Source organism: Callithrix jacchus, chromosome 13 (assembly GCF_049354715.1).
Source record: "Callithrix jacchus isolate 240 chromosome 13, calJac240_pri, whole genome shotgun sequence".
Taxonomy (NCBI): domain Eukaryota; kingdom Metazoa; phylum Chordata; class Mammalia; order Primates; family Cebidae; genus Callithrix; species Callithrix jacchus.
In genome coordinates, this window is record NC_133514.1 from 67,896,646 (window position 1) to 68,185,003 (window position 288,358).

The following is a 288,358-nucleotide window of genomic DNA, read 5'->3' on the forward strand; positions in this document are numbered from 1 at the left end:
TCTCCCTCTTTGACCTCCGAAAATGAGGGGATTACAGGCATGAGCCATCATGTCTGGCCATTATTTTTATTTTTAAATTTTATAGGTACATAGTAAGTATATATATTTGTGTGGTACTTGAGATATTTTGATACACACCTGACCTCTTCATATTGCCAATACTAGAAGGTAAAATCTGTTTCTATAATAAATTTGTTAGAGAGTAGTATTTAATAAATATGTGTTGAGCATGATTTGTTGAAAGGCAGAGTCTGTGCTGAAGACTTCAGAGCATAATCAACTAAGTATCTCAAAACGTCAGGTTATTCTAGGAACAAAAATAAATGTTGAGTGAATACATGATCTAAAGCATCAGCCAATGTTTTCTTTGCTTTTATGAGAGAGAAATTGAGAAGTAATAAACTAGAAATTCTTGTGAATCTTTGTTTTTGATATTAAATGTATTGATTTATTTGAGCCATTATATTAGATTCTGCTAAGATAATAAAAATTCCGTACTCTTCTACATCTTAAGAAGCCTTTGCAGAGGTTCAATACCACTTACTTTTCATTTGAATAAACACAGCGGAGTGACTGCAATGTAGGTAACCTTTCCCTGTAAAGGTTTTTACCCTCTTCTCGTTCAAACTTCTGCATGAGTTTGTTGGAAGTTTTGGTGATATTCACAGAATGTGTCAATAGGATGGTGCTGTGTTTAATTAACAAATGTTTCCATTTAGGGATTAAATAAATTCTAGCTGTGAAGGAAGCCGTCTTCATAAAGTCAGGTATTTCTGAACTATGTTGGTGGATTGGGTTTATTATCTTGCCAAAAGCTTCATTTAATCTGAAACGATGCATCAGAGGTCTCAGATTGACAGCCTGGATCCAGCCCACAAACGTTATATTTGGCCCGAACAGTGTTCTAACAAAATCTCTTGTGATCACTTAAAAATTGGAGATTTTGTGTAGCAATATAGATTTTCTAATTTGAAGATCTCACAAAACAGCTTTGCTCCCCTGAGGCAACAATTGGCCGTCAGCCCTTTAGAAGGTCCTAGAGCTCTGCTCTCCCGCTCACCTCAGTCCTAGCCTAGGCCTGCCTAATTTACTTTTTAATGACCGCCTGACCCTGTAGACATTTGATTTCAGGATTTTTTGGGACTGTGAATTTCTCTAAGGCCAGGTTGCTCCCAGGGGGATAAACTGGTCATCAGTGGAGGATTAAGCTGCTTGCATTTATCATAAAGGAACGTGGATCAAATAAAAAGTATTTGAGCCAGATTAGAGAATGTTTTTTTGCATACAGAGTATGTATCAGTGAAATCATTTAAAACTAAATTTGGAGAGATTTGGATAAAAAGTCTTTGAGCCATGTTAGAGAATAATTTTTTGCATCCAGAGTATATATCAATGAAATCATTTAAAACCGAATTTGGTTAGATAGGAGGAATGAATTCTAGTGTTATATGCCACTGTAGGATGACTATAGTTAACAATAATATATTAAATAGTTTTGAATAGCTAGAAGAAGGATATTGAATGTTCCCTGCACAAAGAAATGATAAACATTTGGGATAATGGATGTGTTAATTACTCTAATCTGATCAATATACATTATACGTATTGAAACACCAATGTATAATTATGTCAAAACACTTTTTTAAAAAATTAAAAAATAAAAAAGCCGAAATGGGGTATGGGGAAAAATAACATTGCTATATCTAAAATAATTAAATTGAAATAATATAAATGTAATGTATTCATTCATTGTTCATTGATTCACAGAATATTTATGGATCGAGTGTTTCTGGTTCACCATCATCTCTAAGACCTGAAGTTCCTCATGTATAATAAGCATAATATAATAAGTGTTCTATACCTAATAAAATAACTCTTCCATACACACACTGTGGATAAATGAATAAATGAATGAATTGCATCCATATTATTTCATTGCTCTAAAAAATGAGATAACTTCCTCAATTTTCCTGCTCTCAACAGCTCTCAAATTTCTACTTTAATTGATTTCAAATTAGTATCTAATGTATTATTAAAATTTTGTACACTTTGTTAATGAAAATAAGAGAATTTTTAAAAACCAATCTGAAATATGAGATATTTTAGCTGTAATTGGTTTTGAACAGTCTAGTTCTCATAAAGCAGAAAAAAACCCAAACTTGTGGAATCAAGCAGCTTATTATCATGAAGAAGACTTCAGCCTTCCAGTTTCTGGATGAAACTAGGGACGGTAATATTAGAAACCTGAGTGGACCCTTTGCCTGAGAAACATGTTAATTTCTTAGTAATCAGGACTAGAGAGCATGCAAAATATGCATCAATATAAAATTGACTAACACAAATTCCAGGGTCACAAGCCCAAATATCAGTAAGATCTGTAAATATCAAGGAAAATATGGATTTAAACTTTCAGATCAGATTCATTCCTCCACTCATAGCTTATCCATATTATGGCTAGAAGCTAGAAGTAAGTCTATGCTCTGATTAACTCTGCTCTGGGAGACAAGGCCCTCATGAGAGAGCGGAAAGAGAGAGCGGACAGAGAGGGGGCGGGGGCGGGGAGATTGGGAGCACTTCAGAGAAAAGATCTGAGAGAAAAGCCTGGGACTCTGCCACCCAGTTCCCTGGCCCCTGGGAGGAGCCGTGGCCGATATCTGGGATGAGGGTCCCTCAGCGGCATCCCTATCAAGTCAGCTGTGGTAAGTGATATTCTTGATGCTTGATGTTTTGTCAGAAGTTAGAATATTGCTTTTCTCTTGAATCTATATATGCTGCTTAGAAGCCACTGGGTTTCTTGGCATGTCTATTTAGAATTACAGATATCCCGGTAACAATTTTCAAACATCATGTAACATGTGTTATCAATCCAGGCCCATGTAGATATTCGGACTCACAGAGACAGTGGAGTGTCATGAAAAAGCCATTGCATCAGGAATCATGAGGCCTGGGGCCTAATTGTATCTTTGACTGTAATGTGATTTTAGCAAGGGGGCTTAACTGCACGGAGGCACTGCCTTCTCTTCATGGCAGACCATCCCCAACCATCGCTGCTATCTCCATAAATCCCAAAGGAAAAGAATACTCATTCTATTCCAGAGCTGCAAGACATAAAATTTCCCGGTCAGGATTATAGGCTGCAATTCATATAAGAGCTCCTGGTCTTTTAGCAGAAATAGAAATGTCCTCAAACAGGGTACACAGAGAATTTTTAAAAATAAATCGGAAAATCATTGGTCGTTTGAAGTAAGAAAAAAGACTTATTTTATAAATTAAAATGACAGAGTCCAAAACGAGCAAGAATTCCATTTGCTGACTATGAATATCTGAATACAGCACTACTTTCTAATTGCTTCACTTGCTACAGAGAGAAATAAAACTGTGAGACTGTGAAGTGTATAAAGGATTCTACCGCTCTCCCGGGGCTCAGAGACCCACAGACTGAAGAAAGTAAGTGAGTGCCTTTCTGACCATTGAATTCCTCACTCTCATTGCAAGTTAGAAAGCTCAAAGGACTTTAATGAAACCAGTCTGCACTGCCTAAGAGAACTGAAACAGCTGGAGAGACAGCGCCACCTTGTGTCGACCTAAAACAACTCCCTGGCCATCATCTTGGTGGAAATTGGCCCCAGTAACTTCCATGAAATAGGACAAAGAAAATAAATCCATCAAAGCTGGAAAACAGAGAGAAATGCCAGCTGAAAGCATTTTTGACTCTTGATGACTTCAAAAGCCAGGAAACTTAATCCCAGCCTTATGTTTCTTTCTCCGTGCCCAAAAGGCAGCCGAGCTCGTCACTAAACCAGGGGAGGTGAAGCAGGTCACTAAGTTTATAATGTAGTTGGTTACTGGCTTTCATTTTTTCTCTGCGTCCTGGCAGCAGGATACAGACAGCTTGTTATAATTTAGAGGGGGGCTCCTGGAAAGCCTGCTTGCTGGGTGTATTTCTGTAGGCGTGGGCTCACTGGGAATATTATTACCTCATGGAGTCATGAGTTTAATAGCATTTCTTCCACTTCATTCAGCACAGCACCAAGTTACAGTAACTCTGGCTCCAGCACATTGCAGACACACATTGTTCCCTGCAGCATCGTGTCTTCACGCTCCCATGTGTGTCCCAGCCACACTGTCTGCTCTTGCACACATGCGCCATTCTCACACCTGCGGGCTCTCCGGCAGGGTCTTCTCTGCCTCCTACATCCCTAGCTGGTTTGCACCTCTCTCTACCCCTTTCCTCTCCCCTATTCTCCTACCTCCCTCTTCCCACACCTTTCCTTCTACTCTGTCATAACTATCATTCGCAGCACCTATCATCTCTTTGCACATCATTTGCTGCTTGAGATATTGCTGTGTCTGTCTCGCAGGCTAGGAGACTGTGGCTCCTGGAGGTGAACACAATCAGGGGAGGGGAGTTCTCTGCCCTCCTCATGCCGCTTCCAGTCTCCTGAAGTCCCTGCCACCGAGGGAGCTTCACTAGCAATGACACCCCTGACCACCGGATGCCCCTCTGGCTCCTCTTAGGAGAGGAGTGATTGCATCACATGGTGAGTTCCTAGGGAGAACAGGGTTTGTGCAGCACAGTCCCCAATGCCCTGCCCCCTACAGGAGCGAGGTCACCCATAGAGAGCCTGCCTCTGGTGCATCTGTTCCTTCTCCCCATCTGTACATTTCACAGGCAACTTCGTCCCTGTGCTGTGGAGGCATGGGTCAGGGAGGCTGTCCCAACTGGAGGCTCAGGAGTAGGGAAGCCTACCCCACAGATAGAAACCATGACCTCCACCGTCAACCCTGTCAGTAATGAAGGGGTTATTTTCATCTCCCATCTCTCTTGGTGCAGACCTGTGGTGTGGTCTTTACTGGGACACCCTGAACTCTTAACACTTAGGAAAGCATTTTTTTTTTTCTATACAAAGCAGAAGGTTTAGAAGTTTACATTCTAACTTCAGAAGATTCAACCCCAAATGAGGGCTTTTTTATTTCACTTTTTTAGTTCAGAACCAATTTGCTGTGGTGTAGAGAATGCTCTGGATTGGCGATCGGAAGGTTGGGGTTCTAGACCGGGTTTGGAGCTTTCCAGCTTTCCAGCTTTCCAGCTTTGACAGAGAACCTGCTGCTCTTGGCTTCGGTTTCCCCATTACGGCTTCTGTGATTCCAGGATCAAGAGATGGCCATTTGGAAGCACCAAGGAAAGGGGATGCTCACATTTTAAGCCCTTCATCCTCTTGAAATGAGCTACTGCTTGTTTAACTTTTCCCTTATTGGAGAACTTAATGCTTTTCCAGAGACAGCATGTGTCTAGGACTCCTCCCCACCCCAGCCTCTATCACAGTTAAGAGCAAGACTCAGACCTTCTTCATTTGTTATTCACCCTGAGCATGGAGCTGCTAGGATGTCAGATGATTTTCCTTTGAGGCCAAATTTGGGGTTAATAAGTTACTTTCTTTTTGATTTGGAAAGTTACCCACTTTGAATCACATTGAGCTTTGCGTTCCCTTCTTTGGCTTTATTGAGAAGAATGACATCATGTGGGTTGTGGAGAAACTGTGGAACTTAAAGTCATCTAGAGGAAAGTAGAAGAGGCAGGAAGTCCACAGCCTCTGTTTTGCAAAGACAGGCAAGAATAGGAGGTGAGAAAGGGATGCAGTTTTTCCCCTCCCAGCTGCGGCCTCACTCTTCTCAAGTTCACTCTAGTCTTAAGATATTTTAGCACCATTTTAGGTTATCATCTCCCTTGAAAAAGTACTTGCTTCCTGAGACCCTGATACACTGAACACTACCGATGTGAGAGACAATCTGCATTGTGAGTGGCCACCACCGTATTCTCCTCCCAAGTTCAAGTCCACCTCTCCTGCCACTGAAAAGAACGGGCTCTGTCCTAAGTGTACAGGCAAGGGGAGAATTGGAGTGGAATGTGATTAATGTGAGGCATATTGGTTTTGATGCCCTTCTGGAAAATTGACAAATATTGTCTCCTTTCTTCCTCCTTTTTTCTTTGGTGAAATCATTTTCACTCTGGTTAGTGCCACCTATATGCTGTTAATTCCAGAACTGGCATCTCCATCCTGGACCTGGCCTCCAAGTTGCAAACACACACACACACACACACACACACACACACACACACACACACACACACACACACGAGTATATATACACACACAATATATATCTATAAATATGCATGCATATAATTATTGCCTCCTCATCAGGGGGAGGAAACATTTGGGTGCCCAACAGGAACAAAGTTAGTAAGCCCCAAACGAAGCCCCAGATATTTTCCTCTCAGGTCTGCTCTTTCCTAGCCTTCTTAATCTTTCACCTCAAAAAGTGGCTTCTTTCTGGCAGCTTGGGCCAAACGCTGGAGTCGTCTTTGACTGTTCTCTCTCACATCCCGTGTCTACTCTGTCACCAAATCCGGTCATCTCCGCTTTCAATTATTCCCAGGTTTTGACCATTTTCTTTACTTTCCCTGCTACTGCCTTGGTCTCAGCTGTCCACATCTCTTGCTTGGGCAGCTGCAGTCGCCCCCAGCCAGTCTCCCTTGCTCCCTTTTGTCCCTCTCAGCCTAGCAGTTTACATGTTCCTGCTAAAACTCGTCAGATTGTGGCATTCTGCAAAAACCTTTCCGATGGTTGTCTGTCCCTCAAAGTAAAATCTGCTCCATTGTACTCTTAGCTGCCTCTATTTCCTCTCCGCTCTCATCTCCTCACTCTGTTTCTGCTGCATTGATCTCTGCTCTTCTTTATGCTAGGCATGCTCTCGCCCCGCATCTGTGCACTTACTGGGTCCTCTGCATGGATGCTCTTCCCCTGGAGTCCACGTGGCTCACCCCCGCCTCCTGTAGCTCTTTGCTCCAGTGTGTGACCCTCCTCTGATTATTCTTCTAATCACCAATTGTGTCCTTACCACTATCCCTGCTTTATGCCCTTTGCATTGATTACTGTTTAATGTACTCTGTATGCAACTTATTTATACTGTTTCCTCCGGAAGAAGGCAAGCTCTGTTAGGACGGGGTTGTTCCCAGCTATGTCCTCAGTGATCCAGGCACTCAGTAAATATTGGTTGAATGCTTGAAGGAAGATGAGGGACGAATTGCAGATGAGGAGGAGAAAACGGCTGATGTAAGTGTCTCCTCTCATGTGGGCATCTGGGCATCAAGCAGGCAGTCAATCATTTCAGCAATAGCAGGTAGGCTTGTGATGGGGTTGAGGAGGAGGAAGAGACTCACTAGACTGTCCTGCTCCAACAGGAGTTAACTCAAAACAGGACTATGTTTGGATATCAGAAACAGTATTACTAGAGGTTTATCTTCTGCTTACAGTTATTAGTTAACTTCATTTGATTGAACAGACATTTTTTACTGAGTAACTGCCTTGCCACAGTGCTGGGGGCTAAGGGTACAAATCTGGTCTCTGTTCTTGTGTAGAATAAGACTGAGGTGATAAAGTCACGTGTAAACAGATCACTTCATACAGAGCAGCGTGTGCAGTGCAAAGCACTCCATTCAGGGTAAACACTTCCTATCTCTTCAGTCACTTTCTCCCCCGAATATTTACCAGCTTGTGGAGGAGAGTGTGTCTGGATTGGCAGGGACGGAAGAGAGAAACCGCATGCATTTACTCAAGAAGCATCTCGTGGATAAGAGCCCTCAGGAACGGTAATTGAGGACAATCGTTGCCAAATAATACCTGGATGGCCTGACCCCTGTATTAAGAACTTACTGTTTACTTTGAATAAATTTTAGAAACTTTCAGTGCCTAGTAACTTTTTTCTGCAAAGGGAACTTAATAAATGCTTCCTTCCATGAGAGGATTAGTGCAGGGTGTGACTGGGTGAGCCTATCTTCACCTTGATTCCTGTGAGTAACCTGCAGCTCACCCTTACTCTGTCACAGTGTCATTTTGGGGTGTGGCTCACCCTTACTCTGTCACAGTGTCATTTGTGTATTCTGTGCTCTCTGAGAGCCTGAATTCCTTCTTTAATTGTTGGCTGGTCACATTATGGACAGGGAAACTTCCTGTGCAAAAACAGAAGTATTTCGGTGACTTGGGTGTTTGAAATAAAGACAGTGCTTTCTTGAGAATGAAATGTCCCCTTTGGGATTGAGTCTGCTTTTCAAAGGGTTACTTTGAGCTCAAATGCTTAATTATCCTTCCTCCAGGTGCCAGAGATCGTCTTTCCAGGAAGACTTTCCCAGCATTTCTTCTCCATCCGCCATAGTCTGGATCAAGTGCGCCCCTTCGTGTGCCCCTAGCACTCCAAATTTCCTTTATTCCAGCCCATCCAGAGTCAGACCAAACTTTCAGATGGAGCACAGTCCTCAGTACAGATAGAAGTCTGCCCAAGGCTTCTGACGTTGGCATAAGTTTGGGGGTCTTTGGGGGTACCCCCACTTTAGACCAACTGGGTGCAAATATAGGGGTCCCCACCCCTCAAGACTCCCTTGGCTTGATAATTCACTAGAGAGACTCACAGAACTCCCCCAAAATGCTGTATTTAACCAGGAAGGAGTCTGGGAGGGTTCCAGACTCGAAGTTTCCATTATCCTCAGGGATGAGTGACAATGAGTGACAATGGCTGAGAGTATTGCCAGGCAGGGAAGATCTCCCAAGCTCAGCTTCCGGAGTGTTAACTGAGGCTTCTTACATACACCGATTGATTAAATCATCGGCAGGCAGCTGAACTCAGTCCCCAGGCCTCATCCTCTCCCTGAAGGTCAGGCTGGTATCTTAAGACTCACGCACCAAACTTCTAATCATATCGTTGGTCTTTGCAGTGTAGCCAGCCCCGGTCCTGAGTCATCTTGTTAGCATCAGCTGCAGGTGTGGTCTGAGAGGTGCACCATGGATAACAAGTGTTCCAATCACCCAGGAATCTCAAGGGTTTAGAGGTTAGCTCCCAGGATCTGGGGACACAGGCCAGACAGACTATCACACACAGCCCCTCCCACACTATATTTGCTGCATTTTTGTCTGTCTCTCTAATTAGCCTCTTGAGGGCAGGGAATATGCTACTTTGTTCATCATTGGTTTTGTATTTAAGGCAATGTAGACACAAAAACAATTGCTATATCAATGTGAAATGAAAGCAGTTTTTGGACAGATTGTATTCTGGCATTTATTTTAAACCATTACAATTAGGGAATTGCTCAAATCCTAAGGTAAGTATGGTTAAGGCAATTGTGCTGGTCTGGGATTTTCTTCGTGTCTCATTTGGTTTCCTGTAGCCCACTGATTTTCTCTTGGATGGAGCTGGTCCACTGCTCAGACTAATCCAAGCCACTTCCAGTCAAAATAACGGTTTTCTTATACTGACGTCAGTATGCAGAAAGACTGTTAGTGTGGAGATTAATAAAGTCTCCGTCAACTGTATTTACGTAGCTCTAGCTCTTAGCTACTGCACAGATCCTTGCAAATGCTGGAACATTCGGTTTCCTTTCTTAAATGCTCACTCTGCAAGAAACTAGCTGCTTTATTTGTTTTAATTCGTTTTGCTGCTATGGTATAGCTAACGTAGGGTGACATGTAGCAGGGAGGTTTCAACTGCTGTAACTTTCATTGAAATAAAGGCTACTTCCAGGCTAAATCATAGTCACCTTTTTAAGGCAAAAAGTTTTCCCCATCTTTATGAGTCAAAATACCTTTGTTCTGTGATTACCTTTTATGCTGCATTTTTTTAAATTGCATTTTAGGTTTTGGGGTACATGTGAAGAACATGCAAGATAGTTGCATAAGTACACACGTGGCAGTGATTTGCTGCCTTCCTCCCCGTCACCTATATCTGGCATTTCTCCTCATGCTATCTCTCCCCAACTCCCCACCCCCCACTGTCCCTCCCCTATTCGCCCCAACAGACCCCAGTGTTTAGTGCTCCCCTCCCTGTGTCCATGTGTTCTCATTGTTCAACACCCGCCTATGAGTGAGAACATGCGGTATTTCATTTTCTGTTCTTGTGTCAGTTTGCTGAGAATGATGTTCTCCAGGTTCATTCATGTCCCTACAAACGACGTGAACTCATCGTTTTTGATTGCTGCATAATATTCCATGGTGTATATGTGCCACATTTTCCCTGTCCAGTCTATCACTGATGGGCATTTGGGTTGATTCCAGGTCTTTGCTATTGTAAACAGTGCTGCAATGAACATTCGTGTGCATGTGTCCTTATAGTAGAATGATTTATAATCCTTCGGATATATACCCAGTAATGGGATTGCTGGGTCAAATGGAATTTCTATTTCTAGGTCCTTCAGGAATTGCCACACTGTCTTCCACAATGGTTGAACTAATTCACACCCCCACCAGCAGTGTAAAACTGATCCTATTTCTCCACATCCTCTCCAGCATCTGTTGTCTCCAGATTTTTTAATGATCGCCATTCTAACTGGCGTGAGATGGTATCTCAATTTGGTTTTGATTTGCATTTCTCTGATGACCAGTGATGATGAGCATTTTTTCATATGTTTGTTGGCCTCATGTATGTCTTCTTTTGTAAAGTGTCTGTTCATATCCTTTGCCCACTTTTGAATGGGCTTGTTTGTTTTTTTCTTGTAAATCTGTTTGAGTTCTTTGTAAATTCTGGATATCAGCCCTTTGTCAGATGAGTAAACTGCAAAAATTTTTCCCATTCTGTTGGTTGCCGATTCACTCTAATGACTGTTTCTTTTGCCTTGCAGAAGCTGTGGAGTTTGATTAGGTCCCATTTGTCTATTTTGGCTTTTGTTGCCAATGCTTTTGGTGTTTTGTTCATGAAGTCCTTGCCTACTCCTATGTCCTGAATGCTGCATTGTTAAAAGTCTCGCTGGCTACCAAAAACACACCTTCTCATGGGCTCTGGTAGTCTGATTCTCACTTTAATCATTTCGTGCCAAAGACTGTGTTGACTATACACTGAGGAAAATGGTAGAAAATGGAGGCAAAGGGGAATTGGATTACTGAAAAGCCATGGATAGAAAACCATCCCTCTGAGGGGCTCTAGCAGGGAGGGAAGAATAGCAGCCAGCTGCGAATAGAAGGTGACTCTCCTGCTCCACCAGGGGCTACTGGTATGTTCCCTAATAAGAGGTTCATGATGCCAGCTGTGAAGTGGCATTCACTTGCCGGCTGCAGAGCATGCATTCTTCCTGGACTTTGGCTTGTCCCTGAGTCTAGGAGACGTTTGAGGAATGGGTGGTGGGGAGAGGCAGGTGCTTTGTTGGGGTAAAAGGAAAGCATTTAACTAGCGTTGGCCTCATCTCAGGCTCCAAGGCAAAGCAGCATCCGCATGAAGAGTTAACACAGCTTAAGAATGGCTTAAGTATTCCATATCTTTTCCAGAAATTTTAGAAAATAAGGATAAGCAAAAGATGGTTCCTATCCTTATATAACTCTATAAAATACATAAAAAGCACCTGGGCTCTATCCAAGGTCATCAAATGTTCAAAGTCCAACTCTTGGAGAACCCATGATGTGAGGGACCACGCTGATCCTTTTCTTCTTTTCACTTCTCTTTCTCTTCCTGTCCCCTTTGATACAGAACAATGTGAATATTGAGACAATGGGTCAGGCTATATGGCTTTTCCAGGGCACACGCTGCTGGCTTGTGGCGTGCCACCTGAAGGGATGACAATTCTGTGACAGGCAGGGCTGAGGGGAGCCCAGGTCCTGGGCCAGATCCAACCCCTGGTGGAAACGCTCACTTGCTATTGTGTGTGTGTGTGTGGAGTAACAGTGACATCCTGTGGCCAGTCTGGTTGATCTAAGTGGCTCCTTTATAGATAAAGAAGGCTGTTTTGTCTGTACTGAAAGGTGTGCGTGCACTCGCTCCTCCTTTAGACAATGCACAAAAGAAAGAGGCCGTGCAGAATGGCCACCGCCAGCCTTCCAGCAGCTCCTTTTCAGCAGCTGTCTCTGACTTAGGTTGGGGAGATTCTTGGGATTGAGACGATGTCTGTTTCTATGCTTGATCAATTTAAATGTTACCATTTGAGCGGGGAGTGAGCCATAATAGTAACCAAGAGAACAGTGTGAGGACATAGTGACAGGGAGGAGAAGCGCCTCTTTTTAAGACATCCCTGTGGACTAATGCGGACTATAATCTGTTACTTTAAAATGCTTAAGTTGCTTGCCCTTTAACTTTTTTTTTTTTTTTCACAGTTTTTGGATGAAATAACTTCATTTTGACCTTATTTAAAGCAGAGGAGGGAGGGGTTGGAGAACACAACTCTGGTCTGAAGTTGTTCTGCTTGCTTACATAACCTGCAAAGTATGTGCTTGGCTGGGCTTATCAGGGGCTGGGGAGTTTTGTGATGCCAAATCTCTAATGCGTAACCTCTCACAGTGTTACGTGGAGGTGAGGTGGAACCTTGCTGTCGCCTGGCATGGCCATGATGAGTGACCCTGTCAGGCTTATTCTCCATGGGGACACCCAGCACCACGCCCTGAATCTTCTTGTTTCTATCAAAAAGATGCTGTTGCCCCAAAACATGCCTCAGCCTGGCTCTTTCCTGAGTGTGCCCAGGGCTGCTGCTTAGGGAATAAAGGCAAAGGCAGCTTGGAAGTCAAGAATTCATGCTGGGGTTGCATAGACAGGGGCTCTAATTCCACCTCACCACTTGCTAGCTCTGTGACTTTGGGTAAACGCATTAACTGCTTGGAGTTTCACTTTTGTCCACTGCAGGAAGGGGTCCTTAATAAGTGTTGTTGTTTTTTTTTTTCTTGAGATGTTGGAATGCATTTTAAACACATACAACAATGCAGGTCACCAATGCACCTTGTCTGGGGCCCAGTTAGCACTCACACAGGTGAGCTTCTGCTACTACTGCTGTTGTGGACAGGCTGGTGCCCCGGGCTGAAGCCTGGTTGGGAGGAAGGCTCTCTCCCCTCTTCATAAAAAATCAGCAATAAGATCGCTGTAGTTGTCTGTTGAAGAGGGTTTGGGTGAGGGCAGAAGAGAAGGCAGAAGTGCATGTGTGTTGTGCTATGTGTGTGTTTTGTGTGTGTGCTGTGTGTGTTGTATGTGTTTTTGTATGTGTGCAGTATGTGTGTTTAGTGTGTTACATGTTTTTGTCTGTTGTGTGTATTGTATGTTTTTGTGTGTTGTATGTGTGTTTGTTTTTGTGTGTTGTATATGTGTTTTTGTGCTGTGTGTGTTGCATGTGTGTTTGTATTTTTGTGCGTGTTGTATGTATGTTTTTTGCTTGTGTTGTGTGTTGTTTGTGTGTGTTATGTGTTTTTTTGTGTTATATATTTTGTGTTGTGTGTGTTTTATGTGTGTGTTCATGTGTTATGTGTTTTGGTGTGTTGTATGTATGTTTCTTGTGTTGTGTGTGTGTTAATATGTGTTTGTGTGTTATGCATTTTTGTGTTATATGTATATTTTTTGTGTTTTGTGTTTGTGTTGTATGTGTGTTTGTGTGTGTTATGTGTGTGTTTGTGTTATATGTATTTTTTGTGTTTTGTGTGTTTTTGTGTGTGTTGTATGTGTGTTTGTGTGTGTTATGTGTGTGTTTGTGTACGTGTTTATTGACCCATTCTTGCTCAAGCTCAGCATGAGCATGTTGCCACAGAAGGGTGAGATGTAAAGGCCGCCCAGAGCTGATCTATAACACTTCCGATAGGGAAAGAAGAAATAAAAGAGGGAAGGAATAGGAGTGAAGTGGCCAGGAAGATGCCAATAAAGGAAGGAAATGTAGGGGATTCGTGGAAATAAGGCTTTCAGCATTGAGTATTCTCCCAGGCCATTTTAAAATTCTCCAAAATCATGATAAGTTAATTCCTGTGTCAATAAGGGTTTCACACACTTTTTGTCTAATGGCAAAAAAACAGACAAGGCAAAAGATTCCTTCCAAAGGGCACACATTTTGCATTTTTAGTTCTAAGGTAACAAGTGAGAGTATTAAAGGGATGGCTTGTAGCTGACCTATCCTTTCAGCTGATCATCCAACTGTGTGGAAAAGATATGATTTCTCAGTCCACCTTAAGAGCACACGGCCTGTTTCCTAAGCTTCTTCCCCGCTCTTGTCCTCCTCTCCCCGTCTTTCTTAGTGGCTCCCAAATTTTGGGATGACTCTTGGCTTACACAGATGGCGTTTACTGACTTTGTCTCAAAATTTTTCTTGCCGTCCAATTCTGTCGTAAGTTTCTCTATGCCTTACGGCAGCCGCCCTCTTTTACAAGCTTCACTCCAGTTTCTGCTTGTGCCTGTAGCAGATGGATTTCCCACACCCTGGCTGGAAAAGACAATGAATATGTTTGAGGATAGGTTCTTTTTGGTGTCAATAATAACGAGGAAATGTCATCGTACCTACTGGAGACATAGAATATGAAATTACTATACTTGGGATCCCCAGGGAAAAGAAAAAACAGGAGTTGAAATCCTCAGAAGGGATTTGAGAGGGATCTTGGCTTGAAGACTTGACTGCTGTGACTTGGGAAAGCAGAGAAATAAAGCAAACCAAGTTTTTTACTTGCTTGGCTGGAGGTTTGTTTATCCTGATCATGTGAAGTCTGAGCCAGCAATTCCACTGATTTGAACTGCTCCTCCATGCTTCTCTGCATTTGGGCAGGGGAACATATTAGAATGGGCCAGTTCGCTCCTATGATGGGTGCAGGATACAGATATCTCTTGGGAAACCAGTGCTTGGGGTTCCTGATAATACAAATAACAAAGTTAATTATGCTTCAAATGATGTGTGAAAACACATTAAACTCAGTTTTATACACTAATATTTACACCTTTAAGTATACGGCCCAGAAGAGTAAGAGCAGTTCCAGGAAGTGCTTTGTGTAATCAGTTAATGCCCATATGGAAGGCTCCAGGGCAGCCCAGGGATGATGCCCGCACGCTCCAGTTGGTCCCTTTCCTCTGTATCCTGCCTTCCACTCTCCCCTTTCCCTGCTCATCCCCACACTAATGCTTCCCAGTTTAATAAAGAGAGAGGGGGCTGAAGAAGCGCTGACGGGCAGGTGGCTCTTATGACCTTATGACGGGCAGGTGGCAGCTCTTATGATGGGCACGTGGCTCTTATTCCTTCCCTTCTTGTGTCTTTGTCCCTGCAAAGATGGAGCTGACATTAAAGGGGATCAAAGTAGCCCACTCTCCTGCTGGGCCCAAGTGAGCTGTGTTCTGACTTGTCTCCTGAGTGTCAGCAGGATGCTCTTGGTTCCAAGGAACAGAAACCCCAATTCCTACTGGGTTAAACAGTAAACACAACTTTTGGCTCCCATATTTACATAGTCTATAGTAGCGTGTCTTCAGAGTATCTCCAATGGTTCAATAGCACAAACCACGACCCAGTCTTATTTCCTTCCCTCTGTTCAACCTATCAGCTTCATCTTAGGACTGGATCCCCTCATAGTCACAGAATAGCTGCCAAAGCCATTGGTGTGGCAATGTAACTCGTTATCCATGGAGAGAGGGAAAAAATACAAGTAAGCTTTTTTTTTTGGTTGGGGCAGGAAGAGATGTCTCAAGACCATGGAAATAAAACCCAGGCATTTTTTGATTGGATAAACTTAAGTTCTATACCTCAACTAATTGCTCAATGGGATGTCTAGGGAGTGTCAGGTGCTAATTGACTTATACCAATGAGACCTACCCCTGGAGCTGGAGGAGAAGGCAGGCGGGTAGAGAAGGAGAAGTGGCTCAAATAACACGCTGCCACTGAATGTGGAAGAGATGTCCATTACCTGTTCTTATTCTCTCTAAATAAGCTCTACTTCATCTTCATGATCCAGTGTGATAACCCATGGGTCTGTCATGTGCATAGTACTAGGATTGGCAGGTATTGGCTTTATGAAATCAGTAACCTGATTGTTGGTTATTTGAATTGTATCCACAGAGCCTCCACAGCTGTCTCCATTCAGGGCAGTTGTGTGCCTGTACATTTTCGGTACCACCTATGGGCAGGGTCTCAGTAAATTAGCAAAGGATCAAAGATAGCGCACTGCTTGTTCACCTAACCGTGGTAATGTTTTCCTGGAACAGAATTGACACCCTAAGAGTGAAGTTTATTGGAATCTGGTAGGTTGCTAAAGGCATATATGCCGTGTGTTGGAAGTTTGAGTTCGAGAAATTCATTCTGTTCTGGAGCATCTGCTTGAGATCTGGACCATTGGCAGAGCAAAGCTGCCTCTTTAGACAGTGTACTTCTCTGGGTTGAATCGGATATTTTATCAATCCCTTTCTCTCCTTCCCCTTCCGATACTTTATTTCATACCAGAGAAGAAAAAGAAATTAATCCACTAGCATATCTGCATTCAAATAGGTTTGGTTGTGAAACTTACAACTGAACCAGGGACTGCATCTACCTTCTGCTGGAAAGCAGAGGCTGAGAAGAATTTTAACACCAAAGCAAAAGTAAAATACAGATTCTCATTACTAAATGCTTACACCAGTTTACTAATGAAGCAAGTGGGAAGTGTCAGGTTAAATTCCTGTATCACTCAGCAGTGGTGGTAATGGTTTGTCAAATGCTAATGATGTTAACTGCTTGGTTTTCTAATGAAGAGGTAAGCACCGGCTCTTACCTGCTGCTTTAAGATATTCTAGCATACCCTAGCAGTGAAAGAGTTTGAAATGGCTATCCTTGAATTCTGACGCTCATTTTTTATTTTCTCCGCTAATGAAAATTGAAATGAGAACAAGACATGAGCATGCGCTTTTCCACCTGGCGAGCGAGAAGAAACCTTGGGGAGAGTAGCGGTCATCACAGCTGCAGGTTCAGGTCCTCTTCATGGCAACTTCTAGGAGCTCCAGGGCTTATGATCTAGTGCAGAGCAGGTAATTGGGGTTCCTGGGGGCCTGAGGGATGCCAGACTTGCTCACATCTTACAAGTGAAGAATAATTCATTCGCTCGTTCTCCTTAAAGGAGCAGTTTAATGTGGGTTTGAGTCTTAGTTCTTGGTGTACTGATTTGTTCTACAAAAGCTTGGATTCCTCATTCAAGCAACTTAACGCTTAGAAAATTTCTCTTGGCCGACAACCTCCCTTTGTTTTACACACTCCTGTAGCTATACTACTATTACTATATTGACTCACTCGTGCTAGCTTGATGCAAGTCTGTTTCCTTAAGGTGAGTTTGCCTATCTCTGCTCTTACACGTGGCAGATCGTTTTTACAATCGAAATATCGGAAATATCAGAAGGCAATCTTCTAAATCTTTTTAGGGTGCACTTTATTTGTGACTTTTCTATCTGTCCTTGACCATTGATTGCCCTTTTCCTTTCTGGTTTCCATTGTTTTGCTTCTTGGCTCCCCTTGAAATCTTCTCAATCAGCCTCACCTCCACTCACTCACTAAGTCAATCAACTGAATGCCTCTCCTTCAGGTGTCTGCTCCAAGCCTTCTCCTTGTCAGATGCGGCTGATGTTGTTTGGGAAATTCCTCCTGTAACAAGCCTTCCCTGGAGAACCCTTTCAGGTAAGAGAGAAGCCGAGGCCGCCAGTCTCCTGCAGGCGTTTCCCCCTTTCTCCTGCTGGCTTGGCATTCTTTCCCCTGTACTCTCACCCCTGCAGTCCCTCTCCCCCATCCTGGATATCCTTTGTGTCTACCTCTGCCCTACAGATTTGCTTCTCACTGGCTGGCAGTATGTATGTCTTTGAGAAAACCACAAAATTCCCCCCTCAGCAGGCTCTCTCTGGGCACCAGCCTGACCGTGTTGGTGGTGTTGGGGGTGAACTGTACCAGAATATGCCATCTTGAAATGTGCTACTTTGGTGTAAGGATTATTTTGAGTTAAAGATAATTGAGAAGCTGAAGACCCAGGAAAACTTATTTATCTCCTCCTGTCTAAAAATAAAGATTCCCTGCCCCCCCCCTCCTGCCCCACCACACCCCTTTTGCAAAGGAGATTTATATTTACAAAGAAAATTTTCATGAGTAACAACGTCGCTGTAGGGGGAAGAGTGCTGCTCCCAAGATCTCTCCCATCACCTGGTAGATTCTTATTGCACGAAACGATGACCCTTATTTACCATATGTTTCCTCCTCTTCCCTTCCCAAAACTTGTCTCCCTGCCCACAAGCCCCAAATCACTTTTTTTTGTTTAGCTTATGACGGTTATGCCAGCTTCAAACATCTATAAGCTTCAATCATCTGGCTTTCTCATCGAGTCTTATTTCTTTGTGAAATTCCCACACATGCTTGCTCATGTACATAATTAAACTCTTTTTCCTCTTGTTAATGTCTTTTATCAGTTTAATTCTTGGAGCCAAGCCATTGAAACTAGGAGACTAGAAGGAAAAGATTTCCTCCCCTACAGTGGCCATGGCAATTCATTCTGAGCTGGCATCCTTGAAGATGTCAATCTTATATGTATATCATACATATTTTATCTCTAGTTGTCTTTCAGAAACTTTATTTCATGTGTACATGACTGGGACTCCCATCCTTGAAACTGATCTGGGTTTGCATTAACTGTCAAGTGATACTGCCATCTCAAGCCTCCTTCCATGCTATCTCTACCTCAAAAGGGGGTCGTACTGAGCATCCCTATGCAGGAGCTCAAGCTTCCATAAAGATTCCATCCTAGATATCACAGCCCTTAAAGGCCAGTAGCTCGCTCTCAGCCTATGAGCCACTTTCTTCTCCATTGTCAAGAAGGTAGTCACAAGACTAATTGTTTCAGCAGGCTTTTCTTTTCTATCTAAGTTGGTCTGTGCGGTTATTCTTGCTTGGTAAAAGGAGTGTTGGAAATGTATTAGGGGGAGATGTGAAATGTAATTCTGCTAAGGCTAGAGAAATCCTGACTGAGTTGTAGCAAGAAAACAGCTTGTTAAACACCAGCTGAGGCAGAAGGTTTCGTCTCATTGGAACTCTACTTATTCAATGCTTGAACGGCTCTTAGAACAGCAGGAACCGGGGAGTGTCTCTGTATACAAAAGGCAAGCATGGTAGATGCTAAACTGGCATTCATTTATTGGAATCCATTTTGGGTACTTTTCTTATTTCTCTCCTGGGAAGACATTGTTGGTGGCATGTTCGAGTTAGATACAGTCATATTGCAGACACTTACATCTCTTGCTTGGAAGAAAGATAGGCCAGATTTGAAATAAAGTTGATATTCCTGTCATAGCACTAACAAAAGATATTCTCACCGAAAAAAAGGAGGGTTTTTTTCTTTTTGTTTTTTTTTAGACTGAGAAAAATGTCACATGTGTTTGATCCGCATCTCAAAAGGTGGAGTGCAGCCACGGGTGCATATATCAGACATTGGAAGACTATCGTGGTCAACAAATGAATACAGACCATGTCTCCCTCCTCTACATTTTGTTCTTCTTCTTGTGCATGCTATTGATTGATATACCTCAGGGAGGAGATTCTTCTGACTCAGACACTAAGCAAGTACCTAAAGAAAATATCAGCTTTAACAGGGACTAGAGGAAATAGCAGGAGCAGCGAAAAATCGCTAATCTTTCATTTATAAGAGCTACTGAACATCTGGAGAGCATGCGGCTTCTTTAACCCCCGGAGTGCAGGAACAAATGAGCACCAAAGGGCAGCCCATGCTAATGTGGTGCCATTAATTTGAATACAATGGAGGGCCCTATAACAGACATCTTCTGAGCCATCTGGGTATTCCTTTACACCTTGCACTACTCCTTGGGGGCACTGGAGGCACAGCTTAATGGGAGAAGAAAATCTTTGGAGGTTGAAGACAGTGAAGACATCTTTCCAGAGCAGTAATAAGTTTAAAAATATGTAATAATCAGAATGAAAAAAAAATCAAGCAATTCATAGGAAAAATAGGTTTTAAACTATTCATGGGAGTGTTGCCTGAAATTAATATTTATGTCTCTCTCTCACCCAGCATTGGTAGCATTTTTAGCCAAATGTCAGTGTGTTTGTGAAAGTGTAGGGGAAACAACATGCATCAGGAATGATTAATGTGAAGTTCATATTGGGGGGAGAATATAGGCCTGACATTGAGTTGAAATGGTACAACTTTTTCCATGGGCACACCATCCGAAGAATGTTTAACTCCATTTAAAACATATAAGCATGGGGATTATAATATTTATTCTCTTTTGCTCCTCTCCATGGTCTCATGGGATAATGTAAACATGCTGTGGAGTTGCTTTGTATAGAAGCCTGGGACACACAATCAATGCAAGAATTCAGTGTGTCACACAGCAGTTGTAACAGCCACTCCAAGTTTAGAAATAGGGAATATTTCTAAACATGTCCTTTCCTACCATCCAGAAAAGATTTCCTGCCACCTCCTTAGAGCAGAGAGTGCACCCTGGCAGCCAGGGCCCTGATCTGGCCCAGAGACTGGAATTGTTGGCTTACACAAGGTTTTAAACATTTTTTGAAGTCGTTGCCAACATTGACACAAACATCCATACTTTTGATTTCTTTTAAAAACTGGAAAAATATGGCATGATGGTACCTACAATTTGACACAGCAAAAGACAGTTGGAGTGGAGATTGGCTGGAACCTGAAGACATGCCATATTCTCTCTTGCTGCGACACTTATCTACATTTGTTTGCAGGCACATGAGTTTCTAGGAAGCCATTAAAGATGTTTTTCAAAAACTTTGAGTAGCACACTATATTAGTCAGGGTACTTCAGTGAAACAGAACAAATATATATATATACACACACACATACACACACACACGTAACATTGAATAGAACCTATATATAACATATATGTACATATGCATGTATTTTATATGTATATAAAGATAAATCCTTATATATATAAAATATGTATTATGAGGAATTGGCTCATGCAATTATGGAAGCTGAGAAATCTAGATATGGAAGAGTCCTTGGTATACTTCCAACCCAAGTCTGAAGGCATGAGACCCACGAAAGTCAATGGTCTAAGTTCTGTCCAATCTGAAGGCAGAAGATTGATGTCCTAGTTCAATGACAGTTAGGTAGAGAAAAGAATTCTGTTTTTCTTTTTCCTTTTTTTTGAGTTGAAGTCTCATTCTGTTGCCAGGCTGGAGTGCAGTGGAACAATCTTGGGTGGCTCTGCCACCTCCACCTCTCAGGTTCAAACAATTCTCCTACCTCAGCCTCCCAAGTAGCTGGGCACATGCCACCACATCCAGCTAATGTTTGTGTTTTTAATGGAGATGAGGTTTTTTTATGTTGGTCAGGATGGTCTCAATCTCTTGACCTTGTGAATCACCTGCCTGTGCCTCCCACACTGCTAGGATTATAGGTGTGAGCCACCCGTCCTGGCCAAAGAATTCTTTCTTACTCAGCCTTTTGTTCTATTCAAGTCTTGAATGGATTTGGTGAGCCCATCCCATTAGGGAGGACAGTCTGTTTTACTCAGTCCACTAACTCAAACATTAATCTCATCTAGACATTCTCACAGACACACCCCTATTTAACCAAATGTATGGGTATCCCAGGACCCAGTCTAGTTAACATAAAATTAACCATCACATTTACTTAATAACCTCTTAGTTTAAATGAGTGGAGGGTAGACCTCCTCCGTGTCCTTTATCTAAAACCCCGATGAGACCACTTGGTTAGGAATGCTTCTCAAGGCATAGACATCTGGTATGAAGAGAGCTGGAGAAAAAGTTTTAAACAACAAGGCAGATCCCAGGAAAAAAAAACAGCTATTAATTTCTCTGATGGTTTTATGTTTGAAATTTATCAACTTCTCCAATGTTTATGTGTTTGAAATGTAATCCTTGTTGCAGCAGTGTTGAGAAGTGGTACCTTCAAGAGGCGATTAGGTAATGAGGATTCTACCCTCATGAGTGGATTGATTTCATTTTTGTGGGAGTGGGTCCATTATCTTAAGAGTGGTTTTGTTATAAAAGTGAGTTGGCCCTCTCTTGCTCTCTGTCTCTCTCAAGCCCTTTTGCCATGTGCTACCTTTTGCCATGTTATGATGGAGCAAGAAGGCCCTCAACAGATGCAGCCCCTCGACCTTGGACTTCCCAGGCTCCACAACTGTGAGCCAAATAAACTTCTGTTTGTATATTGCCCACTCTGTAGCATTCTGTTATAGCAGCACAAAACAGACTAAAACAATTTATTTCTCAAAGTTCTCTGCATCCCTTCAATTTTGATATCATAAATGGCTATGAAATAGGTCTGAAAATTTACCTGTAACTGTGAAATTGGGATGTCCACACAGTAAGAATGGTTATTTCAGAAGCTGTAATTCCATACTCAGTGGGATTCTGGGTGATTAATTAACTGGATGTGGGAGGCTTGCCCAGGATCTGGGTGCAGATTCTGAAAGTAGCACCACCCAGAACCTTCCCATGCAAACCCTGGTGAAAGTGCAAGGCTGCCCTTTTGGGATGTGTCATTATCCCTACTGGCTGATGCCCCTTGGGGGTTTGTGGTTAAGAAGGAGCAAAGCATAGCAGCTGGTTCTTAAAAACAGTGAAAATCACAGTCAGAATATTGCTCCAACATCTTAAGCATGGTCAAAACATACTTAAGATGTTGGCCGGGTGTGGTGGCTCATGCCTGTAATCCCAACACTTTGGGAGGCTGAGGTGGGTGGATCATGAGGTCAGGAGATTGAGACCATCCTGGGCAACATGGTGAAATCCTGTCTCTACTAAAATACAAAAACTTACCCAGGCATGGTGGTGTGTGCCTGTAGTACCAGCTACTCAGGAGGCTGAAGCAGGGGAATCACTTGAACCCAGGTGGTGGAGGTTGCAGTGAGCTGAGATCATGCCACTGTACTCTAGCTTGATGACAGAGCAAGACTCCATCTCAAAAAAAAAAAAAAAAAAAATATATATATATATATGGTGAAAACAATTTTAACTAAAAGGCAAATTTAAGTCACAGGTAGCAGCCCCAGTCTCCACTCACTGTGAATGAGTTGGGAGCAGATGCATCAGTTAAAGTAATTACTTTTCATGAAAAGCTTTAAAAAGAGGTAGCCACATATAACATGCTGTCTACCTCATGAGACATCAGAATAGTAATATATTTTAGTTAAGTTCTTTTTGTGGACTATTGTTTAAATAGAACCATTGACAGTTTCTTTTTCTTCCTTTTATAAAAATATTTAAAAGGAATGACCACTTGGTGGCTGATTTCCATCAGCATTATTCTGTCATTTGACACATATCTTAAATCCCTGCCCCATTGGCTTTTGCTCTGTATTCCTGCCGGCTCAGCCCCCACCTGGGCTGTGGGCGTGCCTAGCAGGGCTGACACAGACCCAGAACAGCCCTTCCACTGTCTCTCAATAAGAACTTCCTCTCTAGGGCCCTTGCCTACTGCCTGCCCTTCAAAAGGGAAAGTGAACCTGTCCAGTGGGCGTGAGCGGTCATGAATTAAGCGGTGCCAAGCGCTCAGCTCTCCATCGGGAGCAAAGTTCTCTGCCTTGTAGCATTCCTGGCCATCTGGGCTGGGAGATGGAGACCACTATGGATCCAGAATAACCTTGGCCGGTTCTTTTGCAGCTTCTGCTTCAGGACTTGCCATGCCCAACGCTGTGGCATGTGACACAGGGGGCACGGATGCCATGTGAACCGGAGTGGCACCATCCTATTCTCTCACCACAAATGCCCCTCTCTTTCACATACTCACTTAACATTCTCTCTCATAAGCTGAAGGGAGGAGCTCTTTTCTTATCAGGATGCAAGTTGGGCTGAGTGTGCATGCGCACACCCACACACGTGCATACACACATGCATACACTGAATGCTTACCATCATCATGGGAACAAAAGGGATCCCCACAGTGGCAAGGTGAGGCCCCAACTCACTGTGACCTGTGGGGAGTAAGGGGCCCTCAGGCTGGGGAGACAGTTTGACGCGTCTGGAAGAGGAAAGGCTCTGGGGTTTATTCTGCAGAGCCTGGAAGTTTTACTGCATGTGTTTTCAGTTATCAATTTTCTCTTTGTCTTCACAAGCAAGTTTCCTCTTTCACTGTCTTTGCTGGCACCAGTAACCACATATAACTAGTGGTTACTCCCAAAGACTCCAAGCATCACGTAACATACTATCTTTATTAGTTGCATTGTATTTGATGATCTTTCATGATTTTCCAAGCTGACTGGATCCTTAAGGATTAATTAAACGAAAGTGTGTACGTAAGGGAATACATGCTTTATCTCTCCTGCCACCCCCTAGTCCAAGCTACTGAATTCGTCACTAGTATGTGCAATAGTCTCCTAACTTGTTTTCCTGCTCTGATTTCATCTCCTTCAGTCCATTCTCACATTGCAACCAAAGTGATTTTTTTTTAAATGCAAGTTGTATCTTTTTTTTTCAAGTAACTGAACACATATTTATTGAGTACCTACTATGTGCCATGCACTATTCCAGGTGCTAGAAATATTGTGATGAATGTGAGAGACGAAGACCCTTACTCTGTCTCCTTATAAGACTTACATTTTAATGGCCCCCACAGGTCACAGGATAAAACCACGAGCTTAAAATGATTGAATACAAGGCTAAGTCTGATCTGGCCTCTGTCCTACTCCGCAGCTTCATTTGAAACCTCTCTCCTCAGCTTTTTCACTTCCTCCACACTGGGGTCTGCCAAGATCCTCTCCCTCAGAAACTGAACCTTTGTACAGGCTGTTGGCTCTCCCCTACCCTGTTACCTGCTTTACTGCCACATGCCTTTCTCATCTCAGCTCACTATCCCTTCCTCAGCAATGTCTTGTCTGGCCACTCCACTCCCCCACCCTGATCTAAATGAGGATCCTACCTGATATTCTTTCTCTTAGGACCCTGCCCTTTATTTCATGACACTTATCATAAGATATGCTCCTCCCAATACTATATGATGACTGGTATCTCCGGCCTTCCCCACCAGACTGAATGCTCTAGCAGGTAAGAATCTGCTGTGTTTTGTATTTTGTCATACCACTTCTTAAGTAGTGTTTGGTAAAAATTGAAGAAAGAATGAAATTTCAAAAAGTGAAAAGGACCAATGAACTAAAAATAGCTTTGTGGATATATTTTAGAAATATTTAGATTTTTACAGAATTCTTTAATTTTTTTTATGTTTATTATTTTTTTTTTAGTGAATGGTTTATCCAAAATCATACTTCATGACCATCAGGAACTGAAAAAGATCTGAGATTTTATTTATTTGCAAGCTACACATTAGCCTGTCACAGTTTCATGGATGCTGACAAAAGATAGGAGACTCCTGGGTCAGAGAAAATGTATTCTATTACTCACAGAACAGCAAGCAGAATGAGCATCAGTGCATTTGCGTGAGTTCCCCTTCCTCTCAAGTCCCACAGAAATGATGGGGATTGACCCAGATGGATATGCTACAGGAGAGCATTCCAGAGTTTAGGGAACCCAAATCTTTTAATATGAACAATAAGCATACCTACCCTTTGCTCCAGAAAAATATACTGTCTTAATCTTCTAAGACTATAAGCAAATCATCTTTTTTTTTTTTTTAATGAAAACACTATTTCTATCTGTTTGCTTTATAAATGTCCTTTAAAAGATAGTCCTGGAGAAAGGCAATTACTGTGTCATTCACAGGATGTGCAGAAATATTAGAGATGTGTTGAGAATTTCCCCCCCAACAATATTCTGCCCTGATTTTTACACCATCTTGGATTCTGGAGAATTTTCCATGAGTCTGCCAAATCTCTGGCCACTCTAATTAATCTGATTGACAGAGACCAGGATCAAATATGATCAATTAATCTCCTGTAACACTTAATCATGTATCAACAGGTCAACTCCCAGCAGCAGGATGAGGGCAGCTTGTGGTATTGACCTCAACCATGGCCCCAGTGTCTTGGATCCAACCAGCTGAGCAAATTCCATAAACCTAAGGGACTTAACTTTAGAAATCAGGTGACTTTCTCCTTTAGTTTCCATATTGACCTTTTCACTTGGCTGAGGAATTCATTCAAGTATAGCAGGATGTTTTAGTGATTGCTTAGACTTTGCTTTGACAAGAGAGGAGAAAGTCTAGGCTGGTTCTCTCATCAGTAACAGTCCTGGCTAGTGAAGTGAGGCTGATTTCAGGGCCTTCAAGACTCAAAGTGGTATCATTAATCTCTTCAGCTATGACAAATTGCATACCACTGCATCTTTTCTTTTCCCTCCCTCCCTCTCTTCCTTCCTCCCTCCCTCCTTCCCTTCCCTTCTTTGCCTTTTTCCCATCCTTCCCTCCCTCCCTCCCATCTCTCCCTCCCTCCTTTCCCTTCTTTCCTTTCTTTCCATTCTTCCCTCCCTCCCTCCCTCCCTCCCTCCCTCCCTCCCTCCCTCCCTTATTTCCTTCCTTCCTTCCCCTTCCTTTTACAGACAGGGTCTCATTCTGTTGTCCAGGCTGGAGTGCAGTGGCATGATCATGGCTTACTGCAGGCTCCAGCAGCTGAGGTGCAGTAGTCCTCCCACCTCAGCCTCCCAGGTAGCTGGGACTACAGCCATGCACCATCATGCTTGGCTAATTTTTTTGTTTTTTGATGGGGGAGAAGAGACAGAATTTTACCATGTTGCCCAGGCTGGTCTTGAACTCCTGGGCTCAAGTGTCTGCCCATCTCAGCCTCCCAAAGGGCTGGGATTAGGGGTATGAGCCACCACACCTTACTGCTATACTATTTCTAGTTGGGTGACTCCTATTGTAGAAAAAGCTGCCCTTGGGGTGGGCACAAATAAAATATCCACCATCTTTCTCGGAATCTAAGGGTAGCCTCATTTTGGAGAGTTCTCCACAGTCATCTGAGAGCTATGTAATTTACTGGTGATATTTGCTTAAACATCTGACTTGAAGTCTCTTGTGGCCACATGTGAGGAGCCAGATTCCACACAGTTTGTCTTAAATTTAACAGATTTCCGTGTCTGTCATTCTCCACCAGACAGCTCTAACAAGTCCAGCAGAACAGCAGGGGAAGGGCCCAGTTCCTCTACCTCTTCTGCAAAACACACTCAACACCTCTGGATGCTTTTCTCACCACTATTTCCATAGCTGTCACTGTTCCACACCTGGCTTCCATATAACAAGTCTAGTCGCAGGAGTGTTCCTCGTTCCCCTAAGGAAGAATCATTGTTTACAATAGATGCTCCTCTGCTGCCTCCTTCAGGTGAGACCTACGTGAGTTGGAGGGCCCCAGCAGTCCATGCTGTCAGCTTGGGATTCCATTTGGCTGGTGGAACTCAAGCCTCCAAGTTCAGTTCCCATATCCTTATTTTTGGCCTGAGGACAGTCAATCCAACCTGTCCTCTTGGTCCATGCTTCCAGACTGGAGGCATCCATCTGCTGCATGGAATGACTGAGTGAAGCTAGGAAAAGGGTGATGAGGAAAACGTCTAATGGTTGTTGAAAGGTGCAGGGGAGGTGCAGGAACTGGGGTTCTTCCCTGCTCTTTTGTTAGCACCATCTGATGGAGAATGACAGACACAGAAGTCAGCTAAATTTCAGGTGCTTGCATCAGGTTGGGAGAGTGACACCAGGGCATTTTCCCTCAAGATCAAGAGTCCAGGGAAGTTTCTGAAAGAGAAGTAGTATTAGTCTCCCTCACTGCTCCATCCCTCCTGGGTTCTAAAGTGTTCTGTTCTCCAGTGCCAAGGTTGATATTCTTCTCCATGGCCAGAAAAGTAGTGTGTCCCATTCCAGGAGCTATAATATCACCTGAAAAAAAAATTGTCCTGTATTCACACCCACACCTTTCATTCAGAGAGATCAAATGTGAAAAGGATAAGGGCATTTTTATGAAACTTGCAGAGACCCCCTATAACCCCTATCTTGGCACATGGGGGCCACTGTAGGGGACTCGGTGAGTAGTATACTCAACCAGGCAGTCATCATCCTTGTGTTCTCTTACCAGCCAGTCCAATAAGAACACCCCAGATGGCTAAACTAGAATGAAATTTAAGTCCTGCAGGCCCCCTATTGCCTGTGTCTCTACCCAGAAGGTAATCGAACCAACCTTACCTAGGGTTGTTGTCAAGGAATTGAAAAGAGCATTATCCCCAGGAATGGTCAGGAGGGGTCCAGAATTTTCAAAAGAGGCTTATGTAAACCCTCACCCCTTACATTCTAATTATTACCCAGGAAGTGAAAGACAACATAATCCCGTCCTGGGAACAGCCATATTCAGTGGCTGAATTGTCTTAGGAAGGTATATGTACTAGAAGAAGGTGATTGAGGTAAAGTCAGAAATATGGCAAAGCCTTTCCCAACTCAAAATAATACCTGTGGACGGCAGAGAGTGTTGAATGTCTATTGAATACCTTGACCATTAGCCTATAATTGGGTAGTTTCTGTGATGAAAAGTTTACCATTGTCAGACTACAAATGGTCCAGAAAGTCAAAAACATGATACATCAGCTTCAAGGATTATGTGTAGCCTTCCTCACTGGGAGATAGATGGATCAAGGCAGGAGTCACAAATCTGGCATGCAGTGGCAGCTTCTGCAGCAGAAACCTAAAGTCCCTTGCTTTGTCCACAGTCCATGATAGCGGCCATGTTGCCGTGTCTGGGAAGATGAGCGATCATGGTGGCAATGGTGGCAATCTGGACATTGCAGACCCCATCGAAAGCTTGATTACAGCTCATCTCATCAGAGCACAGACCCTCACTGTAGTCATCTGTAGGAGCAACCCAGATGGTTTGATTAGCAGTCATGATATGTTTCCACATTTCATGGCCCCTGAGTGGGGTGTCTTTAATCTGCCAGTCTGTGGTTGCCTAAATGGCAGACTGAATAGCTAAGCCATTGGCCATAGTCCAAGAGTTAGGAAAAAAAAAAAAATATGGTTCATCAAAGGGAAGATGGCTTTGAGGTCTGCCTCCTGAGCAGAGCAACCATATCCTGGTTCTGCATAGCTGGCAGGGAGCTGAACAGCTGGGGCCAGCCCACTGGACACCATTAGGTTTTAGCTTAGCTGAACCCTCAGTGAACCAGGCCCAGGCACTTAAGGGAAACTTTGTGAACCAAGGGCCTCACTGAGCCAGTGGCTTCACTTCAGGTGGTAGAATGGGGAATAACACTTTTCTCAAGGGACAGCTAGTACTTTTTTGCGTAAAGCCAAGATGCTGCTGGGGCCAGAATCGCTTCATGCATTTTTGACAAGTGGGGCTTGCTGGGCTCTTCTTACGTTGTTGGTCACTGAGTTCTGGTTCACCCATGCCAAAAAGGGAAAAAGAACTATCAGAGAGCTACAAGGCCTCCTTGTGTCAGGTTTCAGTTTGGACGACAGCCCTACAGCAATCTCATAGCTGCTTTCCAAAATGCATGTACCTATGAATCATGTCAGGGAGGTGACAGGCTGGAAACACCAAGGGACATCTCTGAGTAGAATCTGCCCCCCTTTGCCAGAGACTCCAATAGGCAAGATCATCAGTCACAGGGACTCATGGCTCAAAGTAGCCTCACTAGGGTTGAGGGCTCCCCAAAATTACAACCAGTTCTTTACATGTGGCTCTTTTTGACTGGGAGAATCCCCTCTGGCACTTATAGGATGGGGAAGTACAAATATTTAATGTATATATTGCTATTTCAGAGGTGGAAGCAGCCACAGACCCTGCCCAAAGACCCCACTGTCAACACCATGTTAGCTTCTCCCATCTACTGTGAATCTCGCTCTAATCCCATCAGTTGAATTTGGGTGCTCCCTTCTCCTACTGGAGCATGTGAATTGTGACCTGGAAACTGTACTTAACAGTGTCTTCACAGTTTTATTCCTTTATTCCTTCTCCTCACCAAAGTCTCCCTGCATACTCATATGGGTGCACATGGTCTTTGATCTTGCTTGGGGACAGAGAGACGGCAGCCTCACCCCTAATCATCTTTTTCCTTGAAGTAGCTAAGCTCAGGGCAGAGAGAGAGGGAGGGATCAGGGCCTGTAGGGAGAGAGTGGCTCTGAGTAATGAGCAAGGCTTTGCCTTTATTTTCATTTGAGAGTGGCTATTTGCTCCTAGCTCAACCAAACTTGTAATGTTTTTAACTCACCTAAAATTCTATGTTCTCGTTGATGTCATCATATGTTTCAGCTTTAGGGACTCCTGGGTTCAGCAGGGACAAGCACTATTGCCTTTTGACTGTGGCCATATTTCTTATAAAATATATATATTTCAATAGCTTTCAAGATATAAGTGATTTTTTGGTTATGTGGATGAATCTTATGATGGTGAAATCTGAGATTTTGGTGCACTCACAACCCAAGTAGTGTACATTGTACCCAAAATGTAGGGTTATTTTTTTTATCCCTCACTCCTTTTCTACTCTACCCTGCTTCTGTGTCTCCAATATCCATTATATCACTTCCTACGCCTTTGCACACCCATACCTTAGCTCTCACTTAGAAGTGAGAACATGTAGAACATATTTGGTTTTTCATTCCTGAGTCCCATGGTAACATTTCTTCCTCCTCTTTCAGAAGGGAGCGTGAACAACAGCAAATGCAGCATTTGGGTGCTTGGTCAACCCTATCTACTTCTGCTCATCTTCTAAACATTCATCAACATTTAATACTCTCCACTTGCTTACCACTTTAGTGAGTGAGTTCTAACAGATCCCAGGGAATCTTCACATATTCCCAAACATGCTCTGCAGGGTCCTTTTTCCTCTCATCCCCAATACTGTCAAGAACTGAGATGAGGTCTGAGATTTTGTCATATTTCTTCATTTTACAAGTGATGGACGAGAACATGGGGCAGACATAGATACATTTTCTGAGAGCTTACTATATGCCAAGCAGTCATCTAAGTGCTTTTCACATAGAATATTATCTCATCTATGATAAATTGAGAAATAGAAACATGGATCTTTTCCATTTTATAAATGAGGAACCAGAAAATGGGGCAGACATGGATATGTTAAGTTGCTTGTGAATGTCACTGAGTTAGTAAGTCCTGAAGCTAGGATTTGAATCCACTCACTTCACTCCAATTTCAATGTTTTAAGTACTACCCTCTGCTCCCTGCATGAGTCCTAACAACAATATCTGTCTCACTGGGGTACTGCATAACGATTGAAATCATTGTTAGGTGCTTAATAAAGGATAGTATTCTTTCTTTCTCTTCCTTCCTATGGTTGCTTAATTAAAACAAGCAATCCCTGCCCCAACATCTTGGAATCTTCTTTCTTAAGAAATAATGATTATTACTTTACCAAGTAAAAGCGGAAAAATATGTCTTCCCAACAAAAGGGGAGAAAGGCTGCACAGTGTAACAGTGTGGTGATGGGGGGTTAGCATGAAGGAATTAAACCCAGCCCTCTCCAGGCTGAGGAGGAAGAGCCACCCACGATGGTGCCTGAACCCCCAGGTGTCTGTAAACTTCTACAGAACTGCAGATGCTGGCTCTGAAATCGTTCTTCCTTCATCAACTCCAGATGAACCAACCCACAGAGAGAGCAGCGTGAAAGAACTGCCTGAGAAATATTCAGAGAACTAACCGTGAGGCCTCTAATTCATAGCAGCCTAGAACAAGTGGCAGGTCTCTGCGCTCTTGTCTGGGTGTTGTTTCTGGGGTAATCTGAGCTGCCTGCTATCATCACCATGTGTAACAGTCCTGGCCTGGGGCTCCACTACAGCTCCAGAAAAGAAAAAAAAAATGTCTTGTGGTTTCAAAGGCGACTTGGCCAAAAATGTAACCTTTAGAAGCCTATACATTTAATGAATGTATAACAACTAAATTTGAAACATATTTAATGGAGATATATTTATGTGCTATTAATTCTCTTGGAGGGTAATTTATGCATCCCTGTGTAACATTGGCATTCAATAGATACTGACGTCACACTGCTTAGAATCATTTCAAACAGACACTTGGGCAAAATGAGTAAAATGACATTTGATGGATTTTATGATTCAATTATTCATTCCCAAGGTATGTATTTTCTTTATAATTACACGCTTTTTAGATAAATATGAAAGATTTTTGGTGTGGATTCAGTAATCTTAAAACTCACATTGCATTTACTTGGCGATGGCCCCTGCTGGGACAAAGGCACTTTATTAGAGATAAGTGCTGTTAACTGGGCTGGAATGAAAACTAGAAAAGAAGAGGCAAGGCACACACTTGCCATAGTGCTTTGAATTTGCAGGTCCTGAGAAATCCTAAACCCCAACTAGAGAGAATGAATAGAAGACTCTCCTGTACTTGCTACTGCCTAAGAGAGCTAGAATCGGTCCAAGCCAGCAGAATCATGTTGAGGCTGTACTCAGAATAGTACTTTGTACCTACCACTGTTACAGCACCTCTTTGTGTCTTGTTTCTTTACCGGCATATAACCCCTCCCAGTCAGTGGGCTCCTTGAGGGCCATGACCAGATCTAAGTCATCTTTGCATCTGGCAATGGGAACAGAAGAGGCTCACAACACATGCTCGTTCTTTGAGTTCTGGCCACCTTCTTGCTTTTGCCATTCACATTGCTTTTGCAAAAGGTCTGCACAGCCACTTAACTTGCTTTATGCCCCTGGTTCTTTGCTTGTGTTCTTCTGTCTACCTGCAATGCCGCATTCCCCATAGGTAGCTCTGTAACTTTTCTACTTGTCTTTCAGAACTCAGCTCAAAAAGAAATTGTAGAGGCAGTGACCTGACACAGATGAGAGGGAGTGTTGGTGAGGCAGTCTCAAAACTGTGGGTTTTTTGGTTGGGCGCAGTGGCTCATGCCTGTAATCCCAGCACTCTGGGAGGCCGAGGTGGGCAGATCACTTGAGGCCAGGAGTTCAAGACCAGCCTGGCCAACATGGTAAAGACCCATCTCTACTAAAAATGCAAAAATTAGCCAGGCATGGTGGCACCTGCATGTAATCTCAGCTACTTGGGGAGCTGAGGCAGAAGAATTGCCTGAGCTCGGGAAGCAAAGGCTGCAGTGAGCTCAGATGGTGCCACTGCAGCCCAGCCTGGGCAAAAGAGGGAGACCCTGTGTCAAAAAGACAGTGGGGAATGGGGGCTGTTTTCATGTTTTCTTGTCCAGAGTGTGACTATTTGAGAGGATGGTGCTACAAACCACTTATTCTAAGAGAAACTTTTGAGGTCTCTTCAATTCCTTTCCTTCTGTCTTCATTGGCATCCATTTACATATGGATGACTTAGTTTCCCATTTATTTTGGTTACAAGTAGAGAAGGTAGTGGGAGGCTTACAGTAAACATCAGGCTCATAAGTTGACAGTATGCCACGTATATAAATCTTTCTTTGAGCTTGGCTAATGTGCTTTTATACTATATATGACTGTCTTATCTGATCTACCTATCAATCTGTCTATCTCAGGCTCTGCAAGCTTGACTAATGTGAGTGTGTCCGAGCCATCCATTTGTTCTCTAGATATTAACAATGTTTCTGACAATATAATCCTGGGGCTTGGTGAATTCTTCTGCTCTGTTGCGAATTGTCTAGGTGACCAGCTGGCTCTCTCTGTGTTCCAGCCCTGGAACATTGCAGTGTGGTGTGTACATTTTTCCTAATGGATCTGCAACATTGTCTATCTAATGAACAGAAAGAATCAGGTTTAACAAAATACATGAAATAGAATAATAGAAAATAAACCAACAAAGAAAATGCCTATCTGTTTTCTTTTCTGCTTTTTTTAAAGTTAGTGAGTACTTAAAAAAATTGAATTGCTAAATGATTGCTAAATATTGATAAATGTGTCACAGGTTGTTAACATGTGTTCACAGGTAATTACTAAACCAGCAATCCATAGGTAATGCAAATCTCAAGTCAGAATGCCAAGCCCTTTTTCCAGGCTCTTGGAACTTTCACCTGGAATCTCTGACCAGGTCTGCAATAGAAAAAGAACTAGGACAGTGAAAAGGGAGGGGATTTTGTGAGACAGATTTCCATGGAGCTGCTGGTGTGCTGTGCATCTTATGACCTCCCTCAAAGGGGTGGGTGGGTGCATCTGCCTCCTGCCCCCGAGAAAAGTGAGGAGACATTGCTGAGACTTAGAGAGCATGGAACTCGTTTTCTGTTTCCTGAGGTTGGCTAACCTAAAGGATGGAGTGCTGGGTAGCAGAAGAGATGGCTGCACCCGGGAGGTCACAGCATATGGCATTATCTTCCTGACAGCAAGTGCAAAGAGCAGGTAGTACACTGGGGTTGACCAGTACTTCCCCAATTTTTGGGGGCAAAGTTCCTATGTTTTCCATTAGCCTGATGTTTGTACGTTTCCCAAAGCCACTGGGGAGAAAACCTATCTGAGGCTGCTTTTGCTGTTGTTGCCTGTTTGCTTTGCTTTTTTTCTTTGTAAACTTGAGAACTAATATGCATATATTCATATATATTCATGTGCATTAATCTTCAATTAAATTCATAGATATAAATTCAATTCAATTCACATATATGTAAACATGAATTTCATATTCGTATCTATGAATTCAATTTGATTCATATATATATAGACATATATACACACGTACAATGAAGCACACAGGAATTTTAAATTATTAAATGTTTAACACCTACTATGTACCCACAAGAATTAAAAATTAAAGAGAAAATAAAAAAACAAATGACAAAGTGGCATATGCAGAAGAAAAAAGTGAGAAAAATGTTTTAATGGTCTCAAAATGAAATGGTATTACATACATCTGTGAATCATTACAATGCTAGAGGAAGTTCCCGAAACAATACTCTGAATGAAATGTTTTAAAGTATCACCAAGAGTATTAATCGAAAGAACTTTGGAGAGACTCTGTCTCTTTAGTTTTGTTGAATATATGCCCTTAATGGAAATATGCCGATGGAATAAATGTTGACCAAAGCATGTTGGCTTTGCAGTTACAGTTTGCTATAGGGTTAAAGGTAAATTCTAACGAACTGTGCAGAAGCATGACCTCATTACCAGGTTGGTGATGATGCGGTCAATGCCACACAACTCTCAGAGAGAGCTGAACCTTAAAGTTTGACATTTTGTTTTTTTGTTCCATGGGTTTATTTTTTTAATTTCCTTTTCTTTTCTTTTTCCTTTTCCTTTTTTTTTTTTTTTTTGAGATGCAGTCTGGCTCTGTCGCCCAGGCTGGATTGCAATGGCGCGATTTCGGCTCACTGCAACCTCTACCTCCCAGTTCAAGCGATTCTCCTGTCTCAGCTTCCCAAGTAGTGGGGTTTATAGGCATACACCGCCATGCCATGCCTGGCTAATTTTTTGTATTTTTAGTAGAGATAGGATTTCCCCATTTCCTCAGGCTGGTCTCGAAGTCCCAAGCTCAGGCAGTCCACCTGCCTCAGCCTACCAAAGTGCTAGGATTACAAGCGTGAGTCACCACGTCCGGCCAAATTGAATTTCTTAATGACTGTGAGAGGAAGTAAATTAGTATCCTTGAATATCCGTTGGCTAAAAGCAGTAGCCATTGAAGCTCCACTAATGCGTTTAGCTTGCTTCAAACAATGCAAATAAAAAGCAGTGTTCTACCCTAAAAAAATTATTAAATATTTAAAAATTTAGCATATATAAAATAAACTTTTTAAAAATTTACAACTCTATGTATGGATATGTACAGATTAATGTAGTCACCACTATGATCAGGACACAGAACAGTTCCACCTCCCAAAAAACTTCCCTCCTGCCACTAAAACCCTCCTTGACTTCTAACTCCTGGCAACCTCTTCTCCAGCGCTATAGTTTTGTCTTTTCTAGAATGTCATACAAATGGAATCAAACAGCATGCAATCTTTTATGTTTGGCTTCTTTTTCTTAGCATAATGGTTTTGGGATTTATCCACGTTGTGTACGTCAAGAATCCATTCCTTTTTATTGCTGGGTAGTGTTCCATTGTGTAGATGTGCACAGTTCATTTAGCCACCTGTTGAAGGACATTTGGGTTGTTTCTTGTTTTTGGCAATTATTGATAGAGTGTATAAGTTTTAATTTCTTAGGGTGAATACCTAGATGTGGGATTGCTGGGTCATATGGTAAGGGTACTTTATAAGAAACTGACAAATTGTTTTTCAGAGTGGCTGTATTATTTTGCATTTCTACCAGCAATGTGTGAGACTCTGGTTTTTCTATATCCTTATCAGCACTTGGTCCTGTCTTTTTGTTTTTTATTCTAGCTATTCTAATAGGTGTGCAGTGGTGTCCAAGTGTGGTTTTACTTTGCATTTCTCTAATAACTACTGATGTTGAATAGCATGTCTTTATTTGTCATCTACATATCTTCTGTAGTGAAGTGCCTGTTTACATATTTTGCCCCTTCGTATATGTTTAAATGGTGTTGTTTCTTTTGTGGGGTTTTGAGAGTTCTTTGTGTATTCTGAATACAAGTCCTTTGTAAGGTACATGACTTGTAAATATGATCTGTAGCTTGTCTTTTCATTCTCTTAACAATGTTTTTTTATAGAACAAGCATTTTTGTATTTGATAAAGCCACGTTTGTCTATCTTTTTTTAATAGGTTGTGCTTTTGGTGTCTTATTTAATACGTTTGCATAACCCAAGGGTTACTAAAATTCTATAGTTTTATATTTTACATTTAGATCTATGATCCACATTTTTGTTTAAATTGTGAGGTACAGGTCAAGGTTCATTTTCTAACATATGGATTCCAACTGTTTCAGCATCATTTGATGAAAGCTGCTATGGGTTCTTGAATGAATTGTCTTTGCACCTTTGTCTCAAATCAATTGGCCATATTTGTGTGAATCTATTTCTAGACTTTCTATTGTTGTCCATTGATTTATGTGTCTGTCTCTTCATCAATAAATGCAACACTGTCTTGATGATGGCCACTTTACAGTAAGTCTTAAAACAGGTTAGTGTTAGTACTTGAACTTTGATCTTTTTTTCAAAATTGTTTTAGCTATTCTAATCACTTTGCTTTTTTATATAAGTATGCAGATCATAGCTGTACAGTTTGCTGAACTCTTGGAAAAGTGAACAATCTCATGTAATTACATCTAGATCAACACTAAGTATTATCAGCATCCCAAAAGTCGATTTCATACCCTCTGTAAGTTATTAACTCTCTACTGCTTACTACCCACCTCTGCCCATAGCAAACATTAACTATGACCTCTACACCAAAGATTATATTTGTCTGTTTTTGAAATTTATACAAGTGGAATCATACAATATATTCTTCTGGATGTCTGTGAGACAAGATATCTCTGAAATTCATCCTGATTATTACATGTAGCATAGTTTGTTTTTTGCATTGCTAACAATGGTATTAATTTTTAGTAACATACCCTAATTTATGTACATATTCTGTTTTAATGAGAAATTTGGGTAGTTGTCAGGCTATTAGAAATTTTGTTGCTAAATTAAAACCACAATGAGATACCATCTCATGCCAGTCATAAAAGCTATTATTAAAAAGTCAAAAAAAAACATCAGCTGGTAAGGTTGCAGAGAAAAGGGAACACTTTTCCACTGGTGATGGGAGTGTAAATTAGTTCAACCATTGTAGAAAGCAGTGTGGCGATTTTTCAAATAGAACTACTGTTCAACCCAGCAACCCCCTTACTGGATATATACCCAAAGGAACATAAATTGTTCTACTATAAAGACACATGCATGCGTATATTCATCACAGCACTATTCACAATAGCAAAGACAAAGAATCAACCTAAATAACCAATAGTGGCAGACTGGATAAATAAAATGTGGTATATATGCACCATGGAGTATTATGCAACCATAAAAAGGAACAAGATCATGTCCTTTGCAGGAACACAGATGGGGATGGAAGCCATTATCCTTTGCAAACTAACACAGGAACAGAAAACCAAATACTGCCTGTCTTACTTATAAGAGGGAGCTAAATGATAAGAACACAAAGAGGGAAACAGCACACACTGGGGCCTAATTGGGTGGAGGGTAGAAGGAGGGAAGCATTAGAAAAAATAACTATTTGGTACGAAGTTTAGTACCTGGGTGATTAAATAATCTGTACGACAAATGCCTGTGATGCAAGTTTACCTATGTAACAAACCTGCACATGTCCCCTGAACCTAAAATAAAAGTTAAAAAAAGAATTATTGCTGCTAGAATGTATTTTTATACATCTTAGTGAATATATGCATACATTTCTGTTGAGTTGCCTAGAAGAGAAATTGCTGGGTTATAGAACATGCTTATGTTTGGCCTTAATTGATATTGCCAAAGAGTTCTCCAAAGTGACAGTCATAATGTAGTCAATAAATTTAATCAAATTTAGGATCATAAATTTATTTGTATTAACCTCTTTTAAAATATCTCCAGAATCTGTAGTGATAGCTTCTTTCTTGTTTTTAGTATTACTAATATGTTCCTCATTCTCTTTTTTTTATTAGTCTTGGTATTAATTTTAATATTTTCAGAGATTTGTTGCCTTGCTTTTTTCTATTATATGATTCCTTTATATTTGAATATTCTTTGCTTTTATTTTTATTTTTTTCTCCCACCTACCTTCTTCTTTGTCTTGGCTTAATTTGCAATTTTGATAACAATGTGAATGCTTGCGTTACAGATGGTAAGCTTTTTTTCCTTTCTAGTTTATGCATTTAAGACTACAAAATTCCCTCTAGCCTGTCTTTACTTGCAATAATAAGTTTTCATCTAGGGTCTTTTTCCTTGTGCTGTTGTTGTTTTTAAAGTTTGTTCCTGCTTGTTAGGTGCTTGTTTGAAATTATCTGCTTAGGCTTTATTTTTGAAAGCTATTTTCCTTGTGTATACAATTCTAGGTTGGCAATAATTTTCTTTTTGCTCTCTAAAGACATTTTTGTTCATTGTTTCTATTGAAAACTCAGCCATAATTCTATTGTGTCTCTCTGAATATCATGTGTCTGTTTTCTGTCTGTTTATAAGGCACTCTTTTTGGGGTTGTGGGTTAGCTTTATCTGTATTTATTTTGCTCAGAATTTGTAGTGTTTCAGTTTACTAATATCTTTTGCTTGTTTTAGAAAATTCTCACAATGTCTCTTCTGTTCAATTATCTCTCTCCTTTATAGACTACAACTATACTTACGAAAGTTATTTTCATCATGCTTCATATGTCCCTTAAGCTCTTTATCTGTGTTGTGTATTCTTTCTATTTCTCTGAAAAATATATACCTGAATATTTTCTACTGATATACATTCCACATCACTAATTTTTTCTTCTGCTATATCTAATGTGCTTTTAAATCCAACTATTGAATTTTGAATTTCAGTGTTGTATTATTAAACTCTACATTTTCTGATGATGTTAATGGGTTTCAGTAGTTGGATGAAATTTTGCTTTTTTTTATCTATTTTGATTATGTTGTTCATAGTTATTTGAAATTTCATGTCCAATAATTTGAACTTAAATATTTGCCTTTGAGTTTGTTTCTAAAGTCTGTTTTAAAAAGAAAAAACTGTTGTTTTTGGTCATTTGATCTTGTATTCTGGCATGTTTGGTAAATGTGATCAAATGGCAGACATTATAATGTCTGCCAAAAAATTGTAGACGCTATGGATGACATCTCCCTGTAGAGCGGATTTAATTTTCTTCTGACAGGCATATAGAACATGGGAAGATTATCTTGATCTATTGGATTTGGATTTCATATTCAGTGTGAAGGTTTGTGAGAACTGGTCTATTTTAGGTTCATCTTTATTCCTAGAGCCCATCCCTTCAAGGAGCTCAAGGGTGAGCCTGGTATGTTTATTAGAGATTCTCTTTCTTGGCAGGCTACGAACTTCAATTTTTTCCAGCACCATGAGACTACTGAAATGTCTGCTTAGATTTTTAGCTTCTTAGCAGCTGCTTTTTACTTGTTTTCTTGGCAACTTGCCTCACACATGTGCAGCTAGAAGTTGGAAAATACCTCAAGGAAAAATTGCACATATAATACCCACTTTACATCTCTGCGGTTAGCTTTTCTTTCAGATCATGAGTCCTCAAGTTGTAGCGTTCTTGGTAGCCCTATCCACCAATTTTCAACTCCCCTGCCAATGCGACTGTTAGAAACTCTTGGCTGCTGATCTTTGTTCAGCGTCTATGTTCCACAAAGCAAACTGGCAAATGCCCTGAGGGTGGCAAGTAGAAACTAGTGTAGTGCTCACTTCTGTCTGTTTTTCTTCTTTCCAGCATTTTGGTCTTTCAAGATTGAGGGACATTTGGAAGATATAATGGAACTCCCACAGGAAAGAGTTTGTGTAGAGTACATTGCAGGAAAACCCAGGGATAGTGGTGAGGATTGAATGGCAAATAGAGAACTTTCTAAAATTACAGAAGTTTCAATTAGATGAAGCCTGGGAAGGGAGCCTCAGGTAACTTCACAAAAATGCCCATGAGAAAGAAAGAATCAGCTTTGAACAGCTGCTTGGCCCAAAGAGCAAGAAACCATCTTCGGGCACTCCTGATTTACATAAAGGAAGAGCTTTCTTATTCCTTTTTTTCTCCCCTCTTCCCACACTCCAATCTATTCTGAATTAGTAAGAACAAATAGATAATGTGGGTGACAGTCGAGGAAAAAAAGAGAAGAAGGACCCAATCCTCCCTTCCCATTAAGAGGCCAGCCTGCATAGTGTTTGTGCGGAGAGTAAACACAATGTCATGGGATGACTTACATTCCTAAATAATTCACTAGTTTTTGCCAACCGTGCTTCCAGTGGGAAACAACTGTATCACTGAAGCTCAGGTTCCAGTCTGCTCTCCACGGTCGCTGTATGGGGGCTCTTGGAATGCAGTTTGAAAGGTAGAATGGTTCTGAAGGCTTAAAGCCCCACTCCCCGAAGAGGAAGCTTGAAGAACAGAATTGAACCCAGTATGCTGATATATTCTTTTCTGAATTCTAAACTTTTTCCATTCTGGCCTTATTAATTTGATCTCATTTCTAAGCATAAAATAAATATAGCACTGAAAAAGGTGTTTGTGTCCCAGTGACAAATATAATCCATGTAATTGTTAAACGGGAAATTCCAGAATTCCCCTGTGATCCTGCCTTCTGTTAGGCAGGAAGAAGCATTCCCCCAAAGACAGAGTTGACTAGAGCCTCATGTCCCCAGAGGGCCTCATTGGAAGTTAGTCTTTGAAAGTTCTAGCATAAACATACTCCCACCCACCTGGCTCATGTACAGACTATGAACAACTTGGCTCTTCTTCCCAGCAGAGCAGTTTTCTGTATGAGTCACTTCTGTCTCCTTATTTTGGACTTTCCGCCTCAAGGGACCTTGAAGATCCATCCAATACTGTACTGAGAATGCACTCAGCAAATAATGAACAATAGAAAAACCTTCTAGAAAGACAATCCCCTCCTCCATGGTACTGAGTTCACTGAAAACCAATAACCTATGCCAAAGTAACACACAGATGCAAACATACAAGGGAATATGTTAGAAGATGAAGCTTTGTCTTTCTGAACAAAGAGACTGATGAATTCAAGTCTGGAAAACACAGCATCCCAATGCTGGGAAGTCTTGGGCAATCTCCCATAGGAGCAGTCATAATCCCTAGACCCAACCTTCACTTCTGGAGCTGCTGTGGAAGAGCTTATGTACAGAATAGACATACTGCATAGAACCAACACTTGAGAAGAGAAGGCTAAGCAAAAAGATACAAGAGGGCTCCTGGTGGTGGAATGGAACACTTAGGCAGTGGCCTTTCCTATAAGCATCCTTGGCTTGGTCCCAATGTCCTTAGTGAAGGTTGCAAAGTTTTGTCCTGATGCATTTGGCGTATCACAAATTATTTGGCTCTTTGCCTGTTTTCAGATCACCATGATGGAGGAACTACACTGAACAAGAAATATGTCCCTTCACAAGCCAAGTACAGTAAATGAGTTTTTATGCTTGTGGAATATATATATATATATTGCCAATCAGTTTGAGCTTATGAGGTTGCTCAGGTTAGCCTTGAACTCATGACCTCGCCTTTGCAAGCGCCACGACCTCCGGCGGGAGCCACTTTGGACCCCTGCTTGTGGAATATTTTTAATATTGTGGGATAAGAAGGGTCTTTCCTTTTCAATGTTAATTTTCTGACTATGCAAACCATTATTAGTATCTTGGGGCCCCTGGAAATAGCTATGGTCCCTATTGGTGCTTCCTTGACCACGGACTCACTAACATTTATCTGTCTAAAGTGAAAGGTATCTCTAATGATCCCAGCTGACATTTATTCAGTGCTTCTCACTCAGCGATCCCAAAGAGCTCTACAAGCTGATTTACGGGCTGTCCGCGGAGTGGAAGTGAATGGTAATGACCACAGTGAGGATGATGGTGATGGATCACCCAGGCTCTGGTATTTGATGTCATGTTGTTTCTGGGGCGTTTCCAATTTCCTGAACTTCCCGGTGATTAGAAGCGTAAGAGTGCTCCGTCCATTTCATCCTGCATTTCAGTGGAGATGACTCTGATTGGGGCCTTGGGAGACCTTAATTCTTGGTCCCCCTTACACAAATTTTAGTAATGAGCAGAGGGCAGACGTTTTGAAATGCTACAGAGTTTGCTGCATCCCTCCTCTTACAGAACGTGGAGACTTCTGCTCACCTCCCCTTTGGAGTGCCCTCAGCCACCTGAAATTCTCTGGGGCTTTTCTGCTCCATGGGGAAAAGGGAGGAGGCAGAAGACAGGATGAACGGTCAGTTTAGAAGGTTTATGGTGACATAATCAGCCACAGTGCTTTCTAATTTGTTTTTTAAGCCATGGAAAGCCCTGTTCCCTTTTCAAACAAAATTCTTTAGGGAATCAACATGTGAAGCAGATAAAACTGAGTTGTTCCACCCTAGTCCTTCACCCTCTCCCTGCATTATGGTGGTCCCTGAGACCTGGATGGAAAACCTCTGGTTCCCTGGGGTTCTGAGCTCTGATCTGATATGTACACAGGAGACCTGGATTTCTTTCTAGGGTTCCTCACAGACTTTTGAGTACATTATTGAATATCTATGTGCTCTCTCTCATCTCTAAAATAGAGACTAAATAGTCTTCATTGAATAACTACCATTGAGGTTTTTAAAGGTAGAGTGCAAGTATGCCTGAACTATAGTAATAATAGGGGCAATATGATTTCAGGCATAGTTCTAAATGCTCTCCCTTATAATTTAATTTAATTCCTATAACCTCCCTATGGGGCAGGTACTAATAAATCTCATTATTTTCTTTTTAAATGGTGGAAACTGAGGCACAGAGAGGTTATACAAATTTCCCAAGGTCACTCATCTTGTAAGTGATTCAACACCAGACAGTCTGACCCCAAAACCCTTGATATGAACCCCTGACATTTGGTTTTCAAACTTGTTTGCATATTAGAATTGCTTAAAGAATTAAATTTTTTTTTTTTAATTTCAGAAGACCAGGTTGTACCCCAGGCCAATGAAATCACAGTCTCTGGGTGTGGAACATTAGTGACAGTATTTTTTAAAATTTCATTTATGGGTTGAGTTATGAGCCCCCAAAAAGATATGTTGAGGCCCTAAACCTTGATACTTCAGAATGTGACCTTATTCCTAAACAGGGTCATTGCAGGATGTAACTGCTAAAGTGAAATGAAGTCATATTGGAATTGAGTGTGACCTTAATCAGTATGACTGATGTCCTTATAAGAAGATGGCCGTGTGAAGTTGGAGTCTGGTGAGCTATGAATGGCCCCTGGTTAGAGCACAGCATAGCTAGAGAAGGGCGCTTAGGCAAAAGAAGTCCAGAATGGTAGGTGAAGGCAATTTTCTTTGGCTTCCAAATTCCCATCTTTTCCTGCTTTCTCTTATTTTTTTAGTCTCCATCTCAGTCTTCCTTGTCACATCATACATGGCCTTGAAGCATTAGAATTCTTTAAAGCTTCATGGGAGAATGCCATGTGATGATGAAGACAAAGATTGGAGTCACACATCTGCAAACCAAGAAATGTACACGATTGCTGGCAAACCACGAGAAGCTGGGAGCAGGCAAGGAAGGACCCCCTCCTAAAGGTTTCAGAGGGAGCCATGGCCTTGCTGACATCTTGATTTCAGACTTCTACCCTCCAGAATGTTGAGACACTGAATTTCTGTTGTTTTAAGCCATCCAGTTCATAGTACATTGTGATGGAAGCCTGGGAAACGAATACAGCTTCCCGAGTGATTTCAATGTGGAGACAGATTTGAGAATTACTGTTATATTTTAATCTCACTTCTTAAGAACTTACTGTGTGGATGGGGAAAATCCCTATTAGATAACTTAGTCTTGATTAGGGCTGGTGCAAGTCCTTTGTCATCCTATGCTGGTACTGGCTGTGCCACCTTCTAAGGCATGGGTCAGTGTTGGCCAGGTGTATTTGAGAAGGAAGATGCTTGACTTTAGGGGAGAGTTGGAGAATCACTCCCAATGCTCCTGTTCACAGGGAAAAGTGTAGTGGTGGGAGTGACTATGGGTATAGAGTAAGACATGCCTGGCACAGGAGAGTTGAGGATGGAAAGGTGCAGAATGAGCATTTTCTTTATAGCCAGTACAGTATAATACTGCAAAAAAATGGTCATGGGGGATAGAGGGCAGTCAACAAGGCTACCTGCAATCTAGAGACGCAGACACAGGTCAAATAGAGCCCCGTGAGAGGCCATCGGGGTGTTTGGAAGAAGTGGGTATTCAAATGCCTCACAGATAAGGTGCTGTTTAGGCACAAGGGTCAGATTTCATCACTGATGTGTGTGAAGGCTGTTCCAGGGACAAGAAACACCTTGAGCAAAGGTGTGGAAGAGGAATGAATGGGTAGAGTCGTGAGTGGTCTCTGGTTAGAGTATAGGAGAGCTTGGATACAAGGGAAGAAGGGTAGATCGGTAGATTAAGGCAATTTTCTTTTGGGATTTGAATATCATGATGAATATTTTTTCCAACTTCATTTTGTAAGCAAAATGGAGTCAGCAGGCTTTTGATCAGGGAAGAAACACCATCATTAACTTCAAAGATCTTGATAACATTTCACAGGGGCCATCTTCTATGTCTCAAGCTGAAGTGTCTCATTTAGTTTTTCCAATGACTTTATGGAATAGCTACTATCATTATTCCAATTTAATATGTTTTAGGAACTGAAACTAAGGAAATTTCAGTTACTGCTGAAGTCACATAGTTGTTAAATGCAGAAACTTGGATTTGAAAACTGGTTATTTGATTCTGGAGTCTGTAGGCTTAACTGACTTATCACTAGGGTTTCCATCATTGGTGTCAAAGGAAAATACCCCCACTGGCAGTGTGAGGCAGGTGGGTAGTGGCTTGCAGGAGGAGAGAACAGGGATAGGCCAGCTATAATAGAAAGTGACTTCAGAATCATTTGAAATATCTCAAAAGAAGGCCAGACAAGATTTAGCAACTGCTTTTGTATTGAGAGATATTCCCTTGGTTAAAGATCGTTTACTGGGAGAAAGATAATACCTTCATTGAACTGTAGAATGCAGGGAGAGGTGTACATTCCTGCATAGAAGATAATGAGGTCTTTTTGGGCATTTTCCAAAAGAAGTAGTTTCAGACTATTCATGTATGTGTTTGGGAAGTACATGGAAATATAATTTGGAGGTAGCTGTGCTGCAAGAGATGGATCACTGGGCCTGGCTCTGAGAATTTAGAAGTAGGGTTGCGGAGACAGTGTGTGGTGCTTAAATCCATAGGCTCTGGAGCTCAACAGTTGGCTTGAATCTGTAACCATCTGTTTATTAGCTGTGTGTCCTTAGAAACACCTCATTTCTTCATCTGCAGAATGGGGATACTAACTCAGATTCATATTTCACAGTACTGTGTGGAGGATGAAATGAGAGGAACCACGTGGAGCACTTGGCACAAGACACATGCTTAAGAAACAGGCATTGCATTTGTTTTTGCTTCTTCTAATCCAGAAAAATGCGCTTTGGTGATGCCCCTCACTCTTCATTTCGTTTCCCTACCAAGACATTTCTGTGTCCACATTAGAACTTGGTTTTCCTTGTTTAATCTTGCAACATAGCAGCTTTTTTTCTTTTTCCTTAATGCTCAGTTTCTCTACAAACATAGGAGAATCTTTTAGTCTTTCCTTTTTTCCTTTTTCTGGACTCAGTATGGATGGGATTTGCTCCAGTGTAGCCACCTTACTTCATGGAGCTACATGCCTTTGACTGAGGAGGGGACCAGGCAGTCCACATTGCTCAGTTCCTCCTGTTACCTTTGGTGGTACAGCTCATTTGTTTATTTCACAAGTTACTTCTGAGCATCCTTAGGCAACAATTCAGGAATTTTCTTTGTGTGCTTTACAAGTAGTATCTGGTATATAACATAGATATATGTAGAACAGATATGAAGAATAACTGATCTTCTTAGGCAAGATTGAGTGGAATCAGATAACAACAAGAAAAGCCTAAGTTTGGTTTCCTCCTCTTTCAGTTCTGGAAGTGTCTGTAACAAAGGAGAGAAGTATAGAGGAAATGACTCAGTATCATCATTTCAATTATGATGGTTAAGAGAAAGAAAAATAAACTTTGTACCCTGGAGAAAATAATGAACATGTGTGGGTGGGGTCATCTGTCCCTGATGATTTGGGGGCTGTCATTAGAAACCAGCTTGAAAGAAGGGTTGTGTGGGTCCCTACAATAGCCTCATAACTGAGGTCCTTCCCAGGGTTGCTCCTCCTTCTAGTCCATGCCAACCCCAAGCATTGCCTCAATTTATCTTTTTTAAAAGCACACTTTTGGCCAGGTGCAGTAGCTCATGTCTTTAATCCCGGCACTTTGGGAGGCCGAGGTGGGTGGATCACCTGAGATCAGGAATTTGAGACCAGCCTGGCCAACAAGGTGAAACCTGTGTCACTACTAAAAATACAAAAATTAGCCAGGCATGGTGATACATGTCTGTAATTCCAACTACTCAGGAGGCTGAGGCAGGAGAATCACTTGAACCTGACAGGCAGAGATTGCAGTGAGCCAAGATTGCACCATTGCACTCCAGCCTGGACAACAAGAGCAAAAACAAAACAAAACAAAACAAACAAACAAAAAAACTCTGTCTCAAAAAAAAAAAAAAAAGAAAACAAACAAAGAACCAGAAAACATTTTTATCAAGTTACTCTCCATCTAAAAATATTTTTATGACTTCTCTGTGCCTAAAGAAGTGAGTGCCAAAGCTTTTCGGTAGTCATTGAAGTGCTCTGCCCTCAGGTCCATCTCATCTCTCTCCCCTTCTCTTTCCCACACCGCATCCATGCAGTGCATCAGAACTTCTTGTACTCCTCATTCCCACCTCCATATGTGGCCTGTATCTTTGTGTTATACACGAATATCCCCCGGAGTCAGCATCCATTTGCTGAGGGATCAGCAGTTTTTAATTCTCTCATGCATTTGCCTCCTAGATTAGCCCTATCCACCTGCCCTCCTGGCCCCCTTCGTTTTCGCAGACCCACAGTTCACCCGCCTCCTACCCCACCTGCATACTCAAGTTAAAACTTAGATTATTTGCAAAAGATCAATAAGCACACTAATGAAATACATGTAATTGAAAAGAGAGTGCGGTCTGCAATGTCAAACCGTGGGTTGAGGATGAAGGCTGTGGACTGAGCTTTAGCGTTCCATAGCATTTGGCTTAAGGTGGAATAGACTTTGTGAGAGCTACAGGCTTCTAGGGGCCAAGCCTACATCTCTGGTAATGTGAAGGGTTTTAGAGAGGAGGTGTTAAGAACATCCTCATGATCTGAGAGACTAGGACTCCTTAAACATTTAATGTAGGTAACAGGAAGGAGCTTGAGAGAATCTAGTTCAGTAATTATTTATGATCCTTCTGACTGCCTATCTGAGTCATTCTATCCACCAGTCAACTTGAATTTACCAGATTTCTCTGATCCTAATTGAATTGATTCATATAAACCACAGTGAGTTTCTTTTTGGACACAATGCTCCACGGAATTAATCAAACTTTGGGTTTGTCTACTACAATCAGCTCAATAGTTGCTTTCTGCCCAAGGATGACTCCTTGCCTTCATTACATCTGAAGGTTTCAGCTTTTGTTAGCACACACCATCTCAATCAATACAGCCAAGTGCAGCTGTCTCCTAAACGAGGATGTCAAGCTAAGGCCCCGATAACCAGTGGCCACTAAATGCTTAATGACCTGCTTTGTGTGTCCCAGCACCCTTCGTCGCTCAGTCTAGGGCCTTGGACCTACCTTGAAAAAATACTCTTTTCGATCGAGACCATCCTGGCCAACATGGTGAAACCCATCTCTACTAAAAATACAGAAAAATTATCTGGGCATGGTGGCATGAGCCTGTAGTCCCAGCTACTCGGGAGGCTGAGGCGGGAGGATTGCTTGAACCCAGGAGGCGGAGGTTACAGTGAGCCGAGGTCGCGCCATTGCACTCCAGCCTGGCGCCTGGTGACAGAGTAAGACTCTGTCTCAAAAAAAAAAAAAAAAAAATACTCTTTTCTAAATTTACCCTGTTACCGTTTTTATTTTCCTTATTTAAGATTTGGTTATAATGCATCACCACAGTGCACTAGGAAACACAAAGTGGCACCCGGAAGTTGGCAGAGCTGAGAATCATCAGCGCCATGGCACCTTCTGCCTCCAAGAGGGTAGCATTTCCTTAATATGGTGCTTATTAGTGCTGTTTACCACAAATATTCTCATCTCTCCTCATTCCAAGGATGTACATGATATGATTGGCATTTTCTGACTCCATTTTTGATGGTGTCCTGTGACTAGTTTTGGCCCATGAGTTGAAAACATGAGCAACATGTGTCATTTCTTTGCTGTAGCATTAAGGTCAACACGAGACTCTTCCAGGTTCAGTTTTCCCTTTGCTACTGTATTAGTCTGGGTTCTTCAGAGAAACATATTATTATAAGGAATTGGTTCATATAGTTATAGAGGCTGAGAAGTCTCAAGATCTCTGGTTGGTGAGCTGGAGACCCAGGAGAGTTGATGATATATGTTCCAGTCTGAGTCTGAAGGCCTGAGAATGAGGAAAGCCAATGATGTAAGTCTGAGTCTGAGTCTAAGGCCAAGGACAGAATACCAATGTCCCTGATGATTTGGGGGCTGTCATTAGAAACCAGCTTGAAAGAAAGTTTATGTGGGTCCCTACAATAGCCTCATAACTGAGGTCCTTCCCAGGGTTGCTCCTCCTTCTAGTCCATGCCAACCCCAAGCATTGCCTTGATTTATCTTTCTTAAAAAGACACTTTTGGCTGGGCGTGGTGGCTCACATCTATAATCCCAGCACTTTAGGTGGCTTAAAGACAATGAGGGGCCAGGCACAGTGGCTCATACCTGTAATCCCAGCACTTTGGGAAGACGAGGTGGGAGGATCACTTGAGGTCAGGAGTTTGAGACAAACCTGACCAACATGGTGAAACCCCGTCTCTACTAAAAATACAAACAAACAAAAAAAAAAATTAGCTGGGCATGATGGTGGGTGGCTGTAATCCCAACTACTCAGGAGGCTGAGGCAGGAGAATTGCTTGAATGCAGGAGGCGGAGGTTGCAGTGAGCCAATATCGCACCATTGCGCTCCAGCCCGGGATGCAAGAGTGAAAATCCATCTCTATAAATAAATAAATAAGGACAATCAGGCAGAGAGAGGGAAAAGGCTCTCTTACTCAGACTTTTGCTCTATCTACGGCTCAGGTTAGATGAGGACCACTCACACTGGGGAGGGCAATCTGCTTCACCCAGTCTACTGGCTCAAACATTAATCTCATTTAGAAACACTCTCACAGATACACCCTGAATGATGTTTGACCACATATCTGGGCATCCCAGGCCCAGTCAAGTTGACACATACAATTAACCATCACAAGTCCATCCTTTGTCAATTTGGCACCCATATGAATCTTCTTAAACCATGTTTAATCTCCAAATAAAGACAATAACAAGGCTGTAATTCCACCCAACATGATACAACTATCCTGCATACAACTGAAAACACAGTAACCCTTCCCCAGAAAAAGAGGTAAAGTCCTTGAGAGATGTTTATTCTTCTCCTTGATATCTCATACATGAAATAGTATGGAATATAATTAACAATATTTAAATGTTATGATATGAAATCAGTATATCTTATGCTATATGATAAGCGAATAAGAGAGGAAAGAAAACAAAGATTTTTGCTCTGTATACAATTTTATATATATATTTACAACAAATAAAAAGGAAATCCTCATGAAAATTACAATCCTCATTTCTGTAAGTGGTTATGTGATCATAGCTGCTGCTTATAACTGTCTTCTTCTACTAGCCATTCTGTATTCCTTTGCCCTCTGCAAATGCCTCAGTTATGTCTTTTCAACTAGTGGAGCTACCCAAACCCTTATTCCTGAAGGATCTGGGTTGTTGTGGTTTTCAATTGACCTAATCCCAGGGCATGGTGATACTAAGAGATGCCTTAAGAAATCTCCTATATTACAGACATACTCTTGTTTACCTCCATTATGTAGTTGCCCAATTTACCCCTGTTAGTCAGCATCAGTCATCCCAGCCAGCACACTAACTTTCTTCTTTGCTTATTGATTCAAAGGTATGCAGAGTTCCAAGGGCCCAGTGGCAGTGTGAATTTTCAGTTCAATGGAGTCAGCATTTTTTCTCCTTTTAAAAGCATTCCTTCCCTTGAAACTAAGATCACTAGGCTAGCAGAGCATTTTACTAGTGGGTCACTAAGGGTAATAGTGAGTGTTGCCACTCCCATTTCTGCGCATTCATTCCTGAACCTGTGAATCCTGGCTTTGAGAGAAACAGCCCATATATGAGATGCTGATTCAGAGCATGCAGCCTTCAGGAGAACCTTGCACCTGCCCTGCATGGTATTGCCACTGGTATTGCCACCTGGTATAACTGAGTCTTTGAAAGGCTACTTTACCATTCTATTAAATCAGCTGCTTCAGGATGGTAGAGCATAAGGTAAGGCCATGAATTCTATGACCATGGGCCCTGGGCCCATCGCTGCACATCAGTTGCTGTGAAGTGAGTTCCTCAACCAGAAGCCATAATTTATAGAATATTATAATGATATATAAAGCACTCTATAAGCCCACAGATGATGGTTTTGGCAGAACCAATGTGTGCAGGGAAGGCAAACCCATAATCAGAGTCAGTGTCTATTCCAGTAAGAACACATCTAATCTCTTCCATGATGGAAGTGATCCAGTGAAATCAGCTGGCCTCCAGGTAGCTGGCTGGCCACACCAAGGAATGGTGCCATGTTGTGGACTCAGTATTGGTCTCTGCTGTTGGCAGATTAGACACTCAACAGTAGCTGTAGCTGGATTGGCCTTAGTGAGTGAAAGTCATGTTTGCTGAGCCCAGGGATAACCTACATCCCTGCCACCATGGCCAGCTGGTTCATGACCTTATTGGGTCATGACTAGGATGGCTGGGAAAATAGACTGACTAGTATCCACAAACTGGGTCATTCTATCCACTTGACTATTAAAATGAGCATTCACATGAGACACAAATATGTTTACATTTTTTTGTGCATTCAGAGATGTCTATTTACATACCTCTGTCCCAGATATCACTGTCACCAACTTGCAAATCATGTTCCTTTTAAGTCCCTGACAATCTGGTAAAACCACTGGCTACAGCTTATGAATCAGTATATAATCACCTGTCTTGCTATTTCTCCTTCCAAGCAAAATATACAACCAGGTATACTGCTCAAAGTTCTGCCCACCAGGAGGATTTCTCTTTGCCACTGTCCTTCAGGGATATCTTAGGAAGGGGCTATAGTGGTACAATTGTCCACTTTCAGGTGGGACCTGCATATCATGCAGAGCCATCTGTAAACCAGGCCTAAGCCAAGTCTTCTCCTTCTCCATCAACTGATTCTAGGGCACTCCCCAAGAGGCTGTTGGTGCAGGCTGGGAGAGAGAATGCACTGTAGCAGGAGTGAGCACCATGGGCATTTGGACCACATCTACATGTAACTTACTTGTGTCTTCAGGGCCTGCTCAGGCCTGATTATGTATATACCACTTCTGTTTGATGGTGGAGTGCTGCTGTGTATGTCCAACTTTATGACTTGGTGGGTCAAATGACATTCAGTTCATGATGGGTAGCTCAGGTTGCCTAGCAACCTGGTGACACATGGTTAAGCATTTAGTTTCCACTAAGGGCCAGCAGTGGGTCAAGAACAACTTCTCAAAAGGAGAGTAGTTATCTGCAGAGGATGGCAGTGTTTTGTTCCAAAATCCTGAGGGCCGGAACAACAGTTCGCCTTTAGGGGCCTGTCAAAGGCTCCAAACAGCATCTCCATCTACCACTGGCACCTCAAACACCATTGGATCTGCTGGCTCATATAGCCCAAGTGTCAGAGCAGCTTGCACAGCAGCCTGGACCTGTTGCTGAGCCTTCTCTTATTCTTAGCTTCATTCAAAATTGGCAGGTTTGGGGTCATTCAATGAATGGGGTAGAGTCAGATACTCAAATGAGGAATGTGTTGCCTCAAAACATCCAGAGACCCAGTTGGCATTTTGACTTTTTTCTTTTTTTTGGTTGTAAGGGAGGTCAGATGCAAGGACTTATCCTTCACTTTAGAAGTGATGTCTCGACATGCTGCAGGCCATTGGACCCATAAGAATTTCACTGAGGTGGAAGGCCCCTGAATTTTTGTCACATTTTTTACTGCTGAATATGCAAATGTCTTACCAGTAAGTCTAGAGTAGTTGCTACTTTTGTTCAGTAGGTCCAATCAGCATATTGTCAGCAATGTCATGGAACGGTGGGTGTGACATCTTACAGAAAGGAAAGCAGTCAGGATCCCTGTGAACTAAATTGTGACATAGGGTAGAGAGTTGATATGCTCCTGAGATCGGACAAGGTATATTGCTGGCCTTGTCAGCTGAAAGCAAACTGGTACTGGTGGGCCGTATAAACCAGTATGGAGAAGAAGGCACTTGCCAGATCAATAGCTGCATACCACGTACCAGGGGATGTGTTAATTTGCTCAAGCAATGACACCACATCTGGTGCAGCAGCTGCACTTGAAGTTAACACCTGGTTAAGCTTTCAGTAATCCACTGTCATTCTTTCAGATACATCTGTCTTCGGCATAGGCCAAATAGGTGAGTTGAATGTGGTGGGAATCACTACTTGTCTGGGTTCTCCAGAGAAACAGAGCCAATGTGATATCTCTATCTACATCTGTATCTACATACATGTTTATTACAAGGTATCAACTCATACAATTATGAGGGCTGAATAATCCCATAATCTGGTATCTGCATGCTAGGGACCCAGAAAAGCTGATAGTGTAGTTCTTGTTGGAGTTAAATGCCTGAAAACCAGAGAAGCAATGATTTATATTCCAGATCAAGTCTAAAGGCCTGAGAACTGGGAATGCCAATGGTGCCAAGGGTAAGAGAAGATCCAGGTCTTTGTTCAAGCGGTCATGCAGAGTGAATTCTCCATTTCTCTGCCTTTTGTTCTACTCAGGACCCCAGTTTATTGGCTCATGCCCACCCACATTGGGAAGGGCAATCAACTTTATTTAATCTCCCAACTTGAATGCTAATCTCTTCTGGAAACACTCTCACAGACACACCAAGAATAATGTTTAATAGAATATCTGGACAGCCTCTGTCCCACTCTAGTTGACACATAAAATTAATGATTACATTACCTCTGATCTTTCAAGTCCTTGATGGTGGCACTAATCTCTGTAATTCTTCCAGGAATACAGTACAGATTGAGTATCACAAAATCCAAAATGCTCCAAAATCTAAAACTTAAACTGACCTGATCCTCAAACGAAATGCTCATTGTAGCATTTAAATTTTAGATTTTCAAATTTGGGTTGCTGAACCATTAAGTATAATGCACATTTTCCAAAATTAAAAATAGATCCCAAATACAAAACACTTCTGGCCCGAAGCATTTTTGCATAAGGTATACTGCACCTGAATTGCATTTGGTTTACTATTTTTCTATGTAGAGGTAGTTCTAGTGGCTTCCACTTGGCATTCCCCATCACAATAGCCCCCACTTTACAGGTCATTGAATTAATGTGGGCATTTTGCCACACGCTGAGTAGATCTACCCCAAATATACATTCTGAAACTGAGGAAAGGTCACATGATAGGTTTAGGGACTCACTGGATCCGCTATAGGATGGACCTGGGCTAAAACTCCATCGCCGGACCTCCATAAGCTCTTGCTCTAACTAGATAGCCACAGTGACATTTCGGATTTTGTGGAATCAGTATCAGTTCAGAGATGGTGTTCAGTAGTCCCTGAAAGGCCTAATTATTTCTTTTATTTTCCCAGTGTACAGTTACTCTAGTAAAAGGCAAATGTCCCCATTCCTACTGACAGAATCCTTTAGGAAATGCTGGGAGAAAGATTAAGAGTACACATTTTTTGTTAGTGTACTCGGATTCTTCCTTGAGGGGACTCAACTTTGCATTTATTCAAAGAGTTCTGGGTTCATAAACTGGCTCAACTCTGATAATTGATTAAGGAGCTATGACTCGGGCCGGGCGCGGTGGCTCAAGCCTGAGGCGGGTGGATCACGAGGTCAAGAGATCGGGACCATCCTGGTCACCATGGTGAAACCCCGTCTCTACTAAAAATACAAAAAATTAGCTGGGCATGGTGGCGTGTGCCTGTAATCCCAGCTACTCAGGAGGCTGAGGCAGGAGAATTGCCTGAACCCAGGAGGCGGAGGTTGTGGTGAGCTGAGATCGCGCCATTGCACTCCAGCCTGGGTAACAAGAGCAAAACTCCGTCTCAAAAGAAAAAAAGGAGCTATGACTCTCTTGTTACTATAATTTGAGTTAGATGTTTGTTCACTTGATCTGGAACTTTTCTGCTTATACAGATCAAGTAAGAATTTAGTAGGCATCTATCTAGTTCACATTTAGGAACACAGTGATTAGCTAACACCGTAGATCTGAGCACGTCAGACTATTCTGATTGCTGCTTTGCCTCTACTATTACGGTAACCACACCCCCTTTGCCTTTGGCAGTTGAGTGCTGCCACTTGGCCTCTGCCACCCCATCCCATTGCATTTAGATTTCCCAACTCAGTGTCTGCAGTCCATATTATCAGTTCTGACCTCCAAGAAGTGATCACAGAACTCAATAAGGGTGTTATGTTTCCCATCACAAATTTGCTTCCCATAGTAGTGATGAAAGATGTCTTGTTAGAGGCCCATCTAACTCCCTTAGCTGCAACATTAAATGCAGAATCTCTGCATGGTGGACTCATGTCAATAAATTCAGAATGATATAATTTAATGTTCCTTTCACTATTATCCCACACGTTTAATATCCGTTTCCACATATTAACCCAGATTTCTGGCTGTGTAAATTAGAAAACTCAAGTGGTTCTGGAGTCTGGCCATCTCTTAATGAGTCACACATTTTAACTCACCTGTAGGGGCCTTTTGTGACTTGAGTCTAGTTGTAGGTCAAGAATCAAGGAGAAGTAGTCGAGATAGGTCCTGAGGAGAATCAGTATTGTCTTCCATGGCAACTGCCTCAGAGGAGGCCATTACAGTTTCCTTGGGCAATGAGGGGTTACTTTCTGAAGATGAGATTAGAGAAGCCACTATCCCACACCCAGTAAGGTTGCTTCTACTGGGGATGAGGAGGTCACTTGCACTGGGAGTGGGAAAGCCTCTTTCACTGCCAAAAAAAGATGCATCACAATTTAAGGGCTCGATGTCCCCACCTTCATCAGGGTCTTCTCACATGTCCCCATTCCTACTTACAGAACCTCATTCTTTCCTAATCAATACCTGTGAAGATGGGAGTTAAATTTGCATTGTGATTCAGCCAGTCACAGGATGAGATTCTGCATTTGATTTTCAGCAATCTCAGCCCTGTGGCTTCAGGAGACAAGGGTCTCCTTCAGAGCATACAGAGATCTCTTCAGATCATTTACAGGATGCTTGAGCTGGGAATTTAAGTCCCTGAACTCATCTTTGTCTTTCACTACTTTGTTCAGCAATATTAGGAACAATAAGTCAATTTAATAATAATATTAATTAGTTTTCCAAAAATGTTCAAAAGTATCATATACATAGTCACCCAACTCCTTATTCTTATAAATGGTTAATTTGGAGTATTCAGTGACGATATGTTGTGTCTCTGTTACTGATCACTCTATGGCCTATCATTGCTCTCTTTACTACTGGAAATAGAGTTATTAGTGTCTTTAGATCTAACTGGATTACAGAGCCAATTCCAGAAACCCCAGAACCAATTTAGAAAACTCATCCTTAAAACTCTGTTCCTCTAGAATCATGCTTGGTAAAACTCATCCTTAAAACTCTGTTCCTCTAGAATCATGCTTGGTATCTAAATTTGTATTAATCTAGGTTCTCCAGAGAAACAGAAGCATCTCCCTCTCTCTCTCTCTCCATACACACACACACACACACACACACACACACACACACACACACACAAACACACACACATGTTTTGTATATAAATATATATATAACATGAAGAAGTTTATTATAAGGAATTGACTTAAGCAGTTAAAGAGACTGACAAATCTCAAGATCTGCTGTTGGCAAGCTGGAGGCCCAGAAAAGCTGGTGGTTTAGTTCTAGTCTGAGTCTGAAGTCCTGAGAATCAGGAGATCTGATAGTGTAAGTTCCAGCCAGAGCCAGAGGCCAAAGGTGGCAGAAGACTGATGTTCCAACTCAAAAATAATGAGCCAGTAAGAGCGCAAATGTTCCTTTACTCAGACCCAAGTCTTCAATGGATTTCATGAAGTTTACCCACATTGAAGGTGAACAAAAGGAGGGTAATCGTCTTTACTCAGTCTACAGATTCAAATGCTAATCTCTTCAGGAAATGCCTTCACAGACATACCCAGAATAATGTTTAACCAGCTATCTTGGCACCCTGTGTCACATTCAAGTTACATATAAGATTAACCATCACAGCTACTATGGCTGACATAACTTGGCAGCTCTGTTAGCCTTGGACATAGTAATGATAGCAGAGATTTAGAGCAGAGCCCCCAGCCAGCCTACCACAGGCAGGTAGCATGAACAAGAAATCAACCTCTATTGTTTCTAACTACTGGTATTTTTAAGTTTTTGTTACTGTAGCATAACTTAATTTCTCTCAGTGAGATAGGTAGCTTGCAAGACAATAATAATAATAGAAACTCTTGTAAGGTGTGTAAGGAGCACATTACTAATATGCGCTTGCTAATCTGACTCCCAAATTTACATTCCTAACTCATACTTCTTATCTGGGCTCACACTTACTTGTCTAATGTCTTTCTTTGACATATCCACTTGGATGTCTCAAAAGATGTTTCAAAATCGGGCCTGGGGTGCACTTGTGAATATTTCCCAAACCTGGACTATTTCCAGTCTTGTGTCACCATGTAGCACCAGCCTGGTCTCTGTTATTTCAGTCAGCATCATCAGAACTTCTCTCTTGTTTCATGGGAATTCTGATGAGACATCATCTTTCCATCACAAAGTCTTGATGATTCTACCTTCAGAACATAGCTTGTCTCTCTCTGCTCCATCTTGATTGTCAACATTCTAGCCAAAGCCACTGCTACCCACCATTTAGATTACTGCAGCAGCCCCCAACATTCTCTCCATCTCTCCTGTGCCTTTTCAACTGACTCTGCATAATAAACACAAAGATCTTCAAAAAATAAATAAGATCTTGTTTATACCCTAATGGCTCCACATTAAAATTTAGAATAAATATCCAGATTTCTCACTGTGGCCTACAAGGTCCTGTGTAGTCTGGATCCTCCCATCTCTCCAGCTTCATCTCTTATCTCTCTGGTCCCGGTACACACTGACCATCTCTCAGTTGCTAGAACAAACCATGTCTTTCAGGCATCAGGGGCTTTGCTCTTGCTGTTCCCTGTGGAATTCTCTCCTGTTGGTCTACAAATTGCTTATTCCTTCCTGTCTCTTAGTCTCAGCTAAGCAAGGTGAATAAGTTCTAGAAGATCTCCTCTACAACACTGTACCTGTGGTCAATGACACTCTACTGTACACTTAAAATTTGTTTAGAGAGTAGATCTCATGTCAGTGTGTTTATTACAATAAAAAGAGTAGATCTCATTGTTATTTTCTAGTTATTCCTATTTGTTTTTTTGAGGGTACTTATTCACAACCTGCAAATTCATGTAATTCACTTAATTCATTTTTTAATGTGTGCACTGTTATTTTCACTAGAATAAAATCTTCAAGGGGAGGGGGATCTTGTCAGTCTTGTCATCATGACAATCCTGGTATCCTGTGAAATGAAAATACATAGAATGTTTTCATAATATGTTTGAATGAATGAATCCTTATTTCACAAATGAAGATAAGACTTAGGAGGCACATGACTTACCCAGAATACAGTGAGTGGCAAGGCTGGGTCTCCAGTCACATTTCCAAACCCTGCAGTCTGTGATTTGATTCCACATAACATAGACTTTCATGTTGCCACTTGAAAAGCAGAAAAAGGTAATGTTCTTGAAACCCATTTTTTTTAACAGAATTCTATGTATGCTTCCTTTTTCCCTCACCACTAGAACGGGTGACTTTGCAACACCAGCAGCCTGACTAAACTCATTTTTCATATTATAGAATGTTATTAAACGGCACCACACAGATAAGTACTAGAAAAATTGCCAGGTTATTTTTCTAACATAAAATTAGCCAATTTGCCTGTATATGAGATTGGAAAGGAGGCAGAGCATCCCATTCAAGTGATTAACCTCTCAGTTAATAAAAGCAACAATTTTGTGCGTACAAATAATATGAGAAAAGGAACATTCATATCAAAGTTTTGTAGCCCTCCCATTCCTGTGCTCATCTCCTTAATTGGTAAATAATTCATCAAACTCTGAATTGAATTGTGTTCCCACCCACATTTCTTCATCCAATCATCATGAAAGAGGAAAGCAGGCTCTTTCTCCCATTGGAAGTCATGAGATAATGAAATTGTTCAGGGCTTTCCTGAGCCTGTGCTAGGCTAGATACAGAACCCAGCTGCCATGGGCCTTGTCGGGTAACTGAACAGCACTTCTGGAGGCTCAGAAGAACTGAGCTTGTCCCTTTAGTTTGACCTCTTGCACCCAAAGTTCATGCATTTATCTTTCTACTACAGTGCCCATAAATATTACCTGTTGTGAGTGTGACTTTCAATAGAAGAAACAGGCTGTGTGAAACAGCCAGTTGGCTGAAAATTTTAATCTAACTTTTGCATCAAATGAGTTGCACAGATCCATTTTTACAATGCTGATGAGCCACAATTCCTGGACACAGAAATGTCCTTTTATGTTGTAAATTATGTAAGATTATTGCTGAAAGTTTCTTGTGGGAGCTATAACTTTTTCCCCTTTGGACTTTTTCATGTGTGGAAAAAACCCTACATTAGATATAAATTAATATACTCTTGGGCTGATGACCTTTGGTTTTCTGCCTTTTACCTTTAAATTAAGGTAGAATAATGCCCAACATAGTGTAATTTGCCTTTGCAAAACTCTTATATGTATGTCACTGTAATTCCCAAGGACGGCCTTGCTAATAAATCCCATTAAAAAATTCCTTTTCTGAATCGTTTTCGTTCCTCTCATGAGTTCTGTTTAGAATTTTATCGCTATCGTACGCAACAGCTTCAACTTTGTTGTAGCTAGATCACAGAGGTTGTGTACTGCACTTACAACAGCAGTGTTTATACTTGGGGTTTCTTTATTTTCCCTCCAATGCATTAGAGTTTTATGGAAAAAGATAAAACAGTTACTGCCTCCTTTACCGCAGCTTTTTGAATAGCCTCTTCAGCTTGAAGTTTATGGATGCCGAAAAATCATCTTAATTTGCAGATTGCGGAAGCACTGTTCTCTGGGCCTCAGTCTCTAGTCAAGCAAAGGGGGAAATGGAAATGTCAGCAGCAGCATTTGTGATGGACTCGGTGGGGAAACTTTTCCTTTTGAGTCAAGATGGAGCAAATTACCCAAGTGGGCTGGTGAAGGCCTGTGAAAGAGATTCAGCCGTGGGCTTTCGTTCTTCTTCACTGCGTCAGTTGGTCAATGGCAATATTCAGCTTTACCTTTTGTACGGTTTGAAGTTGTAGCCTATACTCTTACTTTAAAAATGATAGCTTGAGGACAAGACATTTTAATTTCTCCCTAAAAATGTCCCCGTCTCTTTGGAAATAAATAAGCTGTTCTTCACTGTTGCGTGAGAAACAGTGTTGTGAAATTCTGGTTATTTCTGCTACTTACAGCTGCTCTACAGAGACAAAGATATTTCTGTAGAAATGAACAATGGGAAAAGAACCATACCAGAATTGGATTGACTGGACTTGCTCAAGCAACTATGTCTTAATCTTAATTAACCAGCTTTTGACATCTGGATGCGGGAATTGCCGGCTCTGTCACATGAGGACTTTATAATCAGTGTCCTCGAGGTGGCTACCCTGAGAATTTTTCTCTGTAGAGTAAATTCTTTCTATCAGACACTGTACACAATATCCCAATCCACAGCAGTGAAACTTTGATCAAGGTCAGGACAAATGGACTTGGAGGAATTTCTAGTTGAGAAGGGCAGATATTTTTTTTCTGTGACTGGCAGGAGAGCAGCTCTTCTTTATTTGGGAAAGGCATACTCTCAGAGCAAGGTGCAGATTTGGAGCTGGTCTGCCCATAACATGCTGCGTGCGAAGGGCTGCCTGTCTAGCAGACTGATCAGCTGAAACAGCTCTCATCTCAGATCCGTCTCCAATCTGATGATTAGCAGTGCTCGGCTAAGGATTAGAGAAGAGACACTCTTCTGCAAATAGGCCCTTTTTCTAAGCAAGATCATGAAACACACAACACTTGTAACATTGATTTTCGTGGCCCTCTCCTGCCTTACCAGACCCCCAGTCTCCCTCCTCCTACCAGGTCTCCATTTCTCTTGGTTGCTTTCTCTCCTTTAGCCTTATCTTCAAAATCTAGCTAGCCATTGTCCTGGTCCTTTAAAGTCCTGATCTCACCGCCTTGATAGTAGAAAGGGAACAGGGAACTAACATGTACCGACCTTCCATGGTCACCAGCCCTTGTTTAAGAAGATTTAGTGTCCTTGCATTTGAGCTACAGTTAACTTATGTGACTTATCTCTATTTAACTGATGAGAACACTGTGGTTCCCAGTTGCCTAACAACACACAGCATGTAGAGTCAGAACTGGAATAAAGTGTCTTTGACTTCAAGGGCTATGCCCAACTAACCCTTTCTACTATCATCCCTGCAAGGTTACATAATTTCTTAAGCCCAGTTAAAATTCATGTATTCACATATAACATTGTATTGGGTGAAGTTTTCAGTCTGAGACAGGTGACAGGGGAGATCTTCCTGATTAGACTAACTTCAGACTCGGAAGGCAGGGGGTCTCTCAAATCCTTCCACGTGGCAGGCTGCCTCCTCTGTCTTTACTCACAGGTCCAGTTTTGAAAAGGACCAGGTTATGACCAAAAACACATGGCTGATTTTGTATAATTTGTTTCATTAGGTGATATTTTGCCCTGCTCTCTGTGACTCTGGGATTTCATGTAGATTTACACATTTGCCTTCTTAACTCAGGTCCCATTTATCCACCCTAGGACTTACCTGGACAGTTGTGTTCTGACCTAGCCTGGTTTTCCACCAGTGGTCTCACTTAGTGCCCTTTGGCTCTGTGATAAGTATGTGGTTCATTTACAACCATGTTATCATTGTCTCACTGTTGTAATCTTCTCTGCCTGTCTTTTCTCCCATCTATTATTCCTTTTTCAGCTCATTACCATTGTGCTACTGTCTCCATCTTCATTCTTGCATTCTCCAGTATTGACATATACTTTTATTTTTTAATACCTGATTAATGCAACAGGATATTGAGTGGGAGTTTTCTTGTAGTCTGAGAGCTAGAACCTAAACCAGAGAACAGGTATGCATTAATTGTCTTCATCTTCTAAAGGGATCTCTATTCATCTGCTCCAGCTCCATAACAAAGTACCACAGACTGGGGCAGCTTAAACAACAGACATTTATTTTCTCTCAGGGCTGGAGGCTAGAAGTTCAAGATCAAGGTGCCAGCAGGGTTAGTTTCTTGTGAGGTTGCTCTCCTTGGCTTGCAGACAGCCACATTCTCACTGTCTTTATGTGGTCTTCCCTCTCTGTCCTTATCACCTCTTCCTGTAAGGAAACCAGTCATATAAAATTAGAGCCCACTCAGTGGCCTCATTTAACCTTAATTATCTCTGTAAAGGCCCAATTTCCAAATACAGTTACATTCTGAGGTACCAGGGGTTAGGACTTCAACATGTGAATTTTAAGGAGACACCATTCAGCCCATAACAGGATCTAATGGCAAATGTGTCTGGATAGCTCCTTGGGGCTTCTTAAAAAGCGACCATACCTTTTGTGCTATCCTCACAATCATTCTACCCCTCACATATGTAGGTAAAATTACTGGGCAGGCAAGTGAGGGGGGTGCTGGGAAGTGGTCAACCGGAGTGCGGTATTCATGATAAAGAGATTTCCTCTTTCTTTCCTGTGGGGGTGCTGACCTTTTTTACCTACAAGCCACATGAAGGCAATACCAAGAGAATGGCACGGATTGTATGTGCCTGTAAGGAGTGGAGACTGTCGTCCCAACCCTGACTTGGTGCTTGCAAGGTCTGCTCTGGTGCTTTCTGGTGGAGAGGAGTCAAACATGGAGAGAAAGCTCTTGAGAAGGTCAGCTACTTTCCTTAAGTTTGGAGGTCCCCATGACCTAGTGACCAGTGCCCATTTTGGTTTCCCTTTAATCTCCAAAGGCATGAAGCTTGCTGGGATAAATAGCAGGAAGAGACTGGAAGAAGATGGGGATACCTTCCAAATGCCAATTCCCTGCATCCCTTGGAGGGCATGGTGAATCTTCTTTGGTCTCAAGAACTCAAAAGAAGAACCATAGGGATTAAAAAGGAGACACCAATCATAAAATATTCAGATGATTAATAAGAGTTAGCCCCCCACCCCTTCCAGAGAGAAGCTTTGGAAACAATGAATAGTGACAGGGACCAAAGAAAGGTGTGACTGCCCACCCTCTCTGAAGGGGTCCTTCTTGGTGTTGGGAACTGTCACAAGAAAACCATGGACACCATTTACACATGGGGGAGCATTGCACAGAAGGTGTCCCCAAACCAAGCCAGAAGAAGACCATTCCCAGAAGTCAGCCAGTAACATGAGAAAATATCTGCTATCTCTCCCATCCTTCTTCCTGACTTCAGTACATGGGATGGGCTAGAGATCCACATGGAAGAGGAAATGTGAGGTATCCCCAAAACAGACTAGATCTCCACTCCAACGCTATGGTTGAGGAGGGAGAGAACTGAGAAGACGATGTAAGTGTCCTCTTGGGCTAAAGTCTCACTGCCTCTTAGTAAGTGGGAAAATTAAATAACAATTTGGAGAAGAGATCACAATGTTGGACTGTACTGGCATGAGTATTTAATCACTGAAAATACCCAGAAAGCCGTGAGTTTTGCTGGGATATTTGAGGTTGGAAATGGAGATTTGACATCAAGGTGAAAACAGCAATTTGAGAACAATAAAACGGTTGTATCTAAATGCAGTTCAGACCATTCAGTCATAAATTGTATTTGATTGCTGTTGAAAAGCCACAGTGAATGTTATTGTTTGGCAAGAATAATTCCCTTGGTCATTCCAAGTCACTGGTTAGATTTTAGGTACAACTGGATTAAAATAGACAATTAGGAAGCACATTTCTCATTCTTCAGGATGGATTGATCTGATTCACAACTTCAGTTGCAAGAGATTAGACTGTAAAATTAGAGATTAGGTTGAAATATATTCGATTGAAATTTTCATTTTTTATTGTAGTTTGCCTTCTCCCAGTGTGGTGACGTGGAAGGTGTTAGGCTCAGAAGATCTGGGGGTCCACTGGCTCCATCCATAGCCACCTATATCAAAGTAGTCACATCTTAGGAACTCATGGTATCTTGATTCCTTTTTATTGTTACCCTAAGTCAGTGGGCATTTGCAAAGTCTCTTATGAGGATAGCAGCTTTAGAATTAGACTACGTAGGTTAGAATCCAGGCGCTAAAATTTACTGGCTGTATGATCTTGGTCAAGCTACTTATCCTTTCTGAGGCACTGTTTTCTCATCTTTAAATGTGGATGTGACAATTGAACTGGGCCACAAAGAATCAGTAAAATCTCTTCTGTAAAATGGAGCATTTGAACTATGTGATGTTTAAAACCTCTTCAATTCTAAAAGCCTGTTCTATGTAACTCCACAGGGAAGAGAATGAATTTCAACAGAATCATGTGGCTTCAGATTATAAAGAAGTAAGAAATTCCAGGTTAGATATGAGTTATAATACTTACAGAGGTTCTGGATTTGTTATCCTAATTAAAAAAATAAACTAGTGATTTGTCTGGTTGGATGATTTTGCTATGATTCTGCTGAAGGTTAGAGATGAAGTAAATCAATAGTTTTCAAACATGAGTCTAAGGATGGGCAGCATTTGATTCACCTGAGGAAGTTTTTATAGTATTATCAAAATCTCTACATTTGTTGATTTCTTATCTACTTTTTGGGGGGTTCAATTACTGAGTGGCAAAATCTCCAACTCTAACTGTGGATTTGTCTAATTGTTTTTTACTTCTGATAGTTTTTGCTTCATGTATTCTGGAACTTTATTATTAGGTGTATACACATTTCAGATCTTTTCCTTGAATTGAACCTTTTGTCATTATGAAATGTCTCATTTATCTCTGTCTTGCCTTGAAGTATACTTTGTCTGATACCTTTATAGCTACCCCGACATCCTCCTGATTAGTGTTTGCATAGTACATTCTTTCTACCCTCTTACTTTTAGCCAATATGTGCCTTTATGTTTAAAATTTCATCTCTTTTAAACAGTATACATTTGGGCCTTTTCATGCAGTTTGATAATCTCTGCATTTTAATTGCAATGATTAATCCATTTAGATATAATACAATTATTAATGTGGTTAGATTTAAGTTTATCATCTTGCTATTTGTTTTATCTGTTCTTTGCCTCCCTTTTTTCCCTCTCCTTTTCTGCCTGCTTGTGGATTATTTTCAGTATTGCATTTTATCTCTCCTGTTAGTTTACAAGCCACAGGTGTTTATTTTTTAAATTGTTGTTCTGGAATTACAATGTGCATCCCTAATTTATCAGAGTCTACCTTGAATTCCCATTATGCCATTTCCCATACAGAATTTAAAAATTCCATATACTTCCACTTGCTCCTATTGCAGTCATACTTTCTGTCATGTATGTTATTGATATAGTTTGAATTCGTGTCTCCACCCAAATTTCATGTCAAATTGGAAGAGGGGCCTGGTGAAAGGTGACTGGATCATGGTGGACTATTTCCCCCTTGCTGTTCTTGTGAAAATGAATGAGTTCCCATGAGGTCTGATGGTTTAAAAATGTGTGGCACTTCCCCCATTCCTCTCTCTCTCCTACTATGATGTGAAGAAGGTCTTTGCTTCCCCTTCTCCTTCTGCCATGACGAAGTTTCCCGAGGCCTCCCAGTCATGCTTCCTGTTAAGCCTGTGGAAATGAGTCAATTAAATCTCTTTTCTTCGTAAATTACCCAGTCTCAGGTAGTTCTTTATAGCAGTGTGAAATGAACTAATACAGTTATAAATTATAAAATACCTTGTTAATATTTTTGCCTTAAACATCAACTATCTAATAAGGAAATTTAAAAAATGGGCCAAAGTATTTTTGTTGGACCACATAATTATTGTTTTTAGCATGTTTCACTTTTGTCTGTAGGATTGAGTTCTTTTATCATTTCCCTTCAGCCTGAAGAAATTCCTTTAATATTTTTTGTAGTGCAAGTCTGTTGTTGATAAATTCTCCCAGCTAATGTTTATCTGAAACTATGTTTCCTGTCATTTTTGAAAAGTAATTTTAGCTAGATATAGAATTCTAGGGTGATACCTATTTTTCTTTTGGCAATTAAAAGACCCTATCTCATTGGCTTTTACCTTCCATTATTTCTGGAGAGAAATCACCTTCCATTCTTATCATTGTTGTCCTAACTGTAATATATCTTTATCTTTGGATATTTTTAAGATTTTCTCATTGTATTTAGTATTCAGTAATATCACTATAATATGCTTAGAGTTTTCTCTTTACTTACTCATCTCGGGGTCTGTTGAAGCTTCTTGTATCTGTGGATTGATATCAAATTTGAAATATATTTGGTCATTATGTCATGTAATACATTTTTTTCTCTGCCCCAGGTTCTTTCTAATCTGCCTGAATCTCTCTCCCTTTTATTCTGGTACTCCAATTACACATGTGTTAGCCCATTTGATATTGTTTACTAGGCCACTGAGGCTCTGTTCATTCTCACCCCCCAGCCCCCAGTATTTTTATTTTAGTATTTCAGTTTGGGGAGTTTCTGATCACCGAAGTATGCTGATCACCTCTTCTGCAGTCTCTAATGTGTTGTCAAGCTTTTCATTGAATTTTTAGTTTCAGATATTATATTAATTCTAAAATTTCCATTTGGTTCTTTATAAACAGTTTCTGTTCCTTTCCTGAGAGTCCTTATCTACTTATATATCTAGCTTTTCCATTAATTACTGAATATATTTATAATAGCTGTTTTAAAATAATTTTCTGCTAATTCCAGTAATTAACTGTGTTACATCTGGGTCTATTTATATTGTTGGGCTTTCTCTTATTTACGAGTCACACTTTCTTGCTTTTATGCATGTCTAATAATTTTTATTATGTGTTAGACATTGTAGATATTACATCATTGCAAATATCCCCTACCTGCCCCCGCCCCCTGTCCCGCTGACAACCCATTTCTATAAAGAAAGTTGATGGAAACCTCTTAGTGGTAAAACAGCTTGACCCTGTTGAGGCTTGGCTTCAGGCTCTGTTAGAGAGGTCTAGAGTAACCCTATAACTAAGGTCTGGTCTTTTTTGGGTCTTAACAGGATGCATGGAGTTTTCAGAGCATTCTTTACACTCTGGTTGATCAGAACTTCAGCATCTCCCAATCCTGTGCACCTTCAAGATGTCCATTCTGTTCACAATGCCTTAGTAGCTGCTGTCAGCTAGCTCTCACAGAGTCTAACTCTGTAATTATGTAAGTTAATATTTGATCAATAATTTAAGGAAGCCCTAATGCAGATTTCCGAGGGTCCATCTATATGCAGTTACCTGCTCCCTGGTGTTCACGTCACAAATTCCAATTATCTCTGCAACTTTGAATTCTAATTGAATTTAGAAATAAAACATACCTTAAATAAAAGCCAACATTGTAATCTAAAGATGAATTATATCTCTATAGTTATAAAAATTCAGCTGTTATTTCTTTCTCTTTAATAATAGTTTTCCTGAAATCTGCCAGATGGCGGTATCCTTTCTAGGAATATCATTATTTTGCAGATGAATTCTAATAATAACTACAATTGAACTCTTAGTATTAGTTAGTCACTGTGTTGACTGCTTTCTGCAGGTTATTTCACTTAATTGACACTCCCCTCAATAAGACTGGTGACTGGCTTGATTTTCCTGTACTTATAAAGGGTCCCCAGACAGAAAGCTGAGGTGAACACAGAGCTTGGTTTTTTGTTTTCTTCATTCTCTGTATGTTGTAAAATACTTCGAAAGCAGTTACTTCAGGTATTTTGTCCAGTTTTATACTGACTGTAGTAGGTAGATGTGATACTCGTCACTTTGTTATTGCTGTAATCCTGAGGAACTTTTTGAATATGTAGATCTTTAACATTCCACCAAAACTTACTAATTCAGAATCTCCAGAGTGGTCCTAGAAAGTGGCTGCTGTGGTTTGGATGTTTGTCCCCTTCAAACCTCAGGTTGAAATGTGATCCCCCACATTGGAGGTGGGGCCTAGTAGAAGGTGTTTGGGTCATGTGGACAGAACTCTCATGAATAGATTAATGCCTTCCATGTGGAGTAAGTGAGTTGTCATTCTATTTGGTTCCTCAAGAGCTGGTTGTTTAAAAAAAAAGAGCCTGGCACCTCCTTTCTCTCTCACTTGCTTCCTCTCTGGCCATGTGATCTCAGTACACAGCAGTTCCCATTCCCCTCTGCTATGGGTGGAAGTAGCCTGAGCATCACATAGAGATGCACAATCTTGAACTCTCCAGCTCTCAGAATCATGAGCCAAATACATCTTTTTTCATTATAAATTACTCAGCCTCAGATTTTTCTTTATAACAACACAAAATGGACCAAGACAGTGTCCATCTTTGCTCTGATGTGCAAATAGAATTTGGACTCACTAATGCCTCTGACCTTTGCAGGTAACATTAGGCCCTGATTGCTCTGACCTTAGAGCATCCTGAAGAGCTTCATTTAAGAGTTTCTACTGACATAACTTTTACCATATCCTACTGGGAGATTAATTATGCATTAGCTGGGCTTCTCCGTCATGAAAAATTCCTCAATTTCCAGATGATTTTCGATATTTGGATTTCTTTATTTCTAAAAATCCTCCTAAATTAGGATAAACAATTCCTTATATTCTTAGTGTTTACACCTTCAAAGTTTAGTAGACATTTATTATGTCCCCTGTCAGTCATCATTTAAACTATACACTTTTAATTATTTTAATGTACCCCCATAAATCGACCCCTTGAACTCCCCAATCATTCTAGTTGCAAGAGCTTGTCCTGTTTCTGCATGAAGAAGGCCACAACTGACATCTTTCTTCTGTCATGTTTTCCTGAAGAATAGGACTGATTTCCCATCTTCCCCAGCCATAGCCCTCAGATCTGGAGTATTCATTCTATATATTTGCAGACTTTTCATTACTATGGGTTCTATTTTAACTATATTATAAATAATTTTCTATTTTAATTATATTGTAAATAATTTTCAAGTTCTTTTTCTTCTTTTATTGAATAATAGTATTTAAGATTTTATTCTTAATTTAAAAATTGAAAATACTTTTGCATTCCTCAAGTGGAATGAATCCGTTAAAAATCCTGTGTGTGTAATTAAACAATCTTAGTGTCCCTAGATTTCTCTGTCATTTCTGGCACCTGGCATTCCTTCCTTGGAGGTTTTCAATTGGGAACTATAATACTTTCAGAATAATGAGAATTCCGATTTCACAAATCACCCAAAGCCAAACATCAGTTTCTTTAGCCAGTAAAGCACGCCCGGTTCGCTGATGGCTTTCAGAGGGGCTGACAAAAAGCCTTAGATAATGCACTGAGTACGGTACTGTTTAAGGCCATCGCAGTGTGCTGTAATTATTGTGGCAGGCTCCTTCCTGTCTAGAATATCTCCCTGAACAGTCGGTAGTGTGTCTTGGGGTTGACAGGTGGCTAGAGTCCCCTCTGTGTTAGTGACTACGTTAGATGTTGCCAGGAGAATTTAAAGCAACATACACAGTGTCTTAGCACTTGAATTGTTCTGATTTCCCCTCAGCTCTGTGCAATATGCATTTCTTAGGCACATGCAAAAGAAAAGCCTCCTTTTCCTCTTTTTTCCTGAGTCCCCCTCCTCACCAAGGCACATCCTCCAATTTGCTGGCTGCCCCCAGGAGCCATCCTCACTGTGTCCCCCGACAGCCCCGTGCCCATGTTTTATGCAAAGATGTGAGCAGCTGGCCACCAAACCCCTGAGAGTCTGGGGCTTTTGTGTTCCAAAGCCTCTTCTCTGCCTTCTTTTCCCTCCCCTCCTGGCTTCTAGGCCATGTGATCTTTCCCTCACCACTCCCCTGGATGTGGTCTGTGTGTTTTACATGCCAGGCAGCAGTGCTGAGGAATGCTGAACTTTCCTAAAAAGTGGTTGATAAACACAGGGACTGGTGTCACAGGATGTCTCATACTTAATAGGTCCTCTTGGCTGAGGCTTTGTTCAAACCTTCTGAAGAATTGCCATATTACCAGGCAGAAAATCTAAAGAGCCACTCAGCATATTGGATGGAATAGAGGGGTCGGAGGACAGTGCCTGTCATGAGGCTTAATTCAAATACTGTACGTAAAATTCTCAAATTGACTGCTTAGGTTTTAATCCCAGCTCTACCACTCACTGTCTTGTGACCTTGGCCAAGGTTACTTATCCTCAGCTGTTTCATCAGCAAATAGAAATACACTGTAATAATAGTTCTCACACGAGGCTTGTGATAAAGATTTAGTGAATTTATATTTTAAAATGCCTAGCATGTTGTAAATGCATAATAAGTGCTCAAGAAAAGGTAGTTAAAATTGTAGTGATAATATCATTTTTATTGTTAGGCACCTCAACAATTTACCAGCTCCTATGTGTAACTTCATTACTTCGGTGATCTAGGATGGCTCATAAAGTTGTAGACATAGAGAACAAATTCACGTTCTAGGTCTCATTGTGACACAGTTCCTGGTGGGAGGGGCCCTTGTTTTGACTGGTTATGCCATTTAACCAAGAGGTTGGATTATCTCACTCCCTGAAAACAGTGGCATAGAATTCAAGATTCAGAGTGTGGTTAACATGGAGGTCTTCCTTCTGCCCTGATAATAGGGAAATTAAAGCTGGAAGATAGGCTTGCCGGTAAGTTTAAGTAATCCTGAGGCACAGAGGAAAATACAGCCTTGCTATCTGTGCCTAAAGTCATCCAATACCTTCATGTTGTGAGCAAGTTCAGGAAAAATAAAAGGGCCATTCTCAAAACCAGAAATTCAGTCTTTAAAAACAAAAAGCAGGCCCAGATGTATGTGTTGCCTCATACCTATAATCTCAGTACTTGGGGTAGTCGAGATGAGAAGATCACCTGAGGCCTGGAGTTCAAGACCAGCCTGGGCAACATAACAAGATCCCATCTCCACAATAAATGTTAAAAATTATCCAAGTATGATGGCATATACCTGTAGTCCCAGCCATTCAGGAGGCTGAGACGGGAGGTTCTCCTGAGCCCAGGAGTTCAAGGATGTTGTGAGCTGTGATTGTGCCACTGTACTCCAGCCTGGGTGACGGAGCAAGACTCCATCTCAATTAAAAATAATTTTAGGCCGGGCACGGTGGCTCAAGCCTGTAATCCCAGCACTTTGGGAGGCTGAGGCGGGTGGATCACAAGGTCAAGAGATCAAGATCATCCTGGTCAACATGATGAAACCCTGTCTCTACTAAAGACACAAAAAATTAGCTGGGCGTGGTGGCGTGTGCCTGTAATCCCAGCTATTCAGGAGGCGGAGGCAGGTGAATTGCCTGAACCCAGGAGGCGGAGGTTGCGGTGAGCTGAGATCGCGTCATTGCACTCCAGCCTGGGTAACAAGAGTGAAACTCCATCTCAAAAAAAAAAAATAATAATAATAATAATTTTAATGTTTTTTAAAAAATCAAATTAAAAAAAAAACAGAGTAGGGGTTAAATACTGCTCATTCAGTAGGAAGTCAACCTTCTAGAGGTGTTGGACAATGGCAGGAAAGCCTCTAAAATTGAAAGAAGCTGTTGGAAGGGGTTAGGCATGGAGAAATGTTTCTAGAAGTCTGTCTTCCCACACCTTGTATGGGGAAGCCAACTTGTGGTCCAAGCCCTCTTTGCCTCGTGCCCATTTTGGGAACTGTACTCTTTACTGCCACTGCTACTCATTGCAAGAACCGCTCTCACAAACAAGGAGGCAGGACTGGTTTCCTGCAGGACTCAGGCCTCCAGGGTGGGGCACAGTCAGTCAGTGTTCTTCTTTGAAGGAGGGGTGATGCTCATCAGAATGGAATCTGCCTCAAAGAGAAGTTTGTGTGGCTCAGTTCAAGGGCTGGCTGAGAATTGAGCTGCCTCTGATTTCATCTGACCCTGAGAGAGAAGATAGAGATGCAATCCTGTCTCCTATTTATCATTCTCAATGGGAACTGTGTGGGCAGCTTCCATTACGCCAGGCCAAATTTAGACGAATGAAAAGGTCGACTAAGTAATTATTGATTTTATATGTGTGCATAAATTAGAGCATGGAGTCCTTTAGTCACTGCTAAAAATAAGACTTCTATGGATTGGGTTTGGGAGACAGAGGGCCGATGTAACAAGGATAAAGCAGTAGCGCTGGTGGTAAATGTGTACGTTAGATAACTATTTCCTTATGGTTGTCATGATAGTTCGGGACCTAAAAAACATCAGCCAGTGGAGCGTTTTGGATATCCGTGAGAGGATTGGACGAGGCAAACCAGAACCATTCTTTCTCTTTAATCATAAAAATGATATTGGCCATAATCCTTTTAGCAACAAGCTTCCCTCAAGCAGCAGAGACTTATGAGTGCTATTCTGAGGAGAACTAGTCAATATATTAGTTTTCTTTTAATTATGCAGCTGCAGCAGCAAGTCATGCATGAGTTTTATGGAGCTTTGCAAATTTGCCGTCGGTTCTGGGAAGTAGAGAATTTATTTGTATACTGTGGAGCAATTTGCTCTGGTTAGAGGAGAGAAACCATACCCTTCCATCTTAAAAATGAAGAGCTGGCATTTGAGTGGGAAATTCCAAGAATCTAATAATCAAATCGGCCAAGGCTGTTAATTAAAATTGATGAGTATTAAGCATTTATGTAACACTCTAAAATTTTGTATTGCTGGAAAATTACCAGTTGCCTGAAGTTTGCAACTGTTAACATGCTTATAAGGGGAGAACATTCTGGTGATAAAAGAAGAAAGTATTTTGTTATCAAACATGGTATGCTTAGGGTGAATATGGCTTTACAAGTTTTAGAGGTAAATCTAGCTAAATTTTACGAGTATCTGAACTCTGTTTAGATTTCAGCGGTTCAAAGTCAATTTAGGCATTACGCGTGCATCTTAAATTCTAGGTTACAGTAATTCTGTCTCTTCTTCTTGGTTAGTAGTTCCTGTAATGCAGAAAAGCAAAATGTCTTGCTCAAGCTCAACTTGTTATTCCTTAGAAGTAGCCTCAGGGGGGAGCAGATTGCTACACTCTGCTGATCTAATGGGCCACAGTAGCTCCCAAATTGAAGAAATGAGGATTGGCATGTCAAGGAAGAGGGGTAGCTGAAAGAGGGTGGTGGCCAGTGAATGGAAATGATAACCTCTAGACCCACGTGACTCTCAGAAATAGGTCAGCTCTGCTCTAGGCTTCAGTCCCAATCCTGATCAGCATGAAGTCAGTCTTGCTACTCATCCAGCTGTGACCTTGACCTTTCACTCCAGTTTTCATAAAAGGGCTCATCTCTTGAGCAGAATATCTGGTCTCCACTTTGTATCCTCATCCTGGTATCTGTGTCCCTGTCCTATCCCTTGTGACTAATGTGGTCTCCACTTTGTATCCTTATCCTGGTATCTGTGTCCCTGTCCTATCCCTTGTGACTAATCTGGTCTCCACTTTGTATCCTCATCCTGGTATCTGTGTCCCTGTCCTATCCCTTGTAACTAATCTGTCTAATGCCCTAGTCCATTTAGAATTGTCTTTGTTGCCAGTTCTTTACCCAAAATCTAAAGATCTACAGTCTTCCCCATCTCTTAACTGCTGCTGGACTAGATATTACTGGCTTCTAGAATCTTCATTTTATCCTTTGAATGGATTGGGATATCCTCTGCTCCCTGGGGGTGGCCATCTCTTACCTCCACCCACTTCAAGCCAACTAGCAGCCTGGACAGATGTTTATTATCATACACTTTCCAAAGTGCATGTCCGATGTCTAGCAGAGTGCCTAGTTCGTAGTAGGCATTCAATAAATAAATGAATTTGTTCAAATAAATATATTCATTCTGCCTGCCAGCCAGGACTTCCTTCCAGTATTTTCTGGCAGGGTCCATCATCTCAGAGGTTTCTAGATCTCAGCTCACTCCAGTTTGCCCAGGTTGTCTTGCTGTACCATGAGCTGGGACGCAGAACCAAGATATCACATATCACAGGTAAACTGGTGGTGTTGGCAAGATGTGTCCTCAGTTCTTCATTTTTCTCTCCAGGCTTTTTTTTTCTTTTGGACTTCTCTAGTTACCTCTTCTTCATTTCCTCCTAGTTATCCCTCAGATACTCGAGGGGAAATTTTATTTGATGAAATCAATTCATACCAAAGTGCTGATAACAATTTTGGGCAGTTAAGCCAGTAAACTCCAGGGTATATCCATGGGTGGTAGGTAGTGAGCCAAGAGGAAGTTCAACTTTGAAACTGTAGGAATGTTTTTAGAAATGGGGTATTAGCCTAGAGAAGAAGCATTGCAGGAAGGTCACAGGAGCTGTTTTCAAATATATATACCTTTCTGATGTGTGAAAGGCGGAATATGTCCACATCGTGCAAACAAGAATTGATGATGATGGGTACACTGTTTCTGGAAGCTGAGCCTAGTGCTCCTTCAGACCCAGCCAAGAACGCCTACTCCTGGGTGATGGTGTGGGATAACCACGTGGAAGATGCCTCCTTCTTGATCCTTCCCACCTCATGTAGAAGTATAAATCAAGGCTGAATGGCACCAAGAGCATTTTCCCAGCTGGGTCTTATCCTCACGATTCTGCGGCTAGTTCCCAGTTCTCCAGTCCAAGTGGTGATCCTACATGCTTGCTTCTATGACAGATGGAATGTCGTGAACATTGTGGTTGCCTCTCTTGTCCAGTTGTAATAATCTTCTTCTTCTGGCCAAAAATTGGTTTAAAAAATTATGTGGCATAATCCTGGCCCATGCATTTGAGGGAAGTATTTTAGGGTAGGAATAGTGGTCCTGGAATGGTATCATTTTTTTTGTTCCTCCCTGTGTGGGAAACCAAGAAAATATGACAATTTTCATGTTGAAGTTAGTGTACCATAGTTGCAATATGTGTCTTCAGTAGCTTTCTTTTAATCAGTACTTAGATTAAAACAAAACTGAGGCAAGTTAATCATCAAATGTAAAGCACCCCATCACGAACATATGGCCACACAGAGTGGGCCACACAGAGTGGGCCACACAGAGTGGGCCACACATAGTGGCCATGGCCAGCTGATTTTTCTCCATGACAGAGACAGAGCTTAAGATAGTTATCCTTTGAATGGATTGGTACACTCTGTTTTCAGGGTTGGCCATCTCTTCCCCCAACCCCTGCTTCATGCCAACTAGTAACCTGGACAGACATTTACTATGATGCATTTTCCAAGGTACATATCCAACATCCTCTTCACCCCCAAAATCCTGGGCACAGAAAGATACTGTAGAACATTTTGAATTGCCAAACCAAATGTGACAAAAGCTCTGCAAAGCTTTGGCTTCTAAGAATGTAGAATATGAGTTAGATGATGGATTTGAAAGTACCTTGCAAATTACAATGTGCGGGACACATAGAAGGCGTTATTGTTGGGAGTGTTGCTTTCTGGAATAGTAAAAGCAGCTCCAATTTAAGGAAGGGATGGAGAATTATCTATTTTCTAGCTGACGACACAGGTAAGTACTTACCGGGCTTCCTCTTTGACAAGAGAATCAGATGGTTTATCTGAATTAGCAAAGGGCTACCGGGAAGGTAGGTGGCTCAGCTCTCACATCAGGAATGGGTTGAAGTTATTGGCTGCCTCTACATCTTTATACACAGCTCACAATCCCATTGCATCATGTCACTTCTGATATGGGATAATGCAATGTGACTAATGTAATCAGATGTGAAGTGCACTACAGCAACATGTCAAGTTGGAAAATTTGAAAAGAGAAATAGGCTTCTCTCTAAATCATGGTTGGGTTCTTTTTCTCAGCTGGAGGGCTCTGTTTTCAGAGAGGAGAGTTTTCTGTGGTGACCTTCTGGCCAAGGGCACATGTCAGGAGGGCCAGCCTTTCCCGAAGGTGGTGACCCCGGGCACATGAACTGGAGCATCATGGATTGGCCCCCACCTGCCTTTCAAATCAACATACCTCACCTCTTTCCACAACAAGGCATTCACTTCAGAGGTGTATGCTGCAAAACTCTGATTGCTCAGAAAATGAAAGGTAGTCTATCAAGTTCACAAAGGTTTAGGAAAGGTATGCCTGGAAACTAATCAGCCTTCAAAGGAGGAATTTTAAGGACCTGAAATGGTTGAATAAAGGCAATGTCATTCAAATTTGTATACAGTTAATAATAATAACTAATGTGGATACATAATTTTTGGTATATTTGTTAAACAATCTGTCAACTTTCTTTATAGGCTTCCTGTACATAGTGAGGTGGGCGATCTTTATGACCATATCTCATTAACAAGTATTAGTTACGGGAAAGGACTCTCTGTAGCTTGGTTTAGTGGAGACGTCCAGTGTCTTCTGCCCCAGATGAGGCATACTGCTTGTGCTCTCTCTCTGTCTCTGTCTCTCCACATTCCCACTCCTCTTCCTCTCTGAAGCCACATTTACATTTCTCAGATGTATATGAGGATTGAAGAGCCAAAGAGAAGCTCGGAGGCAATGGCTCAGTCAATTCTAGCAAATCCAGTGTCTTCATCAGTGGTTTAAAATGAAGGCAGGTGTAGGGAGGGTGCCAGGCCCCATCTACCCTCCTCCCCAGCCCAGCTTACAAACCACTGCCCTAGAGCATGGGATCAGAGACAGCAGAAGTTTCATGGTGAAAGATCATTTCATTCTCTCATGGCACAGTTGGGAAATGAGCCCAGAGAAGACCAAGAGTCTTAAGCTCACCAGGCTTTGCTGGAAATAGAACTTGGCCATCCCATCCTCCCAGACTTGTGCTATTTTCACTGTGCTTTGGATACTTAAGCTCTTTCTCACCATCCCTTTTTGTGCAGATCTGCTTTTATAGTGGGCCCTGGAGGCAGCAGGACAAAGCAGATTCCTTCCATGGATTCATCCCTCTCTCCACTCCCTCCCTTGTATTTGCATCCTGTCCATCAGAGGGCACAGTTACCCTAAGGAAGGCACAGTCAATATGGGAAATCAGAGAATTTTGTCAGTCACTTCCATGGACCTCCTATTTTGCCTCACGTTTCCTCTTTCATGCCTCGTACTCCACTGTGCTCTCTTCGTCTGACTCTGCCTGCCTTCCCCAAGTCCTTTCCTCTGAAGAGCTGTACCCTACTTTCATTACGATCCTTCCATATTTTAGCCCTTGCCTGCCCTTACCTTGGCCTCCCCTCCCCCTCCATTAAATCCTACCTCTCCCGTGTACCATTTTATTGGAGGCTGCCCTTTGCTCAGTGATAGCTGGCTAATATGAGAAACTAATCTGTTTTAATGTTTTAATGTGTTACCACTCGCTAGCCTCTGCTAGCAACTTAATGAGATTTTGAGTTTTACTTGTCTCATCACAGGTCCTCTATTCAATTATAAACTCGGTGAGGGGGAAGTACCATTTGCTATTTCTTCCTTAACTCCCATAGCAGCCACAGAGTGCTGGATTAGGAGTACTCTACATTGATGTTGTTGAATGAATTAAAGGAAGGGGCAAGTAGGTGGCTAGACCTGAGTGGTGAGAAGGTAAACAAATACTATGACACAGTTGTTTTTCAGGCAATGCCAGTAAAATAGATTGTTGGCAAAAGAAACTGGCGAGTCCTTCCTAAGAAGAAGTTTAAAAATAACCGGAGAGCATGCATGAATTCAACGCAACCTTCAATGAAGTTTGCTTTAACTAAAACAGCAGCAACCAAAACAATAATACTATACATTAGCTATTTGGCTAAACACTGGTCCTGAAATCAAGGGTTTCTGGGTATGTGTACCACCTTTAAGAGTCCAAAGCAAGAATGCAGACAAAATATATATGTCATTAAGCCCTAGGGGTACTGCAGAAATGCATTAGCTGCAGGCTTGGTGAATGCGGTTTCTCGCAAATTGAAATACCGGAAATAAAGAATCTAGCATGGCACTGCCCACTCGAAGTCTCTGTGCTGGAAATGTTTCTGTACCTGCCCTGTTCAAGGCAGTCGTCACTAGCCACATGTGGTTACTGGGCATTCCTGTAACTAGCAGGAATGTACAACGTAGCTAGCAGGACTGAAACTTTGAATGTTTTCACTTTTACTTAATTTTGATTTACAAAGTTAAAAAACAACTTCATATTTAAATAGTCTTATGTCATTTCAATAACCTTACTTGAAGTGTAGTCAAAGCTTGGGAATTCTGAGATAATAATAATTATGTGATTTTAAATACTGCTAATTATATTATTTTAAATAATTTTATTATTATATAACAGAATAATACCTACTATTATTAGGTATCTTGATGTAGAATCCCAAGATCCACCCATGAACTACTGAATCTGCAGTTTAATAAGGTTCCCAGGTGATTCGCATACACCTTAAAGTTTGAGAAGTCCTTCTCCAGATCAATGGATCTCAACCTCATTAGAATCACCTGGAGGACTAGACTCACCTAGATGGTTTGAAAATAGTTCTGATGCCTGGACTCCACCATGGGCCAATTGAATCGGAAATCAGCTTGGCCACCCTCTAGTCTGAGGAAGGAATTCTCCTTAGAGTTTAAGAAATTTACAAAGGTTGGAGTATATTTGCAACAAAGAAATAAAAAGGATTGAATGACACTTTAAAATATAGACAATTTTACATAAAAGAGCCACAAGCATGCACGTCAGTCTCAAATAGCATACTCAGAAAAGAGGAATACAGCTGTTATATCTAAAATACTCTCTTTACCAGTCAAAATGAGAAACACTCTCAAGACATGAGAAGTAGTTAGTCTCACTTAGCCTAGGAGGCCTGGTCTTGGTTTGGGGGGCATTGGGTTGGAGCTTTTGTGATATTAGTCCCCAGGCAGGCAAGAATATTACTAGTTTTAAGAGTCCAGGACCGTTCAGTAGTGGTGAAGTTGAGCACATTGAGCCTGATAAAGCAGGAAAGTGGGGGTTGAGAAGATGACCAGTGACTCCCAGTTGATGACTCCAAGGCCCTTGAAGTAATTCATGTGACTCCAGGAGAAATGAATTTCCATATGGACCATGTGCTAGGATATGTGACCCAAAGTGAAGGCTCAATTCCTCAGACGCCAAAGACACCCACGAACAAGTCCCAGCTTCAGGCAGAGAGGAGAAGGAGAGTCCTCATTTGTGCTGGTCGGAATATTTCAGTGGGAACGCTGTCAGCGGGCTGTACCTTTTTACTGAGAGGACTTAGATTTGGGAACGTCCTCACTGCTTTCCATCCATCACCAACCAAGCCCAGTGATCCTCGGAACACCATCCAAGGAATGCTCTGGGCCCTTCTCAGGGGCTGTATTTGGGAAGGTAGGAAGTTACTGTGGTGGCTGAAAATGATCCTCTTTCTGACCTCTTCCTTTTCCATTAAGAAACATATTTCATTATAATTTGTGCTGCAACGTATTTACCTTTTGTGCTAAAGCCAAAATTTTCAAAACAGTATTGTATAAATGAAAGTTGAAAATGTAAATTTCATAATGGGCCAAGAATAGGCCTGCAGACCATGGGAAGGGGTTGAATACGCCAGACTGGAAGGGCACCGTGTAATAAATCACCTACTTAGATAAGGAAGGTCAAAAGGCATTTATCCTGATAGCAAGTAAATTCAACAGTGAGTTTGTATTAAATAGTTGCAGGGTGTACCGCTGTTCAGGTGCTGGAGATACGGTGGTGATCAAAGCAGGAAGTCTTATGACCTCCTGTTACTTACCGACTCGTCCGTGGCCCCAGTTGTAAAACATACAGACAAATACATATATATTATAATCAACACCTACAAACTGAGATAAGGCCTCTAAAAGAGAATTACAGAAAAGAGAATACAGGAGGCTGGTAATTTAAATGTTGGCAGAAAGGATTCGAAAACAGGATGGTGGATTTTACTTAACAATCAGAAAGCCTCACACTGATTTGGACTGATCAGGAACAATGACAAACCTAACTATGAATGGGGGTCAATTAAAGACGAAGATTAAAAATACATTTGTGCACTAGTTAAGGAATGGTTGAAAATAAATGCAGTGTCAAATGGGTTTTAAGAGTCCAGAACTGTTCAGTCAGGGTGAACTAACCAATATAAAAATAACCCAATATGAGCAGAATTTAATGCTCCTGGTCTAAGGTGGGAGTAAAGGGATTTGTTGGTCAACGGTGAAGCTCAAGTGCAAGCGAAAGCCACAGGAGCAGATGCAAACACAATGCACCGTTGAGGCAAAGCTATCTCTTACATTCTTCCTGCCATGGCTTGGCGATCAGCAGCTGAGAGGCTCCACATCTGCTGGACAACACCCTTTTCCAAGCCCTGGAGCATTCTGCCGGAGAATAAAACCCTAGAGTCATACAATTTTGGTGACACAGGGACTACAGTATACATCTATTCCAACATCCCATCTGATTTCACCATGGACCTCAGGATTTCTTCCTTGGTCACCAGATAAACCCACACTGACGGGGCTCCGATTGGAGATCTTAATTTCTCTGGTCCTTAAAACTCTAGCCCTGGCTGGGTGCGTTGGCTCACGCCTGTAATCTCAGCACTTTGAGAGGCTGAGGCAAGTGGATCACCTGAGGTTAGGAGTTTGAGACCAGCTGGCCAACATGGCGAAACTCCATCTCCACTAAAAAAATACAAAAAAACTAGCAGGGCGTGGTGACAGTTGCCTGTAATCTCAGCTACTTGGGAGGATAAGGCTGGAGAATCTCTTGAACCCAGGAGGCGGAGGTTGCAGTGACCAGACATTGCACCATTGCACTCTAGCCTGGGTGATAAGAGCAAAACTCAAGTCTCAAAAAAAAAAAAAAAAAAAAAAAAATCCAGCCCTTAGCCTTGACCCACTTACCTCTGATTTATCTGTTAACTTGAAGCCTACTCACAGGTATGTGTGAAGGCTGGGTCCATGCACGGGTTTTAGGATAGTGCCAGGGCCTATTCTTATAGTGACCATATGCCTCTGCATCCCTCCCAAGGCTGATTTCTGCTACAAAATCCTCTGTTTTAGGCAAACAAGCTATTCCTAGTCCAGTGGGTACCTCATGAACATTCTTGGCTCTCCACTTTTGTAATAGGGCCTTTTGGGCATCTCTACATCCTATCAATCCCTTAAGACCCAGCTTAAATTCCAGCTTCTGTAATAATTTTTCCTGACCACCTCCATTTTCTATATGTTCATGTGTGATGCAGTTTAGCGTTGTAAGCACTGTTGGGTATCAGAAATGAGTGTAATTGGCACATTGAATAAGGAAGTCTCATGGAATATAACCAAAAAGTTATTTACTTTTGCCTCTCACAGACCTCGCCAATTTGTTCACTCCTCTACCATTTAATTATTAATTCATCCACTAAATAGATGTTTGTTGAATGGTTACAATGTCCACACATTATTCAAAAATACTGTCTCTACCACTCATTTTGTACCTAAACAAAATACAAATGCTTGCACTTGTGGAGTTTACAATTCAGTGGAGGAAAAGAACAACAAAACAAGATATAAAAGTACAACACTGGCCAGGAGCAGTGGCTCACGCCTGTAATCCCAGCACTTTGGGAGGCCAAGAAAAGTGGATCACCTGAGGTCAGGAGTTCAAGACCAACCGGGCCAACATGATGAAATCCTGTCTCTACCAAAACTACAAAAATTAGCTGGGCATGGTGGCATATACTTGTAATCCCAGCTACTTGGGAGGCTGAGGCAGGAGAATCACTTGAAGCCAGGAGGCAGAGGTTGAAGTGAGCCAAGATCGTGCCACTGCACTCCAGCCTGGGTGACACAGTAAGACTGTTTAAAAAAAAAAAAAAAAAAGTGTAACAGTATGTTAGATAAAGAAACACACTAAGGGTGAAAATAAGACAGGACAAGGAGACATACAATATCAGCACTTTTAGGGCAAAATAGTCTCCTCTCCATGAGAGGCTGTCTTCTGATTAGAGATCTGAAAACGGTGAGCATGGCAGCTAACAGACACCTGCTGGAGAGGCACCTAGGCAGAGGGGACTGCAGGAGCAGAGGCTTTGAGATAGGACTTGTGCTACTATGAGGTGACATAGGCAGTCTCCGGGCTTGGTAATGTTTCAAGCTGGCCTTTCTCTTGCAGGGCATTTTGAGTGCTTTTGAGAGTTTCCCCAGTTCCCTTGATATGGAGAACACATCTCTTCTAGGTTGCTTATGGCTCTTCCTTAAGCCCCAGGAATCCCAACATCTCACTCTCTGGTATCACTGCCACCTTCCCAGCAGCCCCCCTGGGCAGACTCTAATGATCTCATGCTGACAGCACATGAGCCTGCCAGTCTCTGTCCTTAGATTTTCCAGCCATCAGTTAGATATTATCCGAATGGGTCCCCCCTCTCTTTGGATGGACATATTAAGTTTCTGCAGGGGTGCTGGGATCCTATTAAATAGCAGGAAGAAAAAGTAAAAAGAAGGAAGTGCATCTTCCTTTTGGTGAGAAGGCAAAACATTTGGCATCCTTTTAATCCTCAAAGTCTTTTTTCAGTCTCTTCAATTTGTTTTTCTCAGCTAAAGTGGGCAATCATCAAAGACTCACAAAATAGTTTTAAACTTTCTTTTACAAGTCTTACTGGGTGGTTTCAAGCCTCTTTTTGTCATGGCATATACATTTGATGGGGAGCATAGCTAGTTAGTGTTCTAGCAGTGTTCAGGCTCACTAATCACATCCTTTGTGAATACCCAGTACTTCTAGCACATAGTAGGTACTTGGTAACTACTTGATGAGGAAGGTGATGTGCTTTCTGGGTATATATTTGGTGGAGAAGCTCAGCTAAAACTGAGATTAAATCATGTCACTTAATATTATAGAAGTATGTTTACAAGTCTGCAATCGGGAGGTGCCAATGAGTACCCAGCTGACTGCTATACACAGCTTCCCTCATCTGCGGCAATTACTGTCTCTACCACTCATTTGGTACCTAATACATACTGCTCTGAGTTGTTATTTTATTTAATATCTAATTACAAAGCTATACATGAATAGACTATCCATGTAAGTACTTAAATATTACATTTTGGGGACTCAGAAAACAATGCCCCAAAATGAAGGTGTGAGAAGCAACCTCAGAAGCAAAAGTTTCTCTGTGACCCTCTCCTGCCCTCCTGACTCTCAGTCCCATTCTCCCCCAAGGCTAGCCATAGAAACCCCAAGGTTGGTCATGGAAACCAGAACCCCTTTTTCCCAAAGCCAGCCATAAAACCTAAAAATATGACACTAACTTTCCCTCCACCTTTCTATGTAAAAACTGTCCATAAAGAAATAACCTGGCCTACCTAGTTTGACTGTAGGTCATAAAACCCCCATTCCAGAGGACATCTTGCCCCATACCCAAAAGGAAGGAATGCTTGTTCAGAGAGGCCAAGTAGAATCCAGATAGACAGGACTTTCTGGGTCCCTCCACTCAGTGTAATATTAGATCAGACCCTTTTGGTTCAATCATATTTCTACGTGGCTTTCCATACTTTGTTGAACCTAAGCATAAAAATGGACAATTTCCCCTGTGTCTTTGGGTCTTTATTCTGAAGGCTTCCATGGACACATTAAGTAAATATATATGCCTTTTCCCTAATTAATCTGTCTTTTGTGAGTTGATTTTTCAGCAAATCTTCAGAGGGTCAAGGGAAAGCTTTCCATAGGCTCCAATGAACATAATGTTGAATCCATTTCTACCCTCTAGCAATATATGAAAATTCTTATTTTTATGTACACTTTGTTGTTTAATCTTTTAATTTGTCTCTAGCTAGTATTCTAGTCTCTCAGGCTCATCAATTACATCCTTTATGGAAACCCAATAATTCTAGCACATAGTAGGTACTTGATAACTGCTTGATGAGGAGAGTGATGTGCTTTCTGGGCATAAGATTTTATGACTAAGTAGATTTGGAGTTGAAATTGCACCTTAACACAATCATATTCTCTTATATGTAAAGGTATAATTTTATACAAAAATGTATAAAACATTTGTTATTACTCTATGTCATGTGGGCCATGTAGTTACTTGCTTCTTAGATCGTTTTCTGCAATTAGTCGGCCTTGATACTTCGGTCCTGGTCTGTAGTCTTCAAAGAAAAGTTCAACTTTGAGACTGACTCAAGAATATATTTTCTGTTTTGTTTATCTGCTCATATTCATTAAAATATTTTGTTATTAAAACAAATCAATACAAATTTGAGATGTACAAGGCAGCCTTCAGAATCAGGACCCAAAAACATAGGAGAAATTGTCCTTTTTTTATGCTTAGGTTCAACAAAGGATGGACAGGACAGCTGTGTGGAAATATGATTGAACAAAATGTATGATATAACATTATTCAACTGAGTGGGGAGGCCCAGCAAGGTCTGTCTGCCTTAAGTTCTGATGTGTAAAGTACTTGGATATTATCACTTCCATCCTTACAACAAGAAAACACTGTACAAATGGAAAACCAATGACATTTCTTGTACTCATCAGAGAATGAGTTTTCAGGGTAAACCTCAACCCTGAAATCTGGAGAGACAGGTATATCTAGAGAGGTACAGCTGAGATCTGCTTTCCTGGAGTAAAGCTGCTGGAGCTGTAAGCTGTAAGCTGTCAGAACACTCAAATACTCATTTTGATGAATTCCTAGAAGCTGAATGTGGACTAGCTAGAGGGGGAGAAACTCCTGGGGGCTGCAATCTTGAGGGAAGCTCTTACTTTCATGGGCTTTATCTCCAGTGACCCTACCAGATTCTCACAGCTAAGATCTGGGAAACATTCCCTCATGGTTCTGGACAAAATACAAGAAGGGTAATTATTGTGAAATACACAAAGAGGCAATATATGTTATTTAAATTAATTTTAAATACAAAAAATTTAAAAATTAACCAGGCATGGTGGTATGTACCTGTGGTTGCAGCTACTTAGGAGGCTGAGGTAAGAGGATCACTTGGGCCTGGGAGATCGAGGCTGTAGTGAGCTATGATCTCACCACTGTACTCCAGCCTGGGTGACACAATGAGACCCTGTTTCAAAGGAAGAAAGAAAGGAAGGAAGGAAGGATGGAAGGAAGGAAGGGAGGGAGGGAAAGAGAGAGGGAGGGAAAGAGAGAGAAAGAAGGGAGGGAAGGAAGGAAGACACAAGGAGACTTCTCTATAACAAAGGCCTACTCCTTAGGAAAGAAGACTTTACTAGATAGAGCCTCATCCCAGTTGAGGAAAGCTGTTCATCCCATTCTAGCACCCTCTAGCTTTCCTGTCTCATCTGAGGGGCTGGGTGGGAGATGAAGAACATAGTCAACAGAGGTCATGTTTACAAAGAAAGAGACTGTGAACACTGCATCCAGAGAAAGGAATAGAGATCAGATGAGAAAAAAGCGATACCATGGGAGAAACACTTATGAAGGTCACAGGCCCCAAACACAAACCCACTAAAAGATTGAGATTTAATTGGGAGATTATAGAACACTTCCTTTTGGACACTTTACCACCATATCAACAGGGCTCCAGCATAGTAACAGTGGATGACAGCAGAAAGAGCCGCATGATACAGGCTCTCTCTGAGGAGGAGTACTTAGGGAAGCCCAAGGTCAAGAGGAAAGACAAAAATGACACTACAGGAATTTGAATCTCTGGAGCTAATGGCTACTGAGAATATTAAACGTAGCCCAACTCCCAGACAGATTAACACAAATCCTCAACACTAAAGGCCCGTTTATCTGGGTTCATTTTACCCAATACGACATGTCTTGCTTTTAACAAAAACCTGCAAAGCATGCCAAAAAGCAGATGAAAACACAGTTTGAAAAGACAAAGTAATCATCAGAACTAGATTCAGATATGACACAGATGTTAGAATTATCCAGCAGGGAATTTAAATAACTGTGTTAGGGACTCTAATGGAAACAGTAAACAATATGTAAGAAAAGATGGGTAATATAAGCAAAGAGATAGAAATTCTTAGAAAAAATCAAAAGGACATTTTAGATATTAAAAAAAAACAGAACTGTAAGAAAATTGAATGCCTTCAATGAGACCTTCAGTAGACTCAGCACAGACTTGATACAGAATCAGTGGGCTTGATGATAATGATATGCAAACAGAAAAGGGAATTAAAAAAGCAAAAGAGACCATCCAAGAACTGTGAGACTAGTTTAAGAGGTATAACACACCAAGGGGAAGAATGAGAGAACAGAGCTGAAAAAATACTGGAAGTAATAATGGCTGATAATTTTCCAAAGTTAATGACAGACATCAAACCATGGAATCCAGGAAGGTCAGAGAACACTATCCAGGATTTAAAAAAAAAATTCCACACCAAGATCTATCATATTCATACCATAGAAAACCAAAGACAAAGAGAAAATCTTGAAAGAACCAAGAAGTGGGAAAAACACTTTATCTGTAGAAGAAGAAAGATAAGAAATACAACAAACTTCTCATTGTAAACCATGAATGCAAGAAGAGTAAGGAATGGAACATTTAATGTGTTGACAGAAACAGACCACCAACCTAGAATTCTATATCCAGCAAAATTAGCCTTCAAAAGTGAAAGAGAAATAAACATCTCGAACAAACAAAAACTGAGAGAATTTATCACCAACAGATCTGTCCTGCAGGAAGTGTTAAAAAAGTTCTTTAGCAGACAGAGAATAATATAAGTCAGAAGCATGGATCTGTCTAGAGAAGAGTGTTAGAAAAAGAATAAATAAAAGCATCTGTCCCCAGGTGATTAGAATCACATTTGTCTCATCTTAGCATAAATGCATATCCACATCTGTGAATGATGACTGTGTTTTAAGGAAAGAGTATGTACTTTTGCGCTCTTGCAGTATGGTTTTAAAAATCTCATACAGTAGTTTTGATTTATTTTTTCCCAATTCTTGCCAGCAGGAAGTCAAGTTTTGGTTTCTTATAGGCTTGGAAATAGTGAATAGAAAGTTTAGAACTGGTAGGAAAATACTGAATTTGCAATTTAGAGAAGCTATGAATCTTACCTACATCTGCATATGCACATTGTAGATGTAAATGTATTCTAGTGACAAGATATGGGATAAGTAAAGGATTTACATAGTGGAAAGTACAATTTAGAAAAGAAAATGCTTTAGTAAATCCCTCAATTTAAAAAAAGCATTGTTAACAATATTGCCAAGTATTATAGTTAAGGAGGTTACATAGGAAGTGTTTAAAGAAAACAAAAGCTCGGCTAAATATTGGTATATTTTTACCACACAGTTTTTGAGAATCTTCTATGTGTTAGGTGACAGAGATACCAATATGATTAAGCCCTAATGAAAATGAGAAGCTAATTGTATGGAGGTGCCATTTGGTATCTTACATAATAACTGTTCGTATTTTCAGTTACAGCTTTATCTGCTCCCTGTTGAATTGCATTAGCATATTAAATTAGAGGCTGCTTGATGACAGGGACAGACAATGTGTCTAGAGAGTTCCACTCCTGGCACAATGTCGAACACATAATAGGTGCACAACAAATGTTTGTTAAATGGAAGTTTACAGGGTTGGTAAACTACCACCTGCAGGACAAATCTAGCCTTTGGGCTAAATCCAGCCTGTGTTCAGTTTTTGTAGGGATCTCAGGCTGAGAACGTTTTATGCTTTTTTGTTTTTCTGGTTTTTTTCTTTGTTTGTTTGTTTGTTTGTTTTGAGATGGAGTTTTGCTCTTGTTACCCAGGCTGGAGTGCAATGGCGTGATCTCGGCTCACCACAACCTCTGCCTCCTGGGATCAGGCAATTCTCCTGCCTCAGCCTCCTGAGTAGCTGCGATTACAGGCACGCACCACCATGCCCAGCTAATTTTTTGTATTTTTAGTAGAGATGGGGTTTCACCATGTTGACCAGGATGGTCTCAATCTCTTGACCTCATGATCCACCCGCCTCGGCCTCCCAAAGCGGTGGGATTACAGCCTTGAGCCACCGTGCCCGGCCTAGAATGTTTTATGCTTTTTAAGGGACTGTACACACACACACACACACACACACACACACATTAATGTGACAGATCTTATGTGGCCACAAACCCTAAAATACTTATTTTTCCCTTTACAGAAAACATTTGCTGACCTCTGCTTGATTAAGGTATTCCTTTTAACTCTTCCTGAACTTTGTCTTGGAGTAAGGTTTCCCCTTGTGTAATTATATGACCCCTTGGCACAGGCTTGCCAAAATGATCTTCCTCAGCTGCTGGTGGTTTTGCTGCACCCCAGGAATAAATGGTTGGCACACCCAGCTTGGGCTGTAGTCTACTTCACATGACTCTCTAAACTTGCCTGCTTTATCAGCAAACAGGTTGTGCCATTCTCTTTGGTTTCCTGGTAAGCCTTTACTATACAATCAAAGGAACAAAGACCACGTGTGACACTAATGTCCCCCATGAGGGTTCTGCCCACTTAGAAGATTTCCCAGATTGTTTTTTCATTTCATCAGTTTTTGTTTATACTTTGTTGTTTCCTTCTTAACAGTGCACACGCTTGTTTGCTCCCAAGAAGTGTTCAACCTTTAGCAACAATTATAGCTCCCTGGGCATGGATACAAATGATTTCAACCAGACACTCACCAACTTGTCAGAAAAAGCCTATACTTCCTTTAATACAGTAGAATTAAAATTTGTTTAAGACAGTTTTGTGAAAAGTAAAACAAAACAAAACTACATAAGATTATAGTGCATAATTTGTGTGTTTGAACTAAACTATATGATCTTCCAGGGCAGAGATTTTTTTCTCTGTTCCCCATTGCTGATTTCAACACATGCTCAAAAAAGACTGATTAAATGAGGTGTGTCTGAGGCTCTGTGAGGACAACCTATTTGTCAGTCCAAAACACAAACCAGTTAATAAAGATGTACAATCATTTTGCATCCTTGAACCAGAATTCTGGAACGAAGTGCCTGAATATACAAGTGATGAATATTTAGACTTGAACTTTTCACTATAGACAGTGAGGGAGAATCCTTTGCACAGTGGGGTGTAATACTGAATTTTTATGGGTCTCCAGAGCATTGCCAATTCAGGGGATATGCAAGTAACCTCTAACTCTTTTCAGAACTTGCCATTTAGTTCACTTTTATTGTTTGTTTTTCTGAGAACTGAAGGTCAAACTTGTTATATTTGCACCTATATGGGAACGGCTGAGATCAACAGAGCCCTGGATCGTCCTCTTTCCGGCACTTGGCCAAGGCAGCGGGGATGCCAGACCTTCTCTTCCTCATGGGGACTCTGGAACTTTTGTTGGGTCTCTGTGAGTCTGAGTACACCACTAGCTCAGTTTTTCACTCAGAGCTCTTATTTTTAAGGCCATCTATTAATTTTTGCTCAAACTCTTCCCAAATGCTCTCTTGCTCCATTGCACAAGGTCTTACCGAAGATAAAAGACGTAGACGTGTGAAGAAAGGAGGGACCTTGGTTTTTTCCCCAACCTCTCAAAGCATTATTTATGGGTTTCAGATGGTGGCAGGGATGTTTATATGAACCTTACCCAAACTGCCTGAACCTCTTGGGCCTGCAAATATCAGGCTGCAAATTTCATGAGAGTAGAACGTTTTCCACGATGGGGGAGGGGTGGCTAAGATTTCCTGTACTTCCTGTTTTAGAGCTGCTGGAAACGAGACAAAAACTGTATTTCAGGATTTCAGTACCTGGCCCCAGCTGGAATCTGGACATACAGATGTGTACAAAGAAGAGACACGTGCACACATATTCATGCCCACACGAATACCTAGAAAGGGGCATGGTACGTGTAGGTACTCACGAAAATTTACTTAAAACACACAGATGGTACTTTCCACTTTGAATAAAATGGAGTCAAATTCCAAAACATTTTCATAAAGGTTTTTCAAAGTTTCAAAACCAAACCAAACAACAACTGATTTGGGGGAAACGGGTGAGTTCATTACAATTTTATCCAGATTCGCATGATCATGCTAGAGAAAAAAAGACGAAGAGAAACAACAAAACTGAAATCTAACAACATGTATATGTAACCTTTGAAAGCCAGGAGCAGTGATGGCCTGATACTGCCAAGAACTGCGGGGTTTGTCCACCTCTCTTCCTCACCTGATGGATTCAATGGTTTTTAAATGTATTTGGGGCATCCTTTCTGCGATATAGCAGACACTTCTCACCTGGGCTGAGACGAATCCAGGCTGCAGGATTCTCCTCAAAGGACATGGACACTGTTCTCCTAAATTCCATATACATGTATTTTCAGGCAAGGAGAAGGTTTAAAAAGAATCAGTATGGAGGCAGATGCAAAACCATAAATTAAGTGATGCATCAGGTTAGCCTTTGAGTCCCTGCCTTGGCTGTCAAAGGCTGGCTGTAAAGATGTGACGTTGATACCAAGCAGGTTATTGCTTACAGAGCAGCACCCCCAAACATATGCATCCTCGAAAGGACTGGCCTTTGTGCAGATGTTGAGCCAGCAGGTTATTAATGTGTAGCACAAACAGGACCGGCCCGTGGAACACAGGGAAGGCGTGCCTGAAAGGGAGAGTCAAAGTTTCCAGTAACCACTTTCAGTTGGCAGAACTCTGATTGGAACCATGTGACAATTTTAGGCGATGTACCATAGGCAGCCAATTTATTACATATGGCAATATGATTAATGGTATCAAATGCCTTTTTTTGGTAACATCCAAGAACGCTCCGCCAGCCAACTGCTTGGAGTCCAAGGCAGTGAAAATCTGTTCCATGAATTTAAAGTCAGGCAGATGAGGTTAAATGAGAGAGGGCCAGACGCCAAGGCAATGATTACAAAGTAAGTTGTTTCAAAAAAGAGCAGAATGTTTTAAATCTAGTCTTGAACAAATCCCATCCAGTCCCCACCTTCCCCAACCTATTTTTCTCTTTGCCTTTCTCCCCTTGCTTCTTGATGTGAAAACCCTAATAGATACATTCTGGAGGATATTTTTGAAACCAGGCTGTCTTCCACTTGCCCACAACCTTTTCCAGGCCCAGGCAAATCTGGACATGACCACCATCTGGATCTTTCTTTGGAATCCTATGTCAGTGGTAGCAGCAGAGATTTACAGATGGGGTGGGGCACGTGCTGTGCTGGGTGTCCTAGGGGAGGACCTCCCCGCTGCATCACACTCTCGTTATGGTTAGGAGGCCCTCTCTGCCCTCTTCTCTCTGTGAGTTGAGTTTCCTTGAACTTCCAACATCATCTCAAATGAATAGGAAGAAACTGTGGTACCCACGGGGAGACTTGCAGAAGCAGGGAACTGTGAGGAAGGTTGCTTACCATTTGGGAATTGAAGAATGAGCACCCAGAGGAGATAAGAGGCAGAGAGAGTCTCAGGATGTGACTTGGTCCCCAAAGTGACCCCACACAGCATGCAATAGGTGCTTACTATGTCTTTGTTAAATAAATGAGTGTACTATCACCACATTCTTTGATGTTTTCTGGTGGACGTCTGCCTGTTTTGTCAAAGTTGTTAGTCATTGCCTTCTGAAAAGGATTTTATAAAAAGACAACCACATTTTGTTGGAGGGCCTACCAGCCACTAGTAGGTAGGATAATTTATGTATTTGTTAATTTTCTTTCAGACTGTTTTTATTTATTTACTGGATAATGTATAATTGATACAATTTATTTTTATTCTTTTAGGGTACAAATTGGTAGGATGTGGTTGTATCTAACAGGGCAAATTGATCACTCACCCTGTGTTTCATGGATTTTTTTTCTTTTTTGTAAAAACTGAATATGGTCTATTATTTGGGGATTCATTCTATTTCTTGGGGCTCAATTTTCAAGCCAGCAATTTGGTATGCTCTTTAGATCTCACCTAAAGGTCCTAGACACGTCTTTGGCAAAGCCTTTTTTCCCCCAACAAAAAGAGAGTTTAATATGACAAACATGAGTAGTCATGAAATGTGGGAAGTCAGGTGACTCTGATCCAGGCAGGAGAGTAAAGATGTGTTCAAAGTGAGACAAAAGAATCTTGAAAGTGAAACTGAGCCATAACACCAGGCAACTGGGCAATTGCACCATGACTGTCACCCCAGGGGCTGAGGCGTAGTCTCAAATCAGGATGATGTTCCTTGGTTTGCTCTGTTGGAGGTTTTCAACCCATTCTGGCCCATTGTGTATGCAAAGGCTGCATGACAGACAGGGGTTGACTGTATTCTGGTAACTTCCTCTTTTGAACATCACTGTCTATTCATTGCAAATGATATAAAAACCAAGATTTGATACTAACCCTCCTCCAACCCCCTTCCTCTATCATCTTTAAAATGAAACCCAGGCACTTCCTTCCTTCAAAACATAATTATTTCTGCTGAGTGAATCACGATCACTTTTAAATAAAAATTCACCTTTACTATCTATTCTTTGAAGGTCAAAATGGAGCAGTCTACAGAACTTCTAGAATAAACAAATTAGCCTGTTGGTTATAATGAGCCGAGTCAATTTTCTTTTTAGTTCTCTCCTGGAGTGTAGCGACATGAGTGTTCCCTGGGATTAGTTTCCTATTGCTGCTATAACAAATTGCTACAAACTTGGTGGCTCCAAATAACATAAATTTGTCATCTTCCAGTTCTGGAGGTCAAAGGTCTGCCATGGGTTTCACTGGGCTAAGACTGGTAGGCCTGTGCTTCCTTCTGGAGTTTCTAATGGAGAATCTATTTCTTTCCCTCCTTTAAAAAAACTCTTTCCTCCTTGTTTAAAAGCCCTTTGCAGCTTTTAGAGGTCGCCACATGCATTGGTTCACCGCCCCTGCCTCCACCTTCAAAGCCAACAGTACACCATCTTCAAATCGCTACCTCTGCCTCTGCTGCCATGTCTCCTTTGACTCTGATCCTCACATTTCCCTATTCTGAGGAACTTGGGATTGTACTGGCACACCCTGATAATCCAGGATAATCTCCTATCTCAAAACCGGTAATTTAATCCCGTCTTCAAAGTCCTTTCTGCTGCATCAGGTAACATACTGACAGGTTCTGGGTATCAGGATGTAGCCATCTTCAGAGGGCCGTTATTCTGCCTATCATTATGATACAGGAAAGAAGAGGATAAAAGCCCAGAAAGTCACATGACAAGGTTGTGATGAAAAACAAAGAAGCAGCCAGCAAATCTTTGCTTAGCATTTCTACCAGGAAGCTGTCTCAACCCCCTTGCTTTGTTGCTTTCCTGGCTCACTCTGTGTACTTCATTCATAACTTAACTGAAAGCAGGACTTCGTGGAAATAGAATAATAGTGCTAATTGAGCGCTTATTCTGTGCCAAGCTGTTACTTACTTCGTTCCCACAAGGGGTAGGTGCTATTATTCTCTTAGCTTTAGTGATGACGAAACGGAAGCCTAGAGGAGTTAAGTAACTTTCCCAGTGAAGCACAGTTGGTAAATAACAGAATAAAACAAGATTTAGATCTGTGTCTGTAGGATTCCACAACCCCCAGACTCAACCACTGCATTTTTCTGCCTTAAGTTGAACAAAGGAAAGGAAAGTAGATGGCAGAGGTTGTCAGGGAATTCACATTTTTTTCTTTCTCCATCTTAAATGAGCCCTTTACAAGTACATAATCTACAGCCCTACCTCATATTCTTGTGTTTCTTGTTAACCGCTCTTTGCCTGTTATACTAGTCTTTGCTTTCCAGTACTATTCACTAACTGGGTCCCTTGTCTAGGCTTAAGTGGGTCTCAGGGATCTATTCTCTGTGTCTTCTTGAGCCTAATTCTTATCCACCAGGGTCTTAGAAACTGGAGAGAATCTAGCTGTCCAGTGGCTAATAGCTGTAATACCACCACTTCCTAATTTTTCTTTCTTTCTTTTTTTTTTTAAACATTGAACCCCAAACATCAATGGCATTTCCAGGATTGCCAAATTAATAAAAGCCTAGCCATATATTAATTTATATTTTCAGGACATTGTCTTTTGACCCTAATTATGCTAATGCAGTTGTAATACTAAAAATGAAATCAAAAGAAATTCTAAACTATAAAGGGAAGTTAAGCTAAAACAGTCCTGTTACAGACTAGAGCCACCAGTAAGAAAAACAGTTTTCAGCTAATACTGAGATAGAAGAATGACTTTTATGCACATTGTCCTGCAATCCAGAGAAATTCTAATCTTTAAAGGATTTTAAATCCAAGAGATATAACTATGCAGTCATGGGACCCATTCCATTAGCCAAAATTCTCCTCTCTAAAGCAGTCACAGCTTATACAGTGTAATAGAATTGACAGATGTCAGACCCTGGTGAGGGAATATAATCATTGCCAAACCTTCCTGAAAGGAACTTTTGCTGCAAGTGTTGGGGACAAGTAATTCAAGATGTAAAATCTGCAGATAGCCCCAGAGTGGCATTGTCTGCCTCAGGCTCCACAGCACTTTCTGGGAATTAAAGAAAAGGCATTCCTTTTGACTAATTATTAAGATAAATATTCATTTATTACATTAAGAATAGTAATAACACAACCCCTGAAACAAAAGATTCTTACAATCAGAAAACACTGCAAACAAAATCATGGCCTAGAGCAAATTTCTGATTCTTTAGGTTGCAAATCTTTTTCTGTACAAAGAACCTACAAATATTCCAGGAACATATAAGAAAAATAAAAATTTACATTTGAGGTCCTGATTGACCAATTTGATCCATTTATAAAACCCATCTTTTGTGCAGATAAACCCCACAAAAAGATTGTAACCTTAGAATGTACTTTATAAAAACTGCACTTTCCCCCATGTTTGTCATTGCTATTGGCTGAAACATTTTGGGTAAAAAGATTTGTGTTTTCCCTAAGTTTTTCACTTTCATCTGTCCACAATCCCAACAGAGTCATGGTGAGGAAGCTTCCTGACTTTCTGATGTATCCAAAGATACCCCTCTTCTATTGGAGCTGCGATTCAGTGATTCTTTTCTCTGGTACTGAGGCGGCCATGAAGTTTTAACGTTCTCTGAAAACCTGCTTTTGAATAAGCCCTGAGGAAGAGAAGCAGACTGTGGCTCATTTCATTTTCATGATATGAAACTCATTTGGTGGGTTTCATATCATTTTCACAATACACCAACTAGGTGTTGAAGCCATTTTTGTAAACGTCAACCCAATGAATATAAATATAAGGTCTATGTCTAGCTATATAGATATCAATATAGTGTTGAGGTCACTTTTGTAAACGTCAACCCAATGAATATAGATATAAATGTACATATAAATAAATCTATGTAAATAGAGATGTTTAATAGAAATAAATAATAGATATATAGATAAATATAGATACAGATATAAAATAGCCAAGATTTTTTATTAAGAGATAAGGTCTCATTTTCTCACCTGGGCTGGAGTGCAGTGGTGCAATCATAGATCTCTATAGCCTCAACCTCCTGGGCTCAAGTGATCCTCCTGCTTCAGCCTCCCAAAGTGCTGAGATGACAAATACATGAGCCACCGTATCTGGCATCCAACAGATTTAGAAGCAGAGATTTGGGCAGGTGGAATTTATAGGCAACATTTGCCTCCCACATTTTCCTCATACCAATGGCTCTCAAACTCCGGCACACCCCGGAATGACTTGACAGGTTTCTTAAAATGCAGATGGCAAAGCCTCACCCTCTGATTCGGGGGTCTGGGGTGAAACTGGAGAATTTGCGCTTCCAAGTTTCTCCAGGAAGGTGCTGATGCTGCTAGTCTGAAGACCTCACTGGAGAACCGCCATCAACAGGAACGTGGAGGCTTATTTTAAGAATACTTACTTAGAGATTTTATTATAAAATGGGGAGAAAAATATGTGCAGTAAAGAAATTTTCAGGTACATATTATGGGTTAGGAACTGTGTTGTGTACTTTATATACATTACCTCATTCAATTGCCGATGACCCTTGGGAGCAGGTATTTTTAATACCTCCATTGTACAGATGGAGAAAGTGAGGCTAAGCAGGTTAAAGGACTTGCCTGAGGTGACCCAGCTGGAGGTGGACAGGGATGCAGAGCCTGCTTCTCAGACGCCCAGCTGCCATCCTTAACCGCCTCCCAATACTGCCGCCCAGGTGCTTGTTTAAAAATCTGATGATGTGTTTCTGTAGAAACATAACTCTTATCCCACATCAGACTCCTTGCTCAAGTTGCACGGTCTAGGAGCCTTGCAAACCCAGGGGCGGAAAGGGTGTGTTGTGGCTGGTGCCTGGTTTCCCAGAGTGGGCTCACCATGGAGAATCATTTCCATAACAAAGGCAAGTTCCCCTCCCTGAGAAGAGCGGGCAGGGAGTTGCAAGTGTCTGCCTATGATGTGATCCACATTTAATGCTTATCTGGGTGAGAGGGAATTTGATTAGAGCAAATACAAAGCCCAATTCAGAGAACAAAACCACTAATTCAAAGGTGGTTTTCCTACGGATGTAAAATACTTCAAGCCTGTTAAAAGGACTGAAGAGAATTCCACTGAGGAGTGCCTTATATTGTGTCTGATTTCTCAGATCCAAGCACCACCAGGCTGTGTGGGTGTCTTTGGGGCGTGGGGAGCTGGCATGGCTGGGCCACTAACAGCACTGGCAGACATTGTCTAGCCTGAAGGGGACACAGGTTCAGGCATGGGACCGACCGAGGCTGTTTGTCCTACAGACCCCTTTTCCACCCCAACCCACCCCCTCTGATGGAGCCTCTGTTTGCATCTGGTGGCCTCTCAGCCTAGAAGCATTCGAGCACTGCAGTGCTCTGCTATGTTTGTTTTCCTTTCGGCTAATTTTATCAAGGTCTGGGGTCATTATTAGCCAGATCACAAAAGTAAGAGCTCATTAATATGTATCAGCGCCAAACCCTATGATTTCATCTGTTAATTTGATCTTGTTTTTCCTTGTTTATGGCAATTAAATCAGACCTTGATAAATCTGAAAATGAAAAAAAGAAGCTACCAGCAAGCACAGCTATTATGATCACTCATTAGAAAGCCAAGCAGACTCTCTGATAAATCGTGCCAGGGTTTTTAAGGACTAGATGATTACCTGCTTAAACAGCATGGAAGCTACCAGTAAAATGTAGCAAAATGATTAAAGAAAAAAAAGAACACCCCCATTACATCCAAGTGTAACAGATGGACAGTTGTACTTTGGGGAATGTTCACGGAGCCTGTCTCCTCCCCTTCAAGCTAGGGAGGGCAGAAGCCACGGGCCCTCCTGGGCACAGAGGAGAGACAGCTTCCCTCCCTGGCTCCCTCCCTGGCCCTCCCCCACATCCTCCTGGCGACTGAGGGAGAGTTGCTCAGCTGCCACTAAGGCCTTACTCCAAACTGTGTGATGGTTAAGAAAAGCGCTAAGTACCAGGGAGGTGAATAGGTGGAAGGAGGTGTGCAGAGCCGGGATATGCCGGTAAATGACAAGATGGATGTGACCTTTCCTGTCACAAATGAGGCCGGGTGTCACCGCAGTGGAACGCTTGTCATTCTTTTTGGTCCCTCCGTGTCTGAAAGCCTGTCCTCTGTTTGGAGAGCCACCACTGTATAGATTCCCATGGGACACAGAGCTGCCTTCTACAATTGAAGTGGAAAATGCCGACAGCTTGCCTTCCCAGTTTCCCTGCTAGGACGTGGGCGCTGTCCATTCCGGAGTCAGGGTCCTTGAAGAATCCCTTATTCTGGTTGCAGGACGTTAGGGTTCCTGGAGCCACTGTGGCTATCGGCTTTAGGGGCTTGGTGGTACCAGCTAAAGTATCTGGGCTTGGTGGCTGCAGGGGTTTTCTCTCTGCAAGAGTTCTGTGTTGAGATTTTGGATGTAAACCCCCAAATATGGTTCTCCAAGCATCCTAGTTTGTCTGTTAACTAATCAATATTTTAAGAACAAAACTTTGTGCTTAACTCAGTCAGTGTTGGTTTCTGCTGCTTACAGTTAAGAACCCTGACATTCAGAAAGGAAGAGAGCAGCTTGTGCCCAAGTGGTGAGCTGGGCACGCCAGACAAGTGCAGATAAGCAGTGCAGGGACTGGCTCCCCATCTCCAGAGCGGCACATCCTACCCTATTTCCACGGGGCTGGGGTGGGTGGGAATGGGATTCAGATCCTCCTCCCATGCGGCCTCAGGCTCAGTCACATTCGAAAGAGGCTCAGCTGAGTGTTTCCAGGGAAAGGTTTTATTTCTGGGCAAGTTTTCTTTTAAATGGGTCTCCCTTGTCCCTAGATAATCACACTATTTCTTTAAGCTCCTCTGTAGCAATCTGGCCACATTGCCTCCGAGGTCTCTGCAGGGATCCGTGCGCAGCCAACTTGGCATCTTGCTGTCTTCTGGTCCCTTCACACCTTGGTATGGCTTGTCCCAGTGCCTGCAGGTCTGTTTGCTTGAAGAGCGTCCAGCTCCTCCGATCTCTTTGTCTTTCAGCCTTTCTTCCCATTTTTGGTCTTCCTGCTAGGCCCACGAGCTGGTTAAAAATGGATCTTCTAAAGATCATTGTCTGTATTTGCTGACTTCTCTCCTTTCCTTACATTCAGGGGTCTCACCTTGCTTAGGTTTGCTTCTGCAGCCCCCCCCCCCTCTACCCCCCCCCCCGGCCTCCATTTTTAGATAGTTTCTGGTCATTTGGCTTTTTTTTTGACTTCCATAGTAGAAACTGTACAGATGTTCTCCAAACTGATTTGAGAATTTGGGCCTGCGATTTGTCTTTTCAGTAGGGTGTCTGGATAGCCAGAACCCTATCACTGCATAATTCTGACCCAAAGGAGCTTGGTGAGGTTATCAGCGAACTTATCGTCCACATTCTTAATTTCCAATTACCTGCATTTTTCAGACATTTTTCTTACCATTGCAGGTTACTCAATACCTCAGAAAATCCCCTCCATTATTTTTGGGAGCCCAGAGGAGGTTTCATTCCACATGAATAGCAACTGTCCACCAGGTGGTCTCCATCAATTATTTTTCTTATCTGCTCCAGCTCCCTTCACTGATAATCCGCTGCTGGGACTTCTGCTTCCTATGAAGGAGCATGGACCTTCCTTGTCGATGACTTTGGTAGCAGAGTGGCCCCAACAGGGCCCTGGCGTTGTGGGGCTGTGCAACAGCTGCCAGGCACTGCCCCACAGGCCCTCCCCATGACAGCGTGCTGTGGCCTCTCCCACGTTAAAAGGCAGGATGCGTCTTTCTCTTTTTGTACAGTGCCCTGCCAGGGCCTTGATGGAGAGGTGTGTTTGATAAAAATTAAAATCAACATTTTAGTTTTTGTTTACATTTCTTTTCTCTAAGTTCTCACCTTTCTCTTCCAATGCTGGAAGATTTACTAACAGGAAGAAAACAAAAATGATCTGTCTGACTCTCTCTTCCATGAAGAAGTCTTTGCAGAAGGCTAGTGGCTTGGTTTTATAGGCAAGTCAATTTCTGGAGAGCTGTCCTGCCCACCAATCCCACATGCCTGGTGCTGCCCGAGCAGAGATAGACAGAGCTCAGTTCAAACCAAAGAGTTTTCCACATTCATTAGGAGGTCTAGACTTTGGCCATGATATTGCTAGAATTCCTTTTTTGGATTTGGGAAACTCTAGTAACTAATTGATAGGGCTTAGGCTTTGGACCATGTAGGTGCATGTATTTCTCCATGTAAATATCTTGGAGCAGTAAGACTACCTCAAACCTTAGCCCCTCCTGCCTCTTCCTAGCCTCTGAAAATCCAGAGTCATTCCAGGATAGAATTCAACCAAGCATCCCATTCTGCTGCCTCCCTGACCTCTGTGTCTTGGGACCACCCTCCTTTTCATATCTCATTTTACATTTCTTCTTATCACTTTTGTCATACGTGTTACCTAAAAAGATGACTGTGTGATTCATTATTTAATGCCCATCATCCTCGGGAGGACAAGGAGGGGAGGGCTATGCCTGCTTATTTACTGCTGTATTTTCAGTGTGTAAAGCTTTGTATGGCATTTGACACTTAATAGGGGCTCAATAAATATTTGCTGAATAATTGCATGAATAGCTGCAATTCCATAATTACAGTTGTTATGCTGAACTAAAAACTCTTGTTTTGGGGAAAACAGAGTGAACTTGATTCTATTCCTTTCAGTGGTTCCTTGGGGGTAGAGAGAAGAGATGAGTCTGTGGGGATAGTTTCTCCATTACATAAAGTCATCTCAGGCCTACTGTACCTGTCTCTACCCAGGATTATCACCCCCTAAAGAGTTGTAGTGGTTGGTGAGAATAATAACTATAAGGCTATAATCAGGGCTATTCCCAGACAAAATTATGAAGTTAGGGATGTTTATTTTTTAGATGTAAAGCCTCCCAGCAATATTAAACAAGTTCTTAGTATTATCTTCAAAAATTCAGAATCCACAGCAGCCATAGCTCTGGAAAATGGTTTTGTAAAAGCTACCATTACCCACTATTGGCACATCACAACCAGAGTTACATGTTACAGGAACACATGGAAGCATGCTCACAAACATGTTTATAAGTAGCAAGGATTTCTGAACCACATTTCTCTAAATCCTTGAAGACTTGCTTTCTACCACCACTGTGCCCTTCCCAGAGTGAAACTGGCCACATCCCTTTTTAGATCCTGGTGGGTGGAGGAGAGAGGCATTTATTGCTCACCAAATACTCCTCTCCTCTTCTACGTTTCCCAGCCCTGTACGATCAAGTGTGGCTGGAACATGACTTCCAGGGTCCAATGGACTGTGCAAAGAAATGATATACATCGCTTCCTGGTCAGAGAACAGAGAGCCCTCCAGTTCTCTCTCCTGCTGTGACAGCTGAGGAAGCCTCATGCTGAGATGTTGGGGCATCCGTCAGCCTTAGACCCTGAGAAGAGCCGCCTGCTAACCCATGATGGACATACAGCACAGATGAGAGATCAACCTTTGTTTCAATGCATGTCCACTGGATTTCTATTCAGATGGTTCAACTGAAGGGGCATTAGTGTGGGTTTCACTGACAAGTGTGAGCAGGCTGAGTAACTCAACGAGAGGTTTTGAGATACCCAGAGATGAGAGACGGAGAAGCCCTGACCACCTCTAGGTCTGGAGGAAATGTGATTGGAGCTCTAGGGGCAGCTTGAGCCATGGAGGAGAAACCTGGAGAACAAACATTTATTCTGCTGGAATCCTGGTGTCAAAGGAAGGAGGCAACAGGAAAGAAACACCCAGAGGTGCTCAGCAGCGTGCCTCTCTTAGGAACCCAACCAGGAGCCATGGGGCACATGGACCTGGGTAGTAGAGTCCATAGTCTCCATCTCAAGGCCACAGCAAGGGTAGAGAATGGAGCAGGGCAGATGAGGCCAATGAAGGGTGTCTGACACAAAGAGGATAAGACAGCCCAGCCTGACTCAGACCTGTCCCTCTCACTGTGTCTTTGGGCTCTTGGAGCTTCTACTGTGCTACATCACCCCCTTGAGCTGTACATCACCTCCCACTACAGATTGTCAGCTGCTTGAGAGCCGGCATAGTGCTGCATTCTTCTCATGTCCCTAGTATCCTGCCTTGCACCTGCAATATCATCTTGTTACATATCAACTTAGAAATATGCCAGATTTCAATGTTGAAGTGCATGGCTAATTTCCTTCTATGAGATGCCATATATGTGTGTGTGTGTGTGTGTGTGTGTGTGTGTGTGTGTGTGTGTATACATATATATTTATGTGTATATACATATATATGTATGTGTGTATATATATGTATATACCTTTTTTTTGAGACAGGGTCTTGCTGTGTTGCCCCAGCTGTAGTGCAGTGGTGCAATTAGTGCTCATTGTGAATAACCTTGACCTCCTAAGCTCAAGCAACACTCCTACCTAAGCCTCCTGAGTAGCCGAGACTATAGGTATACCACCATGCCTGGCTTATTTTTTGACTTATTTTTTTGCAGAGATGAGGTCTTAATATGTTGCCCAGGCTGGTCTCAAATTCCTGAACTGAAGTGATCCACCCACCTCAGCCTTCCAAAGTATTAGGATTATAGGCGTGAGCCACCGCGTCTGGCCCTCAAGATGCTATATTAACACCAGCCTGTTGTTTCCATTTGCAAAGTGTAAAGATCCAAATTTGGCGAATTAACAGAATCACTTTGAGATTTGTGCCTTACGTGATTCTGCTGATTCACCAAGTATTTTAGTTGTACCACCAGCAGAAAATAAAAGTTGTGAATTAGGGCATACAGTTGCACTTTGATCATGGGTTGGTACCAGGGAACAATAGGAAGGTAGAACCCCAGGACTTGGAAATAGGATCGCCCTCTGAGAATTAAAGCAAGACTTTAATATATAACAGATTAACGAAGAAATGGACAAAATTATCTGAAAGAGACAGTGTCTCCCAGGCCAAGGTAGAACAGGGCCTGCTAAAATTCTTATGTAACTATTTGTTACTCCAATATTATTAGCTGGGGTCATCTAAGTTTTTGAGATTTAGCTAAAATAGCCACAAATGCCCTTTCCCATTCTTTGGGGATTGCAATGCTTTTCCCAAGATTTCTGTGAATTCCCAGGAGCTGGAATTCTTGTGGTCACTCTACCTCTGAATCCCTGCCCCTCTGTAGTTCCTGATTCTACTTGTGTCTCCAGACTGGGATTCTCTCTTCCCCTTGCTTCCCAGGATTCTAAGAACAACTACACAGAATCTTTGTGAGTGGCAGACTTTACCCAAGTTTTGAGGTAAGGGAGAGGGTTTTATATCATAGACTTAGAAACATTTAAAGTTGGATTTTATATATTCACGTTCTCAAAGAGACCATAGCTACTCGGTGGCTGGCGATTCCTCTCCACTCACGTTCTCTCAAAGACTCCATCCTTCACTGGCCCCTGCCTTCTGTTCTTGAACTCTTCCCCCATTTTATCTCTTTGCTCTCCTCTGTGCTTCACTTTTGTTTTGTTCTGTTTATTTTTTTATTAACTTTTCCAAATGACACACTGCATGAAGATAACCCATTTTAAAATACAGAGATGCGTAGATATAAAATAACTTTCCAGGATTAGCTATTCCTCATACTTTTAAATTTTGCCTATCTTATTAGTAAGAAGTGATATCACCTCATTGCTTTAATTTGCATTTTCCAGATTACTAGTGAGAGTAATTTTTTTGATAATCGTCATTGGCCCTTTGAGTTTCTTCTGTGAATCATGACTTTATATTCTTTGCCTTCGAGGCTAATCACTTCTGTCCCCACCAGCAAATCCCTGGAGGTGATCACACCGAAGAGCTATCGCCCTGTGGGACCTACCTGGTGACTCACTAGACTTCTCTAGGAGACATTTCTGCTGTCTCCTGTCTACCACCTTCAATAACAATTGCATCCTTCTGTTAACGGTCCTTAATTTTGATTGTACAAAATAGAATAAATTTTTTAAACCTATCAGTCTTGGGGAGCACTATGGCCCACATAAACCTCATCAATATGGAGGCAGTTACATGAAGCTCCAGAACTGACTCACATTTTGAGTAGAATTGGGGTTCAGTCGGTTTCCAATAGTACTGGATTGTTGTACAGGAAGACCATACAATTGGGGTTGCCTAGACTAGTGCTGGTTTAAGCACGTTCCCCTGCGATCCTGTCCAGATGGGATTCACTTTCACTGTCGTTTGCAAGTGAAAAGGTCACTTTATCCTTTGTGCGACCTTCAGCAAGTGACTTGGTTTAGGATCCCGTTATCACACAAATGATTACTAGACACACATATTCTGTGGCACTATTTTAAAAATGACTAGTCCATGAGCTTTATAAAAGTTGACAATATGGCAGTCTGTAATGAAGGGTTTATGTTAAACACAGACTTACAGAACTAGAGAATTTTTGAGTTGACATTAAAGACAACTTAATTCAGTTACCTTTAGTTTTATTGAGGTCACTGAGTCTTTGAAAAGCTCATGAAAATTGTGGACCTTCTTGTATGAAGATGCACACTCGTACCTATAGTAAGGTTTCATACGTTTCAGGGTGTTCACAAAGGCTCTGAAATTCATTTAGGGTACCCAGATTAATAACTACTCAAATTTGTCATATAAATGAATACATTGAGATTCAGAGAGGCTAAATGATGTGTCAAAAGAGGAAGGGATTCGAAGGAGAAATATGTATAGGGTCCCATGGTTTCCATTTCGCGCTTCTTTCTGCTGGTCTCTCTCCTATTGTGGGAGTGTCACGAGAGGTTAAAGCGGTAGAAGAGCTTTCTGTGTGGGATGTTATGAAGAATCTGAAATATTCTTTTTGAAAGCAAAGCATGAGTTGGCTCTGTTCTCAGTGACCACGTCTCAGATCGCTTATGGAGTTCTCATTAATATTTATGATGCAATACCTACTGGTTAGCAGAGTTTGCTGAATGGACACTTCAAACACTCAGGTCCCAACTTGTTTGCTGCCCCAATCTCACATTCATCTGTTGCCCCAGTCACCAGAAATTAGAGAAACAAGGAGCCCCTCTAAGAGGGTGTAGGTCCCCAAGCACAGAAAAAATGGAAGATCTTGAGTTCCTCCAGGGGAAATTCCAGGCACCTTGCTAGCCCTGAGAAGTAAATAAGCAAATTGATAACAGGAAAGTAACAGTAGACTACAACAGCCCAGGAAGTTAGAGGCAGGACAGTTTGGTCCCTCTGTAGAAACTGAAGATAACATCTTCACATATGACCCTGAGTTGTTTTTCAGAAACCCAGATCTCCAGCAAACGAATCTGTACACCTCAGATAAGGAGAAACCAAGGACTGAGCTCTGACCATCGTTCTTTGTTCTAAGTTTCTTCCTGAGGATTCTGGGGGCAGTCGCAGTAACGACCCAGAGCTAACATTCTTTCCTAACGACCCCACATTTTTATATTTTTATTTTTGAGACAGTGTTGCTCTTTTGCCCAAGCTGGAGTACAGTGGCACAATCTCAGCTCACTGCAACCTCTACCTCATGGATTCAAGCAATTCTCTTGCGTCAGCCTCCCGAGTAGCTGGGATAACAGGATTGCGCCACCATGCCCGACTAATTTTTGTATTTTTAGTAGAGACAGAGTTTTGCCTGTTGGCCAGGCCGTTCTCAAACTCCTCACCTCATGTAATCCATCCACCTTGGCCTCCCAAAGTGCTGGGATTACAGGTGTGAGCCATTGTGCCCTGCCCAAATTTTTAAACAAAGCTTCTCTTCCTTAACGAATTGCAATTAGAAAATCTTTGAATCTCCCTATGACCTGTAAACCCCGCTTCAAGGTATCCCACTGTTATAACCTCCACGTATTGATTGATGATTTTTCCTCTAATGTCTGCTTTCCTGAAATATCCCCCAGCCTTTAAAAACCCTTTCTTCTAAGTCATCGGAGAGGTCGGGACTTAAGCATTAGCTGCCCAATCTTCTTGGTGCCTGCAAATAAATGTCTTTCTTTCTCTCACTGCAAACCTTGGTGTGGATGTTTCGGCTCGACTCTGCCAGGAGAGCCAACCCCAGTTTGGTTGATAACGACAACACTTACTGTTCCTTTCAACGGTGTGTCATTTCACTCTTATTTTTGCTCACTTTCCTTTCCTTTGCCTAACAATTCCTACTCATTCATGATGTTTTTGATGGTAAATTCAACTTCTCTTGAGAGTGTTCCTAACCAGGCTAGAGGTGGTAGCTCTTTCCAGAACAATGTCTAATTTAGGTTTGCCTACAGCAACTAAGCCAGTGCTTGGCATATAGAATGTCCACCAAATATTTGTCAAATAATAGAAGTGAACAAATCCTCATAGGGTTTTTTTTTCCATCTCAATTTATCAGACAAAATCTAAGTAACGAGCTGGTATGCTTCTCTTGCTTTTGTAGAGCTTACTTCTTACTGCTTGAGTTTTCTGTTTTATAGGTCAGGGCAGCATTTTACAGACCCAACAGTCCTTTTTCTTTTTGGGGATTAAGTCAGAAAAATTTCACTCATCTGCTTGACCTGCAGTGCCTACAGTCACAATTTTGGAGTGAGTTAAAAAATATTGGTGGATAAATTGCTGTGCTTCCCGGAGGGGAGGGGAAGCATATGAACTCCTTGCCAGGTTTCTATGGCCTGGGGCACCACAAAAGACCTTTTCTGTTTTTCTTTTCCCAGGTATCTATGTCAAGAAGAATTTGCCAAGGAGCCAAAATCTTCATCTGTTTATGGCTTCACAGCCGATGAAAAATGCAGGATCATTAGAAGCTAATTACTAGTTTCATGACAATATTTATCACAAAAGCTAGTTTGATCTTCCAGAACCCACTGTGGGGGCTAGCAGAGCCCATTACCAAGAAGTATTATAAAGTGTTTTTTTTTAAGTTATACAACAACTTCAGTAACAAACCAAAACCAAGTGGGGGAGACAACAGCCTGGCATGGCCTGACATCTCAATGGTTTCCATCTGGCCCAAGTAATTTCTAAAATAGTTTGTTTCAAAAGCATTCCTTTCCACTTAGAGGGAAAATGCTTCAAAGATTCATATATGGAAAATTCAACTGGGTATGCCTTTTTGTGTATCCTGAAGAATTGATTATTTTTAAATGCAGTTAAATAGCTTAGATAAAAGGCATAAAGATACATTCAGAGAGGATGTCGAGTCCTAAATTTCAAGCTCTCCATACTACTTGCTGATCTCTATGTTTTCCTGCTGTTGCTTTTGCCTTCTTTGCATATTGTTGCCTTCTGACTGTGAAGCTATTTGTATTTGTACTTTATTCACTTGTTCATTCAACAAATAGATGCTGGAGAGACAAAGGAATGTATTTCATGGCTTATACTTTAGTTTTGGAGGTACGAGGCATGAGAAAAATGATAAAACAAACTAAAATGCAGAAGATATCACTGTACTAGCATGTAAATTCAGACAGGGGGATATCAGTGTTGTATAAAGAAAAAAGCATGAAATTTGAAGGCAGAAAGCCTGTGTTTGAGGTTTGACTCTACCTTTACACCTAACCTCAATGTCTTCATCTGTAAAATGGGATAATAAAACCTATTCCAATAATCTCAGGCTGCTCACTCTCATGAACTTTCAGGCTGTGAGGATTCAAAGGGATCGGAGAGAAATTTGTAAAGTAGAAAACTTGGTTCCTGATCATAATCTTCTTCTCATCCTCTTACCACCTCTTAAACTCACTGGTATTTTCTAGAAGGAGTCAGGGAAGGCTTCTTGAAGGAGATGAAAGTGACTGAGAGAGTGAAAGGTGGCAAACTAAAGGCCAAGCAGTGTTAGGACCTTACCAATATTATCAGGAGAAAGCACACTACAGCATTTCACATTTTTCCAGAAGAAAAATCTGTGGCTACTAGTTGTAATTATTTACCTTGTCATTGGTTTGGCAATAATTCAACTTTACAGGATCTCATACTTCCTACCTTTGCAGGGAGATTTCCTTTTCACGTATCTATGAGTGCAACTGATGAAACTGGCAAATATAGGTCCTTGGTGAGACTGCTGAAAATCTGTTTTCCTAAAGAAAGACCCAGATGGGCATGCCTAGATTTTTCTCATATAATCCCTTATGATACTCCTGGGTCTGTCTGTCTTTCAACTTTGCTTTTGTTTTGTTGCATCTGCTGATACCAGAGATGGGCTACACAGAACCAGCACTAGATGAGGAGGGAGGATGAACCTAGGTCCTGGTTCTGGATCAGCCACTAACCACCTGTGTGTACTTGGGCAGATCATCTAAACTCTCTGAGTCTGCTCTTAATAAATGGGCGTGAGATTAGCAAACTTCTAAGCTCCTTTCTAGGTCCAAACTCTATGAGTTTTTGTTAAGAATCATTATTTGGGTTAAAAGACATCCTAGGAGAGTTTATTTTAACAAAAAATATTGAGGTTGCTATACCTTTCCTCAGACATTAAGGGGCTTTGGATGTTCACAGGTAAAACTTAGAGGTCAGGATCTGTGTCTTCGTATCTTAAGCCTCCCATTGTGCCCAGCACGGTGCCTTGCACTTAGCAAACATTATGTCTATTGATAGCTGGATGAAAGAACAACTTTCCCTCCAAAAGGAGGTACCTTTTCTACAAAGAGAAACGTTTATATCTCACTTTGGAGAGGCTGGTCATTGTGGCCAGCTCTCATATTAGAGAGCAGCTTTAAATACAATGTGTAGTGACTGTAATCTAGCCTGGGACATTAAATTCCTTGACAGCAGGAACCACGCTTTATTCATTTCGACATACCCCACAGTGCCTAGCATGGGGCTTTGTAAATGGTAGGTTCTCAATTAATCTCTGTTCAATTGACTTCAGTTGACTCTATAAAAGCCATTTGTTTCCATCAAATCACTCTCTCCATTTATTCAGTCAGTCTTGAAAATGTGGAAAAAACAAAACAAGTTCTCAATTTCAGTTTCACTTGTCAAATTACATTGGTAGCATTTAGATTTCCAATAGTAGTTAATCTTATACAGACACTCTGTCCTTTATAAAACCATTTCTCTTTCTATACTCCCCTGATCACGGGAGAAGAGGGGCAAAGGAAATCCTACTTCTAAACCATCTCCTGAGAGCCACTGCAAGTTCAGATTGTCATGAAAATGAGCGAGAATGGAACAGAGGAAGAGGGAGGGGATTTCCGTTCCATTTGTCCTCTTATTCCTGTTAACCGTGAGGACTAAGCCCTCTACACTGATTAGTTTCTGGATCTAAGTCCCCACACTGCCTGGTGGGGGTGGTCCTCTTGATGAAATCCAAGGAGGCCTCCCATGAAATGTGCAATTCTCACAGTGCCTCAAACACTGTTGTGTTTTGCTTCAAAACACAGTGGCATGACAAAGATGGGTAGAACGCAATTGACAGAGATGAACAAAAACTCAGTTATCTTTCCCCTCAAAAAAATCACATCCTCACGTCCCTCCTGCTCCACCCCAACCTGGCTCCTTCCTGTAAACCTCATATTGGTGAAGTGCCACACCTTTTGCCACATCATCAATGCCAGAAGCCTAGAAGCTACCCTTGACTCCTCCTTGTCCAACCCCATATACAATCAGGTTTTGAGTGCAGGAGACTCCATCTCAGAAATACAGCTCAAAGCTCTTTCTGCTTTCCCAAGGCTTTTGCAATCTAGCTCCAGCCTACCTTTCCCTTGAGAAAACTAGCCTTGCTTCCCAACACCTGGTTCTTGAGCTGTGGGTTTGCCGCTCTGCCTTTTCATGACTTTTGCCTTTGTGTAAATTCTCTTTCTGCAAGGCGTTCTTGCCTTGAGGAGCTCATCCTATTGTTTTCTCAAGACTCGCTTCCAGACTACCTCCCCCTGCAGCCTCTCACAGCCTCCAAGCCCCATTCACATTCTCAGTGCATCATCACTCTGTCACAAGGCTCATCACATTGCAATACAATTATTTGTAAATGGCTCTCTGTTTCCTACATACATGGAAGCGTCTAGATATGCAGTCTATGGTTCTATATCTCTATCCTCAATGACTCAACAGGAGTCTGGTACATAGAAGATAATCAATAAATCAATCAATGCTTGGTAAGTAAGTGGTTTGGGGATAGGTGAGAGTGGGGGATAGGAATGAACAGAAATTAAAGTAGAGAGACTATGGCTGGAGCAGAGAAGGGGTTGTTTCTTCTTCAATTAACTGTATATAATTTTTTAAGGGGAAAAAATATAATGGTTACCTGGGATTAGCATAGAAAGTGGGAGGGAGTTAGAAGTGCAATATTCTTCAGAGACGGCATGCGCTCCAGACCTGCTCACAAAGCCCCTAATGCTGGGAAAGAGCAGAGAAGCAAAACTTCTTTCTTATTTCCCTTGCAAATGCTTGTTTTTCTTTCTTTTTCCATAATCCTTTACCATTTGGAGGACACTCGTTAATCTGCAAAGCAAGCCCCCTTTCCAGGCCATTAGTGCCAGGACGATGTGAAATAGAAGCCAGCCTGGGCCATTAGTGCCATGGTCATTTAAAACACCAACCCGTTCAGGTTATTAGCGAGCCAGGGCAATTTGAGTGAACAACCTGTCCAGGCAATTAATGCCAAGGTAATTTAAAGTGCCACACCATTCACAGTCCTGTCAATTAGCAAGGAGTCTTCCATTTTACAAATGGGGCTTGCGGCTTCTTGGGCACATCCGGGGGCTTTCTCAGGGGCAGGGAAAAACCTGACCGCTGAACAGCTCTCATATACTGTCCATGTGATTGGTCCTTTTGACTTCAGACAGGTTTCTGGACTTCAGACTGATGTTAAACCACAAATCTTAGAGGCTGGCTTCTGTGTCCAGTGGCATCCTGTACAAAGTGTTGGGCCACCGTGAGTTCCTTCCTCACAGCACAGAGCACATATTGTCATGCAGATTGTACACCCCCTTGAGAGTCGGAGCACCATTCACCAGCTTCTGCGGCGACCCCAGAGAGTGCCAGTGTGTGCCAGCTGCCCGGGTATCACATAGACCAGCCACACTCTTGGCACACTGGAGGGGGTTGGGTGCCATCTCCCATTTTCTGCAAAATCCAGCCTAGAAGCACAGATGAGCTCTGTGTTCCGGGGTGTTCCTGAAGAGATTAGCGTTGTTGTCTGTCACACACATCACGACTGAATCTGGGGAAGTTTGGGAAGGAGCAGGGGAGGGCCAGCTGGCTCCAGTGGACCCCTTCTGCCTGTCCGCCTGCCTGCCTGCCTCAGAGGGAGATTTTCAGGTGGCTTATCGGAGCTGGCTCACAGAAACACAGCCCTTCCAGGTCGACTGTGGAATGTGGGGTCAGGAACCATAAACTGCAGTGTGAGATGAGGGCTGTCAGCTTAGCGGAAGGCAGAAAGCATCAATCATTTTTATGAGGTGCTTTGACCTTGCAGGATAGCCAAAACAACTTTGCAGACCCTAAAACATTCTTAAGTTACTTACGATCGGTCTAATAATTATTCAACATGTACAAAGCTCTTTTGCTGAAATTCATTCTGTATTGTCTCTTATTAGTTACTGTGATTAATCATTCCCATTCAGCAGTGGAGTTTAATCCATTCATTTAAAAACCTTTGTTAAACACATGTTCAGGCAATGCACTAGGAACTCTGCAATGGAACTAAATAGGAAAGGCCTCTGCCTCCAGGAGTTTACAACCTTATTAGAGTTCTTTATCAAATCCTTTGTGGCACTAGTCATAAGTACAGATAAATTCCACAGATTTCAGAATAAAGGTGTCCAAAAAAAAAAGACATCAGAATTCAGGGAAAGAATGACAAGAATTTAAGTCAGGGGATTAGAATAGAGAAGGTCTACAAAACAATTCTGTGACGGCCTGAAATATGATCTAAAGCAAACTGAATTTTTTCAGGATCTATTCAACACCCAGATCCTGGAGTCTGATCAGTGGCTGCAGCTACTCCAGGGTGTCTTGTGGCAGGGAGGAGGCAAGCTGAATTCCCAGACACAGAGAACTTTCAATGGGGAAACTGAAAAATACCAGCAAGAAGTTTAGTTTTAACTGACGTTTTCTATCTGTTAGAGAGAGACTTACTAAGCGCTCACATGTAGATAAATCCTTCAGAATATCTGCTCATAAACAATAAGGATTTTGTTCAAACAGTTCATTGTGAAGATAAATGAGGCTATGAAAACCTTGTTTTCTCAATGTCTTTACTACCTACTCTTTTCTATTTGCTAAAATGCTTCAAGGTCAAGATCAAATGCTGTTCCCTCCTTGAAAGTTTCTTAAATCTTCTAGGAACTCATATTACTCTGTAATTTTATTATGACAGTGAGATACACACACACACACGTATTTTAATTTAATTTAATTTAATTTTTTTGAGATGAAGTTTTGCTCATGTTGCCCAGGCTGGAGTGCAATGGAGTGATCTTGGTTCACTGCAGCCTCCATCTCCCGGGTTCAAGTGATTCTCCTGCCTCAGCCTCCGGAGTAGCTGGGATTACAGGTGCCCACCACCATGCTGGGCTAATATTTTGTATTTTTAGTAGAGATCAGGTTTCATCATGTTGACCAGGCTGGTCTCAAACTCCTGACCTCAGGTGATCCACCCATATGGCAGTGATTTCTTTTTGACTGGTGGAAACCAAACAGATTAAAATGTTTCTAACAGTTTTATCTAAAAATTCCAATATTTGCAAGCCTCCAAATATTGGAATTTCAGTCAGAAATATAACAAAACCTTATAAAAAATATGTCTTGATTTTTTAATTTAGCATCTATGATTGCAGTGATTTACAAATATGTTTCTACTTTTAATAATAACTTCCATATGGGCCATGACAGGTATTTCTCATCTTTTACTATCTTAAAGTATTCCTAGCACTGCTTCATACATACCAGTTAGTAAGAAAGTTTCTGTGGTACTGAATTGAATCAGCTTTCTGTAACTTGTATATTAAATGCATGAAATTCAATAGAATACAGACAGGAAACAGCTTTATTTTTCCTCAGCCATCACTTCCGTCTTTGGGCAAATATCCTTTCTCTGCACCTTTGTAATGTCTTCAAAGTCACTTTTATTTATAGGAAAGCTCCCATTTTGATACTTAAGATTCACATTCAGTTATTTAAAAATCCAGTATGGTCATATTTAAAATTTCCATCTCACATCCAATTAAAGATTTCTCCCTTCTCCTTTGCTCAAGCCTAATGCACGGTTGGGGGACCTGCAATGTGTCTTTGGGATTTTAGCCTAAATTCTGTGAAAATCCATAATCCAAATGGAGAGAAAAGAGACACCTTGGGCATATAAGGTAATGTGCTTGGGTCTACTTGCTCTATGTGGACAAAAACCAAGATTAAGGTCTAGTTCAAACTCTCTTTAACTGTTGAATTTTTCATGGGTTTATAATGTGCTGACGACTACAGCAACCTTTACGACTCTAACCACCCAGGCACCAAATCCAAATATTATTGCAGCACGGAGTAGAAGTATCCTTTGCAGGGAAGAGGCTAATAAAACTTTTGCTTTGCATTCTGAATATAGAATTAGCATCTGACAATCCCCTTGGAATTATAACTCTTGCATTGTTACACACTAAATAGCTACACTTGTCTTGTTAATAAAATCATAGTAATTGAGTAGCATTTTCATTAAGACAAGAGTGTGGTTCATTTTGAAGATAGATGAAAAAACAACCTGGAGATTCCATCAAAACTGCTGCTTCATTCAGGTTGCACAGAACCCACATTAATGGGAAATTGTTTTGAACAAACATACCAGAAAGTCATCTGCCTTTGACCCCTCTGGGGTCAGCACTGTGTGAATCCCTGTCTTGGGGGGTTATCAGGTGTTCTTCAGTTTCTGGGCTGCCTCATTAGCTGGCAAAGTAGCTGCACATATGTATTTCAGAGGCCCGCTTAGCATTCCTTGAGTATGTAGAACTGCCCCAGATCTGACAGTATCTTAGAACAGAAGTGGACACAGGCAGAGCTTCACTGAAGATGTTCTCCCAGCCACACTGAATAATTTAAGAAACTCCACACATGCACACCAAGTAAATCACAGTTAATAACAGATCCCTCGTGATCTCACAAAGCCTGATGTAGAATCCAGAGTTGAGGTCTGGTAGGGATTCTCCCCCTTGGAAGATGAGCAGGATGAGCTAACTTTCTACAAGGCAGTAGTCAGGAATAGATACAGCCAGAGGTAGGTGTGCTTTGAAGACTCCTTCACAGATTGCTTGACCTCTGTGTGCATTCTCAGCACACTTGCACCTAGTAACAAGATCAGTCTTGTCACTAGGTTGTGTGGTTGTGCGGCAGGCTTTGGATGGAGGTGACGGAGCATCTTGGCAAGTTGTACACATCTGAACAACAGGTGCTCCCTGACCCTGACGTGGGAGAAGGCTGAGGGGTAAGACGTACTTTAAAGTAAAGTAATAGCCTTTACATACATTTGCACAGGCCCTCACCTTCAAATAAAATTAGCAAATATAAAAGAAAATTAGATTGCTAGTCAGTCTATATCTCAGTGAAGACTAAAATACCATTCGAGGACTCTAAGGCCATGCTTCCTTGAGCCCTTGATGTCATCAGGGTATTTGGCAGCCTCGATGGAGCTGCATACCCAGCCTAGCACAAAGCTACAGCGAAAATTTCACACAGATATAAGTTACAGCTTCTACTCCCTAGAACTTCAAAATGTGTCTATTCTTTAGCTATTTCCTTGGCAAATATTTATTTACTATCATACTAGGTGCTGAAGAGATGAAGAAAGATTAATTGGCTAATGTTGTTTTCATAGTGTGATGGAAAGAGCTTTGGAGTCAGTCAGCCGTGCATTTGAATTGTGATGTTGCACTTACCGTCCCTTTGGTCTTTGGTAAGTTAGTCACCCTCTCTGAGTGTCAGCAGCCTCAGCTATACTAATGTGGTGAGGTCCATCTTTTGAATTTAGTGAGGGTTAGATGAGACCCTGCCTATGAAAAACTAGTTTGGTGCCTGGCACATAGTAGGTGTGTTGTAGGTCCTAGTCCCCTGGAAACAGACTCTTAGATTCTGAGACTGGTGTGCAGATGAGTACTAGGGAGTGCTTTCAGAGGGAGTCCTGGGAGGGAGGCAAGACTGAGCTGGAGGAGCTGACTTGCAGCAGGGGGCTGAGCCCTTTCCATGGGAGCTGCAGAGCTGAGCAGCTGGCCCTTTAGAGATATCCTGAGTCAAGGGGACCTTTGTCCTTTGTCCCCTTGCACTGAATCCTGTCTTCAGGGAGGACGTGTAACCTTGGATGAGGTGGCTTCTATCAATGGAAGGCAATCCCTGGTGTAGGCAGGCAATATCCCCTGTCTGTCCAAAGGCAGGAGATCTTGGTGGAGCACCACACCAACCACTCAAAGTGTTCAATGACTATGAGCATCCTTCTCTCTTCTGCAAAATTCCAGATGGTTAGAGCTCAGTGGAGCAGATGAGGCATGAGCATGAACACTGCTGAGTGTCAAGTATGTGTGTCTTAGAGGAAGCACAGACACAATGTTATCAAATTTAAAGAGGGCTTTTAGCTGGGGTCACTCAGAAGGCTTGAGAGATACACCCTTGAATCATGAAAAACACCATAAGAAAGTATTTTATCATGTGTGCGTAGACAAGAGTGCTGAGCGATGTCAGAGGAAAGGGAGCCCAGGAAGGGCTGGAGAAGTTGATGACAGTTTTGTGGCACAGTGTCTCTGTGTTGCCTCATCAGGATCCTTGCCTGTGCTTATTAACAACTAAGGGCTTGGGATCCACTAGGACCTACTGCATCTGAGTTGGCAATACACATTTTATAAGCCACCTAGTCAATTCCAGTGCATGCTGAAAGTTTGGGAAACCCTGATTAGCAGCTTCAACCCATCTTAGTCTTACTCATTCTTTTTTTTTTATTGCTTTTTAGGTTTTGGGGTACATGTGCAGAACATGCAAGACAGTTGCATAGGTACACACATGGCAGTGTGTTTTGCTTCCTTTCTCCCCTTCACCCACATTTGGCATTTCTCCCCAGGCTATCCCTCCCTACCTCCCCCTCCCACTGGCCCTCCCCTTTTCCCCCCAATAGACCCCAGTGTTTAGTACTCCCCTCCCTGTGTCCATGTGTTCTCATTTTTCATCACCCGCCTATGAGTGAGAATATGCGGTGTTTCATTTTCTGTTCTTGTGTCAGTTTGCTGAGAATGATGTTCTCCAGATTCATCCATGTCCCTACAAACGACACAAACTCATCGTTTCTGATTGCTGCATAATATTCCATGGTGTATATGTGCCACATTTTCCCAATCCAGTCTATCATCGATGGGCATTTGGGTTGATTCCAGGTCTTTGCTATTGTAAACAGTGCTGCAATGAACATTCGTGTGCATGTGTCCTTATAGTAGAACGATTTATAGCCCTTTGGATATATACCCAGTAATGGGATTGCTGGGGTCAAATGGAATTTCTATTTCTAGGTCCTTGAGGAATCGCCACACTGTCTTCCACAATGGTTGGACTAATTTACACTCCCACCAACAGTGTAAAAGTGTTCCTTTTTCTCCACATCCTCTCCAGCATCTGTTGTCTCCAGATTTTTTAATGATCGCCATTCTAATTGGCGTGAGATGGTATCTCAATGTGGTTTTGATTTGCATCTCTCTGATGACCAGTGACGATGAGCATTTTTTCATATGATTGTTGGCCTCATATAGGTCTTCTTTCGTAAAGTGTCTGTTCATATCCTTTGCCCACTTTTGAATGGGCTTGTTTGTTTTTTTCCTGTAAATCTGTTTGAGTTCTTTGTAAATTCTGGATATCAGCCCTTTGTCAGATGAGTAAACTGCAAAAATTTTTTCTCATTCTGTTGGTTGCCGATTCACTCTAGTGACTGAAGCTGTGCAGAAGCTGTGGAGTTTCATTAGGTCCCATTTGTCTATTTTGGCTTTTGTTGCCAATGCTTTTGGTGTTTTGTTCATGAAGTCCTTGCCTACTCCTATGTCTTGGATGGTTTTGCCTAGATTTTCCTCTAGGGTTTTTATGGTGCCAGGTCTTATGTTTAAGTGTTTAATCCATCTGGAGTTAATTTTAGTGTAAGGTGTCAGGAAGGGGTCCAGTTTCTGCTTTCTGCACATGGCTAGCCAGTTTTCCCAACACCATTTGTTAAACAGGGAATCCTTTCCCCATTGCTTGTTTTTGTCAGGTTTATCAAAGATTGTATGGTTGTAGATATGTTGTGTTGCCTCCGATGCCTCTGTTCTGTTCCATTGGTCTATATCTCTGTTTTGGTACCAGTACCATGCTGTTTTGATTACTGTAGCCTTGTAGTATAGTTTGAAATCCGGTAGTGTGATGCCCCCCACTGTGTTCTTTTTGCTTAGAATTGACTTGGCTATGCGGGCTCTCTTTTGGTTCCATATGAAGTTCATGGTGGTTTTTTCCAGTTCTGTGAAGAAAGTCAATGGTAGCTTGATGGGGATAGCGTTGATTCTGTAAATTACTTTGGGCAGTATAGCCATTTTCACGATATTAATTCTTCCTAACCATGAACATGGAATGTTTCTCCATCTGTTTGTGTCCTCTCTGATTTCGTTGAGCAGTGGTTTGTAGTTCTCCTTGAAGAGGTCCCTTACGTTCCTTGTGAGTTGTATTCCAAGGTATTTTATTCCTTTTGTAGCAATTGTGAATGGCAGTTCGTTCTTGATTTGGCTTTCTTTAAGTCTGTTATTGGTGTAGATGAATGCTTGTGATTTTTACACATTGATTTTATATCCTGAGACTTTGCTGAAGTTGCTTATCAGTTTCAGGAGTTTTTGGGCTGAGGTGATGGGGTCTTCTAGGTATACTATCATGTCGTCTGCAAATAGAGACAATTTGGCTTCCACCTTTCCTATTTGAATACCCTTTATTTCTTTTTGTTGTCTGATTGCTCTGGCTAGAACTTCCAGAACTATATTGAATAGGAGTGGTGAAAGAGGGCATCCTTGTCTAGTGCCAGATTTCAAAGGGAATGCTTCCAGTTTTTGCCCATTCAGTATGATATTGGCTGTTGGTTTGTCATAAATAGCTTTTATTACTTTGAGATACGTTCCATCGATACCGAGTTTATTGAGGGTTTTTAGCATAAAGGGCTGTTGAATTTTGTCAAATACCTTCTCTGCGTCAATTGAGATAATCATGTGGTTTTTGGTTTTGGTTCTGTTTATGCGGTGAATTACGTTTATAGACTTGCATATGTTGAACCAGCCTTGCATCCCCGGGATGAATCCTACTTGATCATGATGAATAAGTTTTTTGATTTGCTGTTGCAATCGGCTTGCCAATATTTTATTGAAGATTTTTGCATCTATGTTCATCATGGATATTGGCCTGAAGTTTTCTTTTCTTGTTGGGTCTCTGCCAGGTTTTGGTATCAGGATGATATTGGTCTCATAAAATGATTTGGGAAGGCTTCCCTCTTTTTGGATTATTTAGAATAGTTTCAGAAGGAATGGTACCAGCTCCTCTTTGTGTGTCTGGTAGAATTCGGCTGTGAACCCGTCTGGATCTGGGCTTTTTTTGTGTGGTAGGCTCTTAATTGCTGCCTCGACTTCAGACCTTGTTATTGGTCTATTCATAGTTTCAGCTTCCTCCTGGTTTAGGCTTGGGAGGACACAGGAGTCCAGGAATTTATCCATTTCTTCCAGGTTTACTAGTTTATGTGCATAGAGTTGTTTATAATATTCTCTGGTGATGGTCTGAATTTCTGTGGAATCTGTGATGATTTCCCCTTTATCATTTTTTATTGCATCTATTTGGTTGTTCTCTCTTTTCTTTTTAATCAATCTGGCTAGTGGTCTGTCTATTTTGTTGATCTTTTCAAAAAACCAGCTCTTGGATTTATTGATTTTTTGAAGGGTTTTTCGTATCTCAATCTCCTTCAGCTCAGCTCTGATCTTAGTTATTTCTTGTCTCCTGCTGGGTTTTGAGTTTTTTTGATCTTGCTCCTCTAGCTCTTTCAATTTTGACGATAGGGTGTCAATTTTGGATCTCTCCATTCTCCTCATATGGGCACTTATTGCTATATACTTTCCTCTAGAGACTGCTTTAAATGTATCCCAGAGATTCTGGCATGTTGTGTCTTCGTTCTCATTGGTTTCGAGGAACTTCTTTATTTCTTCCTTCATTTCGTTGTTTACCCAGTCAACATTAAAGAGCCAGTTGTTCAGTTTCCATGAAGCTGTGCAGTTCTGGGTTGGTTTCTGAATTCTGAGTTCTAACTTGATTGCACTATGGTCTTAGAGGCTGTTTGTTATGATTTCAGTTGTTTTGCATTTGCTGAGGAGTGCTTTACTTCCAATTATGTGGTGAATTTTAGAGTAGGTGTGATGTGGTGCTGAGAAGAATGTATATTCTGTGGATTTGGGGTGGAGAGTTCTGTAAATGTCTATCAGGTTTGCTTGTTCCAGGTCTGAGTTCAAGCCCTGGATATCCTTGTTGATTTTCTGTCTGGTTGATCTGTCTAATATTAACAGTGGAGTGTTAAAGTCTCCCACTAATATTGTGTGGGAGTCTAAGTCTCTTTGTAAGTCATTAAGAACTTGCCTTATGTATCTGGGTGCTCCTGTATTGGGTCCATATATGTTCAGGATCGTTAGCTCTTCTTGTTGTATCGATCCTTTTACCATTATGTAATGGCCTTCTTTGTCTCTTTTGATCTTTGTTGCTTTAAAGTCTATTTTATCAGAGATGAGTATTGCAACTCCTGCTTTTTTTTGCTCTCCATTTGCTTGGTAAATCTTCCTCCATCCCTTTATTTTGAGCCTTTGTGTATCCTTGCATGTGAGATGGGTTTCCTGGATATAGCACACTGATGGGTTTTAGATTTTTATCCAATTTGCCAGTCTGTGTTTTTGATTGGTGCATTGAGTCCATTTACATTTAGGATTAATATTGTTATGTGTGAATTTGATACTGCCATTTTGATGCTAGCTGGCTGTTTTGCCTGTTAGTTGTTGTAGATTATTCATTATGTTGGTCCTCTTTAGCATTTAGTGTGATTTTGGAATGGCTGGTACTGGTTGTTCCTTTCTATGTGTAGTGCCTCTTTTAGGAGCTCTTGTAAAGCAGGCCTGGTGGTGACAAAATCTCTGAGTACTTGTTTGCAAAGGATTTTATTTTTCCTTCACTTCTGAAGCTCAGTTTGGCTGGATATGAAATTCTGGGTTGAAAGTTCTTTTCTTTAAGGATGTTGAATATTGGCCCCCACTCTCTTCTGGCTTGTAGTGTTTCTGCCGAGAGATCTGCTGTGAGTCTGATGGGCTTCCCTTTGTGGGTGACTTGACCTTTCTCTCTGGCTGCCCTTAGTATTTTCTCCTTCATTTCAATCTTGTTGAATCTGACGATTATGTGCCTTGGGGTTGCTCTTCTTGCGGAATATCTTTGTGGTGTTCTCTGTATTTCCTGCATTTGAGTGTTGGCCTGTCTTGCTAGGTGGGGGAAATTTTCCTGGAGAATGTCCTGAAGGGTATTTTCCAGCTTGGATTCATTCTCTTCGTCCCCTTCTGGTACACCTATCAAACGTAGGCTAGGTCTGTTCACATAGTCCCACATTTCTTGGAGACTTTGCTCATTCCTTTTTGCGCTTTTTTCTCTGATCTTGGTTTCTCATTTTATTTCATTGAGTTGATCTTCAACTTCTGATATTCTTTCTTCTGCTTGGTCGATTCGGCTATTGAAACTTGTGCATGCTTCACGAAGTTCTCGTATTGTGTTTTTCAGCTCCTTTAATTCATTCATATTCCTCTCTAAGTTATCCATTCTTGTTATCATTTCCTCGAATCTTTTTTCATATCTTTTTTCAAGGTTCTTAGTTTCTTTGCATTGATTTAAAACATGTTCTTTTAGCTCACAAAAGTTTCTCATTATCCACCTTCTGAAGTTTAATTCCATCATTTCATCACAGTCATTCTCCGTCCAGCTTTGTTCCCTTGCTGGTGAGGAGTTTTGGTCCTTTCTAGGAGGCGAGGTGTTCTGGTTTCGGGTCTTTTCCTCCTTTTTGCGCTGGTTTCTTCCCATCTTTGTGGATTTATCCACCTGTCATCTGTGTAGTTGCTGACTTTTCGATTGGGTCTCTGAATGGACACCCAGATTGTTGATGATGAAGTATTTCTGTTACTTGGTTTTCCTTCTACCAGTCTAGCCCCTTCGCTGTACGACTGCTGAGGTCCACTCCAGGCCCTGCTTGTCTGGGGTGCACCTATAGCAGCTGCAGAACAGTGAGGGATGCTACCAGTTTCTTTTTCTGCTATCTTTGTCACAGAATGATGCCTACCAAATGTCAGTCTTTTGGATATAGAGGGGTCAGGGAGCTGCTTGAGGAGACAGTCCGCACTTTATAGAGCTCAATTGCTGAGCTATGAGCTCTGTTGTTCATTCAGGGCTGTTAGGCTGCTGTGTTTAATTCTGCTGCAACAGAACTCATAAAGAAAACCCTTTTTTTCTCAGATGCTCTGTCTGTGGGGGTTGGGGCTTTATATTTGAGTGTCCGCTGTGCTGTCCTGCCCAGCTCGGAGGCAGTCTAGTCACTATTTGCCTGCCGAGGCTCCGCCCTGCTGGTGTGAGGTTCACCCTGTTACTGCAGGCTCTGCCCTTCTGCTGCAGTCTCCGCCCTGCTGCCACGGGCTACGCCCTGCGGCGGAGGCTCTCTGTTGTAGCGGGTTGCCTTGGCAACGGCAGGCTGCATCAGCAATGGGCGTGTACCTCAGTAGGGGTGATTGCCTCAGTAATGGTGGACACCCCTCCCTCATGGAGCTGTGCCCTCAGGGAACGTCTCCACCGGGAGCGTTTGTAATTGCCGTTTTGTTTGTCCCACTGTGCTACCCCAAACACTGCATCCCTGGAATCTCCTGGGCTGGCTCACTGTCCAAGTCCCATTCAGTCTCAAGCTCAGCCCTCTCAAGTCACGGGTTGCCGGTTCAACAGGGCACATGGACCAGTGCGGTTTGTGTGGAGCGCTGTGTAGCGCCGGCTGCCGCTGCACTGGCCAAAGCCTCTGCCTGGCGTCCCATGTCTCTTTTATACCTGGGAATTTCCCCGTTCTGTGGGCAACAAAGATCCGTCTGGAAATGCGGCCCTGACTCAACCTCTCCGCGCATTGACCGAGAGCTTCAATCCTGGGTTGTTCTCACAGTGCCATCTTGAGTCCTCTCCTCTTACTCATTCTTGAAGAATTCAGACCAAGTGCTGTCTGATTAACCTGTTGAGAACTTGTGACAGTCAAGCTGCTGTACCCAGCCATAGTGAAACACCAGATTCTCTGTCATCAGGGGCTCACAATCTAATGAGAGGGCAGGAATGCAAACACAACATGTCGGGTAAAGATGGGCAAGTACTGTTCTGTGGGAGGATGACTTTGGAGCTATGCAGATCTGAGTTGTAATTCACAAGTTTCCTAGCAGCATGGTTTGGATAAAATCCAGAACAAAAGTGGGGGATTAGCTTTGGATAAAATAGAAGAACCTCCATTTCCTCTTGGATGGAGGGAAAGAAATATTTCTAAATCCTCTTAGCCTCACCTTTAAGTACTAAAACATAAAGACATGTAAACTTTTAAAGATTAAATTGCATTACCCAGAGTCCCTTTGTTTTACCCAAGAAAGCACTTGGCCCCCAATTATTCTTCCAATAATTCTGTAACACCGACAATCTGCATGGTGTTCACCATGTTCTTCCTGCTCTGCTCCCCTTGAGGAGGTCCAGGGATTGTGAGGCCCCTCAAGGAAGGCTCACCACTGCCACCATGGTCATCCCAGGTGCTTCTAGAGCTGCAGACCTCAGCTTGCCAGAGAGAAGCCAGGCAGGTCCATGGAGGGGAAGAGAGAAGATGGCCTGCTCCGGTTCTCAAGTCACATGCTGTCCCTTGGGCTCAAGTCAGTTCTCATGTCCAGAGTCTTAGAATCTCCTGTGGACAGTTTCTGGTATTTAGTTTTTGCCTCAAATTTGAAAGACTCTCAAGATCATCAAGATCTGTCAGTTTCTAGCTCTCATATCTCTAAAGCATGGAGGTGTAAACTCAGTCTGAAAGTCAGGAAGGGAAATAGAGACTGGATAATTCCTCATTGTCCTCTTCACCCCTCAGCTGAAATGCATTTCTAGAAGCAGCAGTCTACCTTGATGCCACAATTTTCCCTGTTCCCCTGTTTTTTGCAGCAACAGTGTCTTGGGACAGCTTTTTTGTTGAGCAGAATTTCTTTGCCTTACTTTTGCACTGCTAAAATGTCCCTGGAGACCCTTGTCCATAACCATTTCGCAGAATCACACTGATTCCAACTTGGGGCAATCAAGGAGTCTTCAGAAAGGCAGTGCCCTCTCTCTGGGAATAGCAGGCTCTGGAGTCTGAGAGCCCTGAGTTCAAATCCTGTGCTGCCTCTTTTTTGAGCCACACGAGCTTGGGGCAGTTTCATGGTCATCTCTTTCCAGTTGGAGTCCATGGCTCCACCTTGAGTCAGATTTTTAAAAATTCTCTGGTTTCTGTCATCTGTATACTTTTTCTTGAGATGGAGTCTGGCTCCGTCGCCAGGCTAGAGTGCAATGGCGTGATCTCAGTTCATTACAACCTCCGCCTCCAGGGTTCAAGCGATTCTCCTGTCTCAGTTTCCTGAGTATCTGGGACTATAGGTGTGTGCCACCACACCCAGCTAATTTTTTTGTGCTGGGAATTTTTAGTAGAGACAGGGTTTCACCATGTTGGCCAGGATGGTCTTGATCTCTTGACCTCATGATCCACCCACCTCCACCTCCCAAAGTGCTGGGATTACAGGCATGAGCCACCACGGCATCCAGCCATCTGTATACTTATTTATAGTATTCTACGGCCGATTTTGATCTCAAGGTTCCTCTCCTTCCCCTCCCACTAGCTGTCAAGGGAGAAACTCCTCCTTATGGTCTAGCAAGTTGGAGTGAAGTGCCAAGGTCCTGGCTATAGTAGAAGGTGTAGTCTCACCCACCATGGGTAGCTTTGAGAATTACAACTGTTTAATTTGCTACAGAAGTAAGAGTAGGGGTAGATGAAGAAAAGTTTGTAGAGTTATAGGGGAATTTATACCCCCTCCACATAATATAATCATCATAAAAGCTAAGGTTTACTGAGTACTTATAAGAAAGATATAGTCTCCAATGTGGATTAAATGAGATAATGGATTACCTTACTAACCCCACATCAATATTAAGAGATATGTATTATCCTATTAATTTCCCCAGTGAAATGTAAATTTCATGAATTTAGGGACCTTATTTGTTTTGTCTCCTGCTATATTCCCAGGACTAAAATGAGTACCTGGCACACAGATACCTACTATGACCTAAATGTTTGTGTCTCTCCAAATTCGTATGGGGAAATCCCATGAGTACAAAAATATGGTTAGAATGAATAAGATCTAGTATTTGATAGCACAACAGGGTGACTACAGCCAACAAGAATCTATTGTACATTTATAAATAACTAAATGAATGTAATTGGAATGTTCATAACACAAGTAAATGATAAATGCTTGAGGTGATGGGTACACCATTTATCTTGATGTGGTAAAAGTCTCATGTACCCCGTAAATATATACATCTACTATGTACCTACAAAAATTAAAAATAAAAAAACGAAATCCTAACCTCCAAGGTGGTAGTATTAGGAGGTGGGGCCTTGAGTGGTGTTTAGATCAGGAAGGTGGAGCCCTTGTGAAATTAATGCACTTATAAGATAGGACCAAGGGAGCTCATTTGCTCCTCCTACCATGTTGAGGACATGGCAAGTAGGTGGCATCTGGGAGCCAAAAAACAGGTCCTCACCAGACACCAACTTTGCTAGCATCTTGATCTTGGACTTCCCAACCTGTAGAGTTGTGGGAAATAAATTTCAGTTGTTTGCAAGTCACCCAGTCTATGGTATTTTGTTATAGCAACCCAAATAGACTGTGACAATGCTCAAATCATATTTGCTAACTGGATAAATGATCATCTTTTTCTTATGGATGAGGACCCTAATGTTAGAGAACTTAGGTGACTTGACCCTCAGCAGCCTGACTCAGGGTTCTGCTGCTCTGAGCCACTCACTAGACCATTCCACATGTTGGTGAGCTTCAGGCTGGAAAATCTGTAGTAAGTTTCAGAGTAGCTGGTATGGAGAGTACAAGAGGAGAGTGGCCTGAGAGAAACAAAAAGACCGCCTTGCATCTGAAAGCCCAACAGACATCCACAGCTCTGTCAATTAGCAGTTGTGAAGGAGACAGCAGTTTATTCAGAATTCTGCTAGTTAACCCTTAGAAGAGGAAGCCACACATACATGTGTATACATACATATACATACATAAACACATACACATGTATACATATACACACAGACACATGTATACACACATACACTCATATACATATATAGACACATGTATATGTATGTATGTGTGTATATATGTGAATGTGTGTATGTGTATACACATGTCTGTATGTGTGTCTGTGTCTATGTATGTATATGTGCACACACATGCATATGTGTGTATGCATGTATGCGTGTATATATGTATGTGTATGTGTATATAATTTGTGTATGTATGTGTGTATATAGTGTGTATGTGTATGTGTGTATGTGTATATATATGTGTGTGTGTGTGTATGTGTATATGTGTGTATGTGTGTGTGTGTGTTTGTGTGTGTTTGGGTTAGGTGGGGGGAGGTGAAGGGAAAGCAGTGGACAGAGGCATTGCATTATTAGGTTGACAGAACACCAGGCAACAAGCTTCCTAACTGCACTCTGGAAATAAAAAATAAAGTTGGTTATGTGCAGTCTAAGCTCACACAGCTAATCAATAGAAGAGCCACGATTAAATATGCATCCAAGGAACTCCAGCCAGGGAGGAGATGGCTTTCTTCTTATCATTTACTCAAGCAGACATTATATTACCCAGTCAGACTTGACCACAGATTGCTTTTTACAGGGAGTATCTTATAGGACCAGTGTTCCAAATGGTAAAATACACCTAGTGAATGGAGGATACCTTCTCTCTTCCCAGGCAGATAGTTTGTGTGTACACTCAGCATCAGCAGGCTTCACTCCATCCTGGCCAGCTTGCTGAGGGCAGGGATGGGTTTTACTGCTCTTTGTACTCCAAACAAACAAACCAGAATGGTTCCTGGTGCTCTATAGGTGCTCAGGAAAGCACACATTTCATTAACCCGAATTAGTCTCCAAAGCCACTGTACAGAATCCATATCTTGGGGAGCCCTGTGGCTGGATACCCCATCTCTTTGCTCCCCTCTTCCCTGTGCAGTGGCCTGGGTGACAGCCACCGCATTTCAGAGACGTGAGGCATGGCCCTGTCTGCGAACTCCTAGGCTGCCCAGCACAACCTCTGGTAAAACACTGACCTGCAGAATAACTTTCCACTTCCTGCATATCACATCTTGAGACGTTCCTTCCGAAGCTTTGGCTGAAGATCTCGTCACCGCCCTCCAGAGCAGCGATTCTTTATTCTTTCCTCTCTCTCACACCCCCACCTTCTTTCTGGACTTTGGTCATGGTTCACCTTATATCCCTTTATGCCTCTACCTCTGGCCTCCTTCTTCATTTCCTATAACTCCTCCTTCATTTACTATAACTGAGGCAGTTATAGTAAAGTGACATGCCAGCTCTACTCAGAGTCAGGAATCAGGTGGCTTCAGCTTTGCTCCGCCTCTTTCTTGTGGTGTACTGGGAAGTTGCTCAGCTTCTCGAAGCCTTATTTTCTTCTTCCACCCAATGAGATGATCCATTTCAGTAGTCAGTGATACTTCCATTAGCTGTGGAGTGTGAGAGGAAACAGGACAGTCTTTGTGAAGCCTTGCAGATACGAATCTCAAAATGCACATTAGGCATTATTAGGACTTTCTATCTTTATTTTTTCTTCCATGTTCTTTTCTCAAAGATTATTCTTAAGGATACTGGAAAGATATACAAAGAAAAGACAAGACAGAAATTAGAATGTTCACCAGGGACAATGCGTAGGTTCTTAGAGACGAACTGAGCTCATTGGAGGGCTGAGCCTGAGTAAGCCTCCTTCAGAAACTGGATCAAGCGATGCACATCTCTTTATGTAGCATTCCTTTACATATTTATGAGCTTCTGCATGTAAATAAATGTATAGAGGTATTATGAACTTGACTCACATATTAAAATATTTAATATGAGAATATTTAATAATCTCTTGTGAGATGAGGAAGGGATATGAGAAAGAGGGAGGGAAAAGAGAGAAACAAAGTGAGTTGGGAGAAAGGAAAGAGGGTCATGGACAGTTAGTGCCCAAGCAAAAGAGGGAAAGCAAGAGAAAAGAGATGGGAGGGAGGGCCCTGGGCTCAGGAAGCAGCAGCGGCAGGACTGTCAGCCAGCAACTGAGAGGGAAGATCCCGGAGCTGGTAAGAAGCTGACTGAATATGTGTTGGACACGGCATGTGGCCTTTTATGAAACAGGTTGGATATTTAGAAAGTGAAGTGCTCTAGTCCCTCAGGTCTGGATTTAGAACACTGGAGGCCATGGGTTGTTTGAGGAGATCAAGAACTGGGGGGAAGAATAGGCTGGGGTTCCCTCTCTACAGACGGCCAAGGCAATGTCCAGGCTCTGAGGCAGCTGGTGGTCCTCCCTCTCCTCTGCCCACTCCTGGAAGGATTCCTGAAGGTGGCTGATACCAGGAGCCAGCAAGCGTTTGCTCGGTAAAGGAGCCTGAGGGAGTGAAAGAGGTTATCGGTCCAGTTTCACATGTGTGCTAACTGGAAGGAATGTATAGCAGAAGGCGACCATATAGTCAGGCAACTAAGTGATTTAGAGAGAAATCAGGAGGCCTTGGTGCTTCCTTGTATGGTTTATGGGGAGCAAAATATGTGCCAGGCCACAAAATTTGTCTTTCTGGCCTATGAGTTTCCCTTAGTTTCCACCATTAAGGGGCCTCCTCTTGAGATGTGGCATACATCTTTTTCCTCACAAAGGCCCTGGTTGAAGTGAAAGTAGATTACCTTGAGGGGAAAGCACACTAGTCCAGTTCTTGCACTGCTATGAAGAAATACCTGAGGCCGGGTGTGGTGGCTCACGCCTGTAATCCCAGCACTTTGGGAGGCTGAGGCGGGCAAATCACAAGGTCAAGAAATCAAGACCATCCTGGCCAACATGGTGAAAACCTGTCTCTACTAAAAAAACACAAAAATTAGCTGGGCATGGTGGCACACACCTGTAGTCCCAGCTACTTGGGAGGCTGAGGCAGGAGAATCACTTGAACCAGGGAGCCAGAGGTTGCAGTGAGCTGAGATTGCGCCACTGCACTCCAGCCTGGTGACAGAATGAGACTCTGTCTCAAAAAAAAAGAAAGAAAAAAGAAATACCTGGGACTGAGTAATTTATAAAGAAAAGAGGTTTAATTGGCTCACAGTTCTGCAGACTGTACAGGAGGCATAGTGGCTTCTGCTTCTAGGGAGGCCTCAAGAAACTTAAGACCATGAGGAAAGGCAAAACAGAAGCAGGCACGTCTTACATGGCTGGAGAAAGCAAGGGGGAGGTGCCACACACTTTTAAACAACCAGATCTCACCAGAGCTCACTATCACAACAGCACCAAGAGGGATGGTGTAAAACCACGATCCAATCACTTCCCACACTAGGGATTATAATTAGACACGAGATTTGGGGGGGCGGGACACAGATCCAAACCGCTTCACCCATGACTACTTATTAGTGTTGTTTTAGGGTAGCTCCCTTATAAACAGGTGAGCAACACAGTTGGTCTTTAGAAGCTCAGACCCTGGAGTGTAGATTTCCTGTGAGTTCAAGGCCCAGCTCCATCATTACAAGTTGCCAGACTTGGGTGATTCAGTCCACTTCTCAGGGTCTCACTTCCTCCATATCTAAAGTCTCAAGTTTATGCCTCTCTGGTTTCTTTTCTTTTCTTTTTTTTTTTTTGAGACAGAGTCTCACTCTTCCTCCTAGGCTGGAGTGCAGTGGGGCATGAGCTTGGCTCACTGCAACCTCTGCCTCTAGGGTTCAAGAGATTCTCCTGCCTCAACCTCCTGAGTAGCTAGGATTTACAGATGCATACCACCATGCCCAGCTAATTTTTGTATTTTTAGTAGAGACAGGGTTCGCCATATTGGCCAGGCTGGTCTTAAACTCCTGGCCTCAGGCAATCTGCCCCCTCAGCCTCCCAAAGTGCTAGGATTACAGGTGTGAGCCACCCTGCCTGACCCTCTCTGGTTTCATCTTGGTAGGTGCCTGCCTCATTCTGCCAGTGCTCACAGGGTAGGAGATGATCATCCATTCTGACTTGTCCCATCAATGGTAAGAATGATGCCTTCAATGATGTGTCATTTACCATTATTGAAACCTCAAGGAGAAATGCTTTTGACTTAAGGAATGAGAAAACCTGAAATGTCTTTAGCTATTGGGATGTTATTGATGACTCATTTGTAATATCCCCAGAGTCTGATTGAAAAGGATTTATTAAGCTATGTTATATAATATAGTAGGATTCTACAGTTAACAAGTATGTGCTCTCTCTCTCTCTCTCTAAATATGTATATATATATGTCTATCTATTCACTTATCATCAATCTATTCATCCATCTCTTATAATCTGTTGTAATCTCATACTTATTTGTATTGTTGTTGAATTAATGTCTATTTCACTTACCAGATGGGATACTTCAAGACCATAGGAGCCACATCTCTCTCATTCACTCTAAGTCAGCTCTGTTTGGAACAATGCCAGGCATAGTAGGTGCTCATAAAACTGTGTGGAATGAATGAGTGATCCATGTAACCCTATTACCCAGTCCCAGTCACTCTTCATTCCTGATGTCTCTCTCCTTGCTTACTCTTTCTTGTACTGCAATGGTTTTTTAATTTTTGATTTTTTGTTGAGCTATGATTCATATACCATAAAATCCACTCATTTAAAGTGCACAATTCTGTGGTTTTGGTATATGCACCCAGTTGTACAACCATCACCACTATCTATTTCCAGAACGTTTCCTTCTCCCCAGAAGAAACCTCATATGCATTAGCAATCATTCACCATTTTCCCTTCTCCCCCGCCCATCGCAGTCAGCAATCTACTTTCTGTCTCTGTGGATTTTCCTATTTTGGGTATTTCAAACAAATGGAGTCATTCAATACGTGGCATTTTGTGTCTGGCTTCTTTTACATAGCATACTGTTTTTGAAGTTCATCCACACTGTAGCAAGTATCGGTACTTCATTCCCTTTTATAACCAGATACGTTCCATTGTATGAATATGCCACATTTTGTTTACCCATTCATCAGTGGATAGTGGGTAGTTTCCCCTTTTTGGCTATTATATATAATGTTTCTATGAACAGCCCTCTGTAGGTTTTTCGGTGGACATGCTTTTAATTCTCTTACATATATCTCTAAGAGTGCAATTGCTGGCTCGTTGTTTCATTTAATTTTTGTAGGTATCTCCTTAGTTCTTACTTATTTCTCCTTTCTGTCATCCTTTGGTTAGAATATTTGATTTTCATTTTGTTGGAGAGGAAAGAATCTTAGTCATCAGCTGATTGCACCTTGCCATGTATGTAGGCTAGCTGACTGTGGTGGGAACAGGGACTCACTGAAATATAGGAGTTCACTGCAATAGGCAACCATCTATTGCAACCAAAGCTATACCTGAATATTGGGAACCACACAGACAGGCTAGCCATTTTATTCCCTACTACTTACTATTACCTCATTTATTCCCAGCAAGTCCCTAAAAAATAATCTTACAGATGATTTAGCGCAACATGGCTCCTTGGTGGCACATCTTAGTACAACCCCATGGACCAGCCTGACTCCACAGGACAGGGATGAAGATGGTCCCTTTTGCATTGCAAAGGAGTGGTCTGAAACCTTGAAACTTCTTTCTCATTGGAGCAATAGTGGAGGAAGTCAGGGGTGGGTTTGACTTGGTGTGCTGACCATCAGAATACTTCTTGGCTGTCAGCAAGTCCAAAGTTGTGCTGGGGAATGATAATGTCTGATGGCCAGATAAAAGGTTCCAATCAATGAGAGGAAACTTGTCTATGCAATGGAAGACCTTTCACTGTGTCTGACAGAAGCAGGAGTGCAAAGTCATAAAAACAAAGAACAAAAATTTGCTTGCCAATTCCCTGAAAGGCCCCTTTTAAGTATCAAGATTCCTAGAGCTGGGCTGGAGATCTCAGATGTCATCCAATAGGTTATTAATATTTCAAGGATTGCAGAATCATAAAAGTTAAATACGGAGAGTAGCTATTAAGCCTTCTAATCCCTCCACTGCCAATACCCACCTTTTCCTCCTTCCTCTCCACCCATGCAGGTAGGCTGTCAGATCTGGTTTAAAACCATGCCCACGACAGGGCTTCCTCTTTTGCTGCGGTTGTCTCTGATGAGATCTGACAGGGAGTTGGCCAAAGTGATTTCCTAGATAGGGGCATGAGAGGCAGAAGTGAGAGGCAGAAGTAAGTGAGAGGTGGCAGTAAGTGAGAGGTGGAAGTAAGTGAGAGGCAGAAGTGAGAGGCGGAAGTAAGTGAGAGGTGGGCGTTCTCATGTGAAGCTCTGTAGCAAGGCATTGCCTGCTGGGGAACGAGAGGTGGAATTCACAGCCCCAAAGTCATCAGAAGCAGGCAGTGAGGTGGAGTGTCTGACTGTGGAGTTGGTCCTACCCTTGCTTGGTCATATGGGGCAGGTGCCTACCCTCATGGTTTGATTTGAGATATGCCTAGAGGCTCTATTCCTTCTTCCAACATGGATGTGACAATCAAAACCCACCAGTAGCAATTCTTTCCTTTGGGTTAAGACATGATTCCTTATTTAAATGAAAATACTCCTGAGAAAAAGCATACATTAAACCCAATAATCACTCATCTCAAGGTATATTTAAGCATCAGATTCTTTTCAAACAGCAGTTTCTGAAGACAAATTTTGATGAGACTGGGGTGGGAGCAGGATGGAAATATGGAGAAGAAAAGTCAACTTCACAACAGAAGCACCTTCTCTGGCAAGCTTGTGTCTCCAGGCAGCGGAAGGTACTTGTTGGAAAGGAAGCTCAAACCACATAAACGGCAAGTCCACACTCACCTTTGGCATCAGATTGACTCTTGCCAGTCCTGTGGTCCATTCTCAGTCCCCATACATCATGCCCACTACTGCCAGCTGGTCCAAGATGCACCCTGAGATGGATGAACACTAAGGCTGACTCTCTATGCATCCTTCTTTCCTAACCCAGCTGCCCTCTGCCTGGCCAGAACAGTGCACAGACATCAAAACAACTTTGTACCTCCATTTCGCTTGGAGCTCTGAGTGAATTTTCAACTTGCTTCATGCCGCTGAGAGCATGGCAGGAATCTGGGTCTGCAGACAGAAGTTGCAGTTAGCCTCTTTCCAAATATATGGCAGGTGGAACAGTCATCTCTCCTCCCAAGAGATTCTGGTTCTCATCCCCCAAACCGGGGAGTAGTTACTTTACATGGAAAAAGGGACTTTGCAAATATCATTAAGTTAAGGACCTTGAGATGGGGAGAGTGACCTAGATTATTTAGATGGACCCACTGTAATCACAAGGATGCTTAAAGACAGAAAAATTGTCCCAGCTGTGGTCAGAAAGAGACATGATGATGGAGGCTGAGGCAGGAGGAATGCTGAAGCCCAGGAGTTTGAGTCTAGCCTGAGCAAGATTGTGAGACCCTGTCTCTAAAACAAACAAACAAACAAACAACTCAAATAAATAAACACATTTAATTAAATAAAAAAGAAAGAGATGTGATGATGGAAAAAAAAGATCAGGGAAAATCAATGCTGCTGGATTTGGAGTTGAAGGAAGAGGACCATAAGCCAGGGAATGCAGAAAAAAGAGGGAAAAGGATTCTCGCCTAGAGCTTCCAGAATCACAGCCTTACTAACACTGGATTTTAGCCCAGTGAGACCTGTATTGGATTTCTGACCTACAGAATTGCAAGATAATAATTCCATGTTGTTTCAAGCCACTAAGTTTGTGGTAGTTTGTTCCAGCAGCAAAAGAAAACAAAATGCCATTAGGAAGATTGAGATGAGTTCATCCACCCGTGTCCCTCATCCCCGTCTTCCTCAGTCACTTCCAAAATAAAGGCTATCTCCATGCCCCCTCCTACACATTCATGCCCATTTAGCTCTCCTCTTCCACATCGCACTCATCCACCAAAACTTTTTTCTCTGCCCATTGAAATCCCCTTCAATGATGATAGATAGCGTACTGAGCACTTATTGTCATATACTATCTTACTTACTCTTCATGAGTTATAAAGCACATCAGTTTGATGAGTATGGAAACTAAGGCTTAGAGAGGCAAAGAACCTTGCCCAAGGCCACTCAGCAGGGAATGACAGAGGTGAGTTCAAATCCAGATCCACCTCCATGTTCTTGGCCTCTGTTGCAATGCTTCCCAAGGGATGTGACATGGGATAATAGCTCCATGGGGTGTGGATGTACATTAGGAGGAAAGAGGATTCTGTGGCCTGGGGTCCAGGCCTAACTTTCTGTTTTCTCATTGTTGCTGCTGAGGCCCAGGCCACCCTCAGACTCGTATTTGTGGTCTCTTCTCCACTCTGCCACCTGCCATCTGCTTGGGGCTTTTGTGTTTGTGCCATGGATCCATCTGGCCTTCTTCCTTCGTAATTCTCTCCATTGGCACCTTTGTTATCCACCCACATGGAGAACAATCCACCTAAGACAGATCTGTTCTGAAACGTCAACCTCAGCATCCAGCCCTCTTCCCAGCTTCCATTCTCCTTCCAGCTTCCCCACTCCTGTACTCCCTCAACAACTGTTCTTCCCTAAAACCTTCAAGTCCTTGGCCCTCCCTTCCTCCCATGTCTATTAGGCCCATCCTGGCTTTTCTAGATACACCTGAGAATCATCTCTGTCACCCCAAACTGCTAAACACAGAAGCTCAGAGGTTGGGGAGCAGAAAGCGGTATTGAAACTTCCCCAGGTGATCTTGATGCAGTCACGGTTGAGAACACTTACAAGGAAGCTGGACCTTCGGGAGATCCCCTCAGTCTCTCTAGCCCCGTCTTCTACTGCTCTCCTGCTCTCTTAACCTGGCGTGGCTGTACCTACAAATGCTTCCCATCTGGGTAAATCCAATAATCAGCCTTTGCCATCATTTTAGTTAGAAATTCTGGGGTTTCAAGTAACAAAAACCTCCTTCAGTCAACCTAAGAGAATTTTAGAAAAAAACTCATAAAAAAGCTGCAGGGATGCAGGTAGGGATCTGAGTGGCCTAGATATAGGGGCTGGAGTACTAGAGGAAGTCTAGGAAATTATCTGTATCATCATCTCCCTATGCATGATGCATAGAGAGTCAGCCTTAGTGTTCATCCATCTCAGGGTGCATCTTGGGCCAGCTGGCATCATCTCTTTGTGCTTCTGCCCCTGTCTCTTTTCTTGCTGCATTTTTTTTTCTTTTTAACCTCCTGGTAAGAATGGCTTCCACCAGTACTTTCTGACATTACAGTCTCAGAGAAGGTAGACTTAGATGGAAGCTTTTAGATCCAGTTTTAAACTCCTGAGGGAGGCGTTCTGATATACCAAGATGGGATCAGTTTCATGCTGCTGGATCAGTCAATTGTGGCACAGTCACGGCTGCTATACTTACATGAACAATAGGGAAAGTGATCGCTGTCATACTTGGGAAATTGGAGGATAGGACGGAGAACTGCACAGCCAGAACAACAGCAGGGGTGCTGAATATCAGAGAGGAAATTTACCCAAATACAAGGGGTGATGCCATTGCAAAGTTTGTTTTACAGTGTCAGCTAGGTCCTTGACAGAATTCAACAATCTTTTCATTCATTTATAGTCAGTAATTTCTCAGTCACCTAAGCTGACTCCAAACCTTCCCCATATCTTCCCACCACCTCCTACTTTGTAGAAAACATAGAAACCAGAGGGCACGAAGTCCAACTCTCAGTTACGTCTCTTTGAGACACTGATCTATGCTCACACCTTCGGTCTCACATCCTTTCTCAGGTGCCTTCCTGTTCTTTCACTCTGTCCCTCTAAGATATGTCTTCACCTGCTTTTCCTACAGGTTCTTGACCCTTCACCTGTATCTACAATCATGGTGCAGCCTCTCCCATAAATCTCCCTATGGCCCTGGCTTGCTCTTCCTCCCTTCCCAGGCTGACTTCTCCCTTCAGATGTGAGTTTCCTAATTAATCCTCAGTACGCTCCTTGTGGCTTCTGCCTGCTCCCCACCGCCCCACCCCCCACCAGCACAAATGACCTCTTAATTGCACAACCCAATGGGTTATTTTCAGACTTTGTCTTAATGTGCCCTCTGCTGCATTTGGCATGCTCTTCTAAATGTGTCTGAAATAATTTCTTTTCTTTCTGTCCCTGTGGCCATGTCAGGCCCTCTTGAAATCTCCCCTGAACTGGTGCAGTGGTGTTCTTCATGGCTTCCTACTTTAGTCTAACCACCTCTAGTGGCCTTTAGTGGCCTTTCCACCTTTAGTCTTAGCTACCTATTGCTATTAATGTTATTCTTCTTAAAAAACAAAAACAAAAACGAAGAAGTCTGATCACACTACTTTCCAACTTTCAATACTCTCATCATTCTCTGTAACCCACTAGATGGGTTCCAAATCCTTAGCGTGGAATAAAACCATTTATGACCTGAACCCCTCCTACCTATCCAGTGTCATCTCCCTGCTCCCTTCTGTCTCCTGTGCCTACTTGAACCTAGCTGCTTGTCGCTCTCTCCTCATGCCACGCTCCTGCTCAAACTATTCCTCCCACCGTTCTGCCCTGCCATTTTTCTCTGTCTTTCCATCTCAGCCCAGCGCCCTGCCTGGGTGAAGCCTTTCCTGACTGCCTCAGGTAGGGTTCCTTGTTCTCCTCTTTTTGATCCCTATGCCCCTGTATGTTTCTCATTTGTAGGGCTTCTCACATTGCATATTTATGATTTCTCTACAAATCAGCTTTTCCCACAAGATCCTAGGCTCCTCTAGGGCAAAGGAGATATGTAATAAACAAATGAATAAATGGGGAATGGGGTATCCATGGAGACTGGGTTGGAAAGTGAGGCAACACTTGTTGATATAGGAGACTGTGCCAAAAACACATGGACAATCTCTACCTTCTGGATTCTATCCCTATTGACCTTTAGCCTGTTTGCTTGCTTTTGTGGCCTATACCTGAATACCCGATGCAGGTAAACAGCACGTCCTTCTATTCACATCTGCTTCCTTTGGTAGCTTCTATCAAGGTATTGCTCAGCTTCTTCTGACTTCTACCTCTTTACTTTTCTCCTTAAAATCCAATTTTGAAAAGCAAGTTGAGGAGCTCAGCTGCTGAAAGATCTTCATTGATTTCTTTTTGCCCTCCTTATTTATTAATGGGACCACTTTCTCCTTGATATTTCTTTTTTCTCTCTGATGTATTTGTAAAAGCTCTGCTCCTGCCTCTTAACCGGATGCATTAGATTAGCCCAGCCTTTGGGCTTCCTTCTGTCATCTTTTCCTTTCCATCCATTCTGACTCTAGTTGAGATACTTTTATGCCTTCTGCCCTAAATCCCTATGTCCAGCAAAATTTTCAGCTCATCTGAAACCCTCATGTGGATCCTGGAAGAAATCAAACTGCTGACTTCTTTATCCCTGCATTTTGCTCTTTTAAAAATGACCCTGAGTCTTGATTAGCATGTGGTTAAGAGTGCAGGCTTGGAGCCTGGCTGCTGAGGTTCAGATCTCACTTCTACCACTTACTGACTGTGTGGCCTTGCTCGAATTACTGAAACTCAAATTGCTTGTGCCTTAGTTTCCTCTTCTGCAAAATGGGCTTAAGAATATTTACCTCCTGAGGTTGTGTTGAGATTACATTTTTTGAAAGCTATAACATTAAGAAGAATGTCTGGCACAGAGTGGCCCTCCGTGGGTATTAATTCTTTCCACCGTTTCACCTTCTCCTCCTCCCTCGCCTTCCTTTTACTGTGTAGAGTGTGTCCTCTGGTTGGCTGGCATGAAGCATTCAGGGATCAATGCCTCTGGTTAGAACAGTTTTCCTGAAACTATCTGTATGTAATGATCAGAGGACGGACACAGACACTATAGAGCCAGGCCCTGTTTACAAACCCTGGGGATTATAACAAAAGTAAAATGAAAATGATCTATCAAGTGCCTACAGGGATAGGCACTATGATGAGTCCCCTTATGTAGTTTGTTTTACATCATTTCTTCCTTACAGCAATGCTTTAAGGTGGGAATTGTATCTTCATATTTTATAAAGGCGGGAGTTGAACTGTAGTAAGGTTAAAGTTCTTGTCCAACATCCCACAGCAGTGAGTAGCAGAACTGGAAATGGAACTCAGATTGGCCTGGTTGTAAAGTCCCTGCCTTTCTTTACATGGCTAGACTCTGTCCCAAATAAAAGAGTGTTGTGATTATTTTTCCATGATCTGGTATAAAGTAATTTCAAGAAGGAACTCGAGCCAGCATATTATTGTTCTAGTGTAAGTGAGAGACGAAGTGGCTTAGGTGAATGGGTGACTGTAGAATGGAGGTAAAGGAGCGAATCGGAGTAAGTACTTCATTTCCCACTGGGTGGGAGGAGGGATCGGCATACAGCAGAAACCACACAGCATGGGGCCTTGACATTTTACAGTTGCTCAGGGAATGTCTGTGGGGTGAACACAGGAACACACAAAAAGGAGCTGAGGTGGGGTAATGGCAGCTCTTGGGGCTGAGCTCACCTTGGGATGGGGGCGGGGCACTGTGGGTGCAGGAGGTCCCAGAGGGAGTCAGTTCTCTGATCAGGGCATGTGCAGGACACCACAGTGGTGGAGCCTATCAGGAGCAGAAGTGCTAGATAAAGGAGAGAAGGTTCAGGGACCTGCCCAGGCTGCCTGCCACCACCAGCTGCTGGGGAGAGTTTGTTTGTGAGCAGGAGTCAAACGAGGCCACACCCTCCACTTCCCTCATTGCTGATGGGGGAGGGACAGCTTCATGATTCCCATATTGGCTCCATAAGCTTTGGATGAATGCTGAGGGGCAGGTGGCACGACTGGGCCAAACTACCTGCAAGGGCATGTCTGATTAGAATTTAGAATGACCAGTTTGAGATGGCCAGGTCACCCAGAGGAGCCTTGTTGTTAAGAGGGTGACTCTGGGAGCCCTTCCTAAATCAAAATGCCTTGCAGTGGCCACTGACACTGTGGGGCTCTGGCCTCTATCCCATGCCTCTCCTGGCTGCACCTCCCTGAGGGCCTCTTTTCCATCCCTCAGATGAGTCTCTGCCCTTGCCATTCCATCTGCCTACAACTGTCTTCTCTGCCTCCAAGCTGGGCAGGCCCCTTTGTCTAATTCTAATCTCAACTCCAATGTCGCCTCCCAGGTGGGCTTTTCTCAGTGCCTCATCTAATGCAGAACCCTACCCCTATCAGTCTTTGTCACACCAACCTGTTTGATTTTATTTCTAGCATTTGTTGTCATCTCAGAGTATTTGTTTGTTTACTTGCTTAATCTGCCTTCTCCATGAGTTTAAGCTCTATGGGAGTAGAAGCTTTGTCTGATTTGTTCATTGCTCCAACATTAAGTTCTTAGAGAATTTCCCAGCCTCCAGTAGGTGCTCAGTAAATATCTTCATAACAAATGAATGAATGAATCTGAGCATCACCCCTAATGCACCAAACTCAGCTTAATGTGAACCAACTCAGTCTCTGTTTTGTTAAGATTTCCCTGGTTTCTGGTTCAGAATACTAGAATGCAGTTTTATAGATATATAAAACAATGGAATTTAGTTCAACGTGATGCCAGGAAGAGAGTTGAATTTTCATAAGATTACAAAAGGGAGAGAAGAACCCACATGATTATAAAAGGCTGCAAAATAATTTAGTGCACATTTAAAAAGGCATGCTACTGAGCAGAATTTAACAAATATTATCATCTTGATGCTTGTTGGGTGTTCAGCACTTAAAAAGTTCAAAACTGAAAATCAGCGAGAGAAATGTAGTCCTGCCTATTTATTTGGAAATGCTCTTGTGGAGAATTCCTGTTCATGTTTTTACTGCTTAGTACACATTAGTTCTTTGCTAAAGAAGCTTTACTTTCTCTTTTCTTATTTTAAGGAAACAGAATCAAGCGTGCTGATGCTTCTTAAATGCCTCAATCAAGTAGCCATGACCAGAAAGGCCCATTCATCCTTTTACACCTTCAACCGCAGCCTTCTTCAGAGTAAGTTCCTTACTTATTTCTCTTACTTGGACTCCTGGTTTTCTTGGGGGCTCCATTTATTCTCTTGCTTCCAGGATATCTTTATTTTAAGTCCTGCTTACCCTTGAAATTGAACGTACCAAAATAGCTCACTGTCTAACAGTCAGAATCAACACCCCTTCTCAAACTCCCAATTTACCTTCAGAAATTCCCCTTCTCACTTAGTCTCTGAGAATTATGATCTGGGGTCCCTTCGCACCCCTTTCCCCAGCAGCATATATGAACAGTGTCAAAGGCCTCCTGCGTTTTGTGGGGCTGGAAGGCTCCTAAGGCCTTCCTAGTTTTCCTTGGGACCATTGCTATTCCTTTTATGTCACTCTGTGTCCACAAGCATCTACCCCTCACTCACAGACTGGGCCTTAGCCTCTGCATGTGGGCTGGTTGATGAGAATTTTTCTTGTGCCTAAACTGTTCTGTCTCCTGTACCACTTTCCTTAGCTTGCCCTCTCAAAGGAGCAGCTCTACCATTAATGGGGAGGCTGGCCCTAAGATTTCTTGGAAAATCCTCCCTGCCAGAGATCCTTGGGCCTGTGGTTTCAACTGCCCTAAGCTCTCACTTATGCAGGAACAGTCAAAGCCAGGGATACACTTCATGATTATAACTTCTGATATGCTTTACTTTTAAACCTAGCAATACTTAAGAACAACAAGACTTGCAAAAATTCCTTTAAAATAGACTGCTTCTCACTCACAATATTCAGAATAGGTTTAAATAGTTTATTTCATTTAAAAAATATGTACTGAAAATCTAGTGTGTTCAGGCACCAAGCTAGATGCTGAGGAGTGCAAATAAATGGGAAACCTATAGTCCTTTTAAAGCTGAAACCTGAACATTGAGGTCAGCAGTTCGAGACCAGCCTGGCCAACATGGTGAAATCCTGTATCTACTAAAAATACAAAAAATTAGCCATGCATGGTGGTGGGCACCTGTAATCCCAGCTACTTGGGAGGCTGAGGCAGGAGAATCACTTGAACCCAGGAGGCAAAGGTTACAGTGAGCCAAGATCGTGCTACTGCACTCCAACCTGGGCAACAAGAGTGAAAGTCCATGTCAAAAAAAAAACTAAAATAAAAGAATTGAAGAGGAGCAAGCTTATCTTAATAGTGGAACTTATTGAAGGCCAGGGCTTTCAGCAAAATGAATCAGTGTGTGAGAATGGTAGAGATGATACGAGGTTGAAGAGATTAAGTAAAGAGAACTTTGTAGATCATGTTTGAAATTTATAACATACAAAGTTGATGCTATTTAAGCTGGGAGTGATGCAGTCATATTTGGAATTTTAAAAAGACTTTTATGAAGAATGGGTTAGAAAGAGTAGAGTGAGGAATCAGTTACAGCAGTTAGACAGTCATCAAAGGTGGTTTAGGAAGATGAGGGAGAATGGGTTCATTTAAGATATAGTTTGGAGATCACTGAAAGTAACCAGGAAGCTTCAGCATTGGATAAGATGGGTGGAGGGAGAGAGGGCGGTGTCAGAATAAGCCTTAGATTTCTTCCTTGTATGCCTGCTGTGGAGAGAGGTATTTTATTTATATTGGTCAAGATTTAGGGAGGAACAGATTTGGAGGCTGGAGATCAAATGCTGAATTTGAGAGAGGTTGAGTTTAAGATGTCTTAGATACAAAGAGAAGATGTCATATTAACAGTTTGCTATATAGATCTGGGGAGGAAATTAAAATCTGGGACACTGGTATAACAAAGACATTTAAAATCATGGGAGTGGGTGAGATTGCCTATAAGGAGATAAAAAAAAAAAAAAAAAAAAGGCTCCCAGTATCTAGTTTGTCTTTATCCACATGATGTTAAATAACTGGTCACTTTTATTGGTAAATAAGCAGTTTCTTTTTGGCTAGAATGATCTGTTTAACTAAATTGATTTGTTCATCTGGTGACCCTAGGAACTTCTGAAATAGACATGGCAGCATAAATTAACATTTCCCCATTCTTTTTTGGAACTGGTCTCCTGCAACAACACAGAGAAAGAACATTAATTTAACTGTCTCTTTTTAATGTTGCTATTGTTGTTGCTTTTGTAAAACTAGAAGACAGAGGCAGTATTTGGACTCCAAAATATATTAAAAAGCTGTTGAAAGTGACTCAAATAGAGCAGAAGCCATGTGTAAGAAAGTGAAGAGAAACATGGAGAATACAGAGAAGGTCTTGTGATATCAGGTCTCAGAAAGAAAACATTTCTTGATATCAAGGAGCTCCTTCTCAGTAGTACAGATTTACATTTTTTTCACTTTGGATCTGGTTTGGTTTGGAGAAGCAGAGGAGGTGGGACCCACAAAGAATGACACAGACATGCCATAATGGCAGGAAACTGGCATTTCTATGACAGTGGAGAAGAAAAGCCTTTGGGTTCTAGAACCTGCCATCTGGAGGATAATCCTGACTTCTCTCTCACCTACATGAAACTCCTGGATAGAGTCGATCCAGGGAATCTAGCTCATTCAATAATGAGCAGTAAAAATGTATTAGCGCAACACTAGTATAGAGACTATTAAAGATGCTAGCAGGAGAAATAAGTAGCAATAGAAAAAGACCCATTTAACCCTGTTCCTATAGAATTCATAAAAATTTCGATGAAACATTTTGCTCTGAATTAAAAAAAAATGCATCCATTGTCTTTATGAATAAAAACCCCTAAGGAAGCATGAGAGAAATCAGAGAAGACAGGGTAACACAACAGAAGGAGACAATGTGTGAGCTGTCAGGAAAGAAATAGAAAAACACCCTTGAAACCATCACAGAAAAAAAGGCAAAATTGCAAAGAGGATAAAGTTTGATAGCACCAAAAATATAGTAAAGGACATAGAAAATAGAAGAGAGGAAAGCTAACAAAATAAATGCAAACAAAGTGAGAGTCTAAAGGAATAAAGAAAAAAAAAGATCGCCATGGAAGACAGGAGGGAGCAATCCAAAATTCACAGCAGGGGAATCTCCAAAGACAAAATAACCCAAACAATGAAACTTTGAAAAACAAAAAGCATACTTAAAACGGCAGAACTAAGATTGCCATATTAATCAGTATAGATACACTTAACTCTCCTACTTAAAAAAAATTCCAGCTTAATTTACAAAGGAGCACCTGATTGTGGACAAGAAATGAACCTAAAACAAAGTGACTGAAAAAAGACTGAAAATAAACACATAGGCACAAATACACCAGCAAATGACAGCAATAAGAAAGCAGGGGTTGAGATCTTAACATCAGCCCAGGTAGATTGCAGGGCAAAAAGCATTAATGGAATCAAAAGAGGGATTTGAAGATACTAATGTATGTATGCAATAATGCATAAGGAAGATGCCACATTGATGAAATCTGCACACTGACTAGCATAGTCTCAGTATTCATCAAGCAGAAATAACAGAAAATAAAGGAGAAAAGATAGAAACACATTCAAAATAGGAGACTTTAAAATGTTTTAATTGGACAAATGAAGAACAGCCAACTAAAGTTAGTCCTGAAACTTACAAAACAAAATCTTCCATTAGACATTTAAAAATTTTCTCCTTAACAATTCTTGCATCAATGAGAAATGAAAACCCTAGTTAGAAAACAGTGATAATAAAGAATTACATATCAGCATCTAAGGGACACAGCAAAGTAGTGATCAGAAAAAGACATAAATGCATTAATCAATCAAAAAGAAGAAGCGAATGTAAATGAATTGAGGGGTGGTATTTGTAAGCCCTATCAACACACACTGTCCGCCTCCTATCCGAGTAGAATGATGTCAAATCCAGTGTAAGTATTTAAGTGAAAGACAGTTGTACTTTCCCCCAGACGGTAAGTGCATAGGTACATGTGTCTCCTTCTGAAATATTGGATAGCCTTTCTTCTGCCACTTTTTGGAGACATAGGCTTATTAGGATTGCAGAAAGAATCCATTAAACAATTCTCTCCTCTCTTCCCAAGATGAACATAAAATGAAGAGGTAAAGGGATGCGCGGGTCAGAAGAGGTGGCATACTCAAAACAGGGCAATTGTGGAAGGAGTGTTTCTGTTCACACAGGTGTGGGTGAGAGCAGTGATTGTCAACCTTGGCTGACTTTAGAATCACTTGGAGAGCTTTTAGAAACGATCAATGACCCTAGGCTTTCCTTTTGCAGCAATGTATAGCAATTTGTGATTATTTGATTAACACCTGTTTTTCTGAAGACTGTATGTTTTGTGGGAACAGGACCTTCATCCACTGGAACCAACATTTCCTGCCCTACCCTGGGTCTAGTTCAGTGCCTGCTGAGTCTTAGGCCAAGGCCCGTAATTGGGATTTTAAAGAACTCCCCTGTGGTTCCACTAAGCAGCAAGGTTGGGACTACTGGTGTCAGCGATCCTATAGTAAAGTGGAGATGTGTACAGTCACCAAGGGTTAGGAGTAGCTGGCCGTGGCCATCCCTAATTCCAAAGGGGTCAGCAGAGGGAATGGTTATGGGAACCTGAAGTATAGACCAGGCCACCTTGAGGGGAGCAATCATATTAGATCAAGGAACCAAACCAAGAAACAGACGTACAGGAACCGAGGCCAATCTCGTTCTCCTCTCTGCTAGGATTCTGTTCCCTATTAGTTGAAGCCAACTGGAAGCCTGAGTGGGCAGAAGCGCTGATGCAGCCGGCATCATCAGTTTTGGCTGAGTTACATCTGGCATTTGCTTCAGATTGGCCAAGAAGCAAATCCTGGCTCTACCGTTTACTGGTCATGTAACCTTAGACAAATCATTTGAACAATTTCCCCATCTGCAAAATGGGGGTAATAATTCCTTCAGAGGGTTACTGTGAGGCTATCATGAGATCAGATATGCAGGAGGAAAGATGTTTGGTTTAAGATCTTAGCTAAAAATCAATCACCCTGCATTTTGGCTAAAAAACAAAGAAGAGTAACTTTCAGGGCGAATGTTACCTGAATGAATTCTCCTTTCCGTCACTAGAATTAATTCGCTTTTGGGCAGTGGTTCTCAGACTGTTCGGAAAGGCAGCAGGCTTAGCAGTTAAGGGCTCCAGATCCAAAGTCGGCATTCGAATGTGAGGTCTGCCACTGACTAGCAAGGCAACCTTGGGGATTTAACTTAACGTCAGTTTCAGCTTCTGTAAAATGGGGATGGAAATAGAACCTTCCTCATAAAGGGATTTGAGGATTCACTTACATCATGCATGTACAGGGCTTACCCTAGTACCCAGCATTTGAAAGCACACAATACATTTTAACTACTCTTATTAAGTTTTGGAAAACAATGGAGGCTGATAAGCTAGATTTTGTGCTTCAAAATTAATAAATACAGTAACAAATAAAAGATTCTTAAATAGAACATTTTCAATTTTGTTTTTCCCCTCAGTATATTTAACATCTTTAGTGATAACTAGCTTGTCATCAAATGTGTGGGGCAAGAGAGAATGCTACTTATTCCAGTGGTTTTAGTTTCCCAGAGACTGGCACGTCAAGAGTATTTTCTGGGGGAGCCACGTGGAGAGTTTTAAGTCTATTGAGAGAGGCATCGTGCTGAGGATTTCCTAAGTGCCTCTTGTGTGTATCTCACAACTACTCTATGAGGCTCAGGTTCTAAATCAATATTTAAAATTTCTAAGATTGTCCATATATTATCCATCTTTTAATAAAACATTCAAAATAAATAAATAATAAGTTAATATGATAGAATAAAATCTATATATCTTGATGTGTTCTGTAATTTCCCCCATCTTTCATTTGTTCAATCGCCCATCATGGCAATAGGGCCTGGAGTTTTGTTTTGCTACTAAACATATTTACTTAGCAATGGGACAGACACACACACACACACACACACACACACACACACCCAGAGGTATACACTTCCTAAAGTTAATATTAAATGATCAGAAAGTTTTCAGAGAACATGAATAAGTGTACTGTTCTTCCCACCCATCCTATCTTGCTTCTGGCACAGTGAAATTCGGTCTGCTCTCTGCTTAGCACAAGGCTCAGCAAATCCTTGATGAACAAAAGGAAATTATGTTGAATTCTCCAACATCCTTGCAATTGCCCAACAGTTAATTCTATCCCGGTTTCTCTTCTTTCTTTAGGGTTCTCCTAAAAAACTAGTTTAGCGTTGCTGACCTGCGTTTCCATGTTCTGACCGCTTCCTCTCTCAGCTCATTGATAAAGATTTTTCCATAGGAGGCCAACCCGGGTAGGCCTATTATGATCGAGGAAAGGGTCTGGCCTCCTTTGTTTATGAGCTGTCTGGGCCTACCACGGAGGTCATGACTTTAAAAATATTTTCCCTGCTCTGAATGGTGTGTGGAATCAATCTAGTCTTTTGGCACAGAGGCCTAGAGGAGCCTTTGAGGCAGACTTTGCCTGCGGTAAAGGAACCTGTCTCTTGCTTTCCTATTCCCAGTCTGTTGAGCATCTTCTGATGGGGCCACTGTTGTGTGGGGAGGGGAAGAAGCATCCCTGATTCGAGGAGAAATTAGAGTGTTCACACCACCCTGATGAGGGATACAAATATATTTGCCCCTGGTGAGCTGTTTGTAATTAATGCGTGCTTTGTGGTTTTAATCTTTCTTTAATCTGTAAAGCTATAAAAATTTACAGTGCAATTTTAGAATCAAGAAAAAAGCTAAATTGCACAGCTCAGTCCTTAAAGTTAGCCAATTTCACAAGATCACAACTGCAAGGAGAGTGTCCGCAGAGGCTCCTCCTGTGCTCTTCAGTTCTCTTTCCTCGGTGGTCCTGTTTTGTTCCCTTATCCAGAAGTCACTGGAAACAGGAGAACCATCTCTCCACCTATTCCAGCCTCACAAACACACACAGTGCCCCAAAGAAAATAAACAATACAGGACATGCTCTACAAAGCAAAGGCAAGAAAAGAACATCTTAGGTAAATACCAGACTACTTATTTTATGATTTTTAAATGTCATTTTTGCTCCAATATTGACTTTTTTTTTAACGGAGGATGAATTATAGATCCTGCAGCGCTGGGAGAGACCAGGGTTTCCTTTCTTCGACACAGCTGGTCAAGTTAAGAACTGAAGTCGTGGTAATTAGTTATGAGTTTCTTAGTATGGAAGCCCAGACTGCTGAGAGAACCCTGCGAGGTGACCCCTCCAGGGAAGACAATGCACCCGGGAAAGGAATGGAATGGGCAGCAAAGAAGCACAAAACAACATCCCAATCTTGTTGCTACAAACAGATGTTGCCGCAGGCGCTCACTTGCAAGAACGAAATACAATACAATCCCTCATTTGTCTGACCAGGCTTCTCTCTCCAAGAATTGGTTTCGAGGCAAATTATTTCAGGGTTGCACAGGCTGGTAAAAGGCAGTGGAATTGGAAGCTATCGTCCTTGGCGACCTCAAGTCTCAGAAATGATGCTGTGAAAAGTGAAAGGGGTTGAACAGGGGTCAGGGGGAGACTTGGAGCCAGAAACCAGGTCACAAGAAAGGAGGGGGCAGCCAGACTTCCAAGAAGAGGTTTTGAGAAACTAGCTAGAGGCAGCGGGTGTGAATTGAGATTCCTGGAAGGAGGTCATGGGAGGCTAAGGGGGAAAGAAAGAGAAAACTAAGTTAGTATCAACCCTGCCCTTGCCCAAGATTTTGATTGTTCTCTCAGTACCTATACAGACAGAGAAATGCAGGCTTAAAGAAATGGAGATTGAATTAGGGAAATTCAATTTACCAAGACAAAAAGAAGTTAATTCAGATTAAAAGGGGTTAGGATTTGGTGAGGGAAAGCCCTTTTGCTTTGTTTAAAAGAGGTCGTTTGTTTTTTAAATCAAGTTGTGTATATTAACTTGCCCTATTTTCCAACTTGCTTGTGTAGGCAAGTGAGTCTACTGTACTTTTACATGTTTTGCTAAAAACCATTCTATTAGAAGTTAAAGGCAAACACTACTACAGACCTATAATTACTTAAATCTTGAATTTGCTGCTCTCCGTCTACCTTCCTTAATCTAACTGCTTCTATAACAGTAAGTCATTATTGTTGTTGCTGCTTTTGGAGATAGTGTCTTGCTCTGTCACCTAGGCTGGAGTGCAGTGGCGCGATCATACCTCACCATAACCTTGAACTCTAGGGCTCACGGGATCCTCTCACTTCAGCCTCCCAAGTAGTGGGACTATAGCCATGTGCCACCACACCCAGAGAAAAAAATTTTTAATTTTTTAAAATTAATTTTTTAGTTTTTAATAGGAAAGACATCTTGCTCTGTTGCCTAGGCTGGTCTTAAATGACTGACCTCAAGCAATTCTCCCACCTCAACCTCCCAGAACACTGGGATTAAAAGCATGAGTATAAGAAGCCATTTTGAGGGCAAGCAATACTACTGAAAATAGTGAACATTTGTTGAAAATCCATTGTATGCCTATCACTGCATTTGTAACAATAATACTAACCAGTGCCTATATAGCACCTCTCTCTCTCTCTATCTATCTGTGCTAGATGCCAGGCATATTTTATGAGGGCTACATATAACATTAAACCCCATGACAACCCTATGATATAGGTACTATTTTTTTCCTGCTCTTTACAGATGAGAAAACCATGGTTCAGTGAAGTTAATGACTTTCCCCAAAGTTATGTAGCCAGTGAATGACGAACCAGTATTTGGGTCAGACTGCTGGTTTCAGAGTCTGGGCTCCCAACCATGACACTCATTTCTTTTCATGGTAATTTCATGCCTTTCAAAGTAGGTAGTGTTATCATCATTCCCAGATAAAAATACTGAGATTCAGAGATTAAATAATTTAAGCAAGATTGTCTAGTAAGTGGGAGAACCAGAACTCAAATCTGAGCCTATTGAAATCCCATCTTAGAGGGAGAGCAGTAGCTGAAATGCTTTAGACCTGTGCATTTTAAACTTTAATGTACACACAGATTGCCTGGGGATCTTGTTAAATGCAGGTTATGATTCCATAGGTCTAGAGTGGGGCCCAATATTCTGCATTTCCAACAAGCTACCAGTTGATAACGATGTTGCTGTACTGTAGGACAGCACTTTGCAAAGTAAGGCTTTAAGAGTTGGCGGCCATAAAACAGGTGTTTCTAAGCTGTTCCTCCACTCCTGCTCTGGGAACATAGAAGTGGCAAATTTAGCTTGAGATTCTGCAGTTTAAAATAAACTCACTTTTTTCTTTCCTTAATCATCATATACTGCCATTGAGATTCAGGGAGTTTCTTTCATAAGTGTAACAACTTATACTACTTTTGATTAAAAAAAAAAAACCCATGTCATTATTAAATTCTTCCTAAATGTCACCACTTTCTTCATGAAATATCTCTTTAAATTTCTTTTACATACATACATTCCCTCTTGATTTGCATTTATGTCCTTTTGTTCTGATCTACCTAATAAACTCAAATTGATAATCTACCAGAAATTTATGACATATTGAGTTTAATACTTCATTCAGATTGCGTCCTAATCACCTACTTTTAGAACTAAATCTGGAATCCCATTTTGTCCATTTGTCTTCAATCAATCAGAAGATCCTTCATTTAATTTGTTATCTTGAATTTCCTGTGCGGAATTTGTACCCTCCAACTTAGCTCTGTCTTTCTTTTCTCTTTAAACTCCATAACTAGATTCTGAACCTCAAATCTATATGTCAACTGTGGCCTACCCAACCCCCTAGAAGGCAATAGAACAATATCTTGGAATTTATGATTTATGCCAAGCCCCCTCGTCAGCCTCACTTCTGCTGCCAACTGAGCTGAAAATTGAAATTCTGGTTCAGTCTGTAGAGTCAGACTCTGTTCTTCTGTTGTGTTAACTAATTCATTGCTAACCTTAGCTGCAGTGTTTTGCTTACTCAAGAGCACCTCATATTGAAGAATTTAAATTTTATGTACAATCTCTATTCTTTTCCCTCATTGATCAAACTTATCCAGAGCAACAATTATTTCCTTCTAGGTGCTAATGTTTTCCTCCCATTCATGGCACCGTCGAGAAAAGCTCACAGGCACACTGCAATCCTTCATTAACTGAAAACATGCAAAGTGCACAAGTCCTTCCAATGGAAAGTGCAATGCAAAAGCCAAATGAGGTAAATTGCATTACTTGACCCGCCCTGGGACAGTTTAAAGAGTGTTACATATTAATTCCCTGCCAAGTCTCAAGATGATGGGAAGATGCACATCAGAACCCGAGGCAGTTATTGAAGAGGAGACCACCCCTGCTGCACACAAATGCAGTCTTACTGTTAATCACTGATGGACTTATGATGAGAAATGCCAAAAAAATTGTTCAATGGGGGAAAAAATAATAGACAAGGTCAACCAGGGTCACCATGGCATTCACGATCTTTGTTTAGAGCCACTCGTTTCATTGTATCATCATGCCTAGTATATGTGTGACTGTTTGTACTTGAAATTATTACCCTTGCTATATTGTGTGCCTTACTATATTCTGTCACCTAGAAATTCTGTCTGACCTTAATTTATTTCTCCAGCCTTAATATGTTTGAATTATAGTTATCCTAGGGAATTTCTTTTGGTTATGCCTACAGAGGTGGAGCAGCAATACTGGAAGACATTGCAGAAAAAAGCCACAGCTGTTTAAATTCCATCCACAGTATTAAGAAAGGTGTTCCTGGAATCATTTTGAGTCACTCTGTGCCTGTTCCCTGACTCCTGCCTTCCATAGCTGTAATGTCATCAGTTCCTGACTCAGCTTCACCCTTGGACTTTGGAATTCAGACTGCGCTTGGAACAGTTTTTGCGTTTAGTCTTGTTTTTCTTTGAGATGGAGTCTTGCTGTGTGGCCAGGCTGGAATGCAGTGGTGCAATCTCAGCTCACTGCAACTTCCACCTCCTGGGTTCAAGCAATTCTCCTGCCTCAGTCCCTGCAGTAGCTGAGACTACAGGCACATGCCACCATGCCCAGCTAATTTTTGTATTTTTAGTAGAGACGGGGTTTTACCATGTTGGCCAATCTCTTGACCTCGTGATCTGCCCACCTCAGCCTCCCAAAGTGCTGGAGATACAGGCGTGAGCCACAGCTCCCGGCCACCCTTGGAACAGTTTTGCCCCTTATTGGGAACTCCCAAAATGAATTGCTCGTCTGATTGCCCAAGCAGCTGACTTTTCTGGATTGCAGAGCACACATGATTGTGTAGACCTCATAAGTGAATATTCATGTCCCTGGACTTGGCTCTGTCTGGGCTCAGTGATCACACTGGGTGCAACAATTTGATTATTTAAAAAATGGAAAGGACCTCCAAAACTTCAAGATTAGGTTGCTTTCTACAATATCAACTCATCTTCATTTAGGAAATGTCTGTTAAGTTGTTCATGTTAAGACTAATCGTGGGCCAGGTATGGGGGCTTATGCCTTAATTCCAGCACTTTGGGAGGCAGAGGCGGGTGGATTGCTTTAGCTCAGGAGTTCGAGACCATCCTGGCCATCACAGTGAAACTCCATCTCTATAAAAATACAAAAATTAGCCAAGTGTGGTGGGACAACCCTTGAATCCCAGCTACTCTGGAGGCTGAGGTGGGAGGATCATTTGAGCCAGGGAGGCAGAGGTTGCAGTGAGCCAAAATTGCACCACTGCACTCCAGCCTGGATGACAGAGTGAGACCCTGTCTCAAAAAGAAAAAAAAGGAGCTAATCTGTTTGGGTGCATCTTGCCTGCTGGAGTTGTCTGAATAACCCCCAGCATTGCCCTCAGCCCTCTGAGTGACTGATTCATACCACTGTTCTGCTTTTTTGCATATGCAAACCTTAGGAAGGAGTCCCAACGTGGGGAACTAAAGAGGCATTAAATGCCTTCATGGGGTCAGGGAAGAGTGGCCAAGGTTAATGTGCTCTGGTCCCTATTCTCTTTTCACGCCTCTTCTCCATTGTGCTGCAAAGCATCATGTCTGCGGGAATGTGTTGTGACCGGAATACACAATACAGATCCCACAGCATGTGACTGACAGTGTTATTTAGTCAGTGGTCCAAAAAGAATGCTAGCCAACATCTCTCGAGCCTAGGAAAAGTCATGAGATCCTGGAGGCAATTATCACAATCAGTGTGTTCCTCCCTCCTATAGATGACAGTAAAAATGGTATTTAGGAAATACTGTGGCTATTGCTTCTAGATGGAGAAAGCCCCTCTACAGATATCTCAAAGGCGCTGTGAACTCTGCCCCAAGATCCCTCTGTCCCTCTTGCCAGAACCTGTTAAGTTCTCCATGTCTCCAAGTTCAGCAGTGAGAGGAGAGTGCTGCATCCTTTTGATTGATTCTTTTGTCTATGGAGGGGCTTCTATGAGAGGGGATAGCTTGCAAGACGCTGTTTTCTTCATCAAGATGGGTGATGATGGTTAAACCCACACATGGACATCCAGGCAACATTCCTCACTGGGGAGACATATATGCAAACACATTAATGTATATATTTAATTGGGTTATAATCTATTGACCATAGATACTAAGGCACTGAGCAAGCAATTAACAAAACAGCTTTGACTAAATATAGTTAGCACTAAATATAGTTGGTTAATTGGTATTTAATATGCTTATTAAATGTCAATTAAGTATCTTTAGCAATGAATTGGTACCTAATTAACTTACTATAGCTACCCTGTTACTTGACATTTGAACAGCTAAATATTCTTTACAAGTTTAATGTTTTAATAAGAAACAAATTATCCATGTATTGCTCATGAATTTTTCAGTTAGTTTAATGGGATTTAAATGTATCTCCCAACTTGGATTCATGTTTTTCTTATAATCAACTGATATTTTACATTTCAGATTTGTCTTCAACTTGGAGGGCTGATTATGTGAGAGGAACAAGCTATAGACATAGCTTATAAGACGTGTTCTAATGTTTCTACCACCCAACAATCTGTGTTTGTCTTAGACATATTATTTTACTGCATCAGAGACTCAATTTCCTCATCTGTTATGTGGCATTAAAAATAAATGTGGCAATTGTTGCAAAAACCAAATTCCATAAAACACATGAAAGCATTTACATAAGCAAGATATCTTCTTAAGAATAATGATGCAAATTCTTAGGAAGCTTTGGTGTGTAATCGTTATATTAACTGAATCTTCAGGTATAAAACCTTAACATAATTTATTTTTGGAATAGAAATACAAGGGCATAATTTTCTGAGTTGTTCCAAAATCACATAAACTTGCTTTTATTGAATCCCCAGTTGGGAGGAGCATCTGAGCTGCGAGGTGCCTGGGTTGCTCTTCCAGACAAACATGGCTTCCTCTTTACCTCATCGTCTCTTGATTGGCATCATGATCCCATTTAATTTATTAGGTTGAGAGCGTAGCAAACTGTTGGTCTTTTTTTTGTTGCTTGTTTTTGAGACTGAGTCTCACTCTGTCACCCAGGCTGGAGTGCAGTGGCACAATCTCAGCTCACTGAAACCTCCACCTCCCCGGTTCAAGTGATTCTCCTGCCTCAGCCTCCCAAGTAGCTGGGACTACAGGCGCATGCCACCGTGCCCAGGTAATTTTTTGTATTTTTAGTAGAGACGAGATTTCACTGTGTCAGCTGGGATGGTCTCGATCTCCTGACCTCATGATGCGCCTGCCTCGGCCTCCCAAAGTACTGGGATTAAAGGCATGAGCCACCACGCCTGGCAAATGTTGGTCTTCCATCCAGAAATTGTTGGCTTGTGCTATGGCTCTATCGTCTCAGATACATTATAGTTAAAATTTTTTATTTACTTAGTTTATGGTCTTAACTGACATCTGTGTTAATTCCTCTATGGATTTGTACTCAAAAACTACTTGACGATTTATCATCTTAGCAGCTTTCTCAGGGCTGTTGGTAGCATACAGCAATGAAAGCGTCGTGTCTCCACTTACATTCACTTGTTCACATCTTCCTCCGTACATAAACAAAGATTCGTTTATTAAACACTTGCAGTAATTTTAGTGCCAATTATCCTATCTTGGCTCACCACACCAGAGTGTTTACACTCATCAAGCATTTGCTTTACTTAAGCTATAGGATGATAAATTAAAGAAAAGAAGCACTTGGTGTCTCTCCGTCAGCATTTGTTGTTGGGTCTTTCCTAAATGATTTCATGGCTTGTACTTATTCTATTTTTCAAACTTTTTATGGTTTCAGACTATGGCCCTTATTACTGACTAATTTATAGAGGTTGCAGTCAGCCTTGTCTTAGCGGCTTAACCCAGTTTTGTTTCCAGGGGCAATATACATTGTTGAAGTTAATTGTTCCCTAACCACTTTTTCCATATGGCAGAATGAGTCTCGCTGTAATAGCTTTGGAATGATTTATCCAACATTTGTCATTATGCCTTGGATATTGCCTGGGAAGTCTCTTGAATCTTTGTTGGGCCATACTGTATTTCCAAGCAGATATGTTGAAACTGCTACCTTCAACCCACCAACTGCCTTAATTTTGTTGCCTGCATTAAGATCAGTTTGTAATATTTTCTCGACAAGTAAATTAAATGTTATTATCCTTATTACCATTATTGATGCTACCGTTGTACAGGTGCAAAAATATTTCTATTTCCGCTGTTTCTGAATCTTCCTCTGTGGATCTACAGTTAGTGATTAGTACTATATTAATCATTCATTAACATATATGGAGTTCCCTATTCATGCTGGAAACTAGTACAGGCTTTCAGTAAAGTTAGAAGAGACAGGATTGTGTTCACCTCAGTAGGCTTAGACAGTATAGTACAGTGTTTGAAACCAGACTCAAGACAGATAAATACAGTCTCTCACCTCCCCTCCACTAATGGTGGGAACCTAGAAAACGGACTGTTAGTTGTGATTTCTGCCTCTACGTAGGAGAGAAAAAAATAGTACTTAGTATGTAGGGCTGGTAAGGATTATAGGGAGATGGTGTACTTAAGTTATCAAGTATGACACCTTGCAAATGACAAGATCTCAATAAAAGGTCAACTATTATTGACCAATATTGAACAATATCAAGTATGATTTAAGCAGATAGAAGAACAAGAATACACTTTTAAAAGTATCTATGGCTTTATTAACATTCAAGGAAAAGGATAATAAATGACAGTAAGGCCAGGTGCTGAGTGCATACACCACGAAAACATTAGCCACTAAAGCACCTGGCTGCTTTACTGACCCTTAGTCAACTATAGAAGAGCAAAAAGAAAATAATCATAATTTGTTTTACTATCTCTGTATAATGAACTGCCTTGGCTGCATTGTTTGAAACAGTGAAGAAGTTTTGATATTTGCAGCATACTTCATGTTTTGAAAATGTTGATATATTATGTATTCTGAATTGAGTATATCAGGCCAGTGGAACAAAGACATTCCAATTTCCATGTCAAGATGATAACTGGATGATTTAGGTGTCAAAAGTACAAAATGTGTGTTAAAACTCTCTCTGCCTTGGTGTAATGATATTCAATATGGGAGATGTGTACACAATAGTCTTGTACAAATCAAACAAATAAGCGTCATCTGTACCAGGGCAATGGAATAGGACAAACGCTTATTAATCAGACACTTACATTCAAAGACAGACCGGCTCACCAAAGCTGACTGCTAGGATGGAGTCTTTAAAATGTACTTAACTGGCATGTGTCAGTTCATTCACCAAGGTTTTTACATTAAAAAGAGAGCTATTTTATGAAACCAGCTATCAAGTAGAATCTATAGCACTTCATCATGTTTCACTCTGAGTTTATAGCAGAAACACACACACACACAGACACACACACACACACACACGAATGCATACACACTCCATCCTGGGAGTAACGTTAAAGCAATTCAGTCACTGAGTGTTGAGCATCTTCTGTGGCCAAGCAGGCACCATGCTAGGCTCTAGAGAGCCACAGATGAAGAAGACAAGGAGCTTCTGATTTAGCAATGGAAACTGAGCTTATGTATATTTCTTCCCACAGTGATCCATGCAATAGCAAACAAAGGGCTTTGGGAGCACGGAGGACATAGTAAGCAATTCTGCTAGGCAGTGGGTGAGGGGTACAAAGAGAGAAGGGAACATATTGTCAAAGATTGTATCCAATACTGTTTTAAAACTTGATGCTATTTATATTTTTTTAATCTATGAAATTTCAAAACCAATACCTGTGGAATTAAGACCTTTGGTATATTCTGCCAAGTGCCAGCCTATCTGTCATATTACCACCAAAGTGACTATAGGTTACAGTGAAAATTGAAATAAGATAGAAGTGAATTGAAAAGTCATTTTGGTGAAACTCTTTACTTCTCCCTTCAAATTGGTTGGTTGTTCAATCAAAATGAGTAGTTATTTTCGTGTTAAATGAAGAAAGATATTTGCAACTGAGAAAATTACCTGATATCACATGCTTGTTACAATATTAACTAATTCCCTGCCACCTCTCAGAAAATTTAATTAGTATTGACATGCATGGACAAGCTCTGTCCCTAAATCTGCTTCCATTTAAAAATAATTACAATGATTAGTGTTACCATTTAGCACATAGTTTATCCAATACAATCCTTCTGACTTCCTGAAGCTTGTCAGGTACCTGAACTACTACAATGGCTCGCCTACCCAGCCATCCGTTCCAAATGTTTCCCATCGTAGCCATTCACCACACTGCCTTTGAGGTAGGCTTTCCTTCCAAAAGACAGATCCATTTATATCACCTCCTTACCTAAGAACCTTCTGTGATTCCTAATGTCTAATAGAATAAAGCCTAGATATGTTAAGACCTATGGCATTCAAGACCAGTCATGTGTTGACATCAACCTAACTTTCCTGTCTCCCATTCTGCCAATCTCAGTGATGACCTCCTGTCACCCCAACTACTTACTGTTCTTTGAGCCCCTTACTTTTCTTGCTTCTTTATGTGAAAGCCCTCTTGTCTCATTTTCTGCTGCCATGTGACCTTAAACTTTAAGACCCAGCTTAACTGTTACCTTTGGGACCTTTTTCTGACCCTCCCTCTCAAAAGTTAATTGGATATGGCCTTAACGCAGTGCATCTATTTCTACAGAAGCTCGTGAGCATATCTCTATTGAAGCAGGTATGCCTTCATTGTGTTGCAATTATGCATTTGTGGACATCTCTCTCTCTCCTTAATTGGAATCACCGTATACATCTCAAGAAGAGGGACAATGTTATACATTTTTATATGCTCAGAACCTAATGTGTTCCTTAGGGTTTCTTCCATAAATAAACAGTATATAGTCCAGCATCATTATCCTTACTTCCGAAAAGAGGGATCTGGTGCTCAGAGAGGTTGGCAAACTTGGCTGAGGTCATACAAGTCCTGAACCCTTGGTCACACTTCACAGTGCCAACTGCTCACCATAATGTCTATAGATTTAAGGGTTTCTAGGACTCTTCATTTATCATCTGATTAACATTTTTTTCCACACAGTACACAATTATAGGCGTTTTGTTATTTTGCTAGGGCCACCATAACAAAGCACCATAGACAGGATGACTTAATTAAAAGATATTTATTTCCTCACAGTTCTGGAGCCTGGAAGTCCAAGATCAAGGTGTCAGAAGGGTTGGGTTTTTTTCTGAGGCTTTTCTCCTTGGCTTGTGGATGGCTGTTTTCTCCCTGTGTCCTCACATGGTCTTCCCCTTGTGTGTGTCTATGTCTTAATCTCTTCTTTTTATAAGGACACCAGTCACACTGGAATAAGGTCTACAGTAACAACCTCATTTTAACTAAATTATCTCTTTAAAGGCTGTCTCCAAATACAGTCACATTCTGAGGTACTGGGGATTCAAACTTCAACAAATAAATTTTGAGGGAACGCAGTTCGGCCTATAACAGATAACTTGTTATGCCAGATATCATGGTAAATGCTAAATTGAGTGATCCTTTTTTTTTTAAAGATGGAATCTCACTGTCTCCCAGGCTGGAGTACAGTGGTGCTACCTCAGCTCACTGCAACCTCCCCCTCCCAGGTTCAAGCAATTCTCTGCCTCAGCCTCCTGAGTAGCTGGGATTATAGTACCCGCCACCCCACCACACCTGAACCACCCACTTCAGCCTCCCAAAGTACTGGGATTACAGGAGTCAGCCACTGTGCCCGGCCCTAAATTGAGCAATCTTTGAGGTTGACCCTACCAATGTTCATGAAGTTGGTAACAAATTACATATTATCCTTTTCATTGATCCTTAAGCATCTATGGTAGGGGAGGAGGCACAATAGAAACTACGGACACAGTTTTCTTGGAAATTAATTAAGTGGAAAAAATCACTTTTTCATTTCATTTTTCCTTTGGCACTGTCAGAATCTCCAACCACCCTGGAGTCCTTTGCTTCAGAGAGGTCGAAGAAGGTGCCCTGTTTAACTGTCAGAAACCCTATGTTAAGAATGTCTTGACTGACAATGCCATAAATATGCTTACCACCTCAGTATTTATGATTTTCCTTGTAATTCTCGCTCTGACTACAAATGGTTAATATTGTAAAATCACCAAAGTAAGGGAAACTGCTACAATTTACAGAGCAAATTAGGAGGCAGCATGAACTGGATCTCTTCCCCTAAGTGCCTGAGTTCTTTCCTTAATGCTGTGAATCATGGAATAAAGGATTTTAGGTAAAAGGCTGGAAAGTTTTCTCTTTCTACAGTCAAAAGGGCCAAGATTTCTCATGCCTTTCTGAAGGAAACATATCCTGTAAATGATGACAATACTGGTCACAGCCTTAATGCCCACATAAAAGAGCAATTGTGAGACAGTCACCTTTCTCCAGTCGTCTCTTCAAGTCCCTTGTGTGTCTCGATCACTTTTAAATCACCACACTCTTTCTTCTCTGCGGCAACAGTGAACCCAGAAGGCCCAAACATCTAAAACATCTTCTCCCCAGGGCTTCTTCTAACTCAATAAGAAAGTTTAAAACTCCTGACAAAGTCTCCTGTCTTTTTCTCCCTTCATGTTCCCTCCAGCATCTTCCGTTTCTGTCTCCCCCTGTGATGTGAAGTATTACAGATTCAGAAATACAATGTTGTGTGAATACTGGAGAACTCAAAGACCAAAGAGGCGATGAGCAAACACACAACACTGTCTGAGAGGATAAAGGACTAGACGAGGTTTCAAGGGGTGACTTTGCACAGTTGGGTTCAGGGTGCAAAGATCAGGCACAGGAAAATTTTACCAGGGGGATCCAAGCATAAATAAGTGTCTTCATCTATTTTGTGCTGATGTTACGGAATACCTGAGAGGAGGTAATTTATTTATTTATTTGAGACAGAGTCTCACTCCATCACCAGGCGCCAGGCTGGAGTGCGGTGGCTGGAGTGCAGTGGTGCGACCTGGGCTCACTGCAACTTCCGCCTCCCAGGTTCAAGCAATTCTCCTGACTCAGCCTCCCGAGTAGCTGGGAATACAGGTGCATGCCACCATGCCCAGCTAAGTTTTGTGTTTTTAGTAGAGACGGGGTTTCACCATGTTGGCCAGGATGGTCTCAATCTCTTGCCTCAGTCTCCCAAAGTGCTGGGATTACGGGAGTGAGAGGGGATAATTTACAATGAACAGAAATTTATTTAGCTCATGGTTCTAGAGGCCAGAAAGTCCTAGACTGAGGGATTTCACCTGTTAGGGGCCTTCTTGACGCATTATAACATGGTGGACAGCATTGCGTGGGCAAGAGGGAGGGTCCAAACTTGCTTTCATAATAAACCTACTCTTAGGGAAGGCAGAGCCCTCATGACCAAGTCATCTTTTATTTATTTTTTATTTTTTTTTTGAGACAGAGTTTCACTCTTGTTACCCAGGCTGGAGTGCAATGGCGCGATCTCGGCTCACCGCAACCTCCACCTCCTGGGTTCGGGCAATTCTCCTGCTTCAGCCTCCTGAGTAGCTGGGATTACAGGCACGCACCACCATGCTCTGCTAATTTTTTGTATCTTTAGTAGAGACGGGTTTCACCATGTTGACCAGGATGGTCTCGATATCTTGACCTCCACCTGCCTCAGCCTCCCAACCAAGTCATCTTTTAAAGGTTTCACATTGCAACACTATTGCATCGAGGATTAAGTTTCCAGCACACAACTTTAAGGAGCACACACAAACCACAGCAATAACTAAGACCTATAGAGTCCTAGAAATGTCCGGCCATATTTCCCACATGCTTTAGGACTGCCTCCATAGCTTCCTTTTCCTTGGGCTTTCTCATATACTTATATCTTACATTGAAACATGCCATTGCTTAATAAATGTCTCTACTTTATAAAACATATTCTAAGCCAGCTTTGCCATTTTTAGTTGTTTTGAGAAATCCTTGACTATCCTTTCCTTTATTCTGCTTTCTTTATTAGTGGGACTACATTTCTTCCCTTCTTGTGGAAATGTCCTAATTAGTTACTGGGCCTTCTGGTATCCGGTTAAGAAAAGACGGGGGAGGGGATGAAAATAGAGTCGATAAGCCCAGTGAGGGCTAGTGGCAGGAGACTCACGTTCACAGAGTGAGATATATGTGTTTGCTTATGAATTTGCAGTTAGGTTGCTGCAAAGGGTAATCGTGGTTTTTGCCATTGAGAGTAATGGCAGAAACCATAATTGTTTTGGCACCAACCTAAAATTTTGAAAAGTAATCTGGGACTACCGATATGAAACAAGTTTTGTATAAAAGAAACCACAACCCAATGTTCACAGTCTTTCTAATATTCTTTCTCTCCCTTCTTTTCCTGTATATGAAGCTTTCCACCTCCCTCCACTCAGCTTGAGAAATGTCCTAAGTGGGAATAATCGGGAAGGACCACCCGATTCATAGGACCCAAGACAAGGTTTAAGCCTTGTCTGCTACCATGTAGGTCAGAGGCAGGGGCTGCTTCAGGAAAGGGGATGAGGAGAAGGGGCAACAGGAGAAGGGGGGCTGTCTTTGTGGTGCTTTCCTGCCTGGAATATGTCCACGTAGGAATTTCCAGTGACTCTGGACCCAGGGCTCCTGCCTGGTACAAAGGGATAGGCTGGCTAGACCAGAGGAAGAACCCACCAACATATTTACATTTCTTTCCTCATCTTTTCCTCTCCTGTCTGGTGTGGTATAAATGGAAATCTTGAGTCATAAACTTCTTGTATCTTCTCTGTAATTCTGATCCCAGCTGGCTGCAGACCAGATGTTTGATCTTAAACAGGTAGTTTTTACCTCTCAGGGTTCTAGTTTTCTCATTTGTGAAATTGAGCTAACAATCCTTACTTTGCAGGTTTCTTATGAGGATTAAACTGAAAAGCCGCAGGGAAGGACCTGAAAGCTTGTCTGGTATGCAGTAGGCACTCATTGTGTGTCTATTGTTGAGGACAGACATGGTTTTCCTCTCAATCCCTCCAGGCCACAGCATGTCAGACAGTTCCCTGTACAAAGCAGGTGCTGGACAAATGTTAAATAAAGCAGGTCATAAAGCTGTGCCTTTCAGGAACCACTGAGCCTCCACGTGTGGGTTTCTCTGTTCCGGACGCTCTCTGCCCAGCTCCACACACACCCTTCCCTCAGGCCGCTGGAGAACAACAGTTTGAACCTGACGGTGGTTTTATGACTATGCTTCTTCTATGCTGCTATGCTGAAATGCACATTTCCTATTTTACTCAATTAATTCCACACATACCCTTTAAATTCAGCTTGAATGTCCCTTCTTCTGGGAAGCTTTCCCTGACTCCTGCCATCCATTCAGGGTGTCCCTTTTCTGTGCTGCCACAGCACAGATGGCACTCTGCTGTCCTGGTCAAGGGAGCTGGCTTTTTGCCTCATCAGCCTAAGGGCACTCCTTGTACACTACTAAATGTACATCACCAGGGCTGGGGCCAGGGCCCAAAACAGAGAGGGCACCTGAAAAAGAACCTATCGTGACCAAATGCAAGACCAAATGAATTAATGTGGCTCTTTAATAGTGATGGAGTTTGAGTCATAAGCTGAATCACGTTTCAGTAGATAGGGCCATCAGCACGGCCCAGTGGCCCCAGAGGACAAAAAGTCTGTGGCCACAGGAAGGTGGAGAAGGTTCTCAGAATGCATTTCTCCTCTTCTTCCAAACATACATCATGCCAGAATCATGCAGAAAAAGGAAATGTTCAACATTTTGCAAATGGATGAAACTACAGGAAACAGTGTTCTCCATTCCATCCAATACCGGCCTTAGCATTATTTATGGGAATAATGGATGTGGCACCGTCAAAGCCAGATGGATGGGTCCCTAAAGGACATGCGAGCTTGGCTGTGGGTCCGTAAGTCCCTCACTGTTGAGAATTACCCAGGGCATACCTTGCTTTCAGGAATCACTGCAAATGAAATGTGACTATTATGATAATCAATTAATAATCAATAAGTTTAGTAATCTTCCCTTGTAGAAAACCCGCTTAAACAATGATGAACCGTGCAAACTCAACCAGGGCCGAAAGATGATACAGTAGGGGAAAAGTAGCTTTGCAGTTTAAACACACACACACACACACACACACACACACACACACACACACAAAAGAAGGAAAGAAAAAAAAAAACTTAGAAACCAAATCCCCAGGCTTGACTGTCTCTGGAAAATGAATTCCACAGGCACTGACTCCAAGATGTTTTATCGAATGTGCTTTAGACTTGTAGGTGATGCATTGTCCCTCAGAGTCATTAAAAGAAACCCAGATAGCTGTAACGCAGCTTAGCTTCCAAGAAGTGCAGACTGTCCACACTTGTACTTCCACACAATATATGGTTATTGTTAGATGTGAACATCCCCACATGCTGCCTGGATGGGGGTCTCTTTGTCCTTTATTCAGATGTGGGATAAGGATGCTTTCAGCACAGCAAGATGACAGCCATGCCTCCCGACTCAGAACAGCCCCACAGTCCAAGCACAAGACAGACACGAAAAGTTCCTTTGTTTGTAAAGCAATGCCCATCTTTTGTCATTCAGGCCCCCAAAGCTAAGGTACCTGCAGATCATTTTAGAATAATTTCAGTACTTTCTAAAAGACACAATCTCTACTAATTTTTTGGTCAGGAATGATGTTAGGAAAGCCTTATAATCTATTGTTGCGGGCACTATACACTGAAGGCATTTAGGGCTGTGCTAAGAAAAAAATAGTGTGGGTTTTTATTTCACTGGAAACAGAATGGTCATTATCCAGAGTCCAGATGACGGCTCCCTTTGTGACACTGCTATGGGGGTCCAACAAAAACCCTGCCCTTTCTACAAAAGACCCTGGCCAAGAAATGCTGAAGGGAATGCTACGCTGACTTCTCAGACTTCGGGAGGCAGCTTCAGGCATTTTGTGTTCAGGATGCTGACTCTCAGAGCGGGATCTCACTTCATTTTTTTGGCAGAGAGGGCAGGGAATGCTGATGACTGAAGATTTGCCCGAGCGGAAGCCAACAGGGTGGCAAAGTTTATTGATCCCACTGAAACCCTGGCCCCCAGGGAGTGCCTGATTACATCTTAATGTTTTTCTAATGTAACTCAGCATCGCAGCAGTAGACATTTCTTAGCAGAGAAACTGTACAAGACGTTGTACATCCTGGGAGGGGAGGGTAATCCCTGTCCCTTGGAACCTCTGCTGCTTCTAGAACATCTAAAGAGGAAGCCAGTATTTTAAGGCTCAGAGGTACTTTTGAGTAGAACACTTTTCTTTTCTGTGCTTCCCTTTTCTCCACACTGACCTGTCTATCCACTGTGGTGTGTGGGCGTGGGTGATTGTGTACTAAAATGATGACGTGAGTGTGGTCTTTTCCATTCCTGTTATGAGCAGTTGCGGAGTAAATAATTTTTACCTCCTGTTCCCGTGAATTGTATTTTCTCATTTGCAACATACTGATTAAAACGGTTGAACTTAATGCATCTTTACATAAATGCGCATTTTAAGGATTTATTTTAAGCTTGAGATTATCATTATTTTCTTCCATCACTCATTTCTGGTGACACTTAAATCAACAACTCTATGGAAGGGACCAGCAGATGTCACTGTAGTTCTGTTCATTCATCTTTTCTCTTGACGGGATTCAAGTTCTATCCTTTTGGGCACAGCTGATCACATTTCTTATTTAATCAAAGCATAATGCATCATAACATTTGTAATTTGTGTTGTTGTTATCCTTTCATTGTGTGTACAATCAGATACATATCTTCGTAAGCAGAGTTACAAACTAAAAAGTAGCCCAGACACCCCCAATGAGGTGCAGAAATCAAAGGTCCTGCTGGGGAGCCATGGTAAGAGGTAGGGACAAAAGAGCAGTGAAGGGCATGTGCACACTGACCCCCGTTCTGATGGACAGCCTCAGGATTAAAGAAGGACACATTCTGTCCATTCCTATAAAGGGCTTTCAGAGAGAGGCAGCTGGGGGCCAATGCTGGGTACGAGGAAAGATCTCATGTCCAAGGATGGCGGAGACCTGCTCGTTAGCAGGAAGGAAAACAAAAATTGGAAACCTGGTGATTCTTTAGGGATGACGTTTCTGGGGTCTGGTCTCTTCTCTGAATTTAAAAAATCACTGCAGTCTTGAGTGAAAAGAAAGATTCATGTGTTAAGTTTGAGTCTTGGTTCAGTGCAAGGTAGGGTATAGTCTCTGGGAAAGTCAGCATTTGACGAAGAGAGGCTGACCACAAAATGAAGAAAGCAAACTATCTGCTTGGCTTTGCCTTCCACTTAACAACAAGAAAGTCAATGTTCAATTTAAAGATCAGAAAGGGCTTTGTTTTGAAAATAATCACATCTTTTCTGCTGAAGAGAAAACTTTTTTTGGGTTTATATATAAACTTTTAATAACTTTATATAGAGCAGATGAAGAACGTGGATGAACCGTGATATGTTACTCCTTTACAGAGACTGGTCTTATGCCAAGATCACTTAGGAATAAGTCAATGACATCCTAGAGCCTGTGACAGGAGCCATGCTAGTGGAATGAGCCCTCTTAACAGAAGTCATCATACCCCACTGCTGCCAAATCATTCAACTTCCCATTAGCAAAAGCTGGGCTTTTATGGACTGGTATCCTTTCTAGATGGACACATTTGATGGAAGGTCCGTGTCTTGCATGAGGTCTTCCTGCTCACTTCATCAATCAGCATCTCCCACACTTACATGCAGCTGCTGAAAAAGGGGTTGGATTATCCAATAATACAGCCAGTCCTACTCCTATCTTACATGTTGCTGTTTTGATTTAATTTTTATCCAAGAAGTTTAAGCCAAAGTCATCTTTTGAAAACCAGATTCTCTTCTAGGCATTTTTCTTTCTCTTCCTCTTCTCCTCCTCTGTCTTTGTGGTACTAGCCTTCAAAATGACTTGCAACAAATAATTACTCATGTCTCTGTGTAATCTCCTTCTACGCTATATCAGTGGTCTGTATTACTAGTAACATATGGTGGAAATTTCTAAAGCTAGATCATAAAGGATATCATGGCTTCCACCTTTCTTTCTCTTGGCTCACTTATTCTGGGGGAAGTCAGCTACCATGACATGAGGACACCCAAGCAGCCTATGGAGAGGCCCATGTGCAAGGAACTGAGGCCTTCTGCCAATAGCCCTCACCATCTTGTCAGCCATGTGAATGAGCTATCTTGAAAGTGGTCCTTCAGCCCCAATCAAGCCTTCAGATAGTTCCATCTGACATCTTCACTGCAACTTCATAAGAGACTATGAGTGAAAACCATCCAGCTGAGCTGTTCCCAAGTCCCTGACCACCAAAACTGAGAGATTATAAAGATTTTTTTTGTTTGTTTTAGAGATCGAGGCCTAGGGGGAAGTAAGCCAGGTACTTGGGGTACAAATTTAAGGAATCGGTCACTCTCAAGGTCATGAACATGCAGGGTCACTAGCCTTACCTGTTGTTGTAAGTCATTACGTAATTTGCGCTAAGCTATAGATGAGTGATACAGCCAGTCTTCTTCTTCTCTTCCTCCTCCTCCTCCTCCTTCTTGCGTTGCTCCTTTGTTGTATTGCATTCATCAAGGCTCACTCTGACCTCCTAGAGTTTTGTCAATTATTTTTCTTCAGGCTTCCTGCTACCAGAAGCTGCACTGTAACTGCTGTAACTAACTTCGTAGAGATCCCTCCGTTTGATTTAGAGTCCAGTAGTGTAGTCCTTTATGTTAGCCAATTAATTTAGAAAACAAAACAGCCACAACCATCATGCATTCTCTCCTTTTCTAGTATTGATACATGCTAATGGTATCTTTATCAGATGCTGTCATAGCAAGAAGATATTAAAGCCTCTCTCCTACCACAAGTTGTGATAGTAGAGAACATTTTTCATCATGTGAAACAATAGGTTTGTGGTTTAGAACACAGCCTGGAGTCACTGGGGGGATGAAGTAATAGCTAAAGTTAATGTAGGTCAGTAAGAACCAGAGGCTCTTCCGTCAAGACAGGGTGGCCAAAGACAAAGCCTTTCATGAGAGGATCAAGGACAAACATCTATTCAAAACCATAGAGCAGCTAATGTCAAAAGCTTGCTCAAACTTTAGTGGAGCAGAAATGGATAGATACTACTGCAAGACTAGTATTTTCTGATCACTTCCAGAATGTGTCTACATACTCAACAACAATAAAATGTACCTCTTCAGCCCACTTTTTTTTCCTGATTCCAAAAGGTTCATGGGAAGATAGAACCATAAATGAAAGAGAGGCCATTTATTTTATTCTTTTGCCTTTTGGCAAGTTTGAAGTTCTCTCTCTGCTTTTGTCAAAGATCATACTTCCCTAAACCCAGTACAGTTCAGGAGCCCTTCTAGGTTCACCTACATGACCAGGGTGTTAAGGAATCATCAAAATATTATTCACTTGAATGATTACTTATACAATGTACACTGGAAAAGTGTTTTTAACTAAAACGTGCTCAGATGTACTGAGGGTTGATGAAAATAAAATGAACGGGACCAGCATGTTCTTACTCCCCTTGAAAGATTTAGTACCGCTGGTGTATTGTTAAGTCTTAAGACAAAGCAAACTCCCAGCTAAAAGGAACCAGTATTTAAGTATAATAATAAGTGGTGATAATAGTAACAACATGAACGAGAGCAAGGCGAATAAAGAACAATAGCACCAGGTACATCTGTGGGGTGTCAATCATCCCGGCACTATCCTGTGTGCTTTATGTGTCTTTATTTATATAATGGTCACAACAACCGAAAGACCCTATTGCTATGTACACAATATGAGAGAGGACACTGAGACACACATGGAGATATCAGATCAGAGATCACACTTACCAATAAGAGGTAGATTCAGGAAGGACTGTGATGTTTAAGACTACCAATGAGACTGTTTCCTTTAGCCGTTTTGTTATTTTTCCTTGATACGATTGTTGAAGTTCTTGAACATAATCACTTTTAAAGTGATGCTTTACTCAGCACTACTCAACGACTGGCAGCATACATAACCGTAAAGGCCAGAGTTGGGGAACTACAGAAGAACCCTTGATCAGGATGGGTAGAAGAAAGAGAGCCCACCGCAAAAATTCATTGACAGTAGCCTCAAGCAATGTGCAACAGACAGCTTAGAGAATTTGATAATTAGCCATGCAAAATACTGATTTTGTCATCAGAGACTGATTTGTGAGGAAAGGACACAGTCAATGTTCTTTTTGACACCCATAGCTAAAGCCACCAGTCAAAGAGAGTCTTCGCATGTGACAAAGAGCACGGGGAAAAGGTCATCCTTTTAGTCTCTCCACATATTTTAATAACAACTTTAGCATCGGCACCTCCACCACTAGGCATGAGCACTTTGAAAGACTGAGCCATTTGATCTTCAGCAACAAACATGTCTAGCACCCAATAGCTGTTCAAATGTATTGACTTGATATTTGAGTGGGAAAAATAACCATATACTCACAGCCAATGAACCGCAAGTAACCCAAGATGGCCTATAGACTCTAGGCTTTGGCACCAGAAAGGCCTTGGTTCAAGACTAGACTCTGCCACTTCCTGGATGCACATTGGAGAAATGGTTGAACCTTTCTAGCCCCCAATTTTCTTAATTATTAAAAAAGGGGGTAATTGCAGTGTATATTTCATGGAGATACCTCGAAGGTGCAATTATGAAGGAATGATTGAGAACATGGACTTTGGAACAGACTTCACGGAATTGAATTCTTGCTCTGTCTCTTAATCAGACATATATAAGGCTGGGAAGATTAGTTAACGTTGACATGCCTCAGTTTCCTTCTCTGTAAAACAGTGAAAATAATAGTACCCACCTCCTGGTTGGTTAGTTAATTTGTTTTGGGGAAGCAATACCTCATGGGGATTTTGGGAGGAGTAAGTTAATAAATACAAATTCATAGAAATATGTCTGGCACACAGTAAGTTCTATGTAAGTGATCACTATGATAGTGAAGTCACAGGATGCTTTTAAAGCTCACGGCACTGTGCCCTGCACACTGTAAGTGCTCAATACATGGTCGTAGCTGCATATTTTACTGGTAATAGTTAATATTGGCTGCAAGGAGGGGGTTGTCTAATGCAAAATGTGAGTAAATTGCAAATTGCGATACTGTTGCAACTTGAATAAAACTATTGTCTATTTTCTGGAAGTGACACTGCAAATTAAACCATTTGCTCATCAAGTGGCTGTTTGCTGGGATTTTCAAGTTTCTTTTAAAATCCACTATTTCTTCTGGCTAATGTCACATGTTGATTTGTTAGAGATGGACATGTTAGTGATGATCAGTGTTGAACCTTAGCCTCAGCACAAATGTTCTATTTTATGGGTTATATCTCTGGGACTTTAGCAATACTTATCTGGGGGACTCTTCCTTAAAGGCATACATTCTTATTTTATTGTGCCCATTTTTCTCAAAAGCAATTTTGTACTGCAAAGCCAATGAATGCAGAGGTATTGCAGAATCAGAGTGGTATGGCATATTTGGACCCCGCAGAGAAGCCTGTAGGACCAGAACTTTGTGTCTTCTGTCTTTTATAGGAAGAAGCAGTTTACCAGGTCCTTATTCTCCATGGACCAACTGGGCCAGGGCTGGTTTTCAATGCAGACTCTCTCTTTTGCTCTTGCTGTGTATCGGAAGGATTCTCCCCTGGTTACTTGTCAGGTGCAGGCTCTTGGCAACCTGGAGCCAAGCTCAGTGGAAGTGCATGTTTCCAGCCACCGCATCGCCATTGACAGGAAGGGCTGGCATGTATCACTTTTCAGCATCCAACCAGGTGATTGCTTCCCCAAAGGTGGGAACAGGTGCTTCTCCAATCTCTCCACTGTGTGCCTTTTTTCCTCCAGTCAGGCTGTTTGGTGGGCTGCCCTTTAGTAAAATCCTCTTAGATAGCACCTGGTCGGCATTTTATTTCACCTATGAGAGCTGGTCTTTGCATTGCAGAATATGTCACCAATTATGCCACTTTCTTGGTGTAAACAAACAAACATTTCCTTCAAATTAGCTGTTGTAGAAAGTCTATCATCATTAGATAATTTCTGTAAAAAAAAAAAAGTTAAAGAATTGTGCTCAAACATGCAATTTCTTTTGGGGGGGGTAAATATTTTAAAAGTCATTGCCAGCCGTGGAGAACTTAATGTGAATGAACTATCAGGGTTAAGAGTGTGGGCTCTGGAGCCAGACTGTCAGGATATGGTCCTTCCTACCTGTGTATTTGTTGAAGAAATCCCCAAGGGGACACCTGCTTCAGGAAGAACAGCGGCCTCATGTTCGGCTTCCCTTATTCTGCAGATACTCAGAAGGCAAATTTCCCCCAGGATCATAAAACAGCACTGCCTTTATCCTGACTGCAATCTATACTGGCTTCTTGAATGAGGGGTCATCAAGAAGAGGGACACACATGGGCCTTGCTCAAGGGGTAGTCAGAAGGGTTTACTTGATAAGCTCACCCTCTAGAAATCCAAAACAGGGAGAGGCTGGGATCCTTAGACTATAAGAATTTTAAGAGAGAGAGAATGTGAGCCTTAACATTCTCTCCTTAAATAGGAGACTTTTATGATGTCCCCACAGGGTGACTGTTTGATTCACCTGGGTAATTTGCAGAAGAGCTTTTCAAATGTAGGGGCCTTGTGCTGATTTTTGAAGTTTATAAGGAAGAGGGGTCCTAGGAAGACTGTGTTCCACTCTGCCATCAGGCTTGAGTGGATGATAGCCCCAGGGACAGAGCACAGGGGCAATAGTCAAGCAAAGAGGAATATTGGTATAGAGAAAGGAGAAGGCTCAAGTTCCACAGCAAGAAAGGTGAGTGCACGCTGGACCCCATAGCATAGGTTGGCACCCTAATTGTCACTTGTTTCTTCTTTTAGCTCCATGTTAGGGCTCATTTTGCCTAAGCACCAATCATTCTTAGCTACCCAAGAGAGGAACTCATTCCTTTCTTCAAGGAAATTCAGTAGACATAAAGAATATATGTCTATATACATATATACATACACTTATATACATATATATATGAATATATATTTATTTATGAAACATACATGTCATTGACAGAATCCCTGTTATTTCCCAGAGAAATTGCATTTTAAAGATTATTAGGTAATAAGAAGCCAGGCTCATGGCTCTGGCTCTAGCTTGAGACATTTCAGGCATTAAAGGCTTAAGGAGACACTATTTTATCTGCAGAGAAATTGCAAAGAAAGAGGGAGAAAGATGAGTCTATTTGGATGAATCCATTCTCCAGGAAGACAAAACGCAGGCCAATACAAAGCTGTTGTGTTGCGTTGATCTCCACTGCCAATTGATGTACATTGGTGTGGGCCTTCCTAAGACCCTTCAAACAGTACCACAGAGGCTGCTGTCTCTTTTATCTGAAAGACCAGCCTTGTGTGCAGCCAGCTGACCATGAAAAACTAAACATCCTTGACAGATAGTAAATTCCATTAAGGCAGGAATGATGCCCATCCTTGAGCATAAATTCTAAATGTTTAGTTCAGAGCTCTGTGCCTCATGGTCACTTAATAAATATTTGCTGACTTGTTGACATACTACTAGAAAAAGATGTGTCCATGAAAACAAGCACGCACAGCATTTATCTATGTAACCTTGGGCCCATTCATGAGCTTTTTGAATTACTGTTTCCTCATCTGTAAAAAAATATGGTGCTTAACATTTATTAGGTGCTAACACTGTGCCAGGCACTGAGCTAAGCATTTTGTAGTCATGATCTCAATGAATCCTTAAAACATACCTATAGAGTATAAACTATTATTTTACAGATGAGAAGACTCCAGCATAAAGAAGCTCCAGGTCAATGAGTGGGTAATTAGCAGAGTGATGATATGAAGGCAGGAGTCCAGCTCATGAGTTCACGAGTTACCCCATACCCTGCAACAGGGATAACAGGGCCCCTGTAATTAATTTATTTTTGTACCCAGTCAACATATTTCTGGGAAGTGCCTTCTTGGCTCCAGGCTTCTCTAGAGATGTGAAGTGAATTCAACAGGAGAAGGAGAGCAAAGGCTCTTGGGTTAGGAATGCTCTTAGCTGCAAGTAACAGAACATCTAACTGACTGTGCCTGGCAGGCAGCAAGCTTTCTGGAAATGGTGACCCTGATGCTGCATCTTTGGGTATTAACCACCTGGAGAATCTCTGGATGTCAGAACTGCACTTTCTTAGGCCTTTTCAGGGGTGGCAGCAAAAATGGTGAAAAGCAAGAAGTGTAAGTCTCCCAGCCTTGGCATGTGCTTTAAATCCTTGCTAAATCCACAAAGGCTCACCAGGTAAGGTCTTCTCTTCCCTCCCACCCTCATGAGAAATGCCTCCCTGTTGGTGGAAAACACAGACACCCCCTGAGTGGTGAAATCAGAGGAGCCCCATCTCTTCTAATAATAACTTTTCATTTCCTGGAATGCCTGCAGCCCATTTCTGTGAAACCAGGCCAGGAGTAACTAACTAGAAGAGCAATGATTTGAGATTTTTTAATTACTATTGGTGAAATCCCCTGATGGTTTCCTTCATTATTTAAAATTATTTTTTTTCAGGTTATCATCCAAAATGGGGACTGTGGTGATTGAATATTTGGCGGCTGTTACTTGTGAGGACCTATGTTTTTCGCTATTGCCTCTATTGTGTTCTATTGGGCTATATTCTGAAAGGAGGTTAAAATATCTCTGCTACTCCATTTTTATGGCCACTGATAATGTTCTCATTGAAGCCTCCATCACCCCATGGGCATCACAATGGCATCCCACCTTATCTCTCCCCCTCTAATCTATTCTGCTCCCTACCACTAAATTAGTCTTTCTAAAATGCTGTTTTCCTTATGTCATTGCTTTGCTCATAAAACTGTGTGGCTTCTCTCTTCCTGATAAATAAACTCTAGACTGTTCAGCCAGGCATTCTGATCCTCCACACTCAGTGCCTTCTTTCCCCCTCATTTCCCAGTGAGAGCTCATTCCTCCCACTAAGCAGATCCTCTGTCCTGAATACACTATGCACAGTCCTACTTTCACTCCTCTGCACATCTCTTCACTTAGAGTTCTCTTCTCTTCCACTCCAGCTCTCCTATTCAACCTATGGCTGAAAACTCTCTTCAAGAGTGTAGGGCTGTAGACTCCTCTGGCCAGTCTTGCCTTCTTTAGCAATTTCTCTTCCTTACTCCCAGATATTCTATAGTCCTACTTGTCCTGGGACATTTTCATGGCTAGTGAAGATTAAACACATGCTGGATGAACTTATTACTTGTATCTCCTGGACTACACTATATCATTTTCCCTGTTTGTTGTCCCCAGAATAATTGATGATCCTTGTTATAGTACTGTGAGCAACTACGGGGATTGTTTTTGAGTTAGACGCACCATGACAGACATTATTACTTGCCTATTCAGTCCCCTTTCTCACTGATGGAGCCTGACTTTATTCAGTGTAGTGGCATGCCCCACTTGGGTGGTTTAATCTTAAATAAAAGCTAATTGCAATACTCATAAGTATTTCCTAGCTTCTTTTGCAGCCAGGAGTGGCCACACAACATTGTAATGGTGAATATGCCAGAGGTCTCTGGGAAGGGCTTTGTTTCCTGATAAAGAGCACAGTGTTTGAGGAGAAAGCTCATTGATGCTGAATATTTCACTCTACTTGATTTGACTGTGATTTGGATGTTTGGGGCCTATGCTAATCATTTTGCAACCATGAGGCAATGAGCCCTAGAATGAAGTCAACACACTGCTTATGGTAAACAGAAGAATAGGAAGAACCTGGGTGCTCAATGTCTGATGAACCACCATGTCAACACTGCAACCACCTCTCAACTTCCTGCCTGTGAGATAATTAAGTGTCTTTAATACTTAAACCATTGTTAGACAGATATTCTGTTACTTGCAGCTGAAAGCATTCCTAACTTGTACAACCAACTTTATATTTCTAGAGCCTTGAACGATGCATGAATATTATAAATCTAATGAAATGCTTTGAATCCATACAGAAGATACTGTGATATTTTATAAAAAGTGATCTTCAAGAAATTAACATCATATGCATATATATCTAGGTATACTCCATTGACAATGTAAATAAGTCTTTTCTTTTTTTTTTTTTTAAATTTTTTATTGGATTTTAGGTTTTGGGGTACATGAGCAGAGCATGCAAGACAGTTGCGTAGGTACACACATGGCAGTGTGCTTTGCTTTTTTTCTGCCCTTCACCCACATTTGGCATTTCTCCCCAGGCTATCCCTCCCCACCTCCCCCTCCCACTGGCCCTCCCCCTTTCCCCCCAATAGACCCCAGTGTTTAGTACTCCCCTTTCTGTGTCCATGTGTTCTCATTTTTTATCACCCGCCTATGAGTGAGAATATGCGGTGTTTCATTTTCTGTTCTTGTGTCAGTTTGCTGAGGATGATGTTCTCCAGATTCATCCATGTCCCTACAAACAACACAAACTCATCATTTCTGATTGCTGCATAATATTCCATGGTGTATATGTGCCACATTTTTCCAATCCAGTCTATTATCAATGGGCATTTTGGTTGATTCCAGGTCTTTGCTATTGTAAACAGTGCTGCAATGAACATTCGTGTACATGTGTCCTCAGAGTAGAACGATTTATAGTCTTTTGGATATATACCCAGTAATGGGATTGCTGGGTCAAATGGAATTTCTATTTCTAAGGCCTTGAGGAATCGCCACACTGTCTTCCACAATGGTTGAACTAATTTACACTCCCACCAACAGTGTAAAAGTGTTCCTTTTTCTCCACATCCTCTCCAGCATCTGTTGTCTCCAAATTTTTTAATGATCACCATTCTAACTGGTGTGAGATGGTATCTCAATGTGGTTTTGATTTGCATCTCTCTGATGACCAGTGACGACGAGCATTTTTTCATATGATTGTTGGCCTCATATATGTCTTCTTTCATAAAGTATCTGTTCATATCCTTTGCCCACTTTTGAATGGGCTTGTTTGTTTTTTTCCTGTAAATCTGTTTGAGTTCTTTGTAAATTCTGGATATCAGCCCTTTGTCAGATAGGTAGACTGCGAAAATTTTTTCCCATTCTGTTGGTTGCCGATCCACTCTAGTTACTGTTTCTTTTGCCGTGCAGAAGCTGTGGAGTTTGATTAGGTCCCATTTGTCTATTTTGGCTTTTGTTGCCAATGCTTTTGGTGTTTTGTTCATGAAGTCCTTGCCTACTCCTATGTCCTGGATAGTTTTGCCTAGATTTCCTTCTAGGGTTTTTATGGTGCCAGGTCTTATGTTTAAGTCTTTAATCCATCTGGAGTTAATTTTAGTGTAAGGTGTCAGGAAGGGGTCCAGTTTCTGCTTTCTGCACATGGCTAGCCAGTTTTCCCAACACCATTTGTTAAACAGGGAATCCTTTCCCCATTGCTTGTTTTTGTCAGGTTTATCAAAGATTGTATAGTTGTATGTATGTTGTGTTGCCTCCGGTGCCTCTGTTTTGTTCCATTGGTCTATATCTGTGTTTTGGTACCAGTACCATGCTGTTTTGATTACTGTAGCCTTGTAGTATAGTTTGAAATCCGGTAGTGTGATGCCCCCCGCTGTGTTCTTTTTGCTTAGAATTGACTTGGCTATGCGGGCTCTCTTTTGGTTCCATATGAAGTTCATGGTGGTTTTCTCCAGTTCTGTGAAGAAAGTCAATGGTAGCTTGATGGGGACAGCGTTGATTCTGTAAATTACTTTGGGCAGTATAGCCATTTACACAATATTAATTCTTCCTAACCATGAACATGGAATGTTTCTCCATCTGTTTGTGTCCTCTCTGATTTCATTGAGCAGTGGTTTGTAGTTCTCCTTGAAGAGGTCTCTTACATTCCTTGTGAGTTGTATTCCAAGGTATTTTATTCTTTTTGTAGCAATTGCGAATGGCAGTTCGTTCTTGATTTGGCTTTCTTTAAGTCTGTTATTGGTGTAGACGAATGCTTGTAATTTTTGCACATTGATTTTATATCCTGAGACTTTGCTGAAGTTGCTTATCAGTTTCAGGAGTTTTTGGGCTGAGGCGATGGGGTCTTCTAGGTATACTATCATGTCGTCTGCAAATAGAGACAATTTGGCTTCCACCTTTCCTATTTGAATACCCTTTATTTCTTTTTCTTGCCTGATTGCTCTGGCTAGAACTTCCAGTACTATATTGAATAGGAGTGGTGAAAGAGGGCATCCTTGTCTAGTGCCAGATTTCAAAGGGAATGCTTCCAGTTTTTGCCCATTCAGTATGATATTGGCTGTTGGTTTGTCATAAATAGCTTTTATTACTTTGAGATACATTCCATCGATACCGAGTTTATTGAGGGTTTTTAGCATAAAGGGCTGTTGAATTTTGTCAAATGCCTTCTCTGCGTCAATTGAGATAATCATGTGGTTTTTGTTTTTGGTTCTGTTTATGTGGTGAATTACGTTGATAGACTTGCGTATGTTGAACCAGCCTTGCATCCCCAGGATAAATCCTACTTGATCATAATGAATAAGTTTTTTGATTTGCTGTTGCAATCGGCTTGCCAATATTTTATTGAAGATTTTTGCATCTATGTTCATCATGGATATTGGCCTGAAGTTTTCTTTTCTTGTTGGGTCTCTGCTGGGTTTTGGTATCAGAATGATGTTGGTCTCATAAAATGATTTGGGAAGGATTCCCTCTTTTTGAATTGTTTGAAATAGTTTTAGAAGGAATGATACCAGCTCCTCCTTGTGTGTCTGGTAGAATTCGGCTGTGAACCCGTCTGGACCTGGGCTTTTTTTGTGAGGTAGGCTCTTAATTGCTGCCTCAACTTCTGACCTTGTTATTGGTCTATTCATAGTTTCAGCTTCCTCCTGGTTTAGGCTTGGGAGGACACAGGAGTCCAGGAATTTATCCATTTCTTCCAGGTTTACTAGTTTATGTGCATAGAGTTGTTTGTAATATTCTCTGATGATGGTCTGAATTTCTGTGGAATCTGTGGTGATTTCCCCTTTATCATTTTTTATTGCATCTATTTGGTTGTTCTCTCTTTTCTTTTTAATCAATCTGGCTAGTGGTCTGTCTATTTTGTTGATCTTTTCAAAAAACCAGCTCTTGGATTTATTGATTTTTTGAAGGGTTTTTCGTGTCTCAATCTCCTTCAGCTCAGCTCTGATCTTAGTAATTTCTTGTCTTCTGCTGGGTTTTGAGTTTTGTTGATCTTGCTCCTCTAGCTCTTTCAATTTTGACGATAGGGTGTCAATTTTGGATCTCTCCATTCTCCTCATATGGGCACTTATTGCTATATACTTTCCTCTAGAGACTGTTTTAAATGTGTCCCAGAGGTTCTGGCACGTTGTGTCTTCGTTCTCATTGGTTTTGAAGAACTTCTTTATTTCTAACTTCATTTCGTTGTTTACCCAATCAACATTCAAGAGCCAGTTGTTCAGTTTCCATGAAGCTGTGCGGTTCTGGGTTGGTTTCTGAATTCTGAGTTCTAACTTGATTGCACTATGGTCTGAGAGGCTGTTTGTGATGATTTCAGTTGTTTTGCATTTGTTGAGCAGTTCTTTGCTTCCAATTATGTGGTCAATTTTAGAGTAGGTGTGATGTGGTGCTGAGAAGAATGTGTATTCTGTGGATTTGGGGTGGAGAGTTCTGTAAATGTCTATCAGGTTTGCTTGTTCCAGGTCTGAGTTCAAGCCCTGGATATCCTTGTTGATTTTCTGTCTGGTTGATCTGTCTAGTATTGACAGTGGAGTGTTACAGTCTCCCACTATTATTGTGTGGGAGTCTAAGTCCTTTTGTAAGTCATTAAGAACTTGCCTTATGTATCTGGGTGCTCCTGTGTTGGGTCCATATATGTTCAGGATCGTTAGCTCTTCTTGTTGTATCGATCCTTTTACCATTATGTAATGGCCTTCTTTGTCTCTTTTGATCTTTGTTGCTTTAAAGTCTATTTTATCAGAGATGAGAATTGCAACTCCTGCTTTTGTTTGCTTTCCATTAGCTTGGTAAATCTTCCTCCATCCCTTTATTTTGAGCCTTTGTGTATCCTTGCATGTGAGATGGGTTTCCTGGATACAGCACACTGATGGGTTTTGGATTTTTATCCAATTTGCCAGTCTGTGTCTTTTGATTGGTGCATTTAGTCCATTTACGTTTAGGGTTAATATTGTTATGTGTGAATTTGATACTGCCATTTTGATGCTAAGTGGCTGTTTTGCCTGTTAGTTGTTGTAGATTCTTCATTATGTTGATGCTCTTTAGCATTTAGTGTGATTTTGGAATGGCTGGTACTGGTTGATCCTTTCTATGTGTAGTGCCTCTTTTAGGAGCTCTTGTAAAGCAGGCCTGGTGGTGACAAAATCTCTGAGTACTTACTTGTTCTCAAAGGATTTTATTTTTCCTTCACTTCTGAAGCTCAGTTTGGCTGGATATGAAATTCTGGGTTGAAAGTTCTTTTCTTTAAGAATGTTGAATATTGGCCCCCACTCTCTTCTGGCTTGTAGTGTTTCTGCCGAGAGATCTGCTGTGAGTCTGATGGGCTTCCCTTTGTGGGTGACCCGACCTTTCTCTCTGGCTGCCCTTAGTATTCTCTCCTTTATTTCAACCCTGTTGAATCTAATGATTATGTGCCTTGGGGTTGCTCTTCTTGCGGAATATCTTTGTGGTGTTCTCTGTATTTCCTGCAATTGAGTGTTGGCCTGTCTTGCTAGGTGGGGGAAGTTTTCCTGGATGATGTCCTGAAGAGTATTTTCCAGCTTGGATTCATTCTCTTCATCCCCTTCTGGTACACCTATCAAATGTAGGTTAGGTGTTTTCACATAGTCCCACATTTCTTGGAGACTTTGTTCATTCCTTTTTGCGCTTTTTTCTCTAATCTTGGTTTCTCGTTTTATTTCATTGAGTTGGTCTTCGACTTCAGATATTCTTTCTTCTGCTTGGTCGATTCGGCTATTGAAACTTGTGCATGCTTCGCGAAGTTCTCGTATTGTGTTTTTCAGCTCCTTTAATTCATTCATATTCCTCTCTAAGTTATCCATTCTTGTTATCATTTCCTCGAATCTTTTTTCAAATCTTTTTTCAAGGTTCTTAGTTTCTTTGCATTGATTTAATACATGATCTTTTTGCTCACAAAAGTTTCTCATTATCCATCTTCTGAAGTCTAATTCCGTCATTTCGTCACAGTCATTCTTCGTCCAGCTTTGTTCCCTTGTTGGGGAGGAGTTTTGGTCCTTTCTAGGAGGTGAGGTGTTCTGGTTTCGGGTGTTTTCCTCCTTTTTGCGCTGGTTTCTTCCCATCTTTGTGGATTTGTCTGCTGGTCGTCTGCGTAGTTGCTGACTTTTCGATTGGGTCTCTCTCCGCGGACACAGCGCAAGCTCCAATCCTGGGTTGTTCTCACAGCGCCATCTTGAGTCAGAAAAAACCATAAATAAGTCTTTTCAATGACCATCTTAAAAATATTAAATCATAACCATAAGAATCTACTAGGTAATAGGTTAGTTGAGCAAGGGGAAACAAAGAATGTAGTAGAATGAATGCATTAATTTAAAAAAATTGGGGCTCACATTTTAAAACATCAACTTTTTAGCTCTAAAAAAAAGTCACTAACATTTACACATTAATTTATTTTACTATTTGTTAGGGAAATCAGCATTCCCTTGGTCTCATGTTTTTTGAGAGGGCTTCTACCAAAATAACACTTCTGGCCTTTCCTTATGCCCTTACTCATTTATTTTCATGGAAAGAGTGAGTTACCTGATAGATAAGTTTGGGAAAAGATTCTAGACATATTCCATCCAGTCTGTCTCTGGGCCTCGCTCTTTCTAGTGGGGCAATTTGATCTCTGGATATGAGTATCTTTGCCAATCCACACAATAAAAGGTTTCATGAGTCTTGATCTGTTCCTCCATAGGTGAGGCCAGCAGTTTGAATGGACAAGTTCAAATCCAAGGAGATGTGTTAGGAAACCCAGTGGTGGCCATTGGTCAAGCATCACTCTCTGATTTAACTTTATTAGTAATTAAGTTGATATTTTTATCTCCACAAAACTCTCTCCTGTGTCTACTTCTCAACTGGTTCTAAACATAGGAAGGGAAAAGAAATTTCTTATCAATTAGTGACCTGGAATGCCAACTTAGAGCCACAAGTGTGGTATTCTTCTGGGAGGTTTCCTGCTTATTGGAGAAGCCTATCTTCTCATTTTGGAATAATATTACTTTATTTGATTAGTCATTTATGTATTCATTTATTCAGTGATTCTTTATGGAGTATCTGTTATATAGAAACATGCTGAATATATTGTGGTCAGCACAAATAGACAAGTATAGGAATAATACTATACTATTATATATAGTAACATATATAATAGTATATATAGAGAGTAATATATATAAACACATATACACATATATACATATATATACAATTAGAACATACTGAGTGCCACTAAAGGGTGACACAGGGGACACATTTCATGAAAACAGATAATAAAGAGATTTGATTTAATTAGTAAAATCAACAAAGGCTTCTCTGAGGAAGTAATAATAAATTAAGCAGGGTTCTGAGGAATGACCTGTTATTAACTAGTTGAAGGGGTACAGGAAGGACTATTCTAGGCCCATATAAAAGCCCTGTGATGGGAAGGAGCATGGTAAGAACAATGGAACTAAAGGAGTCCACAGTGGATTGAGAAGAAGATAAAGTGCTACTGGAGATGAGGTTGGAGATATAGGTAGGCGTGAAATCATGCAGAACCTTGAAGGCCACATTAAGTAATAAGTTTGGTGTTTTTTTTTTTAAGAGCAAGGGGAAAACTGTCAGCTTGGTAGGAGGTCCGGCAGATGAAGGTGGTTTGGACTAGGGTGGTCATGATTACGAAGGAGCCACCTTGGAGAAATATTTAGAAAATAAATTTCTTTAAATACTCAGAAGAACTCAGTCATAGGTGGGAAGGGATGCACAGGAAGTGTAGGATGACATCTAGATTTCTAGCTTGTATGTCTAGATGGGGGCCATTTACTGAGAGAAGAAATTGTTGGAGAATACCATATTTTGGAGGAAAGATGATGAGTTTGGTTTTGGACCTGTTGATTCTGATATCAGGCTTTTTAGACACAGAAGGAAAGATCCTATAGGCAGTTCAATTTATGGGTTTTGAGAGGAAAAAGGTGATCTCGGCTGGACAAGTTATGTATACATGGTCAGTGAATAAGTTATGTATACGGTGATTAAAGCCGTACATTTGGATGAGCTTATCTGGAGAAAGTTTACAGAAAAGAGTCAAAGACCAAGACCTGGAGAGGAATCTGCCTGAAAAGGAGAATAACAATTAGAAATGACAGAGATAAGAAGAAAATCAGGAGAATACCACATAGGCCAGGGGAAAACACGTAAGGAAGGGAACATGGCTTAAGTTTAAAAGTGCTTAACTGTGGAACATCGCCAAGACAGGGAAGAAGTGAGCTGAAAAATGTGCATGGAATTCAGTCACTGAGACCTTAACAAGAGCCATATTCCTAGAAATGTGGGGCAGACATCTGGCTGGAGACAGCTGAGTACTGAGTGGTACTCGAAGGACACAGTAAGCTTAAGAAAATTCTTCTAGAAATTTTTCTGTGATGGGAAGGAAGAGAGAGGCAGGGCTGAAGTTGGCAAGTATTTTAAAATGTGGTTTAAGACAATTTAGCAAGTTCAATGGGAAAGATTTGCTTGAGAAAGAGAATCTGCATATATGAAAGTAAAAGATTAATTGATAGTGTATTTGTAGGTTAAGCATAGTTTGTTTGTTTGTTTTTGAGATGGAGTCTTACTCTGTCACCCAGGCTGGAGTGCAGTGATGCTATCTTGGCTCACTGTAATCTCTTTCTCCTGGGTTCAAGAGCTTCTCCAGCCTCAGCCTCCCAAGTAGCCAGGACTACAAGCATGTGCCACCACACTCAGCTAATTTTTGTATTTTTTGTAGAGGCAGGATTTCACTATGTTGGCTAAGCTGGTCTCCAACTCCTGACCTCAAGTGATCCTCCTGCCTCAGCCTCCCAAAGTGCTGGGATTACAGGCGTGAGCCACTGCGCCCGGCCAAGCATAGCTATTTTTGTTAATACTTTAAGTTCTGGGGTACATGTGCAGAACATGCAGCTTTGTTACACAGGTATACTACATGTGCAATGGTGGTTTGCTGCACACATCAACCTGTCATCTACATTAAGTATTTCTCCTAATGCTATATTTTAAATATATGTCTAAAAACTCTATTTATGGGTTTGTTTATATTGCCTTTAAGATAAAATATTGGTTGTTGGTCAAGTCTTGTCTCCTCATATGCCTAGTATTTTTGGTTGCGTGTCCAGTGTTTTTTATTTTGACAATGAACATTTATTATCTCACAGTTTCTGTTAGGAGCAGAGTTGAGGTGCAGTTTAGCTGGATGGTTTGTTAGGCTCTCCCTCGGGCTTGGACTTGGGTATCAGCCAGAGCATCACTACCTGAAGGCTTGACTAAGCTGCAGGAGTTAGTTCGCTTCTCTGGCCATTGGTAGAAGGCCAAGGCCTCAGTTTTTCAGTGTCTGGATTCTCCATAGGTCTTGCAATTTCTCTGATGTCTCAGCTGACTTTCCCAGCATGCGTGATGTAACAGAGCAAGGCAGAAGTGAGCGCTCAGTTAGTTTTGATTGAATGTTTGCCATTGCTACTGGCAGGTGCTGGGTTGAGGGTGCTAGCAAGTCTCAGGCCACCTTTATCCAATGAGGAATTGAGAGACAAGAAACTTTAGTCCCTGCAAGGGCTCCTATATTTCCAGTTCACTTTTCCTTCTTGGGTGTGGTTTTGGGGTTCCAACTAATTTTCTGGGGTGTTTTCTAGGGACCCTCCTCGACAGAGCTTGAATCCCTTTCAGACTGCCCAGAGCCTCAAGACTATGAAAATCCCTGCCCAGCTTCTCCGGTTGTCGCTGTGCCTTCAGAATTTCAGGTGCCTGTAGTTAGCTGATCTCAAACCTTAGGGTCATCACAGTCTACTCAAGGGTTTGTTAAAGTATAGCTTGCTGGGTGTCGCCCAGAGTTTCTGATTCAGTAGATCTGGGGTGGAACTCAAGGATTTATGTTTCTAACAAGTTCCCAGGTGCTGCTGCCTGCTCCGTGTGTACTCTCTGAGAACTACTGTCCCAGGGGAAAGGCACCCTTAAGTGGGCTTCCTTTGTCTCTGGGATCTTGGCAGTGTGATTTCTCACTGCCTTGATGACTTTCCAATGTCCTCAACCTGATGCTTCTTTTCATATATTATCCTGTGGTCAGAGAGAGGTGATCTGAACGACCTACTTTGCTGTTGCCAGAACAAGAACTTCCAAACTAACAATGCTAGCTAATACTTACTGAGAAGGTATTCCATGTCAGACTATGTCTGGCAGGGCTGCTGAGTTGCACAACTTTAGGGGGCATTATTCACACTGTGGTTTATTTATTTATTTATTTTTGAGGCAGGGTCTCACTTCGCCATCCAAGCTGGAGCACAGTGCTGCAATCATGGCTCACTGGAGCCTCAATCTCCTAAACTCAAGCAATCCTCTAGCCTCCTGAGTAGCTGGTACTGTGGGAGCAGACCACCACACCTGCTAATTTTGTTTGTTTGTTTTTGTAGAAATGAGGTTTCATAATGTTGCTTGAACTCCTGGGCTCAAGTGATCCACACGCCTTGTCCTCCCAAAGTACTGGGATGACAGGCATGAGCCACCCTGCCCAGTCAACAGCGTGTGTGATTGGATGTCAGTCCAGCCACCTGGAGTTGCGTGCCGTAGTAGCCCTGTGCAGCTGGGCACTGCGCAGCGATCTTTATCTATGTTGTCTCATTCACCCTGACGACTCAATGGATGAAGCTGTTGCTTTTTAATTCCTATTGATATTATTGTCCTTATTTATAAATGAGGACATGAAAACAATGCATAACTTTTCTAAGGTCACAGGGTTTGCACATGACAGCACTTAGAGGTAAACCAGGTTTGTCTCATTACTAAGACTCTATTTCTTAATTTGTGGAAATAAAGTTTGCATTAAGCCTTTGACCTTCCCACATTTCCTATCTGTAAAATGGACACAATAGTATTTATTCTCAACCTCATAGTCCTGGTAGAAGGAATTAACAAAGGAGTGGACTTAAAAACTCTTCAGATTTTTTTGGGGATAAGAGAATTAACTTTCATTATCACAGTTCTGTTCAGGAAGGTGGTTTTCTTATGAAGGTATAAACACCCCCAGCCGATAGGCAAGCAAATGAAGACAGTCAGTGGAGCAGAGCTGAGGCCAAGGCAGGTGTTTCGAATAGCACTGCAGAGCGACAGTAAGCAGCACCCACCTTTGCAATGGTACCATGCTTTAAAAAGCAACAGCTTCATCCATTGAGTCGTGTAAGACCAAGTTTCTCCTCTGCTAGTTTTTCTCTTTCCCTTAAGGATATCAGGTGTTCATTTCTTCTTTCATTTTCTCTTCTCCCTCAGTGACTAACTACAAAAGTGTTAATTTAAAAAGTAAGGATGTTGAAGGCTGCCAGACCCTTCAGGCATTAATATTGCAACATAAAACCCTTTACCTAGAGGTCACAGATTCAAGTCCAGGCTGGGTCAGTCTGTTGGCCGTTTTATGGTTTATGTGAAACGAATCAGTGGTCTGAGCTCACTGGCCAGTCCACATCAGAACAGGCATTGCTGGGCATTGGTTGGCATTTTCAGCACACAGGCCAAGAACTCAACTACAAGCTTTGCCCCTGAGATTGCCTTCTGCAGAATATAGGCATGGGGTGAGGTAGGAAGGTCACAGTCAATTGGGAAAGAAGAGAGCCACTGCCTTATCTTTCTACCTTCTTGACAAAAAAGAAGATACCTCTTTTCAGACCCATGAAAGGAGTTGACTTCCTGATTTGTAGTTCACTTTTGCAATTTCACTCAGCAGAATAGAGAAGACAGTTACCAGCAGTAAATGATTCAGGCAACGTCATGCAGAGGAAACCACTGTTGACTAGAGAGAGCCAGAATGGAGAACAGTCAGGAAGGGAAGCAGGACAGAGGAGAATGGGCATGAACATAGTAAAGGTAGAGACCTTCTTCTTTGCACGCAGAAAGGATCATGTGAGCCTGGAAGACCCAGAGAAGCAAGTGGTAGAATGGCCTGTGCTTTCTCTTTTGCCTATTTCCCTCCCAGCTGGTTCCATGCTCCCTGCAGAAAGGCAGGATCTCAGACCCATTTCTCTTGTTATCTCTCATGCGGTCAGTGTCAAGGACAGATGTGAACACTGACATGCCCCAGCTGCTTCCCACCATTGAGGTGTGTCTAGGCATCTCTGGGTCTAGGCATTTCCTAACTCGTTTTGGCTCAGAAAACAGACAAAATCATTTTATTTTTTCCATGAAAGGGGAAAGTTGAATTTTAAGAATTTTTTTCTAATTACTCTATTGTCATTATTAAAGTCCTTGCCTGAATCTGAGGGCCTTCCCTGACTTTCATCTGAGCCGTGAATCTTTATGACACTGTCAATAGAATGGAATATGGGGAGATGCAAATTGCAGTGGATCAAGATGTGAATGAAGTCGGGAAGGTTGAAGCAAAGAGCATGGACTATTCTCTCCCTAAATCTGGTGGTGGTGAAAGAGGCAGATCGAGCCTGGGCAGGGGGTTTCAGGGAGCTTTGTTAGGATGAAGAAGGAATCTGGCATGCATTTGTAGTCTGAGAGATGGTAAAGAGAGGGAGAATGAAAATGCACAGGAAAAGGGGGAAAATAATTTTTAGACAAATGCCAGGGAGGGAAAAAAAAAAGGAAAGGAGGAACTGCATAGAAGGAGGAGATGGTCCTGAAGTAGAGAAGATGAGGAGGGAAGAAAGGGTTCTGTTATGGATGCATTTCAGGCTCAGAGAGGCAAGTCTCCGGGCTCGTCATCAAGAATGAGCTCTACTTTCGTTGTGAGGTGGAAAGCAAGGCTCTTCATCGAGAGGTGGCTGGGAGCCCAAGGAATGTGCTGAAGATTTGTGGGAAAAGGGAAAGGAGGCCACGAGGGAAGAGAAGCGAAGGGCTGCTGGCAGGGCTGGGCTCAGATGGATTTACATCCTCCATCTGTACACTAGTGTTATCTTTAAAAGTTGTCTGACATAGCCTGGCTTTCGGTCATGCGGAGAGGATGGCTGCTTTCTATTACATAAGGAAGCTTGGCGTGAGGAGAGAAAACAGACTACAAAATGTCACCCAATCTATACATGGAATGGGGAGAAATCCCACGACAACAAATAGGGCTGTCAGAAAAGTTTTCAAAGAACTTTACAAAAAAAGCTTTTCTCTTATGTAAGTCAAAACAGCATGGAAAATAATATTCTGGCATTCAAGCTCTATGCTCTCTGTTGGGGGCAATGGCTGAAGAAAAAGAAAAGTGTACTCTGCGGTTAGTGATATTTTAATTGGTCACAATATGAAGCAGAAGTTCAAAACTAAATACTAGAAATATCTCCCCTCTGGAACATTCAATTAAAATCTGTGGGGGGAAAAGAACCTCAAAATGACAGCCAGAAAGTCACAACAATAGCAAAAGTTACTGTAAGACTTCAAGCAGGCAGAATACATTGAGTTGAGTCAAGTATGTGTGTGTGTTTGGGGGATTGGAAGTTTATCTCGGCCGCTCCATTCAGCCCCAGACCCAGCTTACCCACCTTGCAGGAGTGTTTTGCTCTGAGCAAAACTGTGATGTGGGCAGGATTCATCCTGGGCTGCTGCAGTCCTGCCTTTGCACACTGCAGTTCCTGCGTCCAATCCTCATGAATAGCCAGTGTCTTCTCTGAGGACTTGACTCATGAAGGGTTTGAAATGCCTCCACACTGAGGTGAAAATAACTGAGGATAGAAAAGACCTCGGGAGCATTCACGTTTTAATAGGGCAGGTCTTAGGCAACATAAATGTTACTGACCTCAGCAATAGCATCACATGGATAGGAGCCTACTTTTTTATTCACAAAAGCTATCTGGAGACCATCCCATGTTCCTGCTAGCAAGAAGCCTAAGTGGGACAGCTCATGAAATGATCTGGTTCTAGAAGGAGACTTTTAACTTGTATGGTAGTGCGTGCCTGTAATCCCAGCTACTTGGGAGACTGAGGCAGGAGCATTGCTTGAACCTGGGTGACACACTGCACTCCAGTCTGGGCAACAGAGCGAGACTTTGTCACTCTGTCAAGGAAGGGAGGGAGGGAGGGAGGGAGGGAGGGAGGGAGGTCAAAGAGAGAGGGAGGGAGGTCAAAGAGAGAGAGAGAAAGAAAGAAAGAGCAAGGAAGGAAGGAAGGAAAAAGAAATTATAATTTTCTATATTGATTAAGATGTCAAAATCATCACAACAAAAACTAAGGGTACTACAGACAAAATGGTCTTTGAGCTCTTTAGCATTCCATTTGGAAATTTCACATGTCATTTTTACGTCAGTGGAGAAAATTCATGTCTTATACAGGTTAGGCACATGTATGTGTACATGCATGAGCATTTGCACATCTATGCCTGTAGGTTTGGGAAAATCTTTCTGCAGCAAACATTCCACCAGAAGTCCCTGTGCAGAGTCAGTCCCTGTAACTTCATAGCCTTCCCGGCCACCCAGGGAACTGGACATTATTATCCCACATTACAGGAAAGGGAACCAAGGCATAGAGTGCTGAGTGATGGCCAAGCTCACACAGCATACAGGTGGTGATGCTGGGATTGAACCCATGGGTGTAACATGGATACAGTGTCTGGGCTCCCACCACTCTGCAAACTGGCTTTGAGAGCTTGAGATGAGTTCTCAAACTTGGACTTGAACATAGACTTCACAGAGACAGTGTATTTTCTTTAAAACTAGGCATTGAGGGATGAGTTTTTAAATGTGGAATGGGATGGGGTTTCCACATGCATGAACAGGCATGGTAGATTTGGGGAAATGCAGTAACTTACAGGGTAGGTGGTTTAGGATAGACCTAGGTGTGGTGGTGACCCTACACCCGGTTAGCCCATGACAGTTGGGCTTTCATTTGTGGGCCTGGCATAATCATGGCACCCCCTTTTACTCTCTGAAGAGCCTGGGTCTGACTGGTGTTACATGGTCTCTTCAACTACGGAGGCCTGCTCATGCAGGCTCCTGAATGGCACTCTACAGAGTCTGGATTTGATTCTCTGGGTGTGCTGGGAAAACATGTTCGATGACCCAGATTGCCTGGAAAAAGAAAGGAATGCAGGAAGGAGACCTGCCCTTATAGGATCAAAGGACTCACTTTGTAGGATTGCTGTGAAAATCGAATGAAATGGGTTTAGAACCTGTAGTAAAATGCTCAAGAACATGATCTTTTTTTACCTCAAAGAAAAACAAGGAAAGAGGTTCTCCTTACTCCTCTTCCTCTTCGAGCTCTTCCATCCCCCCCTTCTCTTTCTCCTCCTCCTCTTTTTTTTTTTTTTCTGCTTCTCTTCTTTATTATTGCTGGGAGCCATAACCACTCCCCTTTCTCTCTGCAGCTCTTATTCCCTGAGGCCTCTGTCTCTCTAAGCAAAATCTCGGGAGCTTGCAGGGCGGTAGGCACAATGGAAAGATAGTGGATTCGCCCTCAGAGACAGAAGCCACGGAGCCGGCAAGGTAGCCGGGAGGTAGGGAGGCAGCCCGTGTCCCTAGACCCTGTGTCCAGCATTTTAGAAGCTCAGCAGACCCAGCTGAAGGCTGTTACATTGTATGCTTAGTCAACCTCAACCTGGCAGTAGGAAGGGAAAAATGTCCAACAATGAAAGCCCACATTTTATTTTTTCCAGTTGGTATTCTGGTCAGGGTCATGTTACCAATATAAACAGCACAAAGCCTGGAGTGTAATATTAATATCTAATAGACTAAGCATCACGCACCAGCATCACACATCAAACACAGTGGGTTTTTGAAGCCAATATCAAATAATGTTTCTGTTCTTCATTATGTTCCCTTTGTTGTAGGGCAGTAGAAAAGAAACCAGTGAAGCGTCCCTGGACACATTACTTTGGGAGTTGGTAACAGCAGGCCAAACAGTGAGCAAGAGAAGGGCTGGGGAAATGATCTTTTCTAAAGCACCATCAGTGTACCAGGGATATGGTACACACTAAGTTAATCCTTCCAACAATCCTATGAGTAGGGATTACTACACGCATTTTACAGATAAGGAAACTGTGCCCAGAGATTAAATAGTCAAAGGTCATACCAAGAGTAAGTGCCGGAGCTGGGATCTAACTACTAATGCTTTATAAGAACAGCCACATTTTTGCAAGTACCAACACCCAAACGTCACCACAAAAACCATCCATAGGTAATTTCATAGTGATGGATGAGTCTGACGTTGGAACTGTTTATGGCTTATCGTAAGTGAGGAGGAGGGACATAGTCACCATGGACTCAAAACGCAGAGAGAAGCAGTGAAACCTAAAATGAATGGCTAGGGTTGGAAACCTGGAGGGAGTAAGACTAAGCAAAGTAGGCCGGGCGTGGTGGCTCAAGCCTGTAATCCCAGCACTTTGGGAGGCCGAGGCGGGTGGATCACGAGGTCAAGGGATCGAGACCATCTTGGTCAACATGGTGAAACCCTGTCTCTACTAAAAATACAAAAAGTAGCTGGGCACGGTGGTGCGTGCCTGTAATCCCAGCTACTCGGGAGGCTGAGGCAGGAGAATTGCCTGAACCCAGAAGGCGGAGGTTGCAGTGAACCGAGATCGCGCCATTGCACTCCAGCCTGGGTAACAAGAGTGAAACTCCGTCTCAAAAAAAAAAGACTAAGCAAAGTATATAAGCAAACAGTATAGTATGATAGCAACTGGTAAGTGCTATTGTCAGAGGCAATGGAACCAGAGCTACTCCATCTTGAATAGGGGCTGTGTAAAATGAGGCTGAGATCTGCGGGGCTGCATTCCCAGGTTAGCATTCCTAGTCACAAGATGTTTAGAGTTAAGGGAACAGGTTAACAATGTTTACTGAACAGATACAGGACGTAACAGACCCAGGAAATGTCTGGATGTTTGAATATCTTAGGAACAAAAGAGTTCTTAGTTTAAGTTTCACTTTAAAGAAAATAATAGAGATTATTGTGAAAGACAGTAGTTACACAAAGCTTAACACTCCTTTGTCACGAGCCCTAGTAGTAAAGCACAGCTTCCCCCTGATTTTTTGCCTTGCTAGCTTATGTATAAACAGACATTGCCCCTAAAGGGCGCGTGTTCCTCCTCTTGCTTCTGGGAATGCCCCGCTCTTCCTGTGGAGGAGCCATTTGTTTCTTTACTTCTCTAATACGCTTGCTTTGACTTTACTCTGTGGACTCTCCCCGAATTCTTCCTTGTGTGAGATCTAAGAACCTTCTTTTGGGGTCTGAATCAGGACCCCTTTTTGGTAACACTATGGGGGAAAAAAGAGGAGAAAGGATGGAGAGTTTTAGAGAAAACTTGGTTTTATTTGAAATTAATTAATAGTGTCAATATTAAGTGAGTTTCTTTGTTCTTCCAAACTGTAAGCTCCATGAGACCATGGTTGTATCTATTTTGTTCACCAAGTACATTCAGTGCCTCTAGCAGGGTTTGGCATGTAGTAAGTTTCAGTTCGTATTTACTAAATGAACAAAGGAATGTGCACGGGAATTTCAGTGTATAGATGACTTCAGAAGTGGATGCCCGTCCTCTCATCATTCCACCATATTTGGAACTCAGCCTCCCTTTGACTTTGGCTCAGCTTCTCCTCTTCCCACTTGTTTAGTTCTCTAGTCAGTTTACTCCCCAACCCTGTGCCATGATTGTTTTAATTATTCTCTTCCAGCCATTCTTCCCTTCACTCTCCTCCTAGCAAACACACACACCCTACACACATCAAATACATGCAATTGTCCTTTCACTTCTCAGAGAAACCACAAGGAATTGGAAAAGAATTCCGCCAGTTTTCTGACAGTACATTTACAAAACTACCTGCCCCATTACCATCTCAAATCCTTGCCTTCTGCTATGTCAAAAAAGGGTCCTTTCTTTCTGGATCAGTTCACCACTGTGCTATGTATGAGTCCATTTGCATTGTTATAAACTGGGTAATTTCCAAAGAAAAGAGGTTTAATTGGCTCACAGTTCTGCAGGGTGTACAGGAAGTGTGATGCTTCTGGTGAGGGCCTCAGGAAGTTTATAATTGTGGCTGAAGGCAAAGAAGGGATCAGGCATCACATGGCAAGAGCTGGAGCAAGAGAGTAAGGGGGAAAGGTTCCAGACTTTTAAACAACCAGATCTCACATGAGCTAGCTGAGCAAGAACTCACGTATCACCTAAGGGATGGTGCTAAACCATTCGTGAGGGATCTGCCCCATGATCCAACCGCCTCCTGCCAGGCCTTACCTCCAACATTGGGATTCACATTTCAACATGAGCTTTGGAAGGAAAAAACATTCAAACCACATCATCCATCTCCTCTTGCCTCTGAGAAACCTTACATTAGCACTTCTCAAGTTTTTCGACCTCCTTTCTTTCCAGGACTTTTCCTAAACACAAGTTCAAATTTCTCTCATCTTTAAAAATCTCCCCCTTTCATCTGTCTCTCTCCTTCTTTCCCAGAAAACATCTATTATGTATGAGTTGTCTCCATTCCTTCTCCCACACCTCCCAGTCAATGTTTGAACACTCACCCTAGTCTGACTCTGCAAAGTCAAAGTCACCAGTCACTTGGACTCTGTTGAATTCAACGGGTGCCATTGGATAGCATCCCATGTATTTGACCATTCCTTCCTTCTGGAAAAACATTCCTTCCTTAAAGTTGGTCTCTTGACCCTTTTTACTTTTCTGGCTACTTCCCAGTGTTTTTGACCAGTTCTTCCTTCCCTTTGGGAACTTTAATAATTCTTCAATCTACCAACTTCTCTCCACCTGTACGGCCACAATTTCAATCCAAAGCATCAACTTCTTCCATCTTGACTAGTTATTATGCTTCTGAACACCCTAGGCAAGACCACTTAGGCATGCTATGCACTACCAGGATTATTCCTCTACATCAGCTCCTTTAGTGAATTGCCAGTATGTTTAGATAAAAATAAATAGCAGCAATGGTCCTAGTCATGGCCGGGCAGGCTCTGCTTGTTCTCTACGGTCTCCCTCTTCAGTTTCATCTCCAACCTCTCTATCAGTTACTTTCTGCCCTGGACTATACTGGCTTTCTCTTAGTCCCTCAAATAATCACATTTCTTTCAGCATAAAGGTCTTTGGGTAAACTTGTCTCTTTGAATGTTCCTGGCCCCTCTCTTGCTAAACTCTATTTTATCCTTCAGAAAAAAACATCGTTGAGGAAGTTCCCCAGAACCTCTCGGGACTGTATTGAGTCTTTCTGTTCCAGGCTCCCATGGCACCTGGTACTTTTCTTTCATAATAGAAACAATGGTCTATCTGTGTGGTTTCGGTTTAATCTCTCTTCCGCAAGTTTGTAAGTCCACAAGGACTAATTTAAACCTCTCTGTTTTACCATTGTCCTCCTAACATCAAGAACAATGCCTGGGCCAAGGAGAAAAAAGGAATGAGAGAAAAAACCAACTTCAATTTTCAAAACCATTATCTCCAGTGTAAGTCTGTAAGACAGTTGTATATGATATTAGTGTACTTCTGAGGTTTAAATTCAGCCCTGTGCCTTATCTAATCAGTTCTTTATCTCAGCTCCCATTCTCAACTGAGTTTGGGATTCTATCCAGATATCCACTGTCACCACCCACCTCTACAAGTTCTGTTTTGAGTATGTTTCCCTCCCAAATACTCTCTACTTCTCATCTTCTCCATTTCAGCTATTGGTATCACTATTTTCTTTACCTCTTTAATGCTAAAACTAAAGAAACCTTAAAAATAGCTTTCAGAGTTCTTTTTTGGTTACAAAAATGATATATGTTCATTGTAGAAATTCAAAGACTATTTTTAAAAACCAAGAAAATAAAAACCACTTATATTCTAGGGAGCAATAATCATCATAACTATTTTGGTATATGCAATTTCCAACTTTTCTATGCATACACCTACATTATTTTGAAAATGTGGTAGAGGTTTGCCTCCCTTTTTTTAGTCAACATTTCTATTATAGAAATTTTTAAAATAGAGACCTGTATAATGAATAATTATCAACATTTTTTCATTCTTGTTTTATGTGATTCCTTTTATTTTTGAGCATTGTAAAGCAAATCCCAAAGTTCATATAATTTTACCCATTAAAATAAATTCTTTATGTATCTCTAACAGAAAACTAAAAATCGTAACTAAAATGTCATTACTATACCTAACAAAACTGACGATAAATCCTCAGTTTCATCTAGTACTGAGTGTATATTTCGTTTTTCTATCTCAAGAGAGTCTTTTTTCAGTTAACTTTTTGAATTATAATCCAAAGTCATCTACATATTGTATTATATGTGCAGATTTTTAAAAATTAGAAACATATTGTACAAAATGTTTATAATCTTCTTTTTACTTAAAACATATGATGCACATTTTCGCACGTTAAAGATTTTTCTTCAGTGATTCTAATTTCTTTATAGTAATCTGTAACTTTTATATCCAACATCTTATGTTAAGCATTTAGCTTATTTTCAATTATATCTCCCATGAGTAAGGCTTTGATGTGCACACTTAGACAGGAGACCTGGGCCCACTGTGAAAAAGTGTAATTGTTAGCTTTCTGATACTGCTAAATTGCTGTCCAGAAGGGTTACATTAAATAACCTTCCCATGAGCAGTATATTCTTTGTAAACACTCATTATTATTATTACTGAAGAATCATTACTATTTTTACCCAAATCAACAAGCAAAAATAGCTTGTTCTTGTTTTTATTTACTTTTCTTAGTGTGGTGAAACCTGACTTCATATGTTTAATAGCCATTTAGATTTCTTTGAAAAACTGCATGTTCATATCCTTTGTCATGGTTTTAATTTATTTTTCATTTTATTATTGATTTGTACAGGCTTGTACTTTACTGAGGTTGCTATAAATGTTGCAAATATTGTATTTCCGGAGTTTGTTCTCAGCCCTTTCTAGAATTATCTTTCTTCCTCCCTCTCATATCTTTAATCTACCCTAATTTTTAATCACTTGTTCTTTCACAGTTTCTTAAATGTATCAGCTTCTCTCTGATATCACAATGCTGTGACTAACTGAACTTCTTGATGGCTCTTTCTTCTGATTGACTTGTGTTTTTTTTTAATCTCCATTCTTTTTCCTAGTCCACTGTGAATGCTGCCACTTAATATTTCTCTGATCACTTTCATCAAACTGCTCTTCCATTCACAACCGGACAATGGCCTTTTATTGTACATCAGATGAAATCTAAACCCCTCAGTTCAGCATTTAATAACATCTTCAGTTTGACTTAAACTTTCCTTTCTAAACTTATTTCTCATTCTTTTTCCATAGAGGCCATCCATGGAGGGCCGAATGGTCACTTCACTCTCCCATCACACAGCTCTTCTGATGATGTTTTTGCTGGTCTTCCTGGAAATTCACTCTGATTCAAAATTTCGTCTACAAGGGGCAACTGAAGTCCCATCCATTCTGAGAAGTCTTCTGGGAGTGGCTTCAGCCCAGAGATCTCTTCCCCCACTTCTCCAACTATTTCAGTTAGCTCCAAATAACCAATTAGCATCTTTTCTCTGAGATTAAATGTGAAAAGCCTTACTAAGGGTCTGGCCCAGATGGAAAATAGTTCAACTCTTTAATTTCGGTTTCTTCAATAAAAGAATTATTCCCTTTCTGAGGACAGGTACTGTCAGCTTCTTTTGATTTTTCTGCATTGCATGTGCCCACCCCAGATGACTCACTAACAATAAATTCTTGATGACATGACTCTACATGGTAAGATGACACTACTCGCTTGCCAAGAGCCAAGCAGATACTGTGGAATCATTTGCCAGATAACGACAAAAATGGGCACAGAACATCTGTACTTTTTTTTAATAGTATTCCCATCAAGCTACAATTGACTTTCTTTGCAGAACATCTGTAATCTTTAATCCCATCTTCCTTTTGACTAGTGCCATCCCTGTAAACCATGAGTGGGATGACATCTCTTCATTCAGCAGGAATGGAATAGAATTTCCATCTGCACACAAAACTGACTTACTGAGAGCAATTTAGTGATCTCAGTAGATGGACCTGCTGCATGGAAAGGCGGCCAAGAGATGGGGAGTGTCCCTATCTCAGCCAGAGGAGGGGAAAGTATGGGATTCAATCTCTTTCTTTCAAAGCTGAAGGATGAACTGAAGATGATGTTCATAAAACTGTATTTCCATTGTTAAGGAGAAAAATAGGTAAGCTTAGCCCTCTTTTGATAAAAGTTGAATGTAGAGGTAAAAAAGGGGATGCATTTGTTTATGCTCAGATCATAAAGAGAACATTGAAAGTCAAGGGGTGTGTCCAGTGGTTTGCAAAGTGCTGTCTCCAGGGGATGTTTACAGTCAATGTCATCTGCAGAAATTCGCTGTCTTTGCTGTAGTGAAGGGCAAATCATCTCCCAATTGCACTGCTTTTCAAGAGTCTATGATGAGCTCTACTCTTGAAAATTTCTGAATCAAAACAGAATCTTAAGGAGTCGAAGTCTAAATGCAAGCTTCATGTGTAAGACCCTAGCCGTGGCTGTATGGCCGGTTTTTAAGGAAAGTATCAGCATGGCGTATTTTATCCAAGTGCATGTCGTTTTGTTCACTGGTGCTCTAAGCACCTAGAAAAGTCCCTGGCAGTTATTAGGTGCACAATAATGATTTAATTTCATTATTCTTAAATTATTGGTTTGATGGTTGGGTGTACACATGAGCATACATGTATATGTGCATCTGCATGGAGAGAAAGAGAAAGTACATGCTTACTCCCTGAGCTCATGGAGTAAGTAATATTTAATATCTCAAATATTAAATCACAACATAATGATAACGGTCATTTTTAAGTTACAAAGTTCTTTCACCATTCATTCATTCAAGTGATATTTATTTGGTGCCAAATTTTGTACCAGGCAGTGTGTAGTGGACACTAGGACACAGGCATGTACCTGCCTGTATATGATAACAAATCTAGGTGGGAAAAAATAGATAAATAAATAGACTGCTACAAGGCATGTGTGAAATACATTGAATGGTAATTGAAGCTGGCTTAGGAAGGACAGTTTCCCCAGGGCATCAGGGATGGCTTCCCCAAGGAAGTGCTGCTCAAGCTGAGATTCAAGGTGAAAAGCCCTACCTAAGGGTCTGGCCCAGATGGAAAAGAAATAGAGGTATGTCTTCTCTCCTGTGCAAGGAGGACCCCTTTCCTGTTCTTTCATCAAGAATCTGCTGCCCCCACTTCACACCCTCAACCGGTAAATTCTGCCAATGCCCTTGCTAGCTTGGCACTCCCAGTTCTGGACAGGGGAGGGTACTGACTGTGGATGGCTTGGCGTGTCTGTAGTCTGCCACCATCTCTCCACTCAGTGCCCAAGACCAGTGGCCATGGCCTGCAGGACTCCTGTACGTGCTGATGGGCAGTGCCGCTGTTCCTGCCTAGGTGTTGCCCCTGGGCTCTTGGAGCACCCAGATGCCATTGCTTTTTTGAATAGTTTGCTTTCTGCTTTAGCCTCCTGAGTAGATGCAGGCAGCACAGTGTCATTAGTGAGACCCTCATCCTTTTCTCTATTTCAGAAAGAATGGGGAGGCTAATGTATTGTCCTAAGCTTATTTGCTTGAATTTGGGGGACCTAGAGTTCCTTCCTCAGGGGAAGGAAGAGTTCCCCTCCCCTCAGGGGTCAATTGAGGCTCTCCTGTGGCCTCTCTTCTCAGCTGCTATGTGGAAGAACAACTGAGCAAAATGTGGTCCCTGACTTACCATCTGTTGAGTCAAGAAAATATAATAATGAGGACTGAGATTTAGTGAGCACCTACTGTGTGCCAAAAACTTTGCAATCATGAGCTCTAATGATATCGACAACCTTGCAAAGTAACTATCAGTATCAGGTGAGACTCAAAGAAGTGTAATCATATGCCCAGGGTGATACTAAGTTATAGAGTGGAGATTCGGATTCTGTTGCATCTTGCTCTAAGGCTGTGGTCTTTGTAAAATGTCGTGGGCATACTCACACACTTCATCAAACTCTTACTACCTCCTTGCAATGCAGTATAGAATATGCAACAATAGAATTACGTGTTAGAAACCATGATAAAAGAGAGGCAAGACTATGCCTAGGGACAGTGGAGAATTCGCTAAGGTGATGCTTGAGTCAAACCATGAAGTATGCTTAGTTTGCGAAGCAAATAGAGACAGAACAGTGGAGACAGAGACAGAGTAGAACTCAGGGTCCATTCCTGGCTTAGCCGACATGGTTCATCTCTACAAGAGTAAGACACTTGGCTCTTTTGGGTCTCCATCTCCTCTTTACAGAGCACATGTCACAATAGCTACCTACAGATCTGCACGAAGGTTCCTTCTGGTTTGGAACATATAATGCTACATCAGAAAACCCTGGGCCAGTTTTCTTGTTTCCGCAGATGAGCGTGAAACTCCTTGGCCCTACTGTTCTCTGCAGTGGGAAGGGCATTTACCCTTTCAAGCTTCCAGAAGCCCATTTAGTAAATTAATGCTGGCGCTACTGTGGGCTTGAATCACAGCTTGGTGTTGTCATCAGGTTAGCACTCCTAGAGACAGGCTCACACCCAGGCTACCCTGCAGCCAGCGTAGGAGAGAGGGGCGGCTTGTCTTTCCCATTTCCTCCTCTGATGATAGGAATCCTGTTCATGAGGAAGGTGGGAAATGCAGCCATTCAAAACAAGGCACATTTAATGTTATAAAGTAACAGTTCTACGTCTAATGCAAAAGCTGCACATTCTCATTGTAGAAAACGTTGAAAAGCAACAGGGAAGAAAAGAGTACTTGTCAGTTCCTTATTATGAGATAATCCTGTCAATATCCTGTTTTTCAGGCAGGTATTTTAGAAAAATATACAGAGAATAATAGTGTGTGATACAAGCTGTTTGTCACCTCTCTTTTTTCACTTAATAGTATAATGAAAAAAAATCCCATCATTTGTGCTCCTCTTAGAAAGTATTTTTAATGGCTTCATAATGTTCTATACATGATATGGTTTGTTCATGATTTGTTTAACCAGTCTTCTATCACGGGGCACGAAGATTGGTTTTGAACTTTCACAGACATAAACAACACTGTGACGAACATCTTGTAGCTAAATCTTTGGGTCCATAAATGATGACCCCTAAGCCCAGGAAGAGTGTTAGGCAGGAAGGCTGCATTTAGAAATACGTCTTGTGTGAGGCTGCAGGAACAGCAGCTTGGTTTAGAAAGCATTGTTTCCCTGGTTGCATGTGCTTAGGATGATTGGCCAACCCAAGACCCATGGCACACCCCGCTGAGCTGCGTCAGTCCTGCCACCTGGCACCTCCCATGAGCTCTGAAACCCTGCCACGGGGCTGGTGCCTCCCAGTTGAGAGTGCAGCCTCACAGGGTGGGAAGGCACCATGGGGAAAAGCAAGAGAGGGCCCTCAGCAATTTTTTATGACACCAGGCTTCTGTTCAGTGCTTTGGATAATTAAAAACAGACCCCCACCCAGGCCACATCTTTAGTCTAAAATGTACTGCGTGTGGATTTTGGAATTGACTCCTGAGGGACAGGGCGGAAGCGTGTTCCTCTGGGACATCTAAACCAGGCTGGAAAAAGTGCTCATGGAGTATTGTGTGAAGATGAATCCTCCACAGGCAGTGCTGGGAGAGATGACCTCATAGGTCCTTCCCATCTGTAATTCCTGTGATGATCTGAACAGATTTTAGCGTGTGACCAGATTCAGAACACAAGCATTTAAAAAATAAACCAGCCCCTGTGGAGTTACAGACAGATCTTCCTTCTCTATATTTTCAGCCTGAAAATCACCTCTGTTCTCTCTAATATCTGGGGCTGGCAGCATCCCTTCCTTGGCTTCCTTGGCTGGGAGAAGCTCTGTCTTCCTGCAGAGATGGCAGAAACACATTCTAGAGTCCACCCTCCCTGGGGCGCACAGGGTTTACAATGGCTTCCTACTGCAGTCCTGCCTGGGAACGAGGGAGGAGGAAATGAATCCACAGCCCACCACAGCCACCTCTGATAAACTGGCCCCTATTATAGCTGGGACAGTGAGGGTGGGGCTGCAGACTTCCTGCTTCTCCCTCTTGGAGGCTTGATAACATGTCCTTGGCTTTTTTTCTCTTGGAGTGAAAACCACAGTGGGGACACACGTGGTTGTGAGAGGGTAGTGATGATGCTACAATAATAATATTGCTATAGGCCTGGCCTGCATTTGTCCACACTTCATTCATTTGACAAATATTCTTCTATGTATCACTAGAGTCTTTGAAGGTAAGAAGCTTTAATTTGCTTATTGCTGTATCCCCAGGCTTGTCATTTGCTCTCAGTAAATAATTGTTGAATGGAGGAGTAAGTGAATGAGTGAAGCATGTCTTATGGAACACGATTCTGAGTTCCACTCTAGGTTCTGAGCCTTCATTTCCTTTTCTGAGAAATGGAAATAACAATGCCACCTCCTTGGGAGGTGATGGCGATGAAATCTGTTGGCCACATGCTTAGCACTGCACCAGGACTCAGGAGGCCTTGAGTGAGTCCTTATCGTCCTCCTCCTGATGCACATTCTGGACTGTGCAGCTCCCGGAGGGTTGAGCCAGGCTGGAAACCACAAGAAGGCATGGCTGGCTGTTGATGTGTTCTGCCGTCCCTCCCTTGTACCTGGTGGTGGAAGCTGGCTGTGCCTACACTAAGTCATCAATCTCTTTTCAGGCCACACACCTGGAGCTGTGTGCACTGAGAGGTATCCGCTCCAGCAGCAGCTGGTTCATCTTATAGCTGCAGCCCAGACACACGGAGAATTTAGAAAAAGGAGGAGGAGGAGGAGGTTTTCCTTCCTCTCCACAAAGTCTGAAGCCCCCACTTTTATTATGTGGGCTAGTATATTGGCTTGGCAGCTGATGTGTTTCTTTGATAGCATTGCTCTGCATAAAACTGCATGATTCCAACTTACAGTACACCAGAGTTTGATTATATTTAAAAGTCAAACATGGAAGATGTCCATTGTCCACGTCAGGGAGGAAGGATAAGCAGCACCATGAATCACTATTTTTTGTACACTTTTATTCCCCAGACTAATTGCTCATTTGCTTAAATAAAAGCCTCCACTATGAGTGCCTGTCATTAGCAAATGCAAGCTGATTACATTTCATAAGAATGTCGGAACTTCTTAAACCTTATATTTCATATCAGAAAGCTAAGCTGAAGTATTTCCATGTAGTAACACTTCTGATAGAGGACAAGTAATTTAAACAAATAATTAGTCTTGAGAATAAAAGTGTACACAAAAGCACAATTAATGAATTTACTAATTGTTCTTCCCTGCTGTGGACATAGCTCAAAGTTGAATTTTAAGCTCTTGCATAAATATAAACTACTGTACAAGCCACAGAACAGTCACCATCAGTCATTAATGTTGCCTTAAAAACAAACTTGTGCTCTCAAAGAAAATGCATTCACCTAGGCAGACATAATTTTGAAAATAAAGCAAGTTTTAGATGATAAACTGTTCTTTGAGTCTGGGAAAAACACACACACACACACGAGAGATTTGCAAGTTTTAATGCCCTATGTAAATATCAGACAGGCAACATTTACCTTACTCAAAATTCCCCATTAGCTGAATAGGAATGAATTTGGTCTGTCCTGACCGTGCAGGCGAATGTGTCCACCATCCTTCTCTATCCCACCCTTTGCTGAAATGGAATTGAAATGTGAACTTCAGTGCCTTTTGTCTGTGATATTCTCTGCATGTGATGAAAGCAGTTTCTTCCTTTTCCTCCCTATCCTCCTTTTCTTCATCTTCATCTTTTCTTCCTGCTTTAATTCCCACGTAAGTAGTGTTTCCTGGATTTGCCTAGAAGGCTACAATTTATACATTGTAAAATAGAAATTGTTCTCGTTTTCCCAGCCTGGGAACAAAGGTAGGAGAAGGCAAGATATTCGAGGGTTAAATTCCCAGCAGAAGTGTTGTATGTTTCCTTAGAACCACAACGAAAACTTGTAGAATGGTTATTTTTAAAATATGGCTCAAAAAGATTATTATTTCTAATTGTTATATTTTATGTTAAGAAACATTGGAGCAATCATCCATAGCAATGCACGTTAAGGCAAACCTACTTAAATATAGAATTGCTCACTTATATTTATAACTTTGACATCTTAAAAGACTCCATGTTGACATCAGTCCGTAAAATGGAACATCCAGACACCCATCACAATGTGGATTCTTCTTTCCGCTCATCTAAAGTTTATAATGTAATGAACTGATCTATAACATTATAGATGTTTGTTTTTTGTTTTGTTGTTGTTGTTGTTGTTTTCAGACAGAGTCTGGCTCTGTTGCCCAGGCTGGAGTGCAGTGGCATGATCTCAGTTCACTGGAACCTCCACCTCCCAGGTTCAAGTGATTCTCGTGCCTCATCCTCTGGAGTAGCTGGGATTACAGGCACATGCCACCACACCTGGCTAATTTTTGTATTTTTAGTATAGATGGGGTTTCACCATGTTGGCCAGGCTGGTCTCAAACTCCTGACCTCAGGTAATCTGCCCACCTCGGCTTCCCAAAGTGCTGGGATTACAGGTGGGAGCCACAGGGCCCAGCCTTATGATCTGATCTTAATAGGGAACGTTGCAAATAAGAAGAGGCCCTGGGATTCTAGAAGTGGTTCAGGATGTGTAGGAATGGCATATTCTATGGGGTAGAAACAGGAAGTGGATGGTCTAAAAAGGAGTTAAACTACTAAACATTATTTGAAAACACTGCTTTGTTTCCATGAGATGGGAGGGCAAAGGCTGTAGAGTAGCAGGGAATGAGAGGCGGGAACAGGGTAGTGGGCAGGAAGTGCCTCTTCTCTCTCCAGCCAGAGCTAATCTCCACGTGGTCTTAGGCTACCATGATCTGGTTCCATGAGTCTGGGGCAGGGAAGTACAATGTAATAATGCAATTTGGGAGGCTTCATGAAGGGCGCTCTTTCCCTACCAGCATGAGGTTTACATTAAAAAGTGTGTTCACCTCTCTCTGTTCTCCTATTGGCTCAGAGCAGAGAAGGAGGAAATGGGAGGGAAAGGGGAAGGAACCAAGGAGAAGGAGGTCCTCTTACCTAGGTCTTCACCAGTGACAGTGTCGATGAGGTCAAGATCGCTTCAATTTTGTGTTTGTCCAGACAGTACAGTTCTGGTGATTTGGGTAAATTCAGCAGAAGAGAGGGCCTGCGCTAGATGCATGGGAGGAGGCAGGGCAGGGGAGGAAGAGGGCGGTAGGGGGATGGGATCTGGCTTTGAGGGGACAAAGGACGCAGAAAGGAGACAGGAGAGACAGACAAGCCAGGGTATTTTTCCATCTTTACATTTTGCTCAGGGCCATCCAAGTCCACCAGTGCAAGCCCCGGTTCCCCCGAGATCTGCTGGAGAGCAAATTTCTACAGGCAGAAAATCTAAGCAGAGAGGGCTCCGCTCAGCGGCGCGCAGCTGGGAGCGCTCCTGCCGCAGAGGTGCCCTGTGGGAGGAAGATGTCCTGGGGGCTCCGACCATCCATCCGCCTCAAAGCCGGTGTGGGGGCTGCGTTTGCTGTGGGGGCTGCGTTTGCTGCTCTCTAATGGTTCCCATACTCAGGATCCCAGGGCAATGGCTGGGTGCCCAGGCTTCCTGCCTTTTGCCTGCCTTGGGATCGTGGTTCTGGTCATCTCTCACCTGTGCGACCTTGGAACAGAGTTATTTGACCTCTCTGCATCTCAATCTCCTCTGTAAAGTAGGGGTAACCATAGGATCTGCCCTATAGACCTGCTATGAAGATTAAATGAGGTAATCGATAGAAAGCGCTAGAAGAGTGTCGGGTACCACGTAACTATCATGAATGTTAGCTAAAATCCCAATTGCTTTCTCCTCCAAAGAGCGCAAAATTCGCCCTTGTATCCAAGTGAAGAACGAATCAGAACTGCTTTGATTTTTTTTTTTTTTTTCCTGGAATGGTTTCCAGAATGATTTGGCTTCTGGAGAGGGAATTATAAGGCAGCTGAACTTCTCTGGTTCTGTCTTCGACTCATTATCGTGCAGGAGTAACACAGGTTAATCGCATAGCTAATTAAGAGATAACATTAATGGAATCTGAGTTGGTGCCCTGATAAAGCCGAGCCCTGGCAGATAAATGCTGAGGTGGAGCCAAGCCATTTATTTGAGGAGCAGCAGGGCTCCTATCAGGGCACCAACTCTGCTTCCATTAAAGTTATTGATATTACACCCCAATCTACAACTGTAAGAAAATTCAATGTGTCTTTTTTTTTCTGTTTCTGTTTTCAGAGGCAGCTTAGCATTTGCCATACTGGCTGAACAAATGCAGCAGAAGCTAGGTGAGATAGCCGCTTTTATTGAACAACACACTTAATAATGAATTAACAAATAAATGAATGAATGAACATTAAAGAAATTCATTCACAGCAAACACCACTGCAGTTAATATGCTGCCATTCGCAGGGGGCTGTTGACAGGGCATCTAGCAGAGCAGAGCCCTCCCTGGATTGATCAGTTGTGTGTGTGTGTGTTTTTTCCAGGGCTCTGCCTTGGAGCAAATCAATGAAGAACCTAAAGTACCATTTCTATATTTCTCCCTGTCTCCTTCCAGTTAACTTGATGAAAGGGTTTTGGAGATTTCCTCCCTTCCTTGCTCTAATAAATTCTCTCATGGCTTTTTTAATTGTTGCTTTTTTTACCTTTCTCGGGGAATGATGATCAATTACTGCATTCAGCTAGCTGATGGCTGACAAATTCTATTTGACATAATACAGCCATGATTTAAAGAAGAGTCATGGTGCTAACTACTCAGCTGCTTTCTGAGGAACAATGGGGATTGTATTGCACCCTGCGTGATGGTGTGGGCTTTGGCATCCTGCAATTAGGCAAGTGCATTTCATTGACAGCCAAAGAGAGAGTCTCAAAGAGAACCGGACACTATGATCTCTGGCCATGGATCTCGGGACATCTTCACGGTCTACATCCTCACAGTGTCCTGCACACAGGCTACTGGTGTCCCTTGTCTCTGCTCCCTGAAAGCCCACACACAGGCAAATTCCCTTCAGAGTCAATAAGCTTCAACAAAGGCCTTCACCGGGCTGAAGGGACTCAGCCACTGAAGAAATGAGACTTCACTTGGCATTCCTGTGCTGAGAATGTTAAATACCAATTCCATAATGAGAAGTAAACACTGGAGCTGTCTGAGAATCACAAATCAGTACCACACAAGCTCATCCACGGTACAGGCGTAACTGTGAGTTGGTCAGAACTGTGTCCGGAGAGCCACTCTGCCACTTTTACAAACCTGAACTCTCCGAGGCTTGGAAGAATGTGTGCCTAAAACACAGTGCCTGGAATGGATGGATGCTCATCATAGTGTAGCTCCTCTTATTGATGTGGTTGTTGCGATGGGCAGATGCAATTGTTTTATAGCCCAGGCTTAAGTAAAATCAAAGCTGAATTCCCAGAGAGTGTCAATTAGAAGGAGAAAATGAGCTATCCCATCCCAATTATTATTTTTTTTTTAAATTTTTTATTGGATTATAGGTTTTGGGGTACATGAGCAGAGCATGCAAGACAGTTGCGTAGGTACACACATGGCAGTGTGCTTTCTTTTCTTCTCCCCTTCACCCACATTTGGCTTTTCTCCCCATCCCAATTATTAACTCAGATAACAGAAATTCACAGCCGGGTGTGGTGGCTCATGCCTGTGATCCCAGTACTTTAGGAGGCCGAGGCGGGAGGATCACTTGAGCCCAGAAATTCAGGACCAGCCTGGTTAACATAGTCAGATCCTGTCTCTACAAAAAAAAATTAAGTTGAAAAACGAACATTCATACACTGTGTGTTGTTCAGAATTTCCATTTACTGAGTCAAAAGCAGATATACTCCTTTTAGCAATTTGCCATGTAAATCTGAGAACACCTGAGACATGAAACTCAAGGGGAAAATTCTTCTTCTCTTGAAATTTTAAGCAGAAATTGTATAATAAGGCTAGATGTCATAATTGTGTCCGTATAGATGAAGGTCTATCACTAAGCCTTATAAACACATGAGTACATGATTTATTTTAATTGCCTCATTAAGCTAGTAACTCCTAAGTATATAAATATGTGATAAAATAGTCTATGAAAATGACATGCAAAAGGTTCTCACGTTAGGAGAAGGAACTTGCAAAATAAAGAAACTCACAATTAAGAATTAAATCTCTAAAATCTGCACACAAAGCAAACCAGAGTTTTGTGGAGATAGTGACCTACCGTGCCTATGTACTAAAAAGTAAATTCTATTCTGTTCAGTCCTTGATAAATACACACAATTTCCATGTCTAGCTAACTCTAATTACCGACAAAGTCAATATGAGGTGCGTGCCCAAGAGCACAGAATAGCTAATGGACATGAGGATTTTCTTGATTTTTTTTTTCCAGGAGACAAAACTTGAGTTTTGTTTTGTTTTTGTTTTTGTTTTTGAGTCTTACTCCGTCGCCCAGACTAGAATGCAGTAGCATGATCTCGGCTCACTGCAACCTCCCCCTCCTAGGTTCAAGCAATTCTCCTGCCTCAGCCTCTCGAGTAGCTGGGATTACAAGCGCTCACCACCATGCCTGGCTGATTTTTGTATTTTTAGTAGAAACGGGGTTTCACATGTTGGCTAAGCTGGTCTTGAACTCCTGACCTCAGGTGATTCACCTACCTTAGCCTCCCAAAGTGCTAGGATTACAGGCATGAGCCACTGCGCCAGGCCAAAACTTGAATTTTTGAGACCCAAACAGGCCAGTTCTTCATGTGTATGTTTCTCCACATCTCTTTCCACTTAAAGTTATAGCAAGATGCTGTAAAAGAGCGGCTACATGGGCAAAAAGAAACATCTGACTTCCTTAGAATGTGCAAAACATGTCAGAGTCAAAGAAACGCTACCTGACCTAGTCTGTCTCGCTGCTAGGAATCAAAGATTCTGTTTTCTGTGGTTCTCTAAAACCTTTATCATCTCCACGCTTGCCTTAGTTTTCCACCTTAGTTCATCTCTCTTTTTCACACCTTGACTTCCACAATATGTTATCCTCCATCTGCATTCTTTCACCTAATTCTTTGTGATTCCTTTCAACCCAGTTTTTATTTACTCCGTGAGGGCAGAAGCAGTTACATTTATTTCTCCCTATTCCCCGAACCAGATGCACAGTCTCTAGCATAGAGAAGGTGTTTCTAAAAGTGTTTATTGAATTGAATTATTGAATGTGGCCCTCTAATCATCAGTTCTCGGTGTGTGTGTGTGTGTGTGTGTCCTCTGGGATTCCTTAATAAAATGGCTCTTAAAAAATTACCCTTTCCTAACTCATTACAAACTTCAATATATCCTTCTTTCAAGTGGTCAACTTCTTCAGCTCTGATGGGGTCTCCAAATGTCCTCAGTTCCTGTGTGTGGGTCTCTTGTACTTTTCTTTCACCCATAATTTTTCACTGAGAAATTGCCTCTGTTCTTTGCTCACAAGTCATCTTAGTAGCTTCTGGGCCAACCTTGCTTTCATCAGTACCTACCATGAGGGTGAACTGGTGAGACACTGAAATCCCAATCTGCTATGGCCATGGAGGATTTTAACTGTGATTCACAGGAAATGCCCTGGACTCTGCTTCTGCTCAATGAAGGACACATCTTGAGCTTTGGTCCTTTCTAGAAGTTATTCTTCCCACAGAAGGAGCAATGGGGACCATCTTCTCTAGAGCATAGAAAGGCTACAGACCATCCACAAAGTAAAAGGAAACCATTCTCTACTAATAATTAACTGGCTGCCGATATTTTAAAGTGAGAAGGGCAAATGCTCTTTAGCAATAAATTAGTGTAGTCTATGTTCTTTAATAAAAAAATCACATAAACTCTCTATTTTTTGCAACTAATAAGTGCCTGAAACAGCTAGAATCCAGCCAGGGAAACAGAGCTCACATCAGCTCAATGGAGGAAATTTTATATGGGATACTGATTATAAAGGCATTGGCAGAATTAACAAAAACAAAAACAAACACATTTTTAAAAAGGCAGGAAGGCAAATCGGAGATTTACAACAACAGGAAACCTCTAGGACTTGAAGGTCTGAGGGAGGCAGTGGTGTTCCCAGAACCCAGATGCTGCCTGATGGCAAGTGAGGTCACAGAGGGCAGGCCTGCACCAAGGATCTGGGACTGCAAAGGAGGTGGCAGAAATGCCACCTGAAGCAGAGAGGGAAGAAATACCTTGGATTTTCTTCTTCCCCCTCTAAATGACCAGGTTTAGACCCAGGGTTTTGCAATGATTGCAGTGCAAACTTCAGCAGGCCAAAACCCACGTGGAAAGCATTCAAGATGCTTAGAAGCACCTGGATCATTTGAGAAGAAAATAAATCCCAGCCAAATCAGAACAAAGACTCTAGTATTATCCACAACCATCCATGAGGGTTTTTGTTTTGTTTCCATTTGTTTTTTAACCACTTTTTTGATGAGGAATAAATAGAACTTGATAACAGAACCCCAGGATAGATTCATTTATGACTCCTTGCATATAACTTTCCTTCATGATTTATTCCATATAGTTATTTCGTAAGTGCAGTCATTTCGGTTAATTTGTATTTATTATTACTTTTTTTGAGACGGAGTCTTGCCCTGTTGCCTAGGCTGGAGTGCAATGGCACCATCTCGGCCTACTGTAACCTCTGCCTCCCATGTTTAAGTGATCCTCTTGCCTCAGCCTCCCAGGTAGCTGGGATTACAGGCACCAACCACCACGCCTGGCTAATTTTTTGTATCTCTAGTAGAGACAAGGTTTCACCATGTTGGCCAGGCTGGTCTTGAACTCCTGACCTTGTGATCCACCTGCCTCAGCCTCCCAAAGTGCTGGGATTACAAGCATGAGCCACTGTGCCTGGCCTATTAATATATTTATTGTCTTCATAAAGTCTAGCATCCACAGATTCTTCCAAGTATTGTCACAGATAGATATTTGAGTACAAAGTGGTTCCTTGTTGACCAGTACACATATAATATTGGTGCCCAACTTAGGCAAATAGGTTGTGACCTTTCTGACATTTATTTTTGACTAGAAAAGCCACATGTTACACAGGCATGAACGGATTTCTCACTTCCTGTTATCTTTTAGTGCAGGTCACCCCTCTGACATTTCATTCCATTAAACAAGACAAATGAAGATTTTTTTTCAATCTTTTGAAATATCTTACCCAGACCTTCATCAAACTTTGAGACATTAGAATGCTCTTATTCTCCTAGAGAGTACCTTAGGTCTTCCTCTAGTTCCCCTTTCCTTCTCTTACTCTTTTCTCCTTTTTCTTAAACATATTTCTGTCTTCATAACTAATTCCCTATCTCAGGCTCCAGTTATCTTATATCTTGACTCCTGTTTTCCCTCCAGAAAATTCCTGTTCTTTTCACTAATTAATTAGAAGGGAGTGTCCCCCGCTTACCAGTCCTACTGATCAGGAAGGAGGACCTCTTCCCATGCCCTGGAATCTCTATCCTACACAAGTTCTTGAAACTAATTCCATTTACAGCACAGAGGGAAAAATATCTCGTCCTCTGATGTGTCAGAGAAAAAAAAACCCTTTTTAAGTTCTTTGAGAAATATTGACAAATCAACTTGTTCATCGTGTTCAATATCCGGAATAAGCAACCTCCATGGCTTTGTTTCAATCCTCATTTCATTTCATGAAATGGAACCTGTTCGCTTTGCAGACTCCCATAGTAAGTATCTTTCCCAAAGTCCAAATCAGAACAGCAAATCCAGGTTAAAGCAAGCTCTGTGGCACTGTGGAGCCTTAGACCCAGACTCCTCCAAACCCCAACCCTGGTAGCCAAAGAAAGGGAACACCCGTCATTTCAGGGGCGGGGACCCTCTGCGGAGATTTCTCAGCCTCCTGTCTTAATGAGTTTAACTCCAGAGATGGGCAGCTCCAGCCTCCCTGCTGAGCATAATTACCATGATGGGGCACCTGGGGAGAGATTGTCACAAAGATAACTGGGTCTCAGGCTATTTAGCGCTTTACAGATGAGAGTAAGGTGGTGACTTGGAAAAATGAGGTCTGGTTCGGATAGGAAGACTGCTATGGTTCATTTTCCTCCCTCCTGTGGAAGCATACACTGTTGTGTTTTTAATTGATGTACGTGAGCCCAGGGCACAAAATGGACTCATGTGAGAAATCATAGGCTACCAAGACCGGATGGGACTGGAGGGGTCATCTCGTCTAGCCTCAGCCTGCAGGCAGGACTGCTTATAAACTCTCTTGGAAGGAGGGCTCGCTGCCCTTTTCATCACTACCTCCGGAGGACTGAACGCAGCAGATAACCAAGGGCTACCTGGGCAGCAGTGCACACTGCAAAGGACTATTTGTATGTGTTTATTCTGGCTCTCCCTGCTTAAAAGTCATAGTCAGGGTCAGGATCATGTCCCCAACATGGGCAGCTTAGAGCAGCACACTGAAATGTCAAAAATTCACCGGATGGCATGAATATACTGAAGAATACACAAGGAAAATATATTGAATCATCTTGTGCAAATTCACACCTCACCGAGGTGCTGAATGAGGAGAGTGATCTCTTAACCACTGTTGAACTCTTCCTGTGAGTACAGCAGGATGGGATAGGATTTCTGTTTTCCCCTAAGAAAAAGTTCATGGAGGACCTAAAACAGGGAATGGTGGAAGGGGGATTGGACAGCTGGTCCTGAAGCATCCAGATGCTGACATCCAGGCTCCTGCAGAAAGCAAGCATCTAACCATGCATGTCAGGAAGAGGTAGGGGGTTTGGGAACTGGAGTCCCATTCTAGATTTAGGGCCTCCCTTGTCTATATTAATGTAATAACATGGAGAGGAGTGGTCCTGTTGAGGGCCTGATGTAGGCAAGCCACAGGGTATGGGCCCCAGGAACTGGCAGAGAGAACTGTCCCATGGTGCTGACCAGATTAGAGGACATCCACCAAGAAGTCTGGGCACATTCCTGTGATGCCAGGGCACAAGGGAAAGTTGTAGGGTAAATGCCCTGCTTCCTGTAAATAACCAAAGTGGAAATTTCTCTCTGTACTGTCCACACCTAAAGCCACTGGATTTCTTATGTCTCTGAAGCCTCTAGGGGGATGAGGAATCCCACCTCTCAACCAGAGGTTCACAGACTATGGCTCATGGGCCATATCTAGCCAGTGGTCTGCGTTTGTACAGCCCAAGATCAAGAATGTTTTTATATTTTTAAAGAGTTGAAAAGGAGAAGGATATGCAATACAGACCACATCTGGCCCACAAAGCCTACATTATTTACTCTCTGGCCCTTTACAGAAAGTGTTTGCCAACCCCTGTGTAGGCCACTGATTCTCAAATTTCCATGTTCATAGAAACCACTTAGGGCACTTATTAAATCTGCAGATCACCCCACCTGACATCTGAGCCTCCTTGGACTGGGCCTCCCGTATCTGCATTCTGAGAACCCCAGAAGCTAATTCTAATATAGGTGAGCCTAAGATAACCTTAGCAATATTCCCTTTCGACTAATCACTAAGTCTGTATTTTATCATTTCTATGTGGCCAGCACTCTACTGAGTATGGTGGGAAACACAATTCGTGGATATTAACGCACTCCACTCCATCACAGAATGTACGATCTTAGGTGGGGAGAGGAAAGGCCTTATATGAGCAATAAGTCAGGACCAAATGGCTTGGAGCCAGTTCCAGTTTGGGTGCAGGGTTACTCTGTATCACTGTAGTCACCCTGGAGGCAATCAGTGTGGAATGGGGTGTTTGAAAAAGAGTGAGCAAATTTGGGATATACGGAAGGATTCACGGACATTTGCAAAGACACAGAGCAGGAAGGGGCTCTGGAGATGATAGCTACGGAGGTATAGGTGACAGCAGGATGGCCTGACTGCAGAGCACTGTCTGGGGAGCAGCGCTGCTGGGTTTCCTCTTCACAGCAAGAGATAGAAGAGCAGCTTGTCTTCCCTACCTGCTGAAGCCTCGTTAGATCCCAAGCCACGGCAATCAGGATTCTGTCTCTTTCTACCTTAACTGCTTTTGCCATTTTCGCTCTTTCCCTCCTTGCATCCACATATCCTCCCTAAATTCTTACTTCATGGGGATTTTTTTCATTATGCATTAGTACTTTATGCCTTTATTTCTTTTCAAGTGTTATTCTTGTAGACTAGATTGTTCTATATCACCTTCTTATTTATACAGAAAATTCTGTCTTATATCTCAGTATCCAACTTAAGCATCATATTCTCCCCGAAGCAAAACTTTTCCTAACCTTATTCCTTCTAAACAGAGTTGTTATTTTTGTATTTTGCACCACCCTGTTATCTTGAGCAAGGCAAAACGTGGGGCTTATACTGTGCGAGAACTGTCTTCATTTCTGCTTCCGAATGAGACTGTGACCTCTCACATGTCAAAGACCACGTTTAACCACCTTCATTTCCTTGGTGCCTACAATAGTGCACACAGCAGTGCTCAGTAAACATTTCCTCAGTGAATGATTGAATCGTTTATGAGCAGAGGATTTTCAGCTTGGGGAAGCCCCTAAACATCAATAGTATGGCCTTACTGATGCTATCAACAAGACCCATACAGGTTCTTAAATAGGGGATGATTCCATTTTAGGTTACTTATAAAGAAAATATTCATGGGAAGTAGGAGGGTATCGGTTGTAAGGGTGGAGCTTCTCCCCAGAGGGATACAAACTCATACTTCTATAGTAGCCCCTTGGGATCCCAGCATCTTTAAATTCAATACGTTTCTGCAAAGAAAGATCCTGGGTGAGATCTGGGCTGGAGACTGTCGTGTGTACATTGTGCCTTGGCTGGGCCCCATGCTATTTGATAACCTGAGATTTCATATGAAACAATATCGGAAGAGCTGCTGGAGCCCTGGAAGTTCTAGAAGACCAGAACAAATTAAAAAATAATAATAATTTTAATATCACCTACAGCTCTAATCTGCCCCCAATACGATGTGGTCCAGTAACAACGAAGGCAAATGATTTACGTCAAGGACCAGAACCCACGCTACAAGCAGAGAAACTGGAGAGGTTCTAGAGAACAACCAAAAAGTACAAAGACAAAGGAAAGTAGGTCTATGGGAGTTCTGTAAAAGATGCTAAGAGGGAAGAGATGGTCTAACAGGCTCCCTGGGAAATGTCGATGAGCAAATGTCAGTGATGGTTAGGTTTCTAAGCCATAAAGAGGAGATTCAAGGTGGGTAGGAATATAGCAATTTTTTTCCAATTAGTGGTTCTAGGATTCTGAGTTTTGCTTGTCAGGGGATGTGAGTATTGTTTGGGGGAATATGGTAAAGCCAACATTCTGGTCTCCAAGGATATCCAGGGAGGGTTTTTATTTTCCTGACTTCTCACATCTTTGTGGGACCAAGTGATGAATGCAGGCCAATGCAATGTGAACAGAATTTGCAGGTGTCGCTCTCAGGCAAGATGGTTAACTACCTAATGTGCCTTCTCCATACTCTCTCCTGCTTCTACAGCCACTGGAGTGGCCCTCGGTTAAAGCTGGAGACATCTCAAGATGGGAGAAGCCTAGATCCCCATGTCACGGCTTGAAGGAGAGCCACCAGGAAAGCTACCAGAAGAGAAATATCTATATTGGTCTTAGCTTGTGGGATAAACTAACTTTTATTGGATTAATCATTTGAGATTTGAGGTTGTTCCTTACAACTTATTAATTCAGGGCAGGAGGGTAGATTTCCAGGAAATTTTCAAGGGGCCACCAAGTCTCAGCCTAAATTAGCATTTTAGGCAGGGCACAAGCAGGATAGGAAGAGTTCTGGGTGGTCTCGGGGCAAATAAAAATGTAGGAGAGATCTTGGCCAACAGTCCTTTTCTTCCATTGATTTTTGCTGGGGGCAGCAGCCTTCGACTCATTGATTTTAGCTGCTGATTAAGTCATGCTCTCCAGCCTGTCAGCAGTCACTTCATTTCCTTTCATCTCATGTTTTCACCTGCTTGAAGCTCCACAACAATCAGAATGTTGATTTCACAACTGAACATTCACCGGGTCTTTAAAAATGGCTCCCTTCCCTGCACGGCAGTTTTCAGCCCAGACTCTCCCTCTCTCCTCCAAGACAATTGTTCTCAGGGCTGATGCCTGCTAGGCACAGGAAAATGCTTAAAGCCAGAGCAGCTGGTCTTCACAGAGGTTACAGCAGGGCAGAGTTCCACCTGGAGGAAGCTGGAGATCAACTGGGAGTTACCTCAAGACCAAAATGCTCCTTTCTCTTCCGCAGAACAAGCTGTGAAGATACCCAAGACCCAAAGTGAGATTTACAGCAAACAGGAACTAAAGAGCAGACGGCAGGTGGTAGCTCAGATGCCAAAGCAAGCCTCATTGCAGTTGAAGAGGGGGCACAAAAATAGAATCGAATGTGGCCGGGAGTGCTTAGAGTGGGAAAGAAGATTCAAAGCCTCGGGACAGCTCTGTAAGGGAGAGAAGGCGTGGAAATATTCTCCTCGCTCACTCGCTTGCTCTCTCTTTCTCTCTCACGTCTGCGGTTGCTTAAACAAATAAACAAAACAAGATGGCTGCTGATGGATGGTTGTCTCCTGCACACCGGCAGAAACACCTTTGTGCTAGGGTTGCCCAGCTGAACACATGCCACAGCTGAGCCGTCTGCCGAGCAGGCCTCACACCACTGCTGATCAATCTGCACATGCCAATTACGTGATGTGGCGTGGGCTGGGAGGAGCTTGCACAGGTGAGGGGGCTTGGTGCAGGGATGAAATCGCTCCTGGGGTTCTCTGTGCCCCTGCTATCCTCCTTGTCTCTGCTAGGAGAGAGTGAGGGGACAGCGAGGGCTGCTAGCACCAACCACTTTATATATAGTGCCCCATTAGACAACGTTTGGTGCCACCACCATCTGCCTCTGAGAAGGGCCAACACAATCCAAACGTGAAAGCTTAGGACAGACAGAAGATTGGTTCCTGTTTGTGGCAAATGCAAATTCTGTCACCAGGCTGGAGAAAAGCTGGCCACTGTCCAGCCTTCTTAGGATTTGTGATGGGGATAGACATTCATTTTTGTGCCCTTTCTTTTCTTCTTCCCTAGGATGATATGCACAGCAGAAGCTTAACTCTGCACAGCGGGCTGGACTCTGCTATCCTCAAGGAGGTCAACTCCCTTGGCAGCCCAGCCCCAGACATACTGATGGTGGTGTGGGTAGGGGAGTAGCCAGCTTAGCACTTGTGTGTGTGTGTGTGTGTGTGTGGTGTTTGTCAACACATCTTCTCAATTTCTTGTTACCAGTTCGAGTAGCCGTCTGAGGTGCTCCTAGGGAAAGCTGGCAGGACCTGGCACATGAGGGAAGCCCCAGTGTCTAGATGGCAGTGGATGGAGTGAAGAGATCGTGGAAAGCCTGGGTTACGCTCATGGGCCCACAGAGTAGCACACTCAGTGCATTTCTAGGATTCTTGTCTTCTCTCCAAACCAAAGCCTGCATAGCAACGGCAGAGGTCCTCTTGTCCTTCCCAAACCCAGCTCATCTTTCCTCTCCGTAAGCATTGGTGCATGCATCTTACTTACCAGCAGGCCAGAGTCTAGCTTGCTCTCCCTTCATAATCTCTCCCATCACCTTAGCCAGAGGACCCTCTTCCTTCCCTCTATGGACTTTATTGTGTGAATATCTCATAGAATTCTGCTGCACATGATATGGTTTGTGAAAGCCACTAGATAATGAGTCCAGTGAGTTCAAGTCCCTGTCTTGCACATTTCGGTGTTCCTGCACAGTGCCGATAATAGTGCTTTCAACTACTGGGCTTGAAATATATATTCACTAAAATGAGGGAGTTCTCAGGAAGTGGCAACTTGAAGATTTGCCCCCGCAAAGTATATGGCTCAGAAAAAAATATTAGCAACAAAGACCCTTACATGTATGCCACACTCCCTGCTTTCAAAGCTTCCTCAAGAACCAGGAAGTCCCGTTGACTGATCAGTCTCTCAGTGCTTCCCTGACCATTGCCCTCCTGCTGTGAAGCCATTGGAAACTTCCCTCACTTGCTATTATTTGTCACAGGCCTCAAAGCCAGAATCAGTCATTGCTAAGTTTTGGTTTTCAGGCTCATGCAGAAGCATTTTCATTTGTGTCCTTTTTTATCTGACTCTTTAAACTAATCCTTCTTGACTTCAGATCTTTGCACAAACTTCCCGTGTCATCACTGGGGAGCTGTGGGCCCAGAGCAAAGGTAGGAGGCAAAAAGCGCCAAATCTGCACGTTTTATTTCATTGGTACATGTATTTAATCCATCTGCAAACTATTCATTGGATAGCATTGTAGGCTCCCCTCTCTGGGAACACTAAGGTATGTGTATTCAACAGTGGAAAATAAACAGAAGATTTTATTACATAGTGCCACTGCCGCTCCTGGCATGAGGAATTTGTGCACCTGCATTTTTAAAATGTTTCAAAGTTTTTCCCCTTGGTGGATTCCGTGGTAACACACATTAGCTTCCCGGCTGTCACAGCCTGGTTCTTGTAGCTCCTGTGACTTCTGCCCATATCATCCAGACATCATTGTTTTCAGAGCAGATAGCAAACATGCGTGATGACTGCCCCTGTAAGCCTTTGAGAGTGCAGGTTCCTCTTTTGTCCTGATAAACACCTTCCTCCTAAGAATTAGCAAAACTGGAGTGGTGTAATCCCAAATTCTAGAGGTAGAGGACAGATTATCAGGGGAGGAATAAAAGTCAGGGTTTATCCCCAAAAGATGTGGGAATGGTTTTAGAGACAAAAGCTGAGTTGATCCCTTCTGCCATGCTCTTTGCCTTGTAGTCTGCTGTTTCTTAAGCACAGAAGCAAGTCACTTGCAGCTCTTCACTGAGGTTCTTCAGCAAATAAGGCAACTCAGCATGATCCAGCTAGAACTGAGATGCCCCATTAGTGCTGGAACCTGGCTCCACGGAGCTTCAGGTTTGGAGAATGGTATAGAGGCATTGGGAGGGGAGAGCACTATTACTTGGAATGGGACACAGCATCTTGGCTTTCTTTTATCTCTTCTTTTCTCTCTCTCTCTCTTTTCCTTTTTTTTTTTTTTTTTTTTTGCAATGATTCTGATTTTGCAGGTGTCTAAAGTCAGCTTTGTGAGCACAGTGCTAACTAAACAATTTCCCCTGCGATCTCTGTAATCTCCTGGAAATGTTCATTGATTCCTTCCAATGTCCCCCATCACAGCCCAGAAGACTGGCAATTTCAAGTCATCTTAGGCATGTTAACACTTTCTTAAAGTCATATTGCAGCATATTGTACACTTCTCCCTCAAACAGTGGGTCTCAGAGGAAGATGATAATGACCCACTGCTACATCAACTTGATCATTAGAGTTTCTGTCTCTCTAAGCAACATCAGGCAGATAACTTGATCTAAAGAATATTTATTTATCTGTCCAATGCTGCAAATGGAGACAGAGAGAGCTCCACTGATAGAATCGCTGGGTGTGAAATCTTCATTGTTCAGTGTCATCAAGAGCAGTGGAATGCTTGTTTCATTTAAATAATACTGAGTTTTCAAACACTACACACCATCTGCCTTGGGAGCTGCCTGGCCCAGGCACAGAATTTAATGTATGTGGCATTTTGAATGGTTTAAATGCAAGCTTGTTCTGGTTTTAGTCCAAGGGGTGGTAGTGAAGTCGTAGGCAGTGTTTTCACTGCTGAGGCTCAAGTTCTTCATTCTTGCTGTAGATGAGGCTTTCGTTGGCCAACTGTCCGTCTCTGAGCTTGATGGTCCAGGAAAATAATTTTTCCAAGAACATATTTTTTTTTTTTCTGGGAGAACAGGACGTTTCTTGCTTTGATAGCCTCTGTGATTTTGTATACTGATGCTTATAGTCAAGTCCTAGGTTTAAATTCTGGGAAAGATTTCGCAAAGAATCCCCTAAAACTTTTGAACCAGGTTCTCTGCTTAGTCCTGCCTTCCATGAATGTATGGACCTTTGTCTAAAAGGAAAGACTCTTTGAATTGCAACTAAAACCAAATCAATCTCTCTCTCTTTCTCTCTCTCTCTCTCTCTCTCTCTCTCACACACACACACACACACACACACGCACGAGTTTATTTGGAGAGAAATCAGAGACTTATTTTGACAGAGACCTCTTGTGCCCAGGTTGCTCGTGAATGTTATTTTGCGTAAAGAATACTAGAAGTAGACTGAGTAACAACACAGGAAGTAAGTGCCACATTCAGCTGTGTTGTATAGTAAGCAGCATTCGATAAATACACCTTGTCTTGGATTCAATATTGCTTAGGCCCTGTCCACAGTTTTAGGCAAAGAAACTATTTGGACTGATTATTTCAACAATTCAAAGTAAGGATACTGTATTATTGTAAGAAACTCTAACTCTTCAAATTAACAACCCTACAATTTCAGCACCTTAACAGAATAAAGGTCTACTGTCTCTTCCTACCACTGTTGTAATGTATGTTGGGAGTAGTGTAAGGCTCTGCACCATGAAGTCATTCAGGGATTCAGCCTCCCTCTATCTTTTGTCACCTTCATCTTTACCATGCCATCACCAAGGTGACCACAGAAAACTGAGAAAGAAATAGAATGTTTCTTTCTTACAAGGAACCTGTAGGCTCACTCTTACTGTCTTGGTCCCAAAACGCCTCCTCAATACAAAAAGACTAGATATGTAATCTGGGACCAGTCTTTGCCACAGATGCCATTGTCTTCATTATGTAGATAGTTCGTGTAAAAATATCTAGCTGCAATCATAGGGAATTGTTCCAGTTTCCTCCATCTCATCATGTCTTGGAGCTGGTAGAAGGAACACTTACAGAACCCCCTTCCTGAGGTGTTTCTTCATGAGTACTAAGCCAGTGTCCTCCAAGAAGCAATGGCCTCATGGGGAGTGGTTGTGAACGGAGCTGATGATGCCACCATGGCACTCATACCTGAGGTGTTCTTCAGTCAGTTTCAGTGACTACAGTCTGGTTTAGTTCGTTCGTTCTTTTCTTTTTCTTTCTTTCTTTCTTTCTTTCTTTCTTTCTTTCTTTCTTTCTTTCTTTCTTTCTTTTTCTTTCTTTCTTTCTTTCTCTCTCTTTCTTTCCTTTTCTTTTTCTTTCTTCTCTCTTTCTTTCTCTCTCTCTCTCTTTCTTTTCTTTCTTTCTTTCTTTTAGAGTCTTGCTCTGTCACTCAGGCTGGAATGCAGTGGTGCGACCTCGGCTCGCTGCAACCTCCATCTCCCAGGTTCAAGAGATTCTCCTGCCTCAGCCTCCTGATTAGCTGGGATTACAGGTGCCCACCACCATGCCCAGCTAATTTTTTGTATTTTTAGTAGACATAGGGTTTCACTGTGTTAGCCAGGATGATCTCGATCTCCAGACTTCATGATCTGCCTGCCTTGGCCTCCCAAAGTGCTGGGATTACAGGCATGAGACACTGTGCCTGGCCTAGTTATTCTTTATAGCAGCAGGACTTCTTTCACTTGCAACCTGAAAAAGAATGTATAAAATATCAAACCTAGGCCATAAATATTGTTTTATCTTCTTTAAATAATAAATAAGTTAGTAAATCCTAATTTATAATAATTTTATAATAAATTAGTAAATTACCATTTCCTAATTTGTTATTTATCATAAATTAGTAAAACTTATAATAAACTAATTTATAAAAAATTGTTATAAATTTCTTACATGAATTGTTATACAATAGTACAAATTTGTTATATAATATTCTTATACTACTTATACTAATTTCTTATTTATAATAATTTCTTATACAGTCTTTATATATTTATGCTAAAATAAAATATTGTATTCTAGTGTTAAAGGTGCTGTGTTCTGAATTTATAGCCACATGCAGTACCAAATTCATTGCTCATTGTGTAAGCACTTGAACTTGTCTCTGACCTAACTGCTCCTAACACAATGCTTCTGACCTACTGGGCCTACGTTGTCAGAAGTGTTCATAAATGTTTTTCAGTCATTTTGAACTTATATTTTGACTTGTCCTATTTTCAAAATTGTAATAGAAAACAATAGAACAACGGGATTACTTCAAAAATTTTGCTAAAGGGGATTTGAACCACTTAGAGTAAAAGCTACCTGGTTCATGATTTTTCTAGGTGTATGGGTTTATATGCAGCAACTTCCTTTGTGACAGAGATAAATTTGGTGTCATCTTTGTCTCTATTCTAAATGTGCTATACAAACAGGGGCTTGCTCCTCAGGAGAATAACCAAGCCGAGGATGTCATGTTCCATTTTTGTGATGAAATGCAGATTGGTCATTAAAAGGCAAATTCTTTATTTCCAAAAGCTGAATTTAAATGATTCTGTAAAATATTTCAGCCAATGAAATTTAGGCCTCTGTCAAAAAAAGAAGAATTTAAGAAAACGCTCTGGAACTTAGCCAGAGTATTTAATTTGGTTTCAAAATGCATACATTTTCTTTGACTTCATGATCTTGCCTTACAGTATTTTGTTATCTAGAGGCTTGCAGACAAATGTCAATAGCCTTGTGGAGTTCAGTATTACTGCCTGCGTGGTTTGCCTGATTTACTTCTGTGGCTCTTGGTTAGTTAAGCATAACCTGTGTGGGTTCTGGCTGTTCCAATAGAGAAAGGTTGTATACGCCAGGAACGGTGCTGCCACTCTGCACACTGCGGGTGCGCTTATCATCACTCTGGCCAGGATCCTCCTCCACTTTCCAGCCCTTTCTTCATCTTCCTTAAAATAATTTGTGGGGGATGACAGAGATGCCCTCTTCCTCTCCAATATTTCTATCAATTTAGGCTGATTTTTTCCATCTGGACTCTGCTTAGGAGGTTTTAGGTTTTGAGGGGGTTTAAAGATTCTTCCAGGACTCGTCAACTAGTCCTGGAAAACTTCAGTTTGGGGAAACCTCTTCCATCAGTTCCTCGCAAATGTCTAAGCACGAAAATCTCACTTGACTCCCTGTTCACCTGGCTCAGATGAGTCACCATGGAGTTGGGTTGCTGCTGTGGACTAGCCACTGAGAATTGGATGAATGAAATTCTCTAACTCCATTCAATGTAGCTGCTCTCAAATAACCAAAAGCTCTTATTGGAGTAGTAGCCATGTGCAAAGGGAGATTCTCCTTCCTGAAGCTGCCAGACCTGCAGGAAGAAGCAATAAAGGCAGCGACCTATGAGAAACAGTCCCTTTCTTTCCTGTGGGGTGCTGAAGAGGCAGGCATCACACCTAATACCTTTCAAGTTGTTTTGCTATCAACTCCAGTATGGCTTTGGAAAATTCAATTTCAACCTGTCCTGCACATTTCTCACCCTCAAGACTGTGAGTGGAGAAGGATTCATAGTGACGATGGTTGAGGTGGAAGGGGCTGACAAAGGTGGTTGCTGCATGTCCAGGTCTCCTCAATGCCGAGGAATGCAGATGCAGCATTTGTTAAACCAATGTGGTGGCCTCCAGGGCACCCACCAGTCCATGCCATGGTTCTGCATAAAAGCCCATGGGGAGACAGGCAGCAGCGATCCGGACACTGGAGGGTCACACTCTCTCAAAGTGAGGTTGTGTGGCTCACCCTGGATGGGAACTCAGATGAGGAAAAACACTAAATGACATTCACAACCCAAAGTGATTCCATTTCATCATTTTGTACACATACATTCATGATGTGCTATATGTTATATATAATTTACTAAAGCATGCTTTTAAAAATAGATTTGAGGAGCATGGAGACCCCAGAAGTGTATGTTATTGTACTGGGCTTGAGTTTCTCTTTCCCTCCCACAGGGGACCTCTGAGGGTCTATTTGAGGGCATGAATATGGAAAATTCAGCTTCAGCTCCTCCACCCCACTCCCCTAACAGCACTGCAGAACTGTGCTAGGCTCTTGTGGTTTGGAAAGAACAGATGCAAGAGACAAAATAAGTATAAAAGGAATTTGGGGAATGGGTCCTAAAAATCACCGTGTTTCCTATCACTCTCAGAAAATGCATCTATTTTCAGGGGGTACTGTACATCTGTGTGGCTCTAAACCACCAATTATTTTTCCAAGCAACATAATTATAGCTTTCTTCTGAAAATGCCAAACACTCAAATGAAATACAGCTTCAGAAATTTTCACTTAAGCTAATTTGTTCCAATTATTCAGACCTGCTTTGCACCCCCTCCCCCAACATATAAAAGGCAAGTTCTGTTTTTATCATCCTGTTCACTATTTCCAGATAAATAAAGAGACAGAAAAGAAGGAAGGAAGGAAGGAAGGAAGGAAGGAAGGAAGGAAGGAAGGAAGGAAGGAAGGAAGGAAGGAGGGAGGGAAGGGAGGGAAGGAGGGAGGAAGGGAGGGAAGGCGGGAGGGCAGGAAAGAAACCACCTGAATTCTATATATCTTATTAGAATACAATCACCCAGGACAGGAAATATAACTGAAGAAGGCAAGGAGAATACTGTCCCATCATATATCTGCTCCCCTTTGTCTGTTTGGGCATTGGAAGGTCACAGATATCACTGGCCTTCCTGTTGAGCCACTCTGAATGTAATCTGTTGGGTTGGGTTTGCTGAATGTACATGCAAGTCAAAGATTGTGAGCATGGATTATTTATAAGATGTTCACTTCCAATTAGTGCGGCTTAAAATGTGAGCTTCAACTTGGCAAGCAGCAGCAGCAGCAGCCTGTTCTGAGGTTGGGCAGGTCTAGGGGTAAGCAAGCCTCTTGCTGAGCAATGGTGTGAGCTAGTGGCTAAAATAACATTTGGGAGTAGCCCTGTTTTGAGACAGATTCTTATTTCAGATAAACAGTCCTGTAAGTGACATGATAAAATACATATAAAGGTACATTTTCCAAGGGCTGACTGGGGAGCAATGCATTCAGGTTCAGAGATTGTTAGGTCATTTTGACCCATTACTCCTTAAGTACCCACTTGGCAAATTGAAGTCTCATTTAGGACCCATGTCCGCCTGGATGGAAACCCTATTCTCTACCTGATGGAGACTCAGAGGTGGCTTCTAATTCCAAGATCTGGTATGAAGGAACAGCTTCTGAGAAAATCAGTTTAATTTACCCATTTTTTTAACCAAATCTAATTAACCAAATTTAATTAACCCATTTGCTGAGGTCAATGAATCCCTTGTTAACCTGACTCAGAAGGAGGCTGGAAAGGAGGACCTTTTAAGCTAAGCTTCCTAATAGGCCCCATGCCTCAGGAAGCCGCAAACTCATCAGAGACAGGGCACCAGGTGCATGCTCTGAGCCTGCTGACTCTGTCCTGGAAGACTGCAAGGCGCCAACCTGAACAGAGACCAGGATCAGAAGTGTGACCAGAACTCTAATCTCTCCTGAAGTTATTAAGAACCTGACTTTGTTATCCAGCCTCAAACAGAGTGGATTTCCAGAATCCTGACATGTTCCATTGAAACTGTGGCCGGACACTTCAACACCGAACAGAAATGATTGGGGGATGATGTACACTGTCAATTAGCCAACCTGCTGCTCCATGTTACCTGGGGCCTCCTTCTCGGTCAACAGTATTGGCGAGGCAGCCATAAAGACCCAAAGCTATGATTCTCTTGCCTGAAGTTTAGTGTCAGTGCAATGAACTGACAAACTCAGTCTGTTTTGTAGTTGCCAGGAGTCACTGTCATAAAACTCCCCTTCATCTGGCATTGGCCGAAAGCCCCATCAGCTGACACAGCCAAGAAGGTTTGAACATCATGAAAGAGGGTGCCTTTTCCTCCCTTGCAGTGGTGTCTCCTTCGCAGTTCTTTACCCTGGCTGTGTTTTCTGACCCTTGAGGGACAGTTAACATGCTAAGCCGGTCTTTGTCTGGAGGGTGGGTCCTTTTCCTTCCTGAATGCAAAGCTTGTACTCAGGAAGTAAAGAATGGGCAAAACCTCTGTAGACATACAGAGAGAAGAGGCTAAATAGGCACTCTCTGCAGTCAGAGAACATTCTGTCAGGACTTGGGAGCTCCAGAGGGCACAGGTATCAGGAAACCACAGAGGTCTTTTCTTCTCGAGTCAAAAGATGGTGAGATCAGCTCAGGACTGGCCTGGCCAAGTGAAAAGATATGGAGACATCACACATTACTGCATGCAATGAGCTCAAAATCTAAGGTTGAGAGAGGAGGGGTTCACAGCAGCGTGAGATGCACTTCCTCTCACTAAAAGCTGCCGCTTCCAATCAGACCCTCCATGTCGGTGACCTTGAGGTAAAAGAGCAGAAATACAAAGTGAAGCATTTCTACTGCTTGAAAGGAATACATTTTGCAAGCCCCTTCGATCTTTTGTAGGAAGACTGTGCGGAATGCTAGATGAACAATTTTATTCCTGATCCACCAAAAAGGGAAGGAAAAAAAAGCAACTGAGCCTTATAGGAAGGATTTCTGCAGATCAACGTCAGTGGGAAGACTTGGGTCAGATTTACAACAGGAGCGGAGCTCTTTCTTTATTATTTTAAGTCCTTTTCAAAGAATTTTCCTAGGACTTTAGAAAAACTCAATGGAAGACATTACTTATTTGCTTATGGGTGAAGATGGCACTTTTTCTAAGAAATATATATATACATGTATTTCTAAGTAATATATATATTTCTCTATATAAATTTCTAATAGAAATTTACATATAATTATAATAATATGGATGGAGATGGCACTTTGTTTTCTAAGAAATATATATTTCTAAGTACTATATATGTGTGTTTATTCTTTTAATATATAAATATATATTATATAGATTATATTAGAAATATATATGCATATGATTATATAAATTTCTAAGTAATATAGTAATATATATTACTTAGAAATATAAGTAACTTATATATAATACAATTATGTATTTCTAATATATATTACTTAGAAATTTATATAATACAATTATATATAATATATAACACCAAACAGAATATATAATACATATTATATATATAAAATATATAATAAATTTAATGTAATATATAAAATTATGTATGTTTATATGTAATATGTGTGTGTGTGTATATATATATATATATATATGTACACAAAAACAGAATTTGGCATTACTTAGCATGGAAAATATAATATTTTGGGGGTGTTTTCCTAAAAATGACCTAGCCTTTCAAATATAAAGCATCCTTTTTTTAAAATGTCTTAAGTTTTAGCAATCTCCCTCATTTTTTTTCTGACAAATGCCTCCAAATAACTTAGTCCTCAGTCTAAAGCCAAAGCGATTCTGGTGTACCAGTATTGAAATACTTCCATGTTATGACTGAATGGATAAAGGGGCACTCCCTGTGGCTCCTCATTGAATGTCCCCTAGAGGGTCAGCAAGGCCAATAATTTGTTTGTGAAACAAATATACATTACTACAACTGGGGATAAGAAAGAGTACATGCCACAGATTTTGCTCTCAGGAGTGATTGGTTTAGTTAGTGAAATAAGACCAACACGCACGGAAGGGTTGATGATGCCAGAATCTCCCACACTTTGCCAGCCACAGGGAAGTCAAATCAGCATTGACTTTGCTGTTCAAATCAGCATCAGACCAGTCACTTTTAGAAGTGATGCCATGGGAGGCAATTAAACCCAGGAAAATGCTGAGCACTAGAATGACCTTGCAGGAAAGGGCTTTAGAGATAGATCCAGTCTTCACCTGATGGTGCCAGGGCCAGAACAGAGGCCCATGAGGGTAAGCACAAGCTGAGCACCACAGAACTTGTAGGTAACAGAGCTTGGCTCAAGTGCACACTTCCTGACTCCAATTTCACGCTCCCATTCAAGGTGAGAGTGAAAAGTATTTTCCCCCTGGTTTTCCCCAGTGATATTCCCCTATGCACCAGCAGAGCATGAGGGTATGAGACAGAAGAGGCACATCCTAGCCCTGGCTTTCCCATTGACTAGCCACATGTGTTTAAGCAAGTCACAAAACTTCTCCAGATTTCAGACTCCTCATCTGTAAAAAAAAAAAAGTCATTAGATTCGTCTATTGCTCTCCATGCTTCACCAAAGTTCCCTTGCATAGGAAAGTGGAATGGATGATGCTTAGGGTAGGAGTTTGGTGATGTGGCAATAAGTGACCCGTGCAAGTGAGAAATGCACTTAAAGTATTGAATTTGTCTGTCTTAATAATTTGTGTGGCTTCTACATTTTAGTTAGTAATATGTCTGTGTTTGCTTTTGGGTGAAAATACTGTTTGAAATGTCTTACTATCAATGAAAGTTGGTTCACCAAAGAGGGCCTTTGTTTTCCCTGGGGTACAAGGACTACAAAGTTTTCTGAGGCCACCCCCAGGCCCCACTCATTGATTTCATGTCTTCTGTTTGTGTTTTTCATTTTATCACACCCTCCTATTCCTGCTTCCCAGAATATAAGTACTTCTCCCTCCACAGTGTTTAACCTTCCTCAATAATGCCTGGCTATGTGAAGATGGAAAGGTGAGGGAAAAGTAGCACCATAAGCAGAGTCTAGAAAGGCACACAGACATTTAACAGATGGAAACAGGAGGGCTGCCGTTCTAGAAAGGTATGGGGAGTGCTCATCAGCCTGGCTTCCGCTAGAGATCTACTTTGGTGTCTAGCCAAATTTTGATCCTTTGCCTTAAATCTTTTCTGGAAAGAGATGGGCTATGAATAAATATTTGGATTTGGGAGGAATTAGTTTAAACATCTCTGAAAACAGCACATCACCTCTTCTTCAAATACAAATCTTTTGAGTACCTAAGAGTGGATTTTCCTTCTCTGAAGTAAAGACCAAAGCAAATGCTTAACTTTGCCTTGGCTCTCTGCTTGTGGCTCCCATCACCTCTGGAACTATGGGGCGACTGGGAGTGGAAAGCATAAAGCTGGGGGTGCAAAGAGGGATGGTTCTCACCCAGTCTCTGGGCATTTGTCAGCAGAGAGGGAGGTCAGCCAAGTTCCTCATCTGCTACAGCAGCAAAGGCATTCTCCCCAGTGACTTTTCCAGATGGAAAAGTGCTCTGAGCTTTTGACCATTTCCCAGAGGATAAAGGGAATTTGATGAGGAGAGGCTTTTGCTCTTCGAGGCAATTGCGCCTGCATGAATCGAGCTGTTGGTTGGCATCTCCAAGCAACTTGCACATAGTAGGCACATGATAATGATTTGTCAGATGCACAAATTAATGTCATTCTTCCACCAAAGAAGAAAAGATGGCAAGTAGCTTACGGAAAAGAACATTCCGTTACAACACAGCAGCTCAGCCCAGGTTTAGTGTTCAAGCCTATATTTAGTGAATAACAGATTAACCTAGAAGAGGATGGAATTATTGTGTAACCAAATGATTTCAACTCTAGCTGCATGTTAGAATCACCTGGTAAGCTTTTGAAAAATGCTGATGCCCCACTCAAGAGTAATTGAATCAGAAACTCTGGGGAGAACCCCAGGCATTGGTATTTATTTGTAATTTCCCAGGTGATGCTGGTGCACAATGAGACTGAATGACTCATCTCTCCAGGCAGGTGGAGTGATTTACCCAGGATCCCACCAGATGGGTGTGGGGCCGGGAAGAGAATCCAGGTCTCCCCATCCAACCCTGTGCTCTTTCCCACACACCACATCGACTCTCCTTTGGCCCTGTGGCCTGTGGGATAACTTGCACTTTTCCACTGGGAAAAGGGAGCTGAAGTTGACCCACTAACCCCCTGGAAACAAGTGCCTTGGTGCCATGGGAATTTTCCTGGTCCTGTTTGTGGAAATGCTCCAACCTTGAATGTTTTTCCAGTAAGGATATTATGAGCAGGGTCCCTTTGGTGACTATCTATAAGCATTATTTCTAAGGCATGGGAAGATTCTAGCCCCAAAATATCCCCTTTGCCTTCAATTACTTATGCTGCAAGGCATGTTATGTTTTAGGAGGTTAAGAGATATTAGTTATTAGAACATAAATAAAGCTGTGAGTAGCCCCTTCTCTCTTGCTAGTCTAAATGGAGAGTTGGAGGTTTAAGTACCTAGCACAGTGCTTAGCTTTAAGTTTCACAATACTTACATGGCAACTACCTCTTATTACATTCTTGCTATGTTTGAATAAACCATGCTGGGCCTTATGTACATTCTCTAATTTAATTATCACCCAAATCTTAGGAGGAAGTTTATATTCTTGTATTGTAATGAAGACACTGAGGGTCACATTCTAATTATGATGCCTATAGACTTAAATGAAACTGGAATATCCTATTAGCTCTATCTAACCCCTTCTGCTTTATGTACGAGGGAAATGGGGCCTAGAAAGGTGCTGTGATTTTCTCTGGGAATATATAACATGTTCAATTATTTATCAGTGGTTCATGTCATAATTAATGTATCAGTTCCTCTCAAAATTAGAAAAGGAAAGGCCTTTGAGTCTCTCCGTTTGGTGTTCAAATCCTGATCTGGTTATTTTCTGGCTGTGAAAAAAAGTTACTTAACTTGAAAGAGCTCCATCTTTGGAAGGAAAGAAGGAAAGTAGGGGAAGAAAAAGAAGAGAGAGGGAGGAAAAGAAAGAGGAAGGGAAAATGCAGAGAAGAAGGAAAAGAAAAAGAAAAAAGAAAGGGAGAGAAAGGACCATTCTCTACACAAGGCAGGGACAGAGGAGACATGATGAGGAAATGGTTGGTGGGGCCACTGAAGCTCAGAGGGCACTTGGTGTTCTTTCTAAAGGGTACTTTCTTAAATCCAAGATTCCAAGCAGAAGTCCAGAACCTGCTGCAGGAAGTGGGAGAAGGCTTGAAACTGGGATAAACAGAAGGAGGAAGAGTGTAAGTGAGTTTCTACAGAAACAGGGCAAGGGAAGAGCTGAATTCGTTCCAGAGAAATTCAGGTACAAGAAAGATGTGAAAAGAAAACACCAATGATGGGTCCATGAAGGCTCTGAATGGCTTCCCTATAGGAGTGAAGCAAAGGACATTGTAGGAATCTGAGGCAAGAAACAATATATTCCACCAGATGAATGTACCCCCAAATGTCTTTGAAGTCCAACCCCCACCAAAAAAAAGTCCGTCGTGGACTATAGCTTTTGAAGGAAAAACTGGTCAAAATGAATCAAAGGAAGTGATAAATCTGTCAGTGACCCTCTCCTGAAACAAAGCACATGAAGCTTAATGAATGCATTTAGCTACCTGACCAGAGGAACCTGGTAGTCAGGCCCACCTCCAGGGCCTCACCTAGTTCTGGAGTTCTTTGAAGATGAAAAGCACTTTTAAGTGCTGACTCGGACGATGACCATGAATGCTGTTAACTCCATGGGGAAAGAAATAAAAACACATATTAAATGTGTTATAATACTTACAGGCACCCTTTGAAGGCAGTGTCCTCTAAACATAGGAAGGCATACATATGTAAGGAAGTAGAGAAAAATGAGAAGGGGTGAGGGAGGTGGAGAGGCATGGGCAGGCCCCATAGGAGCACTCTCTAATGCCACACACTGGACAGGGTGACAAAGAAGGCTTTCGGCAGGAGGAGGAGGGAAGAGTGGGAGAGAGGACACTAAAAATGTGAAATGTCAAGTGCCGGGAACTGAGAAGAGAAAACTAAGGCCACTCTGAGACTGGGCCATGTGAGAAGAAAAGAACTGTGTCACAGTGAGGTAGAAGTCGTTAAGTCTAGAGAAGGGACATTACCCATATTTAAAGGCATCGAGCACCAAGTCTTAACTACTGGCTTGGGAAAACAATGAAAGAGGACGTGAACAAGAAATTCTCAAAAAGCAGAACGGCACTCCCAGACGAGAAATTCTGGAAAAGTCTAATGCTGTTCCTGAATGGCCTTTCTCTCCCTGTCTTTCTCTCTCCTGTCTCTGTGTGTCTCTGCTCCCTCTCTGTCACTCATCAAAGTTAGCTGAAATGATAATAGGCAATACTCGAAAATGAGAAAAAGCAAAAAATGCCATCTGGAACCTGTTTACATGAACCATGTGTATTTCTTCTCTTTTTTTTTACCCCCATTTAGGGAGATTTCTAAGGTAGCAGATGGACCATTCAAAGACTTAGAAAATGAGGCCAAACAGATGAATAAATGGTGAGAATGGTGAGTCTTACTTTTAAACGGAATTCGTAATTTCTTTCTTTTTTAATTAAATGTAATTTTTTTGAGACAGTCTCACTGTGTTGCCCCAGCTGGAGTGCAGTGATGCAATCACAGCTCACTGCAGCCTCAACCTTCTGTGTTCAAGCATTCCTCCTGCCTCAGCCTCCCAAGTAGCTGGAACTACAGACACGTGCCACCATGCCCGGCTTTTATTTTCTGGTAGAGACAGGGTCTCACTGTGTTGCCCAGGCTAATTTCTTTCTTTTAATTGTTTGATTCAAGAACATAAGAGCATATCTGAAGTTTACTCATAAATTTGGGAAGTCTTTCATGACATCTGGCTAACCCCTTAGAGGGGAGCAAGAAGCGGCCACATGGCACGGTAAAAGAATGTGCAAGTGGCGCCCCCAAGCTTCAGCTGCTTTGATTTGCTCCTCTGGGGACATTCAGCATTGGCCTGTTACCAGACTCTGGGGTTCAATTTTCCCATTTGTGTCAGAACTATGGGATCTCAAAGACTGGACTCAAGAAACCTCCTTTTCTAAACTGGCATAGCACCAAGACCTTGTGAATACAATTTTGGAGCTTTGGCATTTTCATTACTTCCTGATACCTGTTTCAAAAAAAAAAAAAAAAAACAACCAAAACAAAAAATGTTTTCCAGGTATCAGCTGGAAATAGAAATCTGGGAGAAATAGAATCACTTGTACTTAAGCTTTCCTTTTGCTAACTTCCTGGTCAAGACATGGTTGACTTTGATGCTTCTTTTTAGGCAGCCCCAGTATAGTTTGTTGGTACGAAGTATGTTCAAGGTACCTTTCCTATTCTACCCTAATAAAGCGAGCGGATGGGACCACCTCTCAAGTGTTCCTGGGCTACCTCTTCCTGTGTACCTTGGACATTTCCATTGGGAAGGCCTCAGAGCATGGTGAGGCTAAGACCTGGGTGTGGTCTAGGTCCTCTCATGCGTCAGCCGTGTGGCTGGGGCAGGTGTTACTCTTCTTTTTTTTTTTTTAAGACGGAGTTTCGCTCTTGTTACCCAGGCTGGAGTGCAATGGCGCGATCTCTGCTCACCGCAACCTCCGCCCCCTGGGTTCAGGCAATTCTCCTGCCCTTAGCCTCCTGAGTAGCTGGGATTACAGGCACGCGCCACCGTGCCCAGCTAATTTTTTGTAATTTTTAGTAGAGACGGGGTTTCACTATGTTGACCAGGATGGTCTCGATCTGTTGACCTCGTGATCCACCCGCCTCGGCCTCCCAAAGTGCTGGGATTACAGGCTTGAGCCACCGCGCCCGGCCGGTGTTACTCTTCTTGTGCCTCAGTTTTCTCATCTATGAAACAATCATAATAAGTGTGCTTCAGAGAGTTATGTTAGATAAAATAGTACATAAAAAAAAAACAGCACTATGTCTGATATAAAGTGAAATCAATAAATGTAAAGTATGATCGTAATGTCATTGATACAGTTACCAGGAACTTATAATATAATGAGTACCCGCAAATTAAATGCTGCTCACTGCTCTGGTTGTTTATGACTCAGATGTTTTTTCCACTCCCTTTTTGATTCTTATTGCTGGGTAGTTTTTTAAAGTAAAATATGACAAGCTGAATATTGTTTAATGATAACAGTTAATTCAGGATAATTATTTTTTCTCTTTTTTTTAACACTTTAATTCATTCAACCTACCTTTATATTGGGGTCTTCAGGGTTAATTAGGAGCAACTTTGTACTTGGATAGTTGGTTAATCACCAAGAAAACATTGAAAGAAAGCTACTCATATGCTTTTCATCTTAGCATCCAATTCCCAGGAAGCCTGGAAAAAACCATTTTACTTGTCTAAGGCCACCTACAGTATTAGGTAATTATTAAAGCTGATTGTGTATCAGACCTGAATACAGTGCTGCAGAACTGTGCTCCCCTCGTGCTCCCCTCACGGCAAATGAATCAGAGACGCAGCCATGTATTTTTGAAGAGTAAATCTTTGTGCTAATTAATTATATCAATATCAACATGTTGATATTGATATAATTAGCACAGTGGATGACACTGATATAATTAGTGCAAATATTTACTCTTCAAAAATAAGTGGCAGTGCATATGCATATAATAACTTTAAAAGAAATATTGAGCAGTTTAGCATCACTTTCTTTGAGGAGTTTACAAAATACATAAATAGCAAAGAATTAAAACTCAAACTCCATTGAGAGCTTTGATAGCATCGTTGAGCAAAATTGAAGGGGTTTATGCAGTCAGAGTAACCCCATAAATATATCCTGACGGGGCATTTTTTTTGCCCAAATAGAAGTGATTCTCCAAGCAGGTATCAATAGGCCTAAAACGAAGAGATATGCCAAATTCTGTAATTGAATTGAAATTAAATAGTTCCCTGTCTCTTTCTTTATTCTGGTTCATGTTCAGCTAATCTAAAACCACAATTATTTTATTTTTAAATGAAACAGAATCAGGTAAAAGCAAGAATGTTGGGGTACAAGACAGAAAATATATTCAGGTGTCCTTGTCCCCAGTGTCTTTTATGTAGAAAGACCATGAGCCTGCTCCATCTATTGAGGCATCGTCTCTCTTTTGTTTGAAAATGTAGACTCTACACCACATCACATAATTGTATGTGGTACCATAAGAAGAGAGGTGGCATGGTGCCTAATGGTTCCATTGGCACTCTGCTGTCAGGAGCTGAGGAGAACCAACTTTCCCACTGTGTTTGTGATGGGAGATATTAATCTCAACCAATTTCTTATTTCTTTATTTCTGAGAACAGGCTAATTGAGTTTCACATTCTCTTACCATTACAACTATATTTACCACCCCATCTCAGCACATATGCACAGAAACACACACATACAGGTCTGCACGTGCAAATAGATACGCATCACACACAAAACAAAACATAACTGTGACTTCCAATGAACCCACTGGTAAGCACGAAAGATACAGGCCAGAAGACTTTTAAAATATCTTGCATTTACAAAACACTGTGCTTACTGGCAAACGTCGGAAAAGTAAAAATGGCTTCATGGACTGACAGAAAGGGACATTAGTTATTTTAACCCTCTTTTCCTCTGAGCACTAACTTCTGTAATGGAGCATCCCAGATGTTTTGCTTCTTAGTGCCTCTTTGGATGTGAAGATTGCACAGCAGGAGGCAACATCTGGGGGAGAAAGGAGAGATTGTGTGAGAGACAGGATATTGGTGCGCACCCGGTTGTGATTCTTGGATGTGTTTCAGAGATTTTTTTTTTTTAAGGCAGCCTCCATTGTAGATTATCAGTTATAATTAACTTCTGGGTATAATAGCAGAAGAGTATTTCAATATACCAGTTTTCTAGAGAAAAGGGATTTTTCTTGCATTCATGCAGATTTAGAATTTCAGCTGTAGCTTGACCTCCTTACCACAAACCATATTGTTTTGTAACCTCTTAATACATAAAACTGCTTTGGTCCTTCAGAGAAAAATGTCATTTTTACCATAATGAGAGAAACTAGAAAGTCTCAGCATCTCATGGATGGGGGTTTTGAGGTTCAATCCTGAAGCTTATGACTGTCTCATTTCATTCTGACATCATAATTGAGGCTAATCTCCACTGATTTTTCCCTACATTCATTCTTGCTTTCAAGTTTAATCATCCACTGCAATTTGGACATAACAGCAGTGGAATGGGTGTTTTCTGAAAGACACACATTGGAATCATTTTGCATTGTAGCTTCAATTCATGACGTTTTGCTAAGCAGGTATCCAAAGGCACACACTGAAACCATTTTGCCAGTATACTCTTGCCTTTTAATAGCTTCCTAACAGGGTATCTGAAGAAATACTCTGGAAACATTTTGCCCTCCGAATTTTATGTTGTAATGACATCAAAACGTCATAAAGCAATTACTTTCCCAAGCACAAGATGATCTTTACAAGTTGCTTTCTCCATAGGCTCATTAACTCCTTTCTCTCTTGAATATCTTATTTGTTTCAAAAAATGTTTAATATTAATTGAGAGGCTTCATTTAGAACTGAATAACATTTATTTAGCACAATCTCTCTCTCTCTCTCTCTCAACCAAATTGGACTAAGTTGACAGAACCCTATATTTATAGATACACACATACCTTCTGACTTCTCCAGTTAAGATTCTAAGTGGAATTGATCTGCTACAAAGCAAAAATCAGCATGGTGGATTGCTTTGGAGTCAAAGGAAACTGCAGATAGTGGCTGCGTCCTTGGCAGCGAGCACATCCCAAAGTTTCTGCACTGCCTGAAACATGAGGCTAGGTACTCATTACGGGGTCTGGAAGAAATGTGAGATGCTTCACGGGAGAAGTTCTACATGGCAACACAATCATCTGATTCCCACCACACTTAGTTCTAATGATTGAGATCTGCCAGATATATTTCTCCAAATGAAAATGCCAAATTGAGGGAAGAAACAATTGACGCATTGGGTTCAGTTGTTCTGTGATATAGAACGTGGTTTGCAGCTATACCCCCCTGAAACATCGGCAGGAAGAGTGAAAGCTTACGTTTTCCTCTGGGCCATTTGAAATAAGTAAAGAATAACCACCAACCTCTGCCACCTTTTCCAGTATAAACACTAAAACAAATGTGCTTGTCTCACATGGGCCAGATAATATTCATAACTTAACCTTTAACTCTGAGCACATTCTTATCTGGATAATGGGAGGGTTGGAAATGAGCTCAACGAATTTGCACAACACAATGCCAAGGATGTCATGGCCTCTCTACTCAAATCAAGAGATAAGGTGGCCTCTGACTTTACAGACTGTCTGTCCATGACTAAACAACATAGCCCTGTTTCAGCCAAATACTTTTTTTTCTGTTTTAAGCATCCTCAAAGGTGACCCATAGAGTTCTAGCAACCAGTTTGATCATAGAAAAGAGGCAGAATGATTGGTTCAGATGTCTAAAAGTAAAGCTAAAACTGGGAGGAGCTACTTGGTTAATAATAAATAACAAGAAAGATAGATGAATAAAAATGAGCATCTTAATGATTTACCATTGCTATGAAACCAATAGGCTGGTAATCCAATCCGATATCCGCAAATTTGTATAATCCTCAGGGCAAAACAATTTAATGGGCTGTCTCTTTTATAGTTACAAAAGGCCTTTCATGTGATCAATTATACATAAGAGTACAATAAATGTAACTTTCTTCATACTAATCACATCTAACTTAAATTCTCTTGTTGGTCTTTGGAGTGTATGTGGCATTCCCAATAAAGTTTTTAGTTCTGACTCTTACCAAAAGTTAATCTGCCCAAAACTTCCAAATAAATCTTCAGTATGAGGGCCTTTTTTTTCCCCCACACTAAATAAAACTCTTCAAACAATACAGTTTGTTAGGAAACTGCCACCTCCTCCTGTTCTGGCCCCTTCCTCGACACAACAATCCCGCTGCCTCTATAAGCCAGTGGGCAGTGGGGGGTTGGTTTGATTGTTTCTCTTCTGTTTGGTTTTGTTTGTATTTTGTTGAAAAGGCAGCCTAACACTGTGTTAACACTGTCACCTGAGGCTAACAAAACTTGGCTAAGAGATGGAGATTTCCAGTCCTCACTCCAGTGACAGGTCCCAGGAGGCACTCAGACCCTCCCAGATTCATATAAAGTCTAAATTCCCATCTGTTTTATTATATGTTTAATTGGTTTGCTCCTCTATGGTACAGGAAAGTAAAATGAAACCCCTCATTATGTGCCACTTAAGTTGGGGTAAAGGTCACATTGACTCTCAAAGTAGTGTGAAAAATAAGAAATGACTAAACTCCCCCCCATCCATTGCCTTAGTCAATCAGTTGATGCCTGACTCTGAGGTGGTTGATTCAATAAATGGGTTGTTTAGCCACTACTAAGTACCAGAAACTGTTCTAGATGCTGTAGATACAGTCATAAGAAAGAATTAACTCTGTATCTGCTTCTAAGAGTAGAATGGACTTAAACACATCCCCAGTTCCTACACACACAATATACAATTCATTTCAAGATGTGAAGCATCTCAGGACATAAAGTATAGGACTGAGGAAAAGAATAGAAAACAGCAGTGGGAACTTTTCTGCAAGCATCCAAGAAGAAAAGGAAAGGTTTCTCAGAAAGGAGATTTCTTAAGGTCCTACTTGGGGGATTACTTAGTCCCTAGAGGACACTTTTGGGACTGAGAAAGTTACATGTATGTGAACATTTAGGAAAATTCAGGCCTAGCTGCTAATATAAAAGGTGGGAGAGTTTGTGTGGTTGTATGTGTGTCGTTTGCCCAAGAGTGCCTAAGAAAACATATTCTGAAAGCTCACTTGTGCCTGCTCCATGATTTTGGCCTTTCAAGTGTGGTTTACTAAAGAAATCAGGCACAGTACAGCAAATTGGAAAAATGAGCTGGAACATCATAATCTACTTCAGCTAGAGCAAAGAAAAAGACATCTGGTAGACCACTTGGAAGCCAGCCAATGATGAAGACTTCAATTAAAATAAAGAACATGTCCTCAGGAGAGCATCTCTGAGCTCAAGAAGTTATAAGTCCAGTGAGCTACTTGAAAGCCAACTACCAGAAAAATCCATTTTCAAATAAAACAATCAAAGTGAGCAGGCTTTAAATTCTTCCAAGAAACCTCTTTCTGCATGTACTGTCCTAACTAATGATTTAATAGGAGGTGGGGGGGGGGGCGCTACTCAATGCTGGAAATAAGCAGTTATACAAGAAGGGAAGCTGTAGGTCTGACTGTAATGTTTCTTGGGAAACTCAGATGTTAGCATCAAGTTACAGCAGGGGTCATGGTGCGGCAGAGAGTGTGCTGGACCAGGAGTTAGCAGACCTGGGTTCCAGTTCCAGCTTTGCCACTTTTTACTTGTGAGCCTTAGGCAGGAGTCTTCATCCCTGTGGGTCTGTTTCCTCAGCTGAAAATGAGGCTAGTAAAACCTGCATCATAGAAATAAAGGGAGAAGTACATGTAATATTCCATGGAGAAGCACTTTACATTAGTGACTGGCATATAAAATGCTTACAACATGTCAGTTAAATAGTATAAACCTGATAAAAGAGAAAATCATCTGTGCTGAGAATCAGCTATTAATGTTCATATTAGAGTAATGGAATCTGATATAAACAGCATATATGAAATAAATATTCTGACCCATAAGATAATGGTGTGTTTTCCTGAAAGACGAATCATGTGACTATGGAAGAGGCGAACACAATTTTGTAGTCCCAGAAACAGAAACGACTGGACACCAAGGCATCAAATCTCCACTCAGTAAAAGAAATAAAAGGTCAGTGGTTGCAAATGCAATGAGGGTTCTGTAGACTGAAGTTGCACAGAAATTCTCAATGGACCTGCGGTTGCCCTACTTACTTCTTGGTATATCAATAACAGAGTTTTCTGTTAATATTCTTGATATAAAATTTTTAACAAGACTATTTCTATATTATAATTATTCCCAGAAATGCCAGGTAACCGTGAAGTTAAACACCTGAATTAATTCAAGAGAATTAGCATGGATTATGACCCTAACTTTTAAAAAAATTTATTTTAATTGATGTAAAAATTGCCTATATTTATAATGTATAACATGTTCTAAAACTTACTAGTTTTTGTATATGGTATAAGATGAGGGTCTAACTTTATTCCTTTGCATGTAAATATCCAGTTGTCTAAACACCATTTCAACATTATTTAATGGTTAAGTCTACCTAATTAATGTATGCATTACCTCACATACTTATTTTTTTTGTGATGAGAACCCTTGAAATCTACTTTCCTTGCAACTTTCAAGAAGGTAAATCATTGTTATTAACTATAGTCAACATGTTGTATGATAGATCTTTTAACTTTATTCTTCTCATCTAACTTTATTCTTTTGCATGTAGATATCTAGTTGCCTAAACATGATTTAGACAGTACAGAATGTATAGTTTGGATATTAACCCCTTAATATCCAAATGTGTAAGGGGTTTTTGGATGTAAATCCCTTACTATCCAAATATCCAGAGGTATGTTTGGCAAATACTTTCTCCCATCCTGAAGCTTGTGTCTTCACCCTGTCAATTGTTTCCTTGGCTGTGCAGAAGTTTTTTAGTGTGATATAATCCATTTGTCTATTTGCTTTTATTTTTAGGTTCATATTTTTAAAAATCATTGCTCAAACCAATGCTATGGAAAATTTCCCCTATGCTTTATTCTAGGAGTTTTATAGTTTCTAGTCTTAACATTTAAGTCTTTAATCCATTTTGAGTTAATTTTTATGTATGGTATGAGATGAGAGTCTAACTTTATTCTTTTGCATGTGGACATCCAGTTGTCTAAATACCATTTATTGGAGAAACTGTCCTTTCTCTATTATGTGTTCTTGGCATCTTTGTCAAAAATCAGTTCATTATAAGGGCATGGATTTATTTCTGGGCTCTCTTTTCAATTCCATTGGTCTATTTGCCTCTTTTCATTCCAATACCATGCTATTTATGCTGTTTTGATTATTAAAACTTTGTAGTACATTTTGGAGTCAGGTTGCATGATACCTCCAGCATTTTTTTTTCCTCATGATTACTCTAGCTATTCAGGGTCTTTTGTATTTCCACACAAATTTTATAATTTTTTCTTTTTCTCTGAAAAATGTCATTGGGATTTTGACAGGGATGATTTTGAATTTTTAGATCACTTTGGGTAATATAAACATGTTAACAATATTAATTCTTCCAATTCATGAACATGGTATGTCTTTTCACCTATTTGTGCCTTCATTTACTTTTATCAATGTTTTATGGGTTTTAGTCTTTCATATCCTTGGTTAAATTTATTCATAAGTGTTATGTCTATAACTCTTGAATAAGTAATTCTTAAATAAATATCAATTAATATTTTAGAGAGAATTTGTTCATTGAGACTTTCTTATTCACTAAGCACAAACAAAACTCATCTTTACCAGGCCTTCTGTATTATTCTATTATAATATTTAAATTGATCTGTGTTTATGTACCTTTCTCTTCAGCTAGTCAGGAGTGTCTTGAAAGTACAGATTGACTCTTACTCCTCTTTAAATCTTCAGCTACTATCAGAAGGACTGGCATATAGTATATGCTAAAAATTTTTTTTTTAAGTTCAATGAATGAATGAAAGAATTCACCAGGAGCAATGCTTTGTGGAGTAGGATATATAAGTGGTGCAGCTTGTATATCTAGATTAGGGTTGAGAAGGAGAGGAGAAGGGCATTAACAGAAGGTAAGTAATAGAAACAGACTCACCTTATACTTCAGAGTTTAGCTTGGGAGGAGATGCCCCTTACATTCCCAATTCCAGGCAATTGCTTTATTGCACTATTGACCCCAGGAAAGATAACGTTCATTAGTAAACACAGTCTTCCTATTTAACACTGATGGATAAACTCTGAAATAAAGATAGGTAAACTAGGAGTGCCAAAACTAATGACTGCTGATTACAATAGAAGAAATCCCCCATCCCCTGCTGCAGAGACAGCTTGAGCTCCAGCAGATGTGGAGGAATGATGCCTTTGCTCTCTAGGGAGACTCAAAGGGATCTGAACACTGTCAGGCCTTGAAAAGTGGGAGTAGATTTTTTGTGAAGCCAAGGGTATGTGGATTTCAGGAGTCTGTGCCAGAGAACTGGGGCTGACAAAGAAAATCCCCTTAAAAGTGGAGGGAAAAAAGAAACTAAAACCAAAACATGAATAAAAAGCACAGAAAAAAAGTATAAGCAGCTAGTTTTTGCTGGGTTTGCAACTGTACTGAATACAGTTGTGAATAATAGGAAGAAGAGGAGGAAATCCAGGATTCTTTTTTGATAAGGCCTTGTAAACATGTCTCTGGTTGTTACCTTTCTCTTTTGACTTTTAATGGAGAGGAGCACATATAATAAATGAGTCTGCATCATCAGATGGAATATTAGCATTTGGGCTGATTTCCTCCTAATGCTCTAACATACATCTACAATTCATAGAAGGCAGATGCCCTTTCCACAAGTGAGAAAATTGAGAGAAAAGAGAGACATTGTCCATCCCACTGCCATAACCATTCACAGCCAGGGATCATAAAAGCCCTTACGGTTGGCCAAATGCTGGTCCCTTCATCTGGGAGTGGGCAGGACTGTGAGGAAGAAGGGGAGATGAAGGTTTCTCTGGGGCATCTCATTATCACATCAATTGGAAAACTGCACTGAAAGTGAGAATCTATGGTGCCCAACACACAGACATGGAAGTCACCCATGAATTCTCCTTTTCTATGAAAGTCTTCTTCACTCTGTTTTGTCATTAAGACCACACTACCTGCAGCACTGGAAAACAGAAAGGAGCCACATAGTTCTGGGGTCTGACCCTGGCTTTGCCCTTCACTGGCTGCCCCAACTTAGTCAAGTTCGTTACCGTTTCTAAAGCTGTTCAATCTTTCTAAAGAATAGAGAGTGTGTTAGCTCTCGTAAGGGTCACCTAGATGATTAAATGAGTGACCCTATGTGAAAGTGCCTGGCAGGTGGTGAAAACTTAATAAATATGAGTTTCCTTGATGCTCTTGTTCCAGAGCAGAACTACTCACCCAAGGGGGCCCATCAGGCTTAGCCTCTTTATTCCACATTTCTTCCCACTTGCCACAGTAGCTTGGCCAATATTATGGGACAGAGGTCACCTAGCCCACGATGCCGCATCCCATTTCATTTTCTAAAAGATCTATTAAAGAGTTTGTGAGGCCAGGCACAGTGGTTCATCCTGTAATCCCAGCACTTTGGGAGGCCAAGTGAGAGGATCGCTTTAGCCCAAGGCTTCAAGACCAGCCTGAGCAACATAGGGAGATCTTGTCTCTCCAAAATAATTTTTTATTAGCTGGGCATGGTAGCATGCGTATGGTGGCTCATGTGCATGGTGGCAGGTGCCTGTGGTCTCAGCTACTTGGGAGGCAGAAGGGAGAATCCCTTAGACCCAGAAGTTTAAGGTTGCAGTGAGCTATGATCACACCACTGCATTCCAGCCTGGGAAACAACGTGAGCCCCCATCTTTTAAAAAAATGTTTGCTCAGGAGGCTGAGGCAGGAGAATTGCTTGAACCCAGGAGGTGGAGGTTGCAGTGAGCCGAGATCACACCATTGAGCTCCAGCCTAGTGACAAGAACGAAACTCTGACTCAAAAAAAAAAAGTTTGTGAGCCTCCTAATTGTCAGCTTCAGGTAAGTACAGCAGAGCTACAAAACCCATCGCCATCCATGATTTTGGAATTCTCTTGGTCTTGAAAATAATATAAATAGTAATAACAACAATAATGAAATTCTGCTACTTTTAGTAGCTTATAAGTAAATTAAATAGTTTGCTAGGAATCTTATGTTAATCTTTTAGTTAATTATAACTAAAAGGCATTATTATTTTGAGAACTCACGTGCCACTGTAATGTGTATTACCTAATAACAATCATATAAATAATAATAGCTAATATTCATTTAAGCTCTTAAAATCTGCCTGGCACTCTGCTGTGTTTTTATCTCATTTCACTTCCCCCCTTGTATAGGAAGTTGAGACTCAAAGAAGGAAATGACTTGCTTAAGGCTATATGGCTCATAAACGGAAAAGCTGGGATTTCAACTTAGGACTAATTCCAAAAGATGTGCTTTTAATCACCATACCTTGCTGCTTTATGAGAAACGAAAGTTTCAGGTGAGATAACCTTACCTGAAATGTTCCCAGAGCCATAGAATGACCCTGGAGATAAAGGACTGCCTTAAATCAGATGGTTTCTACTTTGGCCCAGTCTAAATTTAGGGCCCCTGAATGCCCCTGCTCTTCAACCTGCACCCTCAAAAACATGCCCCTTAAGAGGGTGGCTATAATCTGAGGGAATTTGTGCCCCTTGATCCAGCCCAGGATTAGACACAAAAGATTAGTTTGGGGTGAATACCCCTTCTTATCTCTCAGCCACAACCAACCAACCAACCTACTATGGGCCCTGGGACTGCATCCTGGGAGGACTGTTTTAAGGAGTAATTTTAGTAATGGCTGAGGTGCAGTCACCTATAATTATAATTTCCAGGACCTGGTGTAGGTCTCTGTATTAGTCCATTCTCACTCTGTTATAAAGAACTGCCTGAAACTGGGTAGTTTATAAAGGGAAGAGATTTAATTGACTCACAGTTCCTCATTGCTGGGGAGGTCTCAGGAAACTTACAATCATGGCAGAAGGCACCTCTTCACAGGGCGGCAGGATGGAGTGAGAATGAGTGCCAGCAGGAGAAATGCCAGATGCTTGTAAAACCAGCAGATCTCATGAGAACTCACTCACTGTCAGGAGAACAGCGTGGGGGAAACCACCCCCATGAATAAATTACCTCCCACTGGGTCGTTCCCACAACATGTGGGAATTATTACAATTCAAGGTGAGACTTGGGTGGCGGGGACACAGAGCCAGACCATATCAGTCTCGTTTTTCTGAAATCCCTCATCCTCCTTTTTACTGTGGTCTGGTGCTTCCCTGACAAGTGAAAAGTCCTTCACTGCACGAGGTGATTGGTCCTGGAAAAGAGAACTTAAGTCCAAACCAAGGTGGAAATAAATACCCAGTGTGTTTCTATATCGGAGATTTCTATATTGGAAAGGAGAGGGGAACTGGATGCCTAAAAATGGAAAAGAGAAAAGGATACACTTAGAAAAGCCCAGAGACACCCCTAAACAATACACCTCTTATAGTCCAACCAAGAACAGAGCCCACCCTGAATTCATGTGCCAGCCCGCAACAAATGCCTAGGCACCACTGGATTACAGGAACGTGGCTGAGGCATGGGAGGTATGAAAAGGAAACCAGTAAAGTTAAGAGCCTGGGCTCTGGAATCAGATGGGATTTCAAATCCCACTTTTTCTACTTGACAGCTGTGCATGACCATTGGGAAGGTGTTTTATAGTCACTGAGACTGTCTCCTCCTCCATAAAATGGAGATGGTTCTAATACCTCTCACTCTCTTTGCCAATCAAACAAAATAATACATGTAAAGCATTTTGAACAATGGCTGACAAATAGTTGGTGTCTGATAAATGTTATTAACAATGACAATGTTAGTTAATATTAACTTTCACCAGCCCCCGCTCCCAGCTCTCCCTCATTCAGAGGGAGTGATTAGGGAAGTTCATCTTCCTGGTTTGGAGAACTGACAGATGTCCTGTGGAACAAGACCATGGAGGAGGAAGTGATGCCAAGGGGAAGGAAGGAGTGTGGATTCCATTAGCATTGGGGTCTGATGACCATGGGGTTTCAGAAGCACGTCTGAGAGCAGCTGAGACTCCAGATGCTTCATTTTTTACAAAGTTTCTTAATGTAGAGCACAAAGACTTTATTATTTCCATTAAAAACTCCACACCTTCCACTGCTGCCTGGTGTGTAAATATTCTCATCCCCATTTGCAGGGTGGTAAAAACAAGCCCTGACAGACCCTTGCCAGGTCCTGAGTTGTGCACAGCGTCCCCCTCAGGCTGCTTTGTCCAGGGGCAGCCCCACATCTGCTGGCTCAAGCAAGTGGATCAGCTATCAGGGTAGCTCCTTTTTGCCTCGTTTCTGAGTCTTGAGGAAACGATCACCCGGCCTGAGAGGATGTGTTATAACTCAGTGCTTTTTAAGCTCCCCTAACACTGTTTCTGTAAAAGTTGCTCAATTTGAAAATGATCTTTTTACCACACCTTGATTTCTGCAGGTTGAAGCCTTCCCGTGACACATCCCAAGCAGGCTGAAAGTCAAGTGGTGTTTCCCTTACAAATTGCCCAGAATGCTAAGGATGATAAATAATCCATGCCTGAAACCACGAGCTGTCTCAGGCATGGTGATGGAAACCAGGTAGCTGTCTGCTCGCAGTCACACATGGCTCTGGGTGGAGCCTAGAATCCCAGGGAGTTTTCTCGTAAAACCAAGAAATACGACACTGTCCTCCAGAGAGGGGAAGCATGTGACCCGCTTTATTGCTGTGCCTTTGAGCCCATGAGTCGCCGATGAACTTCGGTGGCTCTTCCTGGCTGACCTGTTGCATGTGGTGTTCATCTCCAAACAGCTTCATAGTTAACACAGGAAATTCATGGTGTTGATCTGTTTCAGAAGCAATTTAAGACTTGAAGTGCCTGTGCTTTCTTCTTCCCACTGTCATTGCTTCTGTGGCTAATGTACTATCTGCATATACTCTCTTTCCTCACGTCACCTGCTGCTTTAGCCACCATTACTTCTTGTAAATTACTAGAAAAGAGGAGGCTTCCAAGAAAGAACCATTTAGGTCCAATCTAATGCTCTGAGAGGGCAGGGTTTTAGTCTAACTTGGTCACCACTGTGTGTTCAGTGCCTCGCCTAGCACCCAAATGAGAGTAAGTGCTGAATGCAAATTTATAATAAACTAGGGACTCTTAGGGACCCACTATCTGAAGGTACGAGCTACCAAAAACTACCAGGACCAAATTTCTGCCTTTTATGAACCAATGGCAGATCTACAGTTGTAATACTTAAGCTTCACTTTAGTTAACTACTGGATAACAAAAGTTAAAATCTCAGCAAAATGATAGGTACTTAATATTTTCCTGCATGAATACTGTGCTAGGTCTCAAAGGTTTGTCATTAGGACCTCTTCAACACCCTGGAAGGGAGCTACTTTACAACTACTAGGTCTCTCCTGTCTTCCTCTGATTATTACAGAAAAACTCTTCTGTGTGTATCACAAGCCCCTCCCCAACCCCACCTTGACCCCACCACACCTTTGCTTCATTTGACAACCAGAGAACTCTCTATTCCTGCTAACCAGAAGGCAGTCTTGAAAGGTGACTTGGGTTATAATCATTTATAAATAAAGACTGAAATAAGAAGTAAAAGGACATGTTAGGGTTGCCCAGTGTCAGGTTGGGTTTCCCAAAACAGACCCTGAGACGAAGACATACAATAAAGTATAAAATTAACCTGTAAGGTGCTCCCAGGAAATTTGGTAAACAAATGGGGAAAACGGAGTAGGGAAAGAGAGGAAAGCAAGCAAGCATGTGCCAGGGAAGTTCTGGAGCCTGAGTTACGCCTCAGCATTGTCTGCTATAAGGGACTTCCATTTCCATCTGTCACTGGTTAAAAGGTACACCAGAGAGAATGGGAATCTCTAGGCACTTCAATTTCTCATGAATGTGGGCAAACTAGGCTCCAGTAGCCTAAGTGTGGACCCCCAGAGGACAAGCACAGGTGTGCTGTGTGAGTGGGGAGGGTGGAAGTGATATCCACAGAAGACCCACAGGGTCCTGTGTGGGGCAACTACACCCACTACCTGGGCTTCTGGTTGGCGGGCACGACTTTCCTATCATCATGCAATGCAGCTTCCGATCAATAACAGTCTTTTCCGGAAAGTCTGACCGTATGGTCTCATTTTCCAAAGGATGAGCTATCAAAATGCTTTCAGGAGCCCACCAGGAGTCATGGAGGTGGAATGTTTTGAGGGGCCCCTGCTCGAAATCTCTACTGTTTGCCTGATTCCTTGCCTGAAATGCCACTGTTAGATATTTCTTTGGCCTAGGGTATACGGTGTCAAAATATGTTGCTTGGAAGGGGCATTCCAGTAATGTAATGACAGCTCTGACTCCTTTCATGAGGTGTCATTGATCCGCTCCTCCAGCCAGCTCCCACTAAGGAGAATACGCCTTGATGTGGTCAGGTGCAATGAAGTGAAAGTGTATTGGGAGAAGTGAGGGTGGGGAAGGTCCCCAGGGTTGAGGTGCTGTCTGGAAGGCAGCCACAGAACAAGAAGCAAGACACAGGCACCTAACGGAGCAGGGGCAGGGGATGTGAAAGGAAAAGGTTTGGGGAAGGAGTGATTGGAGCACAAGATGATAGGGTGCCAGAGAAGGGACATCACTGTTACAAGGAAGCTTATCCAACATTTCTGTTGGGAGACAATCTTAAATGTTCGGGTGAAGCTTATCTCACATTTTTGACTTTTCCATTCATTGAAGGAAATGTACAGTCTTTAAAGAGAAATATGGCAAAAGAGGTTCTGCCTTCCCAGGGATTCTCCCTAAGGCATCCAGATACAGTTTCATCCTCCTCTTGTACAATATACGCTCTTCTCTTCCTCCTCAGTAGGAGAGAGCCCTGGTTCTGTTGGGTGTACTAATGTGTCCAATAAGGTATTTTCTCCTTCCTAGGCTTCCTTGTAGCCAGGGATAGATTTGCTTTGGTTCTGGCTGTTGAGATGTAAATGTCATCCAGATAGGGCTTAGGGTGAAGCTTGTTAAAAGAGGCCAACTCAACTGACAAGTAAGCTATTGCCTTTGATTCTTCCCCTTTTGCCTGCCAGAAACTAGACATAATGACTGAAGCGGGGGGAGGCAGCCATCTTGTGTCTACGAAGGCAGGAACACAGATTAAGGAGGATGGAGCAGAAAGGCAAAGGGAACTAGGACCCCTCATGGTCCTGATGGCACTGCAGTGGTAACTCTGGACTGTCTACTCTGGAACATGTGTCGGTGAGAACAATACCACCCTTAGTTAGACTATTTTTCCTGAGTTCCTGTTACATATGCAATCTATCTACCAAAGGCTAAAGATGGGAGAAGGGGCTAGGTATTCACGTTTCGGTTCTTTCTGCATCTCCTCTTTTTTTTGAAGTGGGCTATCCTCAGGATATAGAGATTCTTTGTTTCTTCTGGCACCATGCTCACTATGTGGGTTCTACATTTGTTGGTGGTAACGGGGCATAGTCTACACCTGGGTGGGGAAGTTTAGTTAAGAGGGGAATATATGAGGAAGCCCAATTGTGGCTACATATCTAAGCACTCTGTAATCTTTAAAATTGCCTTATCAGAGATAAAACTCATATGTGGCCCTCCATCTGCCTAGTTTCTCTGTCCATCTCTCTCTTTTTTTTTTTTTTTTTTTTTTTGAGATAAGGTCTCACTCTGTCAACCAGGCTCAAGTGCAGTGGCATGAACTTGGCTCACTGCAGCCTTGAGCTCCCAGGTTCAAGTGATTCTCCCACCTCAGCCTCCCAAGAAACTGGGACTACAGGTGCGAGACTCCACGCCTGGATTATTTTTTTTTTGGAGAGATGGGGTTTCACCATGTTGCGGGTTGCTCTTGAACTCCTGAGCTCAATCAATCTGCCTCGAACTCCTGAGCTCAATCAATCTGACTCCCTTGGCCTCCTAAAGTGCTGGGATTACCCAGCTGTGTCCATCTCTTAATAGATCTAGAATTTGGAGAAGAATCTTATGCAAAGGTGCTTTAGGCTCCAGAAATGTTTTGCCGACTGACAAAGTTTCTCCCATTACTTTTGCACTAACCTAATAGATCCCATGTATGCCACTGAGAGAGAAGTAGAGAGCCCACGACTCTCACCCGTACAAATGCTCAGAGCACATGCAGTGCTCTCACACAAATATTCTCTTCTCCAACAGCTAAAGAGGCCTCTCCCTGAGAGACGTATGCTTTACAAGCCTGCATGTGGAATCCAGTCCACTTACTAACAGGTGCCCACTGAGCATTTCCTTATTCAGTAAGTTCCTCTATTCAATATAAGCTCCATGAGGGCAGACTTGGTCTAGCTGTTTACCATTGTGTGCCCAGAGCCTGGAAGGGAAGCTAAATAAGAAGCCTTAATAGATTTTATATATATAAATAGATTTAGATATATAGATATAGATTATAACTATATAATCTATTAAGCACTTCTGTATATATTTCTTAAATGAACAAATGAATGAAGTCATCTCCAAGTAAACTAAATTATTTAGTCAGTTTCCATCTATCTAAGTGAAAACTGATTTGGGATGATTTCCTCTACTTTTTAGTCAACTCATCACATTCTTTAATGATTCAGTCTCTGCAAAGTACCTTCTAATGGGTTTGGTTATTTTATTTATTCTGTTTTGCTCTATCACAGATAAATTTGCATTCGATTGGTCCTAAATGGTTGGCAAAGACTCATCTTTGGCTAAGATTCATCTAACCATAACAAGACAAGCTGCATTTGGGCACTCTTCCACAGAAGCAAAAAAATATTTCCCACATATATTCAATTCTTCATTTATGGGTGGACTATTCTGCATGAATATTATCTATATGTTTTGAATTTCTTCTTTCTCAAGTTTTCCAGTATTTGAGCTTTTCTTCTAATAAATGGTTGGAAGGGTACAGGAAATGGGGTGCATCTCAAAGCAGTTCATGTTGCCAAGTAAAAGTAATTTAGTTAACCTGCAGCTCCTGCATATTCAACTCTGAATTCTGCTTTCCCCTTCTTCCATGAGTGCCTGTGAGGTTCTCTCTGAAATCCAGGCCTCTCACTATCTTTATATGCAAACTCTGTCCTTCAGGCCCCAGTCCACGGGCTGTATTCTTCATGAAAACTCTCTGTAGACAGACTTAAATGGTCTCACCTCTCTGCACCCAAAGGCACCAGACTTGAAGATTTCTTAGTATAATTGCCAACGAGTTCTTTCTGCCTGTTGCACCGACAAAATCAATTCACTGAGACCACAGTATTGCCGAAAAGAAAGAGCTTAATTAACACAAGGCCAGCCGCACAGAACATGGAGTTATTACTCAAATCGTCTCCCTGAATGCTCAGAAGTTAGGATTTTTCAAGGATAGTCTGGTGGGCAGAGGTTTAGGAAATGGGTGTGGCTGCTTGGTTGGGGAATGGAATCACGGGGGTGTGGAAAACAGTCCACACGGTGCCTCCGGGTGGGGCTGCAGGACCAGTGGAGTCATGAGTCATGGGTCTGGGTGGAGTCAGCTCGTTGTTAGAAATGCAGAAGTCTGAAAAGACATCTTCAAAGGCCAATCTTAGGTTCTACAATAGTGATGATAACATCACTACAGGAGTAACTGGAAAAGTCATAAATCTTGTGACCTCCAAAGCAATGGATGGGTATCATTTAACTATGCCTACATTTTAGTAGAATTTGGGCCTCATTCACAATCCTAACTTTGTGGACTTTTATTAGTTTTACAAAGGCAGTTTAGTTTTGGGAGTATAAACTAAATTCCTCTCAAAGTTTGCTTGGCCTACACCCAGGATTACCAAAGGCAGCTTGGAGGTTAGAAGCAAGATGGACTCAACAGTGTCAGGTTTCTCTTACCATCATAATTTTGCAATGGAGGTTTCATTACCACTTATCATGTTTTGATGGAAATTCATCGGAGCGATTAAGCACATAGGCTCTGATCCAGACTCACTGAGTTCAAATTCTGGCTCTACGCCTTACTGGCTGTGTGATCTGGGGAAAATGACTTTCTCTCTCTCTGCCGCAGTTTCTCATCTTTTATAAAAGAAAAGGATAGTGGTAGTACCGGGCTGGGCATGGCATGGTGGCTCATACCTATAATCCCAGCATTTTGGGAGGCCAAGGTGAGAGAACTGCTTGAGGCCAGGAGTTCAAGACCATCCTGGACAAAATAGTGAGGCTTCATCTCTATGAAAAATTAAATAATTATCAGGGCATGGTAATGGGTGCCTGTGGTCCCTATGCAAAAGACTGAGGTAGGAAGAGCACTTGAGCCTGCGATGTTGAGGTGGCAGTGAACATTGGCCCATTGCACTCCAGCCTGGGTGTCAGAATGAGACCCTGTCTAAAAAAAAAAGGTTGGTACTCTCAGAATTATACTTTGTTTTGATAATTTGATGAGTTAATACATTTTAAAAAATCAAATCCAAACTACTTAGAAAAATGTCCAACAGGTAACCAGTGATCAATAAATGTTAGCTTTAAAAAAAATTATTATTGCTCTTTTACATGTTTGCCTCATCAACTAGATGGTAATCTTCCAACAGGGCTTGATCTGCGAATATGGCATCTTTCTGCTTCCAAGTCCTAGAGCAGTACCTGGATCACAATTGAAGTTCTATAAATGCCAACACAATGAATAAAAGCCAGCCATTGTATATGGAGATATAGTAAGGTTTGGACATTGTCTGCTAATGAGTTGTATATCTTAGAAATCTCTTGTAAGGGGCTGTATTTCATGTAACTGCAATCATGGCCATGGTAAAATAGCCTGCTCCTGGCCAGTTTTTCTAGGAAAGGCCCATAGTTCTGAAGTTGGACTAGTGTCTCATCCAGGGACCATGCTCATTGGTAGGTGATGAACCTCAAAGGCTACTCGAAGATAACAAGAAGGATGACTTTGGCAGGTGGTCCATAAGGTGGGGTCGATAAGGTGCTCATTGTATTTGTGAAGGCATTTAGTACATGCACATAATTCAGGCTGGTGTTCAGAGGGGCTGGGATAGAGACTTGCCTCTGGTTGCTGGTAAACTATACTTTATAGGTTATTCCCAGCATTCCTGTGGCAGAGCTCCATTCTCCCCATCTTCATTGCCCATAGAACTATAATTTTCTTTCTTGGGTCAATGATATGTTTGGCCCAAGATATTGGATCATGTTTGGCTTAGGCTAAACATGGAAAGTACTTTCTTCCTTGTGATATAATCACTTTCCCAGATTCCCTGTGACTAATGGCCTTTTGATAGTATTTAATGGAATTTAAGAGGAAGTCTCCTGGGGGACCTTCTAGAAAAACTTTTGCTTTCTTGTTAAAAAGATAGGTACAAGAGAAGAATTCTTTGGTACCACCTCTTTCTCTTTCTTAAACACTAAATGTGATCTCTGGAGCTATGGCATCCATGTTGCAACTATGAGGCTACAAGTATAAGGATGAAAAACCAACACAAAAAGGATGAATAAGTGCGGTGATGGAAAGAGCCTGGATCCTTGACAGCACTGTGGAGCTGCAAAATCAAGAGGCAGGTCTGAGAGTGCTTGCCTTTGGATTTCTTGTTATAATTCAAACTATAGGTTAGTAAGCACTTTATTAATAGGCCAGATAGTAAATACTTTAGGTCTTTTTACCACAGGATCCTCATAGTAATTGCTTAAGTCTGCCATTTTATGCAAATCAATCGTAGACAGTATATAAATGTATGGATGTGGCTCTTTCTATTTCAATAAAACTTAGTTTACAAAAACAGGTATTGGCCATGGACCTTAGTTTTCTAATCCCTGGTTTAAGCTGCTTTTGGAAGGGTATTCTTTTATTTGCATTGCAATTAATTCTAATTAATATATTCCTTTTCCCTAAATGCCACTCACTAGCTTCATTAACATCTAAAATTATGCAGTTAGCACCCTACTTCTTGTTTAAATGAAAACTCACTGCCCCTGTTGCAATATAAATGGTACTAAAGGGAATGAAACACCAATCTTTATCAGTTATTTCTACCTTAGTATAAATTGTTTTAATAAACCTTTTGTTACGCAAAGAATGTTGTAGGCTAGATCAGTTTTAGGAAGGTATTTACTCCCTCTTCTCACCTCCATAGAAGATGGGCTTGGCCATGTGACTTGATTTGGCCACAGATATGGATAGAGGTGACAGTGCATCTGTTCTGACCCTTAAGAGCATTGCCTCCTTTTTCTCACCTCTCTTGGGACTTAGTGCCTCTCTATTAGTATAAATATCCCATTGGCCCCAGAATAGGACAAACCAGAAACCTACTCAAGATAAGCTGAGGTTAGCAAAATCCAGCCAATCTGCTGATCCACAGCAGGACCTAGAGCTCAGAGATCAGCTTAGCTCATTTCAGTAGCACATAAAATCTAGACCCTCTGCCTAGAGTGAAGCAACCCAAGATGAATAAGAAATAAATGCTTACCATTGCTGCAACTGAGATTTTGTGGTGGTTTTAATGTAGCACTATTGGATATGGGTAATTAAGGGAGAGTGGGAGAAGCTGAAACATAGGCTAACTCTACCTCCTTTATATTTTTGTGAGGGTTGCCCCAAGCTAAACTTAGAAAGTTTTATGTCTCAGCAGAGTGCGGTGGTACAGGCCCGTAATCCCAGCACTTTGGGAGGCTGAGGCGGGCAGGTCACAAGGTCAAGAGATGGAGACCATCCTAACCAACATGGTAAAACTCCGTCTCTACTAAAAATACAAAAATTAGCTGGGCGTGGTGATGCATGCCTGTAGTCCCAATCAGGAGGCTGAAGTAGGAGAATCTCTTGAACTGGGGAGGTGGAGGTTACAGTGAGCTAAGATTGTGCCATTGCACTCCAGCCTGGCGACAGTGGGAGACTCCATCTCAAAAAGAAAGTTCTACGTCTCCTGGCCTCTAGGAAAAAGGTTGAAGCCTGCCTCTATTTGCAATTGTAACACATGGAAAGAGAAATCTTGCAGAATTCCTCATGCATATTTTCCCACAGAGGAAAGGAGGAAATTTGGGAGAATCCCTTCTCAATAATAAGCAAGTACTTAAGAGATGTCTTAAGCAAATACTATCTATGTAAGTTGGAAATGAAACCTTTTGGCTGGATTCAGGAAGGGAAATAGATTGCTTCAAGCATTATAAGTAAAACCCCAGTTCTCCAAAGGCAACATGGTGGAGTGAAAGGTATAAATCAGAAGGACTAGAGTCAATATGATTTGGTTGGAAGCCAAATAAAGTTATGTAACTTTATTGAGACAGTTTTCTCATAAGCAAATTCAGGATAACAATATCAATCTTGCACAGTTATGCTGACGTGTAAATGAGATGATCATGTAGATTTTGTGGTTCACGGTAATTGGTCAATAATAAAAAACAGTGATTTGTGCTATTTTCCACCAAATTTCTCATTTTCTCTTCTTACATGAAAAGATACTATAATTAATCTAATGACCTAGAAACATGTGCATATCATAATTTAATTATTTATATTTAAGGCAAATGGTAATCATAGCAGGAGGTATCCGGTTTTCCCAACAATAAATAACACTGCTCCAGTCCAGATGAGTTTAACTGGAAGGTGGAGATGCTATTCCTCCCTTCCTCACTTTGACTGTCATAGAGGAGAGGGAAGGCCTCAGGGAGGCTGAGATGGAGTATGGAGCAAATCCTAGGCTTCCCAAGCATAGGGAGACTTCTGCCAAGACAAGGCACAGTATTATTAAGATTAACGGTTTTCAGATGCAGTCAGCCTTTTCCACTGACTCAAGTCAGAATGACTGGTAATGATGTTCATAAGATGCCATTTCCTGCCAAACAGTAAGATGTGGAATTTGTTGAATTAAGCCATGTGATGGGTCTGAAATGTATTAACTTAATCCATAATGAATGTCACTCCATTCCTTTGAACATACTTCTCCAATTAAGCTATTTAGGCTACAGATATCTAAAGAAATTGAGCTGTCCCACTTGTTGCCAATTGGTTAATTCCTTGATGATGGATAAAAGCTACTAATGCTTTTGTTTTTAATTCTTTTTTTTTCTTCAGTAATAGCAGTCTTTTAATCAGCTGCTACAAAGAAAATGCTTAATATTCCATAAATAAATGCTCAAGAAAATCAAACAATTAGTAAGATTGATGCAAAGAGGCTGCCTGAGCACCTCTGATGGACCCCCGTGATGGGCTGCCATTACAATCAATGGGGCCATATGACAGACCTGGTGGTCATTTTTATTTTGTTAGCCCCATGCTGGACACAGTGGACGTTCATTGTTTATCAGGCTGAAATGAACTAAACCCTAGAGGACTCATAAGGTTTCTGACAAGTGTCTCTCCACATTACAAGTGTTTCTGGATTTCTGGCAGTCCTTCCCATTCCCATGGGGAATGTGCTAGAAATTCTTTATAAGAGCAGTGAGCCTCTGCAGCACCCATAGGAGTGGGGGTGATATGGTTTGGTTATGTCCCTACCCAAATCTCATATTTAATTGTAGCTCCCATAATCCCCATCTGTCATGGGAGGGACCCAGTGGGAGGTAATTGAACCATGGGGGCGGGTTTTTCCCATACTGTTCTCATGATGGCGAATAAGTCTCACGAGATACGATGGTTTTATAAAGCATGGTTCTTCTGCACATGCTCTCTTGCCTGCTGCCATGTAAGACATGCCGTTGCTCCTCCTTCACCTTCTGCCACGATTGTGAGGCCTCCCCAGCCATGTGGAACTGTAAGTCAATTAAACCTATTTTTCTTTATAAATTACCCAGTCTTGGATATTTCTTCGTAGCAGTATGAATATGGACTAATACGGGGGCAATCCTTACATAGGGGGGACACCGCTTCATGTCCACATGTGACTGAGGCAACGGGCCACACCGGCTTCAGCCACCAAGGCAGGCATGAAGCACAAGAGGCATCCCGAGGCTTTCCTGGGCAGTGTTTATTTGCCCACAAAAGGATGGTGGAATCTTGCACCATGTGGTCTATCAACAGATAATAAGATGAAATATTTAGCTTGTGAACCTTGCCTTCAATAGTGGAACATACCAATTTGAAGGAAACTTTTAGATAAGTAGTTGTCAATGATAAAATTACTAAAGAATCTAATATTTCTGTTGTTTTGTTATCTTTGGGGCCCACCTGATATTAGAAGACATAGTCTATTGCCAAAGCCTCTTCTATATGGGAAGGAGGCGGATGGGGACCGGGGGTGGTTTGGATCAGAGTCAGTGTACTACAGCCTGTGGGCAAATAAAGTTTCATTGTAATGTAACACAGCCATGCCCATTCATTTATGTGTGGTCTATGGCTGCTTTTGAGTTATAATGCAGCATTAAATAATTGGGACAGAAGTCATATATTTCACAAGGCCTAAAATATTTATTACCTGGCCATTTACAGAAAAAGTGTGCCAATCCTTGGTTCTGATTTTTCAAATATATACACTCTCTTTCTCCCTTGTCTCTAATAAGATTATACTTCCCTCACCCCCATTGATGTTGGCTAGCCATGTGACATGCTGTAGTCTCATGGTGGACTAGAGAGCATGTCCACAGCCCTTGACTTAAGGTCTGTAGCGGATCAAACTCAATGTTTCTGTCCACTGGGTGTTCAATTAACATGAATAGGTGCAGCTTGAGAAAGACCACAAATGAAATTAAAGCTGCCAATCGTAAATCAAAGAAAGTAGCCCAGATTATCCATGTAGGCCCAATTAATCACAAGAGCCCTTAGAAATCTCAGTCAGAGAGGTGTGGCAGAAGAGATGCAGTAAAAGGGGGAATCAGAGAGATTCAAAGCAGGAGAAGGACTTAACTGATGTGTCCTTGCTGGCTTTGCAGATGTGTCCATGCAGGAGGAAGGCATGGGAAGGAATGTTGGAAGCCACTAGAAGAAAATATAAAGATGAGCCCTTGCTGGAAGGCCAGCAGGGAAACAGGGACTTCAGTCCTGCAACCAAAGGAACTGAATTTGGCAAACAACCTGAATAAGCTTAGAAGCAGATACATTCCCAGATCCTCCAGTGAGAAGCACAGCCCTACGAACCCTTTGAGCTAAGCCCACGAGGCCCATGGTGAACTTCTGATTTGCAGAACTGTGTGAGATAATACATTTGTTTTATCACTAAGTTTGTGGTAAATTTTAGTTTAAAATCACTAAGTTTGTGGTAATTTGTTATGACAGCCATAAAAAGCTAATACTAGGTCTACCTTGTTTTCACCAATGGAGTGTAAAGAAACAGTATTCATGAGAGGCATCAAATGTGCCCAGGTTTCTACCATTGCCATAAGAAGTACACGATGCAGCCAATATACTAGACTAAAGAGATTGATTGAGAGATACACAGACCAAATCTAGACCCAACCTGCAGCTTGGAGTGGAGCCCAGCTGAGCACAGCCTGGATCAGCCAACCCTGAGGCAACACATAGATGCACAAATATTAACATGATTGTTTATAAAAACCCCTGAATTGCTCATCGTCACTGGTCATTAGAGAAATACAAATTAAAACCACATTGAGATACCATCTCAGCCAGTTAGAATGGTGATCATTAAAAAATCTGGAGACAACAGATGCTGGAGAGGATGTGGAGAAGTAGGAAAACTTCTACACTGTTGGCGGGAGTGTAAATTAGTTCAACTATTGTGAAAGACAGTGTGGCAATTCCTCAAGGACCTATAAATAGAAATTCCATTTAACTGAGCAATCCCATTACTGGGTATATATACAAAGGATTATAAATAAATTGTTCTATTATTAAGACACATACACACATATGTTCATTGTGGCACTATTTACAATAGCAAAGACCTGGAACCAACCCAAACACCCATCAATGATAGACTGGACAAGGAAAATGTGGCAAATATACACCATGGAATACTATGCAGCCATAAAAAATGATGAGTTTGTGTTCTTTGTAGGAACATGGATGAATCTGGAAACCATCATTCTCAGCAAACTGACACAAGAACAGAAAATCAAACACTGCATGTTCTCACTCATAGGCAGGTGTTGAACAATGAGAACACATGGACACAGGGAGGGGAGCATCACACAGTGGGGTCTGTTGGGGGGAGACAGGGGCAAACTGACACAAGAACAGAAAATCAAACACTACACGCTCTCATTCATAGGCAGGTGTTGAACAATGAAAACACATGGACACAGAGAGGGGAGCATCACACAGTGCGGTCTGTTGGGGGGAGACAGGGGAGAAACAGTGGGGGTAGAGAGGTTGGGGAGGGTTAAAATGGGGAGAAATGCGAGATAGACATGACGGGGGGGATGGAGGCAGCAAACCACATTGCCATATATGTACCTATGCAACAATCCTACATGTTCTGCACATATACCCCAGAACCTAAAGTGCAATTATATATATATACACATATACATATATGTGTATATACATATATGTGAACCTAAAGTGCAATTATATAAATATATATACATATATATGTGTGTATATATATAGTTATATATATAATCATTAAAAATGTGATCATTAAAAAATCTGGAGACAATAGATGCTATATATATATCACTACATATATACGCAGTATATAGATATATATACTGTATATATACATGTATATACATACAATAAATATATACATGTATATATAGCATCTGTTGTACATATACATGTACATATACATATATACATATAAATACATATATACATATATACAGTATAAATACATATATAGTATATATGTATATATACACATATAACTATATATATACATATAGTGATTGTGTATATATATGTGTGTGTGTATGTGTATATATACATGTGTGTATATATATGTATACACATGTATAGCAAAGACCTGGAACCAACCATATGTGTATGTGTATATATGTGTGTATACATATATATATATGTATACACACACACACACACATATATATATATATATATATATATATATATACACATACACACCACTGAGTTTTGAGATGGTTTGTTATGGAACATTATGGTGGATAAATCATGAATACAGAAATGCATAATAGGTTACTTCCATAAGAAAAACCTACAATAGCAGTGGTTTGGGAGCTGGATATTAATTGGTTGTAAAAGCTACTATAGGCAGCTAGAAGAAAATATGGCCAAAAACAAACACAACAAAAACAGCCATGCAAAAACGTGTTGCAGGAGACTGAAAAACTGAGAGCCTATGGTAGGGCATGAGCATGCCCGTGTTACCACCATGGCAGACACTGGTAAGCTATTGCCTACAATAAGCTGGAAGGCTGAATATGTACTTAACGAATTTGTAGATTTGAGGGAGGAGATAGGAAGCAGAATGTTGAAAGCTTGAGCTGTTTTGCCTGGCTGCATCTGACAAACTCTGAGAAGAAGAACACAGAAAATAGCTGACTGTTTTTGCAAGCAAAATTTTGAGGAAATATAGAAAAATCCAGAAATATCATTGTGGAAAATAAAACTGACTTTTTACTAAACCAAGGATATGACCATGATGATAGAGACTATGAAAAAATCAAATCCAACTGCCAAAAAGATATCTTCTCAATATAAAAACCAAATCAGAAGGATGGCTCTTCCACGCTTCATTTGAGCTACAAAAGAAATAAGATGGTGCCTAGTATGCCTTCTTAGCAAAACAACAAGGTTTGTAGGAAGATTAGGCATAGTTCTACAGACACCTGATGAGCCAAAATACTCCAAGCTGATTCTAGAGAGAGAGGCCTGTCTTGGCAGTAATTAAGAGTGAGTGTTTGGCACATGGAATTGACTGGAATCAAATATACAGAAAACCCACACAATTTCTGAGAAACATACACAGTAGTTTCTTCTTTTCTCAGGAGTATGTTCAAAGACCCTCAGTGGATCTCCTAAGCCGTAGATAGAACCCAACCTTACATATTCTATGTTGTTTGTTTGAGACGAAGTTTCACTCTCATTGACCAGGTTGGAATACAATGGTGCAATCTTGGTTCACTGCAACCTCAGCCTCTCAGGTTCAAGCTATTCTCTTGCCTCAGCCTCCCTAGTAGCTGGGATTACAGGTGTGCACCACCACACCCAGCTAATTTGTATTTTTAGTAGGGACGGGGTTTCATCTCGTTGCCCAGGCTGGTCACAAACTCCTGACCTCAAGTGATCCACCCACCTCAACCTTCCAAAGTGCTGGGATTACAGGTGTGAGCCACCACGCCTGGCCTCTATGTTTATACATAAATCTATAAATTAGGCACAGCAGGATATTAACAATAACCAATAATAAAATCAAACAATTATAACAATAGACTACAATAAATGTTGTGTGCATATGGTCCCTCTCTCTCTCAAAATATCTAATTGTATATAATATTTTTGGACCATGATCAACTGTGGGTGACTAAAATCATGGAAAGTGAAACTGGGTAAGAGAGGACTGCTGTACTGGCAAAAGCACTGCTGGGCATAGAAAAGGACTGAACTTGTTTGAGTTATAAACATCCCTTCTCTGAAAAAGCTACTCAGCCTTTAAAAGAGTATCTTCTCTTTTCTTCCTCAGAAGTAGCCAAAGATGTTGAAAAGAAAAAAGACCTTCCAGGAGGTGGAGCCAAGAGTGATGGAGAACAATGGACACAAGGTCCACCAGTAAGGAGCAGAACTGGGGCCTGGAGGAGAAACATTCCTAACCTCAGGGAAGGGCCTGGACACTTTTTCACAGTAGACGTTCTGTCTTGCTGTGAATGAGAGCAGCAATGGGCCACTTGTCTTCCCTTTTCAAAGAGGAGTGGCCTGTCCCTGTTCCACTATTGTGTGTTAGGCGAGGAGGGAGCATATATCTTGCCTTTTCAGTTCTCTGATCTTTAAATCAAGAGGAGCTACAACCCAAACTTGATGTAGCCTAAGAAATCGTGGGCTTTGAGCCTGATGCCATGATTAGATGAGGCTTTTGAGGGTCCTGAGATGGGGTTTCTCCCACTAATAGCACCTTTAACTTTGGGTTTCGGTTTGAGCTTGCAATTTGCTTTGGTCATGAACAGAATATGCCATCCCCAAATATGAAGTATTGTTGAACTGAAGGAAAGGTGATTAATAAGAAGCAGACACAGGAATGCTGTCTGCAGTCCCTTTATTTGCCTCTACATGTCTAAAAGCAGGACTTAGATATACCAAGACAAAAGGGTATCCTGCCCCTCCACTCTGCCCATCCACCTTCCCTTCTACCAAAGAAAGTAAAGATAAACCACTGAAGACAATCTGAGATCCTCATTGGCTTTGACACAGTACTAGAGAAATTGACATTTGCTAACTTTACTAACTAGCCTTTATCTGCCATTTACTTGCCTTCCTTCAAGTTACTTACCCTAGAGGCTCAAAGTCATTTTATGTCTTGTCATTATGCTAAAAATTTAACTTTCTTTGTTGAAGATGCTATATAAGCAGAAATTCAAAGCCACTATTTTATTTGAGAAAGACTATTCCCTGGGTGTCTTCCTCGAATATATGAAATATACATGTTAATAAACTTGTTTGTTTTTCTCTTAGTAATCCCGTTGTTACAGGGGTCTGTTCTCAACTAAGAACCTATGGGGGTTATTCTTCTCCTACAGTCAATAGAATACCATCAGAAGTGACACAAACAAGAAATGTGAAATGTCCTTAGGTGGTTAATCTTATTCTCCTGTTCTTCTGCCATTACCATGATAAGAGAATGCTCTCACTGATCCACTGGTCCAAGGAAGATGAGAGACATGTAGAGCAAGCCTGGACCCAGACTGAAGCTTGAAGCTAAGCCCAGCTGAGCCCAGCTTGAATCAGCCAACTTCCAGCTGATCCTCAGATACTTGATGGTTGTTTTAATCCACTGAGTTTTGGGGTGTTTGTTACAGCATTACTGTAGCAAAAGCTAATAATACAGGGATTTCTTTTTTCTTCTTTCTCCCAAGAATTTCATTATGAACATGAGTGGCAACTCCTGTGTTTTCTGCTCTTTTTAATATGCTTCCCAATTAGTCTTGTAACTCATAGACCTCTACTTTTCAAGCCAGAATACTTAGTTTCAAATACCAGCTCTGCTGTGTACTGGTTACATCATCTTGAGCCCATAAATTAATATTCTGTTGGTCTCAGTTACCACATCTATGAGATGATGATAATCACCTAACTTCATATGGTTTTATAAGAATGAAATGAAACAGCAGATTTCACAAAACAACGTATTGCCTGACATGAAGCAGGGCCTCAATATGAATTGAGCCTAAATCATTGGAATGAGCTACTGGATCCTTTCCAAGTCTTCTTTCATCTCAACAATACCATGGTGTTAAGAGATATTTGGTTTTCATCACAGTACTTGCTCACTGATGCTTGTTTAATGATGACAAACAGTTTGATTTCACTCTCTGAGATCATCATGACACTGCTAAGATGCCTATAAGGGTCAATACATTGATTTAACTTTATACTCTATTGTGAAAGGCTAACATCAGGGCACATTTTAGTATCCATGAGAAAGACACAAAATCTTTGGGTTTACAAATGAGTTCCTAGCACATATTAGGTCAATGTATGGAAATGAAAGAGAACATATTCAGTTAGTCCACAAGCCAGGCAACATCTCTATAGTGGCCATAGATACAGATATCCTAGAGAAAGATATCTAACAGCACGTGTATATTTCATAAAAGACTACTGCCACTTCAACAAAACACTGAAATCTAAAGCACCTATCCAAATAAACAACAAAAATTATCCCAACAATGCATTTAAATATTTTTAGAAATGTATTGTGTGTTTCTATGTATGATAAAAACCCTTGTGTATGAAAATGAAGCCTGAGATTTCTAACTTAAAATCTTTAATTTTTGCATCTTTTTATTCGGTCTTTACTACTGACAAGTGTATGTCATACATGAATTTGCTTTTTTTTAGGAAATGAAAATTCATAACCTTATTTTTATTTTTATTTGAGACTTCTGGGTGCTGCTTGGCCTCTGGGTCATTATTATAAATGGGAAATTTCATAGTTATGGACTGAGAACACTGGAAGGTACCAGAGCTTGGAATAAATCTCTAATTACATTAAATGCCCTGAAAATGAACTTTTCGATTAAGCCCCAGACAGCACTGATATTTTCCCCCAAAGCTGAATATAAATAGAAACCAACAAGAGCAAATAAACAAACACACAGTTCAGCTTATTTAGAGATCCTGTTTAACTGGGTTACAGTTAATTGCAGTTTTGCTGTATTTCCTCACAATGCCATTTTCCTTCCCATAACTCTATAGATTACTGGAGTGGACTATTTCATGCACAATTTATTGCAGAGACAGGCAGTATTTATCAGTTCCTTCATGGCAAAGAAGAATCATCTGCTTGAAGGCCATCACTCACGCTGCTGTCAGCAGAGTGGCAAAGAGCTGAATAACAAAAGAAAAGACCCCCACAAATACTGGATCTGTGATAACTCCATTAATTTGAGAATAAGAGGACTTTTAAAAATGGGGGGAAAATATCCAACCTTTTAGCAGAACATCCTAGATAAGATAGAGCCCAAGCCTTGGCTCATCCATCATTGTTTAGAATTAGCTTTCATGCACTTGACCTTAACCATCACTCTTTTTGTCAAGCCTGGGTGTCAACACAAAAGAAATTGGTTCATGGATGAAAGTACTGAAGGAGCATCTGATCACACTTCTTTCAGGCGCTTACCTTCTCACAGTAAGGGATCAATTAAAACCAAATGGAGCAGATTTCTCTGGATATCTGGGTCGTCAATGTGGAATGCTATGGTTTGGGCAAAGAAGCATTTAACTGAGAAGAGAGAGGCTCCTGGAGGCCCCAGCACAAGCAGGCCAGGCATGTATGTCATAAGCTGCGGGATGTAAACACACTCAGCACTGGACACAAAAGGACAAGGACACAAGAGACCGTCTGTCATGTCATTACCTGAATATCTAGTTGTATTATTTATAAACCAACTTGCAGCAGATGTTGTCTTTTTTAACACAAATTCTCCTTCCAGGGCATTATGCATGAGGCCTAATTGTAAATGCCTATATTGTTTCTTTCCCCTACTGATTTATTGTTCTATAGACATCTACACAGGAACGCAGTGTGGAACTGCACTGTTTTCTCTATTAATTATTTTCACTCTTTGATTACTAATTTCAGAAGACAAACTTTTCACTGTTGACCTCCTCAGGAGTGGATTGTTTTACAACGAGACTGTATTAGGGAAATGAGTCCCCAGTGAAAGCAGAAGGGCATGAAAACCTTGTGTCTTATTTACATTAACCCAATCACAAGTTTCTCAGTCATTTGCCTCTTAAATCTTTATCTACTCATGAAAGAAAAGCCACAGATCCAGAAACAATGCTTCCCCTGGAGTGACTGCAGTTATTTTGCACAATACTGGAACTGTTATAATAGAATCAAAGTCTGCAAAAAAAATAATTACTGTTAGAAAACAAGACATGTACATCTATCTCTGTGCCAAAGATGTAAAACCACCAAGCACTACCCTGGGCACCCAGTAGGTAGGTGCTCGAATATTAGAAGTGTTCTTCAAATTTAGAATCTGACATGATTTCCAAAGTAAGTGTTAATGATATAATGCATTACAGTTTGGGAGAGCCTGGAATTCTTTTCCAGAGAAAATTTTGAATGCTTTTGTTGCGCCATAAGATTGGCTGACCCTTTTGATCAAATGCCCCTCTGTATGTGCAATTGCCCACCCACCCACCTGCCTACTGGGAGAGAATTGCTCCCTGTGGAGCATCCAGGGAGTCTGGCCCTTTCCATGCCTTCCCTCTTGCCTCCTCTCAGAAAGAGGGTGCACTCTGTACAAGCCAGGACTAAAATGTAACATCCAGTGGCTCTTGGGGGCCACTGTCCTGAGCCCTGGTGGGGAGACAGAGATAGAGATGACAAGGTGAGTATCTGTTGCCAGTTTCACAGGCTGCCCGTCTCTGCCTGGGTCTCACACCTTCCTCAGGAGTCCATTCTGACCTTGGATGAAGTGTGTGCACTGAGACTCTAGAAGGTTGGGACAGACCATCTATGGAACTCTAAACTGAGTATCAATCCCTTCCATCCCACATCACTTAAGTGACCACCCAGCTTCTGCAGGGATGCTCCTAGGGATGGAGACTCACTCCTCAGGCGGCAGCTCATTCTCTTTGGTGAGAGCTCTAACAGAAAGTCTTTCACTGACCTAAGGCTTTGTCTAGAGAGCACTGTGATTTCCACCATTCTGTTCTATTGGCTTTCTGGATCCACACAGAGAGACATTAACTGTTTTTCCCTATGACAGATCTTGAATTATTTAATGAGATTGTGCAGGGCTATGGAGCTATATGTCATTTCATTTCATATTTCATTTCTGTGCACAGGGGAGATAGTCACCTTCTGCCCACTGTGCCTAGTTCCTCTCAACGTTGTCAAAGATGAGCAGTGATTTTTCCAGGCTGGGGCAGATTGAGTAGCTAAGCCTGGTTGGGATAGGCAGAGCTGTCCACCGTCTGGAGGGAGATGGAGGCATAAGTAGTATGGAACCACTATTCCAGAAAGAGCTCACATGGATGGTTCATGTTGAAACTTGATTGTCCTAGGCTGATGTTTCTTATTCTGCCCCAAGTGGAATTATTACTCTATTTTAGGTATTAAATATCTGGTCTTGGAGGCCTGCTTCAGTTCTGAAGGACACCCACATGCTCATAAAGGCTCAAAAAGGCTTTGTATGCAGAAGATCTGGTAGCTTCCCTCTCTTCATTGTGAAAGTTCTCATGTGCCCTTTGGAGTAGGGATATAGAGATTAACCATACTGACTCTCAGGGTCCCCAACACTGAAAGACACTGTCACTATTATTATCATCATGGTTGGTTTATTGCTTCAAACCCTGTTTTTATAATCAAATGTAGCAACCACACTATATGTTCAGGTTCTACCTTCCGTTACAAACCACTAAGCCATTTTGCTGTAAAGAGGAACAAATCTGAATTCCCTGTCATCCAGCTGTTGCGAACGATATTTCACTTATCTTTAAATTCATCCAATCATTCATCCACTGTCTACTCTCAATAACCTGTGTGAAAACCATGCTAAAAATATATCCTCAGTGCCTGCCACCTTAGTAGGTCTGCAGTAAAATGTCTATTGAGAAAAGCTTGCACGCTGTAGTCTTATTGTCCTTAAAAAGTAGGCAGGATCTGCAAATAGCACCCAAATTTTAAACTACTTTTCTGGATCCAAAAGTTTGCTTAGTCTCACCATGCAATATTTAAAATGATGTATTTTGAAGTAATTATAGATTGTCAAGAAATGGCAATGATAATATAGAAGGGTCCTATATAACCTTTACCCAGGTTCCCCTAATGGTACCCTGTGTAACTATAGTAGGACCAGGACATTGTCCCCATGTCAATGTTAGATCTCACCAGCTTTATACATACTCATCTGTGTCACCACACATTTGCTGATTGTCTGGCATTCAGTACACAGCATATGATTTCTATCTGGCATCTTAGAAGAGCTTACATAAAATTTTTAGAGGCACACCTTTGTCCCAAGAGTCCATTTATGGTAACTTCTAAATTGGGCTAGTTTCTCAAGATCTCAGAATTGGCATACTCCCTCTCTCTCTCTCTCTCTCTCTCTCTCTCTCTCTCTCCCTCTCTCGTTCATCTCTCAAGAACACAAGCAATAGGGTTATGATGTGTGGTGGTAACAAAGAGATAAGAAGGTCTAGTACTTGCGGCTATTGATTAAAATCTGTGATTGGATCCAGCATAAAGTCAGGAGTGAGTAAAATTCTGCAAAGCAAATAGGCTTTTTCTAGAGGCTGAGGAGCACCTCTGTCTCTAAACGGTGTAGTAAAAAAAGAGGGCATGGGGAAGAGAGGAGCTGATCTGTGACAGGCACATGCTGAATATTTCCCAGCAAGGTTTGATGTGCTGGGTCAGGAGGCTGGGAGCCCAGACAAACCCTGCACCGTGGTTCCAGCACTTTGAGTTTGAACTCCCTGCTTGCCATGCCCCTGGTGATCCAGAGGATCTCAGGAAGATTCAGGCAGTGGGGGAGAGGTGGGGGAGAAGAGGTGAGGGGGAGTTTTCCCAGCCAAAACCTACTTCAATGGATCAGCCAGCCTCTGAATAGCAGCTTTTGACATCTCAGTGGGTTGTGAGGGAGGTGTGGTCATCACAAATGAAACAGACCACAGGGGGTGCAGGAGACCTCTGCAGGGCCCCTAATCAATTACTAAAAACACAGAGAGGGTCCTTGGAAAATGAGTGAAGGAGACAGATGCATGCTGACACTCAGTGGTATCACTGGGCACCAAAGGAGAAATTGGGGGATTTTCAACTTCACAGAGGATGGGGTGATTGTTTTCTTTCATCAGCCGTTGCCCTCAGAAAACAAAACAGAAACCAGAAGAGAAACATTGCCTATGGAAAAAAATACATATAGAGGCTGAAAAGGAGGAAATAAAAGGAATGAAATTCTGCTTTTACAAAATAATTTAAATAGTCTTGAATGCCCAGAGGGCCCAGGCACTATATTATGTGTTACTGAGAGGTTGCTATCTCCCAAAGGGGATATGAAATGGGAGATGAATGTTATTAATCATCCCTATTTGCTATATGTTAGGAAACCGAGGAAAAGTGAAAATGAGTGATTTTACCTTCAGATTCACATGCTGTGGCAGCCACAGAGCTGGGATTGACAGACAAAAGCATGATGCCTGCAAAGCAGAGGAGACACCAGTGGGCCAGAGGGCTCACGCTGTCGAATGCAGCGATGCCCAGGATCCCCATTTGCCACCTGGCAGAGGCTGGGTCGTCTGCTGCCTGAAGAACCCCGTAGGAGTGGCTGGGGACCCCTTTCCTGGGTCATGTCTACCGGCAATTCACCTGCTTGGCTTGGGCTGGCTCCAATTCACTTACAGGGACTCAAAGGGATTGGGTTGACGTTGAACCTCATTGATCAAACTGAGATTACAGACAGCACACTAGAACATCAGATACACTAGACAGGAATTGTCTATGTAGTTTACTTCTACATTCCCAGGACCTAGAACATGGCCTGGGGCCCCACCCATATGTGTGGGATAAAGGAACAGATCATATTGCCATTTTCTTTGTGCTGGTTATGGTGACGGGCACGAGAAAGAGAGAGATGAATCAGTCAGCCCTTCCTGAAGAAGTTCTGCAAGCATCTATTGATGTTTTATGAAGCGGGAGGGAGGAGGAAGTTCTTTGACCAAATAAATATGAGAAGTTTGGTTTTATTTTGGAATAATTTCTCATAGACTTCAACAAGTGAATACGGCTTGTGAATTTCCAAGAGGGGCATATATTTACATCCTTTCTGAAATATAATTGATGTTGAAATCCCTCTCCCTGTTCTGCACACACCTTCACAATGTGTACCGGGACTGGTGTTTGCTCCCCGGAGAAGGTACCGCACCCGTCCTTGAGTAGCTCCTGATCTCTTGGTAGCCACTTCCATCCAAGGTCTGCCGAGCAGTAACTCAGTCTTCCATGCTCACTGGTCTGAGAGATGACCGGATCACTGTAAGACCACGGCTGCCAGCTATTCTACTCAGACATTTTTGTCCACTGTTGTCCCTAGATAGTCCTTACCTGGATTTCCAACCCTGAGCCCTGGAACATATGGGTAGAAGTCCTGATCTCCCTAAAGACAGCCAGTTCTAAATCTAAGCATGTGCTCACGATCTGATATTGAAAGCTGAGATAGACTCAGAAACCTTGAAGCCAGTTCTGCTCTCAGTAATTCTGACCTGGTAACACAAAGTCTAAATCCTGCCACCATGCCCATCGTCGACACAGGGATGAATAACAAAAGAAAACTGCTCTTTCAACCCCACAGCCAGAATATGCCTTCATAAGACATAACCCAGAGTTTGCAACGTGTGGCGTTCAAAGTCCCCACATTTCAGCCTCAGTCTCCCACGTGGAGGGCTGTGCATTCTCTCAGGCAGTGGACTCTACCCTTGCTGTAGTGCAAATAAATTACCAGTGCCCTGGTACTGAAGGGAGTTAATTGCGTTTGGAAATACTCCAGGTACTGAGGTTGGTTTGGTCAAAGACTTGGGCAAGGGTAGGGTAACATATGCATCCACTTTCATGAAATACACGTTAAGAACAGCGGGCTCCGTGTTGCCTAATTTATAATGGATCCCACACACACTCCTCCCTGCCTTCTTTTCCTGGCGAAGAATGTGAGGAACCATGGCAGTATTTTTCTTTTAGGTATAACAGTCTGTCAGTATCAAATTCTCTCAGTCAGTGGGGAGCATATAGAGTTGATTTACTGAAAATCTGGGATTATGTCTGCTCTGTGGTGAGTAGATTTAAGAGAGGAGAGGTAAGGGTCTCGGAAAGGTGAGGAAAAACACAAATGAAAGCTAGCAGGGAAAAAATAGCTTGACAGTTAAGATACAGTGCAGCCACCATCAAAATCTTCTAGAAAGAGAAGCCCGGGAAGGAACACACTCACATACACACAAACACGCACGTACATCCGCCTCACGTCCCATGTACTGGAAGGTTTGCAACCTTTTCAATTAACCCCTTTCTCTTTGGGGCATTCCGGATGTGTCAATGAAGGTTTAAATACTGTCATGTTTCACGCTGGAGAGAAATTGTGACAACAGATACAAACTTTTGTTTCAGTTTTTAAGAACTGGCTTAAAAAAAAAAAAGACTCGAGTGAGTAAAGGGAATTCTTTTCTTCAAGGGCCCTTTGACACTTGACTGCATTCCTGGACCTTTTTGTCCCCAACATTTCACTATCCTGATCATATCCCTAGCCTCCTGCTCTTTCTCCCCTTTGCCTCAAAATAGCTGTCACCTTGTGTTACTTTAACCCCAAGAATATTCCCCAGGAGCCCCTCAAACTTTCCTTTCTTCTTTTACTCTTCCTCCTCTTTATCCTGTTTTGAAGTGGAATACAGTAACTAAACAGAATTAAAATGTGAGGAAAATAACAGAAACCCCGTGGCAGTATCTGGGTGCTTTTGAGAAGGGATTTTGCTACCTTTCTCTTCTCTGGGGCAAGCCTCCCAGCAAGGGCTGGGAAGGCTGGAGTTGTGGAAGTGGTGGCAAGTGGGTGAGGGGAGCTCTGGGGGTGATTTTGCCCTCTACCTGCTCCCTGACCCTCACCATCTCCAAGAAATTCCTCCAAGGCTTCAGAATTGTTGGCAGGGGCATGGTGACTTTTGTCATCAAGCATCCCAACACTGATGCTGTGACTCAGTAGCTCCAGAAGAATCGGATGAGGAAGGCAAGGGCTGAGGCTCCCATTGGCAGCTAGAAGGGATTCAGTGTGTCTTTCTGAAGGCCACTGGCAGCTACAGAGGTGAAGGATTTGGGGAATGGGGGAAGACTGCACTGGTAAACCCCAATTGCTGTGGCCACTAAGAGACACAGCCACGGCTGAGTGTCTCCGAGCTCAAAAAGAGAGTTGAGGAAAAGGAGGAAAAAGAAAAAGAGGAAAGAGGGGATAAATAACAGTAAGGAAAATGCCACTAGCATTCTGTAACTCTAGAAAAGAATACAGAAGGCCAGGCTTGGTGGTTCACACCTGTAATCCCAGCACCTTGGGAGGCAGAGGCAGGTGGATCACAGGGTCAGGAGATGGAGACCACGCTGGCTAACACAGTGAAACCCCGTCTCTACTAAAAATACAAAAAATTAGCCTGGCGTGATGGCACATGGCTGTAGTCCCAGCTACTTGGGAGGCTAAGGCAGGAGAATCGCTTGAACCCAGGAGATCCATGTTGCAGTGAGCCGAGGTCACGCCATTTTACTCCAACCTGAGCAAAAGAACAAGACTGTCTCAAAAAAAAAAAAAAAGAATACAGAGCTATCCAGTTGTGAATGAAACATCATTTTGTCTATTTTATTTAAATTATATATTCTTCATCTGCATACTTGAGATTCCTGTGCTTTTGCTAAGTGGACTCTCTTAGCTAGTGACTCTCGAAGACCTGCCTTCGAGTTTAGGACAGGGGTCCTCTGTGAGGAAGCCTGGGTTCTGCTGTTAGAAGCTGTAAGGCAGCCGGCGGGCTGAGTCACCATGTGCCTGGAATAACCCCGGTTTATGCCTATTGTCTCAGTGATTATGACTAATACTAAAGTGTCCTGGTTTTAATGAGAAATTCCAGTCAATCCACATATAGGCAAATTAAGGCTTCTTTTAATAGGACTATCAACCGCCCCTCGCACCTTCATTGAGACTAAAAGTCGCCTGAAAATAGTTACTGCAAAATGAAATTCCAGGGCAAAGAATAACTCCTTCAAGATCATCTCTCCTCCTCAGAGACAAGTGCAGTCAGACCTCAGAAGAGCCTCCGGTTCGCACACACTTGGGCCCCATTTGGACAGTATTTCTCTATCCTTTTCCCTCTATCTCTCTCTCTCTTTTTTTTTTTTTTTTTTTGCATATGAATCCAGCTATTCAAAATGGCATAAGAACCTAGTTGTGACCAATGTCATTCACAAAGCAGTGTGACAGACTAGTGTAATAGTGAAACCCTACATAATAGTGGACCAGCAATGGGGCCGGCAGGGCTCTCCAGCTCGGGGTTCATAGAGAACCCTTAAAAATTTAGACTTAGGGGTGCCTTTCACTTTATTATTGAGACCCAAAAAGAATGCTAGGACAATGAAAGAAACAACTGCAACTCCTCTCAGATTCTCTTCATACTGCACGTTGCAACAAAGCCTGCCTTTTTTACATTTCAAAAGAGGCTGCTTTCTCTTTAAAAAGTAGGAGCTACTTGGTCTGATGCAGCTGCCTTTATCAACCATGAAGTTCCCAGCAAGGTGCTGTTAGTGCCTGATTAAACCTCATACCAACCCATGTCCCCCATGGTAACCCAGAAGACATCCGCTGAGACTGGGAGCGCTGATTCAGTTTAATTGCCCAGGCTCTCTGTGATGACCGGATTTCTTGTCTCTCAAGGCCTGGAATGGAAATCCATGTGATCAGATGAATTATCCGAGTGTCTTGACAGATCTGAAATATGAATATGGAGATGATGTTGTGCTCTGCAGTGACTTATGAAACCCCAATGGTAAAATATGATCTGCCATTGAAACAATTTAAGGAGTGTGTGCGTGATTCACATAAAACTCGTTTTCTGATGGAACACTAATTATTAATAAATCAGACCAAAAACGGGTGTGTATATATATATACATGTAAGATATATACATATGCATAAGATATACACATGTATATATCTATACACATATGTCTAGTTCTCTCTCTCTCTCGCTCTCTCTCTCTCCATATGTATATATATGGAGAGAGAGAGAGCGAGAGAGCCCCATTTAGACCGTATCAGTCTTTGTATTCTTGCTTTTCTTGGACTAATAAGACAATAACAACTTGTATTTACAAAGTTTCCTACTCCCAGGAATTTGAACATTAATAATGTCTGGTCTATTCTCCCTCTTCTGCAGGGAATGAAGAAATAGATAGTGTCACCTCCTTTAATTTTCTAGAAAGAGAAAACAAGGCACTGATGGAGCTGGCGATGAGCAGGAATGGGAACCTGCCATGTCCTAGAATCCGCAACACATTTCTGCTCTACCAGAAGAAGAAATGCAAATAAGAAGTCAGACAAGATGCTCTCATAAAACTTGGGTCACCAGATTCCTCCTGGAACCTTCCTTCCTTCTGGAAAGCCATAAAAAGTAAAGGCACTGGCCCTATGACCACGGGGTCACTTAAGGAACATTATAGAGCAATGATTCTCGACCTCCTCATCTTCAAACTCCCTTCTAGAAATTGCACCCCCATCCCTCCTCAGACTATTTGTTCCAAAGATTTTTATCTACCAAAGTTGAGGTGGGGGGGCTCTAAGAACAGCTTGAGATCTACTGGTCATACCCCAGAGTCCCTGTGCTGACAATGGCATCTTTCCCGTCCACACAAATTATCTGTTGTTAACACACAGACTTGCTATATTTCTAACCAAATCAAATAAATTGTACTGATCTTTTCTGCAGCCTTACTCCAAGTAAATATGTGATTTCCATTAGGATTTTTGCAATATGTAAAATATATAGACTCCCATTACCACCTTCAGAACTTGTGGGTGTTTGGGGACCCTTATAGGAATCACTCCTATGCCCAAAATTAGTCTGAAGATGAAAATTATAGCTAAGGGGGGAAAGAAGTGTTGATATAACAAGATATTTAAAAGCAAAATTTTTTCCCATCTGGGTAGGTCAGGGCCTACCTAGCATTGGAGAAAAGGATGTTTTCAAAATGAGAGTAACTGCTAAAGCGAAATGTGTAAAACTGAGACACTGGGCAAAGAAGGGAAGCATGTTGGCTTATAAGAGAAAACAATTCTACTGTGTTAAACTGTTTCCCCTGAAATAACATTTCCACTCAGCTGGGAAATTTTCTGGGCTCCCCAAACTTCATTAGGTTTTTAGCAACTACCCTAAGGAGAACCCCCAAAAGGCAGGCAATAGTTACACAATTGACATGCATTGGGTGACAGAAATAAAGGAAGCTGCACATGCTTTTGTTAATTAACATATTTTTTCCTCAGGGCCGTAAGGAAGGAAATTGTAAAGCTGTAATCAAGCAGATCTCTGATCTCCTGGCTGTTCTCTTCCCAACTAGGGTTAAAAGACAATTTGTTGCTCTCTGTGCAAATCCTGACTTGGTTCCTGTCTTACTTAAGTAAGTTTTCAGAAGTAGTCATAAATCTTTTAAAATATTTATTATTAATTCATTTTGGGGCAGCTTTTATGATTCTAAAACTCCAGGATCTGTTTGAAAGTTTCCTGAGTCTCAAGTTTCATAGAGAAAGGTTGAGAGGGAACCAAATTCCACCAGTGGTTTGGTGGTGTGTGAGCACAGGCCATCAGCCAGAACATTCTAACATGTCTACAAAGGGCATGGCATGATTTGGGGCTGTCTCTGCCGAGAAATTCTATGGACAGGGAAACACTTTCTTCCTTCCCCCAATACTACTTGGACTAGTTACTAAAAATGGACAGAAATGCCTCGTCAGCTTTGTGATAAATCCAATCACCTTGTTAATAAACAGAAAAGGGAACTATCAACACGACTTATTTTCCACTAGCTAGTTAATGCAAATAGGCAAGCTAATGGGCAAAATTCTGACTTTATTTCATTTATTGCTCTACCTCACACCAAATGCAAATGTAAAAGGCTCCTGAATTGGGTGCCTTATAATCTCAGTCCACTGATGGATTATCTAGAAGCAGACTCACATTTCCCCCAAAAGAGAACCCTGTAAACATAGCCATTACTCTGTGTGGATATCAAATCTGTGTCTCCTGCAGGGGGTGCAGCGGATGCAGAAACCCACATCCACCTTCAGGAGAGGCAGCCTGGAGGAGTAGCATGAAACAAGACAAGAAGATGTGGTGGATGGGTTTTTGAAAAATATTCCTTACAGCCAAGTCTATGAGGCTAGGGGACAGTCGTCCAAGGGAAGTTGTGGGAACCCCACAGTTAGCAGCATTTAGGAAGCGCCTTGCTGGAGCGATGGAAATGTAACCCTAGGTTAAAAACTGTGTCCTGAAAAGGGAAGAGGGGAGACAAGTTTAAGGGATTCTTTCAGCTCTAATTTCTAAGAATCTTTTTAGACTACAGAGAGAAAAAAAAAATAAAAATAAAAAAATGAAACAGGAATAAAAGGAACAAAAAAGCCAGAAGAGAAAATAATGTTAAGGCACAACGTTAAGAAACACACCGGAAGGTGCTCATGATCTTCCAGCCACTGCCCCATCCGAATGTCACGTAGGGTGCGTGAGCTGAAAATCAAGTGGGTGGAAGGGAGATCCCTCTCAACTGACTGTGAACAAATCCTGCAAACTCCAGAGCCATTTATCTAAACCAAGTGCTGAAAGCCCAAGATGGGGTAGCCACTAAGATTAATTTCCTTGTGGAGTTTGGCTATTTCTCCTCAGTTTTAATCAATGCAATCCTGTCTACACAGTCTACTTTCCTTAGCAAAAAAGTCCGGACTTAGGCTCCGAGCTTGCTTTTTTTTTTTTTTTTAACTAAAGGCATATTGGCAATATCATGGTACCAGATTTCTAGCAAGCAGAGTCATAGATAACCTGAATACCAGAGTGCTAGCTGCTTCACCCCAGTTGAAATCAGCCTAGATTAAACATGTGATTTATATAGTATTCCAGCATGAATAGACAGGATCTGTGTATTTATACTTGTGTGTGTATGTGCATGTGTGGGCGTGTGTATGGTGAACAGTAGACATTTCCATACTTAGGATTTTTTCTTTGAACTGGTGAAAATAACTGTGACCTGAATAGAGAATGAACCAGGCTCCAAAAAGGCAGTTTTCCTGAACATGTACAGACAAAGGAAATAGTTTCCTTACCAGAAAGGAGTCACTTGAAAGCTTTTAGGCCAGACCCTGCTCGGGCTCAGATTTCTTTTCTTTTAGCCCTTTGATGAACAACTCATATGGAGATTCAAGCGTCTTGTGCCTGGTTTGAATTTAAGCTGTTGCTGACTTTAGTGGAAAACTTTCATAAACTCAACTCAGGCTTTCTTCCTTTCCCCTCCACTGCTGACCAGGTTTTGATATATCTTTGGATATTCATCGTGAGTCATTCATTCTCGGTGTGATCATTATTATCAACTTGACGGAAAACAATTTTTCCCCAAGAGAGACTGAATTCAGTCTTCTCCTTTCTTCTGGGGCTCTGAGCTCTGTCATTCTTCTGGCGCAGGGGGAGGAGGAGGCGGGGCTGGGGGGACTACTGGATGCAGGAAGAAGGATATAATGGGAGTGAAGCCTGCCGACAGCTGCTAGAGATCGCATATCTCCGTGGCAGTGTTATTGCTGGGACAATACCACGTGGATCCCCCCAGTACCCTAGCAAAAGGGCATTTTCTCCACGTGTCAAAGCCTTTCTTCAGGAATGAGCTGGGCAGAGAGTACAGTTTTCAAGTAAAGCCTTTGCTCTCAAAACAGGACTCTTCCTGTGGCTCACTTGAGAATAGTGCCCTGAAGGATTTCCCCCCTCTTTTCTGGGCTCTTTGGTGAGAGTTAAAAGTCTGCAATGCCCCGGACACTTTGTTCAGGAACCTGTGCTGCCTTTGGAATTGTGCAGTGAAAAACAAGAGCCTTGGAATCAATCCAGCCTGGATTTGGAGCCCAGCTCTGCCACTTACGTGGGTAACTTTAATAACAAGTCTTCCTGCTCCTCGGTGTATAAGTGAATTTGAGATATCCTCAATTTCTGGATATTGGAAAGATTAAATGAGATCACGCTTCTAAAGTTCACTGTCTCTGCTTCATTCTTCCTCTCTGACCCTTTGCTCTTGTTGATAACTCTGCAAATTCTCCTGGTCCTACGTAACTAAAACAATTGTGTCCCATCCAAGAATGGAGGATCCAAGAATGATCCCTAGGGTGTGTGGGGCCCGAGGTGAATCACATGGCGTGTCCTCACTCCCAACGTGTTTACAAAGACACCATCAGATTTAAGCGATTTTGAGAGCAGGTTTGAGTTGAAGATGAAAAATATCGCCGAAAAGGTGAAGTCTAAGGAATATGTGTAGAAGCAGGAAAAGGGTGCATCCTGTCCGGCCTCGGGGTGGCTGTGTGGGGCGCTGTAAGATGCTCCACTCCCAGCAGCACTGATCTCCAGAGGCCCCTGAATTCAGCTCAGCACTTGCTCACCGCTGCAGCACATGCCCCCGCCCCCACCCAATGCGGACATCCTGATTGGCCAAGACCCCCAGTGGCTCTCACAGGAACGCTCCTCACTTGCAGTTCCGGAGGCTCACTTGCCACGTTTCTTGTATAAACTTTACTGCAAACGAGCCAAGTAGTTTGTGTTTGGTCTTAGTAATGGTGCAAATCCAACAGGTAGCTACCCACACACCCACTTCCAGTAAAAATATGTAAGACCCACCGCGCGCAGTGGCTCATGTCTGTAATCCTAGCACTTTGGGAGGTCAAAGTGGGCGGATCATCTGAAGTCAGGAGTTCGAGAACAGCCTGGCCAACATGGCAAATCACATCTCTACTAATAATACAAAAATTAGCCAGGCATGGTGGTACATGTCTGTAATCTCAGCTACTTAAGAGGCTGAGGCAGGAGAATTGCTTAAAACCCAGGAGGCAGAGGTTGCAGAAAGCTGAGATCGCACCACTGTAATCCAGCCTGGGTAACAGAGCAAGACTCCATATCTATCTATCTATCTATATTATTTATATATATAAATTACATCCCATTTTTAAAACCAGGCTGAGTGTGGTGGCTGTTGCCTGTAATCCCAGCACTTTGGAAGGTTGAAGCAGGAGGATCACTTGAGCCCAGGAGTTCAAGACTAGTCTGGATAACATAGTGAGACTTTGCCTCTATCAAAAAAAATTAGCTGGGTGTGGTGGCATGCATCTGTGGTCCCAGCTGCTTGGGAGGCTGAGGCAGGAGGATCATTTGATCCCCAGAGGTTGAGGCTGTAGTCAGCCATGATTATGCCACTGTACTCCAGCCTAGGTAACAGAGCAAGACCCTGTCTCAAAAAAATAAAGAAAGAAGAAACAAGAGGAGAGGAGAGGGAGAAAGAGAAACAGAAGAGAAGAGAAATAGAAGAAGAGAGAGGAAAGAAAGGAAGGAAGGAAGGAAGGAAGGAAGGAAGGAAGGAAGGAAGGAAGGAAGGGAGGGAGGGAGGGAGGGACGGAGGAAGGAAGGGAGGAAGGGAGCCCTACAGAATGTAACCACACAGCTGAGGCTTCCCTTTGAACACAGCCCATTGGTGTATGTGTTTCCTAAGGCTGCTCCAACAACTTACCATGACCTAAGTGGCTTAAAAACAACACAAATGTGTTCTTTTCCATTCTGGAGGCCAGACAGAGGAAATTAGTCTTACCAGGTTCAAGTCAAGGTGTCAGCAGGACTGTTCTTTCCAGAGGACCTAGGGGGAGAACATGTTCCTTGATTCTTCCAGCTTCTTGTGGCAGCTCCATCCCTTGGCTTGTGGCTGCATCTTCTCCAGGCTTTGTCTCTGGGGTCGCATTGCCTTCTCTTCTTCTGGAATCAAATCTCCCTCTGCTGTCTCTTATGAGAACATTTGGAATGGCATTTAGGGCCCACTATAATAATGAGGATAATCTCTCCATCTTGAACTTGATTTAATCACATCTGCCAAGTCCCTCCTGCCATATGAGGTGACATTCATAGGCTTCAGGCATAATGACATGAACATCTTTGGGGACCCTTATTTAGCCTATCACAAGTGGAAATCCCCCTTCATTAACAACAGACGACAGTTGCCTTGTTACAAAGTGTTTCTTGCCCAATAGAATGGAAAAATAATCACTCTCTGGCATTCTATTTTTTTCCATTCTAAATCTATAATACAGGTGCAAAACCAGAATATTACATGGGCACATCATTTCCTGCTACTGCCATTTTCTCTGCCATCTCAGGAAAGGAGCTGAGAAGTGGATTCTAAAGGTAGTGACAATCTAAGACCTCATTCTCCTTTATGCAGAATGACTGAACACAAACGTCTTAGTCCTTCTCCATCATGTTAAAATTGATGATATGCTCCAAGTCTGGCCAGAAAGCATGTGCTTTTCCAGACACACAAAACCTAAATTTATACCTCCTTAAGGGACAAAGAGTGGCATTAAAGCTGGAAATGGTTGTCCAGTTGAAAGAACAGGAGGTTGTAAGGGAACAGCTATTTAAAAGCCACTCTGATATGACCTGTTCCCCAAACAATTCATTGCAGGGTCACAGTCATTGTTGCCAGGTGGCATAACATTTATTACTACAGTGTCCTGGGCTCCTTGGATTGGTAACAGACACATCTATTCCTCAGAGGATGAGCAAAGGTTGATAATGTCCTCTTACCCTAGGCGAGCTGAACTTCAACTGTCAAGATACTGGTTGACATTAAGACTTTGCAACACCTATTATTGTCTGTCACCTCCAGAGATAAACTCTCTTGTGACTGGTTTCTCCCGTCGCCAGCCACTGATGCCATTTTATTCTATCTCTTTTGTAGACTGGCTCTTGGTTTCCTGACACTGTCTGTCTGGCTGGGTTTGGTCATATGCTCAAAGCTAAATTCAGACCTCCAGACCTCACAGTGTGATGGGATAGGAAATAATCAGAGGGGCCTGGACGGAGTTAGACTGTCAGAGAAACTGCAAATCAGCAAAAGAACGAAAGCCCCTTGACCCTGAGCACATCTGCCATGTATTTAATTCTACGTTCTTGCCAAGCCCTGAAAACCCTGGCTGGGGAGACTTGGGAGTGAATGGGGTTATGAAGTCTAGGAGAATGTAGAGGTGAGAAGGCTGGCGGGCTGCCGGCTGCTGTGCTCCCCTCCCTGGCAGGGACTGGGCATGGGGTCGGTGGTGGCAAAGTGGACACTGCCAGCCGTGGAGACAGTCAGGGACACAAACGTAACCAGCTATGTGCGGGTGTCTGGATGACCCGCCGCAAGTTGTACTGCATCAATTTTGTTTGATCGCTTCTTTGCCAGCTGGCTCCAGACCAGAGGAAGCAAATGAGTTTTTCCCTGTTCCTTGGGGTTTCTGATCTCAGGGCTATGTTAAGGAGATCCCAACATTTGGGAGGAAGTGAGCCCGTGTGTTCCAGAGTTCCTGAGTGGCTTCTCATTTCCACATCTTAGGGTCAAATTAGAAATGGATGCAGAAAGGTTTTGTTTGGGAAACACCAGAGGGACCTTCTTGATAGGGCTGCACCTACTCCTCCAGCCTCCTTCTCACCTCCTGCAATCTCCTGCATTTTAGTTCCAGGAAGACTGAGGATCTGCTCTTGGTTGCTTTTCACTGCTCTTGATGCTCCCCAGCTTTCTTATCTGGTTCAAATGTCACTGTCTCTTGAAAGCTTTCCTGGATTTCCTAAGTGGACTTAGTTTACCCTTCCCAGTTGTCTCTTAGCATACCTCATATTCTTTATTATGTGAGAAGCTAGAATAATTCATTCATTGATCTATGTTTCCTACTAACCAAAAGGTGTTTGAAGATAGAAATCCCATTATATTCCCAGTCTGGCACATGACAATGATTCAATAATTGTTTGGCTAGGAGAGGATATTCCCACACTAGACACTAGTTTTTGGTATAGACCTGGGCTGTGGACCTTTGGTCATGGTAACAGAATATGTGTGGCGGCACCACAGGGGAAAATCTATGAGCCTCAGGGATTTAAAAAAAATAAAAGAAAAGAAAAATGGCCCCAACTGATTTCTTAAAACTTTTAGTTGCTTAGGTACATTATTTCGGGGAGGTAAAGCTAGAGATGCTGGGTGATCATAAGGCAATCAGATATGTACCCAGCACAGGAAACTTGACCACCCTGGAGATGCCAACAGGAATTCTGCCCAATTCAGGTGCTCCACACTGAATGCACCTATGCAAACTCAATTAAATCTCTCCTTCAGAAAAAATAAAGAAAAGTCAAATAAAGATCAGCAATAATAAAGTTCTAAAATACTTTGTGGGCATACCTACTTTTCTTATACCCTCATTAGACTGAGGCCTTTGATGTGTTCTGGTCAATGGACTGCAACTGGAAGTAACATGCATCACTTGTGGGCCAAAGCATGGAAAAGGGGCAGAATTCTCCAGGCCCTTGCTTCCCTGCTGTGGTGATCATGGAGGATTCATGTTGAGATGGTGAAGCAAAAGGATCAAAGCAGCCTGGATCACTGAGTCACCGCATGGAGAATAGCAGTGTCTTGGAGAGTTGCCCAAACCCACAGCTGAGTTTGCGTGAGTGAAACATAAATGTTTACTGTCATGAGCCACTGAGTTCTGGGGTGGGAAACAGCCTATCCTGACTACAGCCGGCAAGTTGTTCTAAAATACTTTCTTGCATGCTTATGAAATAGACCACTACTCAGTGTCAAAAGGATTCAGCTGATTGTTTCTTCAACTTCATGGTGAGTAATTAACACTCACCTTTACTTGAGAGCCCAAGGAACCTGGAAGGCTGATAGACTCAGGGTGAATTCAGTGAGCATGTTGTGGAAAATTCAGAGGAGAAGCACTGACATATGGGGCTATAAACATCTGTGCACCTTCCTCACACAAATTCTTGAATTATAGTCTCACAAATCAGTCATCAGATGGCAGGGACAGAGATGATGGAGGATAGCGGTGGGATCATATATTTAATGCTTTGGGATGTCTTGCCATAGGCCTTCGAAAGCCTCCACCCGTTACACCATTATTTGACCTCTTGTGTGTGTTTATTACTTAATACTTATTAAATGCTTAATAACTACACATTCTTATTTGGTGCAGAGATGTTTTCTTGGCCAGGCTCCTGAATGCATTCATCCCATATGGATATTGCTTAGCCTCCATGACCTACTATTTATTAATGTAAATATCAGACCTCTGAACAGAGCAAGTGTTTGCACTCTTATCTTACCCCACCTTAGAGCTTGCTTGCAAACACAGAATTCACTCACCTGAGCTAAAGAAAGTAATTACCTTATAAGTAAACAACTACCTGGTTGTCTATTTCAGACTCTATGAGAAATATTCTAGAATTTCTTTCCCTCAAAAACATGTAATTATTATATAGAACTAGAAGGGAAATAGGCTTCATTTGCAAACAACCTTAAAATACACAATCTTCTCTCTCTCGTTTCCTCTGTAGGCTCCATGAGGCATTTCCTATTAAAAATTTCAGCTCTGCTTCTTATCACCTTTGCCCTCTTTTCCGCTCTGACTTTAAATTCAGGAGATGGTTTCCCTGGGGAATATAGATCCTAGTGCCATGTGATCTGGCCTAAAGGGTAGTGTGACAGAGCGAAACAAAAGCGGATGCTAACCTTGCCTTTCTCCCATTCACATGCATGCTTCCCCACTGAATGCTGGAGACTTGCAGCGAGTAATGCTCCACCATCTCTGAAATACCTGTTAGTTTATGTGATTCAATTATTGGCAAGACGGACTCTGAAACTGAAGGGTGACATGGAGTTAGCAAAATTTCTGGCGTTTGAAAGGGACTAGTGAGAAATGTATTCTTTTATGGCAATAACTGCTTTCATCTTTTCTTACTATAGAATTATTGCTCATCATGGAAGAAGCAAAAAACATACAGTAAATCAAAAAGACAGAAAAATCATTTTCAATCTAATCCTACAGATACTGTTATTAACATGTTAGTTTGAAATGTTCTCTCTCAACCTCTCTCTGTCTCTCTCCCTTCCCCTCTCCTCTTTCTCTCTTTGAATGCATGTGTACTCAAGTGTAACTATTTATCTATAATTTAATATTATCTCAATAACAATAGTTACCTTAATAAATAAGAATTTGTTTTCTGAGTACAGCTATACAAATGAACACAATAAATACAATAAAATTAGGAAACTATCTTGATATATTGCATGAAGTTAGACAGTATGACACTGAAATCATGATTGACAAGAGACAAGTAGACCAAAGAGATGGTTAAACTGCTGATACTCAGAGGTGGAGCTATAAAAATGGAAAAGGGACATTTGGAGCCACTTTAGGGAAATCTAACATTCATGTGGACTTTTCTTGTGCAGCTAAAATGTAGTTCTTCTCACTATTTTTTCAAATCTCTAGTGCCTCCAGTGATCTTTCTGGAAGACATCAAGGAAAGGTGCTTTGTTCCACTCCACACTTCCGGGGTGATGTCCTGTGATATCAACCCAGGATGGCAAAAAGGAAGACAAGATGATCTGCTCTCTGACCTACTTCAGTGACTGTGTAAGCTCAGGGTCAGAAGCATTGAAGAAAGCAGTAAGTGGCCACCCCTCCATCCTGAGGCCTGGACCTCAGGAAGAGAGTCCCTGGAGAGAACTGGAGAAACAGAGAGAATGTGAAATGGGGTTGGAGTGAATTTAATTTGAACTTCAAAGGGTAAGGTGCTGTGACCTTCATCTAGGTTGCATGTACATAGTTTTAAAAAGTGGTATCATGCTGTTTCTCTTATTTCACACTCTGTGGATTTTCATGTAACAAATATTTGAAGGCCATTCATGACAAATATATATATATCTCCATAAACATCATGATGTTGGGGGTGTCTGTGTCAGAGATTGACCACTCTGTACAAGTAGCAGATGCTGCTTCTGGGCGGAAGAGGTGAAAAGAGCATGCATAGTTCTCCAGTTTCCCGCCCCCCTCCCCCACTTCTAGCAATCATGGAAGAGGCTTTATATTGAGATGATGGTGCTAAAAGATGAGAGTGAACTGCTGAGTCATCATGTGGAGGACAGGCAGCTGCCCGTAGTACCATACAGACTCTGTGGGAAAGAGACACATGTTGTTGGTTAAGTCCCTGAGATGTTTGGAGTTGTTACTGCAGCATTAATAAGCCTACTCTGACTAACATATTGGTCACCAAACCCATTTTCCTCTTTTCCTGGTTACTTAGCTAGATGACATTTCACAGTTCCTTATAGAAAATTAGATCAGACTTAGTGACTGAATTTTAGCCAATGGATTGTGAGCAAAAGCTAAGCATGTTTGTTACTTTGGGGTTGAGATTAATAAGAAGTAGGCACACCTTCTCTTCCTCATTTTCTCCTGATGACCATGAAGCACAGGAGATGAAGAAGTTGCAAGTTAAAAAAAAATCTGGATCCTTGAAATACTGCTTAGAAGACAGCTGCCCACCATTTGGGAACACTTGTGTTGGATGTTATGGGAGTGACAGTACATTTCTAAGATTTTTGAGCCATCACACATTTTTAGTTTTGTTTACCACAGCAGACCACATTAACTTTGAAGGAAATTTGTATTTTGAAGTAGAGTGTTTCGATAACTGAAACCTGAAATCAATGTCATTTGGCCTAGTGATGGAATGGGAGGAAGCAAAGAAATGAGCGGTCTCCTTTCTTTGAAATGAAGGCTGAGTACCTCATTATATGTTGGCAAAACATTTAGCAAAGTTGTTGCCTGCAATAACTTGGAAGGCTGACCATATCCATACCAAGACTGTTAACTCAAGAAAACTGTTGGCAAGAGTCAGTATAAGTATGTGATGACTACTATTATATGGTTTTAGTGAGGTTTTAAAAGAAAAAGTGATGCCAAGGCCAGAACTGGCTAGTTTTCAAGCACAGATGAAGGACACTGGAGAGAATACATTTCTGGGCTTAATGAAATAATTAAACTTTTACCATGTGGATATTTTTGGTTTTGTTTTTTTACAAAAGCTATCATTACCTTAATTCATATGGCTGCAGAGTATTTTATTGTATAACTATCTCACAATTTGTTTAAACAAATCTCTACTGATGACCATTCAGAATGTTTCCAATTGCTCTGCCATTGCTAAAAGCTCTACTTTGGATATCCCGATACTACAATTTGTCCACTTGTCCGATTATTTTCTTACAATTTGTTATTGTAATTGGAAGTGCAGGGTTAAAGAACATGCACATTTTAAACTTTATGTATTTAGCCCAATATCCCTGAACAAAGTTTATATCATTTTGAAATTCTATCATCATAGCCAAACATCAGATGCATTATCGTTATATGTATCTTTAAAATAGATAAGCAAAAAACACGCTGTTTCATTGTTGTTGTTTTCCTTTTGTAATTAGTGAGGTCTAACATAACTTCATATGTTTACAGCCATTTGCATTTGGTCATTTGTGAACTGAACTTCTGTCTTCAGACATCTGTCTTACTTATTTAGAAGGACTCAGTTTAGTTTATCTGGGGAAGTCCTACCTTATGCCTCTTCTTCTGGCATAAGTACAAATAGCACCTCCTTTCACTCTCCAAAGTACTTTGGTCTAAACAATAAATTATATGGGTATCCTGGATATAACCCCTAAATTTTGTCCAGTTTTTCTTGTTGATTTCTAGCTTCAGTATCATACTCTGAAAAAAAAATCCCCATTTCAAGATTTCAGAAATAGACACCTAGCTTTTCCTGCATTCATTTTACGCTTTTGTTATTGACGTGGGAGCACAATGATGCTCTCTCACACTCTTCAGGTCTTCACTCAAATGTCACCTTTTCCAGTTAAATTGCATCTCACGCCTACCTACTGGGGAAACACTAACTTCATGCACGGCTTTATTTTCCTTCATACTATTTGTCACCATTCAAGCTACTAAACATTTCACTTATTTATTTCACTGTCTCTCTACCACCCCTGAAAGGTAAGCTCCATGAGGGTAGGAATTTTTGAGATTTTTGTTGTTTTTAATTGTTGTATCTCTAGGAGCTGGAACAGGGCTTGGCATATAGTAAGTGTTCAATAAAACACATGTTTAACAAGTGAAATTAAAGCTTCAATCCACCTGACACTTATTTTATTGTAAGATATAAAGTAAGTGCTCAGCTTATCTTAATCCTTCTTTTCCTTATTGAATTAAAATCTCCATTAGCATATACTTACTCTATCTTCTGGTACTATACGTTTTGTCTATATTATTTGCAGTCTCTCTATTCCTTTACCTGCATTATATTTTAAACAAATATATACCATTAACCTATTTCACAGTGTATTATAAGAGAAATTCTTCAATAATCTTCTTTATTTTTAGTTTTTCAATCTTTGTCTTCAAGTAATTACTCAAAGATAAAACTTACAGACATTCGTCATGTTTCCATTGACATTCTATTGGGGATGATTGGGATCATATTTAAATTATAAATTGATTTAAAGAAACTTTACATTTCTATGTTTAGCTCTCTTCCCCAGAACAACATACAAAGATTCATTTTCAAGGTGTGTGTGTGTATGTGTGTGTGTGTGTGTTTTAGTTATGGTAATACTAATTGCCGAAATAGGTAACTTCTAAAAATGCGGTGGCTTAACACAAGAAGACCAAGCAAACATTCACAAGGCTGCATGCTAGTCCATGATGCAGGGATCAAAGATTATTTCCTGTTGTCATCCTGTCCCTCCTTCTCCCTTGCCTCAGCATCCTTCACCAGGAGATAGAAAAAAAACAGCAAAGAGGATATACCTGTTTCTTAACCACTATGGTCCAGAATAGGCATATATTGTTCTTACCGTAGATCCTTCCCAACGTTTTGAAGAATTTAAAGAAAAAAATCAGAGGAGTAAGAACTGGAAAGAAAAAGACAAGGCAGATATCATTTGTAAGTGATAGGACCGTTATATAGAAAAAGAAGACTCCATGGATTTACATCTAATGGTTTGCCCAATTTGAGATCAAGTTATAAGATCAGTAGTATTTTTTCTGTAATACCCAAATATAAAATATAACAAAAACTTATTTGTCTTAATAGCAAAACAAATTTTAAAGAACCCACACAATGACAATGAACACACAAATCACAGCAAATACATAAGGCCTCTATAAAGAAGAATTCAAAACTCATAAAAGAACCTAATTTTAAAAGACCTGAATAAATAGTCATTATATGCTCTTGGATGGAATGACTTAACAGTAGAAAAATGTCAATTTTTCTCCAAATTTTATATATATATATTTATATTTAATACTATATATATATTTATGTAGCTGTTATATAAATTAAAGGCAATCTGAAATAAATTCCAGCTACATTTGTTTAGGAACCTGACAAGAGTATTCTGAAAAGCATATAGAGGCCAGCCATGGTGACTCATGCCTGTAATCCCAGCACTTTGGGAGGCTGATGTGGGCAGATCACTTTAGGTCAGGAGTTTGAGACCAGCCTGGCCAACATGGCAAAACCCCATCTCTACTAAAAGGACAAAAATTAGCTGGGTGTGATGGCACACACCTATAGGCCCAGCTACTCAGAAAGCTGAGGCATGAGAATTGCTGAACTCAGGAGATTGCAGTGAGCCAAGATTATACCACTGCACTCCAGCCTGGGCAACAGAGTGAGACTCCATCTTAAAAAAAAAAAAAAGCTATAGAGTAATAAAGTTACACAAATTTGAAAAAAAGAACAGGAAAGCAAAGAGAAATTGCTTCATTCTCTATAGTAATAAAGTCAATAGAATAAAATGAAGAGCTCAGAGGCAGATACACAATTTAATGTGTGATAATGGTGCCATCACAAAGAAATAGGGAAGATATAGACAATAGATGCTGTTCAGAAAAATTGATTACTATATGAAAAAAATAAAAGTTGACATCTACCTAATACCATAAACAAATATACAGTTGGATTAATAACCTAAGTATAACACTGAAAATAAAATAACAGAAGTATACATAGCAGAATAGCTTTGTAACCTAGGAAAGGAGTGAGGAAGAATTTCTTTAAAAAAATCCTGAAAGTACTAACAACAAAGTGAAAAGTGGCATAACTTGATACCAGTGAAATGAAAGGCTATAGTTCAACAAAGAAAACTATGGATAAAATTCTTAGATATGTGAAAGACATTTGCAAGTTCAAAAACAACCAAGGGCCTAATATCAAGAGAAGAGGTATTGAAAAACCAACAGGAAAAAGACAGAAACACAATAGAGAAAGGTTTAGATGAATTGACTAAGAAATTTCTAGAAAATAAACCTTAAAAGGTCAACAAGTAAATGAAGTTATGCTCAAATGTAGTATATTTTGATAACTGCAAACTTAAATGGCAGTGATATATGTTACACCCTTCACATTGAGACAAATTGGAAGACTGGACAATGCCAGGTGCTGGCAGGTGTATGGCTATATAGCAAGCTTCCACCACACAGGGGGTAGTAGAGACTAATGCAGACATTTTGGAGAACACTCTGTTAATATTTGGTCAAAATGTGTGTATGTATACCCCATGAGCCAGTAATCTCACTGCTGGAATACATCTTAACGAACTTTACATGGTTGTACTTTTCTTTTTCTTGCCTTATTTCCCTGGCTAGGATCTCAGTTCAATGTTAAATACATGGGGTAAGAATAGATATTTTTGCTATGTTCTTAACTTTAGGAGGAAAATGTTAGATCTTCTCCATTAAATATATTATCTGTAGGTGTTCAGTGATGCTCTTGATTAGCCATCATTTCTTCAAATATTTTCTGTTCTTTTCTCATTCTTTTTCTTCTGGGATCCCAATTACATGTATATTATGCTACTTGATACTGTACTACAGGTCATGGAGTCTTATGCAAGTTTTTCAGTTTTTTTCTCTGTGCATTTCATTTTGCATAATTTCCATTGATGTGTTTTCAAATTCATTATTATGTTATTATGTAGCATATAATTTGAGGTAAGTTTCATTCCAGTAACACTTTCTTTTCATATGTTGTATTTCTTAATTTCCAGAATTTTTATTTTGTTTTTTTTCATGTTCTATTTATTTTTTCATGTTTTCCTTTCAATCCTTGATCATATTTACAGTTGTGGACATCATTTTCTGATAATTTCATCAACTCTGTCATTTCTATATCTGTTTCTATGACTGAATTTTTCTCTTTATTATGGGTCACAGATTCCTGCTTCATTTCGCTTATAATTTTTGATTAGATGATCAGATGCCACATATTATGAATATTATGTTTCTGAGTATTTGGATTTATTAGCTTTATTTTAAGGAATATATGATTTGGGGGAGGGAGACACCTACATTACTTGGCTTACTCCATTTGAGATGTGTTTTTAAATTTTATTAGAATAATTCTGGAATAGTTTTATGATTTGCTTTTTCTTCTTTAGCCTTTACTACACAGTTTGTTTCTTTTTCTCATCACACATGGTTTTATTGTGAAAAAACTTTAATGTATAGAAAACTTGACAGAATGGTATTCAATGAATAGCCATATACGCACTGCTTAGATACACTGATTATTAAAATTTTACCATGTTTGATTAATCTATCTGTAATAGTCTGTATTTATCTTTTTCTCACTATTCAAATGTATACTTTTTTCTTCAATTTTTCTAAATATTACTATTATGTCTTTATGTACTTTCTTAAACCTACCAAACATTGCCACATCTTTTCATTTGTTCCCTGAACAAATGAGAAAATATATGTATTTTTTCCTGCCACTCACCCCCTCTCTTCCTGGTATGTGTGTGCGCATGTGTGTAGGTGTGTAGCTTTCCTTAAGGTTTTGTCCATATCTACTATATTCAAAATATTGTTTTTATTGTATATGTAGTCTATCACAAATTTGATATCTAATTTTTGTTTTGTAATCACAACAAACATAGTTATTTAAGCTCAGATTTGTGTTTAAAATAGGATTTGTGATCTATGGATTCCAAAGGGGGCCATGGAATGATTTCTATAGATTTCTGAATAACACCAAGTAGTATGTATATTTTCAGGTATCTGGAATGCATTTCTTTCTGAGAAAGTCCATGTCTTTCTCAGAATCTCCTAGGGGTGAAGAACAAATTAAGTAATCCATATTCACAGTCCTTTTATACCATAACTTCTCTATTCTTTTTCACTCATCTTTCACATTGATAGAAAGCTTGTAAAAATGACCTTTTCCAGGAATTGTTCATTGGCAATATACTTCCCAAATTCTCACTTTTGTAAGTAGGACTTTCATTTGCCTTTACCAGAATAACAACTCAGCTGTTTATGGGGTACTTGGCCACAGCTTTCCTTTTTAAAATTCTCTAATACTGCTGTGTGCATATTGGACTAGCGGATGATTTCCATTGTTGGTTGCATATTTTTTCTGGCTGGATGTTTGTGACAATAGATGGCATTTACCAAGTACTTATTATGTGCCAAATAACAGGCTAAGTGCTTTTGCAAACGTTTTTGTATTTCGTCCTCATCATAATCTTGTAAGTCATACTAGCTGCTTAGTATCACAGCAGTGCAGCTTGAACCCAGGTAATCTGACTGCAGTCTTAAGCAGTGCTATTCTGACTTGAAGGATTATTTTTCTTGTTGTCCTTAAGGTTCTGTACGTTTGCTCAGAGGCACTTTGGGTTTGACAAATTCTTTCTATTTGGCTTGCTACAGTGAGCGTTCACCACCTGTATATTCTTCTTTTTGTGTTTGTTTATCATTTCTGACTTCTGTAGGCACACAAACTATGTGCTAAATCTTCATTGTTTGATTTCCACGGCTATTATCTTCACTCTGATCTTTTTGTTTCCTTTGTCTTTCTTTCTTCATTCTGAGTGACTTTTTTTCCCGGATAGTTTTCTATGGATTCTATTTTTTAGTGTCACTTCTGGCTTTGATTCTTCTACTGTAGTTTTAAGTTCCATAATAACATTATTTTTCTCCTTTGCTTTTTTCTTACTCACCTGGGTAGTTTCCTTTTCATTCTGTTATCTTCTCCTGTTTTTTACTTAATAAATCCCTTTATCCTTTCCTCTTATAGGAGTATGATAAAGTTATATATATTTTCATTATGTCTTTTTTGTATAAAATTTGCTTCAAGTTATGTCTTTTATCTCTTATCTCTCTCTTAGATAGCAGACTCACTTTCTCCCTTTTCATTGTGTTATTTTTCTAGGTCTCAAGCTTCTGTTTTTATTTGCATTCTTCACCTTTAAAAAGGGAACTTGTAGCCCTGAATTTACTATCAATATAAAGAGAACCAAATCAAAAGGCTCATTCCATAGGATTTAATATTGAGAGCTAGATATTGCAGATTTAAACAGCACTTTATTCGTTCATTTTCTTGAGTTAGAGAAGGAGCTAGGATTACACACAGCTTGGTCCATTGAATTTGATAGACATAAACAGAAACTCTTTCACTGAGGGTCAGCTCTTGGAGAAAGCAGTAAAAAAGAGGGGCTTTGAATTTTGCTTGTTTTTCTACTACAGTTCTTCCCCCCACCCCAGGTTTACTGTGGTATAATTGGTTTGCCAAAAACTCTACATGATTATTGTATACAATTTGTTGAGTTTGTATATATGTATATACACTCATATTACTATCACCACAATCATGGTAATAAACATATCCATTGCCTCTAAAAGTTTCTTTGTGTACCTTTGTTGTTGTTTGGTTTTGTTTTTGTGATAAAAACACTTAACATGAAATCTATTCCCTTAACATATTTTTAAGTGCATAATACTTTATTGTTAACTACAGGTACTGTGTTGCACAGTAAATCTCCAGAATTTAGGCAACTTCGATAGCTTTTCACCTGTGGAGCTACAACTTCCCATATCTTCCTTCCCCTATTCTTTGATAACCACCATTCTACTGTCTACTTCTATATACATTTGATTAACTTGGATGCCTCCTATAAGAAGAATCATGCAGTACTGGTTCTTCTGTGACTGTTTTATTTCACTTAGCCTAACGTCGCCCAGGTCCAACCATGTTGTTGCAAGTGGTAAGATTTCCTTTCTAAGTTGGAATAATATTCTGTTATACGTATAGACTACATTTTCTTTATCCATACACCTTTTATTGGACACTTGCATTGTTTCCATATCTTGGCTTTTGTGAATAATGCTGCAGTGAAGACAGGAGTGCAGACATCTTTCGAGATCCTGATTTCAAATCTTTTGGCTATGTACCCAGAATTAGGATTGCTAGGAACTTTGGCTATTCTGATACCCAAGAACACTTAGGCATTACACTTGGTCAGTTAGATATTTTCTCAACATGATCATTATTGTCTGTTGCTGCCAATCTAGGGTTGAATGTTGTTTTCTAAGGGATTGCCTCATACTTTTCATCTATATTAACCTTCCCTCCAGACCATGATCTCGAGCTTGAGAAAAAACATGGGGCCTGGGAATTCCAAGGCATTCCACCAGCTCGGTGCCTGCTGTTGAGCCAGAATGAGGGAATGAGTTTCTGGAACCTGGTTCCATCTCTTCTGTGGCCCCCTCTAATCTCTATTTCCATCTCCCCAAATTGGAATACATTGTATCAAGAATTGACAGAATTGGTTTCTGCTCACTTCCCTTAATTCTCCACCACCCTCACAAGTATAGAAATTATACATTCACTCCTGGAATCTTCTTTTAATATAACATAGAATCTTTTTAAAACAGTAGTATATCTGGTAGATATCCCTCAAATCTTATAAAATATTTATTTTCTAGAGGTAAATGGGTGTTAAACAGAAGACTGGAAATGAGTTACAACAGTGTAATAAAAAAACAAGTATTTTTAAGACAGAGAGTATACTTATTAAATAGTACAGAGATAACAGAATAGAAACTGACAGGAGTCCATAGAATTTATACAACAGAGAGGCCACTGATGAAGCTGGAATGGAGAAGTTTTCAGTGGAATGTCCACAGCAGTGAAGAAATTGCAGAAAGATATTAAATACATTTTTAAAACTGTGAAATAGATGTGAAGAGTATATGGCAAGGGAAATGGCCAGTGATCTCTCTGGTCACCAATTCCCTTCCCCATAAAATATGGGGATTATCAAGCTAAACTTGATAATCTTCAAAGTGCCTTCTGTGATAGGGGCTGCTTAGTGGAAGTATGGCTCATTCTTCTTGATGCAAATTACCCAGGAACTTCCCCATCAAACCTGGAGATGGAAGACCACCTCTGAAGCTTTAGATGAAACAGACTGAAACCAACTCTAATAGAGCCTTTAGTCTAATCTCCAGTGTGTGGGAAATATGGGGGAGTGAGGAACAAGTTTAGTATATCAACAAGGACTAATAGGTCAAGTCCAGATTGTGGGACATTGTACTGGACAATGAGTCAATGGCATTAAGGAAGAAGGAGGAGAAGGAGGAGGAGGAAGAGGAGGAAGAGGAGGAGGAGGAGGAGGAGGAGGAGGGGAAGGGGAAGGGGAAGGGGAAGGGAAGGGGAAGGGGAAGGGGAAGGGGAAGGGGAAGGGGAAGGGGAAGGGGAAGGGGAAGAAAGGTATAGCTGACTCTTGCCCACTCCCCATCCCTGGCCTGCCTGAGTTTCCAGCAGCCACAGTGGACTGTTCCTGCCTATGTTGAGAGTGTCCACCACAGTCACATGGGTCTCTCTGCTCCTCTGTCTGGGGCCTTTTTCTGGAATCACATGAGCTCACTCAGCCCATGAATAAGGCAGCCCAGAAGTGAAGAGTGAGGGGTGAGAGTCTGTAGACAGAGATTTCACATTCCCAGCTTTGGTGGGATAGCTCTGAGGTACATTGTACCCAGGTCTCAGAGTGTTCCCAGCAGAATTAAGCCCCAGTTACCCACTCTGATACACTGCTCATGAATGTGTCTTTTCTTGGCCTTTCACCCTTTCCTGCCTCATTTTTCCTACTATCTCATTGTTTTCTTCCTAGCACTACTTTACAAATAAAATGCCTGCCCTCAAGTCCCTATCATAAAGTCTGTTTTGGGAGAACCCCAAATAAAGACAAGGGGATTATTTGAAAATTAAAAATATGTAGGAGACAAAACATTCAAAAGTATCATGTGGACACTGATTAGATCTGGGTTTGAACAAACCAACTGTAAAATAAAGTATTTGAGATAATCCAAGAAATTTCAATATAGACAGTATTAGATGATATTAAGACATTATTGCTCATTTTGTTAGTTGTGATGATTATATGATATTTGCAAGATAACGTCTTTATTTGGAGATGCATAAGAGTAAAATTACAGGTCAGAAGGTTTTTTTTCCCTAGTACTTTAATAAAAGAAAAAAAGAAAAAGGAAAGGGAAAATAGAATAAATAAAGCAAGTGTAGCAAAATGTTAACTGTTGAGTCTGGGTGATAAGTATTTGAGAGTTCATTGTACTGTACTTCCCATTTTGTTTGTTTTCAAAATCTTTCATAATAAAGTTTTGCTCTTCTTTTAGAAGAGAAAAAATCAAATTCCAAGAAAATACTAACTTTGATAGTAGACAAAATTCCTCAAGAGCGTTTACTTTCAGAGACTTAAGACTTTCATACACATCTTTCAGACAAGACAACACACACACACACACACACACACACACACACACTCCTACTTGCTGCAAAATGACATCCATTAATTACTCATCTTCTGTATTCCCTGCCTGCAGCCTTGCCACATGCCACATTTCTCTCTGAAGTATCAAAAAGCAAACAAATTCTCCTGAAACAGCATATTC

General features: G+C 41.6%; 2 long non-coding RNA genes across 2 annotated transcripts; one reads left to right on the forward strand and one right to left on the reverse strand.

Annotated features, from left to right (window-relative positions):
- Window positions 1-2,540: 2,540 nt before the first annotated feature.
- LOC144578868 (uncharacterized) lies at window positions 2,541-226,499 on the forward strand. Its single transcript, XR_013525321.1, has 3 exons — window positions 2,541-2,699; window positions 137,839-137,944; window positions 226,146-226,499. It is a non-coding gene; the product is annotated as an uncharacterized LOC144578868 (long non-coding RNA).
- Window positions 43,148-57,113, reverse strand: LOC118146856 (uncharacterized). Its single transcript, XR_004732942.3, has 3 exons — window positions 56,960-57,113; window positions 55,102-55,355; window positions 43,148-46,136 (listed from the first exon to the last, which is right to left on the reverse strand). It is a non-coding gene; the product is annotated as an uncharacterized LOC118146856 (long non-coding RNA).
- Window positions 226,500-288,358: the final 61,859 nt, after the last annotated feature.